This window comes from Salmo salar, chromosome ssa04, assembly GCF_905237065.1.
Source record: "Salmo salar chromosome ssa04, Ssal_v3.1, whole genome shotgun sequence".
In the NCBI taxonomy this organism is placed as follows: Eukaryota; Metazoa; Chordata; class Actinopteri; order Salmoniformes; family Salmonidae; genus Salmo; species Salmo salar.
This window is the reverse complement of record NC_059445.1, coordinates 30,866,523-31,154,880: the sequence shown is the minus strand read 5'-3', so window position 1 is coordinate 31,154,880 and position 288,358 is coordinate 30,866,523. Positions and strand designations below refer to the sequence as shown.

General features: G+C 42.8%; 3 protein-coding genes and 1 long non-coding RNA gene across 8 annotated transcripts; 2 read left to right on the top strand and 2 right to left on the bottom strand.

Annotated features, from left to right (window-relative positions):
• Window positions 1-26,589: 26,589 nt before the first annotated feature.
• Window positions 26,590-95,831, bottom strand: cd166 (CD166 antigen homolog). The gene is made up of 6 exons (NM_001146392.1): window positions 95,585-95,831; window positions 49,578-49,684; window positions 46,022-46,241; window positions 45,263-45,327; window positions 33,462-33,549; window positions 26,590-27,188 (listed from the first exon to the last, which is right to left on the bottom strand). The coding sequence occupies exons 1-6, from the start codon at window positions 95,640-95,642 to the stop codon at window positions 26,983-26,985; spliced, it is 744 nt and encodes a 247-aa protein (NP_001139864.1). The 5' UTR covers window positions 95,643-95,831; the 3' UTR covers window positions 26,590-26,982.
• Window positions 95,832-116,701: 20,870 nt separating this feature from the next.
• LOC106602994 (uncharacterized) lies at window positions 116,702-129,807 on the top strand. The gene is made up of 3 exons (XR_001328332.1): window positions 116,702-116,877; window positions 117,908-117,994; window positions 129,521-129,807. It is a non-coding gene; the product is annotated as an uncharacterized lncRNA (long non-coding RNA).
• Window positions 129,808-161,382: 31,575 nt separating this feature from the next.
• LOC106602826 (stromal interaction molecule 1) lies at window positions 161,383-267,155 on the bottom strand. 5 transcript variants are annotated; one of them, XM_014195730.2, is made up of 14 exons: window positions 267,063-267,155; window positions 259,076-259,200; window positions 222,212-222,342; window positions 220,830-220,944; window positions 220,228-220,339; window positions 212,770-212,885; window positions 209,220-209,397; window positions 182,030-182,207; window positions 177,540-177,707; window positions 171,276-171,376; window positions 169,669-169,904; window positions 169,192-169,278; window positions 164,806-164,869; window positions 161,383-161,960 (listed from the first exon to the last, which is right to left on the bottom strand). In XM_014195730.2, the coding sequence occupies exons 1-14, from the start codon at window positions 267,116-267,118 to the stop codon at window positions 161,540-161,542; spliced, it is 2,088 nt and encodes a 695-aa protein (XP_014051205.2). In that variant the 5' UTR covers window positions 267,119-267,155; the 3' UTR covers window positions 161,383-161,539. The 5 variants fall into 5 exon arrangements, with proteins under 5 accessions (XP_014051205.2, XP_014051203.1, XP_014051204.1 ...); XM_014195728.2 differs by lacking the exon at window positions 267,063-267,155 and adding an exon at window positions 265,443-265,805; XM_014195729.2 differs by lacking the exon at window positions 267,063-267,155 and adding an exon at window positions 264,216-264,361.
• On the top strand, window positions 266,248-287,062 carry LOC106602827 (rho-related GTP-binding protein RhoG). The gene is made up of 4 exons (XM_014195732.2): window positions 266,248-266,398; window positions 283,458-283,636; window positions 284,745-284,915; window positions 285,029-287,062. The coding sequence occupies exons 2-4, from the start codon at window positions 283,508-283,510 to the stop codon at window positions 285,338-285,340; spliced, it is 612 nt and encodes a 203-aa protein (XP_014051207.2). The 5' UTR covers window positions 266,248-266,398; window positions 283,458-283,507; the 3' UTR covers window positions 285,341-287,062.
• Window positions 287,063-288,358: the final 1,296 nt, after the last annotated feature.

The following is a 288,358-nucleotide window of genomic DNA, read 5'->3' as shown; positions in this document are numbered from 1 at the left end:
TCCTTATTAATCACACCGTTAACCATGGTTCATTGAGCACTTCCTATTGCTTCCACTAGATGTCGCCAGTCCTTTCACAGTGGTTTGAGCCTTATAGAGTCAAAACTCAGTGAATGACACGAGTTTGAAATTGGTCACAGGGGATGGGCCATCACCATTATGACGCCGGCGGCCATGTCTGCCCCCACCTTTGGAAACGGTTTTAAAGGCCATGACATCATCCCCCTCGAATCTTATTGGCTCTCTTGGTGTTAGAGGCCCTGAAGATTTATTTTATACAACGTTTGACATGTTTGAACGAACCTACATGCGCGAGGATTGCTTTCATTATGAACTTCAGAGCTGCGCTTGGAGAGAGCCATAGGACGCGCTACCAACATCAGGCTAATGGAACGTGAAGTATGGACTTTTTGACCGAAAATACATCTGTTGTGGACCTGGGATGCTTTCTGATGAAGACAACTAAAGGTAGGCGATTATTGACAATATTATAGAAGATGAGATGGTTCATGCTGTTGCGTCCAAGATGGCGCCGAGCTCTGTATATTTGCTCATTTTCTGAGTATCTCATCTCCTTTTATCGCAAAGTGTGATTACCCAGTAAAGTTAATTTAAAATCTGGTATGACGGGTGTTCTCAAGAGATATTCATCTATAAATGTTAGATTGACAATATACATTTAAAAAATCGTTATAGTATAGCAATTTATTGAAACGTAGCATTGTTTACCGGGACGCTTTTGAGGGGAAATTAGGTAGTCAACGTCAGACAGAGATGTAAAATGCTGTTTTTATATATAAATATGACCTTTATTGAACAAAAGAATGCATGCATTGTATAACATGATGTCCTAGGGGTGCCATCTGATGAAGTTTGTAAAAGGTTAGTGCTACATTTAGCTGTTTATTGATTATATGTGATGCAAGTGGTTGGTCGGAAAATGGCTATGAAGCTGCTTTTTACGATGGACTCATCTAATATAATCTAATGATTTGCTTTTCCTGTAAAACCTTTTTGAAATCGGACGACGTGGGTCGATTCAGGAGAGGTGTATCTATAAAAAAAATATATATATATATTTAAAAAAAAAAAATAATTATGATATTTTTTTAATGCTAATTGGCGATATGATTTTTCGCTGGATTTTGATCCCGCTAACGGGATCAGATGCTCAAGAGGTTATAAAATGAATGAGAAACACCAGTTTCTGTTCTATTTTTCCATTACTTTATGAGATATTATTTCCTTATGGGGTTATCAAGAGTTGTAATTCTAAGTTGATTGGTTATTTGAATCTGTTTATTTTTTATTTAAAATGTTGTTTTTGAATCATGTGTTCGAAGGGAAAATAACCAGTTCCCTGGGGTCATGGTCTTTGGGTAAATATACAAATGTACTTTGTTCAGTCTGCATATAGAGGGAAAAATATATGTTAACCTGTTATAGCTAGGGGGCAGTATTTTCACGGCCGGATAAAAAACGTACCCGATTTAATCAGATTATTACTCCTGCCCAGAAACTAGAATATGCATATAATTATTAGCTTTGGATAGAAAACACTCCAAAGTTTCTAAAACTGTTTGAATGGTGTCTGTGAGTATAACAGAACTCATTTGGCAGGCCAAAACCTGAGAAGATTCCATGCAGGAGGTGCCCTGTCTGACAATTTCTTGCCCTTCTTGATTATCTCTATCCAATACAGGGGATCTCTGCTGTTACGTGACACTTCCTACGGCTCCCATGGGCTCTCAGAAGGCGGCAAAAAGCTGAATCGTGGCTTTGCAGGCTCTGGCTGAAAAAAAGTAGCGCGTTTGGATAGTGGCTGGTCACAGTACTGTGAGACTCAGGCGCATGCACGAGGGGATCCCATGCTTTTATTTTCTCTCTCTTTGTACGTATACACGCTTTCCCGGTCGGAATATTATCGCTTTTTTATGAGAAAAATGGCATAAAAATTGATTTTAAACAGCGGTTGACATGCTTCGAAGTACGGTAATGGAATATTTAGAAATCTTTTGTCACGAAATGCGCCATGCTCGTGAACCTTATTTACACTTCGGATAGTGTCTTGAACGCACGAACAAAACGCCGCTATTTGGATATAACAATGGATTATTTTGAACCAAACCAACATTTGTTATTGAAGTAGCAGTCCTGGGAGTGCATTCTGACGAAGAACACCAAAGGTAATCAAACTTTTCTAATAGTAAATCAGTTTGGTCAGGGCTAAACTTGGTGGGTGTCTAAATAGCTAGCCATGATGGCTGGGCTATCTACTCAGAATATTGCAAAATGTGCTTTCACCGAAAAGCTATTTTAAAATCGGACACCTCGATTGCACAAAGGAGTTCTGTATCTATAATTGTTATGTTTTTTGTGAACGTTTATCGTGAGTAATTTAGTAAATTCACCGGAGGTTTGCGGGGGGTATGCTAGTTCTGAACGTCACATGCTAATGTAAAAAGCTGTTTTTTGATATAAATATGAACTTGATTGAACAAAACATGCATGTATTGTGTAACATGATGTCCTAGGAGTGTCATCTGATGAAGATGGTCAAAGGTTAGTGCATAAATGTAGCTGGTTTTCGTGACGCCTGTCCTTGCTAGGAAAATGGCTGTGTGGTTTTTCTTGTGTTGGAACTGTCCTAACAATCTAACTTTATGCTTTCGCCGTAAAGCCTTTTTGAAATCGGACAATGTGGTTATATTAAGGAGACGTGTATCTTTAAAATGGTGTAAAATAGTCGTATGTTTGAGAACTTTGAATTATGACATTTTGTGGTTTTGAATTTGTGCTCTGATTTTTCACTGGCTGTTGAATAGTGTGAACTGTGGGTCCCCTGCTTTGATCCCCAGCTGATTTTGTACGTTTGCCCACTGACAAAGAAATTATCAGTCTATAATTTTAATGGTAGGTTTATTTGAACAGTGAGAGACTGAATGACAACAAAAAAATCCAGAAAAACGCATGTCAAATTTGTTATAAATTGCTTTGCATTTTAAAAGAGGGAAATAAGTATTAGAACCCTCTCAATCAGAAAGATTTCTGGCTCCCAGGTGTCTTTTATACAGGTAACGAGCTGAGATTAGAGCACACTCTTAAAGGAAGTGCTCCTAATCTCAGCTTGTTACCTGTATAAAAGACACCTGTTCACAGAAGCAATCAATCAATCAGATTCCAAACTCTCCACCATGGCCAAGACCAAAGAGCTCTCCAAGGATGTCAGGGACAAGATTGTAGACCTACACAAGGCTGGAATGGGCTACAAGACCATCGCCAAGCAGTTTGGTGAGAAGGTGACAACAGTTGGTGCGATTATTCACAAATGGAAGAAACACAAAAGAACTGTCAGTCTCCCTCGGCCTGGGGCTCCATGCAAGATCTCACCTCGTGGAGTTGCAATGATCATGAGAACGGTGAGGAATCGGCCCAGAACTACACAGGAGAATCTTGTCAATGATCTCAATGCAGCTGGGACCATAGTCACCAAGAAAACAATTGGTAACACACTACGCCGTGAAGGACTGAAATCCTGCAGCGCCCCCCTCCTCAAGAAAGCACATATACATGCCCATCTGAAGTTTGCCAAAGAACATCTGAATGATTCAGAGGACAACTGGGTGAAAGTGTTGTGGTCAGATGAGACCAAAATGGAGCTCTTTGGCATCAACTCAACTCGGCGTGTTTGGAGGAGGAGGAATGCTGCCTATGACCCCAAGAACACCATCCCCACCGTCAAACATGGAGGTGGAAACATTATGCTTTGGGGGTGTTTTGCTGCTAAGGGGAAAGGACAACTTCACCGCATCAAAGGGACGATGGACGGGGCCATGTACCGTCAAATCTTGGGTGAGAAACTCCTTCCCTCAGCCAGGGCATTGAAAACGGGTCGTGGATAGGTATTCCAGCATGACAATGACCCAAAACACATGGCCATGGCTACAAAGGAGCGGCTCAAGAAGAAGCACATTAAGGTCCTGGAGTGGCCAAGCCAGTCTCCAGACCTTAATCCCATAGAAAATCTGTGGAGGGAGCTGAAGGTTCGAGTTGCCAAACATCAGCCTCGAAACCTTAATGACTTGGAGAAGATCTGCAAAGAGGAGTGGGACAAAATCCCTCCTGAGATGTGTGCAAACCTTGTGGCCAACTACAAGAAACATCTGACCTCTGTGATTGCCAACAAGGGTTTTGTCACCAAGTACTAAGTCATGTTTTTCAGAGGGGTCAAATACTTATTTCCCTCATTAAAATGAAAATCAATTTATAACATTTTTGACATGCGTTTTTCTGGATTTTTTGTTGTTATTCTGTCTCTCACTGTTCAAATAAACCTACCATTAAAATTATAGACGGATCATTTCTTTGTCAGTGGGCAAATGTACAAAATCAGCTTGGGATCAAATACTTTTTTCCCTCACTGTAAGGGTTGGAGAGAAGGAGGAGGGCATCTAAATTGGAGTATATATACTTGTGTTGGTGGAAACATGTTTTGTCCAATGCAGCTGTATTGACCGTCTGGCAGAATAAACTTGGTTAAGCTTTCATAGTGTCATGACTTTGGCCTCTTTGGGTACAGGAAGGACAGTTGACCCCCTCCCCTTTGTACCATCCCCCAACCTACCTTCCCAACCACCCAGGCCCTGTGTGAAAGGGTTGTAAAAACTCTAAGAGGAGTCTCTGGCCACATGGCCCATAGAGAGACACAGGAAATTCTTCCAACTCACAGAATTGGGGAGCCAAGCGACATTTGTGTTCTGGAGAAGGTATGGAAGATTGGTGAAGAATCCAGCTACGAACTGGTCCGCTTAGTACAATTTTGTGATACTCAGAAGAGACAATATAGCCATATTACCATAAAACTGTTTATATAATAGCCTCAGCTTGAGACTTGCATCATAATGGTTGTATAAAATGTATTAATAAGGATAAAGCTATTTGTAATACATTGAGATGCTATGTACTGATGTTAATGTGATAGAATTGGATTTCTGTACCAAGCTTCACTCAGCCATCGGCACGCCCCCAAGGGACACAGACAGGACCAGGCGTCATTTGACAAGCCTGTTCAAGGGTCACTATAAAACTATACCCTGAGCTACATTTCTCCAGACCAGGCCTCCACTCCATGGCCAATAACCACGTGGTTAACTTTTAGACTATCGAGACCGACAGAATAAGAACAAGTCTTTGATATTAATTATTAGTCTGCAGCTAAGTAAATTATATCATCGAACGCGAAGACCAACGAAACATCCATTCTATAACGACATTAATGAATGTCGCTTTGAAAGATCCATTCTGAGAGAGAGAGAGAGAGAGAGAGAGAGAGAGAGAGCGAGAGAGAGAGAGAGAGAACTCTCCATCAGAACGACGCTCGAACAAGGATCTCGACGACACTGAGCGTAAATATATATTGATTGCAATTGTTCCCGAATGAGTGAGCGTTCAATTGTCAATTGTAATATTAATGAACTCTGTAGGTGTACCTCCTCAGCTGACTTTTATGATCCGTTGTTCAACAGGCCGACCTGCCTGTTAGCCATTAGGGCACATTACTATACCAATCCTTTGTGACGATAATTACTGTTTGTATGTTTTCTGTTAATTACTTAGTGTAGTAAATAAATGATTTTAAGACAATTGATGTATGGATGATTTTAGTAAAGACTGGGTTCGTGCAGATACAACAATTTACGACGTTTGGAATGAGACTGAACGCGAGGTAAAATACACCATTTAAACCAGAAGATAATCGGCCTATATTATAATATCGGAAGGTTATATTAGGAAAATTATAACTTTGTAATCTGAATATTCTCCTTGGTGCCCCGATCTCCTAGTTAATTACAATTAAACGATTAATCAGTTTAATCGCGTGATAATAATTACAGGGAGTTAATTGATAAACATGTCTTCAGTTTAATGGTACCCCAAAGACACGACATATATGGAGCCCCCGTGCGAGGAATCTAAGATAGAATTGGACTTTTCTGTGAAATTCTATATATCAATTGTGCAAACAGAATTGTACAAACAGCCTGCTATCTAACCAAAGTGATTGTGCATTTTCCATTGAGAGAAGCTATTTAGAGTAGCTCCGGTCTTATGTCGATAGCAGTGAGGGATAAATTCCAGTTTTAGTCCGTTAGGCCAAACGGTACTATTTCTGTCAGTCAATATTAACTTCTAGAGTAAGGTTAGAAATTAGAAGTTAACTGTCTGGTAACTGAGCCGAATAATTTGCCTACCGCACTAAGACAGTGTGGGCAGACCGTATGCGTATCTGTATTTAAGTACCGTGTCGCTCCGGTCAGCATAAACGCTAGCAGAATATGCTGAATGGGGTTAAGGTGAGACGTCACTAGAAAACCCACCCTTTCCATAGTGAAAGGATCCTATTTTGGTGCTTGGAAGGATAATCCTGAACCAAGTAGCAATAGCTTAGCATTACGGGCAAGCTAACAGAGAGGGAACATTTTCCACTTCTCCGTACCACGTTTAAAATTCCTCCGTAGCGCGACGGAAGTCCGACCTTTGTACTTCCGTTTAATTTCAGCATTTTGCACCCTGGTGGTGAAGAATTGCCAGTACATCTCTAGGGGAAATTCAAACGTGGAGCACGGTAACATATCCAGACAATCGCAATTGACTGGATATGACGTCTCATTCAATTTAACTAACAAGTGAAATTGCCAGATTTACCTTTTCAAGTGGATCTTTTAAAAAAAGATCCAAAATTGATTGGGCGTCCATAATGAGACATGATTAACTTTTTCCAAACTTAACTTAGATGAAGCAAGGCTCTCAGGTTAATTGAAAGTTAATTCCCAGATAGCCTATACAGGTTTCATATATCATAAATAGATTAATCAGTCAAATCTGCTTTAGCAAGGCACAGTCAGTAAAACCCCTTTACTGACGCTCAGCCCCAGGGAGGAGCGTACCCTAGTGGTGAAGGGTCCCAACATTTGACCTACGGTTTACACTTATGATATCGAATCGATGGAGATTGTATGGATTATCGTCTCATTCAATTTAATAAGTTAAATTGTCGAACATACCTTTCTAGGTTCTTCCAATTAAATGAGACAACTTAAACTTTGCATATTAACCTGGATGAAGCAACCTCTCAGGTAATTCAAGTTTAATACCCAGATAGCCTACCCAGGTAGGACTAATCATTGGCATTGATTAATTCAATTTGCTTTTGCAAATTCATTCACGTCCAACTTCCACAGTACTGTACAGTACTGATGGTTCATTAACGTCTATAAATAGATTAAAATCGTCTTTGCAGCTCCCCACACCCCACATTACAAAATTCTGGAAAATTAGGGAAGAAAAAAAAATCCCTTTCAAATGTTCTAATAATGTGCAGGCTATCAGAGGGGGTGGTCCCCACTCGCCCGCTAATTAGTGAACCTCCACCCGTAAATGGATTGATCTCTGACCTCAGCAGCGATAACAACCCAAATTATGCCATTAGTGGAAAAGCAGACAACAATGTTTTCCAAAATCAACCATCGGGCGCAGGCCTCGTAAAGGTTCTCTCCAGTCTAGCTCTGATGTCTTGCCATCCGAGATTGCCATCTGTCCAATACCGCAGTGCACAGCTGAAGCACGAGCAGGTAACGGTAGACATAAAGGGACAGGTAGAGAGAACCGGGAAACCAATGACCAAGGCAGACAAGGGAAAAATTCTGCTAGCTATGGAACTGCGTTCGAAAACTGAACAATTAAATGTTATTGCAAAAACGTATGACGATGAACAAGCACAAGCTCTTCAACAAAATCGTTTTCAACAGGAACAAAATCATATGCTACAGGAACAACTCGATTTAGCCAAAACTAAATACGATGATGTCCATGCCAAACTAGATAAATCTGAAGAGTTATCTACAAACAGGAGCGCTCGACTTGACAACATGCATGCTGTTTTGTTGAATGTTACTCAAAATAACACGGTGCTCCTCAAAGCGCTGCAGACCAAAGACGATCAGTTAATGAACACAATGACAAAGTTGGATGATAAATCAGCAGAACTTATTGAAGTCGCTGACCAAATGAATGATGAGAGAACTCAGGTGATGAGGATGGAAATATTGATTTCTAAGCAAGCAGAGGAAATCTCATCACTGAATCTCTCGCTCCGTACTCAAGACCTCTATCTGCAAACCATGACAGATAAGTTTGAGACCGAAAGGAGCAGGTGTGACACTCACGTGTCCAAAATCAGTACCCCCAAGCACTCAAGTGGACTCTGAAATGCAGCAGAATTCCACCCTTAGGTACCATCTGGAGGAATTCCAGAATGGTCACGCTCCCATCCAAGCAACCAGAGCCCTGTACTCACAGGAGTGAAGACAATAGGTTTCAGACCTTGCCTCCCTCATGTGTCCCTCAGTCTTCCCCTCTTGGCCCTTCGGCACTGAGTAATATGGCGCCTCTTGGCCAACAACAACAAGGCTTGGCTTCCTCTCTTGGCCTTTCGGCCCCAATTTCTCCACAGGATGAAGCCAACCCTCTCCGCCCGCTTGGCGCGGAATACCTTGACAAACTCGTCAAGAATTTCCCCACCTTTGACTCCGTTCCAGGTCAGCCAAACGATACTGAGACGTTCCTAGCTGACATAGAGGACGTGTTGGATGGCTACCCGAACGCTACGGGTTCTGACAGGGTTTACCTGTTGAAGCGAACGTCGAATAGACATGTGACGAGGTTCATTCGTCTACAACAGCAACACGTGCTAAATGACTACGCTAAACTTGCCACAGCTTTGAAATTAGAATTCAGTGGTTCTGCGACTCGCAAACACGATAGCTCACTGGCTAACACCGTCAAACAAGCTCGGAACGAACACCCACAAGCTTTCTATCATAGGCTTCGTTCAGCTTACTTTGGCCTACTCACAGAAACAGGAATGGAAGAGCTGTTACCATTCAAACAAATGTTTCTGTCAAACATGTATCCCACCTTCATTACCTACTTGGGCCCTGCAGCCCACATTGGCTTGCCTATCTTACAACTCAGAGAGCTTGCAAGCACAGCTTTTGAGGCATCAAAAGTTCACAACGCTAAGAGCCCTGACCACTCGGTTTTGAAGTTTAACCAGGAGCACTCACTCCAGTTAGAGGGTGCATTATCAGGTATTGGAGCGTCGAGAGATGACGCACAACAACAGTTTCTACCACGAAACCATGATTCCAATAACCTCTGCGGTCGAAATAACTGTAAAGTACGTAGCCATCAACATGACTACCGCTACAATCGACCCGTTCGCTACGTTCCTGCACCCAACCCACAAAAAGTGTCAGAGCACAAGGGTAACAAAGGGTTGAAGGACGATCAAAACGTAGACCAATGTTCTCCAGAAGTCCCACTACGGGAAGAACTTAAGCGAGAACAATTTGAGAAAAGGGTAAAAGATAAGTCACAAGGACTAGACGGGGGATTACTGGACACCAGGTCCGCAGGAATTAACACCCATAGCAAGGACGTTAAAGTTCAAATTTCTCCCGCTCTCATTCAAGACCCTATCCAGGGCCCGCTTGATCAAGAAACAAGCCCCCGGGCTCTGTCTATAGACTCTGATACAAAAGTAGCGAAGAAAAAGGTCAAACGCTTCGTTAAAGCCAAGCCCACTCAAAATCGGAAAAGTCAATCTGCTTCCATCTTGAACAGACATGGCACATCACGTCGTTGCGAACGACCACTCCACTTTGTGGGGAATATGTCCACTAACCACGAATCTAAACGGCCATACCTGGAAACAGTCCTGGAGGACTGCTTAGCTTGTCATGCGCTAATTGATTCGGGTGCGATAATATCACTCATCTCTCAAACATTGTTTGATGATCTCAAAAGGGCTTTGAAGCCAACTAAACGTTGGTTAAAAGTGGAACGATGCGACACTAAACTTCGAGGGGTCACTCAGACTACCTCGCCTCTCACATTGAGAGTCATGCTGAAACTACACTTCCAGGACGTATCGCTCGTTCACCCTGTGTATGTTACCAGCCTCGAAACTGTAACCCTGCTACTTGGAGCAGACTTGATGGATCGGTTACTCCCATTGATGGATTGGAAAACCAACCAGGTATGGTCACAGGCCACAGTGCCTTCTCCACTGACCACACTGTCTCCCCCTAATGCTAGCTGCAACGCAGTCCTTCACGAGGGGTATCTGTCGAAAGCACCCCTTGGGAAAAAGACGTTTAGAAACCTCTTGGTACAAAATCCAATCCACGGAGATAGTACGATATCTCGACACATTCCATCAGCCAACCTGATGGACCATTCTTTTCATGATTTCGACCCAGCTGTCTCTGTGAATAAGCAACTTCCCTTCTCCTTGCAGTCGTGCAATACGATAGTTGAGATGAACTTCTCTTGCCCTTCGGACACTTCTGCAAGCACTGCGGCCGTCTCAGCAAGTAAAACATTGATGTGCAGAGTATACTCTGTTTCCGATAATACACCTTCCGCTTTGTTGGGGACTGTCACCCCTTACAATGACACTAATGGCGTCAGTCCAGCAACTGACCCGATGACTCCCACTGGTGAAACACTTTGCGATATCACAGACCGATATCCTCGTCTCAGTTCGCAGGTAATGAAGAGGTTGCCACACGCGGACGCGGTGGTGACTGACATGCCTCGACAGCCACTGAGCGTTTTGAAGCACATACACCAGGAGATTTGGTTGAAAGGTTACAGCCATTCTCATAACAACGCGGCTGCTGACAACTCGTACATAGGGTCCGACCTTTTCATTTGCGCATCGGACACCAACACCACCCGCTGGTGGGGGGGTCCCGAGGCACAAAGGGGGGGAATAGTAGCCCAGACCAATGATGAGCCTCATCGAGGCCGGCGGGGGGGGTCAAGACTACGGACAACACCGTACTAGGCCGCCAGAGCATAAATCAAATCTAGTTGTAAACTCTCCTATGAGAACAGTGAGGAGCAGACAGGCCCCTAGACGGGGATTATCTTAGAAGACATCTAAGATAGTACTGAGGTGTACCACACTGGTCGTAAAGGAAGTCCAGTGGACTTGTCCACCTCCAAAACAAATGGCAACAATAATCATTCTTTGCCATGTGTAGGTTCAACTACAATACAACTAGTAAAATGCTCCAATCATGTGTTCCGGTAGATAATATTTCAGAATAAATCAGTAGGATAACTGGTCCCCTTGAGTACCAGTACCAATACTAGCAACAGTCAGTCCAGCTACAATCAGTAAAGTTAGAGATTTAACCAATCAAATTACCATTGACAACAGCGACATAGGAGTCACTCAGAGTGAAACACGCGGAGCGGAATCTCCAGTGCACTCTTCCAATGGTTAACACACATGTCACTAATAAATAGGACCCTCCATTCAGGAGGAAAATTATTAGAAGTCATGAACCATGATCACACCACGTATGACTGGTCCAATACTTAAAGAGTACTTCCGTCGTGAGGTTAGCTCCTCCGTGGATAACATAGCTATGAAATAGACTTCATACCTATCGCCACTACAATAGTGGAAGACACTGTGACTTGTAGAAAAACTACTACAGACTCCCTTGACACCAATTCTGACTGACCTCCAGGCATTGACCTGAAAATTAGCTGACTACGTCAGACTCATTCTGAACAAGTTGTAATCTGCCCGGATACTTGGTTTTCTTCCCTTGACATACGCGCTTGTGTAAGCATAAGCGCACATGCACAACGGAACATCCAATTAGGATTTATGCTAGGACCACTTAAGGGCCCAAGCAATATACCAGCCTTAGTAAAGTTGAACATTTACTTCTAGGCCTTTGACTCTACAGCACTCACCAGTTTTTCCCAGAAGTCCATAGGTCATCCCTGTAGACTGCCCAAAACTAGTGCATTACAGCTGTAGACTTATCATATAGTTAAACTTAGGATAGCGCCTAAGCAACACACCAAGTAGGAAAAACCCTAGATATGGCATTAGAGACAATGCCATGATAATCATTTTGCCAGAACATTGGACGTATATAGAATACAGTCCAATTAGATTATTTTTTTTGTGTGAGAACTATATTTTGTATGTTTTTTTGTTTTGTTTATGCTTTCATTCCTTTTCGGTTCAGTTCCTTTGACACTTAGGAAGTGATAGAGCCATAAACAAAGTCCCCATACAACCATCACTTAGTGCCACAATGCCGCTCATTGGGGAATTAATGTAATTATATATATTTCATGAGTGTGTGTGCGTTGTTAACATCTGCCTAACTTACTGCCCAGATCTTCCAGTCTGGACGACGGGTCCAGAACGGCGACCCCAAATCCGGACACCCACTGCCTATCCTTGTGGCGGCATGCCCGCTGTCAGAGAGACCTTTGTTGTCTTCGTCAGAATGCACTCCCAGGACTTCTACTTCAATAACAAATGTTGGTTTGGTCCAAAATAATCCATCGTTATATCCAAACAGCGGCGTTTTGTTCATGCGTTCTAGACACTATCCTAAAGGGTAAATAAGGGTGACGAGCATGGCGCAATTCGTGACAAAAGAATTCTAAATATTCCATTACCGTACTTCGAAGCATGTCAACCGCTGTTTAAAATCAATTTTTATGCCATTTTTCTCATAAAAAAGCGATAATATTCCGACCGGGAATCTGCGTTTAGATAAACAGACAAAGGAAAAGAAAGCATTCGGTCGAAGCGGGCACGCGCCTAAGCCCATAGTACTCTGAGTGGCCACTTGCCAAAAGCGATAAAGTGTTTCAGCCAGAGCCTGCCTCGATATCGTTCAACTTTTTCCCGGGCTCTGAGACCCTATGGAAGACGTAGGAAGTGTCGCGTTATTGCACAGATCCTGAGTCTTCAATAAAAAGAGCCAAGATGAAACACTACTTCTCAGACAGGCCACTTCCTGCTTGAAATCTTCTCAGGTTTTGGCCTGCCATAGGAGTTCTGTTATACTCACAGACACCATTCAAACAGTTTTAGAAACTTTAGGGTGTTTTCTATCCAAAGCCAATAATTATATGCATATTCTAGTTACTGGGCAGGAGTAGTAACCAGATTAAATCGGGTACGTTTTTTATCCAGCCGTGTCAATACTGCCCCCTAGCCCTAACAGGTTAACCCACTGTTCCTAGGCAGTTATTGTAAATAACAAATTGTTCTTAACTGACTTGCCTAAGGTAAAAAAAAAAAATATTGCGAGGTATTGGAAAACCTCCCAGGTATTTGTGGTTGAATCTATGTTTGAAATTCACTGCTCGACTGAGGGACATTACGGATAATTGTATGTGGCGGGTACAGAGATTAAAAAATCATGTTAAACACTATTACACAGTGAGTCCATGCAACTTAATATGTGACTTGTAAAGCAAATTGTTACTCCTGAACTTATCTAGGCTAAGGGGTTGAATATTTATTCACTCAAGATATTTGAGCTTTTCGTTTTATATTAATTTGTAAAATATTTAGAAAAACATAATTCTACTTTGACATTGCAGTGTTTTGTGTGTAGGCCAATGACAAAAACATCTAAATGTAATCCATTTTAAATTCAAGCTGTAACAACAAAATGTGGAAAACGTTAAGGAGTGGGTATACTTCTGAGGGCACTGTATTTAATTTTTGTCAGTAATGATACCAGTCTGACACATCTTGCTTATCATATCATATACACTGAACAAAAATATAAACTCAACATGTAAAGTGTTGGTCCCATGTTACATGAGCTGATATAAAGATCCTAGAAATTGTCCATATGCACAAAAAGCTTATTTCTCTCAAATGTTGTGCACAAATGTGTTTACATCCCTGTTAGTGAGCATTTCTCCTTTGCCAAGATGGTCCATGTACCTGACAGGTGTGGCATATCAAGAAGCGGGCTAAACACCATGATCATTACACAGGTGCACCTTGTGCTAGGAACAATAAAATGTGCAGTTTTATCACCCAACACAATGCCACAGATGTCTCAAGTTTTAAGGTAGCGCACAATTTGCATGCTGACTGCAGGAATGTCCACCAGAGCTGTTGCCAGAGAGGTTAATGTTCATTTCTATACCATAAGTCGCCTCCAATGTCATTTTATAGAATTTGGCAGTACGTTCAACCAGCCTCACAACCGCCATGTATGGCTTCGTGTGGGCGAGCGGTTTGCTGATGTCAACGTTGTGAACTAAGTGCTCCATGGTGGCGGTGGGGTTATGGTATGGGCAGGCATAAGCTACGGACAATGAACACAATTACATTTTCTCGATGGCAATTTGAATGCACAGAGATATCGTGACTCGATCATGAGGCCCATTGTGAGGCCCATTTCTTCTGTGACCAACATATGCATATCTGTATTCCCAGTCATGTGAAATCCATTGATTCATTTCAATTGACTGATTTCCTTATATGAACTGTAACTCAGTAAAATCTTTGAAATTGTATATATATAGTTATATGATATGATAAGCAAGTTGTGTCAGACTCTGTGGCCTTGTGGTTAGAATGTATGTCCAGAGATTGAAAAGTTGGGGATACGATCCCCGGCCGAGTCATACCAAAGACTTTAAAATGGGACCTGATGCCTCTTTGCTTGGCACTAGCGGTCCTGTACATCAAGCTGCCTCATGCTACAGAAACAAGAGATAGGCTCCTGCCCCTATGGGCCGTTTTGTCTCGGACAAGGCTTACTTACCGGCTTCACTTAGTGGGACATCACTACAGTGGCACAAGCTTGTCTGTAAATCACAAACACACATGGCAGACTTACATTTGTGCCGTTGACGCTCCACTGGACACTGGGCCGGGGCACACCCTCGGCCTCGCAGGTCAGAACTTTGTGTCTGCCATCCTCGCTACGGTGCTCAGTCATCTTCTTGATGACTGGTGTGCCTGTTGGACACGCAGCACCAGGTTGGTTGTGCACAGCTTACTGAATGACTTGCTTTCAGTTCAGTCCCAGAAAGTGGTTTAATGTTGAGATGTCACACAAGATCTGTTGTGTAAATTGACTTACAGTATATGGCTCATTCACATGACATTAACATTTTAGACACTATAGCATTTTTTGCATTTTCAATTGTGCCTATATTTCCATTTTTGGCACTGAGGCATACAGCTGAAACGACATAACAGATTGACATTAGGCTACCTTTGAGGTCTGAAAACGTGTGAGAGATCAATCACTTTAAACCAACTCAAACTGGAGGCAATGTCAACATGGGAACCAATATCAACAAGGGAGAGAAAAGGGATGTGCACCTTCTACTACCAGTTGGAAGGACTGGCTGCGCTTGATGCCTGCAACGGACACCTCACAAACGTAGAACCCTGCATCAGCGTACGTCACATTTTCAAACCTAGGCGCTTCGTCCAGCTTTCTGTTGTCCTGGTAGAGTGAAGTGAACCCAGACTCATTAGATCAAGCAAAAGTCAAATCCTGGCTTATGCACACATTTACTTCATATATGCAGTATATTGCTGGGCGTAATCATGGGTAGTATTCGAAACTCACTATGTTGTCTTTTTGTTTAAAATGTTACTTAGGGCTCGATTCAATCCATATCGCGGAAGAGCCGTGCTATAGGGTGATTGAAATTTAAAGGCAATGTTCCCAAGCATTCACGGTAACGTTGTATATGTCAGCTCAATCAGAAATTATCTTTTCATTTCAATCACACTATACCGCGGATCTTCCGCGATACAGATTGAATGAAGCCCTTTTTTGGGGGCAATTTGAACACTGCAAAAGCTGTTTTGTCGACAGAAGATGCCATTGTTAGTATGATGTTATGGGATTTCAGTAACTATTCAGCCTTCTAGCAAAACATTTTTTTTTACCTTGGTCCATGACACTGTAGCATCGCCGGAGGCGTCCTGCTCCATTTTCACCAGCAAGGTGTCCCTGACCATCTTAAGGACCTTTCCTGTTGGGCTGAGACTGAGATCCAAGTCTAGGGAAAATGGGGGTGGAGAGAACGGAGAGGAAATGGGAAGGATTGTTCAGAGTTCCTGTACACTCATTTTTTGTGCTTATCACTGGAAACAAAGCCACCACAAAACCTCAGAGGTTATGGTTTCACGTGCCAGTGACATGAGCAGTCTTTGTGATTCAGGGAGGACACGTTCCCTCAGAACCCTCTTCTCCCAGGACCCCTTCCAGCAAAGTTATTGTCTCTCCCTCACACACTCAATTTAGTTGTTAGGAGCGGGACATAAGCTTTTTCTAAAGATGAGTTAAATGTGGCGAGACGGGGATGTGGCTATATTCACGTAACAGTCTTAGCCGGGGCCCTTTTCAACTAAGGAGCAGAAACACACCTCAGAAGAAGGGAGTAATTAAATGTGTGTGTGTGTGTGTGTGTGTGTGTGTGTGTGTGTGTGTGTGTGTGGCTATTCTTGTGGGGACCAGAAGCCCCAAAATCTGACCAACTGGGGATATTTTGTTGGTCCCCACAAGGTCACATGCTATTTCTAGGGGGTTTAAGGTTAGAATTAGTGTTAGGGTTAGGAGCTAGGGTTAGTTTTAGGGTTAAGGTTTGGCGCTAGGGTTAGGTTTAGGGTTAAGGTTAATTAGTTCTTCCCTCTGCCCACCCAAACTGCACTCCCCTCCCAGCTAATCCTCTTGAAGATATATTTGATTACCTTCCCTTGCTCCTGTGAGTTCATTTACAGTGGATAAAGGAGCTTGTTAAGAAAGTGCAAAATAAAGATTGAAACACTGAATATGTTGTCTGCTCGCTCCTTTCAAGTCTGAGCGAGTGCTCACAACACTATCTTTGAAGCTTTGTTTAAATCCACAGCGCAACAAATATGTTGTCTATACTCACAGCTCACGACAACCTTTTCCGAGGCCTCCATTTTGTCATCGTCGACCAGCGAGCACTTGTAGTCTCCGGTGCTGTTGCGCGTAACGGCAGTCAGAGTGAAGGTGTCGGAATCTTTCACCGTCACTTTCTGGCCCTGTTGAGGGTAGGGGGAAAGGTTTGCATTGTGTTACCGTACCAAAATTGACAGGCAGACAGCCACTAGTGAAAGAAAGTAGAGGGACAAGGAGTGGTGAGGGAAAGAGGGAGAAGGAGGGGAGAGAAACATGGAGAGGTGGGTGAAGGATGGTTAAGGTAACGGTGACAGATTCTGTCACGAACAGTGGGGTACTGTCCACAGAATTAAATAGAACCCAGAGATCTTCTATATAAATATTGGTATCTCAATCCTTGATCCCCCAGACACTACAGAGAGAAACCTGCCTTGATGCTGAAGTAGAAGCTGGTTGGAGGAGGGTTGCCGTCCGCCATGCACTTCAACGTCACGTTGTCGCCCTCTCTGATGGGAGCCTTCGCCAGCACCTGAAGGCTCAACTTCTCTGTTGGATCTAAAAGCCAGATTCAGAGAGGGACAAAGGGAGTGGAGAGACCAGAGAGAGAAAAAAGAGACAGAGTAAGGATAGAGAAAGAGAGAGGGGAAGAGAACGATAGATCAAGAACAGAGAGAGAGAAAGAGAGAGGACAGCGTCATCTGACAAGGCCCCCAGGGGGCCTCGAGTCCCTAATTTCTCTAGTCATTTGCGATGGCGGGCAGAGTCATTCTAGCGTTGGTCGCTGGATGGGGTGGCGAAGCGGGGTCAGATTGAATCTCAGTGCCCAGAGTGCAACGCTCCAGAAAGACTGAATTATCGGCGTAGTGTCTTACAGGACACTGTAAATAAGCAAACAGACGCAACAGTGCATTCCGACGAGCTGTGTTTGAAATTCTATACATCAAAAGAAGTTACTGATGGTCTTATGTGACTCTGGATAACATCCAGTAAACATCAAACATGTACATATACTGTATGAGTGAGAACACACATACCGTAATAGGAGATGGTATGCACTGACACATTCACACAGCTTAACTTTATCAACCCCTCAAACTAACCACATGAAGGAGATTCCCACGGGCTCAAGGTATAACTGAAGAGCTTTAATAAACTTCTAAGAACACATGCAACTGTTCTGTCCACTCAAGTAAACAAAAACACCCTCCCATCACAACTGAAAACTAAAATGAGCATTTCTTATAAGTCCAGATAGACAGTCCCCACACTAGAAGAAAAAAAACATTTCAATATATTTAACCCTTTACACTCCTGGGAATTGGCTTATATGGATAAGGCTAAATCGAAATGTTTCTTACAGAAGAAATATGACATGCATAAGCATCATTCATTGAATCAGATGGCTCATTCATCACAAAACCCACTGATATTGCCACCTACTTTAAATACTTTTTAATTGTCAAGATAAGCAAACTTAGGGATGACATGCCAGCAACAAACGCTGACACCACACATCCAAGTATAACTAACCAAATTATGAAAGAAAACAATTGTACTTTTGAATTCCGTAAAGTCAGTGTGGAAGAGGTGAAAAAGCCACCGGGGTCTGACAATCTGGATGGAAAATTAATGAGGATAATAGCGAACGATATTGCCACTCATGTTTGCAATCTACTGCAGAGATAGCCTGCAGAGTTCTGTCATACTATCCATGTCTGTGCCCAAACAGTTCGAGATTCTACTTTTAAAAATCCACCTTTCCAGAAATAAGTCTCTCACTGTTGACGCTTGTTATAGACCCCCAACAGCCCCCAGCTGTGCCCTGGACACCATATGTGAATTGATTGCCCCCGATCTATCTTCAGAGTTCGTACTGTTAGGTGACCTAAACTGGGATATGTTTAGCACCCCGGCCATCCTACAATCTAAGCTAGATTCCCTCAATCTCACACAAATTATCAAGGAACCTACCAGGTACAACCCTAAATCCGTGAACATGGGCACCCTCATAGATATTATCCTAACCAACTTGCCCTCTAAATGCACATCTGCTGTCTTCAACCAGGATCTCAGCGATCACTGTCTCATTGCCTGCGTCCGTAAGGGGCCCGCGGTCAAACGACCACCCCTCATCAATGTCAAACGCTCCCTAAAACACTTCAGCGAAAAGGCCTTTCTAATCGACCTGGCCTGGGTATCCTGGGAGGATATTGACCTCATCCCGTCAGTAGAGGATGCCTGGTTGTTCTTTAAAAGTGCTGTCCTCACCATCTTAAATAAGCATGCCCCATTCCAAAAATGTAGAACTAAGAACAGATATAGCCCTTGGTTCACTCCAGACTTGATTGCCCTTGACCAGCACAAAAACATCCTGTGGCGTACTGCATTAGCATTGAATAGCCCCCGCGATATGCAACTTTTCAGGGAAGTCAGGAACCAATATACACAGTCAGTTAGGAAAGCTAAGGCTAGCTTTTTCAAACAGAAATTTGCATCCTGTAGCACTAATTCCAAAGAGCTGTGGGACACCGTAAAGTCCACGGAGAAAAAGAGCACCTCCTCCCAGCTGCCCACTGCACTAAAGCTAGGAAATACTGTCACCACCGATAAATCTACGATAATCGAGAATTTCAGTAAGTATTTTTCTACGGATGGCCATGCTTTCCACCTGGCTATCCCTACCCCGGCCAACAGCTCTGCACCCCCCGCAGCAACTTGCCCAAGCCCCCCCCCCCCCCCTTCACCCAAATCCAGATAGCTGATGTTCCAAAATTATCCGCCCAAATTGTTGCAACCCCTATTACTATGTTGACAACTACAAATACCTAGGTGTCTGGTTAGACTATAAACTCTCCTTCTAGACTCACATTAAGCATCTCCAATCCAAAATTAAATCTAGAATTGGCTTCCTATTTCGCAACAAAGCCTTCTTCACTCATGCTGCCAAACATACCCTCGTAAAACTGACAATCCTACCAATCCTTGACTTCGGCGATGTCATTTACAAAATAGCCTCCAACACTCTAATCAGCAAATTGGATGTAGTCTATCACAGTGCCATCCGTTTTGTCACCAAAGCCCCATATACTACCCACCACTGCGACCTCTATGCTCTCGTTGGCTGGCCCTCGCTACATAATCGTCGCCAAACCCACTGGCTCCAGGTCATATGTAAGTCTTTGCTAGGTAAAGCCCCGCCTTATCTCAGCTCACTGGTCTCCATAGAAACACCCACCTGTAGCACGCGCTCCAGCAAGTATACTTCACTGGTCATCCCCAAAGCCAACACTTTCTTTGGCCGCCTTTCCTTCCAGTTCTCTGCTGCCAATGACTGGAAAGAATTGCAAAAATCACTGAAGCTGGAGACTTATATCTCCCTCACTAACTTTAACCATCAGCTGTCAGAGCAGCTTACCGATCACTGTACCTGTACACAGCCCATCAATAAATAGCCCATCCAACTACCTCATCCCCATATTGTTATATATATTTTTTTGCTCTTTTTCACTCCAGTATCTCTACTTGTGTGCCCTCAGGCCTGGAGGGAAGCACAAGTCATTCCGCTACCCAATAATAGTAATGAGCCTGTTACCAACCCTTAGTAAACTTCTGGAAAAAATTGTGTTTGACCAGATACAATTTCACAGTAAACAAATTGACACCAGACTTTCAGCATGCTTATAGGGAAGGACACTCAACAAGCACAGCACTTACACAAATGACTGATGATTGGCTGAGAGAAATTGATGATAAAATGATTGTGGGGGCTGTCTTGTTAGACTTCAGGGCAGCTTTTAACATTATCGATCATAGTCTGCTGCTGGAAAAACGTATGTGTTATGGCTTTACATCCCCTGCTATAATGTGGACAAAGAATTACCTGTGTAACAGAACACAGAGGGTGTTCTTTAATGGAAGAGTCACAAACATAATCCAGGAAGAATCAGAAATTCCCCAGGGTACCTGTTCAGGCCACTTGCTTTTTTTCAACCTTTACTAACGACATTTGACTGGCTTTGAGTAAGGCCAGTGTGTCTATGTATGCGGATGACTCAACACTATACACGTCAGCTACTACAGCAACTGAAATGACTGAAACGCTTAACAAAGACCTACAGTTAGTTTCGGAAAGGGTAGCGAGGAATAAGCTAGTCCTTAATATTTCCAAAACTAAAAGCATTGTATTTGAGACAAATCATTCACTAAACCCTAAACCTCAACTATGTCTCGTAATGATTAATGTGGAAATTGTGCAAATTGAGGTGGCTAAAACCTGAGAAAAATCCAACCAGGAAGTGGAAAGTCTGAGAATTGTAGTTCTTTTGATTCTCTATCGAAACTACAGTGTCTGTGGGGTGACGTTGCACTTCCTAAGGCTTCCATTGGCTGTGAACAGCCTTCAGAAAGTCGTTTGAGCATTCTCCTGTCACTGGGCAATTTGTAAGTTGCTCTGGATAAGAGTGTCTGCTAAATGACTTAAATGTAAATGTGGGCAGATAATAGGAGCTCAGTTACTGAGTGGACTGCCTGGCAACAAAGGGATTGGATATGCGCCCGTCACGCGAGCGCGCGTTCCTTCTTTTTCTTCTTGAATGAATATGCTATTGTCCGGTTGGAATATTATTGCAATTTTACGTAAAAAATACCATAAAGATTGATTTTAAACAGCATTTGACATGCTTCTAAGTACGGTAATGGAACATTTTGACTTTTTGTCTCTGGTTCCGCACTCGCACGTTATGCCTTTGGATAAGTGATCTGTACGCACGAACAAAATGGAGGTATTTGTACATAAATATGGATTATTTCGAACAAAAACAACATTTCTTGTGGAAGTAGCAGTCCTGGGAGTGCATTCTGACGAAGATCAGCAAAGGTAAGAGAATATTTCTAATACTAATTCTGAGTTTAGGTTGCGGCGAATTTGGCGGGTGTCTGTATAGGTCGCTGTGATGGCTGAGCTATGTACTCAGAATATTGAAAAATGTGCTTTCTCCATAAAGCTATTTTAAAATCTGACACAGCGATTGCATCCAGGGGTAGTCTATCTATAATTCTTTAAATAATTGTTATATATTTTGTCAACGTTTATAATGAGTATTTTTGTAAATTGATGTGCACATTCAACGGAAGTTTTGGTGAGAATACATTTTCTGAACATCACGCGCCAATGTAAAATGCTGTTTTTGGATATAAATATTTACTTTATCGAACAAAACATACATGTATTGTGTAACGGAGTACGGAGTGTCATCTGATGAAGATCGTCAAAGGTTAGTGCTTCATTTAGCTGTGTTTTGGGTTTTATTGACACATGTCCTTGCTTGGAAAATGGCTGTGTGATTATTTTTGTCTATGTACTCTCCTAACATAATCTAATGTTTTGCTTTCGCTGTAAAGCTTTTTTGAAATCAGACAATGTGGTTACATCAAGGAGAAGTGTATCTTTAAAATGGTGTAAAATAGTTGTACGTTTGAGACAGTTGAATTATGACATTTTGTTGTTTTTGAATTTGCCGCCCTGATATTTCACTAGCGTCCCACGTAGCCCATAGAAGTTAATGACATGCATGACAACCTCTCATGGCTCAAAATGGAAGAGACATTGACTTCATCATTACTTGTTTTTGTAAGAGGTGTTGACAAGCTGAATGTACCGAGCTGTCTGTTTAAAATACTAGCACACATGCATACCCCACAAGACGTCTCTTCACAGTCCCCAAGTCCAGAACAGACTATGGGAGGCGCACAGTACTAAACTCAGCAAAAAAAGAAACGTCTCTTTTTCAGGACCCTGTCTTTAAAAGATCATTTGTAAAAATCCAAATAACTTCACAGATCTTCATTGTAAAGGGTATACATATTGTTTCCGATGCTTGTTCAATGAACCATAAACAATTAATGAACATGCACCTGTGGAACGGTCGTTAAGACACTAACAGCTTACAGACGGTAGGCAATTTATGTCACAGTTATGAAAACTTAGGACACTAAAGAGGCCTTTCTACTGACTCTGAAAAACACTAAAAGAAAGATCCCTGGTCCCTGCTCATCTGCGTGATGTGCCTTAAGCATGCTGCAACGAGGCATGAGGACTGCAGATGTGGCCAGGGCAATAAATTGCAATGTCCGTACTGTGAGACGCCTAAGACAGCACTACAGGGAGACAGGACAGACAGCTGATCGTCCTCGCAGTGGCAGACCACGTGTAACAACACCTGCACAGGATCGGTACAACCGAACATCACATCTGCAGGACAGGTACAGGATGGCAACAACAACTGCCCGAGTTACACCAGGAACGCACAATCCCTCCATCAGTGCTGAGACTGTCCGCAATAGGCTGAGAGAGGCTGTACTGAGGGCTTGTAGGCCTGTTGTAAGGCAGGTCCTCAACAGACATCACCGGCAACAACGTCGCCTATGGTCACAAACCCACTGTCGCCGGACCAGCCAGGACTGGCAAAAAGTGCTCTTCACTGACGAGTCGCGGTTTTGTCTCACCAGGGGTGATGGTCGGATTCGCGTTTATCATCGAAGGAATGAGCATTACACCAAGGCCTGTACTCTGGAGCGGGATCGATTTGGAGGTGGAGGGTCCGTCATGGTCTGGGGCGGTATGTCACAGCATCATCGGACTGAGCTTGTTGTCATTGTAGGTAATCTCAATGCTGTGCGTTACAGGGAAGACATCCTCCTCCCTCATGTGGTACCCTTCCTGCAGGCCCATCCTGGCATGACCCTCCAGCATGACAATGCCACCAGCCATACTGCTCGTTCTGTGCGTGAATATCCTGCAAGAAAGGAATGTCAGTGTCCTGCCATGGCCAGCGAAGAGCCCGGATCTCAATCCCATTTAGCACGTCTGGGACCTGATGGATGGGAGGGTGAGGGCTAGGGCCATTCCCTCCAGAAATGTCCGGGAACTTGCAGGTGCCTTGGTGGAAGAGTGGGGTAACATCTCACAGCAAGAACTGGCAAATCTGGTGCAGTCCATGAGATGCACTGCAGTACTTAATGCAGCTGGTGGCCACACCAGATACTGACTGTTACTTTTGATTTTGACCCCGCCTTTGTTCAGGGACACATTATTCCATTTCTGTTAGTCACGTCTGTGGAACTTGTTCAGTTTATGTCTCAGTTGTTGAATCTTGTTATGTTCATACAAATATTTACACATGTTAAGTTTGCTGAAAATAAACGCATTTGACAGTGAGAGGACATTTCTTTTTTTGCTGAGTTTACATAGAGCAATGACTACATCGAACTCTATTCCACATCAGGTAATTGATGCAAGCAGTAGAATCAGATTTAAAAAGCAGGTAAAAATACACCTTATGGAACAGCGGGGACTGTGAAGAGACACACACACACACACACACACACACACACACACACAGGTATAGACACATGCATACACATACATTGTGATATTGTTGAATGGTGGTATTGAACATTTTGTGTTGTGGATATGTGTTGGAGTAGGGATGTTATATGATGTACTGTTTTATCTTTAGCTCATTCAGTACAAACATTTTATCTTTTGTTTTATATGTAATGTGGGTGCTTTGATGTGTTTGAACCCCAGGAAGAGTAGCTGCTGGGGATTCCTAATAAATACAAATACCTGACAAGACTGAATCCAAACATTACACTGTTGATTTTATGTGCATTTTACAATTACTGTACTTTTCACACACAACAAGCACACATTTTTTATTTTATTCTTAAAACATGTCTAGTCTATCTATCTATGGGTATACAGGAAGTGTTATGACGTGTTATGCTCGACCCGCTCAGTTTACCACAAATCACCAGAAAATTGCCAAAAAGAGTAATACCAGCTCACCTACTTTTGCACTATGATTTGAGTATTAGATGTTCAATGTTTCTTTTGAAATAAATATTTAAGAAGGAATAGTTTCACCATATTAAAACAGTTCAGTTCAAGTTTACGGGTTGACCTTAAAATGAGGGACATGAATCACTAATAAATAATGATCTTGAGAAATAACTTTGTCAAAGCAATGAAATAACTAGGGCTTTACAATGATGGTGATAACATGAAGTATGTTTGGCTTAAAATCTTCCTAGAAGTCACAAAGAATGCACAAAAATGTATTGAATTTTCCATGTGGTCTATATTTTTAGGGTACTTAAATTTCATATAACAACATTTTAAAATTCAATATTGGTGCATAATTTCTACTTAACATATCAAAGGTATGCAAAGGAACTCATTTCATGGAACAACCTCATGGAACAACCCAATGCTCATAATATGACAAATAAATAAACGAACTTGACGAGAGCATGTACGTGAAAGACATGTATCATGTTTGTAGTCATTTTTGTAGTCATTTAAATGCATGTTAGTGCTTTTGGTATGTGCCAAGTACAATAAAAATGCATTTTGGCAAAATATATTGTTGCGGCGACAGCATATTAAAAGCCTTGGAGGCGTGGCTTGTTAGGGAGCGTGGCTTTATCTTAGTGCTTTTTGGCATCCCATGAGACGGATTGTCCCGCCAGTTAATGTGTAATGTTGTGTTCTGAGGTTAAAGTTCAAGGTTGTACACTGACAGTTCTGCAGGGCTGATAATCGGAAGAGGGTAGTGGATCAAATAGGCTGCTGGAGCGTTTCAAGCGCATGAAGTGAGACAGTGGATGGTGGTTGGAAGAGCGCACTTGTTTGAAATGGAAAAGCGTTACAGTAGCTTTTGATGAAGCTGCTTTATAAGTTCCTCTGTCCAGTGTCTGTGTTCTTTTGCCCATCTTAATCTTTTCTTCTTATTGGCCAGTCTGAGATATGGCTTTTTCTTTGCAACTCTGCCTACAAGGCCAAAATCCCAGAGTCACCTCTTCACTGTTGACATTGAGACTGGTGTTTTGCGGGTACTATTTAATGAAGCTGCCAATTGAGGACTTGTAAGGTATCTAATTTTTCAAACTTGACATTCTAATGTTATTTATATATTTAATTAGGCAAGTCAGTTAAAAACAAATTCTTATTTAGAATGACGGCCTTGTTCATGGGCAGAACGACAGATTTTTACCTTGTCAGCTTGGGGATTCGATCTAGCAACCTTTTGGTTACTGGCTCAACGCTCTAACCACTAGGCTACCTGCCGCCCCCTAATGTACTTGTCCTCTTGCTCAGTTGTGCACCAGGGCCTCCCACTCCTCTTTCTATTCTGGTTAGGGACAGTTAGCGCTGTTCTGTGAAGGGAGTAGTACACAGCGTTGTACGATATCTTCAGTTTCTTGTCAATTTCTCGCATGGAATGGCCTTCATTTCTCAGAACAAGAATAGACTGACGAGTTTCAGAAGAAAGTTCTTTGTTTCTGGCCATTTTGAGCCTGTAATCGAACCCACAAATACTGATGCTCCAGATGCTCAACTAGTCTAAAGAAGGCCAGTTTTATTGCTTCTTTAATCAGGACAACAGTGTTCAGCTGTGCTAACATAATTGCAAAAGGGTTTTCTAATGATCAGTTAGCCTTTTAAAATGATAAACTTGGATTAGCTAACACAACATGCCATTGGAACACAGGAGTGATGGTTGCTGATAATGGGCCTCTGTACGCCTATGTAGATATTCCATAACAAATCAGCCGTTTCCAGCTACAATAGTCAGTTACAACATTAACAATGTCTACACTGTATTTCTGATCAATTTGATATTATTTAAAAATGGACAAAACATGTGCTTGTCTTTAAAAAACAAGGACATTTCTAAGTGACCCCAAACTTTTGAACAGTAGTGTATGTTGATAAATACATGTGAAAATATATTCTTTAATGCATTTCAGAATACATTTTTGAAATACATTAAATACTTTTTGGGATGCAGTTAACATATACTGTGATATAAGTTGTATGTACATTTATGCATTTTAAATACATTCAATAATGTATTAAATACAGTTTTAAAGAGATACATTATCTGGCCGATTTTAAATACTTCACATGTAACCTAAAAACATTTATCTAAACATATATATTTTTTTCTCCCATATGGGTCTTTTCCCATTATACTCAATTTTTTTCCATTTTGTTCCTACCGGATACGTCCCAGGGCTGTAGGTTTGATTAAAGCATGTGCTGAATATGCTAAAACAGACTATATTAATACATGATTATCAATCATTTTGTGACAGGTTCATGTATTGCAGGTCAAAGACCTCCAGGGGGCGGTGTGCTCCACTCACAGTGAATGATGAAGGTCTCGGGAGAAGACACCTGTGTTTCCAGGCTGTGTTCGGCGGTGCAAGTGAATTTGGCTCCCACGTCGCTTTTCACCACTGTGTACTGCAGAACAGACGTGGTAGAGGACAGGCCTGTCGACGGATCCATCTTCACACTGGGCGTGATGATGATGGCTGTGAGTGCAAACAAAAAGAGGATGAGTCACTGGTAGTAACAGTTGTCACGGTCAGAAGAGGAGCGACAGATTAAGCAAATGACAGTCTAAAGGTGAAGTGTAACAATATGGGGTAGCTTTACGACTGTCAGTAGGTGGTGAATATTTTATCCTATTATTTTGTATGTACAGTGCATTTGGAAAAGTATTCAGACCCCTTGACTTTTTCCACCTCATTTCAACAAGAAGAACTGGGTAATATTTGGTTGATATGTTGATCAATGAGACTAATCTATTTTCACCCCCTCAAAAAGACAGTTAAAAGTTTGTTGAATTTCTAAAGTGTTATCACTATTCTTTCAACCATCTAAAAGCATAACCACATTCTAATGGAAAATCAATGTCAGATTTTTGTTTTATTTATTTACCTAGGCAAGTCAGTTAAGAACAAATTCTTATTTACAATGACAGCCTACCCCGGCCAAACCCTCACCTAATCCGGACGATGCTGGGCCAATTGTGGGCCCTCTATGGGACTCCCGATCACAACAGGTTGTGATACAGCCTGCAGTCAGCTGCACACTCCCTCAAAACTTGAGACATCTGTGGCATTGTGTTATATTACAAAACTGCACATTTTAGAGTGGCCAGCACAAGGTGAACCCGTGTAATAATCATGCTGTTTAATCAGCTTCCTGTCAGGTGGATGGATTATCTTGGCAAAGAAGAAATGCTCACTAAAAGAGATGTACATTTTTTTTTTTTTTTTTTTTGACTTGACAAGTCAGTTAAGAACAAATTGTTATTTTCAATGATGGCCTAGGAACAGTGTGTTAACGGCCTTGTTCAGGGGCAGAACAGATTTTTAGCTTGTCAGCTCGTGGATTCGATATTGCAACCTTTCGGTTACTGGCCCAATGCTCTAACCACTAGGCTACCTGCCGTGTGCACAGCATTTGAGCGAAATAAGCTTTTTGTGTGTATGGAAAATTTCTGCTATCTTTTATTTCAGCTCATGAAACATGGGACCAACACTTTACATGTTGAGTTTATATTTTTGTTCAGTGTACTTATGGTGCCTTTGGAAAGTATTCATACCCCTTGACTCATTTTGTTGTGCTACAGCCTGAATTCACCCATCTACAAACAATACCCAATAATGACAGTGAAAACACGTTTTTTGTATTTTCACAAAAAATGTTTGCAGATGTATTGGAAATGAAATACAAAAATCTAATTTACATAAGTTCACACACCCCTAAGTCAATACTTTGTAGAAGCCCCTTTGGCAGTGTTTACAGCTGTGAATATTTCGAGGTAAGTCTATAAGAGCTTTCCACACCTGGATTGTGCAACATTTGTCCATTATATTTTTTTTAATTCTTCAAGCTTTGTCAAATTGTTTGTTGATCATTGCTAGACAACTTTCAGGTCTTGCCATAGATTTTCAAGTAGATTTAACTCAAAACTCGGCCACTCAGGAACATTCACTGTCTTCTTGGTAAGCAAATCTAGTGTAGATTTGGCCTTGTGTTGTAGGTTATTTTCCTGCTGAAAGGTTAATACATCTCCCAGTTTCTGGTGGAAAACGTACTCAATCAGGTTTTCCCCTAGGATTTTGCCTGTGTTTAGCTACATTACGTTTCTTTTTTATCCTGAAAAACTCCCCAGTCCTTAATGACTACAAGCATACCCATAACATGATGCGGCCACCACTATGCTTGAAAATATGGAGAGTGGTACTCAGTAATGTGTTGTATTGGATTTGCCCAAACATAATACTTTTCAGGACAAAAAGTTAATTGGCAAAAAAAAAATGTAAACAGTTTTGCTTCCGTCGCTCTTCCTCACCCCTACCTGGGCTCGAACCAGAGACCCTCTGCACACAGACAACAGTCATTCTCGAAGCATCGTTACCCATCGCTCCACAAAAGCCGCAGCCAACTACTTCAAGGTCTCTGAGCGAGTGATGTCACCAACTGAAACGCTATTAGCGCGCACCCCGCTAACTAGCTAGCCATTTCACATCGGTTACACCTTATTACTTTAGTGCCTTATTGCAAACAGGATGCATGTTTTGGAATATTTATATTCTTTACAGGATTCCTTCTTTCCACTCTGTCAATTAGGTTAGTATTGAGTAACTACAATGTTGTTGATAAATCCTCAGTTTTCTCCTATCGCAGCTATTAAACTCTAACTTTTTTAAAGTCAGCATTGGCCTCATGGTGAAGTCCCTGATCGGTTTCCTTTCTATCCGGCAACTGAGTTAGGAAGGATGCCTATATCTGTGTAGTGAGTGGGTGTATTGATACACCATCCAAAGTGAAATTAATAACTTCACCATGCTCAAAGGTATATTCAATGTGTGGTTTTTTTTGTAAACATTTTTTTTACCTCTCTACCAATAGGTGCCCTTCTTTGAAAGGCATTGGAAAACCTCCCTGGTCTTTGTGGCTGAATCTGTGTTTGAAATTCACTGCTCGACTGATGGACCTTACAGATAATTGTATATGTTGAAACACTATTATTGCACACAGTCCAGAGTCCATGCAATCTATTTACATTTTATGTCCAGAAATTATTTAGGCTTGCCATAACAAAGGGATTGAATACTTATTGACTCAAGACATGTCAGCTTTTCATTTGTGATGAATTTTTTTCTAAGTTACCAAAAACTTGATTCCAGTTTGACATTATGGGTATTGTGTGCAGGCCATTGACAAAAAATCTAAATTGAATCAATTTTGAATTCAGGCTGTAACATTAACATCATTTTGAAAAAGTAAATGGATGTGAATACTTTCTGAAAGCACTGTATGCATAAATTATAAGATAAATGTTTATGTGATTTGGAAAATAACATATACTTAGTTTTACCTGCATTAAGTACCAATTTGTCTGTGCATATTTGTAAACAACAGCTGGTGCACAAAATCTAAGGAAGTCTCTATAGTTTGCTCGCCTGAAGTAGAGTATATTGTGATAAATTGCAGGCCACACTACTTTCCTAGAGCGTTATCAGCTATACTTTTCGTGGCTGTTTATTTACCACCACAGACAGATGCTGGCACTAAGACCAGCACTCAGTCAGTTGTATAAGGAAATAAGCAAACAGGAAACCACTCACCCAGAGGCGGCGCTCCTAGTGGCCGGAGACTTTAATGCAGGGAAACTTAAATCAGTTCTACCAAATTTCTATTAACATGTTAAATGTGCAACCAGAGGGAAAACAATTCTAGATCACCTGTACTCCACACAGAGACACGTACAAAGCTCTCCCTCACCCTCCATTTGGTAAATCTGACCACAACTCTATCCTCCTGATTCCTGCTTACAAGCAACAATTAAAGCAGGAAGCACCAGTGACTCAGTCTATAACAAAGTGGTCAGATGAAGCAGATGCTAAACTACTGGACTGTTTTGCTATCACAGACTGGAACATGTTCCGGGATTCTTCCGATGGCATTGAGGAGTACACCACATCAGTTACTGGCTTTGTCAATAAGTGCATCGAAGACGTCGTCCCCACAGTGACTGTACGTACATACCCCAACCAGAAGCCATGGATTACAGGCAACATGGATTACAGGCAACACTGAGCTAAAGGGTAGAGCTGCCGCTTTCAAGGTGTGGGACTCTAACCCAGAAACTTACAAGAAATCCTGCTATGCCCTGCGACGAACCATCAAACAGGCAAAGCGTCAATACAGGGCTAAGATTGAATCATACCACACCGGCTCCAACGCTCGTCTTATGTGGCAGGGCTTAAACTATTACAGACTACAAAGGGCAGCACAGCCGCGAGCTGCCCAGTGACACGAGCCTACCAGATGACCTAAATCACTTCTATGCTCGCTTCGAGGCAAGCAACACTGAGGCATGCATGAGAGCATCAGCTGTTCTGGATGACTGTGATCACGCTCTCCTTAGCCGACGTGAGTAAGACCTTTAAACAGGTCAACATACACAAAGCTGCGGGCCAGACAGATTACCAGGATGTGTGCTCCAGGCATGTGCTGACCAACTGGCAGGTGTCTTCACTGACATTTTTAACATGTCCCTGATTGAGTCTGTAATACCAACATGTTTCAAGCAGACCACCATAGTCCCTGTGCCCAAGAACACAAAGGCAACCTGTCTAAATGCCTACAGACCCGTAGCACTCACATCCGTAGCCATGAAGTGCTTTGAAAGGTTGGTAATGGCTCACATCAACACCATTATCCCAAAAACTCTAGACCCACTCCAATTTGCATACCGCCCAAACAGATCCACAGATGATGCAATCTCTATTGCACTCCACACTGCCCTTTCCCACCTGGACAAAAGGAACACTTATGTGAGAATGCTATTCATTGACTACAGCTCAGCGCTCAACACTATAGTACCCTCAAAGCTCATCACTAAGCTAAGGATCCTGGGACTAAACACCGCCCTCTGCAACTGGATTCTGGACTTCCTGACGGGCCGCCCCCAGGTGGTGAGGGTAGGTAGCAACACATCTGCCATGCTGATCCTCAACACTAGAGCTCCCCAGGGGTGCGTGCTCAGTCCCCTCCTGTACTCCCTGTTCACACACAACTGCATGGCCAGGCACGACTCCAACACCATCATTAAGTTTGCCGACGACACAACAGTGGTAGGCCTGATCACCGACAACGACGAGACAGCCTATAGGGAGGAGGTCAGAGACCTGGCCGGGTGGTGCCAGATAACAACCTATCCCTCAACGTAGCCAAGACTAAGGAGATGATTGTGGACTACAGGAAAAGGAGGACCGAGCACGCCCCCATTCTCATCGACAGGGCTGTAGTGGAGCAGGTTTTGAGATTTAAGTTCATTGGTGTCCACATCAACAACAAACTAGAATGGTCCAAACACACCAAGACAGTCGTGAAGTGGGCACGACAAAGCCTATTCCACCTCAGGAAACTAAAAAGATTTGGCATGGGTCAAGAGATCCTCAAAAGGTTCTACAGCTGCAACATCGAGAGCAACCTGACTGGTTGCATCACTGCCTGGTACGGCAATTGCTCGGCCTCTGACCGCAAGGCACTACAGAGGGTAGTGCGTACGGCCCAGTACATCACTGGGGCTAAGCTGCCTGCCATCCAGGACCTCTACACCAGGCGGTGTCAGAGGAAGGCCCTTAAAATTGTCAAAGACCCCAGCCACCCCAGTCATAGCCATAAGACTCCTGAACAGCTAATCAAATGGCTACCCAGACTATTTGCATTGTGTGCCCCCCAACCCCTCTTTTTACACTGCTGCTACTCTCTGTTTGTCATATATGCATAGTCACTTTAACTATACATTCATGTACATACTACCTCAAATGGTCCGACCAACCAGTGCTCCCACACATTGGCTAACCGGGCTATCTGCATTGTGTCCCACCACCCACCAACCCCTCTTTTACACTACTGCTACTCTCTGTTCATCATATATACATAGTCACTTTAACCATATGTACATATATATACTACCTCAATCAGCCTGACTAACCGGTGTCTGTATGTAGCCTCGCTACTTTTATAGCCTCGCTACTGTATATAGCCTGTCTTTTTACTGTTGTTTTATTTGTTTACTTACCTATTGTTCCCCTAACACCTTTTTTACACTATTGGTTAGAGCCTGTAAGTAAGCATTTCACTGTAAGGTCTACACCTGTTGTATTCGGCGCACGTGACAAATAAACTTTGATTTGATTTGGAATTCCAGTAGCCTGGTCAGCTGTGGGGGCAATATCATACACCACATCCCTGTAGGACACCCTTTGTTATGTCCAGAATTAAGAAAGAAGTCATTTGTGATCCACAGAGTCGAAGGCTTTAGACAGGTCAATAAAAAGGGCTGCACAGTGATTCTTCTTATCCAAAAAATTAAGAACATAATTTAAAACCAAAGAAGTAGCAGAGATGGTGCTATGAAATGGTCTGAAACCTGACTGGTGTACATTTAGAATACATTTCGTAGTTAAAAAGGATCTAAGTTAAGTATTACCCAAGGATTCTAGAATCTTTACTAGGCAAGAGAGTTTGGAAATGGGGCGCTAATTATTTAGGTCACACTGGTACCAGAAATAATTGAAAGGTTAAACATATGTGTTAAAGATTCTACAATCAGAGGAGCAGAAAGCTGCAGCAAGAAAAGATCAAGCAAATCAGCCCCAGTGGATATTTTTACATAAATCTAGCAAAAGGTGTCACAAGTAGGAAGTTGTTGAAATGAAAACAAAGATTTAAAGACTGTTGTTTGACTGTTTGTGCGGCAAGACGTGATGACATACTCTTTCCATCAGCCACCAGCTGCTTGCCGTTTTTGGACCACATGATTACGGCGGCGGGGTTTGCATCTGCGGCCATACACACGCCTAGCTGAAACAGACAAAAAACAACATTACAAATCAAACCAAAAGCAGCTCCATTATTAAGAACTGAACCTAGACACAGATTAATCTGTTATTTTGTAGATTTTTTGGGAGATTGAGAATGCTTTTTAATCCAGGACAAGGCTAAATTTGTGTCCGGGGAACCAGCCCTAAGAGACTAAAGTGAAAGTGTACAGTCTATATATGGATGCACTGAGAGTTCATTGCTGAATCTCTTTTCCTGGAGTGGTTACTGTATGACGGTCAGAGTAAACAGTAAACAAGAATATGTTTCTAAACACTTCTACATTAATGTGGATGCTACCATGATTACGGATAATCCTCAATGAATCGTGAATAATGATGAGTGAGAAAATTAGACGCACATATATCATGCCCAAGACATGCCAACATCTCACCATTACAATAACAGGGGAGATTAACTTTTTACTACTTTAATACACATATAAGTGGTCCCTTAAAATGGGGGGACGATGTGCAAAAAATGCTGTAATTTCTAAACGGTTCATCCGATGGATGACAATAACTTCAAATTAAAGCTGACAAATCCAAAATGCTGGAGTACAGCCAAATCCAAAACAAATGGTCACTGTCCCAATACTTTTGGAGCTCACTGTATGTCTATAATAACAATCCTTATAATGATTATGACAACATGAGGCTGTGATTACCTTTCTGATCAACTCCCCTACTATTACATTCCATTTTGGAAGAAAGTGGCCTGTCGGACTGATCTAAGGACACGTCATTTCCTGGAAATGGGATGGGCTGTATACCGGTCTAACCATGAAGGTTCTAAAAGTTCCACCGTGACAGTTGGCACCGGACTGCAGAGGCCTTATTTTAGCAACGCATCCCCAACAAACACTGCCAACCTGGATCGGATGGAGAAAAATGAAAGCGCAAAAAGTCCATCACAGGAAAAGCGTGAGCCTCATCAATAAAGATGTGACACGATTAGGTGATGTGCAGGCAGCCGTGTGTGTGTGTGTGTGTGTGTGTGTGTGTGTGTGTGTGTGTGTGTGTGTGTGCGCATCCGCTACGCAGGGGGATAAAGCTCAAAGTGGGTTGAGGAGTATTTGCAGGCTGTGTGAGCCACAGGCAGTGTAGGTATGTCAGATGATGTATAGTTTCGGGCGTGTGGGGTGGCATGAGGAATTGAACCCTCCTCCATAGGTGCGAGGCAGAAGGATGGAAGCGGGGGGCCTCACTGGGCGGGCCGTCAACAGCAGATAATGGACAAGGCCCTAGGAAATAATCCAGCTACAATACATCATGCCACACTCCCACAGTGCTGCCTATTGCAGGAGCTAGTCTTCCTATGGGTGCCCTTAAGTGGTTCACTTGGCTCCAAACCACTGGTGGCAGAGCTGCTGTTCACAACTTCATTAATGTGACTGTCTGTCCTAAAGAAACCCACACTCACACAAACCAGACACTAACAAATAAACAGACATTATACAGGGCAGTGGGGATCTCGATCATCTGTGACACTCGGATACCATTTTTAGACAGCAATAAGTCGAGGCTGTGAACCCTCACATGGCAGTCATCTTTTGATGGCACGCACACACGGTAACACCGTATATCAAGTCTGAAACTGGAATGTTTTGGCTTTGAAGTGACTCACTGCTCTCGAAGTAAGCTGTCTGAGAAGGCGCTCCATTCCGAATGCGTGTTAGAGAGAGAGAGAACGAGAATGTGAAAGCAAGTGAAAGAAAGAGAGTGTGAGAGAGAGAAAGAGCCCTTTGAACATGACATACCTCAGTGGGCATTTTCTCAAAACAGAGTCCCCCCCCCACCCTCCACCTTTTCCTCTCCTTGGATACCGTCCCTCGGTCTCTGCTAATACAAACACTGCAAGAAGTAGAAATAAGCACTAAAAGAACTACAACGAAAAAGAGTCTGGAACCAGTAAGCCTCCGCAACCAAATGGAAACTTCCAACACCACTGAAACCAGACACAAATCTCACAGGCACATGCACATGCACACACGCAAAGACGCACATTATAATAAAATCTATTATTATCAGACATAGTAACTGGGCACTACAATTTCATTCCATTCTTATGGCACTCAAGTTTCTTAGACAAAAGGACAAGCTCTTTTATTCAGGTGTTGCGAAGTACGTACCTATTTCCACATCATTCAAAGTCATATTTTTACTCTAACTTCTGTAATTAGATTGGCGTATGAACCACGCATGCCTCACCTCATCCCTTTCACGGGTTATCAGTGTAGACGTCCTTCTCGCTCTCCCTCTCTCAGAAAACACAGACCAAAAGTGCCTCAAGCAATTCAATAATGTTTCAATTGTTAGGTGAGAATAGTAATAAAAAAGGTGACTCGAGATCCATATTAAATGTACATTGCATTCTGGTGGATTGACTCCCAACAGTTTCCATCTACACTGAACAAAAATAAACGCAACATGCAACAATTTCAACATGTTTACTGAGTTACAGTACATACAAGAAAAACGGTCAATTTAAATAAATAAATTAGGACCTAATCTATGGATTTCATATGACTGGGAATACAGATATGCATCTGTTGGTCACAGATACCTGCGTGGATCAGAAAACCAGTCAGTATCTGGTGTGACCACCATTTGCCTCATCTTTTTCGCATAGAGTTGATCAGGCTGTTGATTGTTGACTCCTCTTCAATGTCTGTGCGAAGTTTCTGGATATTGGTGAGAACTGGAACACGCTGTCGTACATGTAAATCCAGAGCATCACAAACATGCTCGTCCTAGAATTGCAGGAAGTGTAATTGCTGCCTCACAATTGTGTTCCTGTCTCTGTCATTTCCGTTCACAACTTGTAGACTTGTTCACGTGCTGCTGTGCGGTTTGTTGCTAACGTTTCTTTGCTACCTGCCAACTTTACGTTTTTTACTTTTTAATTATAGTTTACATTTTTTCCCCTCGCTTAACTTTTTTCATTGAACTTTTTCACCCCGGACGCTTTATCTGGACATGGTTGTACACGACCTCCACCAGCCGAAGCTAAGTAGTAACATTAACATTATGCCTTCTATACAGGAGAACGATCGCCTTATGGCGAGGATAGCTGTGCTGCAAGCCCAGCTTCAGACGCAATCGTTAGGCAAGGGTAATTTAAGTGTAGGAAAGGATGAAACAGCGTCTGTGCCACCAATAAGTACAGATAGTAGTATAAATACCCTCGCACAGTCCCCGCAGCAGGACAATTTTCTCATGGCTTCTGGAAGGAAATGCTGTAGGAATACTTAACCGGTGTCGCTCATTCAGCCGACTTTCAACCGGTTCTCAACCGGTTCTCCCCATTAAGCAATGAGTCAGAGTCAGAGTCCGAGTCTTCTCTACTCCTCCCGTTACAGGGTCTGAGCCTCCCACCATTAGCTCTGTCAAATTGAACACCCTAGTCATTGGTGACTCCATTACCCGCAGTATTAGACTTAAAACGAATCATCCAGCGATCATACACTGTTTACCAGGGGGCAGGGCTACCGACGTTAAGGCTAATCTGAAGATGGTGCTGGCTAAGGCTAAAACTGGCGAGTATAGGGATATTGTTATCCACGTCGGCACCAACGATGTTAGGATGAAACAGTCAGAGGTCACCAAGCGCAACATAGCTTCAGCGTGTAAATCAGCTAGAAAGATGTGTCGGCATCGAGTAATTGTCTCTGGCCCCCTCCCAGTTAGGGGGAGTGATGAGCTCTACAGCAGAGTCTCACAACTCAATCGCTGGTTGGAAACTGTTTTCTTCCCCTCCCAAAAGATAGAATTTGTAGATAATTGACCTTCTTTCTGGGACTTACCCACAAATATGACCACGCCTGGCCTGCTGAGGAGTGACGGACTCCATCCTAGCTGGAGGGGTGCTCTCATCTTATCTACGAACATAGACAGGGCTCTAACTCCCCTAGCTCCACAATGAGATAGGGTGCAGGCCAGGAAGCAGGCCAGGCAGCAGGCTGTTAGCCACCTTGCCAGCTTAGTGGACTATACTCTGTGTAGTCAGCTCAGCTATCCCCATTGAGACCGTGTCTGTGCCTCGATCTAGGTTGAGCAAAACTAAACATGGCGGTGTTTGCCTTAGAAATCTCACTGGAATAAAGACCTCCTCCATTCCTGCCATTATTGAAAGAGATTGTGATACCTCACATCTCCAAATAGGGCTACGTAATGTTAGATCCCTCACTTCCAAAGCAGTTATAGTCAATGAACAAATCACTGATCATAATCTTGATGTGATTGGCCTGACTGAAACATGGCTTAAGCCTGATTAATTTACTGTGTTAAATGAGGCCTCTCCTCCTGGTTACACCAGGAGACTATATCCCTGCGCATCCCGCAAAGGCAGTGTTGCTAACACTTACGATAGCAAATTTCAATAAAACATTTTTTTTTTTTAATAACTGCATTTTCATCTTTTGAGCTTTTAGTGATGAAATCTATGCAGCCTACTCAATCACTTTTTATAGCTGCTGTTTATAGGCCTCCTGGGCCGTATCCAGCGTTCCTCACTGAGTTCCCTGAATTCCTATCGGACCTTGTATTCATGGCAGATAATATTCTACTTTTTGGTGACTTTAATATTCACATGGAAAAGTCCACAGACCCACTCCAAAAGGCTATCGGAGCCATAATCGACTCAGTGGGTTTTGTCCAACATGTCACCGGACCTACTCACTGCCACAATCATACTCTGGACCTAGTTTTGTCCAGTGGAATAAATATTGTGGAGCTTAATGTTTTTCCTCATAATCCTGGACTATCGGACCACCATTTTATTAACCTCTTATGGCTAGGGGGCAGTATTTTCACGGCTGGATAAAAAACGTACCGGATATAATCTGGTTACTAATCCTACCCAGTAACTAGAATATGCATATACTTATTATATATGGATAGAAAACACCCTAAAGTTTCTAAAACTGTTTGAATGGTGTCTGTGAGTATAACAGAACTCAAATGGCAGGTCAAAACCTGAGAGATTCCTTTACAGGAAGTGGCCTGTCTGACCATTTCTGGAACTTCTTTGCCATCTCTATCTTTTACTAAGGATCTCTGCTCTAACGTGACACTTCCTACGTCGTCCATAGGCGCTCAGAGCCCGGGAAAAAACAGAATGTCGTCATCCCAGCCCCAGGCTGAAACACATTATCGCCTTTCTCAAGTGGCCGATCAAGGGACTGTGGGCTTAGGCGCGTGACCTGGCCTCCCCCGTCTTTGTGATTTTTTCCTCTGTTTGCCGAAAAGGAGATTCCCGGTCGGAATATTATCGCTTTTCTACGAGAAAAATGGCATAAAAATTGATTTTAAACAGCGGTTGACATGCTTCGAAGTACGGTAATGGAATATTTAGAATTTTTTTGTCACGAATTGCGCCATGCGCACGACCCTTCTTTACCATTTCGGATAGTGTCTGGAACGCACGAACAAAACGCCGCTATTCGGATATAACGATGGATTATTTTGGACCAAACCAACATTTGTTATTGAAATAGCAGTCCTGGGAGTGCATTCTGACGAAGACAACAAAGGTAATGAAACTTTTGTAATAGTAAATCGGAGTTTGATCAGGGCTAAACTTGGTCGGTGTCTAAATGGCTAGCCGTGATGGCTGGGCTATCTACTGAGAATATTGCAAAATGTGCTTTCACCGAAAAGCTATTTTAAAATCGGACATATCGAGTGCAGAGAGGAGTTCTGTATCTATAATTCTTAAAATAATTGTTATGTTTTTGTGAACGTTTATCGTGAGTAATTTAGTAAATTCACCGGATGTTTGCGGGGGGTATGCTAGTTCTGAACGTCACATGCTAATGTAAAAAGCTGGTTTTTGATATAAATATGAACTTGATTGAACAAAACATGCATGCATTGTATAACATAATGTCCTAGGGTTGTCATCTGATGAAGATCATCAAAGGTTAGTGCTGCATTTAGCTGTGGTTTTGTTTTTTGTGACATTATATGCTAGCTTGAAAAATGGGTGTCTGATTATTTCTGGCTTGGTACTCTGCTGACATAATCTAATGTTTTGCTTTCGTTGTAAAGCCTTTTTGAAATCGGACAGTGTGGTTAGATAAAGGAGAGTCTTGTCTTTAAAATGCTGTGAAATAGTCATATGTTTGAAAAATTGAAGTTTTTTTGTATTTTTGAGGAATTTGTAATTCGCGCCACGCCTATCATTGGATATTGGAGCAGGTGTTCCGCTAGCGGAACGTCTAGATGTAAGAGGCTAAGTTTGCAATTGCAACAAATAATCTGCTCAGACCTCTACCAAGGATCATCAAAAGCTGTGCTATAAATTCTTGGACAACCCAAAGATTCCTAGATGCCCTTCCAGACTCCCTCTACCTACCCAAGGACGTCAGAGTACAAAAATTGGTTAACCATCTAACTGAGGAACTCAATTTAACCTTGCGTAATACCCTAGATGCAGTCGCACACCTAAAAACAAAAAACATTTGTCATAAGAAACTAGTTCCCTGGTATACAGAAAATACCCGAGCCCTGAAGCAAGCTTCCAGAAAATTGGAACGGAAATGGCGCTACACCAAACTGGAAGTCTTCCGACTAGCTTGGAATGACAGTACCGTGCAGTCTCGAAGAGCCCTCACTGCTGCTCGATCATCCTATTTTTCCAACTTAATTGAGGAGAATAAGAACAATCCCAAATGTATTTTTGATATTGTCGGAAAGCTAACCAAAAAGCAGCATTTCCCCAAGAGAGGATGGCTTTCACTTCAGCAGTGTTAAATTCATGTACTTATTTGACGAAGTCTGCATATTTCTCCAAAGCTCAGTTATTCTGAATCTGCACAACACTGCCAGGACCTAGTATCAAGGGAGACACTCAAGTTTTTTATTACTATATCTCTTGACACATTCATGAAAATAGTCTTGGCCTCTAAACCTTCAAGCTGCATACTGGACCCTATTCCAACTAAACTACTGAAAGAGCTGCTTCCTGTGCTTGGCCCTCCTATGTTGAATATAATAAACGGTTCCCATCCACCGGATGTGTACCAAACTCACTTAAAGTGGTAGTAATAAAGCCTCTCTTGAAAAAGCCAAACCTTGACCCAGAAAATATAAAAAACTAAAAATCGGCCTATATCGAATCTCCCATTCCTCTTTAAAAACTTTGAAAAAGCTGTTGCGCAGCAACTCACTGCCTTCCAGAAGACGATGTATACGAAAACGCTTAAGTCTGGGTTTAGACCCCATCATAGCACTGAGACTGCACTCGTGAAAGGGGGTTACCTTTAAATGGCGTCAGACCAAGGTTCTGCATCTGTCCTCGTGCTCCTAGACCTTAGTGCTGTTTTTGATACCATCGATCACCACATTCTTTTGGAGAGATTGGAAACCCAAATTGGTCTATACGGACAGGTTCCGGCCTGGTTTAGATCTTATCTGTCGGAAAGATATCAGTTTGTCTCTGTAGATGGTTTGTCTTCTGACAAATCAACTGGAAATTTCGGCGTTCCTAAAGGTTCCGTTTTAGGACCACTATTGTTTTCAGTATATATTTTACCTCTTGGTGATGTCATTCGGAAACATAATGTTAACTTTCACTGCTATGTGGACGATACACAGCTGTACATTTCAATGAAAGCCCCAAAATTGCCCTCCCTGGAAGCCTGTGTTTCAAATATAAGGAAGTGGATGGCAGCAAATGTTGTACTTTTAAACTCAGACAAAACAGAGATGCTAGTTCCAGGTCCCAAGAAACAAAGAGATATTCTGTTGGATCTGACAATGAATCTTGATGGTTGTACAGTCATCTCAAATAAAACCTTGGCGCTACTCTGGACTCTGATCTCTCTTTTGACGAACATATCGAGAATATTTCAAGGACAGCTTTTTTCCATCTTTGTAACATTGCAAAAATCTGTCCAAAATGATGCAGAATAATTAATCCATGCTTTTGTCACTTCTAGGTTAGACTACTGCAATACTCTACTTTCCGGCTTCCTGGATAAAGCACAAAATAGACTTCAGTTAGTGCTAAACATGGCTGCTAGAATCTTGACTAGAACCAAAAGATTGGATCATATTACTCCAGTGCTAGTCTCTCTACACAGGCTTCCTGTTAAGGCTAGGGCTGATGTCAAAGTTTTATTTTTAACCTACAAAGCATTACATTGGCTTGCTCCTACCCATCTTTCCGATTTGGTCCTGCCGTACATACCTACACGTACGCTACGGTCACAAGACGCAGGCCTCCTTACTGTCCCTAGAATTTCTAAGCAAACAGCTGGAGGCAGGGCTTTCTCCTATAGAGCTCCATTTTTATGGAATGGCCTTAAGTCTTTATTGAAGTCTCATCTCTTCAGTAGGTCCTATGATTGAGTGTAGTCTGGCCCAGGGGTGTGAAGGTGAACGGAAAGGCACTGCAGCGACGAACCGCCCTTGCTGTCTCTGCCTGGCCAGTTCCTCTCTCTCCACTGAGATTCTCTGCCTCTAACGCTATTATGGGGGCTGAGTCACTGGCTTACTGGTTCTCTTCCATGCCGTCCCTAGAGGGGTGCGACACTTGAGTGGGTTGAGTCACTGACGTGATCTTCCTGTCTGGGTTGGCGCCCCCCTCGGGTATGTGCCGTGGGGGAGGTCTTCGTGTGCTAATCTCTGCCTTGTCTCAGAGTAGTAGGTTGGTGGTTGAAGATATTCTTCTTCCTGTGCCTTGGCAAAGTGGTTGGGGTTATATCCTGCCTGTTTAGCCAGTGTCTCCCGACCCCTCCTGTCTCAGCCTCCAGTATTTATGCTGCAATAGTTTATGTGTCGGGGGACTAGGGTCAGTCTGTTATATCTGGAGTATTTCTCATGTCTTATCCGGTGAATTTAAGTATGCTCCCTCTAATTCTCTCTCTCTCTCTCTCTCTCAGGACCTGAGCCCTAGGACCATGCCTCAGGACTACCTAGCCTGATGACTCCTTGCTGTCCCCAGTCCACCTGGTCGTGCTGCTGCTCCAGTTTCAACTGTTCTGACTGCGGCTATGGAACCCAGACCTGTTCACTGGACGTGCTACCTTGTCCCGGACCTGATGTTTTGGACTCTCTCAACCGCACCTGCTGTCTCTAACTCTGAATGATCGGCTATGAAAAGACAACTGACTTATACTCCTGAGGTGCTGACCTGTTCCACCCTCTACAATCACTGTGATTATTATTATCTGACCCTGCTGGTCAACTATGAACGTTTGAACATCTTGGCCATGTTCTGTTATAATCTCCACCCGGCACAGCCATAAGAGGACAGGCCATCCCTCAGAGCCTGGTTCCTCTCTAGGTTTCTTCTTAGGTTCTGGCCTTTCTAGGGAGTTTTTCCAAGCCACTGTGCTCCTACATCTGCATTGCTTGCTGTTTGGGGTTTTAGGCTGGGTTTCTGTACAGCACTTTGTGACATCGGCTGATGTAAAAAGGGCTTTATAAATAAATTTGATTGATTGATTGCTCAATGGGTGACATGCCTGGTGAGTATGTAGGCCATGCTAAAAACTGGGCCATTTTCCGTGCATTATCATGCTGAAACATGATGATGGCGTCGGATGAATGCACCGACAGAGCGGAAGTGGAGAGAGTCAAAGTTGCAGGTCCATCATCATATTCTGAGAGAGCAACTTGGCTTATATAACAAGGCAATTAGAAATGCCAGACGGGCTCATTTTTCTAACTTGATCACTATTAAATCAGAATAATTTGAGAGTGCTCTTCTCCACCATTGATGATCTGATAAATCCTACCCCATATTTCAGAGATAAGATAAAAAACATTAGGCTGGGTATTAGTCGAGCAAGACCTGATGAAAAGTTTGATGATATGTGTCCTAGCCTACCACGCAAAGGCGCTATGGATTTATTTTCCCTGGTTGACACAGACATGTTCGGGAAAGTGATATCACATTCACAACATAAGCCTTCTGCCTGCCTTCTCGATCCTATCCCCACCACCTTCTTCAAAACAGTTTTTAATTACATATCTAAATAATTCCAAGCTATTGTTAATCATTCCCTGTTCACAGGCACTTTGCCCACAGCACTAAAAACTGCTAACTTGAAACCCCTTCTGAAGAAAAGTAATCTAGCTCTTAGCAATTCTCAGTCAATCTCCAACCTTCCATTCTTAAGCAAAATTCTAGAGAAATTGGTGTTCATACATCAAAATGATTTTTTAAGTGCCAACTGTATTTTTTTTAAATTCCTAATCTGGTTTTCAGGCCCACCACAGCACAGAGACATCCTTAGTTAAAGTGGTAAATTATCTTTAAGCCAGCACAGATGCCAAACAGATCTATGCCCTTGTACTCTTGGATTTAAGTGTTGCATTCAACACTGTTGACCATGATGTCCTTCTGGACAGACTGGAGAGGTGGGTTGGTCTAAATTGGTTTTATTTAACAGGTTGAGAGTTTTTTGTCACCCTTGGTGAACATAACTCAGAGAAAATACATATCACATGTGGCATTCCGCAAGGTTCGTTTTTGGGTCCGTTACTGTTCAGTTTATATATATGTTACCCCTTTGCAGCGTTATCAGAAAGCACAGCATTGATTTTCACTGCTACGCAGATGATACACAACTTTACTTTTCTGTGTCCCCTTGAGGATTTTAGCTCCACGGATAAATTATTAGACTGTATTAGTGATTTAAATACATGGACGGCTCACAACTTCCTCCAGCTAAATCAAGAGAAGGCCGAGGTACTTATTGTTGGAGCCAAAGCACAGAGAGAGAATATGGCAGCACACAGGCAATAAAGATAAAACACCAGGTAAAACACCTAGGTGTTATTTTAGAACATGAACTACATTTCAAATCACACATTAGGAATGTGATCAAAATAGCTTTTTACCACCTGAGAAACATTGCCAAGGTGCGGCCGTTTCTCTCTCAGGCTGATACAGAGAAACTCCTCCATGCTTTTATTACAAGCAGGCTTGACTACTGTAATGCTCTCCTGTCTGGTCTACTCAAGAAAGCCATTGGTCAACTGCAAAACATAAAGAATACTGCAGCAAGGGTACTGATCAAGAACAGACGGAGAGCACACATTACAGTTTGTGTAGAAATTTTTCGGTTGTGCAAACCCAGTTTCATCAGCGAGACGGGTGGCTCATCTCAGACGATCCCGTAGGTGAAGAAGCTGGATGTGGAGGTCCCTGGGCTGGCGTGGTTTCACGTGGTCTGCAGTTGTGAGGCCGGTTGGACGTATTGCCAAATTCAATAAAATAACTTTGGATGCAGCTTATAGTAGAAACATTAACATTAAATTATCTGGCAACAGCTCTGGTGGACATTCCTGCAGTCAGCATGCCAATTGCACGCTCCCTCAAAACTTGAGACATCTGTGGCATTGTGTTGTGCGACAAAACTGCACCTTTTAGAGTGGCCTTGTATTGTCCTCAGCACAAGGTGCACCTGTGTAATGATCATGCTGTTTAATCAGCTTCTTGATATGGATGGATTATCTTTGCAAAGGAGAAATGCCCACTAACAGGGATGTAAGCAAATTTGTTTACATTTTAGGGAATTAAGCTTTTTGTGCTTATGGAACATTTCTGGGATCTTTTATTTCAGCTCATGAAACATGGGACCAACACTTTTAATGTTGCGTTGATATTTTTGTTCAGTATTTATAGTTGGTGAGTTGGGGCAGAAGTCTGCTATGTTCTGTGTTAAATGTGTTCTACTTACCGACGTCAGTTTGCCGTTCTCCAGCTCTTTGGCTTTGTCTTTTATCTGTGGTGGCAATGGCTTCTCTGCAAAAACAATAAACAATAAACCGGTGAATAATGTAAATGTTATACTCAATGCTCAAATGTAACCAGTAATACTACTACATAGTGTAATGAATGGATGACGTAGGCTGGACTTATGGTTGGTTGGCAATATGACGACAAGTTGCATAAAATTAGTACTATTTTCTCTATGGAAATAAATCCATCTATACACTCTCATCCTGCCTTCAGGGTGGTGTCTGACATACCCCATGAAACCAGGCCTGAAGGTTCCCTTGAAAAATGTAATGTCCGTAACTCTGTAATGCTCCCATGTGATTCACTGACACACACACATAAGACAATGTTTCGATCAGGATCATATATTTGTTGTTTCTGCCTGCACCTATAGGCTATCCACGAAACGGAAGTGACCTCTCAGGGGAGAACAAGTTTGTTACAGTGAAGCGAAACCTTGTCCTTGCGTCTCCATCCAAAAGTTTGTAACTTTTCTAGACTTTGAATATGTCATCCAGTGCCTAGGGAGACATGTTGTCATCACAGCTTCCACTTGAGGTCTGAGATTAAATGTTGATTTCAATCCACCCACTATTTTCAATCTTTTCAAAGGCTTCTCAAGCTCGCCACGAGCGCTCTGACAACAAGGGGAAGCTTAAAGATGCATCCATTTTCTTCTGTACCAAATGAACATAACCAAGATGTAGCTACTACTTACTGTGGACCAAGACGTCGACAGGGTGCTCGTCCAGGTTGGAGCCGTACACAACCATGCAGGTGAAGGTCCTCTGGTCCACCAGGGAACCCCCCTGGATCATGAGGCTGGAGTTGGCCGCGATGCTGACTCGGTCCTTGTAGCCGTCCATGGCCTGGATCTGGGCCTCCTCCTTGTGCGCCTGCTTGACCAGGAGGTCTCTGTAGGTGCCGTCATCCATCTCCTGATTTGAGCAAAGCGACAGGGGACTTTCACGTTAGGTTTCACGGTCAGACTTCAGCAATTCAGACACTTTCATCGTGAGCCAGATTTGTACAGACAGATGTGTTGACCTTGAGTCAAGAGTAGCCTTCACTGTAATTGTGTTCATGTATTTTAAGTACAGTACCAGTCAAAAGTTTGGACACACCTACTCATTCTATTTTTTTTTTTACTATTTTCTACATTGTAGAATAATAGCGAAGACATCAAAACTATAAAATAACCCATATGGAATCATGTAGTAACCAAAAAGGTGTTAAACACATAAATCTATTTCATATTTGAGATTATTGAAAGTAGCCACCCTTTGCCTTGACAGGTTTGCACACTCTTGGCATTCTCTCAACCAGCTTCATGAGATAATTGAAATGCATTCCATGTGACTAACAGGTGTGCCTTGTTAAAAGGTAATTTGTGGAATTTCTTGCCTTCTTAATGCGTTTGAGCCAATCAGTTGTGTTGTGACAAGGTAGCGGTAGTATACAGAAAATAGCCCTATTTGGTACAAGACCAAGTCCATATTATGGCAAGAACAGCTCAAATAAGCAAAGAGAAATGACAGTCCATTATTATTTTAAGACATGAAGGTCAGTCAATCTGGAAAATTTCAAGAACTTTGAAAGTTTCTTCAAGTACAGTCGCAAAACCATCAAGCGCTATGATGAAACTGTCTCTCATGAGGACTGCCACAGGAAAGGAAGACTCAGAGTTACCTCTGCTGCAGAGGATAAGTTCATTAAGAGTTACCAGCCTCAGAAATTGCAGCCCAAATAAATGCTTGATAGAGTTGAAGTTACAGACATCTCAACATCAACTGTTCAGAGAAGACTGCGTGAATCAGGCCTTCATGGTCGAATTTCTGCAAAGAAACCACTGCTAAAGGACACCAATAAGAAGAAGAGACTTGCTTGGGTCAAGAAACACGAGCAATGGACATTAAACCAGTGGAAATCTGTCCTTTGGTCTGATGAGTCCAAATTTGAGATTTTTGGAGACGCAGAGTAGGTGAACAGATGATCTCCGCATGTGTGGTTCCCACCATGAAGCATGGAGGAGGAGGTGTGAGGGTGCATTGCTGGTGACACTGTCAGTGATTATTTAGAAACATAGTGAAAATAGCAATAAAGAGAGAACCATGCACAGTACCCACTGGGCAAAAACTGGTTGAATCTAAATCTATGTGATGATGTTGAATCAAAATGGAAAACTTATTGGATTTGCAAAAAGTGCCTTTTGACTTTTTTGTATCTAACTTTTAACCTAAATCCAATGACATGGTGACATTCTTTGTTGATTTCACGTTGAATTCACAATAATTGACAACTCAACCAAATGTAAATCAAAACTTGACATTGAACTGACGACTGTGCCCAGTGGGTAGCGATCATTTTGATTAAACTATTACTGATTCATTTAAAAAAAAATCTTGCATGCCAAATTAACAAAATATTAACATGATTTTTAACCTGATTTTCAAAACCTTTACATTTTATTTAGAGAAATAAAATCTCTACTGTTCTCTGTGAAATGTTCAATGTTGATTGTATTGTTATGAAACTTGTTGATAGATTTAATTACTTATGCATCTAATTAATTATGTTGTTAGATGTTTACATTCTCACTTTACCCATCTTTAGCTTGTCAAAATAATAGGCGTTTTGGCATCAAGTTTCAATAATAGAGATAACTGGAGGACTCTAGATGGATATAATTACTTTTAACATAGACATTGCCATTGAGGTCTTCCAATATTTAAAAATCAACTGGGTGGGGATTCCTATGGGCTGGAACTGCTCAGACAATGCACTCAGAGAGCATTATCTTCTTCAAATTGGGTTGCAAATCAAAGACTAAGGGCTTTATTTAATCCGCAATTAAATTTAAAGGCAGACTGCATTCACGATAAACACTGCATGTCGGCTCAATCGGAAATGATCTTTACATTTCTATCACGGAATCTGTAACACTTCAAGACCAAGATTTATACCAGGACATTGGTCCCAAAATATAAACCCAGACTCAGTAAGTTGAGACCATGACAAGTTAAATACCAAATTGATGTGGTCTCAAGAGTCCATGGGCCCTTTCTTCAATTGTAAGAAACTCAAGTAGAGTGAACTCGAGTATAATACAGTACAGCACAGTAAAGTACAGTAGAGTACATAACAGATGAGTACAGTACAGAAAAGCACATTATAGACATCTGTGCTTTGGCCAAGTAGATGTCAATGTTGGAGAAGTTAGAGCCCCCCTGCTAGCTATGCATCTCAATACTCTACACTTTTTCCTGAAGTCTGCACTTTCCACTACCCTCTGTAGCTCAGTTGGTAGAACTGCCCGTGCTGTCAAAGACGCCATAATGGCACAGATACAAAGATGAGACCTCTATATATCTCGATGATGTCAATTGTTTTGTTTGTGACCATTTTGGTTTGGAAAATGTTTACTTATTTTGGACTTTAAAGAATCCCCATAGCTATCTTTCATTTGGACAGATCCCAGCAAAATATATATATTTTAGTAACAAAATCGTACTTTACATATTTCTTGATATATTAGATGTTAGGTAAAATATATACCAATTTGCTCACTCATTTTCTCCTACTCACCATGTGGCCATGCTGGAGAGAGGTGCAATCCCATCACCTGGTGATATTTGTAGGGATGTGGCTTAAAGTACATTAGTTTAAAGTGTGTGTTTCGGTAGTGACATCAAAAGGTAGGACAGCATTTTTTTTTGAAAGATGTTTAACAATAAACTACTAATTAGATCATTATCATTCAATGTAATAATAGAAGAACTCAAGATGTTCTATTGAAATAAAAAATAATACAAAAATAATGAATTGCTTCATTCTCAATGATGAATTTTAGGAGTTAGGGTTTGGGACAGCCACTTCTCAAAATAAATAGGTGTATAAAAAATGACTTTGGACGACATTTTTTTAAACAATATGTATGTTATTGCCTTAGATTGAATTACAACATATCATGAGACTTAACAGTTTTTAAATCATTTTTTGGGGGGGGGGTGGGACTGCAATACAAAGGGGTGGAACAGGGCTTCAACCACCAAAAACTTGTTCCATCTCTAGGCGCTGTCTAGACCGCCTCATTAATGATTCATTACTGTTGTTGTCATGTTCTCTTGGATAATAATCATGTGGAATGTGTGTGTGTTAAATGTGCTGATTTAAAATCAGTTTGTTTGACTTCAACTTTTGGATGAGTAGTCTCCACCTACATATGTATCTGGAACAGACAATGGGAGACAAATGACAGTAAAAAGACTACTTACATATTTCCATTTAGTGAAGATAAGATCCTTAGGCTTGGCAGCTCCATTATTGCACGGCACTTCGATCGTCTCTCCATACAAGCCTATCACAGTTACTGTGCTACGAACTGAAAAATGAAAAAATATGTTGAAAGTGCAACACAGGATTTTCCACAAAAAATGGCATTGTAATTTCAGAAAATGTCCATAACATACATACACTATATATATACAAAAGCATGTGGGGACCCCTTCAAATGAACTGATTCAGCTATTTCAGCCACACCCGTTGCTGACAGGTGTATAACATCGAGCACACAGCCATACAATCTTCATTTACAAACATTGGCAGTAGAATGGCCTTACTGAAGAGCTCAGTGGCTTTCAACATGGCACCGTCATAGGATGCCACCTTTCCAAAAAGAAAATGTGTAAAATTTCTGCCCTGCTAGAGCTGCCCCGGTCAACTATAGGTGCTGTTATTGTAAAATGTAAACGTCTCAGCCGCGAAGTGGTAAGCCACACAAGCTCACAGAACAGGACCACCACGTAGTGCGTAAAACATTGTCTGTCCTCCGTTGAAACACTCACTACCAAGTTCCAAACTTGGAAGCAACGTCAGCTGGAAGCAACGTCAGCACAATAACTGTTTGTAGGGAGCTTAATGAAATGGGTTTCCATGGCCAAGTAGCCACTCACAAGCCTAAGACCATTATGCGCAATGCCAACTGTCGGCTGGAGTGGTGTAAAGCTTGCCTCCATTGGACTCTGGAGCAGTGAAAACCCGTTCTTTGGAGTGACGAATCGTGCTTCATCAGCTGGCAGTCTGGCGGACTAATCTGGGTTTTGCATAATGCCAATTGTAAAGTTAAGTGGAGGAGGAATAATGGTCTGGGGCTATTTTTGATGGTTCGGGCTAGGCCCCTTACTTCCAGGCAAGGCAAATCTTAACACAATTCTGTGCTTCCAACTTTGTGGCAACAGTGTGGGGAAAGCACTTTCCTATTTCAGCATGACAATGCACCCGTGCACAAAGCGAGGTCCATACAAAAATGGTTTGTTGAGATCGGTGTGGAAGAACTTGACTGGTCTGCACAGAGCCCTGACCTCAACCCCATCAAACACCTTTGGGATGAATTGGAAAGCAGACTGCAAGCTAGGCCTAATCGCCCAACATCAGTGCCCAACTTCATTAATGCTCTTTGTGGCTGAATGGAAGCAAGTCCCTGCAGCAATGTTCCAACATCTAGAGGAAAGCTTTCCCAGAAGAGTGGAGACTGTTATCGCAGCAAAAGGAGGACCAACTCCATATTAATGTCCATGACTTTGGAATGAGTTGTTCGACGAGCAGGTGTCCACATACTTTTGGTCATGTAGCGTATCTGGCGCGAATAGTGGAATGATAGTGTTTCACAGTATTACTTACCCACCAGTGTTGTGATTGGCTGTGATATTCGCCTATTGATTTATCCTGCCGGAGCGGCATCTGCTGTCAAACTGGGAAAGCTGTTCTGACTTTGGGGCCCGTGTTATCTAGTGGAAATCACTAATTTCCTGGTTGCAAAGATTCTACACTGTTCGCTCAATTTCAGTTTATGTGAGAAAACAAGCACTGAATAGTGAAGGGAATCATTGTACCATCTAAATTCCTGTGAAATATCTTTCCAATAACAACAAATATAGTTTTAACAGCTGTTTGAAGCTGGTGGACAAAAACCGCTGTGGAAGCTGGTGGACCTAAACCGAAAGTAACTTTCGTTTTGACAACAGATGCCACTCCAGCGGTAGAAATCAATAGGCAAATATCACAGTCAAACAGTACACTGGCTGGTAAGTATTACTGTGAAACAAAATCATTCAATGCAAAAATGATGTGTGCAAATCCTATGTGTAGCACCTTTTAAATGGAGTATTATTAAACTCTTTAGAGCTCTATGGGGACCGCATAGCGGTAGATCACTGTGGGGTACCTGGACAAGGTCATGCAAAACAAAGCCACCTGGAAAAGGTTTAGGATGGCAAACAATGCAAGCAGGGGTGCTGCAACTGAGTAACATAATTCTAAGGTGCCGCATTTTTGGTGAAGAACTTCCTGACCAAACCGTTTCCATATATTTTCCATTTCAAAGTGCTTCTCTGTGAGTAATATGTGACAGTGGTAAGCTAGGGTCCAACACCCCGACGAGGCAGCTGAGTCACACTGCCATCCCTAACCATTTCTTTCCAGGAAAACAGAGCAGGCCCTATGGTAGAGGTTGCCATGGTGACAATGAGACCCCGCCAGGCAGCGAGTTGGACAGCTTTAGGAGAGGAGATGAATGGGACAGGTCAGAGGGAGCAGGACTGGAGGGATCTTCTCGCTCCCACCACTTCTATAGGTTCCTTGCTGTCTTTGAGCTTTTATGCCAAAGAAGCAGAGCAAGGCAGAGTTCAAATTCTGGTCATACCAAAGCAATAAACTATTGGCAATCCCAACAGAAATCAACAGTACACAGACAAAGTGGCATTTGCACTTGTCTAAGTAGCCTCGTGTTCCCATTCTATTTACACTCTCAATATCCCATGCGTAAGTGTATTACGGTGCTGATGAAAAAAATAGGCGCATGTGATTTTGGTCACTTAATATAAGACACGAGGTACAAGACAATTCAGCACAGAGCTTATAGTTAAGAGTATTCTAAATATAACTTCTAAAAAGCACAAGAGCCATTTGAGGAAGTGGTTTGAGTGTCTGATTCAAGGTCCCTTCAATAAGTTCATTGTTTGGGTCAGAGATATACATCAAACTTTATTGCTTGGAATTTGAGAAGACGCTAACCTTTCAAAGTGAGTGTATGTGAGAGGGACTCAAATGGATTGTGACCAACTGTTTTTCTCCTAATTCCATTTACACAAAAAAAAACACAATATGTATTTCACAAAATAGAACACATTGACATTTTCCAGACCTGGGTCAAATGTTCTTTCAAATACTTTAGGTGCACTTGATGAATGTAGCGAACCGGGAATGCTGGTTTGAACAGCCCAGTCTCATCCGAGAATTAAATGAAGCTGCCTCTGATAACCCCATGCTGAGCTGTCTGGAATTGGAGGGGAAACCTCCAAGTATGATAAGAGCAGCATGTGCAGTCAGCCCACTGCTCCATGTAACCCATGAAAGTGTGTCTGTTCAAATAAAAATAAAATACTCTCCGACTAGTAACTGCCCTTCTTCAAAAACAAACCCTGGCAACTGATTCTGACCTGCAGCAATGGGGTTGTTCCCACTGGTTTAAAACTGGTTGAATCAATGTTGCTTCCATGTCATTTCCACGAAAACGGATCTATGTAATGACGTTATATCAATGTGGAAAACTAATAGGATTTGTAAAAACTCAAACTTAAGGGAATTTGTCTTTTTTTTACCCAACTTTTAACTAAATCCAATGACATGGTGAAATGTTTTATTAATTTCACGTAGAATTCACATTAGTTGACAACTCAAACAAATGTAAATCAAAACTAGACGTTGAACTGATGTCTGTGCCCAGTGGGTTTGCTCTGGCTGAGAAGTGCTATGGTTTTATCTTGTACAGGTGATTGTGCAACCTAACAAATGAATGCTTTTGACCAGGGAACAGATGTTTATTTGCATGTTTATTTCCTCAAGCGCATACTATACTTGTACTACGAGGAAAGTGTCGGTGGACAATCTTTCTTTACTGTCAAATTAGAAGTAAACTATATGGATTTGTGTAAAGAACTAGAGTTTAACTCATTCCATGCTTCACGCATGGAATGATGTTTCGTGATTTCTTAGAACTTATTCAGAATGATGATACTGAGAAATGTACTTTGACAGCTTTTGAATAATTTAATTACAAGGCTCAAAATATGATGGAAGTTTGCCTTCATGTGGTTGTACAGATGTGTGAATAACTAAAAACATGAAGGAAGATAAAAGTCTGCCTTCAAGTGTTCAAGGAGTGTGAAAAAAAACAACAGCTTGGTGTGAGGCTAACATTTACAATAAATTCACCTGTCAAAATAAAAATATGTCTATGTGGAATAAGGGATTAGCTGCACAAGGAAATTACACATTTAAAAACAATAATTGTTCTATCAAGCACAATCACAAACAATTCTAGAAGTATCTTATTTGAAACAAGAGGCAGAAGTCATGAATGGTTATAATGGCACTATAATTCATTTAGTCTTCAGTAGGTTTCTTCAAATGTGGTGAACATTACCAAACCGTGCCAAGTAGTCAGACTACAGCATATACTTGCAATGTAAATGTGACCCGTTTCAGGAAACTATGCGTATGTCGCAAGTCACAACTTCACAGGAGAGCCATTTTAACATTATTTAAAAAAAAATGTTTTAACAAAATGCGTTTTTTGGCAGAAATGCCTTCTGGAACATGTGAACTTTCATGTGCCTTAATAACAAACTTGTATACCATCTGTAAATATGATCAAAATTGTTAAATTACAAGCCTTGTTGGTTAAGCCACAGAAAAAGTGGCAACCTTCCCACTAGCCATGATTGGCTGAGATAATGAGAGGGCTGGACACGCTGAGAAAGGAGTTCAGATTGGTATGCCATATAAACTCAGCAAAAAGAGGTAAATATTTGTATGAACATAACAAGATTCAACAACTGAGACAAACTGAACAAGTTCCACAGACATGTGACTAACAGAAATGGAATAATGTCTCCCTGAACAAAGGGGGGGTCAAAATCAAAAGTAACAGTCAGTATCTGGTGTGGCCACCAGCTGCATTAACCTCTTACATCTAGACGTTCCGCTAGCGGAACACCTGCTCCAATAGCCAATGATGGGCGTGGCGCGAATTACAAATTCTCAAAAATACAAAAAAACTTCAATTTTTCAAACATATGACTATTTTACACCATTTTAAAGACAAGACTCTCCTTTATCTAACCACACTGTCCGATTTCAAAAAGGCTTTACAACGAAAGCAAAACATTAGATTATGTCAGCAGAGTACCCAGCCAGAAATAATCAGACACCCATTTTTCAAGCTAGCATATAATGTCACATAAATCCAAACCACAGCTAAATGCAGCACTAACCTTTGATGATCTTCATCAGATGACACCCCTAGGACATGATGTTATACAATACATGCATGTTTTGTTCAATCAAGTTCATATTTATATCAAAAACCAGCTTTTCACATTAGCATGTGACGTTCAGAACTAGCATACACTGCCGGTGAATTTACTAAATTACTCACGATAAACGTTCACAAAAAGCATAACAATTATTTTAAGAATTATAGATACAGAACTCCTCTATGCACTCGCTATGTCCGATTTTAAAATAGCTTTTCGGTGAAAGCACATTTTGCAATATTCTAAGTAGATAGCCCGGCATCACGGCTAGCTATTTACACACCCACCAAGTTTAGCACTCACCAAAGTCAGATTTACTATAAGAAAAATGTTATTACCTTTGCTGTTCTTCGTCAGAATGCACTCCCGGGACTTCTACTTCAATAACAAATGTTGGTTTGGTCCCAAATAATCCATAGTTATATCCAAATAGCGGCGTTTTGTCCGTGTGTTCAAGACACTATCCGAAAGGGTAAATAAGGGTTACGCGCCCGACGCGTTTCGTGACAAAAAAAATTCTAAATATTCCATTACCGTACTTCGAAGCATGTCAACCGCTGTTTAAAATCAATTTTATGCCATTTTTCTCGTAAAAAAGCGATAATATTCCGACCGGGAAAGCGTGTTTACGTTCAAAGAGAGAGAAAGTAAAAGCATGGGATCCCCTCGTGCACGAGCCTCAGTCTGATGGCCCTCTGATCGACCACCATCGAAACGCGCTAAAGTTTTTCTGCCAGCGGCTGGAATTACATCATTCAGCTTTTTCCCGGGTTCTGAGAGCCTATGGGAGCCGTAGGAAGTGTCACGTTACAGCAAAGATCCTAAATTTTCTTTAAACAGAGCCAAGAAGCCCAAGGAATGGTCAGAGAGGGTACTTCCTGTTTGGAATCTTCTCAGGTTTTTGCCTGCCATATGAGTTCTGTTATACTCACAGACACCATTCAAACAGTTTTAGAAACTTTAGGGTGTTTTCTATCAAACGCCAATAATAATATGCATATTCTAGTTTCTGGGCAGGAGTAATAATCAGATTAAATCGGGTACGTTTTTTATCCGGCCGTGAAAATACTGCCCCCTAGCCATAACAGGTTAAGTACTACAGTGCATCTCCTCCTCATGGACTGCATCAGATTTGCCAGTTCTTGCTGTGAGATGTTACCCCACTGTTCCACCAAGGCACCTGCCAACAGGTCCCAGACGTGCTCAAAGGGATTGAGATCCGGGCCCTTCGCTGGCCATGGCAGAACACTGACATTCCTGTATTGCAGGATATCACGCACAGAATGAGCAGTATGGCTGGTGGCATTGTCATGCTGGAGGGTCATGTCAGGATGAGCCTGCAGTAAGGGTACCACATGAGGGAGGTCGTCTTCTCTGTAACGCACAGCGCTGAGATTGCCTGCAATGAGAACAAGCTCAGTCCGATGATGCTGACACACTGCCTCAGACCATGACGGACCCTCCACCTCCAAATCGAACCCGCTACAGAGTACAGGCCTCGGTGTAACGCTCATTCCTTCAACGATAAACGCGAATCCGACCATCACCCCTGGTGAGACAAAACCGCAACTTTTTGCCAATCCTGTCTGGTCCAGCGACAGTGGGTTTGTGCCTATAGGCGACGTTGTTGCCTGTGATGTCTGGTGAGGACCTGCCTTACAACAGGCCTACAAGCCCTCAGTCCAGCCTCTCTCATCCTACAGTCTGAGCACTGATGGAGGGATTGTGCGTTCCTGGTGTAACTCGGGCAGTTGTTGTTGCCATCCTGTACCTGTCCCGCAGGTGTGATGTTCGGATGTATCGATCCTGTGCAGGTGTTGTTACACGTGGTCTGCCATTGCGAGGATGATCAACTGTCCGTCCTGTCTCCCTGTAGCGCTGTCTTAGGCATCTCACAGTATGGACATTGCAATTTATTGCCCTGGCCACATCTGCAGTGCTCATGCCTCCTTGCAGCATGCCTAAGGTACATTCATGCAGATGAGCAGGGACCCTGGGAATCGTTCTTTTGCTGTTTATCAGGGTCAGTAGAAAGGCCTCTTTAGTGTCCTAAGTTTTCATAACTATGACATTAATTGCCTACCGTTTGTAAGCTGTTAGTGTCTTAACGACCGTTCCACAGGTGCATGTTCATTAATTGTTTATGGTTCATTGAACAAGCATGGGAAACAGTGTTTACACCCTTTACAATTAAGATCTGTGAAGGTATTTGGATTTTTACAAATTATCTTTGAAAGGCAGGGTCCTGAAAAAGGGACGTTTCTTTTTTTTTGAGTTTAGAAGGTTTCTGTCTATTTGAACAGGTCAGTGTGTTGGGTAATCCTGTCAAACGCTGCTTTAAAAATAAAAAATGTATTCTGTAGTGGAGCTGCACAGATAAGTGTTACTCTCCACTTTCTGGAGGATCAAGTTTTGAAAATCAGTGGAATTAGAGTATGATAGCTAAAGAGATGGAGAAAACACCTGTCTCCGGATTACATCTTCAAACTAAGGGCAACTGTGGCATGGCATCCGTGACAGGGAGATGCGTACATCATGCATGATGTTGTATACAGGTAAGATAGTCTAGCATTAGCTAGCCACATTTTCAGAATAATTTTGACAGAAAGTGGTTTCATTTCAAGCTAAAGTGTACTGTTAGCTAGCTAGCTAACATTAGCTGGCTGGCTCCCTAGCTGACATTATTATTTGTATCCCAGAGCTGTTTTCTTCGCTAGTTAGAGCCTAATGTTAGCTAGCTAACATTGAACCTGGATGGTTAGCTCCCAGCAGATTCATGCAGCGTAGTAACGACATGATTTGGCACTATGTTCATTGCTGTTTAACCTGTCTGGGATAGGGGGCAGTATTTTCACGGCCGGATAAAAAATGTACCCGATTTAAACTGGTTACTACTCTTGCCCAGAAACAAGAATATGCACATACTTAGTAGATTTGGATAGAAAACACTCTGAAGTTTCTAAAACTGTTTGAATGGTGTCTGTGAGTATAACAGAACTCATATGGCAGGCAAAAACCTGAGAAAATTCCTAGCAGGAAGTGGCCTGTCTGCGTTTTTCTAGTTCTCCCTTTGCTTCTCTATCGAAACTACAGTTCCCGTGGGGTTATATAGCACTTTCTAAGGCTTCCATTGGCTCTCTAAAGCGTTCAGAAAGCGGATTGACGCGTCTCCTGTCTCCAGGCAGAGTACAGGAGCACAGTTTGTCAGTGGACTGCCTGGTGGCTAAGAGATTGGAAATGCACATTCGAGACCGCCATTATTTCTCTTCCTTTTTGAATGAATACAGCATTGTCCGGTTGGAATATTATCGATATTTTACGAGAAAAATACCATAAAAATTGATTTTAAACAGCGTTTGACATGCTTCTAAGTACGGTAAAGGAACATTTTGAAATGTTTTGTCTCGAAATGCGCTCGCGCGTTACCCTTTGGATAGTGACCTGAACGCACGAACAAAACAGGGGTATTTGCACATAACTATGGATTATTTGGAACAAAAAAACATTTGTTGTGGAAGTAGCAGTCCTGGGAGTGCATTCTGACAAAGAACCGCAAAGGTAATCGAATTTTTCTAATAGTAATTCTGAGTTTAGGTTGCCCCGAACTTGGCGGGTGTCAAATTAGCTAGCCGTGATGGCTGAGCTATGTACTCAGAATATTGCAAAATGTGCTTTCGCCGAAAAGCTATTTTAAAATCTGACATAGCGATTGCATTAAGGAGTTCTGTATCTATAATTCTTAAAATAATTATGTATTTTGTCAACATTTATCATGAGTAATTTAGTAAATTCACAGGAAGTTTTCAGTGGGAATACAATTTTTGAACATCACACGCCAATGTAAAAAGCTGTTTTTTGATATAAATATGAACTTGAATGAACAAAACATGCATGTATTGTATAACATAATGTCCTAGGAGTGTCATCTGATATTGTGAGGTCCCTGGCAATTCCCAGCCCTACACAGTTGACAAAAGTAGAGTACAGTACTGATGCTTTGTAATTGCAATGCAATTGGCATAACCACTTAACCACCTTGAGGACTCAAACCCCCAAATTAGGGACTGACCTGAGCTGTGAAACTTGAGACTTGCCCATTATTATTTGGGACTTGACTCGAGACTCAAAAGGTTAAGACTTGAGACTGGTTTAGGACATGCAAAATTGTGACTTTTCCCATCTCTGGAACCAGGAAGTAATACAACTATGTGACAGCCATTGGAGTGATAGAGAAAAAAATGTACAGAAGGTTAACAAAAATCTTGGATGCAATCTTCCTTTTCTGGGAAATGGTGGCCCTAGAATTGAGTCTAATGGGTCTGAAGTGCAGGTCTGAAGTGCAAGAAACATTTGTCACTCTGCCCTGCTCGGTCTCCTTTCTGCCCTGAGGCAGTAGTGGTAGGTAGGGCTGAGGTGGGTGAGCTTCCAGGAAGTACCTCAAGTGATGGGAGGCTCACGAGAAAGACTCTGTGGGCTCAGAAGAGGCTCTTCCATCAATCTCTCTGGCCTAAATGAGACACTATTAAGCATAGTGTGAGGCAATTTAACCCCGGCAACAACACCTACCAGATAGTCAGTCTGCTGCAGGCAATCATTACAGTCCAATCTTATTGGCAGTCTCCTGGTCAAGAACAACGGCTTCATTTCCCTGTTCTGCTTCTTGTCCTAAACCAATTGGAACCATTTAGCAGCATGATATCCAACCCAGATGGAGGAAAAGACAGATTTGGTCTTGGAGGTCAACCAATCAACTCTGTCCCTCCTAACTCCCCAAGATTCCCATTCAATGTCTCTACATTTATAAAATTAAATCTGAATTGTATTTAGATGGTCCCACAATTTAAAAAGCCACCCCCCACATTTACCAAAGAATGGAGAGTCATTCAGATCTCTACAGTTTATGCCCCCCCCAAATACTGTTTCGTCATTTCAAATCATATCTAATTTTATCGGTCACATGCTTTGTAAACAACAGGTGTAGACTAATAATGAAATGCTTACTTAAGGGGCCTTCACAACAATGCAGAGAGAAAGAAAAAATTATAGAAAAGTAAAACTCGTAATAAAAGATACACATTGTGTAACGATAACTTGGCTATATACAAGGGGTACCAGTACCAAGTCGATGTGTAGGGGTAATTGAGGTAGATACACTACATGGCCAAAGGTATGTGACACCTGCTTGTCGAACATCTCATTCCAAAATCATGGTCATTAATATGGAGATTATTCCCCCCTTTGCTGCTATAGTAGCCTCCACTCTTCTGGGAAGGCATTCCAATAGATGTTGCAACATTGCTTCGGGGACTTTCTTCCATTCAGCCACAAGAGCATTACTGAGGACAGTCACTGATGTTGAGCGATTAGGCCTGGCTCGCAGTCGGCTTTCCAATTCATCCCAAAGGTGTTCGATCGGGTTGAGGTCAGGGCTCTGTGAAGGCCAGTCAAGTTCTTCCACACTGATCTCAACAAACCATTTCCTTATGGACCTCAATTTGTCCACGGGGGTCATTGTCATGCTGAAACAGGAAAGGGCCTTCCTCAAACTTGCCACGAAGTTGGAAGCACAGAATCCTCTAGAATATCATTGTATGCTGTAGCATTAAGATTTTTCTTCACTAGAACTAAGGCCTAGCCCGAAACATGAAAAACAGCCCCAAGGAACATTAAACTTAACAGTTGGCACTATGTATTCGGGCAGGTAGCGTTCTCCTGGCATCCACCATATCCAGAATTGTCCATCGGACTGCAAGCTGGTGAAGCATGATTCATCACTCCAGAGAATGCGTTTCCACTGCTCCAGAGTCTAATGGCGACGGGCTTTACACCACTCCAGCCGATGCTTGGCATTGAGCATGGTGATCTTAGGCTTGTGTGGTTGCCCCACCATGGAAACCCACTTCATGAAGCTGCTGACGATGCATCCAAAAGCAGTTTGGAACTCGATGGTGAGCATTACAACGGAGGACAAACTATTTTTACGCACTGTGCGCTTCTTCAGCACTCGGAGGTCCCATTCTGTGAGTTTGTGCAGAAATTTTACGAACTGACTCGTTGGACAGGTGGCATCTTATGACGGTGACACGTTAAAAGTCACTGAGCTCTTCAGTAATGCCATTCTACAGACAATATTTGTCTATGGAAATGGCATGGCTGTATGTTAGATTTTATATACCTGTCAGCAACGGGTGTGGCTGATATAGCTGAATCCACTAATTTGAAGGGGTATCCACATACTTTTGGCCATGTAGTGTATGCACATACAACTAGGAATAAAGTGACAGATAATAAACAGAAGCAGCAGTGTATGTGATGAGTCAAAAAACTTTCTGCAAAAAGGGTCAAAACCAAATAGCTATCCGGACTCTTTGCTAACTATTTAACTACACTGGGCAAAAATAAACTCTGCAAAAAAAAAAAAACTTTTCAGGACCCTGTCTTTCAAAAATAATTCGTAAAAATCCAAATAACTTCACAGATCTTAATTGTAAAGGGTTTAAACACTGTTTCCCATGCTTGTTCAATGAACCATAAACAATTAATGAACACGCACCTGTGGAACGGTCGTTAAGACACTAACAGCTTACAGACGGTAGGCAATTAAGGTCACAGTTATGAAAACCAGGGACACTAAAGAGGCCTTTCTAATGACTGAAAAACACCAAAAGAAAGATGCCCAGGGTCCCTGCTCATCTGCGTGAACGTGCCTTAGGCATGCTGCAAGGAGGCATGAGGACTGCAGATGTGGCCAGGGCCCGTACTGTGAGACGCCTAAGACTGCGCTACAGGGAGACAGGATGGACAGCTGATCGTTCTCGCAGTGGCAGACCATGTCAAATCAAATCAAAGTTTGTCACGTGCGCCGAATACAACAGGTGTAGACCTTACAGGGAAATGCTTACTTACAGGCTCTAACCAATTGTGCAAAAAAGGTGTTAGGTGAACAATAGGTAAGTAAAGAAATAAAACAACAGTAAAAAGACAGGCTATATACAGTAGCGAGGCTACATACAGACACCGGTTAGTCAGGCTGATTGAGGTAGTATGTACATATGGTTAAAGTGACTATGCATATATGATGAACAGAGTAGCAGTAATGTAAAAGGGGCTGGCGGGTGGTGGGACACAATGCAGATAGCCCAGTTAGCCAATGTGGGGGAGCACTGGTTGGTCGGCCCAATTGAGGTAGCATGTACATGAATGTATAGTTAAAGTGACTATGCATACATGATAAACAGAGAGTAGCAGCAGCATAAAAAGAGGGTTTGGGGGGGCACACATTGCAAATAGTCCGGGTAGCCATTTGATTACCGGTTCAGGAGTCTTTTGGCTTGGGGGTAAAAACTGTTGAGAAGCCTTTTTTTCCTAGACGTGGTACTCCGGTACCGCTTGCCATGCGGTGGTAGAGAGAACAGTCTGACAATTTTTAGGGCCTTCCTCTGACACCGCCTGGTGTAGAGGTCCTGGATGGCAGGCAGCTTAGCCCCAGTGATGTACTGGGCCGTACGCACTACCCTCTGTAGTGCCTTGCGGTTAGAGGCATAGCAATTGCCGTACCAGGCAGTGATGCAACCAGTCAGGATGCTCTGCTGCAGCTGTAGAACCTTTTGAGGATCTCTTGACCCATGCCAAATCTTTTTCGTTTCCTGAGGGGGAATAGGCTTTGTCGTGCCCTCTTCATGACTGTCTTGGTGTGTTTGGACCATTCTAGTTTGTTGTTGATGTGGACACCGAGGAACTTGAAGCTCTCAATCTGCTCCACTACAGCCCCGTCGATGAGAATGGGGGCGTGCTCAGTCCTCCTTTTCCTGTAGTCCACAATCATCTCCTTAGTCTTGGTTACGTTGAGGGATAGGTTGTTATTCTGGCACCACCCGGCCAGGTCTCTGACCTCCTCACTATAGGCTGTCTCGTCGTTGTCGGTGATCAGGCCTACCACTGTTGCGTCGTCGAAAAACTTAATGATGATGTTGGAGTCGTGCCTGGCCATGCAGTCGTGGGTGAACAGGGAGTACAGGAGGGGACTGAGCACGCACCCCTGGGGAGCTCTAGTGTTGAGGATCAGAGTGGCAGATGTGTTGCTACCTACCCTCACCACCTTGGGGCGGCCCGTCAGGAAGTCCAGGATCCAGTTGCAGAGGGAGGTGTTTAGTCCCAGGAACCATAGTACCCTCAAACTCATCACTAAGCTATGGTGTTGAACGTTGAGCTGTAGTCAATGAATAGCATTCTCACATAAGTGTTCCTTTTGTCGAGGTGGGAAAGGGCAGTGTGGAGTGCAATAGAGATTGCATCATCTGTGGATCTGTTTGGGCGGTTTGCAAATTGGAGTGGGTCTAGGGTTTCTGGGATAATGCTGTTGATGTGAGCCATTACCAACCTTTCAAAGCACTTCATGGCTACGGACGTCAGTGCTAGGGGTCTGTAGTCATTTAGACAGGTTGCCTTTGTGTTCTTGGGCACAGGGACTATGGTGGTCTGCTTGAAACATGTTGGTATTACAGACTCAATCAGGGACATGTTGAAAATGTCAGTGAAGACACCTGCCAGTTGGTCAGCACATGCCCGGAGCACACGTCCTGGTAATCCATCTGGCACCGCAGCCTTGTGTATGTTGACCTGTTTAAAGGTCTTACACACGTCGGCTACGGAGAGCGTGATCACACAGTCGTCCGGAAAAGCTGATGCTCTCATGCATGCCTCGGTGTTGCTTGCCTCGAAGCGAGCATAGAAGTGATTTAGCTCGTCTGGTAGGCTCGTGTCACTGGGCAGCTCACAGCTGTGCTTCCCTTTGTATTCTGTAATAGTTTGCAAGCCCTGCCACATAAGACGAGCGTCGGAGCTGGTGTAGTATGATTCAATCTTAGCCGTGTATTGACGCCTTGCCTGTTTGATGGTTCGTCGCAGGGTATAGCAGGATTTCTTGTAAGCTTCCAGGTTAGATTCCCGCACCTTGAAAGCGGCAGGTCTACCCTTTAGCTTAGTGCAAATGTTGCCTGTAATCCATGGATTCTGTTTGGGGTATGTACGTACAGTCACTGTGGGGACGACGTCTTCGATGCACTTATTGATAAAGCCAGTGACTGATGTGGTGTACTCCTCAATGCCATCTGAAGAATCCCGGAACATGTTCCAGTCTGTGATAGCAAAACAGTCCTGTAGTTTAGCATCTGCTTCATCTGACCACTTTTTTATAGACCGAGTCACTGGTGCTTCCTGCTTTAATTTTTGCTTGTAAGCAGGAATCAGGAGGATAGAGTTGTTAACAACACCTGCACAGGATCGGTACATCCGAACATCACACCTGCGGGACAACTGCCCGAGTTACACCAGGAACGCACAACGTCGCCTATGGGCACAAACCCACCATCGCTGGACCAGACAGGACTGGCAAAAAGTGCTCTTCACTGACGAGTCGCGGTTTTGTCTTACCAGGGGTGATGGTCGTCGAAGGAATGAGCAGTACACCGAGGCCTGTACTCTGGAGCGGTATCGATTTGGAGGTGGAGGGTCCTTCATGGTCTAGGGCGGTGTGTCACAGCATCATCGGACTGAGCTTGTTGTCATTGCAGGCGATCTCAACGCTGTGCATTACAGGGAAGACATCCTCCTCCCTCATGTGGTACACTTCCTGCAGGCTCATCCTGACATGACCCTCCAGCATGACAATGCCACCAGCCATATTGCTCATTCTATGCGTGATTTCCTGCAAGACAGGAATGTCAGTGTTATGCCATGGCCAGCGAAGAGCACATCTGGAACCTGATGGATTGGAGGGTGAGGGCTAGGGCCATTCCCCCCCAGAAATGTCCGGGAACATGCAGGTGCCTTGGTGGAAGAGTGGGGTAACATCTCACAGCAAGAACTGGCAAATCTGGTGCAGATGCACTGCAGTACTTAATGCAGCTGGTGGCCACACCCGATACTGACTTACTTTTGATTTTGACCCCCCCTTTGTACAGGGACACATTATTCCATTTCTGTTAGTCACATGTCTGTGGAACTTGTTCAGTTTGTGTCAGTTATTGAATCTTGTTATGTTCATACAAATATTTACACATGTTAAGTTTGCTGAAAATAAACAGTTGACAGTGAGAGGACGTTTCTTTTTTGCTGAGTTGATAAACGCAACGTGTTGGTCCCATGTTCCATGAGCTGAAATAAAAGATGGCAGAAATTTTCCATATGCACAAAAAGCTAATTTCTTAAACATTTTGTGCACAAATTTGTTTACATCCCTGTTAGTGAGCATTTATACTTTTGCCAAGATAATCCATCAACCTGACAGGTGTGGCATATCAAGAAGATGATTAAACAGCATGATCATTAAACAGATGCACTTGTGCTGGGCACAATAAAAGGCTACTCTAAAATGTGCAGTTTTGTCACACAACACAATGCCACAGATGTCTCAAGTTGAGGGAGTGTGCATTTGGCATGCTAACTACAGGAATGTCCACCCGAGCTGTTGCCAGAGAATTGAATGTTAACTTCTCTACCATAAGCCCCCTCCAATGTCGTTTTAGAGAATTTGGCAGTACGTCCAACCGGCCTCACAACCGCAGACCCAGTGTATGGCGTCGTGTGGGCGAGAAGTTTTCTGATGTCAACATTGTGAACAGAGTGCCCCTTGGTGGCGGTGGGGTTATGGTATGGGCAGGCATAAGCTACAGACAATAAACACAATTTATCCTGTGGCCCATTGTCGTGCCATTTATCCGCCGCCATCACCTCATGTTTTAGCATGATAACGCACGGCCCAACATCAGCAGGATCTGTTCACAATTCCTGCAATCTGAAAATGTCCCAGTTCTTCCATGGCCTGCATACTCAGACGTCACCCATTGAGCATGTTTGTGATGCTCTGGATCGATGTGTACGACAGCGTGTTCCAGTTCCTGCCAATATCCAGCAACTTTGCACAGCAATTGAAGTGGAATGGGACAACATTCCACAATCAACAGCCTGATGAACTCCATGTGAGTGAGAGGATGTTTCTGAAGGAGATGTGTCGCGCTGCATGAGGCAAATGGTGGTCACACCAGATACTGACTGGTTTTATGATCCATGTCCCTACCATTTTTTAGGTATCTGTAACCAACGGATACATATCTGTATTCCCAATCATGTGAAATCCATAGACTTACATTTATTTCAATTGACTGATTTTCTGTAACTTTTAGGTCAGCATATTTAGCAGAGATGTAGTCAATGAACAGCATTCTCACGTAGGTGTTCCTTTTGTCAAAGTGGGAAAGGGCAATGTGGAGTGAAATAGTGATTACATCATCTGTGGATCTGATGGGGTGGTATGCGAATTGGAGTAGGTTCAGGGTGTCTGGGATGATGTAATGTGAGCCATGACCAGCCTTTAAAAGTATTTCATGGCTACAGATTTTAGTGCTACGGGCCGGTAATCATTTTAGGCAGGTTACCTTAGTGTTCTTGGGAAAAGGGACTATGGTGGTCTGCTTGAAACATATAGGTATTACAGACTGTCAGGGAGAGGTTGAAAATGTCAGTGAAGACATATTGACCTGTTTAACCTCTTACATCTAGACGTTCCGCTAGCGGAACACCTGCTCCAATATCCAATGATAGGCGTGGAGCGAATTACAAATTCCTCAAAAATACAAAAAAAGTCAATTTTTCAAACATATGACTATTTTACAGCATTTTAAAGACAAGACTCTCCTTTATCTAACCACACTGTCCGATTTCAAAAAGGCTTTACAGCGAAAGCAAAACATTAGATTATGTCAGCAGAGTACCCAGCCAGAAATAATCAGACACCCATTTTTCAAGCTAGCATATAATGTCACAAAAAACAAAACCACAGCTAAATGCAGCACTAACCTTTGATGATCTTCATCAGATGACACACCGAGGACATTATGTTATACAATACATGCATGTTTTGCTCAATCAAGTTCATATTTATATCAAAAACCAGCTTTTTACATTAGCATGTGACGTTCAGAACTAGCATTCCCACCGAACACTTCCGGTGAATTTACTAAATTACTCTCGTTAAACCTTCCCAAAAAACATAAATTATTTTAAGAATTATAGATACAGACTCCTTTGTGCAATCGAGGTGTCCGATTTTAAAAATAGCTTTTCGGTGAAAGCACATTTTGCAATATTCTGAGTAGATAGCCCAGCCATCACGGCTAGCTATTTTGACACCCACCAAGTTTAGCCCTGACTAAACTCCGATTTACTATTAGAAAAGTTTGATTACCTTTGGTGTTCTTCGTCAGAATGCACTCCCAGGACTGCTACTTCAATAACAAATGTTGGTTTGATTCAAAATAATCCATAGTTATATCCAAATAGCGGCGTTTTATTCGTGCGTTCAAGACACTATCCGAAGTGTAAATAAGGGTCACGCGCACGACGCATTTCGTGACAAAAAAATTCTAAATATTCCATTACCGTACTTCGAAGCATGTCAACCGCTGTTTAAAATAAATTTTTATGCCATTTTACCGATAATATTCCGACCGGGAAAGCGTGTTTACGTACAAACGAGAGAGAAAATAAAAGCATGGGATCCCCTCGTGCACGAGCCTGAGTCTCATAGTACTGTGACTGGCCACTATCCAAACGCGCTAATGTTTTTCAGCCAGGGGCTGCCTCGATATCATTCAGCTTTTTGCCGCCTTCTGAGAGCCCATGGGAGCCGTAGGAAGTGTCACGTAACAGCAGAGATCCCCTGTATTGGATAGAGATAATCAAGAAGGCCAAGAAATGGTCAGACAGGGTACTTCCTGTACAGAATCTTCTCAGGTTTTGGCCTGCCAAATGAGTTCTGTTTTACTCACAGACACCATTCAAACAGTTTTAGAAACTTTGGAGTGTTTTCTATCCAAAGCTAATAATTATATGCATATTCTAGTTTCTGGGCAGGAGTAGTAACCACATTAAATCGGGTACGTTTTTTATCCAGCCGTGTCAATACTGCCCCCTAGCCCTAACAGGTTAAGCATGTCCCAGTTTAGGTCACCTAGTAGCGCGAGCTCAGAAGATAGATGGGGGGCAATCAATTCACATATGGTATCGAGGGCACAGCTGGGGGCAGAGGGAGGTCTATAGCAAGCAGCAACAGTGAGAGACTTGTTTCTGGAAAGGTGAATTTTTAGAAGTAGAAGCTCGAATTGTTTGGGTACAGACTTGGACAGAAATACAGAACTCTGCAGGCTCTTTGCAACACCGCCCCCTTTGGCAGTTCTATCTTGGCGGAAAATGTTATAGTTAGCGATGGAGATTTCATGGTTTTTGGTGGTTTTCCTAAGCCAGGATTCAGACACGGCTAAGACATCCGGGTTGGCAGAGTGTGCTAAAACAGTGAGTAAAACAAACTTAAGGAGTAGGCTTCTAATGTTAACATGCATGAAACCAAGGCTTTTACAGTTACAGAAATCAATGAGAGTACCTGGGGAGTGGGAGAGGAGCTAGGCACTGCAGGACCTGGATTAACCTCCAAGTCACCAGAGGAACAGAGAAGTAGGATAAGGGTACGGCTAAAGGCTATACGAACTGTGTTATTTATTTTTTATTTTGAAATGCCGCCGTTTCCCAATGTTCTTGAACTTGGGATTTCATTTAAAGTTGGCGTGTTACCTTTCCCAGGACATAAAAAACAACCAGGTCCACACAAAAAAAGAACCAACGGCAGTAGTGAAGTGCCTCTGTCTGACAGCGTTTTTGACAAGCATCTACTCAGACAACATCAGCTCAACCTCCTTATTTTCCATCTGGTTGGCAATACAGGTGTGGGGCAGTTGGACTTTAAAGGCAGTCCTTTTCTCCACTGCCCAGAACATCGAGAAGGTGCTGCTCTGCATGACTAATCGGCGTAACACAGGATATGCAAATGTACACACATCCAAACATGAATGAACTAGGAATGCTGCAGTTACTTTCACCACACCTTAAGAGAACACACACAGATGTGACCTCCTCGGTCCTTTCCCCCCGCCCTGAGGAGTAGTAGAATACCCAGGAGATGGCGCGTTCATTTATACTCTGCCAAGTGTAAGTTGCCTTCAAATGTCTAGGCACCAAAATGTCTGGACACTAATGCGGATCTGCAATGGGACACATTCTGCACGTCACTTACTAGAAAGAAAAAAAAAGTGAAACCTGAATGCTCTCTAATTACCATTTGGAGAGATGAAAAGGCCTCTAATTCTTCAATGAGTGTTTGAAACTGACGCAGAGGAGGACAGGAGAGAGAGGAGTAGACAGGAGAGGGGAAAACAAAGTTGAACACACTGAGCATTTGACATGCAAACACTCATGGCACCACACAGTTCACAGATTTGTCAGGATAGTTCGAAGCAGAGGAGCCTATATCAGGATGTGATTAATATATACCGCGGAGGTGGTGTCGAGAATGTCGTGAGTGCGTTGATCTGGAGCTCTAATTATGAACAACTCTATACCTAGCTACATAACCTTCCTACTATCTACCTTAGAAGCCACCCAAACAGTCTCTAAGGAGAGCCATATATACTGTCTCTGTGGTGACTTCTAATTAGTCATATACACCCTGGAAACTTCAGGGAACACTAGGGTTTGTTTGTTTGCATGGGCATCCGCCCAGGGAGGGGCCATTACGGGAAGGGGGAGGGAGAGAGCATCTAGAGGGCCAAAGCACTCATGCTAGCGCTCCATGTTTATCTGAGTGGATATTAAATGGGCATGGGCTGCCAAGTGATGCTTTCCAGCAAACGAGCAAGAGGTGAAAGTGCTTCCTGCACTGGCTGAGCGCTGAAGCCGCTGACATGTTCATCGTCAGACAGACACTGGGCCCCTGGCCGGAAGGAGGGAGAGAGGAGGAGATACGGGGGAGCTCAAACAGTCTACTTGACCCATCTGAGCTGTGTGCGGTTGTTAAAGAGCCTAAACAGAGCCTACATGTTGAGGAACAAGCGCTTCTCAATGCGGACAGGACTGTGGATGGTTCTCCTCAGAACTCCCACTTAGACTTCAAATCAACTCGGCAAGAAGCTCCAGCCCTTAGGACCTGACAACCGATAACAAACAAGGGACTTGAAAGACTACGGGGGAAAAAATGTGTCTGTTGGTTTCTCTTTTATTTTAGATTTTTTTTACCAATTGGGTGTGGAGAGGGTTACTTTCAATCTTAGCGGAATGAAACGTCCTGTAGAGAGAACAGCTGTCTTTTTCCCCGCTTCCCTGGTAGAAGATTAACATTGATGACCATGCCAGAATGAGATCCCACCCTGACAAATGTACGAGCAAGGATATCACTCAGTCCCCACAGTTAACGATTCTAAAAGCCAACCCCTATGATCGTGCGGCCAAGGTCAAAAATCTGGACTCACACCAACGTTGAGATGAGAACCAATGTCATCCAGACACAGATTAACCAGATGACTCCCTGTATCAAATTAACTAATGGCGCTGGGGAAAAAGCAGACAATATTAGTATCTATACCCAGAAATGCAATCTCAATATATTTCAGGGTGCGCTTGTCTGTTCACACCTCAATCTAAAAGCAAGGGCATGCTTACAGTGGGAGGTCAAATGGGAGTGGAGAGGGAGGGTGTTATGACGAGGGGAATATAACTCCTGCCCCAGACAGTGCTGTCACTGAGGCCCATAAAGGAGCCTTTGAGAGGGACGGATAAAGACAAGGACGGAACAATGAGAGGTGTGTGACTGACGGAGGCCTTGCCTGGACGCAATGAATGAAATCAGTATTGGGAGGTGAGCGGGGTTGTCAGGTCCAGCTGATAGTGGTCCAGGCTTCAGTTCTAAGTTCAGCTGCCCACCTCTGTCTGGACAAGGGGCGTTGAGGGGACAGGTGTGACTGACACTGGCCAAAGAAGCCCCGTGTGTGTGCGCGCACATGTTGATGACAGAGGTCATCCAATCTCGAAGTACCGGCACCCACCTCACCACAACCACCTCCCTGAATCCCCATAACCTCACACCCAACCCAAGTATACAAATCCCCTACCCCAGTCCCACTGACGATACCTTATCAGGGGACAGAGGTCCATCAGAATGGGCCATCTGCTCACACGGACAGAGACAAACCCATGGAGGCCTCATCATGACAGCCAGCCCCCGCTATGCAGCTACAGGGACCCTGGGAAAAGAGCCAGCCGCTCTGCCAGAGCCCTTGGGTCCGAGCCTCTGTTACCACCCAATGCAAACTTCACATCCACATTTTAGTCATTTAGCAAAGGCTCTTATCCAGAGTGACTTACTTTTTTGTACTGGTTCCCCGTGGGAATTGCAAGCGCCATGCTCTACCAACCGAGCCACACGGGACTGTACAAGAGAACATGGGGAGAAAAAGCTCTGCCAACGCCCCATGAAATGACGTTAAGGCAAAGTGGAGAGAGTTGGTGTTTCTGGTAACGAGGGGTGGGTTTATATTCTAGCTCCCACTCTTAAATGACTCGGGGTCTATGCAAAGGCACTCGCCCAATATAATTCAAATATGCTAATGAGATGTTTATATCAAATATGAGTCAATTAAATCACTCAAAAGTGTTGCATTTATTCAATTACGAGTGCACATTCAAAATAGATTACATGGCTGCCTCTTCGGGCCTAAACAGTCTTCATTATGGGGCTTTTGTCATTGGACTTTTGGCCTCAGATGCATTGACTATGTTTACATGCACACTAATAACTCGATATTAAACTGATTATGGCTGCAGGCCAAGTATGGCAATAGTCATGTAAACACCTTCCTCTGCTTATCTTAATTGGTGTTAAGGTCATAGTCAAAGTAAGCATACACCGATTAAAACACCTGATTTTCTGAGCAATCTATAAAAAAAAAAAGCTTAAAATCGGTGCTATAGTTATGTAATTGTTCTGCGCATGTGCCAGCACCAGGTAGCTCAAGCTTCCCTCTTATGCGCGATTGAAGTGAGTTCGGAAAAACTGAAAGTGTGCATCCTATAAAAAGTTTCCATATACAAACTTTAAAATGTCCAAACTCTGAATCAAATAGTCTTCAGAAAAATAATATGGTCACTGTGGTAGAATGTTCATTTTGATTGGCCATTTTCTGCATTTATCAAAAGTCCCTTCAGTAGATTTCAGATGTGTCCATGGAAACAGGATTATTAGGGAAATCCTTCTTCTTGCAAAGCATGTAAACGTTTTAAACTATTATATTAACCTGACTATCCACAATAAATCACATGATTGTGTGCATGTGACAGTGCTCATTGAGAGTCTAAGATAAAATCCTAAAGACACCTATACCTGATACAGGTGAGCGTCATTCCCAATGAAAGATTGTGAAAGTGAGAAGCGACATATGAATCAACCCTCGGGAAGCTGTGGAAAAACACTAGTCATTGTTAGTTGACAGGAACACGGTTTAAATTCGAGGTCTGCAAACAGGATTTAGCCACGGAGCACCAGGCAGAGTCTGCTGCTGACCTGCCAGTGAAGAAACCCTCCCTGGAATAACATGAGTTGTGAAGTGGCATTGAGTTCATTAATAAAACTGGTGATATACCAACATAGATCCAAGGTAGAGCTATATTTGATATGAAGACAATGACATTTGTGCTGGATCAAAAAAAAGGTACTAATGGCATGAATGAATTATTGCTAACATTTTTTGAGGAAATATGAGCCTTCACTAGCAGTAGTCCATACTTACTTTAGAACCATGCACAATAATCCCCTTTTGACCATCCATCACATTCTTATCTTTCTTATCATTCTTATCTCATCCCAGACCTAGTTCTTCATTCATGTCCTCAAACGGATTGCAGTATGTCCCCACAACAACAAGGCCATGTCGATTTGGTGCAACAAAGATTAGGTCACAGATAATAAGGTGTAAAAATAACAGAGCGCCTCGGCCTTTGATATGGGACTCAAACGTTCTTACACTGACCAGAATATTATTCCACGACAAAGCTGGGTCTCCCACGTCAATCAATTTGGCATCAATTTGGCATCAATTGCAAATTAAAATATGAATGCATGCGGCAGTAGATTACTTTGTGCCACACAATGTTCTAGGGATGAACTGCTGAAAATTACAAACATAAGAAGAATACAGCATAATGTTCTCCATGTTGGATGCAGAGTGTTTGAAGTAGTATTCTACCAGCTTGAACCACCTTTGGACGAGCAGTCTCCATGTAAAGTGGTGGCACCACTTCAGTTGCTAAGAAGTAGCCACAGAAACAAAACTGGCAGCATTAGCAAAACAAGCATATCGTCTCTTGGCCAAATTGGAGGATTCAGAGTGAAGTGAGCCGAACAAAACATTTCTTGCCTTTGTGGCTGTGTGAAGACATCTTAAAGCATGAGTGTTTGGCTTTCCAATGTGTGGTGACTAATAGCACCCAGCCACACAAACAAGCACATACTCATGCGCACACACACACGGTGCAACCCTTTACAGTTTGATGTATTGCCTCTGCCAGGACTATTTATAAGCAAACTAGCTTGGGAAGACAGGAAGACAGGCTCAGAGGGGTTTACTACAAAGCAGGATCAATGAGTTAGTCAGCTAACTTTGATAAACAACCAGAAATAACTACTGCTTTTCTGGTTCATTAAGAAAGATAACAACCAAAACGCATATCAAAGTTTGAGTCAATTAGACCCTCCCCAGTTCAAGCTTATCTTTTAACATTTTTTATTTCATAATATTTGGGCAATTTAGCTGGCTAACGTATAAATCCTGCTTTGTAGTATACCTCTTTGGAGAAAGGCAGAGCCAGTTCACAGCTCTGCACATCACTCCAGGATTCTTTGTAAAAGACGAGGAAAACCAATGAGACTTATTTCACTGGGAGGACATTTCATGTTAAATAATCCAATAAGATAATCAAACCCCTCACTTGGAATGAAATGTGCAACAGTGGAGGTATCTATGAATCAGACATTTAGTTTATTACACATATTTTGCCCACAATTTCTCCTCCAGCCTTGAGCAACAGGTTAGACGGGAAAAGGAATGATTTTGTAATGGCTCGTGGCACATCCAATACTCAATATGAAATGCCCAAAAGTTTTAGGTGTGCTTGCTGAGTAATCAATCAATCGATCTTTCCATCCATCTATTCTTTGCCATTTAAGCTACAAGACTGATATTCAAACGTTTAGGTTATGCTAACTTCCAATTCTTTAAAACCTTTAGAAACTATAACTATTTAAATCCAAATCAACCAATCTTTTCATCTACCTACTTTTTCAACTATAAAATCAGTCACTACATTACAACTTTAGTCAACTTATTTCGCAACCATAAATACTTTAAAAACAAGCTAGCAAGCATACCACATTTTCGTCAGGAAATGTACTTTTCTAGATTTACGCTGTGCTATCTCATATTGAGCTGCCATTTCAGATGCATCAAAATTCATTCAGTGGAATGTTGTGTGGAGCAACATGTTCCTTCCAATTTGTTATCCCACGATCAGGGCTGAACCTGCAGGGGTTTTGTGTAAAACCGAGATTATGGCATTGGCGTGAGTTTTTTGCGGCACCCAGGCACTCCCTTAACCTGTTGGGGCTAGGGGGCAGTATTTGCACGGCCGGATAAAAAAACGTACCCGATTTAAACTGGTTACTACTCTTGCACAGAAACGAGAATATGCACATACTTAGTAGATGTGGATAGAAAACACTCTAAAGTTTCTAAAACTGTTTGAATGGTGTCTGTGAGTATAACAAAACTCATATGGCAGGCCAAAACCTGAGAAGATTCCATACAGGAAGTGCCCTGTCTGACAATTTGTTATCCTTCTTTTGCATCTCTATCGAAAATACAGCATCTCTGCTGTAACGTGACATTTTCTAAGGCTTCCATTGGCTCTCAGAAGGCGCCAGAAAGTGGAATGACGTGTCTGTCTCTGGGCGAAGAACAGCAGGATAATTTGTGAGTGGTCAGGCTGGGAACAGTGACACTGGAGATGCGCGTTCATGAGAATTCTCAATTTTTTTCTTTCAGCCTTTGAATGAATATAACGTCGCCCGGTTGGAATATTATCACTATTTTACGAGAAAAATAGCATAAAAATTGATTTTAAACAGCGTTTGACATGCTTCGAAGTACAGTAATGGAATATTTTGACATTTTTTGTCACGAAATGCGCTCGCCAATCACCATTTGGCTAGTTACCTGAACGCATGAACAAAATGGCGGTATTTGGATATAACTATGGATTATTTGGAACCAAAACATTTGTTGTTGAAGTAGAAGTCCTGGGAGTGCATTCTGACAAAGAACAGCAAAGGTAATCCAATTTTTCTTATAGTAAAACTGAGTTTGGTGAGGGCCAAACTTGGTGGGTGTCAAATTAGCTAGCCGTGATGGCCGGGCTATGTACTCAGAATATTGCAAAATGTGCTTTCGCCGAAAAGCTATTTTAAAATCTGACACCGCGATTGCATAAAGGAGTTCTGTATCTATAATTCTTAAAATAATTGTAATGTATTTTGTGAACGTTAATCATGAGTAATTTAGTAAATTCACCGGACGTTTGCGGTGGGTATGCTAGTTCTGAACATCACATGCTAATGTAAAAAGCTGTTTTTTGATATAAATATGAACTTGATTGAACAAAACATGCATGTATTGTATAACAATGTCCTAGGAGTGTCATCTGATGAAGATCATCCAAGGTTATTGCTGCATTTAGCTGTGGTTTTGGTTTTTGTGACATATATGCTTGCTTTGAAAATGGCTGTGTGATTATTTTTGGCAGGGTACTCTCCTGACAATCTAATGTTTTGCTGTCGCTGTAAAGGCTTTTTGAAAATCGGACAATGTGGTTAGATTAACGAGAGTCTTGTCTTTAAAATGGTGTAAAATAGTCATATGTTAGAGAAATTGAAGTTATAGCATTTGAGGTATTTGTATTTCGCGCCACGTGATTCCACTGGCTGTTGACTAGGTCAAGCGTCCCACCTCGCCCAGGGAGGTTAAGAGGGCACACAGTCAACAGCGGTGTTAATGGCTGCCAAGGCCCGAAGTAGGATTGAGATTTGCAAACGGCACATTCATTTTCCACATTGCAAATAAGGTGCCATGCATCGTATCCAGAACACATCCCTTTTGGCCCTGTATTTAATAACTCTATCAGTCATTTCTCTAATGGCACTGGTACTTACACATTCTAACAAAGACCGTTTTAGTCAGAAAGTGAAAGAGGACATCGACCAGTGGCATGTAAAATATGCAACAAGATAGGAGTGCATGGCACCGGTAGCAAGAATGTAGCAGTACAGGTATTTCTGGTTAGATAACACATTTAAAGCATGACTCATGACAGGAAGGTGAAGACAATGAGGGAAACCAAGGTACTTCCAGAAGGATCCTGAGGTGACGACACATTTCAAAATGCCTCTTCAGCGTGACAGGTTTACATAAGTTAAGGGTTTGAACATGAGAACATATGAAAGCTGGTGGTTCCTTTTAACATGAGTCTTCAATATTCCCAGGTAAGAAGTTTTAGCTTGTAGTTATTATAGGACTATTTCTCTCTATACGATTTGTATTTCATATACCTTTGACTATTGGATGTTCTTATAGGCACTTCAGTATTGCCAGTGTAACCGTATAGCTTTCCGTCCCTCTCCTTGCTCCTACCTGGGCTCGAACCAGGAACACATCGACAGCCACCCTCGAAGCAGCGTTACCCATGAAGAGCAAGGGGAACAACTACTCCAAGTCTCAGAGAGTGAAGTCACCAATTGAAATGCTATTAGCACGCACCCCACTAACTAGCTAGCCATTTCACATCGGTTACACCAGCCTAATCTCGGGAGTTGATAGGCTTGAAGTCATAAACAGCGCAATGCTTGAAGCATTGCAAGAGCTGCTGGCAAACACATGAAAGTGCTGTTTGAATGAAAGCTTATGAGCCTGCTGGTGCCTACCATCGCTCAGCCAGACTGCTCTATCAAATCATGGACTTAATTATAACATAATAACACACAGAAATACGAGCCTTTGGTCATTAAAATGGTTGAATCCGGAAACTATCATTTTGAAAACAAAACATTTATTCTTTCAGTGAAATACGGAACCGTTCCGTATTTTATCTAACAGATGGCATCCCTAAGTCTAAATATTGCTGTTACATTGTACAACCTTCAATGTTATGTCATAATTATGTACAATTCTGGCAAATTAATTATGGCTTTTTTTTAGGAATAAATGGACTTCACACAGTTTGCAATGACCCAGGCGGCCCAAACTGCTGCATATACCCTGACTGCTTGCACGGAACGCAAGAGAAGTGACACGATTGCCCTAGTTATAAGAAATTCATGTTAGCAGGCAATATTAACTAAATATGCAGGTTTAAAAATATATACTTGTCTATTAATTTTAAAGAAAGGCCTTGATGTTTATGGTTAGGTACAATGGTGCAACGACAGTGCTTTTTTTCGCAAATGCGCTTGTTAAATCACCTGTTTGTTAAAGTAGGCTGTGATTCAATGACAAATTAACAGGCACCACATCGATTATATGCAACGCAGGACACGCTAGATAAACTAGTAATTATGTTAAGATTGATTGTTTTTTATAAGTTTAATGCTAGCTAGCAACTTAGCTTGGCTTCTTGCTGCCCTTGTGTAACAGGTAGTCAGCCTGCCACGCAGGCTCCTCATGGAGTGCAATGTAAGGCAGGTGGAGCGTTGGACTAGTAACCGGAAGGTTGCAAAAATGAATCCCCGGGCTGACAAGGTAAAAATCTGTTGTTCTGCCCCTGAACAAGGCAGTTAACCCACCGTTCCTAGGCCATCATTGAAAATAAGAACATGTTCTTAAATGACTAGCCTAGTTAAATAAAGGTGTAAAAAAAATATACAAAAAAGAAAAAAATATATATATTTTCTCTTTGTTAAAAATAAATATATATATTTTTTTAAATAATAAATCGGCTAATCGGTGTCCAAAAATACCCATTGTTATGAAAACTTGAAATCGGCCATTCCGATTAATCGGTCGACCTCTAGTAAAAATCAAGCAATCAGTCATTAACAGTCATAAAGAGAGGATGAAAAATACAATTGTGTTCTAAGGTGATTTCAGACATGCTGAATTGTACTGTCTAGTCCAATCGCACCATGACTAATTACCACTCAGATGTAAATACATTTTCTTAAAAAACATGAAGTGTAATTTAGTGGTTTTGCATTGCAATCCACAAATTTGACCAAAACATAATTTAATTTGAAAACAGAATAAACACATCATTGTTATCATCTTTATATCATTGTCGCAAATGATGTCACCTCAACACGCTCTCTCACTCAGACATGTACACATACACTGAGTGTAAAACATTAAAAACACCTTCCCAATATGTGACTTCTTTCAGGAAACTAGGCATATGTCGCACACACTTTTTATTTATACATTTTTTTTGGAATAATTGGTACTTTTTACCCCAATTTCGTGATATCCAATTGGTAGTTACAGTCTTGTCCCATCGCAGCAACTCCCGTACAGACTGGAAGAGGCGGAAGTCATGCGTCCTCCAAAACACGACCCTGCCATTCTGCACTGCTTCTTGACACACTGCTCGCTTAACCGGGAAGCCAGCTGCACCATTGTATCGGAGGAAACACCATACAACTGGCGACCGTGTCAGTGTATGCGTCCTGACCGCATGCGTCCCGCCCGCCACAAGAGCGCGACGTGACAAGGACATCCCAGCCGGCCAAACCCTCCCCTAACCCGGACAACTCTGAGCCAACTGTGGTTCGCCTCATGGGTCTCCCGGTCGCGTCCGGCTGCGACACAGCCCGGGATTGAACCCGGATCTGTAGTGACACCTCAAGCACTGCGATACAGTGCCTTAGACCGCTGCGCCACTCAGGAGGCAGGGCGTTACTACTTCACAGGAGAGCCATTTGAACAAACTTTTTGGCAGAAATGCCTTCTGGAACATGAGAACTTTCATGTGCCTTAATTACATCTAGGATGTTCCGCTAGCGGAACACCTGCTCCAATATCCAATGATAGGCGTGGCGCGAAATACAAACTCCTCGAAAATCCGAAAACTTCCATTTTTCAAACATATGACTATTTTACAGCATTTTAAAGACAAGACTCTCCTTTATCTAACCACACAGTCCGATTTCAAAAAGGCTTTACAGCGAAAGCAAAACATTAGATTATGTCAGCAGAGTACCCAGCCAGAAATAATCAGACACCCAATTTTCAAGCTAGCATATAATGTCACAAAAAACAAAACCACAGCTAAATGCAGCACCAACCTTCGATGATCTTCATCAGACGACACTCCTAGGACATTATGTTATACAATACATGCATGTTTTGTTTAATCAAGTTCATATTTATATCAAAAACCAGCTTTTTACATTAGCATGTGACGTTCAGAACTAGCATTCCCACCAAACACTTCCGGTGAATTTACTAAATTACTCACGATAAACGTTCACAAAAAACATAACAATTATTTTAAGAATTATAGATACAGAACTCCTTTATGCAATCGCAGTGTTCGATTTTAAAATAGCTTTTCGGTGAAAGCACATTTTGCAATATTCTGAGTAGATAGCCCGGCCATCATGGCTTGCTATTTTGACACCCACCAAGTTTGGTACTCACCAAACTCAGAATTACTATAAGAAATATTGGATTACCTTTGCTGTTCTTCGTCAGAATGCACTCCCAGGACTTCTACTTCAATAACAAATGTTGGTTTGGTTCCAAATAATCCATAGTTATATCCAAATAGCGGCGTTTTGTTGTGCGTTCAAGACACTATCCGAAGGGTAAAGAAGGGTGATGCCCCCGGCGCTTTTCGTGACAAAAAAATTCAAAATATTCCATTACCGTACTTCGAAGCATGTCAAACGCTGTTTAAAATCAATTTTTATGCGATTTTTCTCGTAAAAAAGCGATAATATTCCGCCCGGGAGTCGTTGTTTTCGTTCAAAGACTGAAAATAAAAACATGGAGTCGTCTCGTGCACGCGCGAGCCAGTCTCATTGTTCTCAGATCGACCACTTACCAAATGCGCTACTGTTTTTCAGCCATGGCCTGCAAAGTCATCATTCAACGTTCTGGCGCCTTCTGAGAGCCTATGGGAGCGTTAGAAAATGTCACGTTACAGCAGAGATCCCCTGTTTTGGATAGAGATGATCAAGAAGGCCAAGAAATAGTCAGAGAGGGCGCTTCCTGTTTGGAATCTTCTCAGGTTTTGGCCTGCCAAATGAGTTCTGTTATACTCAGACACCATTCAAACAGTTTTAGAAACTTTGGAGTGTTTTCTATCCAAAGCTAATAATTATATGCATATTCTAGTTTCTGGGCAGGAGTAATAATCAGATTAAATCGGGTACGTTTTTTATCCGGCCGTGAAAATACTGCCCCCTATCCATAACAAGTTAATAACAAACTTGTATGCCATCTGTTAATACGAATACATTTGCTAACATTACGAGCCTAGTTGGTTTAGCCAAGGAAAAAGATGGTACCTTCCCGCTAGCCATGATTGGCTGAGATAAATGGATGGGCTGGACATGCCGAGAGATGAGTTTAAATTGGTCTGCCATGTAGCACGCTTCTGTCTATAACATGAGCTGGTCAGTATTTGTAGGAATTCATTTCTAACACAGCTTTTTTTTAAAGATATCACAGTGTTGCTCTCCACTTTCTGGAGGACCGAGTTTTGAAATCAGTGGAATTAGAGTATAACAGCTAAGGAGATAGAGAAAATTCCGGCCTTTGATTGCAAATATGCAGAGAGTCGAAAAGAGATCCCACTGAAGTCTGTAAAAATAACCTGTCTCTGGATTACATCTTCACACTAAGGGCACCCGTGACAGAAGGAGAAGCGTCCATCCATGTAAGATTGTAGCTAGCCAGACATTTTCAGATATTACACGTTTCTAATTGTCAGAAAGTCGTCTTCATTTCAAGTTAAAGCGTACTGTTAGGTAGCCATCTAATGTTACATGTATGAGCTGTATAGTAATATTATTTGTATCTCAGAGCCATTTGCATTGCTAGTTATAGCCAAATGTTAGCTAGCTCACATTGAACCTGGTTTGTTAGCTACCTGCAGATTTATGCTGGGTAGTAACGTTATGAATAGGGATTATGGTTCATTGTTTAGCTAGCTAAATACATGTCTAAACAAAAGACTCCACTATGCAACTAACCATTTCAATAGAAACATGCATCTTACAAAGGAGTTGTTTAATCTAACTGCTTAACTTCTCTAGGGTAGGGGGCAGTATTTTGACGTCTGGATGAAAAGTGTGCCCGTAGTAAACTGCCTGCTACCCAGACCCAGAATGTAGGATATGCATATTAGTAGATTTGGATAGAAAACACTGACGTTTCTAAAACTGTTTGAATGATGTCTGAGTATAACAGAACTCATATGGCAGGCAAAAACCTGAGAAAAATCCAACCCGGAAGTGGGAAATCTGAGGCTTGTCGTTTTTTCAAGTGATTGCCTATCTAACACAGTGACTTAGGATTCATTTTGCACTTCCTAAGGCTTCCACTAGATGTCAACAGTCTTTAGAAAGTTGTTTGAGGCTTCTATGGTGAACAGAGAGCGAACAAAGGAAGTTGGAAGTTGACTCAGGAAAGGACATGAGTTCATTGGCGCGCTTTCACATAAAGAGGTAGCTGTGTTCCATTACATTTTTCAAGACATTGGAATCGTCCGGTTGGAATATTATTGAAGTGTTATGTTGAAAAGGCCCTAAAGATTGATGCTATACATCGTTTGTCATGTTTCTACGAACGTAAATAGAACTTTTTTTGACTTTGTCGTGAAATTTTCGGCGCGCTTCCTACATTTGGAGTAGCTTACTGAACGCGCTAACAAAAAGTAGGTATTTGGACATAAATTATGGACTTTATCGAACAAAACATTTATTGTGGACCTGGGATTCCTGGGAGTGCATTCTGATGAAGATCAAAGGTAAATGAACATTTATAATGCTATTTATGATTTTAGATGACTCCAAAATGGCGGGTATCTGTATTGCCTGCAGTTGTTTTCTGAGCGCCGTACTCAGATTATTGCAAAGTGTGCTTTCCCCGTGAAGCTTTTTTGAAATCTGTCACAGCGGTTGCATTAAGGAGATGTTTATCTATAATGCTTTGAATAACAGTTTAATATTTTATCAACGTTTATGATGAGTATTTCTATAAATTGATGTGCTCATTCACTGGAAGTTTTTGAAGGAAAAACATTTCTGAACATTACGGGCCAATGTAAAATGTTTTTTTTAATATATAAATATGAACTTTATCGAGCAAAACATACATGTATTGTGTAACATGAAGTCCTATGAGTGCCATCTGATGAAGATCAAAGGTTAGTGCTTAATTTTAGCTGTATTTCTGTTTTTTGTGACGCCTCTCCTTGGTTGGAAAATGGCTGTGTGGCTTTTATTTTTTAGGCGCTGTCCTAACAATCTAATGTTTTGCTTTCGCCGTAAAGCCTTTTTAAAATCGGACAATGTGGTTGGATTAACGAGAGTCTTATCTATAAAATGGTGTATAATACTTGTATGTGTGAGAAATTTGAATTATGAGATTTTTGTCGTTTTGAATTTGGCGCCCTGCTATTTCACTGGCTGTTGAATAGTGTGTCCCGCAGGTCACGTCCCACATACCCAAGAGAGGTTAACCTGTTAGGGCTAGGGGGCAGTATTGTCACGGCTGGATAAAAAACGTACCCGATTGAATCTGGTTACTACTCCTGCCCAGTAACTAGAATATGCATATAATTGCTTTGGATAGAAAACACTCCAAAGTTTCTAAAACTGTTTGAATGGTGTCTGTGAATATAACAGAACTCAAATGGCAGGTCAAAACCTGAGAAGATTCTGTACAGGAAGTACCCTGTCTGACCATTTCTTGGCCTTCTTTACCATCTCTATCCAAAACAAAGGATCTCTGCTGTTACGTCACACTTCCTACGGCTGCCATGGACTCTCAGAAGGCGGCAAAAAGCTGAATCGTGGCTTTGCAGGCTCTGGCTGAAAAAAAGCAGCGCGTTTGGGTAGTGGCTGGTCACAGTACTGTGAGACTCAGGCGCGTGCCCGCGTCGACCGAAAGCTTTGTTTTCTTTCCTCTGTTTACCTAAACGAAGATTCCCGGTCGGAATATTATCGTTTTTTTTACGAGAAAAATGGCATAAAAATGGATTTTAACCTGTTAGGGCTAGGGGGCAGTATTTGCACGGCTGGATAAAAAAAATGTACCCGATTTAATCTGGTTACTAATCCTACCCAGTAACTAGAATATGCATATACTTATTATATATGGATAGAAAACACTCTAAAGTTTCTAAAACTGTTTGAATGGTGTCTGAGTATAACAGAACTCATTTGGCAGGCAAAACCCTGAGACATTTTCTGACAGGAAGTGGATACCTGATGTGTTGTATTACCTTTAACCTGTTAGGGCTAGGGGGCAGCATTGACACGGCTGGATAAAAAACATACCCGATTTAATCTGGTTACCACTCCTACTCAGTAACTAGAATATGCATATACTTATTACATATGGATAGAAAACACCCTAAATTTTCTAAAACTGTTTGAATGGTGTCTGTGAGTATAACAGAACTCAAATGGCAGGTCAAAACCTGTGAGATTCCTTTACAGGAAGTGGCCTGTCTGACCATTTGTTGAACTTCTTTTCCATCTCTATCATTTACTAAGGATCTCTGCTCTAACGTGACACTTCCCACGTCGTCCATAGGCGCTCAGAGCCCGGGGAAAAACAGAATGTCGTCATTCCAGCCCCAGGCTGAAACACATTATCGCCTTTCTCAAGTGGCCCATCAAGAGACACTAGCTTATGCGCGTGACCCCGACCGCCCCCGCCTTTGGGATTTTTTCCTCTGTTTGCCGAAAAGGAGATTCCCTGTCGGAATATTATCGCTTTTCTACGAGAAAAATGTCGTAAAAATTGATTTTAAACAGCGGTTGACGTGCTTGCAAGTACGGTAATGGAATACTTAGAATTTTATTGTCACGAATTGCGCCAAGCGCGTGACACTTCTTTACTATTTCGGATAGTGTCTGGAACGCATACGAACAAAACGCCGCTATTCGGATATAACGATGGATTATTTTGGACCAAACCAACATTTGTTATTGAAGTAGCTGTCCTGGGTGTGTATTCTGACGAAGACAACAAAAGGTAATGACATTTTTATAATAGTAAATATGATTATGGTGAGTGCTAAACTTGCCGGGTGTCTAAATAGCGAGCCCGTGATGCCTGGGCTATGTACTTAGAATATTGCAAAATGTGCTTTCACCAAAAAGCTATTTTAAAATCGGACATATCGAGTGCATAGAGGAGGTCTGTATCTATAATTCTTAAAATAATTGTTATGCTTTTTGTGAACGTTTATCGTGAGTAATTTAGTAAAATGTTAGCGAATTCCCCGGAAGTTTGCGGGGGGTATGCTAGTTCTGAACGTCACATGCTAATGTAAAAAGCTGGTTTTTGATATAAATATGAACTTGATTGAACAAAACATGCATGTATTGTATAACATAATGTCCTAGGTGTGTCATCTGATGAAGATCAAAGGTTAGTGCGGCATTTAGCTGTCTTCTGGGTTTTTGTGACATTATATGCTAGCTTGAAAAATGGGTGTCTGATTATTTCTGGCTGGGTACTCTGCTGACATAATCTAATGTTTTGCTTTCGTTGTAAAGCCTTTTTGAAATCGGACAGTGTGGTTAGATTAACGAGAGTCTTGTCTTTAAAATGCTGTAAAATAGTCATATTTTTGAGAAATTTAAGTAATAGCATTTCTAAGGTATTTGAAAATCGCGCCACGGGATTCAACTGGCTGTTGCGTAGGTGGGACGAATTCGTCCCGCCTAGCCCAGAGAGGTTAACTGTTTATCTGTACATGGAATTGTATTTGTTTTTTTTTTTTACTCATTTTTGTCTAATCTTTACAGGAAAATGCCATCTGGTGTGGAGATATTTCACTGCAGCTAATGTAGAAGGAAAAGCTGTGTACATTTGCAAATACTGTGCCAAATCATATGTGAAGAATGCAACAAATATGCAGAATCATCTGGCCAAGTGCATAAAGTTCCCTCAGCACTCACAACAAGCAACCTCTGACAAATGTCCCTCTACTTCTATTCGAGGTGAAAATGATGAATCAGACACCTTATCGATAGCAACAGCTCATGGTTCTCTTGAAATCAGTTGTTTTTTGTCTCAATGGAGGAACGTACTCAGGGAAATGCTGATGAATGTCTTGCTCGAGCTGTGTATGCAACTGGTTCACTTGATGTTCACAGGCAATGTGTATTGGAAGAGATTTCGGAATGTTCTTCGCCCAGCATACACCCTCCAACCAGACATGCTTTATCTACTCATTTGCTGGATGCAGAGTTCAACAGAGTTCAAGTGACTGTCAAGCAAATCATAGAGAAAGCAGACTGTATTGCAATCATCTCTGATGGGTGGTCAAATGTTCGTGGGCAAGGAATAATTATTTACATCTCCACCCCTCAACCAGTATTCTACAAGAGCACAGACACAAGAGACAACAAACACACCGGTCTCTACATTGCAGATGAGCTGAAGGCAGTCATCAATGACCTTGGACCTCAGAAGGTATTTGCACTGGTGATAGACAATGCTGCGAACATGAAGGTTGCTTGGTCTAAAGTGGAGGAGTCCTACTCTCACATCACACCCATTGGCTGTGCTGCTCATGCATTGAATCTGCTCAAGGACATCATGACACTGAAAACAATGGATACACTCTATAAGAGAGCCAAGGAAATGGTTAGGTATGTGAAGGGTCATCAAGTTGTAGCAGCAATCTACCTCACCAAGCAAAGTGAGAAGAATAAGAGCACCACATTGAAGCTGCCGAGCAACACCCGTTGGGGTGGTGTTGTCATGTTTGACAGTCTCCTGGAGGGGAAGGAGTCTCTCAATTCCCATATATTCCCACCGAAAGTTTCCACCTCTGAATATTCCCCAAAATGTGCAACCCTAGGAGGCGCACAGTAATACATAGATCCATGCCTACATGGAACACTATTCCACAACAGGCAGTAAAATCTGATTTAAGAAACAGATAAAAATACTTTATGGAATAGCGGGGACTGTGAAGACACACACATGATAAGACACACTCTACACACATGGATTTTGTGTTGTAGATATGTAATAATGGAGTATTGGCCATCCCTATTACATATTGCTGCTTTAAGGATGGTATTAAGAAACGTGAACTGGGGTTCGAAATGATTGACACCCTTAATAAAGACGAGCAAAAAGGACTGTATGAAAGAAATAATTTCAAATACTGAGCTCAGCATTTTAATTATGTATTTTATACAGTCATTTACACTCATCTTTATCAAGGGTTTCAATAATTTCATACCCACTGTATGTCTGATGTCAAATAATATGATGTCTGACCATCACTCTGATCATGTCTTATACACAAAGACATTTTGGGTTCCCGAGTGGCGCAGCGGTCTAAGGCACTGCATCTCAGTGCAAGAGGCGTCACTACAGTCCCTGGTTCAAATCCAGGCTGTTTCACATCTGGCTGTGATTGGGAGTCCCAGAGGGCAGCGCACAATTGGCCCAGCGTCGTCTGGGTTTGGCCGGGGTAGGCCATCATTGTAAATAAGAATTTGGTCTTAAAACCTCTTGGGGCTAGGGGGCAGTATTGAGAATTTTGAAAAAAATGTGCCCATTTTTAACTGCCTCCTACACCAACTCAGAAGCTAGAATATGCATATAATTGTTCAGGTTTGGATAGAAAACTCTGAATTTTCTAAAACTGTTTGAATGGTGTCTGTAAGTATAACAGAACTCATATGGCAGTCAAAACCCTGAGACAAATTCTGACAGGAAGTGGATATCTGATGTGTTGAATTACCTTTAAGCCTATGCCATTGAAACACACAGGGGCTTATTAATTGTTGAGCACTTCCTATGGCTTCCACTAGATGTCACCAGTCTTTAGAAAGTGTTTTGAGTCTTAACTCTGGAGAGAACTGAACGAACAAGAGCCTTGGAACGGTGGTGGCCGATTAGACTCTGGCGCGCGAGTTCATGTTGGGTACACTCGTTCCAAAACGTTTTAAAAGAGAATGCAATCGTCCGCCTTGAATATTATTCATGTTCTGGTTAAAAAAAGGCACTAATGATTTATGCTATACAACGTTTGACATGTTTGAACGAACGTAAATATTTTTTTCCCCTCGTTCATGACGAGAAGTCCGGCTGGCATAGATCATGTGCTAACAAGACGGAGCTTTTTGGACATAAATTATGAGCTTTTTCGAACAAAACTACATTTGTTATGGACCTGGGATTCCTGGAAGTGACATCTGATGAAGAGAATCAAAGGTAATGGATTATTTACATAGTATTTTCTGATCTCTCCAACATGACGGTTAGTCTGTATCGCAAAGCGTATTTTTCTGGGCGCAGTGCTCAGATTATTGCAAAGTGTGATTTCCCAGTAAGGTTATTTTTAAATCTGGCAATCGGTTGCGTTCAAGAGATGTAAATCTATAATTCTTTGAATGACAATATAATATTTTACCAATGTTTTCGAATAGTAATTATTTAATTTGTTGTGCTGCTTGACTGGCGGTTATTGGAGGGAAACGATTTCCTCAACATCAACGCCATAGTAAAACGCTGTTTTTGGATATAAATATGAACTTGATAGAACAAAAAATGCATGCATTGTCTAACATAATGTCCTAGGAGTGTCATCTGATGGAGATTGTCAAAGGTTAGTGCATCATTTTACCTGGTTTTCTGCTTTTGGTGACGCCTGTCTTTGAATTGACAAAACATTACACACAGCTATTGTCAATGTACTCTCCTAACATAATCTAACTTTATGCTTTTGCCGTAAAGCCTTTTTGAAATCGAACAACGTGGTTAGATTAAGGAGATGTTTATCTTTCAAAGGGTGTAAGATAGTTGTATGTTTGAGAAATTTGAATTATGACATTGAATTGTTTTCAAATTTGGCATTCTTGATATTTCACCTGTTGTTGATTGGGTGTACCAGGGGTGGGACGCTTGCGTCCCACATAGCCCATAGAGGTTAACCTGTCTGGGCTAGGGGGCAGTATTTTCACGGCCGAATGAAAAACGTACCCAATTTAAAACAGGTTACTACTCTGGCCCAGAAACTAGAATAAGAATATTATTAGTAGATTTGGATAGAAAACACTCTGAAGTTTCTAAAACTATTTGAATGGTGTCTGTGAGTATAACAGAACTCATATGGCAGGCAAAAACCTGAGAAAATTCCAAGCAGGAAGTGGAAAGTCTGAGAATTGTAGTTCTTTTGATTCTCTATCGAAACTACAGTGTCTGTGGGGTGACGTTGCACTTCCTAAGGCTTCCATTGGCTGTCTAAAGCCTTCAGAAAGTGGTTTGAGCATTTTCCTGTCACTGGGCAGATAATAGGAGCTCAGTTACTGAGTGGTCTGCCTGGCAACAAAGGGATTGGATATGCTCGGTCCCGCGAGCAGGCACCTCCTTTATCTTCTTGATTTTTTTACATAAAAAAATACCATAAAGATTGACTTTAAACAGCGTTTGACATGCTTCTAAGTACGGTAATGGAACATTTTGACTTTGTCTCTCGTTCCGCGCTCGCGCGTTATGCCTTTGGATAAGTAATCTGTACGCACAAACAAAACGGAGGCATTTGTACATAAATATGGATTATTTCGAACAAAAAACAACATTTCTTGTGGAAGTAGCAGTCCTGGGAGTGCATTCTGACGAAGATCAGCAAAGGTAATACAATATTTCTAATACTAATTCTGAGTTTAAGTTGCCCCAAACTTGGCGGGTGTCTGAATAGTTCATCGTGATGGCTGAGCTATGTACTCAGAATATTGAAAAATGTGCTTTCTCCGTAAAGCTATTTTAAAATCTGACACAGCGGTTGCATCCAGGGGTAGTCTATCTATAATTCTTTAAATAACTGTTATATATTTTGTCAACGTTTATGATGAGTATTTTTGTAAATTGATGTGCACATTCAACGGAAGTTTTGGTGAGAATAAATTTTCTGAACATCACGCGCCACTGTAAAATGCTGGTTTTGGATATAAATATGAACTTTATCGAACAAAACATACATGTATTGTGTAACATAATGTCCTAGGAGTGTCATCTGACGAAGATCGTCAAAGGTTAGTGCTTCATTTAGCTGTGTTTTGGGTTTTATTGACATGTCCTTGCTTGGAAAATGGCTGTGTGATTATTTTTGTCTATGTACTCTCCTAACATAATCTAATGTTTTGCTTTCGCTGTAAAGCCTTTTTGAAATCGGACAATGTGGTTAGATTAACGAGAAGTTTATCTTTAAAATGGTGTATGTTTGAGAAAGTTGAATTATGACATTTTGTTGTTTTTGAATTTTCCGCCCTGATATTTCACTGGCTGTGTCCCGCAGGTAGCCCATTGAAGTAAACTGACTTGCCAAGTTAAATAACGGAAAAAAATATATATACACATTTCAAATGGGGAAAATCAACTTATTCCAAGATTTCCATAGTGGGCATTAAGGCTGTGTTTAATGTGCTAAAAGTATTAGACAAATTATTAGATTGGAACAAAATATCTAATTCAATTTGTGACCTTTTTCTTTAATGTCAGACATACAGCAAATGCCAAGATAGGCATTTAACATGATTTTCTGATATCAGAGTCTTGCAATGTCGCAGGCAACAAGAGTTCCTCCATATGAAAACGCAGGAGATGTGAATACCAGTGTTATAGCCACTCCTTTGAAATGAATCAGACTAAACATTGTCCCCTTCATTCACGAGCCTTGTGGAACCATATTCAACCTAAAATAGCCGGTGCCAGTGGGCAATTGAGTTGAGCAGCTATAGCCCCATAAATGTATGTTCAGAGTAATTGGGTGCTTCAGTGATAAATGGTAATCCTCCAACCCTACCACATCAATACATTTATATTACCTGGCCTGTAATGAGCTAAAAGATGCTTTTAAAAGCCTGTATGCAGGGCACTTTAAGCATGTAGCCACTGACTAGAAACTTCCATGTAGGAAGCTTTCAACTCAACTCCAGTCCTGAGGCTGGAAACGTGTCCAACGCTAGCCTGCTGAGACTGTGACAACATGACATGGAACACAGAGAGAGCAGTACTGTTGACTGCCTGTCAGAGTCTCATTAGGATCAGTGTGCGGCAGGTGCCTCAATCCCACTCATTTCAAGAACAGCTCATAGCAAGCTCACCCGTTGATTGACTCTAAGACTGGGATAATCACCACTTTTTTCACTCCAGGAAGTAGTAAGCGCCTTTTCCCTCACCGACAGCACAGGAGTCCATGTCCAGTTAAGATTTCGTTGATGGCTATTGATTTCCTTTTAAGTGCATTCTGACAGGTCGCCCTGAGGTTTTCACAATCCAATTCTAATAACAGCAGTCCGAGAAGGTGTGTGGTGACAGCTGCAAGTAGGAAGGCAGCAAACTTTATAAACTTCTGTAATTGATGGCCACAATACCTGATAAAGCACTGCGTGTGTAGGACTCAGGTGAGTCTTGCTCCCATTTAAAGCTTCTCTTTCCAAATATTGCAACACACTGCTCTCCACTGTGTGATTTGAGGAGCCATGGGTGAACAACCTGTCATCTTCAGAATTCGAGAACACTCAGCAAACGCTGACTCTCGGTTAAAATGCACCACCAAGAAGCACTATTAATCCAATCTCCCCCAAAAACGATTTCTAAGCCTCTTCTGTACAACAGCATTGGACTCTGTGAAGAAAAATAATGATAAACTCTGAAAACAGTGTTTTAATTGCCAGATAGGCCATTGATGGAAACGAGGGGGTGTACAGCAAACATTCAAAGGGATAAAAAAAATAAAAAAATTTAGTGAATTCAAACTCTTCCAGAAGTTGTTTTAAGGCAATTCTGATAAGAGGTCCCATCTCACCAGAGCTGAGATTTGCCCATTCGCAGATGAAAGGGGGCACCAGTTGAGCATCACCCCAAATGAGTGTGTGACATGGCCAAAGCAATTTGCTATAAAAGCCTTTGATGGCCAGGGGTTTCACTCCATGTCCCTTTTTACCCATAAGCAAGTCAATACTCAAATCAAAATGAGGTGGCATGAAAACATGAGCACATTCCACTGCCGGAGCCTGTATTTCCCCACCGAGTCGCTTCTTGGCGTGGTGGACTTAAGCAAAGCTTTGTGTCCAGAGAGACATGAGCAAACAAAGTGTTTCACTTCCCCACTTTGATACAGTCACACATTCCCAGGCAGTCAAATGACTTTTTACCCATGACATCACCAAATGTTATCTTTCTGTCGCTCTGAATAGAAGACCAAAGTGCAATCTTAGTTTGCTACTGGTGAATCATGCATTTGCTCACATGAAGGGAAGTGAAGAGGGAGGGTTGCCTATGCCTCTAGTTATTCCCCTTTCTTACCAGGAACATGACAACAATAGTGGTGTTTCGACAAGATAGTGATCAAGTTGGTTGTGGTTCCCCAAATGTTTAAGAACATGAAACAATTTGAGAGGCCAGAAACTATTATTTCTAAGGCCCATGACAGACAGCGCTTTAGGAGGGTGCTTCAAAAAGACACTACACTTTCCAAGAGGTGCTGGGAGTTTAAGGTAAAATACCCTTTGAGGTCACATACCCAGCACACCATCACACGAACTGCCCCAGTGATTGATGGAAACTCCCCCACTGTCCTGCTTAGCATTAATACTCAGTCATTGACTTCATCAATAAGTGCATCGATGACGTCGTCCCTACAGTGACAGTACGTACATACCCCAACCAGAAGCCATGGATTACAGGCAACATCCGAACTGAGCTAAAGACTAGAGCTGCCGCTTTCAAGGAGCGGGACGAAACCGGCAGCTTATAAGAAATCCCGCAATGCCCTCTTACGAGCCGTCAAACAAAGCTTCAATACAGGAGTAAGATTGAATTACACTACACCAGCTCTGACACTCGTCAGATGTGGCAGGGCTTGCAAACCATTACAGACTACAAAGGGAAACACAGCCGAAAGCTGGCCAGTGACACGAGCCTACCAGACGAGCTAAACTACTTCTATGCTCGCTTCAAGGCAAATGGCACTGAAACATGTGTGAGGGCATCAGCTGTTCCGGAAGACTGTGATCACGCACTCCGCAGCCCGTGAGTAAGACCTTTAAACAGGTCAACATTCACAAGGCCAAAGGGCCAGATGGATTACGAGGACGTGTACTGCGAGCATGCGCTGACCAACTGGCAAGTGTCTTCACTGACATTTTCAACCTCTCCGAGTCTGTAATACCAACATGTTTCAAGCAGACCACCATAGTGCCTGTGCCCAAGAACACTAAGATAACCTGCCTAAATGACTACCGACCCGTAGCACTCACGTCTGTAGCCATGAAGTGCTTTGAAAGGCTGGTCATGGCTCACATCAACACCATTATCCCAGAAACCCTAGACCCACTCCAATTTGCATACCGCCCCCTCAGATCCACAGATGATGCACTCTCTATTGCACTCCACACTGCCCTTTCCCACCTGGACAAAAGGAACACCTATGGGAGAATTATATTCATTGACTACAGCTCAGTGTTCAACACCACTGTTCCCTCATAGCTCATCAATAAGCTAAGGACCCTGGGACTAAACACCACTCTCTGCAACTGGATTCTGGACTTCCTGATGGGCCGCTCCCAGGTGGTAAGGGTAGGTAACAACACATCCGCCACGCTGATCCTCAACTCAGGGGCCCCTCAGGGGTGCGTGCTCAGTCCACTCCTGTACTCCCTGTTCACTCATGACTGCACAGCCAGGCACGACTTCAACACCATCATTAAGTTTGCTGGTGACAACAGTGGTAGGCCTGATCACCAACAACGACGAGACAGCATATAGGGAGGTCAGAGACCTGGCCGTGTGGTGCCAGGACAACAACCTCTCCCTCAACATGATCAAGACAAAGGAGATAATTGTGGACTACAGGAAAAAGAAGAGCGAGCACGCCCCCATTCTCATCGACAGGCTGCAGTGGCGCAGGTTGAGAGCTTCAAGTTCCTTGGTGTCCACAGTCCACGTGAAGAGGGCACGACAAAACCTATTCCCCCTCAGGAGACTGAAAAGATTTGGCATCGGTCCTCAGATCCTCAAAAGGTTCTACAGCTGCACCGTCGAGAGCATCCTCACTGGTTGCATCACTGCCTAGTATGGCAACTGCTCAGCATCTGACCGCAAGGCACTACAGAGGGTATTGTGAACGGCCCAGCATATCACTGGGGCCAAGCTCCCTGCCATCCAGGACCTCTATACCAGGCGGTGTCAGAGGAAGGCCCTAAAAATTGTCAAAGACTTCAGCCACCCTAGTCATACTATTCTCTCTGCTACTGCACGGCAAGCGGTACCGGAGCGCCAAGTCTAGGTTCAAGAGGCTTCTAAACAGCTTCTACCCCCAAGCCATAAGACCCCTGAACACCTAATCAAATGGCTACCCAGACTATTTGCTTTGCCCCCCCCCCCTACACTGCTGCAACTCTTGTTATCATCTATGCATAGTCACTAATAACTCTACCTGCATGTACATATTACCTCAACTAACCGGTGCCACCGCACATTGACTCTGTACCAGTACCCCCCCTGTATACATTCTCACTATTGTTATTTTACTGCTGCTCTTTAATTACTTGTTACTTTTATTTCTTATCCATTTTTTTATTTTTAAACTGCATAGTTGGTTAGGGGCTCGTAAGTAAGCATTTCACTGTAAGGTCTACACCTGTTGTATTCGGCGCATGTGACTATTACAATTTGATTTCTCTCCGGTAACGGAAAACCAAAGCCATTTTACATGTCTGGGCGAGGTGGCTGGCGTTACCAGCACTCTTTCCACCTGAGGCTAAAGCAATTGGAGGTACAGTAAAACGCAGCCAGATACCACACCCATTATCTTGTCAGCTACAACATATCACCAGCAGCCTTGTCAATTGAATAGTTTTATTCCATTACATTCAACGAAACACATCTGTGACTGTTATATAACATATTTCCACTAACACACATCCCAAAGGAATTGTAGATTTATACTTTTTTCAGTTTCAATGGAAAATGCAACCACCTGAGCGTAACATAAAATGTAATGTCAGTCAATCGTCATTTGAACTTATAAATACTCTAAGGCACTACGCAACTCTGTAACTTAACAGATCAGGCCAGTATGCCATGAAACTTCTCAGCAACAAAAAAAAAAGTACAATGACTTGACAATTTTTCTATTACTATTCTTGAGAGGCTCAACTGAGCAACTACTCTCTGGGATGCAACATACCAACTTCAAACATCATCCATCATGTCATCAGTGGCCTGGTGTGTGGCTTTCAGCATGGCTTAAATCAAACCAAAATTATTCTGGCGCCCACCTTCCATGGGTCAGTTGGTTAACCAGATAAGTCAATGTCCAGACAGCCCCCTCTCCCTTTAACAAAGAGCAGTGCTGTTAACAACAGGAGTGTGGAATGACAGATAATGGCCAATGATAAGGGATGGAAAGTAGGTGCTGTAACCCTGTTTTTCACCAAACGAATGGGTTAGGACAAACGTATTCAAATATTTCGTCCCCCATGACACACTGTTGCTGTAGTAACGTATATTCTTAGGCATTGCATTTCAATTACATCACATGCCAATTATATCCTCCTTCCCAAAAAACACGCACACAATGGAGATATGAACACGCACAAGTGCCCGCGACCAAAAATAGCCACACATAATAAAATGTATAAATAACGATAAAGCATCGCCAGATTATTGAAATAAAGTTCTAAATTACATGTTGATTTGCATCAACATCACAAAGTAGGCTTGCGTTAGAACAGAGTGCGCCTATATACAAGTCTCATTGTAAAACCTATTAAAATGTTGATTCTTTCATTATAATGTCACTGTTTTATCAAGGCGTATCAAGGTGATTCGCTTATAAATCAACGTATGTTAGGCCAACTCGCTTCACTACAGTACTGAGTGACAGCCCCGGCTTCCCTGCGGTATCGGGTTACATATGTACAGCCATTGGAGGCTCCGGAGTCGGTGCATATCAGCAAAACACGCTGCAAAGCCAAGAGTCAACACAGCGATATGGAAGACGTCCCATCGTTTTATTTCGAATAAAAAAATAAAACGCACACAATTTTAAGATGTGAAACAAAACCAGTGTTCATTACAGGAGAGACAAACTTTATATTAGATGAAAGCTGAGATCGAGACGAATCAGTAGATTCGCTAGCCAACTCTTGTACGTTCACAGAGCGATAGACAACAATGAATGAGATCAGTCCACCAGGAAATAAGTCGCATTAGGCATTACTAGGTACTGTTCATGTCCCTCTAACATTTAACATTCAATCCTCTTAACGGTAACGTTCAACAATTAGACCCCATCACAAAATGTGACGAGTGTCTCGTTTCAGAAGTTCATTTCATCAGTCGACTGTAGCCTAGTCTACATAGGCTTCTTATACAGGCTACATACACGCACACCCGCTGGTGTTCAATTGTGGTTGACTTTCTGCTATGTATCACTTTGTCTATTATAATCATCGTCATTATCATCATTAGGCCATATCAATAATGTTTAATTTAAAAGTTCAGGAAAGAAAGTGATTTTTTTTTTAAAACGTCACCTCAAATTTAAATTACAATATTTATTTAAATTGTCCGACTACAGAACTTTGATTAAACGTGGGATGTGTCACTTGGACAAAAACGTATTACACAATGTTGTTTGTGTTCAGATAGTCTAATAGGCTACATGAAATATGAAACTTCTGGATCTGTAAGTCGCTTTACATCTCGACATACCTTGTAGAAACGTAGCAGCCGTGACAAGGGAAAGCAAGAACCGGGCAGTCGAATCCATACTTTGAAATATTTCTTCCTCTCGAATTGACCTGTGATACTCAAGAAAACGTGAAGAAAGCTTGACGCTACAATACCACTGCTAATAAGTTTTCCCTCGCTTAGGAACTGGTTTCTGTAAATCCGGAAAGTGAAGAGCTTGATACCGGTATGAATGAGCAGGTGAAAGTACGAGGAGCTAGCTATATCTCCCTAGAGGGCTGTGTTTTGGCGAGGGGAGGGCTTGGTTCCCGTGACGAAATCAACGCCACATTTCTTCAGCAAAGATGGCTGACAAAAATACTAGGATGGAAGGAAATGTAAGTGGTTATAACGAGTCATGCAAAAAAATGTACAGTTGAGTAATATGTCAGTTAAATGTGGAGACAAACGATGCATGTGTTTTTGTCATCAAGTTCATTTAGGAAAATCCTTATTTAGCAAGCTAGCTGACTAGCTAACATTAGCCAGTTATCTAGCTTTATGGGTGTTGTGACACGAGTATGACATTGTAATTCGTGTTTAATGTTTTAGGGACTCCTCAGAAAACCAGGCTGTCGTCTTGTGAAACAGTGGATATAAAGAATCTAGCTAGCTAAAGCATTTACTGCAAACGTAAGGTACAATCTTGTAAGCTTGCTTTGCTGATATTTCCCATGCAATGCAGCTGAAGTAAAGTAGCTAGCAAACTATTTTCTTGCTTATTGTGTAGTGAATGATACAAATGCCAGTATGCTTATGGGTGTGTAGCTAGCTATGTAGCCTATCTGTGTATGGACTGTAAAACGTTTGGTATAAATATTAGTTCAGAACCCCAGCTATCGTACCCTGTTGAATGGAGTTGAAAACAGTCTGAATGGCATTAATGAAGCCTATGGATTGAATAGAATATAATATTATTGTACCAAGGATGCAAGTCGTATATACATGTAGTTATTACCATGCATGAGATCCCCACATTGTAGCCTGTACATTTAATATATTCACTGATCATGTACTCTACTTTGGCAAATAAAGATGCGGTTCAGGTATGAATGTCTGTGAGGCATTCTTTTTCAGTCATATCCAATACCAGGTGTATCATACTCCATTCTTTGAAATGATGCTGTACTGTATCTGCGTGTATGTATTACAATTATACACTTAAACAGTGTTTACCAATCCTGGTCCTGGGACATCAATGGTTACACATTGTAACTATGCAATAGACTAGAAACAGGATTGAACTAGTTAAAGGCTGATTTGTGATTCATATATACAGAAATATAATTTAAAAAACAGTACACTAAACTTCCTATGCATCATGCAAATACTCTAAAACCGGTTCATCTCAATATCTAACTCCCTTCATCTGCATTGATGGGGCTCCCAAGTGGCGCAGCAGTCTAAGGCACTGCATCTCAGTGCTAGAGGCGTCACTGCAGACACCCTGGTTTGAATCCAGGCTCTATCACAACCGGCCGTGACTGGGAGTCCCATAGGGCGGCGCACAATTGGCCCAGCATTGTCCGGGTTTGGCTGGTGTAGACTGTCATCGTAAATAAGAATTTGTTTCTGGGTGACCAGGACTGCTTCCTGGGGGAATTCAGGCGTGTGAAGGCAACCTGTGCCCTGCATAACTTCATGATGGACACGAGGACCAGGAGGGGCTCTGCAGCTTGCCGTCGAGATCTTCACCTCCTACTTCTTCGAAGAGGGTGCTGATCACTGGCAACACCATAGACTACACAACCTGCCATGCTCCTTTAAAGCCATCCACATTGCAATAAGGACCTCTATACCAGAGGAAGGCCCTAAAAATTGTCAAAGACTCCAGCCACCCTAGTCATGGACTGTTCTCTCTGCTACCGCACCGGAGTGCCAAGTCTAGGTCCAAAAGGCTTCTTAACAGCTTCTACCCCCAAGCCATAAGACTCCTGAACAGCTAATCAAAGGGCTATCCAGACACCTCTTTTACACTGCTGCTACTCTGTTTATTATTTATGCATAGTCACTTTAACTCTACCTACATGTACATATTACCTCAATTACCTCGACTAACCGGTGCCCCCGCACATTGACCCTGTACCGGTACCCCCTGTATATAGCCTCGCTAGTGTTATTTTACTGCTGCTATTTCAATATTTGTTACATTTATTTTATATGTTTTACTTAAAACTTCTTAAAGCATTGTTGGTTAAGGGCTTGTAAGTAAGCATTTCACTGTACACCTGTTGTATTCGGCGCATGTGACAAATAACATTTGATTTGACTCTTCCATTTACTGAGCTATGTCAACTGCAGTTATTCAATTACCAGTTTCTCTACCTTTGATTTCTACTTCTCAGGTAAGGGTGCTGTTTAGGTAAGGGTGTGATGTCTGTCCAAAAACAAAACAGGCTCTTTTAAGGTTCACCCATATTGAATAAATGTAGAACAATTAGACACCCTATAACCCACACACTCATGTATCAATCTGATTGATGGATTGTGTTGTGCAGGTTCAGGTGTATAACTGTGGCTCCTTCCACCTTTAAAGAATAGGCAAAAGGGTCAACTATGGAGAATAGTGAGACACGTCAATATTTCTATAACTACGCTATATTGTTTGTCATCGTGTGTCTGTGCATGTTTTTCAGCAAAAAAAATACTCTGCAGCCACTTATTGTGGACACCAGGTGAGGCCACACACATATTCCTGTTTAACACTCTTTAACTAACTTATTTTCTCAAAAACAGTCTCCTTCACTTCATCCCTCTCTCCCCTTCTCCCTAAATCCTCTAGGTTATATTATCTGTGTCGGTGAACAGCATCAACTCCCGAATATCAGCAAAGGTGTTAGCTTTGCTGGCTGAACACCAGCGATTAAACAGAGACTCTTTGTCCCTAGCAAACTCAAGAAACGTACAGTGAGGTTTTTTGTGGTTCCTGAAGAGCTGCCTATAAGCTTCAGGCACCAACTCATAAGCCCGAAACACGGTAGTTTTATCATAGTGTAAACTGTCTTCAAGGGAGAGAGCAGCTACTACTTCCTGAGCTTTCCCAGACAATTTACATTGCAACAGGAGCGGCCAAACCTCGAGTGGCCAATGCAGCGCAGCGGCCACACGCTCAAATGCAGAGAAATAGGAATCAACCCCCAGAATGGAGGGACTAAAGCTACATTTTTACTCACATCGAAGTGGGCTTGATGAGCAGGTTGTGGAGTCGCACTGGAGCCAGCGTCTAGCTCCAGTTGTCGGATCCTAACCTCTTTGTCGATAACCATTTTCCTAATTTCTAGATCAAACTGCATCTGTCTTTATCATTTTGCTCCATTTCTAAATGGGCCAGCCTCACCTTCAGCCTAGCGGTCCTGTCTGAACGACCCGAAGCATTAGATAAAGGGTCAAATCGGTGCAATGTAAAGGTGGTACGAGCAACCCCTTCCTCCGACTTGGCATCGGAAGGTCTACCCGTCTCCTCTCCTGAAGCCTCCCTCATCTTTCAACAAGAGAATTCGTTATCTCACTAAACCCTCCCTGACTAGCACCAAAAGCTCAGCCTTTAGGGCTTTCTCATGGACAAAGAGTCCATAATGGTCAGCTATAGCGAAAAGGTCTACTTTCCGCAACCCCACCAAACAATCAACAAAGGGCGCTTCAATACATTTGGAGATGGCTGAGGCAGCCATTTTCTACACCGCAGTCTACTGAACACACAAACTAAACAAGTCATCCAAACTCACAACCTACCATCACACCTCAATCACTAACCACAGAGAGCTCAGTGCAGCAGGGTCCGGTGGGTTTAAAGGAATTATCCCAGATGAGCCCCCATTATGTTACATACACCTCTAGGAAGAGGGAACGCAACACCCTGCTACAACTCAACTATCCGTGGTGTGAAAGAGGAATGGGACTGTAGGTGCGAGAAAGGATGACAAAGGCAGAGAATTCACCGTTTACTGGGAATTTATTGATTCCTTCACACGGTACATTTGGGGAAAAGGGGCTGGACTGAACCAAAGCAAAGAAACTAAATGTCAAAGCCCCCGCTCCTACCTTACCTGCCTACCCACTACTTACCTAACTCAGCACCACCTGGTGCACTAACCAAAATACAGGGGGTGGTCCGCCCAGGTCTTACCTAGTGTGCATAGACAGTGAATACTACAGGTTATGTATGCCCGCGGGCCTCTTGCCTAAATACTCCCTAGGTGCCTTCCCCTTCCCCCCGGGAACAAAAACAGAAGAATTACTAATCACAAACAGTCCTTTTGGCATACACATACCTTTGCAGGACTGGCTACAAAATACTATACACAAACTATTTGAGCAACAACCAACACAAGATATCAAAGAAGCTCTCTCTGAGCAACAACCAATACAGGATATAACAATAAGCTCCTTCTAAGAAACAACCAACACAGGATATCACCCTCAGCTCTCTTAACAACAACCAACACAGAACACACTAATCATCGCTCTTTTGAGCAACAGAACACTGGCTTATATAGCTTCAGAAGGAGTAGGTAATTGAAGACAGCTGTTTCTGACGAGAGGGCGGGGTCAGCTCCAATCATCAATGGGGCCGACCAATCAGCTGCTTGGGGGAATTTCAGGAAGCCATCCTGAAACACACACATACAAACAAAACCACAACTCAGAAACTGGGGTACACAACACAGATCAATGCAGATGAAGGAAATTAGATTTGATTTATTTTATTTAACCTTTATTTAACCAGGTAGGCAAGTTGAGAACATGTTCTCATTTACAATTGCGACCTGGCCAAGATAAAGCAAAGCAGTTCGACAACATACAAAAACACAGAGTTACACATGGAGTAAAACAACATACAATCAATGATACAGTAGACAAAAATAAGACTATATACAATGTGAGCAAATGATGTGAGATAAGGGAGGTAAAGGCAAAAAAGGCCATGGTGGCAAAGTAAATAAAGTATAGCATTTAAAACACTGGAATGGTAGATTTATTGAGATATTGATATTGAGACGAACCGGTTTTAGAGTATTTACATGATGCATAGGAAGTGTAGTGTACTGTTTTTTAAGTTACATTTCTGTATATATGAATTACAAATCAGCCTTTAACTAGTTAAATCATATTTCTAGTGTATTGCAGTTACAATGTGTAACCATTGATGTCCCTGGACCAAGATTGGTAAACACTGTTGAAGTGTATAATTGTAATACATACACGCAGATACAGCATCATTCAAAGACTGGAATTTGATATGGCTGGTATTGGATATGACTGAAAAATAATCTCATTCATACCTGAACTGCACCTTTATTTACCAAAGTAGAGTACATGATCAGTGAATATATTAAATGTACAGGCTACAATGTGGGGGTCGCATGCTTGGTAATAACTACATGTATATACGACTTGCATCCTTGGCACAAAGTTATATTATATTGTAGCGACCCGCACAGACAGTTGTGGGTTATGTGTTAGGTTATTAGTGGGTTGTGTCGTACTTACCAGTGTTCGCGGGGTCATGCCAATCAACCTGCTATCTGCCAATCACGGGAATGCCTGGAATGTTCTGATACCGGGCAGCCTGGTGGTTGGCGGAGTGGCGTGAAGGGGGGTTGGGCAGGGGGATGGAGCATTGGAAGTTAAGACTGGGTTTAGCCACTGTTCTCTCTCTTACGTCTGGGCTTCACAAGAGAAGGTCACGGTTCGTTTGTAGTGTACCTTTCATTTATTTGGCGTGGGCTACGGCCAAACAGTAGCCTGTGTTAAGTTGTGTTAATAAACCGTCCATTCATTAACTCCATCCTCTGTCTGGACAATTGGTCCTTCATGATCTAGTCAGGTCATTACACTGGTGTCAGAAGTAAAAACGTGTATAGAAGTTAGCCAGCTAGCTGACTTCGGTGGCTAGCTAACGTGGGTGAGAACGGGGTTGAAAATGCTTCAAGGGAATCCAAAAGTGACGGTGGAGGTAGGGGACGGTTATGGCCAAGGAGGTGCGTGTGCATGGACGTCGGAGGATCTGGCTGAGGAGATCGCCAGGGCGTCGGATCCCAGAGGCCGCTTGAGGGAGGACGTTAGAGTGATGGCGGCTGAAGCGGGCATGAGTGCTTCGTCTAACGTGTTTCGCGCGGATTCTGGTGGGCGGACCGAAGGGGTGACGTCGACGCGGCGGGACGAGGAATCTGGGGCTCGGAATGTAAACAAACATGGCGGCGCCCAGCCCCAGGCTGCGTCCGTATCCGTTAAGACCCCAAAGTATTCCGGTAAGGCGGATTGGGAAGCTTTTCATGCTCAGTTTGAACTGTTAGCTCATTTTAGGGGGTGGTCGAATGAAGATAGGGCACTGCAGTTGGCTTTATGCCTGACGGATGATGCTCTGGCCTGTTTGTTATTGATTAGCCCCGAGGACAGACGCGATTATGGTGCCTTAGTGGGAGCACTGAGGAGGCGCTATGGACAGTCCGGGCTGCTGCGCTCCGAACTGAGTAATAGACGCAGGCAGCCTGGAGAGCCTCTACGGGTGCTAGCTAATGACATTGAGAGCCTCTCTCGGCGGGCATATGCTCACATGCCCCCCTACGTGCAGAGCGAGCTAGCACGGGACCAGTTCATACAGGCGCTTTCTCCTACGGTGCTGCGCATACAGACCCAGCTGGCTCATCCTGAGTCATTGCAGATAGCCTTGGAGATGGCTTTGGAGAGGGAGCTGGTGTGGGCTGGGGCTTCAGCTGGGTCTTTGGTGGGGGCGCAGGGAGGCAGACCCTCTGGGAGAGCTGGGGGGCAGAGCAGCCCAGAGCCGGAAAAGCCTGCATGCGTGGCTGATATGACAGAACTCATTCGTGCTGTGTCGCTACAGGTGGAACGAAACACACGCCGGGGTCCCCGGGTCTGCTGGGGTTGTGGCCAGACAGGCCATCTGCGCCGAGATTGCCCCAAGTTCCCCGGAGCTCAGGGAAACGGCTCGGGGTCCGCATTGACCGGGTAGTGCGGACCCCTGGCTTTCTATCCCAACCACCACCATCTTCTTCAGGAGGAGCCCACCGGCCCAGACGGGGAAGCAAGGCTCCACTTCCCCCAGAAGCAGACGTGGGCAAGCGGACGGAGCCTGTTGTCGTGGTGGGCCGGACCTGTGTTGGGGACTTTTGTCATGTCCCTGTCACTGTGGAGGGGGTGCCCTGCTCTGCCCTGGTGGACACTGGGTCCACAGTAACCCCGGTGAGGCCAGATATTGTACCAGGTTGGATTCAGTGTGAGCCCACAACTGTGCAGCTCCGCACAGTCACAGGTGAGCTGGCACCCATGAAAGGGAAGGGAATAATGACTCTGACAGTGGGGGGCAGGACTGTGCGTCATCCCGTGTGGGTGGCGGCTGTGCAGGACCCTTGTATCCTGGGGTTGGACTTTCTTAGGAGCACAGGCTGCCAGTTAGACCTAAATGGGGGCACACTGAGCTTCCAGGGAGGGCCTGCAGTCACCATGGCCCCCCCTAATATCACATACACTCAACTCAACAAACCCTTTACTCCAACCGTTAAAGCAGCAGAGACTCATGGCTGCCCCCCCTCCTCCACATCTGTGTGTGACTTTTCTCCAGCCCCCCTGTCACCTACGGCTGTGTGTTACATTCCCCCAGCTACCCCCACGACACAGCCCTCCGTGAGCCCGGGCCGCACCCCCCCAGTCCAGCTACCCCAGATGGGAGAGGAGAGGACACTGTCTGCAGTGAGGGAGATATGGGGGAGGAACTGTGTTGGTCTTGACCCTGAGCAGCAGGAACGGTTGTGGCAGTTGCTGTTTGAATTCAGAGACAGCTTTGCGCTGAGTGAGGAAGAGGTGGGTCAGACTCATCTGGTGCAGCATGAGATCGACACAGGTGATGCTCGACCCATCAAGATGCGTCCCCGCCGTATCCCGCTGGCACGCCAGGAGGCGGCAGACAAGGCTGTCTTGGAGATGCAGCGGGCAGACTTCATCGAGCCCTCAGACAGCCCCTGGGCGGCGCCGGTTGTCATGGTTCCTAAGAAGGGGGGCAAGCTGAGGTTCTGTGCGGACTACAGGCGGCTGAATGAGGTAACCAGGAAGGACTCATACCCCATACCACGTATCGATGAGTCGCTGGACCTGGTTAGGGGGTCCTCCTGGTTCTTCTCACTAGACCTCCGCAGTGGCTACTGGCAGGTGCCCCTCTCCCCAGAGGCCAGAGCCAAAACTGCGTTCTCCACTAACAGAGGACACTGGCAGTTCAAGGTCCTGTGCTTCGGCCTGTGCAACGCTCCAGCTACTTTTGAGCGTTTGATGGACAGAGTGCTGGATGGCATCCCCCGACAGCAGTGTCTGGTATACCTCGATGACATCCTGGCCCATGGCAGCTCCTTCCAGTCAGCTCTGGTGGCGCTACGGAGTGTGCTGGAGCGGGTGGCTGCCGCAGGTCTGAAGCTCCACCCCGAGAAGTGCCACTTCATGAGGAGAGAGGTGTCCTTCCTGGGCCACCGAGTGGGGAAGGAGGGGATCCGCACCATGGAGGACAAGGTGGGGGCTGTCCGAGACTGGCCCACCCCCACCGACCAGCGTCAGCTGAAGAGCTTCCTGGGCCTGGCCTCGTACTACAGGAGGTTTGTACGGGGCTTCTCAAGCGTCGCTGCTCCCCTGAACCGCCTGCTGCCGAAGGACAAGGCCTTCACTTGGACAGTGGAGTGTGAGGAGGCCTTCAACACCCTCAAATGTGCACTGATCGAGGCCCCTGTGCTCGCCCCCCCTGACCTCACCTTGCCCTTTATCCTGGACACAGACGCGAGCAATGTGGGCATGGGTGGGGTGCTGGCCCAGGTGGGGCCAGAGGGGGAGAGAGTGGTGGCGTACTTCAGCAGAACATTTAACAAACATGAGCGCCGCTACTGTGTCACCCGTCGGGAGCTCTTGGCTGTTGTGGCTTCCATCAAACACTTCAAGTACTACCTGGGTGGCCTGCCATTTACTGTGAGGACTGACCACTCTGCTCTCCAGTGGCTCATGTCGTTCAGAGAACCAGAGGGGCAGGTGGCACGCTGGTTGGAGGAGCTTCAGCCGTAAGACTTCACAGTGGTGCACAGAGCAGGGGCACGCCACTCCGACGCCATGTCCCGTCGGCCCTGTACTGCAGATGTAGCGACCCGCACAGACAGTTGTGGGTTATGTGTTAGGCTATTAGTGGGTTGTGTCGTACTTACCAGTGTTCGCGGGGTCATGCCAATCAACCTGCTATCTGCCAATCACGGGAATGCCTGGAATGTTCTGATACCGGGCAGCCTGGTGGTTGGCGGAGTGGCGTGAAGGGGGGTTGGGCAGGGGGATGGAGCATTGGAAGTTAAGACTGGGTTTAGCCATTGTTCTCTCTCTTACGTCTGGGCTTCACAAGAGAAGGTCACGGTTCGTTTGTAGTGTACCTTTCATTTATTTGGCGTGGGCTACGGCCAAACAGTAGCCTGTGTTAAGTTGTGTTAATAAACCGTCCATTCGTTAACTCCATCCTCTGTCGGGACAATTGGTCCTTCATGATCTAGTCAGGTCATTACAATATTCTACTCAATTCATAGGCTTCATTAATATCATTAAGACAGGTTTGTAGTTGATAAAACTAGCTATGATAGCTGAGGTTCATAGCTTGGTTCTGAACTAATATTTATACCAAACGTTTTACGGTCCATACACAGATAGGCTACATAGCTAGCTACACACCCATAGGCATACAGGTATTTGTATCCTCCACTGCACAATAAGCAAGAAAATAGTTACAGTAGATAGCTACGTTACTTCATCTATCTTCATTGCAAATATCAGCAAGGCAAGCTCACAAAATTGTATATTCAATTTTCAGTAAATGCTTTAGCTAGCTAGATTCTTCTCATCCACTGTTTCACAACAGCTTGTGTTGCTGGTTGTTTCAGGAGTCCCTAAAACATTAAACAACCACAATTACAATTTCATACTCATGTCACAACACCCATAAAGCTAGCTGGCTAATGTTATCTAGGGTATTTTAGAAACACGGCTGGATAAAAAACGTACCCGATTTAATCTGGTTACTACTCCTGCCCAGTAACTAGAATATGCATATAATTGGCTTTGGATAGAAAACACCCTAAAGTTTCTAAAACTGTTTGAATGGTGTCTGTGAGTATAACAGAACTCATATGGCAGGCCAAAACCTGAGAAGATTCCATGCAGGAAGTGGCCTGTCTGACAATTTCTTGCCCTTCTTGATTATCTCTATCCATTACAGAGGATCTCTGCTGTTACGTGACACTTCCTACGTCTCCCATGGGCTCTCAGAAGGCGGCAAAAAGCTGAATCGTGGCTTTGCAGGCTCTGGCTGAAAAAAAGTAGCGCGTTTGGGTAGTGGCTGGTTACAGTACTGTGAGACTCAGGTGCGTGCCCGCGTCGACCGAAAGCTTTGTTTTCTTTCCTCTGTTTACCTAAACGCAGATTCCCGGTCGGAATATTATCGCTTTTTTACGAGAAAAATGGCATAAAAATGGATTTTAAACAGCGGTTGACATGCTTCGAAGTACGGTAATGGAATATTTAGACATTTTTAGTCACGAATTGCGCCATGCCCGTGACCCTTATTTACACTTCGGATAGTGTCTTGAACGCATGAACAAAACGCCGCTATTTGGATATAACGATGGATTATTTTGGACCAAACCAACATTTGTTATTGAAGTAGCAGTCCTGGGAGTGCATTCTGACGAAGAACATCAAAGGTAATCAAACTTTTGTAATAGTAAATCGGAGTTTGGTCAGGGCTAAACTTGGTGGGTGTCTAAATAGCTAGCCGTGATGGCTGGGCTATGTACTCAGAATATTGCAAAATGTGCTTTCACCGAAAAGCTATTTTAAAATCGGACACCTCGATTGCACAAAGGAGTTCTGTATCTATAATTCTTAAAATAATTGTTATGTTTTTAGTGAAGGTTTATCGTGAGTAATTTTGTAAATTCACCGGAGGTTTGCGGGGGGTATGCTAGTTCTGAACGTCACATGCTAATGTAAAAATCTGGTTTTTGATATAAATATGAACTTGATTGAACAAAACATGCATGCATTGTATAACATAATGTCCTAGGGTTGTCATATGATGAAGATCAGTAAAGGTTAGTGCTGCATTTAGCTGTCTTCTGGGTTTTTGTGACATTATATGCTAGCTTGAAAAATGGGTGTCTGATTATTTCTGTCTGGGTACTCTGCTGACAATCTAATGTTTTGCTTTCGTTGTAAAGCCTTTTTGAAATCGGACAGTGTGGTTAGATTAACGAGAGTCTTGTCTTTAAAATGGTGTAAAATAGTCATATGTTAGAGAAATTGAAGTAATAGCATTTCTAAGGTATTTGAAAATCGCCCCACGGGATTACACTGGCTGTTGCGTGGGTGGGACGATTTCGTCCCGCCTAGCCCAGAGAGGTTAAAGGGGTGTTGTATTTATGTGTTCTGGGGTTTTTGGTTTATGTTCTAGGATTAAATGTCAGGAATTGTGAAAAACTGAGTTTAAATGTATTTGGCTAAGGTGTATGTAAACTTGCGACTTCAACTGTAGTAGGCTTAGCCTATAAAAAGCTGATGGGATCCTCTTTTAATTAGCAGCCGTGACTCTGTTTTCTACCACTATTGAATAGCCTATAGAAATCCTGCGCAACATGAGCTCATGGGCTCTCATGAAGTGTTTGATTAGATTTTGGAGTTTGATTAGAAAAAGGAAACCGCACACTGCTCTTGATAGTATCACTGATATTTAATAAGCTTATGTGAGCTTATTAAATGCAGAGAATGCACGTGTAAGTGTAAATGTGCAGTTTATTTGTATCTGACCGCAACATTATTGGACCCGGGTACAAGGCACAACGTTACTCAGCTACTCGACTACTAACGTTATTTGCTTTTCTTTTCTTCAGTGATTTATTTTTTTTTTTAACCTTTATTTAACCAGGAAGGGCTCATTGAGATTTAAAATCTCTTTTTCAAGAGCGTCCTGGCCAAGATAGGCAGCGCCAAGTCATTACAAAAATTACAGACAAACAACATGAAAAACTACAAGTAATCTAGTAAAAACCATAGAATTCACAAGAGTATAACCAAATCAAAAACAGCAAATTAAAGACATTGACAGGTCAGGGAATCAGACTCAAGATCATTCATCAGTGATTTAAAAATACCAATCGGGACAAGTTCTTCCAGTTTAAAAGTATTTTGGCGTTCCAAGACGATGGCGCAGAGTACATAAAAGCCCGTTTACCAAATTCAGTTCGGACATTTGGAACAGTTAGCAGGATAAAGTCCCGTGAACGAAGAGAGTACCCACCACATTTCTGAACAATAAAAATGCCCAAATAAAAAGGTAGTAAACCCAAAATGGCTTTGTAAATAAAAGTATACCAGTGACTGAGCCTACGAGTGACTAGAGAAGGCCAGCCAACCCTGGTATACAAAGTGCAGTGGTGCGTAAGGGTTTTGCAGTTTAAAATAAATCTCAAAGTGCCATGGTAAAGGGTGTCAATTGATCTCAAACACTGAGCGGAAGCATTCATATATAAAATATCCCCATAGTCTAGTAAAGGCATAAATGTAGCTGATACTAGCCTCCTTCTGGCTTCAAAAGAAAAACAGGCCTTATTCCTAAAATAAAATCCCAATTTCAGCTTCAATTTTTTTGTAAGTTGTTGAATATGCATTTTAAAAGAGAGGCCATCATCAATCAAAATTCCAAGATATTTATATGAGGTTACAACCTCAATCTCTTTGCCCTGACAGGTAGGTGAAAGGTAGGTGATAGGTGAAAGGTTCAGAGGTCTATTTCTTGCTTTAGAAAACACCATTAGTTTAGTTTTGTCAGTATTGAGGATAAGCTTCAATTGACACAAGGTATGTTGAACAGTATAAAAAGCAGTTTGCAAGTTCTGGAAAGCTTTTGTAAGAGATGAGGCACAACAGTAAATAACAGTATCATCAGCATAAAAATGAAGTTGCGCATTTTGGACATTTTTGTCTAAATTATTTATATAAATAGTGAATAAGAGAGGACCAAGTACAGAGCCTTGGGGCACACCATTAAAGACAGACAATTTAACAGACCTAAGCCCATCAAATTGAGTGCACTGAGTTCTATCAGACAGATAGTTAAGAAACCATGCAACTGCATGCTCTGAAAGACCTACACTCGACAATCTCTGCCTTAGTATAGCATGATCAACTGTATCAAAAGCCTTAGAGAGATCAATAAAAAGTGAGACTCTAGCTCAAACAATATGGCCGCTATGAGCTTGATGAATGTTTTTTCCTGTCCAACAGGCCACCATGTGGCCAAAATTAACCATACTATGCATGTTAGCTACACTCACTTAACTGCGCTTGCGTGCCAAATTTCATCACTGAGTCAAACAGATCAAGAGATATAAACATGTGCCCATTATAGTGCCACTGTGTGGTCGATCTGAATGTGCTTGCATATGTTGAGGCTTAACAGTGTTTGAACATGTGTACCAAGTTTTGTTACAATATGAAAATCCATGACTGATTTATATGGAAGACCACGCCCACGTGAATACTTATTGAATGCTTTTTTAAATGTAATTTTTTTTGAGTATAGAGTGCAGTGATGTGTCCTATAAGGAGCATTGGTGGTAAATCTGATGGCTGAATGATAAAGAACATCTAGACGCTCGAGAGCACCCTTACCTGCCGATCTATAAATGATGTCTCCGTAAACCAGCATGGGCAGGATGGTCATCTGAATCAGGGTTAGTTTGGCGGCTGGGGTGAAAGAGTAGTGATTACCAAGTCTAGATTTAACTTTAGCCTGCAGTTTTGATATGTGCTGAAAGAAGGACAGTGCACCGTCTAGCTATACTCCCAAGTACTTCTATGAGGTGACTACCTCAAGCTCTAAACCCTCAGAGGTTGTCACGTCCTGACCATAGAAAGATGTCATTTTCTATGGTAGAGTAGGTCAGGGTGTGACAGGTCTTTTTTTCTATGTTTTCTATTTCTATGTTCAGGTTCTAGTTTTGTATTTCTATGTTGGGGTTTTGTTTGGGATGATCTCCAATTAGAGGCAGCTGGTCCTCGTTGTCTCTAATTGGAGATCATACTTAAGTAAGGGTTTTTTTCCACCTGGGTTTGTGGGAGATTATCTTTGAGTCAGTGTATGTGTCACGGTTTGTTGTTTTTGTCATTCAGTTTATTTATGTATTGCATAGTTTCACAGTGTAAATAAAATGTGGAACGACACACGCTGCATTTTGGTCCGCTCCTCCTTTCGACAACCGTGACAGAGGTAGTAATAACACCTGTGGGAAGAGGGGCATTCTTCTTACCAAACCACATGACCTTTGTTTTGGAGGTTTTCAGAACAAGGTTAAGGGTAGAGAAAGCTTGTTGGACACTAAGAAAGCTTTGTTGTAGAGCATTTAACACAACATCTGGGGAGGGGCCAGCTGAGTATAAGACTGCATCATCTGCATATAAATAGATGAGAGCTTCCTACTGCCTGAGCTATGTTGTTGATTTAAATTGAGAAGAGCGTGGGGCCTAAGATTGAGCCTTGGGGTACTCCCTTGGTGACAGGCAGCAGCTGAGACAGCAGATTTTCTGACTTTATACACTGCACTCGTTGAGAGAGGTACTTAGCAAACCAGGCCAAAGACCCCTCAGAGACACCAATACTCCTTAGCCGGCCCACAAGAATGGAATGGTCTACCGTATCAAAACCTTTGGACAAGTCAATAAAAATAGCAGCACAATATTGCTTAGAATCAAGGGCAATGGTGACATCTTTGAGGACCTTTAAGGTTGCAGTGACACATCCATAACCTGAGCGGAAACCAGAGTGCATACCCAAGAGAATACTATAGACATCAAGAAAGCCAGTCAGTTGATTATTGACAAGTTTTTCCAACTATTTTGATAAACAGGGCAAAATAGAAATAGGCCTATAACAGTTAGGATCAGCTTGATCTCCCGCTTTAAATAAAGTACAAACTGTGGCTGCCTTCCAAGCAATGGGAACCTCCCCAGAAAGGAGAGACAGCCTATCTCCAAAAGGTTGGAGATAGGCTTGGCGATGATAGGGGCAGCAACCTTGATGAAGAAAGGGTGTAAACCATCTGACCCAGATGTTTTTTTGGGGTCAAGTTTAAGGAGAGAGGGAGAAGCATCGGGGACAGTCGCATTAGAAGGGGTGGGAGATGAGGAAATGTTGGATGTGCAGGGAGGCATGGCTGAGTCAAGTAGGAATCCTGACTTAATGAAGTGATTAAGGAGCTCAGCCATGTGTTTCTTGTCAGTAACAACCATCATCAACATTAAGTGACATGGGCAGCTGTGAGGAGGAGGGTTTATTCTCCAGGTCTTTAAACATTTTCCAGAACTTCTTGGGGTTATTTGAGATACTAGCGTGTGTAACAGCTGTCGTGAGAGAGAGTAGACCAAGGTTCAGCGGAGTTAGTGTTCATTATTGAATATTTAATAAAGAAAGAACACTATACAAACAAAACAAGAAAACCGACAGCCAAACAGTCCTGTCAGGTGCAAAACACTAACAGAAACAATTACCCACAAAACCCAAAGGAAAAACATGCTCCTTATGTGTGACTCCCAATCAGCAACAACGCTCTACAGCTGTGCCTGATTGGAAGCCACACGGCCAAAATCAATGAAACAAACCAACATAGAAAAATGCACATAGAACGCCCACCCAATGTAACACCCTGGCCTAACCAAAATAAAGAACAAAAACCCCTCTATGGCCACGGCGTTACAGTACCCACCCCCCCCCCCATGGTGCAGACTCCGACCGCAAAACCTGACTCTGAAGGGGAGGGTCCGGGTGGGCCTTCTTACGGCGGCGGCTCAGGTGCGGGACGTGGCCTCTGCTCCACCCTCGGCGTCGCCCTCTTAGGTGGCGCACCTGGCCGCACCGAAGGTCTGGTGGGCGACCCTGACTGCGCCCGGCTGGCGGGCGGTGATAGCTGTGCCCGGCTGGTGGGCGACCCTGGTTGCGCCCGGCTGGCGTGCGGTGATGGACGCGCCCGGCTGGTGGGCGACCCTGGTTGCGCCCGGCTGGCATGCGGCAATGGCTGCGCCCGGCTGGCAGGCGGTGATGGCTGCGCCCGGCTGGCAGGCGTCCCTGGCGGCTCCGGCGGCACTGACCCAGGATTCACCAGGCTGAGGAGACATGTAAGAGACCTGGCCCTAGGCGCAGGTACAGGACTCACCGGGCTGGCGGGCGGCTCTGACTGCTCTGGACAGGCGGGCGGCTCTGGCGGCTCCGGACAGGCGGGCGGCTCCGGACAGGCGGGCGGCTCCGGACAGGCGGCTCCGGACAGGCGGGCGGCTCTGGCGGCTCCGGACAGGCGGGCGGCTCTGGCGGCTCCGGACTGGCGGGCGGCTCTGGCGGCTCCGGACTGGCGGCTCCGGACTGGCGGGCGGCTCTGGCGGCTCTGGACTGGCGAGACCCACTGGAGGCCTAGTCCTAGGAGGCAGCACAGGAGAGACCAGGATGGGGAGACCCACTGGAGGCCTGGTCCGTGGAGACAGCACAGGAGAGACCAGGATGGGGCGACCCACTGGAGGCCTGGTCCAAGGAGGAGGCACAGGACTCACCAGGCTGGGGAGACATGCAGGAGGCCTGGCTCTGGCCGCAGGCACAGGACTCACCAGGCTGGGAAGAGATGCAGGAGGTCTGGTTCTGGGCGCAGGCACAGGATTCACCAGGCTGGGGAGACATGCAGGAGGTCTGGTTCTGGGCGCAGGCACAGGACATGCAGGGCTGGAGAGGTGCACAGGAGGCCTGGTGCGTTGGGCTGGCACAGTCTTCACCAGACGGCTAGCACGCACCTCAGGACGAGTATGGAGAGCTGACTCAGGTGACATCAACTCGAGGACACGCTCCGTAGGGCGAATGTCGTGCTTCATGCACCAACACAGCAGCTCTCTCATATCTCTCTCCTCCAATCTCCCCATCAACTCCTTCACTGTCTCTGCTTCGCTCCCTTCGCTCACCTCCAACTTCACCCCGACTGGCTCTGGTTCCATCCTCGCATGGCACTTGCGGGGGGCTGGGATGTAGCGCACCGGGCTATGAGTGCGCACTGGAGACACCATGCGCTCCACCGCATAACACGGCGCCTGACCAGTACCACGCCGCTTCCGGTAAGCACGGGGAGTTGGCTCAGGTCTAACGCCTGACTCCGCCAATCTCCCCGTGTGCCCCCCCCCCAAATAATTTTGGGGGCTGCCGCTTCACCTCCACCTGCTTCCCCGGCAGGTTGCTGCAATGGTCAAATAGCTGTTCCCAAGTCCAGTCTATTCTTGCCTCCAATACTTCCAGCGACCAGGATGCCATCTCCTCCCGAGCACGCTGCTTCCTATAGTCCTCCTTGACTTCCATCTGCCCTCTTCACCGCTGCTTGGTCTTCTTGTGGTGGGTAATTCTGTAACTGCTGTCGTGAGAGAGAGTAGACCAAGGTGCAGCGGAGTTAGTGTTCATCATTGAATATTTAATAAAGAAAGAACACTATACAAACAAAACAAGAAAACCGACAGCCAAACAGTCCTGTCAGGTGCAAAACACTAACAGAAACAATTACCCACAAAACCCAAAGGAAAAACATGCTCCTTATGTGTGACTCCCAATCAGCAACAACGCTCTACAGCTGTGCCTGATTGGAAGCCACACGGCCAAAATCAATGAAACAAACCAAAATAGAAAAATGCACATAGAACGCCCACCCAATGTAACACCCTGGCCTAACCAAAATAAAGAACAAAAACCCCTCTCTATGGCCAGGGCGTTACAGCGTGGAAAATATTGCGTTGAGAGTCCTTGATCCATAGCTATATATCAAGTTTTATACAGATTGTCACAGTTTTTTTAATTTTAGTTTTTTATTTATTTCACCATTATTTAATCAGATAGGCTAGTTGAGAACAAGTTGTAATTTGCAACTGCGACCTGGCCAAGATAAAGCGTAGCAATTTGACACATACAACAACACAGAGTTACACATGGGAAAAAAACAAAACATAGTCAATAATACAGTAGAACAAAAGAAAACAAAAAGTCTATATACAGTGAGTGCAAATGAGGTAAGTTAAGGCAATAAATAGGCCATGGTGGTGAAGTAATTACAATATAGCAATTAAACACTGGAATGGTAGATGTGCAGAAGATGAATGTGCAAGTAGGGGTACTGGGGTGCAAAGGAGCAAGATAAATAAATAAATACAGTATGGGGATGAGGTAGGTAGATAGATGGGCTGTTTACAGATGGGCTATGTACAGGTGCAGTGATCTGTGAGCTGCTCTGACAGCTGGTGCTTAAAGCTAGTGAGGGAGATATGAGTCTCCAGCTTCAGAGATATTTGCAGTTCGTTCCAGTCATTGGCAACAGAGAACTGGAAGGAAAGGCGGCCAAAGGAGGAATTGGCTTTGGGGGTGACCAGTGAGATATACCTGCTGGAGCGCATGCTACGAGTGGGTGCTGCTATGGTGACCAGTGAGCTGAGATAAGGCGGGGCTTTACCTAGCAGAGATTTGTAGATAACCTGTAGCCAGTGGGTTTGGTGACGAGTATGAAGCGAGGGCCAACCAACGAGAGCGTACAGGTCGCAATGGTGGGTAGTGTATGGGGCTTTGGTGACAAAACGGATGGCACTGTGATAGACTGCATCCAGTTTGTTGAGTAGAGTGTTGGAGGCTATTTTATAGATGACATCACCGAAGTCGAGGATCGGTAGGATGGTCAGTTTTACGAGGGTGTGTTTGGCAACATGAGTGAAGGAGGCTTTGTTGTGAAATAGGAAGCCGATTCTAGATTTAATTTTGGATTGGAGATGCTTAATGTGAGTCTGGCAGGAGAGTTTACAGTCTAACCAGACACCTAGGTATTTGTAGTTGTCCACGTATTCTAAGTCAGAGCTGTCCAGAGTAGTGATGCTGGACGGGCGAGCAGTGATCGATTGAATAGCATGCATTTAGTTTTACTTGCGTTTAAGAGCAGTTGGAGGCCACGGAAGGAGAGTTGTATGGCATTGAAGCTCATCTGGAGGTTAGTTAACACAGTGTCCAAAGAGGGGCCAGAAGTATACAGAATGGTGTCGTCTGCGTAGAGGTGGATCAGAGAATCACCAGCAGAAAGAGCAACATCATTGATGTATACAGAGAAGAGAGTCGGCCCGAGAATTGAACCCTGTGGCACACCCATAGAGACTGCCAGAGGTCCGGACAACAGGCCCTCCGATTTGACACACTGAACTCTATCAGAGAAGTAGTTGGTAAACCAGGCGAGGCAATCATTTGAAAAACCAAGGCTGTCGAGTCTGCGATTGACAAAGCCTTGGCCAGGTCGATGAATACGGCTGCACAGTAATGTGTCTTATCGATGGCGGTTATGAAGTCGTTTAGGACCTTGAGCGTGGCTGAGGTGCACCTATGACCAGCTCTGAAACCAGATTGCATAGCGGAGAAGGTACGGTGGGATTCGAAATGGTCGGTAATCTGTTTGTAACTTGGCTTTCGAAGACCTTAGAAAGACAGGGTATGTGTTTTACACCAAATTCTAAATGGTGGAAAATCTATCACAGTGGGTCCTGGAGGCAAATTTGTTTCTTTTGAGGAGAGGGACCTATGTAATTTGTTTACTCTAGGGTGAGGGGTGTAAACTTTCAAAGTTTGCATTTTAAATCAACTGTTATAGCGCCAACATGTGGCCGATTGCCATGGAATTGCCCATAAGCGCCACCATCAGGACAAATTGGACACATTGCCCTAGGATGAGCTTCTCCTGTATTCCTCACCAGGCTTGCCAAATATTAGAACTTTGAACAGATTAAGCAATATGCTTTTGATGTATTTTGGACCATCTTCAATGCTGTTGACTATTTTAAATGTCTTCTTCTCCAGAACCGCTGGACCGATTGGTATCAAATTTGGCATATAGCTTTGCTGCTGAACACCTAATAATCAATGCCAATGTCACGTCCTGACCAGTAAAGGGGTCATTTTGTTATTGTAGTTGGTCAGGACGTGGCAGGGGTGTGTTTGTTTTGTGTGTTTCGGGGTTTTTTGGGTTATGTTGTATGTTAATATATTTCTATGTTTGTTCTAGTTCTTCTATTTCTATGTTTAGTTTATTGGGTTGACCTTCAATTGGAGGCAGCTGTTCCTCGTTGCCTCTAATTGAAGGTCCTATTTAGTAGGGGTGTTTTTTCCATGGGTTTTGTGGGTAGTTGTTCCATGTATAGCTGTGTAGCCTTTACAGGACTGTTTTTCGTTGTTATTTTTGTATAAGTGTTTTGTTTTGGTTTCCTTCTATTAAAAGAAGATAAGTATTCATATACCCGCTGCGTTTTGGTCCACTTTTTACGACGCACCTGACAGCCAGCAAATACAACAGGGTTTCACCAGCTTTGCTACTAAACCCCTAATAAATAAATATACTTAAACACAGAGCTGCACCATTGGGTCTGGTCCCTTATAAGTGAATTCAATTGTAAGCTGTGACCATTTCTCCCGTATTGTGGCAATGATTTCTCCTTTTGGGTCTCCCATTCTATTAAAAGGCTATTACTTCAGCCAATGACAAAGAGTACTTCACAGTAACACTGAGTGGACAAAACATTAGGAACACCTTCTTAATATTGAGTTGCACCCCTTTTTCCCTCAGAACAGCCTCAATTTGTTGGGTCATGGACTCTACAAGGTGTCAATGTTGACTCCAATGCTTCCCACAGTGTCAAGTTGGCTGGATGTCCTTTGGGTGGTGGACCATCTTGATACACACTGGAAAATGTTGAGCGTGAAAATCCCAGTAGCGTTGCAATTCTTCATACACTCAAACCGGTGTGCCTGACACCTACTACCATTCAACGGCACTTAAATATTTTGTCTTGCCCATTCACCCTCTGAATGGCACACATATACAATCCATGTCTCAATTGTTTCAAAGCTTAAAAATCCATCTTTAACCCGTCTCCTCCCCTTCATCTACACTGATTGAAGTGGATTTAACAGGTGACGTCAATAAGGGACCATAGCTTTCACCTGGATTCACCTGTTTCCTACACTCAGTATATATTATTTGTTGGTCCTTCCTTCCGGGAACCAAGTTTATATACATGGCTGGAACATTTTCCCATGCAGTTAGTTGCATTGTTTCAAATAACATAGATACAACTTCACCACTTTCCTGAAGAGCCTCAGAAGTTACAAATCAATGAGCTGAGATCAAGGAGATCATGCAAGGGATAAAACGTTGGTAATTATAACATTTCCCAATCAATTCCAGCAGTCTGATTACATTCACAAGGGTTTGGCAGCCAATTTATTTAGCTCATATTAAATCTGGCCATCTCATCACGCCACACAGCTTACCTGCCGATGTGTGGTTTGTCATCTCATCTTGTATGTCGCTGTATTAATTTCCTCAACCCCTCTCTGAAAATAGATCTCTATGGGCCTTGTTTTTGATTAGATGACTAATTAAAAACAGCGGAGAGACTCAGGAAAGAGAGGAGGGTTTGAAGAGTAGTTAGTCTGGTCCACTATGGTTGACCCTACTGTAGCTATACTCGCTCTCTCTCTGCAAATTCCTTCTGATATTTAGCAGGCATGTTAGGGAATACAGAAGCAGCTCATCCTAGGGCAATGTGGCCAATTTTTCCTGTCGTAGCTTAAACTCTGGTGTCTCAGCTGTCAGCCAGGGGTATTTAGGGTGTTTGTGTGTAATTGTGTGTTGTTTGAACAAATTGTCCCCCTATATACCATGAAAACCAGTGTGTGTGTGTGTGGAGGGGGGGGTGAGAGACTATCAGGGTGAAGGGAGGAGGGGTCTACTTGCTGGTCACAGGATCCATGGTTTGGATACAAACCTGGGGCTTTGTCATATTTGATAAGAGACAGAAGTGCTTAGACATGGACTGGAATGCAGAGGAGGCAAGTTGGCGTTTTCGACTTAGCTAAAGTATTCCCCAGCCAAAGGTCAGCCCGTGCTGCTCTGTGATTTGGTGAGTGGGAGGATGACAGAACTTGCCTTATACAGTCAAGTGTATTTCACAAAGGGAGATGGGAGGCAAAAAGGGTGAGCTGAGGACTGTGTGACTCCTGGCTTTGTTTCCATGAGGCTTACTGACACACAAGTGGATTCATTGTAGAACTAGTTAATTACGCTAACAGCAACAGGCTTATAGTTAATTAAATCTGGTCAGCCCATTTGTAGTGTGTCAGGTTATTTTAATATTGGTGAGGATATTTACTGCTCCAGCCCTCTGTGATTTGTTTTTTTAAAGTGTCACAAGGAGGTTGTGGATATAATGGAATACCAGCAGCAAGAATGCGGCAAGGAGGTCAGAGTGCTGCTGTTAGGTGACACAGAGGTAAGCTGTGGGGCTATTGGTTTTTATGTCACATGCACAAATACAATGAAATGCCTTTCTTGCAAACTCAAAGCCCAACAATGCAATAATCAATAACAACGTATTACTAGAAGAAAACAAATACGAGAAATAAGAATAAGAAATACACAATTAAGTAAGTATACTATATACAGGAAATACTTAAAAAGTCAGTTCCAATACCATATTTACATGTTCAGGGATACTGGAGTGATGGAGGTAGATATGTGTAGGAGTAAGGTGACAAGGCAACAGGATATCAGATAAACAGAGTAGCAGCAGCTTGCATGTGTGTGGGTGTGTAGAGTCAGTATAAACGTATGTGCATATTATGTGTGAGTGAGCAAATGATGGAGTGAATGTATGTTGGCGTGACAGTGTGTGTGTAGGGCCCTGTGAGTTTGCATAGAGAAATTAAAGGTCAATAGAGAAACAAGGTAAACTCGGTCCGTGTAGCTAATTTGTTAGCTATTTATCAGTCGTATTGCTTGGGGATAGAAGCTGCTCAAGAGCCTGTTGTCAGACTTGATGCACCGGTACTTTTTGCCTTGCGGCAGCAAAAAAAAGGTCTATGTCTTGGGTGGTTGGGGTCTTTGACGATTTTCCGGGCCTTCTTTTCACACCGCCTGATATAGCGGTCCTGGATGGCAGGGAGCTCAGCCCCAGTAATGTACTGGGCTGTCCGCACAGCCCTCAGTAGCGCCATGCGATCGAGGACAGTGCTATTGCCATACCAAGCAGTGATGCAGCCAGTCAATATGCTCTCAATGGTACAGCTGTAGAATCTTTTCAGGATTTGAGGGCCCAGCCAAAATTAAACTTCCTGAGGGGGAAGAGGCACGCGGCTTCTTCACGACTGTTTGGACCATTTTAAGTGTTTAGTGATTTGGACACAGAGGAACTTGAAGCTATCTACCTGCTCCACTGCCGCCCCGTCGATGTGGATGGGACCACACTGTCAGGTCACTGACCTCCACAATACTTTTTCTAACCTCTCTGGATTACAACCAAATTATGATAAGTGTACTATATTACCTATTGATCACCAAAAAAATAAAACTTTTACATTACAATGACGGTGATGTGGACATACTCCGTAGAAAGAAATTATCTTACTACAATACATTTTAATAGAAAGTTGGCAAAATAGATATAATTTTTGCTACCATGGAAAGGAAAATAGCTGTCCATTTGTGGAAAAATCCCCCTAATTAACTTTTTAGTCATATCCCAGTTTACCCTGATTAACTCTTTAGTCATATCCCAGTTTACATATTTGCTTATGGTCTTGCCTACACCTAGCTACCTGTTTTGTAAAATGATTTGAGCAAAAAATGACATTTTATTTGGAACGGCAAGCCAGACAAAATTAAACGGCCCTATTTGTGAAATAAATATTAATTCATAGGGCAGAAATTATTAAATATTTAAGCATTGGACCTCTCACTAAAGGCGTCAGTCATACAAAATGTATATTTCAATTGAAACTGGTTCTAGAGCAGATTTGTAAGAATATCTCACCCCAGTTTGGTGAGTGTCAAACTTGGTGGGTGTCAAAATAGCTAGCCATAATGGCCGGGCTATCCACTCAGAATATTGCAAGATGTGCTTTCACCGAAAAGCTATTTTAAAATCGGACACCGCGATTGCATAAAGGAGTTCTGTATCTATAATTCTTAAAATAATTGTTATGTTTTTTTGTGAACGTTTATCGTGAGTAATTTAGTAAATTCACCGGAAGTTTTCGGTGGGTATGGTAGTTCTGAACGTCACATGCTAATGTAAAAAGCTGGTTTATGATATAAATATGAACTTGATTGAACAAAACATGCATGTATTGTATAACATAATGTCCTAGGAGTGTCATCTGATGAAGATCATCAAAGGTTAGTACTGCATTTAGCTGTGGTTTTGGTTTTTGTGACATTATATGCTAGCTTGAAAAATGGGTGTGTGATTATTTCTGGCTGGGTACTCTCCTGACATAATGTAATGTTTTGCTTTCGTTGTAAAGCCTTTTTGAAATCGGACAATGTGGTTAGATAAAGGAGAGTCTTGTCTTTAAAATGGTGTAAAATAGTCATATGTTTGAAAAATTGAAGTTTTAGCATTTTTGAGGTATTTGTAATTCGCGCCACGCTCTATCATTGGATATTGGTGAGGCGTTCCGCTAGCGGAACATCTAGATGTAAGAGGTTTTAACACAAAACTTGCCACACAGCAATTTTGCGGGTGTTAAAATCTCTGTGTTGAAAAGTGTTGTGTTATATCTGAGTGTTGATTCTAATGGGGTTAACACCTGGGGGATTGAAATTGACTCCACCAGGGGTGAATAAACAAAGTGTTTTCCAGTGGTTGTTATTACTCTACTATGTTGAGTTAATTTCTGTTCACTTTCTGAGAGTGAAAAAGACATGGGTGGGGCCTCTATCATATTTCCCAGCATTCTTTGTTGCAGGTTGTTTTTTAGAATAGTTTGTTTTAATGTCTATGTTTCTGCATGCATATGTATTGATCTTATACTACTTAAAGATAAATAACAAACTAATCCAATCTTTAAGTGGTTGGACTTATTTCAGTCATTATTGAGATGGTTGTGCCAGTTTAGATGGCTTAGGTAGTCTCATTTATCGACCTTTCCTACCTTTGCAGTCATTCTAACTGCAGATTGCGGACAATGGGGTAAAGTACTTCAGTAAAAATTATTTAAAGTACTACTTAAGTTGTTTTTGGGGTATCTTTACTTTACTGTTTCTATTTTGTACAACTTCCACTACATCCCTAAAGAAAATACACGACTTTATCAAATATATGTGGACACCTGCTCAATGAACATCTCATTCCAAAATCATGGGCAATGTTGCAATAACAGCCTCCACTCTTCTGGGAAGGCTTTCCACTTGATGCTGGAATGTTGGTGCCATTCAGGAATGTTGCTTCCATTTAGCCACAAGAGCATTAGTGAGGTTTGGCACTGATGTTGGGCCTGTCTCACAGTCGGCGTTCCAATTCATACCAAAGGTGTTCGATGGGGTTGTTGTCAGGGCTCTGTGTAGGCCAGTCAAGTTCTTCCACACCGATCTCGACAAACCATTTCTGTATGGACCTCACTTTGTGCACGGGGGCATTGTCATGCTGAAACAAGAAAGGGCCTTCCCCAAACAGTTTCCACAAAGTTGGAAGCATAGAATTGTCTAGAATGTTATTGTATGCTGTACCGTTAAGAGTTCCCTTCACTGGAACTAAGGAGGCTGAACCATGAAAACAGCCTCAGACCATTATTCCTCCTCCACCGAACTTTACAGTTGGCACTATGCATTGGGGCAGGTAGCGTTCTCCTGGCATCCACCAAATCCAGATTCGTCCGTCGGACTGCCAGATGGTGAAGCATGATTCATCACTCCAGAGAACGCGTTTCCACTGCTCCAGAGTCCAATAGCGGCGAGCTTTACACCACTCCAGCCAATGCTTGGCATTGCGCAGAGTGATCTTAGGCATGTGTGTGGCTGCTTACACCAAAAAGTACTTGTTACATTTCTAATGCATAGACAGGACAGAATTATGGTCCAATTCACGCACCTATCAATATAACGCTTTGTCATCCCTACTGCCTCTGCTCTGGTGGACTCACTAACCACAAAAACTGCGTGTGTAAATTATGTCTGAGTGTTGGAGTTTGCCCATCTGTTTGTAAATAAACATTTTAAACAAGAAAATCGTGCTGTCTGCTTTGCTTAATGTAAGACATTTGATGTATAGCATTTACTTTTTACTTATACTGAATTATGACAATTGAGTACTTTTTCCACAACTGACTGCGGGTAATTCATTGTTGGATATTCTAACTCGGGCTGGATTCCAATAGGAATTATAGAACACTTTTCAAGTCGGCATAAAGTGACTTGTCCATGTGGCCTGCAAACCAGGAATTTCAGACCACTGTGTTAGGCTGTTGAAGTATGGTATTGTCACGTTTACTCCCACTCCCCCTCTCTGGCGCTCGTTACGCAAACCGGCAACCATCGTTACGCGCACCTGTGCCTCATGACACTCACCTGGACTCCATCACCTTCCTGATGACCTCCCCTACATCTGTCACTCCCCTTGGTTCTTTCCTTAGGCATTTCTGTTCCTGTGTTTGATGTCTGTACGCTACTCGTTTCTTTTTTTGTTCCGTTATTTATTAAATTCACTCCCTGTCATTGCTTCCCGATTCTTAGCGTACACGCTGCAGGTATTAAAAAAAAGTTTATGTATTGTCATAAATAATTCAATTTTATGATAAAATATTTACTGTCCAGCTCAGGCGTTCAGCATAGCCGGCCTTCTAGCTGCTGCCGAACTTACTGCTGGCAAATGCCCTTCACTCATCAACCCAGGACTTGTCTCGTCATCATTACACACACCTGGTTCCAATCCCCACTCTATCACAGTACATTTACTCCCTCTGCCATTTGTATTTGTTGGTCATTGTAAATGTTACTTGTTTTCCCGAGAGGAATCTCTCCTATTTCCTGAGTACTTTATATTTTGCACCTTGGGTTCACCCTGTGCCTTTTTGTTTATGAAGATATATTTTGAGCACAACAGCGTTTGGGTTTTGTCCCACTTTGCTCTATGGTGCTTAAATAATGTCAGTTCTAAACCTACGACTGCCTCCTGCCTACTCCTCTCTACACCAGTGACACCATGTCTCTGTCACTAGCAAACACAGTCATTGGTGTTACTAGTACCTCTAAAATTCACTTGAAAGGCACCCGTTGGAAATAAATATGCAAATAAGGCTTTGCACCCTACAGTTCTAAAACAACACCGAAAAACAAGTTACTGTAACACCAGTGGTGTTAATCCCCTAACACTGGAAAGTGTAACAGCATCAGCTCTAATAAAGTGTTCATTTAAATCAGAATTTGCAACACCCAACCCACCACTCTTGTGGTGTTAATTTTAACACTATTTCGGTGGGTCACATATAATTACGTGTCACATTTAATACTGTGAGGTGTTACAATTCCAATCCCAAATTTGCTTTGCAGCCTAATTAACTTTATATTTGACTGATACAGTATAGTTTGAGTTAATGTCTTTTCAACAATAGTACTTTAGAGTTCCAGCATTCCCCATAATTCTAAGTGGTAAATGCACTGCATCCACCTTGTAAATTTGGGATGGATTTGGGCCATAATAATTGTGCTGTGAAGTTAAATGATTCATGATGGAAGATTCATAAAAATGTTTTACAGAAAGACAGAGAATGTAATGAATAGTTGTTGAAAGCACTGCTTTCTTTTGATATCGAGAGCATATTCAGGACTGCATCTTTGTGAAGTCATTCAGTAGAGTTGCAATACAGTTACAAAGAACAGAGAGCACACTATAGTCTAAATCAAAAGCCCAACAAATATCTGTCTGCTCAGACCTAAGTGTGACATTCCAAACAGTACAATTGGCTAGCCCAAGGATCCTTTGCCATCTCATATATTCTAGCTCTCCATCATCATTGAACTATCATAGGCTTTAGAATGTCAGTTACTATGGTGTCCTGTATGTCATGAATGGAATCCTCTCCATACTTACATAAATCAGTGCAGCAAACTGTACCGAGGGTTTGAAAAAAGTGTGTTGCAATAGATGATTAAGGGGATTAGATTGATTTTGAGATATGCTTTGAATCTGTCCTCTAGTGTAACAGAGAGCCCCAAAATCAAAGGAGAGCAGCTGAAGCCAGCCACCACCTCAGACACATGTCTCTAGGAGCCCAAAGGACAATGACATTTTTTTTCTCTTCTGTGCCAATACAATTTAGAGTTGAGCACCAACATGCACTGCCACTGAAATGATATCTTAAATCAAACAATGTCTTATCTGAAGTTATGGTCCACCTCAGGCCGTTAGAACCAAACTATATCAAGGAGTGCAGAGGACTCAGTTGGTTGGACTTTCATTTCTTCTAAAATGCTGTTTATAGCCCTCCCGAGTGGCGCAGCGGTCTAAGGCACTGCATTGCAGTGCTTGAGGTGTCGTTATAGACCCGGGTTTGATCCCAGGCTGTGTCACAGCTGGCCGTGACCGGGAGACCCATGAGGCGGCGCACAATTGGCCCAGCGTTGTCCTGGTTAGGGGAAGGTTTGGCTGGCCGGAATGTCCTTGTCCCATCATGCTCTAGTAACTCCTTGTGGATGGCCGGGTGCCTGCAAGCTGACTTCGGTCGCCAGTTGTACAGTGTTTCCTCTGACAAATTGGTGCAGCTGGCTTCCGGGTTAAGAGAACAGTGTGTCAAGAAGCAGTGTGACTTGGCAGGGTCGTGTTTCAGAGGACACATGGCTCTTGACATTCGCCTCTCCCGAGTCCGTACAGGAGTTGCAGCGATTGGACAAGACTGTAACTACCAATTGGGGAGAAAAAGGAGTAAAAGTACAAAAACTAAAAACCATGCCATTTATAAATACTTTCCCAAGGATAATCTGAAAAACACACAAGTGATGGTGGAGTTGTCTTTCGAAGCAGTTGCTTTGGGAATGATGTGCATTGTGCATCCTCATATTTGGATATAGGCTGTTTTACAAACAGTAGGATTCCTTTCCAATCATGAAGATAACTATTGGTAATTGAAGGATGGATGCACATTAATTACAGGGCAGCTCAGCTGTTTACCAAAACAGTGATTGGGTAATGGCTTTGTTATTGTTCCAACTACAGATTGCCACTTTAATAAAACAATTCAGATACTACGTTCAATGAATTTCAATATCTGCTAGACCCATGAGGCAGCAGGAGTGACCATTTTCTCTTTCTCTCCTGCCATTCCCCCACCCCCTCTCACTGGGGATCACTCACTATGTACTGTTCTGGAGAGGCTTCTTATTAAAACAGCCTTTTAGAGACCATGGGTCCATCTGCATGAGTGCCATGCGCACACTATAAGGCAGGTCACTTCACTCCATAAAGACAGTGAGTATCAGATATGAAGGTAAGACCCAGATGCAGACCACGTCGGATAACGAATAGTTTAATAATCCCACAGGGGCAGGCAAATAGACAGGTCAAGGCAAGCCGAGGTCAATAGTCCAGAGAAGTGGGGGAAAGGTACACGACGGCTCAGGGTCAGGTCAGGCAGAGGTCGGTAATCCAGAGGTAGGGCAAATGTACAGGACAGCAGGCAGGCTCAGGGGCAGACAGAGTGGGCAGGCAGGCAGGCTAGGAGACAGGACAGGCAAGGGTCAAAACCAGGAGGGCGAGAAAAAGTGAGACTGGGGAAAAGCAGGAGCTGAGACAAACCGCTGGTAGGCTTGAACAAACAAGACGAACTGGCACAGACAGACAGAAAACACAGGTAAAAATACACAGGATAATAGGGAAGATGGGCGACACCTGGAGGGGGGTGGAGACAATCACGTAGACAGGTGAAACAGATCAGAGTGTGACAGTGAGAGCACAAACTAGATGCTGTCATGCTGACATGCTCTCTGAGCTCCCTCGGGCATGGCTACTTACTGGAAAAATATTATCAAAACTATGATCTCGTTCGAAAACTAAAATCACATTCCTATCTTAACAGAAATATTCTCTTCATCCTTGATATTTCCTACACAACGTAAAGGATGTGAACCTGACATGCACAGTGTGAAAGCTCTTCAAGTTACAATATTATTGTTAAGCAGTTAGATCAAACAACTCCTTCGTAAGATGTATTTATTTTTATTTTACCTTTATTTAACCAGGCAAGTCAGTTAAGAACACATTCTTATTTACAATGATGGCCTAGGAACAGTGGGTTAACTTCCTTATTCAGGAGCAGAATGACAGATTTTTTACCTTGTCAGCTCGGGGATTCAATCTAGCAACATTTCCGTTACTGGCCCAATGCTTAACCACTAGGCTACCTGCTGCCCCGTTTTAAAATGAAACATGTATGGAAACAGGTGAATTAAGACTCCTCAGTTAGCAGGCTCAAGCTAGCTACCATCCCACATGGTAGCAAAAACTAACTAGCAGAAATTGTTAACAAGTGAGAAATGATTTAAACACACTTTGCTGTAGGCTACTATTTACTAGTTAACAAAAAATCATGTATGTCATAAAATATATTCACCCCACCCAGTATTGTAATCAAACTTACCAGAAAGCATGTAGTCCTTGGCTCAGACAATTTTAAGCAAAATTCCCCAAATTCCCGGGCTTAACTTCCCATGGAAATTTCCGTACATTTCTGGGAAAGTTTCCGCCCCTTTGCAACACTACTCATACACATCAGACCATGTTTATGATCAAATGTAGGCATGTTATTAAATGATCTAATGTAAAACATTTCATTAAACTGAGAAATGACGTGACCATAAACAGTAGAGTATCTTGTAGCCACAACTCTGCGTGCCTCTGCATGACAACAAATGCTTTAGAAATGAATTGATTGCTTTGTACTCTCTTTGTTTGTGCCTCTATAGCAGCTCTGTAACTTATAGTCATGCAATATATCTGAATCTACAGTCTGTCTAATCATCCCTTTTATTCAGACGGCAACAAGAGAAGGCATCAGATTCTGAGTAAAATTGTTGAGGACAAGGCAGCCTTGACAGCTGTTCAACTTCACGAGCAGCAGGCAGAGTTTAGCCCCCCACAGTGGATGAGCTGATCAATACTGACACCTTTGTGTGGCCATGGGAGAGACTTGGCACCAGTAAATATATGATTGCAGAAGGTATCTGTTGTGATTTAATTTTTACATTCAGCGTAGGCTGCAATCATTGCTATTGTTCTGTTATATACCTCTGTGAGTTTACATTTCACAGGCAACAGCCATCAAAAAGGCAATCTTCGACAGACTGATGTTGGTGAACAGACTGCAGGAGGAAGAGAGGATCCTGGTGCAGGAGATTAAGAGGCACTTGGGGAGCCTACAAAGAGCCACAGGAACTCTGGAGGCACTGTCCCTACAGCTGCAAGATCAAAGTTGAGGTTTATACTACATTTGGACTGAACTACCCTCCACACTATTTTGTGTAGTGGAATTGTAAATTATTTACGGCAGTGGACTGGAGTTGTCAGAGGGAGGAATGGCCTTTTCTACCTCCTGAAGAGAAGATTGAGTTAACTGACACAAGACCAAGTCAACACAAGGAATACCTACCACAATCTGATTCTGGGAGAAGGGGATATTTTTGATGACTCTGATGTAGATGAGAACTCAGATGAAGATAGAAGTCCTATTGCTGAGAGCTCAGATAACGACTGCTATGCTTTCTGAAATCATACACCACCCCTGCCTCTTTCTCTCGGTTTCTTTCTCTCCCGCAGGAGAGGGAGAAGGCCGCCTCCACCTCCCTCAGGAGCCTCGACCCCTCACCTTCTGAACCTATCCAGAGAAATGTAATTTCATTGGTGGTTATTTCTGCGCCTCTCTCGGCGCTGTCCAGAGTGTTTCGATTTCCTCACTCACGGGTCTATTATACAGTACCCATCAAAAGTTTGGACACACTTACTCATTCCAGGGTTTTTCTTTATTTGTACAATTTTCTACATTGTAGATTAATAGTGAAGACATCAAAACTATGAAATGACGCATATGGAATCATGTAGTAACCAAAAAAGTGTTAAACAAATAAAAATATATTTTATATTTGAGATTCTTCAAAGTAGCCACCCTGTGCCTTGATGACAGCTTTGCACACTCTTGGCATTCTTTATTTGAAAATGTACCCACTTCCCGGAGAGTAGTTATGGTATTTGTGCATTTTAATTGGTCATGGCACCTGATTCCTTGTATTAGAACCAATACTGAAGCGTCTGTCAATTTACTACTGGTGAATATGGGAGACCTAATGTCTTATACCAGTGTCACGATTCAAATATCACTGTTGTTGACAGCACATATTACCAAAATTAGGGTCCGTGGTCCGTCCATAATATAAATCTCTCGTCAATACACACACACTCAGGAAACAAAAACAAACACACAAAACGAACAGTATTTGTTTAGGAACGTCTTCTTTTCTTAGAATTTAAAAACATTAATTTCTTCTCCATCAAAATATTTTGAATTACTCATTTTACATTTTGTACCCACATGGTAGTTCCTCCTATGCAAATTTCCATGTAAGTTTTACATTTATAGCTGGTTTCCAAATCATAACCATGTTTTACCAGTCCACTGATTGTGTAGGTCAGTTGTGTGTGGCTCAGTTGGTAGAGCATGGTGTTTGCAACGCCAGGGTTGTGGGTTCAATTCCCACGGGGGACCAGTATAGAAAAAAAAAAGGTATGAAATGTATGCATTCACTACTGTAAGTCGCTCTGGATAAGAGCGTCTGCTAAATGACTAAAATGTAAATTATTAATTTTATTTTACAGTTTTTCTAACCTGCAGGAATATTTTCTTATCCTGGAATTGCTTTCATCAGGACTCTGTCCTGGTATCGCTTTCACGTGTGACCTATTCCCAGAACAACATTTTCTAAAAGTTCCCAGAACTTTCCCCAATTGGAGGTTGCGTTTAAGAAAATCAGTCTCACCCTTAACTCTGTCTGTTCAGGATGGCGTATCCATCCACTGACACTCCTAGCTGGGTCCGCTTAATCAGAGCCTATCTAATGGGAAATCTCTCAGTTCTGCCGCCAGGACAAGACTGATGACAATAAATGTCAACATGCTTGTGAAGTTAATAAAAAAAAGTGTCTATTTAGTGTAAATAAGTTTAATTGCAAGCCAACATTATTATACTTTAATACACTGCATTGTGTTTCAGAATGATATATCACATTGTCAATGTCATTTTCTTGACCTTATCACCGTTGTTGCTTGCAGCTGATTTGATTGTACAGTTCAAACGAAGTGGTTCAAATGAATCAAATCTGGTTTAGAGATTGAGTGGTGTAACGTATATGCTGGGAGTCAGGAAACAGGTGCAGAAGGTAAGTTTAACGTTATTCTACATTTAGAAACTGTATTGTATTTCTGAATGACTTTATCATCGTTGTTGCTTACAACTGATTTGATTGTACAGTTCAAACAAAGTGGTTCAAATGAATAAAATCTGGTTTAGAGATTGAGTGGTGTAACGTATACGCTGGGAGTCAGGAAGCAGATGCAGAAGGTAAGTTTAACTGTATTGTATTTCTGAATGACTTTATCACCGTTGTTTCTTACAGCTGATTTGATTGTACAGTTCAACCTTTAACTTTAACCTGTCTCCTCCCCTTCATCTACATTGATTGAAGTTGATTTAACAAGTGACATCGATAAGGGATCTGGTCAGTCTGTCAGGAAAGAGAATGTTTTGTACACTCAGTGTGTGTTCTTGCTGTTTTAAGAACATTCCGTTTTTCTATTTGACGATGGGAACAAGTTCTATTTTGTGATATTCACATTTAGACTTAATACTCCATATTTTGGTCTGCCCTGTAATATAATTAACAGGTTTGTTAAATTTCATGAACATTGAATTGCACACACTTCATTTCAAATCCTTGCAATTTAACAAATAATTCCATTCTCACTTTGTTTTGATGACAGATGGATGCAAGAGACAACATGCTCTGCAGAAAGATATTGGATTAAAAGGCCAAATTGACAGCTGCCATAGAGTACAACACCCTTGTACCAGATTCAGCAATACCATCGGCAGATGAGATCCTTTCCGCAGACCTTCATGCATGGCCTTGGGAGCTGCATGGACAGGACCCGGTACTTCTCAGATTTGACTTTGTTTGTTCCGGCATCTATCTGTCCAGATCCGGTACCTCTCGCAGCATGAATTATTAATTGGTTCACTGTTCGTATTGTAGACATTCTAATAAAAGTGATCAGCATTAAATCAAGTTGCATCCTCGTTATTTCTCCCGCCCCCCCAGAAAGACCATCATGTAAAAGCGTGGTGATCCTTCTATGTAGTCATCCTATCCTGCCACACTGATTCCAGACCAGCTCTCTTAGTTGAACATAGAGGTTATGGGGTGGGCCGGTGGGGTAAGTAACTGATCTTGACACAGGTCTTGGTAGTGGTGGTCAGCTAGTGAAGAAGTCCTTACATAATCACGTCACGTAGCCTAGTCGTCTCCTTACTGAATTTGAATTGTGGGAAAGCCCCCCCCCCCCCAACAAAAATATTTGTATAAGTAAAGGCAATAGAGTTAGACATTTTTCAAGTACAAAAATCCAGAGAAATATGGTGAGTCGAACCCAGAATGAGCCAGCTAACTGTTAGTGTCGGAGGAGAGGCAAACCATGGCCAAGACCAAAGAGCTCTCCAAGGATGTCAGGGACAAGATTGTAGACCTACACAAGGCTGGAATGGGCTACAAGACCATCGCCAAGCAGCTTGGTGAGAAGGTGACAACATTTGGTGTGATTATTCGCAAATGGAAGAAACACAAAAGAACTGTCAATATCCCTCGGCCTGGGGTTCCATGCAAGATCTCACCTTGTGGGGTTGCAATGATCATGAGAACGGTGAGGAATCAGCCCAGAACTACACGGGAGGATCTTGTCAATGATCTCAAGGCAGCTGGGACCATAGTCACCAAGAAAACAATTGGTAACACACTACGCCGTGAAGGACTGAAATCCTGCAGTGCGCGCAAGGTCCCCCTGCTCAAGAATACATATACATGCCCGTCTGAAGTTTGCCAATGAACATCTGAATGATTCAGAGGACAACTGGTGAAAGTGTTGTGGTCAGATGAGACCAAAATGGAGCTCTTTGGCGTCAACTCAACTCACCGTGTTTGGAGGAGGAGGAATGCTGCCTATGACCCCAAGAACACCATCTCCACCGTCAAACATGGAGGTGGAAACATTATGCTTTGGGGGTGTTTTTCTGCTAAGGGGACAGGCCAATTCACCGCATCAAAGGGACGATGGACGGGGCCATGTACCATCTAATCTTGGGTGAGAACATCCTTCCCTCAGCCAGGGCATTGAAAATGGGTCATGGATGGGTATTCCAGCATGACAATGACCCAAAACACACGACCAAGGCAACAAAGGAGTGGCTCAAGAAGGAGCACATTAAGGTCCTGGAGTGGCCTAGCCAGTCTCCAGAACTCAATCCCATAGAAAATCTGTGGAGGGAGCTGAAGGTTCGAGTTGCCAAACGTCAGCCTCAAAACTTTAATGACTTGGAGAAGATCTGCAAAGAGGAGTGGGACAAAATCCCTCCTGAGATGTGTGCAAACCTGGTGGCCAACTACCAGAAACGTCTGACCTCTGTGATTGCCAACAAGGGTTTTGCCACCAAGTACTAAGTCATGTTTTGCAGAGGGGTCAAATACTTATTTCCCCCATTAAAATGCAAATCATTTTATAACATTTTTGGCATGCGTTTTTCTGTTTTTTTGTTGTTGTTATTCTGTCTCTCACTGTTCAAATAAACCTACCATTAAAATTATAGACTGATCATTTCTTTGTAAGTGGGCAAACGTACAAAATCAGCAGGGATCAAATAATTTTTTCCCACGCTGTATATTCTCATGTGTGATCTGCTGTAGCCTATATTGATTTATTTTACTTGAAGTTATATTCCGATATTGTGATATTTGTTCTACTGCTACATTGCTGTCTTGAACATTATATGAAATGCTGTTATTGTAAGCCCCACAGATGAGTATGTGTGCGTATGGCAGTGTCGTCTAAAAATCTTGCTGTACATTGATGTCTAGAAAGTTAGGCTATAGGAAATTCGGACTTGTGTAAGCCCTGCAGCTATATTCAAGTATGTGGGCATACTGCAGTGACGTCTAAAATCTTTGAATTCATTAGCACCTTGGAGTGCTGTCCGTTTCACCACCATAGATAGTAGGCTACTTGGCTGCTATGTTGTGTTTGAGACTTTTTTTTCTCTCAATGTGTTTCAGTACCTCAGAGCTCCCAGGATACCCTCCATCGCGCTCACTATGTGTTCCGGTACATCCCAATAAACAAATTAAGCACTGAGTATGAGTGTTTGTGTGTCACAATTACAATAACTATGTTTCTGTTTAGCTATCTGTGTTTGTTCAGTTATGCAATTAAAGTTACAAATCCACATTGCATTCTTATGAATTTACAGCTGACCTATTCACAAAGAAAATAGCCTTTGACCGGGTGATGCTCCTGAGACGGCTGAAGGAGGAGGAGTTAATTGTCCTAAAGGAAGTCAAGCAGCGCTGGGAAAGCCTAAAGAGGGAATCGGGGACTGTGCAAGACCTTGCTTCACATGTGGCACTTGAACTAAACAGGCAAGGTAGGTGCACTTTCATGGAAAAGTACAATTGATGTTGGCACCCTCTAAATGCTATTGTATTTAAGGAATACTTTATATTTACACTGCATGTTATTTATATTTACACTACTTTATATTTACACTGCATGTTATTTACACTGCATGTTATGATTAGGCCATCAATTGAATCAGTCATAAGCTGGAAGCAGAGTTCTCTTCTTCATACTTCAGAGGAGAGTAAGCAGCCTCAGAAGACACTTGGTCAAACTTATATATTTATTTTATTTAACCTTTATTTAACTAGGCAAGTCAATTAAGAACAAATTCTTATTTACAATGACGGCCTACACTGGCCAAACCCAGATGATGCTGGGACAATTGTGCACCGCCCTATGGGACTCCCAATCACAGCTGGTTGTGATACAGCCTGGATTTGAGCCAGGTTGTCTGTAATGACGCCTCTAGCACTGAGATGTGGTGCCTTAGACCGCTGCGCCACTCGGGAGCCCCCTATATTCAGCAAAGCTATGGGCCAAGACACCTCCCTCCTAGAATATGACTTCATAGATGACCTCCTGGAAGAGGACATAGATGACATCTATGACAGCATCCACTACAGCTCTGATGACGAGGAATCTATCACAGACTAAAGGTGTTCGTTTAAGATGGCCCAGGCGCCTCGGTAGGCGGAGTTTGCACCGGGTGAAAAGGGATTTGTTTTGCATATGTGCTTTATCTGCCTTCCTAAGGAATAATAGTTTGAACATACATTCTATGGAAAAGACATGTTTGTTTCTGCCTTGTTGACAATGTGACCAGGTGGCACAGATTTAAGAAGGGCTCCTCTCACTGCTTTTGCGCGGTTACATGACTGGAATCGATGCACCCCTTTAAATGGCCAATCTGCAATTGCTAAATCCATTTTTGGACTTAGAAAATAAATGTATGTACCCACTGATTCTTGAAGAATATAATCTATAAATGCCTCCTGAACATAGTTCAACTGTCGTACTCCATCAGAATGCAAAATATAAGCTTTTTCTACTCCAATGTTTGTAAACAAAGTAAATTAAACATTCCACGGCGGGCCGAGTGTCTCCCCTGGACTATAGCCTCAAAACATGGTTTAAACTATGGTTACTTTTCTCCAGCCCCATCCCTCAGCTTTTTACATTTGCGGGAGAACAATTTGTTTCACCTGCTGATTGTCGATTTAAACATTGTTAAACTGTAATGTGCTCCTGTGCTTGTGTATGCTTATTAAATTAGTTTATAAATACCCAAAAACTTTATCCTTGTCATTTGCATCCTGATGGAGCAGTGGTTCACAGTATATTAGTCATGGGCTTTAAGTCAACAATTCCTTGTTATGTATGAGATGTTCAAATGCGTAACTAGTACTGAGTACTTCTTTGACCAGTTACTTCTTTACTCTCACTCAAGTAGTTTTGGAGAGGGCTATTTTTCTTGTACTTGAGTGCAAGAACTGACTCGCCCATCTGCTGCAGATAGAACCGGTTAGTTGAAAAATAATGTTGCCTAGAATCTACAGTCACTCACACTTAATCATCAAAAGTATGGACACAGAAATATTAGTGATTTGTATTTTGTTATGCTGACCCAATTATGACCCATAACATCATATGGGAATATTAATGCCCTTGGAAATTGTCTTATTAAAATGCTTATCCTACGTAATGAGTAAAACTGACACGATTCAATTCATATGAATGTTCTGTAGTGTTGTCACATCCTGAACAGGCCAGTTGCAGGCAAGTGACAAACTTTTAATGTGACTATTAGCAACAGCAGAGCACGTTTGCATTTCTTTGTATTATTAAAATTAGATGGGGAAAAAATGGCACTTGTGCAGATCTGACATATTGGGAGAATTGTGAACAGGCCCTTTGAACAGATATCTGTTTTGTCACAGCGTTTGGCTATGTCTTCGGTTTGGCCATTCAGTCAGTATTTGTTTTGGTTATGTGTGTCGCTGGCCGTGATGTAGTAATTTCAAAATTTTCAGATATTTTTTTTTTACTATTCATAAATTCTTCTTGCGCCGTTTTACTTTCATTTGAATGTTGTATACACTACCGTTCAAAAGTTTGGGGTCAAATAAAATAACATCATATTGATCAGAAATACAGTGTAAACATTGTTAATGTTGTAAATGACTATTGTAGATAATGGAATAAATACATAGGCGTACAGAGGCCCATTATCAGCAACCATCACTCCTGTGTTAGCCTTTTAAATTATCAACTTGGATTAGCTAATTGATCATTAGAAAACCCTTCTGCAATTATGTTAGCACAGCTGAAAACTTTTGTTCTGCTTTAAAAAACGGGCATTTAGACTAGTTGAGTATCTGGAGGATCAGCATTTACAGGCTCAAAATGGCCAGAAACAAAGTACTTTCTTCTGAAACTCGTCAGTCTATTCTTGTTCTGAGAAAGGAAGGCTATTCCATGCGAGAAATTGCCAAGAAACTGAAGATCTCGTACGACGCTGTGTACTACTCCCTTCACAGAACAGCGCAAACTGTCCCTTACCAGAATAGAAAGAGGAGTTGGAGGCCCGGGTACACAACTGAGCAAGAGGACAAGTATATTAGAGTGTCTAGTTTGAGAAACAGACGCCTCACAAGTCCTCAACTGGCAGCTTCATTAAACAGTTCCCGCAAAACACCAGTCTCAACATCAACAGTGAAGGGGTGACTCCGGGATGCTGGCCTTCTAGGCAGAGTTGCAAAGAAAAAGCCATATCTCAGACTGGCCAATAAAAATAAAAGATTTGCAAAAGAACACAGACACTGGACAGAGGAAGATTGGAAAAAAGGTTTATGGACAGACAAATCTAAGTTTGAGGTGTTCGGATCATAAAGAAGAACATTCGTGAGATGCAGAAAAAATGAAAAGCTGCTGGAGGAGTGCTTGATGCCATCTGTCATCATGGTGGAGGCAATGTGATGGTCTGGGGCTGCTTTGGTGGTGGTAAAGTGGGAGATTTGTACAGGGTAAAAGGGATCTTGAAGAAAGAAGGCTATCACTCCATTTTTCAACGTCATGCCATATCCTGTGGGCAGCACTTAATTGGAGCCAATTTCCTCCTACAACAGGACAATGACCCAAAGCACAGCTCCTAACTATGCAATAACTATTTAGGGAAGAAGCAGTCAGCTGGTATTCTGTCTATAATGGAGTGGCCAGCACAGTCACCGGATCTCAACCCTATTGAGCTGTTGTGAGAGCAGCTTGACCGTATGGTATGTAAGAAGTGCCGATCAAGCCAATCCAATTTGTGGGAGGTGCTTCAGGAAGCATGGGGTGAAATCTCTTCAGATTACCTCAACAAATTGACAACTAGAATGCCAAAGGTCTGCAAGGCTGTAATTGCTGCAAATGGAGGATTCTTTGACGAAAGCAAAGTTTGAAGGACACAATTATTATTATTATTTCAATTAAAAATCATTATTTATAACCTTGTCAACATCTTGACTATATTTCCTATTAATTTTGCAACTCATTTCATGTATGTTTTCATGGAAAACAAGGAAATGTCTAAGTTGAGCCTTTCCATAAGTCCACTCAAGTTTCTTCAACTGTCTTTTGACAGTGATTAGAGTGATGTTGTGCTGTGATGCCAGCAGATTTCAGATGGCCTTTGCCGATCGCTCATCATCTTCAACCATCAGATGGCTTGAATAGTCTCGCTGGAAATGGATGTATGTAAAATGTAAAAATGTTCAGCATTGAGTAAAGACCAGCAGGCGATTAATTTTTATCATTATTTTTATCATTATTAGGCTAACTTTACAGTATTGTTGCCTACTGTAATAGCTCATTTTCCTGGGTTTTCGTGTTCGGCTTAACACAGGCATCTGATGATAGTGTTAGCGAATAGCACACTCCATGACAAAAATCCCCAAGTCTACCTGTATTTCTGAAAGAGGGCTTAATTGGAGTCTATTTCTTCGGAGCATAGACCTATATAAAATAACTTAACTGGCTGAGGTAGGCTAAAAATATTTTCCGATATACTGTAGGTGACATGAGTCTCACTTACCCACTGTTGTCAACTATTTTAGTATCATTTTGCGCTGCTCTGAGACAAGCATGGGGACTGGTTTATTTTCACTGAATCTCCGTTTGGGTATTGGTTAGACTACAATTAGGGTGTGGAAATGTTATGTTCTTAGTATTGTAGCCTACTCCCGACCGTCACGTTGTACAGCGCCATATTTTCCGTTTCATCCTGAAGGAAACTCTGAGGATTTTGTTTTTTGTTTTTCTTGGAATAGAAACACTATAATATGAATCAAATTAATTAAGCTAAATGTATTACAATTAATCCCATATCAACTCAGCAAAAAAATAAACATCCTCTCACTGTCAACTGCGTTTATTTTCAGGAAACTTCTAAATATTTGTATGAACATAACAAGATTCCACAACTGAGACATAAACTGAACAAGTTCCACAGACATGTGACTAACAGAAATTGAATAATGTGTCCCTGAACGAAAGAGGGGTCAAAAATCAAAAGTAACAGTCAGTATCTGGTGTGGCCACCAGCTGCATTAAGTACTGCAGTGCATCTCCTCATGGACTGCACCAGATTTGCCAGTTCTTGCTGTGAGCTGATACCCCACTCTTCCACCAAGGCACCTGCAAGTTCCCGGACATTTCTGGGGGGAATGGCCCTTGCCCTCACCCTCCGATCCAACAGGTCCCAGATGTGCTCAATGGGATTGAGATCTGGGCTCTTCACTGGCCATGGCAGTACACTGACATTCCTCTTGCAGGAAATCACGCACAGAATGAGCAGTATGGTTGGTGGCATTGTCATGCTGGAGGGTCATGTCAGATTGAGCCTGCAGGAAGGGTACCACATGAGGGAGGAGGATGTCTTCCCTGTAACACACAGCGTTGAGATTGCCTGCAATGACAACAAGCTCAGTCCGATGATGCTGTGACACACCGCCCCAGACCATGACGGACCCTCCACCTCCAAATCGATCCCACTCCAGAGTGCAGGCCTCGGTGTAACGCTCATTCATTCAACGATAAACGCGAATCCGACCATCACCCCTGATGAGACAAAACCGTGACTTGTCAGTGAAGAGCACTTTTTACCAGTCTTGTCCAGCGACGGTGGGTTTGTGCCCACGTTGTTGCCCGGTGATGTCTGTTGAGGACCTATCTTACAACAGGCCTACAAGCCCTTAGTCCAGCCTCTCTCAGCCTATTGTGGACAGTCTCAGCACTGATGGAGGGATTGTGCGTTCCTGGTGTAACTTGGGAAGTTGTTGTTGCCATCCTGTACCTGTCCCGCAGGTGTGATGTTCAGATGTCCGATCCTGTGCAGGTTTTGTTACACGTGGTCTGCCACTGCGAGGACGATCAGCTGTCCGTCCTGTCTCCCTGTAGCGCTGTCTTAGGCGTCTCACAGTACGGACATTGCAATTTTTTGCCCTGGCCACATCTGCAGTCCTCATGCCTCCTTGCAGCATGCCTTAGGCACGTTCACGCAGATGAGCAGGGACCCTGAGCATCTTTCTTTTGGTGTTTTTCAGAGTCAGTAGAAAGGCCTCTTTAGTGTCCTAAGTTTTCATAACTGTGACCTTAATTGCCTACCGTATGTAAGCTGTTAGTGTCTTAACAACAGTTCCACAGGTGCATGTTCATTAATTGTTTATGATTCATTGAACAAGCATGGGAAACCATGTTTAAACACTTTACAATGAAGATCTGTGAAGTTATTTGGATTTTTACGAATTATCTTTGAAAGACAGGGTCCTGAAAAAGGAATGTTTCTTTTTTTGCTTAGTTTATCCGACTAAGATCATAACATCGTGTCAGAAGTGCTTCAACTTCATCAAATTTAAGACGAGAGATTATTTCAGAGAAAATAATAACGTTCCTTGAGTTTTGTCTGAGTTTAGAGTGATGAAAAGTAGCTACCAGCTAACTGCTCTTTCATACTATATCTCTTCATTGAGCAGAGCAGCCCAAGCTGTAACGGGGTGAGTGACTGGTTGCTGGGAAGTCAGGCGCAGGAGAGCAGTGATGGGTGATAACAGGAGAACTTTAATATACACCCTGGCCCAAAGGCACAGGCGAGGCAGCACAAAGCACAACCACGGTAACATGAACCGGATTAAACAAAACAAACAAACCTAGGTTTCAAACAAACCTAGCGCAAGCCAGCCTGTAGCGTAACACCCTACACAAAGAACAATTCCACCCACAGAAATGGGGGAAACAGAGGGTAATATACATTTAGTCTGATGGAATGTGAACCAGGTGTGTGGGAAAACAAGACAAAACAAATGGAAAATGAAAGGTGGAGCGGCGATGGCTAGAAGACCGTTGACGTCGAACGCCGCCCGAACAAGGAGAGGGACCGACTTCGGCGGAAGTCGTGACACAAGCTAAGCCATTGCTATAGAAACACACACTCAGAGCCACCATGAGCAGAGTGTATGGAGAAGGAACTGCTTGCCTGCACGGAGTAATCCAGTGACCCGGGAATACTTCTTTGACATTCAGAGGCTGAGCTACAACAAAAATGTACTTTGCTTGGGAAGTAATGTACAGTGAACAAAAATATTAACACAACATATAAAGTGTTGGTCCCAGAAATTTTCCATATGCACAAACAGCTTATTTCTCTCAGAATTTGTGCACAAATTTGTTTACATTCCTGTTAGTGAGCAAATTCTCATTTTCCAAGATAATCCATCCACCTGACAGGTGTGGCTTATCAAGAACCTGATTAAACAGCATGTTCATTACACAGGTGCACCTTGTGCTGGGGACAATAAAAGGCACTCTAAAATGTTCAGTTTTGTCACACAACACAATGTCTCAGATGTCTAAATTTGAGGGAGCATGCAATTGACATGTTGACTGCAGGAATGTCCACCTGAGCTGTTGCCAGATAAATTAATGTTCCTTCGAGAATTTGGCAGTACGTCCAACTGGCCTCATAACCGCAGACCACGTGTATGGCGTTGTGTGGATGAGTAGTTTGCTGATGCCAACGTTGTGAACAGAGTGCCCCTTGGTGGCAGTGGCGTTATGGTATTGGCAGGCATAAGCTACGGACAACGAACACAATTGCATTTTATCGATGGCAATTTGAATGCACAGAGATACCGTGATGAGATCCAGAGGCCCATTGTCGTGCCATTCATCCATTGCCATCACCTCGTGTTTCAGCATGATAATGCACAACTCCATGTCTAGTTGTTCATTGTTTAAGGTTGTTACAGTTGTTTCTATTTTTATATAGTATAATGCAACTTCATTGACAACTATCAGGGGGGTGCATGGGTAATATTATTACAAATTTGCATAGGGCCACATCTGGGAGGATTCTAGCAAGACATTGGCAGTCTCCGCTTAGATCTGAGAGACGGAAAATGAAGTCGGGCTGAGCCTGTCAGGCCGATTAAATCAGTTCTGGCAAACCAGAATAGGGCCCTGCTTGGGACTTGATTTTTTGCCTTTGAGATAAGATCTCTAGCTGGCCTGAGAGAGAGGGTCATGAATCTAGATTGGCATCAGTAATTAGCCTGTCTCTGCTGAGATGTTTGTCTTTCCATTGGGCACAAACTTGTTGAATCAACTTATTTCAAAGTAATTTGTCAAGGTATTGTGACCTGGAATCTATGTTTAAAATACATTGAATTTGCAAAAAGTCATCAACATAAACTGTTGTTTTGAGGGTGAATTTCAACCACAGGATTATGTCATCATGGTAACCATAGACAAACTATGAATAACATATGTTGAATTTGTACCTTTGTAACAATGTCATATCTTATATGCCAGAAAAAATATATATGCTGGGGACCAGCCACTGGGCAGCACCTCTTACTGGAGAATTGATTTACATTTACATTTTAGTCATTTAGCAGACGCTCTTATCCAGAGCGACTTACAAATTGGTGCATTCACCTATAATATCCAGTGGAACAACCACTTTACAATAGTGCATCTAAATCTTTTAAGGGGGGGGGTTAGAAGGATTACTTTATCCTATCCCAGGTATTCCTTGAAGAGGTGGGGTTTCAGGTGTCTCCGGAAGGTGGTGATTGACTCCGCTGTCCTGGCGTCGTGAGGGAGCTTGTTCCACCATTGGGGTGCCAGAGCAGCGAACAGTTTTGACTGGGCTGAGCGGGAACTGTGCTTCCTCAGAGGTAGGGAGGCGAGCAGGCCAGAGGTGGATGAACGGAGTGCCCTTGTTTGGGTGTAGGGCCTGATCAGAGCCTGAAGGTACGGAGGTGCCGTTCCCCTCACAGCTCCGTAGGCAAGCACCATGGTCTTGTAGCGGATGCGAGCTTCGACTGGAAGCCAGTGGAGAGAGCGGAAGAGCGGGGTGACGTGAGAGAACTTGGGAAGGTTGAACACCAGACGGGCTGCGGCGTTCTGGATGAGTTGTAGGGGTTTAATGGCACAGGCAGGGAGCCCAGCCAACAGCGAGTTGCAATAATCCAGACGGGAGATGACAAGTGCCTGGATTAGGACCTGCGCCGCTTCCTGTGTGAGGCAGGGTCGTACTCTGCGAATGTTGTAGAGCATGAACCTACAGGATCGGGTCACCGCCTTGATGTTGGTGGAGAACGACAGGGTGTTGTCCAGGGTCACGCCAAGGCTCTTAGCACTCTGGGAGGAGGACACAAGGGAGTTGTCAACCGTGATGGCGAGATCATGGAACGGGCAGTCCTTCCCCGGGAGGAAGAGCAGCTCCGTCTTGCCGAGGTTCAGCTTGAGGTGGTGATCCGTCATCCACACTGATATGTCTGCCAGACATGCAGAGATGCGATTCGCCACCTGGTTGTCAGAAGGGGGAACGGAGAAGATTAATTGTGTGTCATCTGCATAGCAATGATATGAGAGACCATGTGAGGATATGACAGAGCCAAGTGACTTGGTGTATAGCGAGAATAGGAGTGGGCCAAGAACAGAGCCCTGGGGGACACCAGTGGTGAGAGCACGTGGTGCGGAGACAGATTCTCGCCACACCACCTGGTAGGAGCGACCTGTCAGGTAGGACGCAATCCAAGCGTGCGCGGTGCCGGAGATGCCCAGCTCGGAGAGGGTGGAGAGGAGGATCTGATGGTTCACGGTATCAAAGGCAGCAGATAGGTCTAGAAGGATGAGAGCAGAGGAGAGAGAGTTAGCTTTAGCAGTGCGGAGAGCCTCCGTGACACAGAGAAGAGCAGTCTCAGTTGAATGCCCAGTCTTGAAACCTGACTGATTGGGATCAAGAAGGTCATTCTGAGAGAGATAGCAAGAGAGCTGGCCAAGGACGGCGCGTTCAAGAGTTTTGGAGAGAAAGGAAAGAAGGGATACTGGTCTGTAGTTGTTGACATCGGAGGGATCGAGTGTAGGTTTTTTCAGAAGGGGTGCAACTCTCGCTCTCTTGATCTATCTACAGCTGCCCTTTGGTTGCCCATTTAGGGTTTTAACAAAGCTTTGATATTATTAACTGACTACTACCAATGTGTTATCATGGAAATGATTATTGAGAATCCTCCACTTAAAAATTAAACAACACCATATCATAAGAAAATGTCACCTGGCAAGTTTTTACAGTAGCTGACATTTTTCTCAGTACATTGCAGTCAATGGGGAAAGATGAGTGTAACAGGGTTGGTGTTTTTCTCAATACATTGCGAAAAAAAAATGGGAACTGATGTGTCAAAGGATTGATGTTTTTCTCAATAGATTTCATTCAATGGGAATAGATGTTGGGTTGACATTTTTCTCGTTTATCTCATGTCTGTCTCTCTCTCACTATGTACACCCTCTTTATCCCCCCCATTCTCTTCCCTCTCCCTCCCATTCTTTCACCCCTCCACCCTCTCCCCTTCTCTCTATATCCCTCCTTCTCTCTCTCCCTCCTCTCCACATCCTTCCCTCACTCTACCCTTTCTCCTCCCTTTCTCTCCCTCCTTATTTCTTTCCCTGCCTCCGTTTCCTCTCAACCCTTCCTCTCATCTCCCTCCCTATGCTTCCTCTCTCTCATCTCTGTCTGTTGACTCTCTCTCCCCTCTCTCCCACTCCCTCACTCTGCCCCTTCTCTCTCTCCCTCTTCCTCTTCCTCCTCCATTCTCTCTCTCCCTCCTTCTTTCCTTCCTTCCCTCCCTCCCCGTCATCTCATCTCTCTCCCCATCCCTCCTTCTTTTCCTGCCTCCCCTTCCTCTCATCTCTCCCACTGTCTGTCTGACAGGTCGACAGACACTGACAGACACTGACAGGTCGACAGACGCTGACAGGTCGACAGACGCTGACAGGTCGACAGACGCTGACAGATCGACAGACGCTGACAGGTCGACAGACAGACACTGACAGGTCCACAGACAGACAGAAAGACCGACAGACAGACAGACACTGACAGACACTGACAGGTCGACAGACACTGGCAGGTCGACAGACAGACACTGACAGACAGACACTGACAGACAGACACTGACAGGTTGACAGACAGACACTGACAGCCAGACACACTGACAGTTTCAAGTCAATCAAAATAATTGACCAATATCCTCTTCAGAATTCATTCAAGAATTGATATGGAGGTCAAAAATGCTTTTGGATCGATTGAGTTTAAAATTCATATGCTGGGTCATGGCGTCTACCGGTCAAAATTATGTACAATTTGAGAAGATAATTTTTTTTTAACCCTTCAAAACCACCCTATGACACCCAATTAAGTCACTTCCTGTAAACACAGGAAGCTGAAATACCATGTTTGGCCTACAGGGGACACTATTTAACAACGGCCTGAGTTTCAAGTCTTTACATTAAGAATTGACAGTTCTACAGAGGATGGCAGACAGTGTTTTTGTGTAACTGCAGGGAGAAAATGAAGGACCATGTTGAGGATGAATTAAGACACTTCCTGTTGCCACCGGAAGCTGAACCTCAACACAGGGCATCCCTATAAGGTTAGCTTGCACTGGTTGGGTGCAAGGACGGTTAGCTAGCTCAGTCGCAGTAAATGGGGGCGTCATGGTTAAGTGAGGGCTGTAGGTTATGCTTTTCTATGGAAGAAAGGCCGTGTTCTCTATGGGATCAAGTTCTCACTGTGAAGAATTCATTTCACATGGTCAGATGTAGGCTTGCGTTCGTCGGGAGCGTCTGTTGAACGATCCCATAAGTGAATTTTGTCTCTAGCCTCAACCGTTCTGCCGATGTCACTCAAAAGTACATTAAGTCTAGGTCAGGCATCTAGCGAGGCATATCTTTCTGCCATGTGGTGGGGGGAGGGACAAATTAAATCATTGTTGATTTGATTAAGGTTAGGGCTAAGTCTAGGATTGAGAACCAAACCCTAACTCTAGCTTCATGTCCACATTCCGGCTCAAACCTCAACCTGAACCCTAGCTTCATGTCAACTTCAGTCTCATGCCTGACTCAAACCCTGCCCCTAATCCTCACCTCATCTTGGCTCAACCCTAACCCTAACTTCTAGTCCACATCCCAGCTCAAACCTCAACCTCAACCCTATCCCTAGCTTCATGTCAACTCCAGGCTCATGCCTGACTCTAACCCTGCCCCTAACCCTCACCTCATCTTGGCTCAACCCTAACCCTAACTTCTAGTCCACATCCCAGCTCAAACCTCAACCTCAACCTCATCCCTTGCTTCATGTCAACTCCAGGCTCATGCCTGACTCTAACCCTGCCCCTAACCCTCACCTCATCCCGGCTCAACCCTAACTTCTAGTCCACATCCCAGCTCAAACCTCAACCTCAACCCTATCCCTTGCTTCATGTCAACTCCAGGCTCATGCCTGACTCTAGCCCTGCCCCTAACCCTCACCTCATCTTGGCTCAACCCTAACCTAACTTCTAGTCCACATCCCGGCTCAACCCTAACCCTAGCTTCATGTCAACTCCAGGCTCATGCCTGACTCTAACCCTGCCCCTAACCCTACCCCTAATTTATCACTAGCCACTTTATATTACATAATGTTTACTTATGTCATCAAGCCAGGTAGTCCTGAGGCATGGTCCTAGGGCGTTTTTCTCTATATACTGTATGCTATACCGTCTACTGCATCTTGCCATCTGATGTAATTAAATGTATCACTAGCCACTTTAAACAATGGCACTTTATATAATGTTCTCATACCCTACATTGCTCATCTCATATGTATATACTACATATGTATATACTATACGCCATACCATCTACTGCATCTTGATGTAATGTATCAATAGCCACTTTAAACAATGTCAATTCATATAATGTTTTCATACCCTGCATTGCTCATTGCTCATTTCATATGTATATACTGTACTCTTACCATCTACTGCATCTTGCCATCTTGATGTAATGTATCACTAGCCACTTTAAACAATGCCACTTTATATAATGTTCTCATACCCTACATTACTCATCTCATATGTATATACTGTACTCTATACCATCTACTGCATCTTGCCTATGCCGTTCGGCCACCACTCATTTATATATGTACATATTCGTACTCATTCCTTTATACTTGTGTGTATAAGGTAGTTGTTGTGAAATTGTTAGATTACTTGTTAGATATTACTGCATGGTCGGAACTACAAGCACAAGCATTTCGCTACACTTGCATTAACATCTGCTAACCATGTGTATGTGACAAATAAATTTGATTTGATTTGACCTCATCTTGGCTTAACCCTAACCCTAACTTCTAGTCCACATCCCAGCTCAACCCTAACTCCAATAGCTGAGCTAAAATGTGGAATTTAAGTATGCTCCCCCTAATTCTGTATTTTCTCTTTCTTTTTCTCCTTCTCTCTCTCTAATTCTCTCTCTTTCTATCTCTCTCTCGGAGGACCTGAGCCCTAGGACCATGCCTCAGGACTACCTGGCTTGATGACTCCTTGCTGTCCCCAGTTCACCTGGCCGTGCTGCTGCTCCAGTTCCAACTGTTCTTCCTGCAGCTATGGAACCCTGACCTGTTCACCGGACGTGCTACCTGTCCCAGTCCTGTTGTCCCAGACCTGCTGGAACCCTGACCTATTCACCGGACGTGCTACCTGTCCCAGACCTGCTGTTTTCAACTCTCTAGAGACAGCAGGAGCGGTAGAGATACTCTCAAAGATCGGCTATGAAAAAGCCAACTGACACTTACTCTTGTGTTACTGACTTGTTGCACCCTCGACAACTACTATGATTATTATTATTTGACAATGCTGGTCAGTTATGAACATTTGAACATCTAGGCCATGTGCTGTTATAATCTCCACCCGGCACAGCCAGAAGAGGACTGGCCACCCCTCATAGCCTGGTTCCTCTCTAGGTTTCTTCCTAGGTTTTGGCCTTTCTAGGGAGTTTTTCCTAGCCACCGTGCTTCTACACCTGCATTGCTTGCTGTTTGGGGTTTTAGGCTGGGTTTCTGTACAGCACTTTGAGATATCAGCTGATGTAAGAAGGGCTATATAAATACATTTGATTTGATTTGATATCGGCGTAACACTTGTGCACCCTATTGGCCCTGGTCAAAAGTAGTGCACTATATATAGTGCACCTATAGGGTGCCATTTGGAATGTAACTATGGTAATTTTATTAGCAGTAATTTATCCCAAGAAATGTAATGCATAACAAAACTAAACCCAGATTCTTGATGTTGCTACCATCATGCTCAAACCAAGTAAGTTATTTGGAGTGTACTATTGATTTCCAATGCATAAAAGAAAGCTTGATTAAGTGAGCTTGCACCATGATTATATTACACCCAGGGGTGGAAATGGAAATGAATCACTCATGGAACAATCCAATGTAAAAGCCATGAATTCAATGTAAAAATGCACATTTTAACATGTCAAAATGTCTGGATTATACCTGATCCACAAAGACTGGCTTTATTTAAAGAGGGACTTTTCTTACAAGCTCTGACGTCATGGACACACCTGATTTGTGAATGAGATCATTTGTAGTCCTGTTGCATACTTTGCTTCGTCCCGCAACAAGCCCTTGTTTACAGACGGCTCATTGCGGAAGCTTCCAGAGCCTGGTGTCCTTGATTAACCAAATTGAAACTATGCGGTTTCACCAAAATAACGTTTCCAGTCAACAGAGGCATGTTTAGTATCTATAGGAACAATATTTACAATTTCACGTGTTACATTTTTATTAACATTCATTTAAACAGTGAATCACATTGAGATAAAACTATTTTTACAAGAGAGCCCTATATACGTTTACAAATAAAAACCCAATATCAATAAAACACTATAAAACACAACTTTAAATATATTAAAGAAAAGCAATCCTATTCTGTAACACAAGTCTCCAATCAATAATGTAAAATGCTTGAAAAGCACCAGAATATCTAATTACAAGGAATTCTGCATATTGTTCCATACACAAGGGGAAAAAAAACTAAAAGCACATTTTCCCAATTCTGTGGAGACCAAAGGGATCTCCAGAGTTATCCATCCCTGAGAACGGGTTTGGTCATTTGTACGTCTAATATTAATCAATGAAGTAATGAAAGTTTCTGCAAAACTGCTTTGTAAATAAATAAAAGAGTGCAGAATACAATGATGAGTCTTAAAACCATCCACAGCGATAAAACGTATTGCTGAATGGAATACTGAGTCCAATGGTTTCGAAACAGAGGCTGCTGCGTGAATATAAATAATGTCACCATAGTCCATTAGAGGGAGAAGTGTTGTTTGAACAATCTTCCTTCTATTTTCAAAACTGAGGCCGGATTTATTTCTAAATAAAAACCAAATCATAGATCTCAGCTTCTTTGTCAAGTTTTCAATGTGTGTTTCAAAAAACAACTTGTCATCAATCCAGATACCCAAGTACTTATAGTGAGAAACTTGCTCAATTTGGGCTCCATTTGGAGTGTAAATACGCAAGTCCTCAGGGTCAAGACCTAGAGAACAGCATAAACTTGCTTTTATTTGCATTTAACACTAATTTAACATCAGTAAGTGATTTTTGGATTGAGTCAAAATCATGCTGAAGGTCACAAATGGCCTGTCGCACTGTATAAATATCTGTGTCATCTGCGTAGAGATGAATGTTACAGGTGTTAACAGTATTTCCAATGTAATTTATATACAATGTGAACAACAATGGCCCCAAAATTGAACCCTGGGGTACCCCTTTAAGTACTTCAAGAAATTTGGATTGAACCCTGTCTATCATAATAGCTTGGGTTCTGTCACTAAGATCATTCTGAAACCACAAACAGGCATCAGTGCCAAGGCCTAACACAGACAACTTACTCAATAAGATAGAATGATCAACTGTATCAAAAGCTTTTGACAAATCTATAACTAGGGCAGCAAAATTCATCTTAGCATCCAAAGCATTGACAATATCATTTAGAACTGATGTGGTTGCATTAATAGTACGGTGCCCTGGTCTAAACGCTGATTGATGTACATTCAAAATAAAGTTCACAGATAAAAAGAGAACGAAGTTGCACATACACCAAGGTTTCAAGAATCTTAGCTAGACAAGAAAGCCTTGATATGGGACGATAGATATCAAGATCACAACAATCACCTCCCTTATGTAGGGGCAGCACATCAAATGATTTCCACACTTTTGGAATATTTCCTGATAAATATTAAATTAAAGATGTGAGTTATTGAACCAACAATAAGGGACGCTGCACACTTGAGCAGACCTGGATCCAAATGGTCGCCCCCTGGAGATTTCTTAATGTCTAATCCCAACATCACAGCAAGGACTTCATTGTCTGTGTCTGTGAATAAGGAAAAACCCTGTCCAACATTTTCAAAATTATTCAGTAAAATTCCCCCATCAACATCCAGTACATTGTCACAGTGAGTAGGTTTTTGAATTCTATCAAAGAGAGAGCTTAAAGAAGTAAAATGTTGATTAATTTCATTAATTATATCACATTGATCAGTAATAGTGTCAGACGCTACATTAATTTGTAAGGGAAGAGTAAGGGAACTGTCACGTTCTGACCTGTAAAGGTGTGATTTGTTAGTGTTTAGTTTGGTCAGGACATGGCAGGGGGTATTTGTTTTATGTGGTTCAGGGTGGGTAGGTGTATTCTGTTTTGTGCTTGTCACCTGACAGAACTGTTAGTGTCGTTTCTGTTAATTGTATACGTGTTCATTTTGTTTCTCCTTCTTATATTAAAAAGAGAAGATGAGTATACACTTCCCTGTTGTGTCTTGGTCCTCCACACACGCGTTACAGGAACTCTTTAATGTTTTCACAGTTTTCCAGAATTTATATGGATTTCCAGTACAGTCAGCTAGAGTGTTAATATAATAATCAGACTTTGCTTTTCAAAGAAGTTTTACACATAGATTTCTCAATTTTCGGAAGGATTGCCAGTCCCGGCCAGAGTCAGTACATCTAGCCATGGCCCAGGCAGCATCTCTATTGTGTATGAACTCAGATAATTCAGGTGTGAACCAAGAATTCAATCTACTTTGAAATCTTCGTTTTTTTAAACAGGGCATGCTTATCTGCAATGTTATTAAAAACAGTATTAAAGTGACTTAGAGCCAATTCAGAATCCGGTATTGTCACACATGCTCTCTCTCCGGCGCTCTAGGTCACCATGCTCCTGAGCCTCAGCCGGATTGACAGGTTCCTTGATCCCCGGGAATGTCCCTCAGCCGTCCTGCGTCTGGGAGGGGGTACTGTCATGTGTGCTCCCTCTCTGGCCTCTAGGTCATCAGGCTGCTCATTATCCTGCACACCTGTCACCATCGTTACGTGCACCAGCGCCTCATGACACTCACCTGGACTCCATTACCTCCTTGATTACCTTCCCTATATATGTCACTCACTTTGGTTCTTTGCCCAGGCTTTATTGTTTCTGTTTCATGTCTGTGCGTTGTTCGTGTTTTGTATTATGTTTTGTTTATTTATTAAATCACTCACTCCCTGAACTTGCTTCCCAACTCTCATCGTTACAGGTATAGCTAAGACACCATTAAGATCACAATGGTAGACATCATGTAAAAAAGCTTGTTCACAAAATAGTTGAAAATGTATCCTGGTAATAATACATGGTTTTCCCTATGAGTCCTAACATCTCTAATACAAACAATAGGACAGTGATCACTAATATCAAGGGAGAAAACACCAGTAGCCACAAATCTCTCTGGAGTATTTGTAAACATAAGGTCAATTATTGTTGATTCAGTAGAATCCCTCAGATTTGCATATGTGAGTTTAGTAATCAACTGAGTGAGTTTTAGGTTATTACAAAAATCCTTTAAACAGTCTGAGTCTTGAGTTCCCCAGGACAGGGTAAATTCACCTATGACCAACATTTCAGAAGTAGAAAAGGAAGCTATTTAGTCAGTGAGACTAGTTAACAAACATTTCTTAGCGGAGGGAGGGTGGTAGACTCCTAGAACAGTTACTTTATAATTAGAACCTAGTTGAAGACTTAAAGCTATAAATTCTAATTGTTTAGGACTGGACAATGCCTTTAAAAGAGACACAAAGGTTACTTTTTGTATAGATAGAATGGGCAAAGGTGGTGGTGTTGCTATCAGCCCTGAAAACCATCAATAGAAACCTCAAAATCCACAGTTCTCAGATAACCATGTTTCTGATCAAATACAAATATCTAGATCCACCTGGTCAGCCCAGATCTTGATGTAGTCCATTTTTAGCAAAAGGCTGCGAATATTTAGGTGCATGAATTTCAAAACTTTTCGGGCTTTATAATCACCTGGAGTGTCAAAAGCCGGATCATTACTTGCCAATCTATTATTGATAACCAAAGGCTGCATAGCAATGGAAATTAAATTGTCAAAATTGACCCTAATCCGCACTACATATTGTGTACCTCTCACTGTTGGCGTTGAGACGTAATAATAGTACGCATTACCTGAGACAGCAGCGGCTTCAATTTACAATACAAAGTAGTAAAAATGCTAGGCAGTATCCTCCTTTCTAGCCATAGCAAGGCTAGCAAAAGAGCATAAGAGTCCATTTCTTAGAGCTGCCTTGTAGTGATTAGATATGTCCTTCGCTGTCAAATAAGCGTTTAAAACACGTTTGTATCCAGGGTCGCCCATTTTCCGCCTGTAGGCTGCCATTGTAGTCCATTCCAGACCACACTGTCACGCGAGAGCGAACTGCAATTTAATCTCCCACTTATACAGCGGAAAATGGTAAAAACATGTTTTAACCTCTATGGGCTAGGTGGGACGCTTGCGTCCCACCTACTCAACAGCCAGTGTAATCCCGTGGCGCGTTATTCAAATACCTTAGAAATGCAAAACCTTCAATTTTTCAAACATATGACTATTTTACACCATTTTAAAGATAAGACTCTCGTTAATCTAACCACACTCTCCGATTTCAAAAAGGCTTTACAACGAAAGCAAAACATTAGATTTTGTCAGCAGAGTACCCAGCCAGAAATAATCAGACACCCATTTTTCAAGCTAGCATATAATGTCACATAAACCCAAACCACAGCTAAATGTAGCACTAACCTTTGATGATCTTCATCAGATGACAACCCTAGGACATTATGTTATACAATACATGCATGTTTTGTTCAATCAAGTTCATATTTATATCAAAAACCAGCTTTTTACATTAGCATGTGACTAGCATGTGACTAGCATTCCCACCGAACACTGCCGTTGAATTTACTAAATTACTCACGATAAACGTTCACAAAAAGCATAACAATTATTTTAAGAATTATAGATACAGAACTCCTCTATGCACTCGATATGTCCGATTTTAAAATAGCTTTTCGGTGAAAGCACATTTTGCAATATTCTCAGTAGATAGCCCGGCATCACAGGGCTAGCTATTTAGACACCCAGCAAGTTTAGCACTCATCAAAGTCAGATTTACTATAAGAAAAATTGTATTACCTTTGCTGTCTTCGTCAGAATGCACTCCCAGGACTTCTACTTCAATAACAAATGTTGGTTTGGTCCAAAATAATCCATCGTTATATCCAAACAGCGGCGTTTTGTTCGTGCGTTCAAGACACTATCCGAAAGGGTAAATAAGGGTGACGAGCATGGCGCAATTCGTGACAAAAGAATTCTAAATATTCCATTACCGTACTTCGAAGCATGTCAACCGCTGTTTAAAATCAATTTTTATGCCATTTTTCTCATAAAAAAGCGATAATATTCCGACCGGGAATCTGCGTTTAGGTAAACAGACAAAAGAAAATAAAGCATTCGGTCGACTCGGGCACCCGCCTAAGCCCATAGTACTCTGAGCGGCCACTTGCCAAAAGCGATAAAGTGTTTCAGCCAGAGCCTGCCTCGATATCGTTCAGCTTTTTCCCGGGCTCTGAGAGCCTATGGGAGCCGTAGGAAGTGTCACGTTATTGCAAAGATCCTGTCTTCAATAAAAAGAGCCAAGATGAAACACAACTTCTCAGACAGGCCACTTCCTGCATGGAATCTTCTCAGGTTTTGGCCTGCCATATGAGTTCTGTTATACTCACAGACACCATTCAAACAGTTTTAGAAACTTTAGGGTGTTTTCTATCCAAAGCCAATAATGATATGCATATTCTAGTTACTGGGCAGGAGTAGTAACCAGATTAAATCGGGTAAGTTTTTTATCCGGCTGTGTCAATACTGCCCCCTAGCCCTAACAGGTTAAATGCTTTCTTGATAGCGAAGGACACATTCAACACGTCGAATCGTAAGCATTGTCCCTAGAGATATTGGATATGTCTCTTTTGCCTGGAAATGTTATTTTAGTGAAACCGAATAGTTTGGTTGATCAAGTACGCCAAGCTACGGAAGCTTCCACAACGAGCCGTCTGTAAACAATGGCTTGTTGCGGGGCGGTCCGTATATACAAGACTAGTAAAGGCCCAGTGCACAACTTTTTATTTGGTTACTAAATGTATTTGAGTGTTTACCAGCATTTATAACTTGTCTGATGATTATCTGTTCAAAACAGTTCATCTTATAATACTTGTGGAATATAAAACACTTGCTTGGTACATGTTTTCCAGTTTCTTGAAGTGCTTTGCAAATGCAACTTATTTCTACGTGAAAATTGAAATGGTATATTCATTCCTTTTCACTAGATGCTCTTATCTAGAGTAACTGGATACATGTTCATACTGGTTCCCCGCAGGACTTGAACCCACAACCTTAGCATTGCAAGTACAATACTCTATCAACTGAGACACAACACACCATCACAAACCACTTGATGTCTCAATGTACTCAATTACTGTATTGTGCATGTTTTTCTTCATGGTGATTGAACATCTACAGGTACTAACCTAGATGACCAGCCTATGTGCAATACAGTGATGCACATTTGGTTTGTAAGGATGGTCAATTAATACTACACAAAAAGTGGTTGTTTTCCATGTTATTTGATTAAGAAAAATATTTAATTTGATGTGGATGTTTTGTTTTTACCCATAACTCCTCTGTTCTCATCCTCATAGCCTTCTACACCGTGAACCATCAGATCCTCCTCTCCACCCTCTCAGGACCGGTCATCTCAGTCTCTGCACACTCTTGGATTGCATCCTACCTGGCAGTCTGCTCCTACCAGGTGACGTGGAGAGGATCTGTGTCTGCACCACGTACACTCACTACTGGTGTCCCCAGGGCTCGGTTCTAGGCCCTCTCCTCTTCTCTCTATACACCAAGTCACTCAGCTCTGTCATATCCTCACATGGTCTCTCCTATCATTGCTATGAGGATGACACTCAACTACTTTTTCTCCTTCCCACATCTCTGTGTTCCTGGCAGATATCTTAGCTTGGATATTGGCCCACCACCTCAAGCTCAACCTCGACAAGATGGAGCTGCTCTTCCTCCCGGTGAGGGCCTGCACGCACCAAGACATCACCATCACGGTTGACAACTTCACAGTGTCTCTGTCCCAGAGTGCAAAGAACCTTGCCACCCTGTCATTCTCTGCACCCTGTTATTCTCTGCAAGCATCAAAGTAGTGACTTGCTCTACAAAATGTGGGTGTCAGAAAGGGCACCCTTAATTCCCGCGACTATGCCCTATCCCCTACAAAATACTACAAAAGTAGTGCACTTTATATGGATTAGGACTCATACTCAGTCACACAGCTGAGTTAAAGGAGAGAAGAGAAGATACCTATCTGTGTTCATAATCATATTCTCCTTAACAAGTGAATGACACAATCAGAGATTTATATTTATTTGCTTTGCAAAACAAGAGGAAAACAAACTGTCTTCAAAGTGCTGATTATTCCCAGACAGGGAGTTAGATGAAAAGCCAAGTCATGATACACTCAATAACATGCATACAATAACTATACTGAAACAGAGTAAACAGTGTTTGTGTGTGTATTTGTTACAAACCTTTAAATAACATCTTTATCTACAGGTGGAAACAACCTACAGGGCACAAACTGGTTGAATCAACTTTGTTTTTGACAACGTATTGTGAAGTGGAATTTGACATCACAATATGTTCTCAACCACAGGATTATGTCATCATGGTAACCACATTTCAACATAAACAAACCATTTAAAAATCTGTTGAATTTGTACCTTTAAAACAACGTCAGATCTTCAAAGATCAGAAGAAAACAGTAGGCTTAGCAGCACCTCCTAGTGGAGAACTGATCTACAGCTACCCTTTAGTCTCCCATCAAGGTTTTTAACCAAGCCCAGCGCTGCTTAGCTATGATATCAATCACTGACTATTATCAATGTGCTATCATGACAATGACTGTAGAACACGCCACTTAAAAATTAAATAGATCCACTGTTGCTATGAAAGTCATTCCAAAGGGTAAGTTTAACAGAGCAAATGAATGATGAAAGGCCTAGGGTTTCAAGCTCTGGTTGATTTCAAATGTAATGATATTTAGTGATATTGAGTTGTGTTTGGTTGTCAACGCAGCCAATTATCAAAATTTGAAGGAGATGTATCTCCTGCTTGGAAGATTTAAATTGCATTTAAAGACTTGATTTTCTCCTATTCTTTAACTTACTTTTTGGTTGAGATTGAGTATGGCCAGTGTATCTATGTATGCGGATGACTCAACACGTCACCTACTACAGTGACTGAAATGACTGCAACACTTAACAAAGAGCTGCAGTTAGTTTTGGAATGGGTAGCAAGGAATAAGTTACTACTAAATATTTCCAAAAATAAAAGCATTGTATTTGGGACAAATCATTCACTAAACCCTAAACCTCAACTACATCTCGTGATGAATAATGTGGAAATTGAGCAAGTTGAGGTGACTAAACTGCTTGGAGTAACCCTGGATTGTAAACTGTCATGGTCAAAACATATTGATACAACAGTAGCTAAGATGGGGAGAAGTCTGTCCCATAATAAAGCACTGCTCTGCCTTCTTAACACTATCAACAAGGCAGGTCTGTGGTTTTGTCCAACCAGTTGTGTGGTCAGGTGCCACAAAGAGGGACTTGGGAAAATTGCAGTTGGCTCAGAACAGGGCAGCACGGCTGGCCCTTAAAAGTACAAGGAGAGCTAACAATGATATGCATGTCAATCTCTCCTGGCTCAAAGTGGAAGAGAGATTGACTTCCTCATTACTTGTTTTTGTAAGAGGTGTTGATAAGCTGAAAGTACCGAGCTGTCTGTTTAAACTACTAGCACACAGCTCGGACACCCATGCACACCCCACAAGACATGCCACCAGAGGTCTCTTCACAATCCCCAAGTCCAGAACAGACTATGGGAGGCTCACAGTAGTACATAGAACCATGACTACATGGAACTCTATTCCACATCAGGTAACTGATGCAAGCAGTAGAATCAGATAAAAAAAAAAACAGGTAAAAATACATCTTATGGAACAGCGGGGACTGTGAAGTAACACAAACTTAGGCACAGACATGCATACACACACATGATAACATGCGCACTATACACACACGTACACATGGATTTTGCGTTGTAGATATGTGGTAGTGGAGTAAGGACTTGAGGGCACACACTTAGTGTGTTGTGAATTCTGTAATGAATGTGTTATGTTTTTAAAATTATATAACTGCCTTAATTTCGCCAGACACCAGGAAGAGTAGTTAATGGGGATCCATAATAAATACAAATAACAATCATTCATTTGTAGACAAACTGGAATTAAAGCCAGACTAAGTCCGTGGCACAGATGGAACTATCCAAGCAGAAGATGCATTTTCTTCAAGTTTTGATATTTAGTGGCATTGAAAACTGAACAATTCAATATCACTTTTGAAATACAATAAATAGCCTACTAACCTCTACCGGTATGGTGGGTCCCCCTCGGGACGGTTGAGCTAATGTAGGCTAATGCGATTAGCATGAGGTTGTAAGTAACAAAATTTCCCAGGACATAGACATCTCTGATATTGGTATAAAGTTTAAATTCTTGTTAATCTAACTGCACTGTCCAATTTACAGTAGCTATTACAGTGAATGAACACCATGCTATTGTTTGAGGAGAGTGCACAGCTATGGACTTGAAAAGTTATTAATAAACCAATTAGGCACATCTGGGCAGTCTTGATTAAAAATGTTGAACAGAAATGCAATGGTTCATTGGATCAGTCTAAAACTTTGCACATACACTGCTGCCATCTAGTGGCCAAAATCTAAATTGTGCCTGGGCTGGAATAATAATTTATGGCCTTTCTCTTGCATTTCAAAGATGATGGTAAAAAAAATACAAAAACACACATGGATATTTATTTGTATTATCTTTTACCAGATCTAATGTGTTATATTCTCCTACGTTCATTTCACATTTCCACAAACTTCAAAGTGTTTCCTTTCAAATGGTATCAAGAATATGCATATCCTTGCTTCAGGTCCTGAGCTACAGGCAGTTAGATTTGGGTATGTCATTTTAGGCAGAATTTGGAAAAAAAGGGTGTGATCCTTGTGGACAAGTTGACAAATTATACACTATATGACCAAAAGTATGTGGACACCTTCTTTTCGAACATCTCATTCCAAAATCATAGGCATTAATATGGAGATGGTCCCCCCTTTGCTGCTATAACAGTCTTTATTCTTCTGGGAAGGCTTTCCACTAGATGTTGGGACATTGCTGCGGGGACCTGCTCCATTCAGCCACAAGAGCATTAGTGAGGTTGGGCACTGATGTTGGGCGATTAGGCCTGGCTCGTAGTCGCCGTTCCAATTCATCCCAAAGGTGTTCGATAGGGTTGAGGTCAGGGCTCTGTGCAGGCCAGTCAAGTTCTTCCACACCGATCTCCACAAACCATTTCTGTATGGACCTCGCTTTGTGCACAGGGGTATTGTCATGCAAAGGACCTTCCCCAAACTGTTGCCCCAATGTAGGAAGTACAGAATAGTCTAGAATGCCATTATATGCTCTAGCGTTAAGATTTCCCTTCACTGGAACTAAAGGGCTTAGCCCGAACCATGAAAAACAGCCACAGACTATTATGCTTCTTCCACCAAACTTTACAGTTGGCACTATGCATTGGGGAGGTAGCATTCTCCTGGCATCAGCCAAAGCCTGATTTGTCTGTCAGACTGCCAGATGGGTGAAGCGTGATTAATCCCCCAGAGAACGCTTTTCCACTGCTCCAGCCGATGCTTGGCATTGTGCATGGTGATCTTAGGCTTGTGTGCAGCTGCTCGGCCATAGAAATCCATTTCATGAAGCTCTAGATTAACAGTTATTGTGCTGACGTTGCATCCAGAGGTAGTTTGGAACTCGGTAGTGAGTGTTGTAACTGAGGACAGACGATTTTTAAGCGCTATGCACTTCAGCAGTTCTGTGAGCTTGTGTGGCCTACCACTTCGCGGCTGAGCTGTTGTTGCTCCTAAACGTTTCCACTTCACAATAACAGCACTTGCAGTTGACCAGGGCAGCTCTAGCAGGGCAGAAATTGGACAAACTGACTTGTTGGATAGCTGGCATCCTATGACGGTGCCACGTTGAAAGTCACTCAGATCTTCAGTAAGGCCATTCTACTGCCAATGTTTGCCAATAGAGTGCCACGTTACATGGCTGTGTACTCGATTTTATACATCCGTCAGGAACGGTGTGGTTGAAATAGCCGAATCCACTAATTTGAAGGGCTGTCCACATACTTTTGTATTTAGAGTATGTTGGATTCACGTCTCCAACTTACCCAAAAATAAAAGATAAAGAATGAGATTAAGTCAGTGGCTCAGATGCAACTATCCAAGCAGTGGATACATCTCCTTTTACATGTTGATGTTTGGTTGCATTATCAAATAGGCTAAAGTTAAGGCTATCTTACAAATTAATTTAACATTCAACTTTAAAATGAGTAACATCCATGGCCACATATTGAGGTTACCGTGACTATAAATGTCTTCTTTTTCTACCCCTTTTTCTCCCCAATTGGTATTACAGTTTTGTCCCATTGCTGCAACTCCTGTACGGACTCGGGAGAGGCGAAGGTCAAGAGCTGTGCACAACACAACCTTGCCAAGCCGCACTGCTTCTTGACAAAATGCTCGCTTAACTCAGAAGCCAGCTGCACCAATGTGTCAGAGGAAACACCGTACACCTGGCGACTGTGTATTGCGCCCGGACCGCCACAGGAGTCGCTAGAGAGCGATGGGTCAAGGACAACCCAGCCAGACAAACCTTCCCCTAACCCAGACGACGCTGGGCCAATTGTGCACTGCTTCATGGGTCTCCCGGTCGTGGCCAGCTGGGATCAAACCAGGATCTGTAGTGACGCAGCTAGCCCTGCGATGCAGCCTTAGACTGCTGTGCAACTCGGGAGGCCTCAAAAAATGTATTCTTATGTAATAATATCAAGTGTGCATGTCCAAGATAGCATGCATAGGTCACTCGCAGATCTGTGGATATGTTCACAATTGCTGGAACAATCTGTGCAGAATCTCGAACTGCATTTATCACTTGCACTATGTACTTTTAATGTAATATCATCTACAATCTAGGTCATTTTGTTCTGCTATAAGATAAAGCACAGTGATAAAACATTAATATGTTGTATAAATTAACAAATATCTGGCATTGCATTCCCATTTGAACTTTGCTGTGCAAATGCACAGCAAAGTTCAAATGGGAATGCAATGCCAGATATTTGGCATAAACATTTCGCTGACAACTTAACAAAAAAATCTGACATTGTTTGTTCATTGGAATTTGGTTGTGCTTTTAGATGGTCGAAAGCATAGCGACTCCGGGATGCTGGCCTTCTAGGCAGAGTTGCAAAGAAAAAGCCATATCTCAGACTGGCCAATAAAAAGAAAAGATTAAGATGGGCAAAAGAACACAGACACTGGACAGATGAACTCTGCCTAGAAGGCCAGCATCCCGGACTCGCCGCTTCACTGTTGACGTTGAGACTGGTGTTTTGGGGGTACTATTGAATGAAGCTGCCAGTTGAGGACTTGTGAGGCATCTGTTTCTCAAACTAGACACTCTAATGTACTTGTCCTCTTGCTCAGTTGTGCACCGGGGCCTCCCACTCCTCTTTTTATTCTGGTTAGAGACAGTTTGCGCTTTTCTGTGAAGGGAGTAGTATACAGAGTTGTACGAGATCTTCAGTTTCTTGGCAATTTCTCACATGGAATAGCCTTAATTTCTCAGAACAAGAATAGACTGACGAGTTTCAGAAGAAAGTTACTTGTTTCTGGCCATTTTGAGCCTGTAATCGAACCCACAAATGCTGATGCTCCAGATACTCAACTAGTCTAAAGAAGGCCAGTTTTATTGCTTCTTTAAATCAGCACAACAGCTTTGAGCTGTGCTAACATAAATTGCAAAATTATTTTCTAATGATCAATTAGCATTTTAAAATGATAAACTGGATTAGCTAACACAATGTGCCACTGGAATACAGGAGTGATGGTTGCTGATAATGGGCCTCTGTACACCTATGTAGATATTCCATAAAAAATCTGCCATTTCCAGCAACAATAGTAATTTACAACATTAACAATGTTGACAATGTATTTCTGATCAATTTGATGTTATTTTAATGGACAAAAAATGTGCTTTTTTCAAAAACAAGGACATTTCTAAGTGGCCCCAAACCTTTGAACGATAGCGTACATCTTTGGCAGGATACATTGGGCCGGTTTCCCAGACATGGATTGAGCCTAAACTTGGACAAAAAGCACCTTCAAAAAATTGGGACACATCTACTCATTCAAGGGTTTTTCTTTATTTTTACCTTTTTCTACATTGTAAAATTATAGTGAAGGCATCAAAACTATGAAATAACACATGGAATCATATAGTAAACCAAAAAAAGTGTTAAACAAATCAAAATATATTTTATATTTGCAATTCTTCTAAGTAGTCACCCTTTGTCTTGACAGCTTTGCACACTCTTGGCATTCTCTCAACTAGCTTCACCTGGAATGCTTTTCCAACAGTCTTGAATGAGTTCCCACATATGCTGAGCACTTGTTGGCTGCCTTTCCTTCACTCTGCAGTAAAACTCATCCCAAACCATCACAATTGGGTTGAGATTGGGTGATTGTGGAGGCCAGGTCACCTGATGCAGCACTCCATCACTCTCCTTCTTGGTCAAATAGCCCTTACACAGCCTGGAGGTGTTTTGGGTCATTGTCCTGTAGAAAAACAAATGATAGTTCCACTAAGCACACACCAGATGGGATGGCGTATCGCTGCAGAATGCTGTGGTAGACATGCTCGTTAAGTGTGCCTTGAATTCTAAATTAATCACTGACAGTGTCACCAGCAAAGCACCATCACACCTCCTCCTCCATGTTTCACAGTGGGAACCACACATGCAGAGATCATTGGTTCACCTATTCTGTGTCTCACAAAGACACGGCGGTTGGAACCAAAAATCATCAGACCAAAGGACAGATTTACACCGGTCTAATGTCCATTGCTCGTGTTTCTTGACCCAAGCAAGTTTCTTCTTATTGGTGTCCTTTAGTAGTGGTTTCTTTGCAGCAAATCGACCATGAAGGCCTGATTCACGCAGTCTCCTCTGAACAGTTGATGTTGAGATGTGTCTGTTACTTGAACTCTGTGAAGCATTTATTTGGGCTGCAATCTGAGGTGCAGTTAAATCTAATGAATTTATCCTCTGCAGCAGATGTAACTCTGGGTCTTCCTTTCCTGTGGTGGTCCTCATGAGAGCCAGTTCCATCATAGCACTAGATGGTTTTTGCGACTGTACTTGAAGAAATTTTCAAAGTTCTTGACATTTTCCGGATTGTTTTAAAGTTATGATGGACTGTCATTTCTCTTTGCTTATTGGAGCTGTTCTTGCCATAATATGGACTTGGTCTTTTACCAGATAGAGCTATCTTCTGTATACCACCCTTACCTTGTCACAACACAACTGATTGGCTCAAACAAATTAAGACGGAAAGAAATTCAACAAATGAACTTTTAACAAGGCAGACCTGTTAATTGAAAGGCATTCCAGGTGACTACCTCATGCAGCTGGTTGAGAGAATCCTAATGTGTGCAAAGCTGTCATCAAGGCAAAGGGTGGCTACGTAGAAGAATCTCAAATATAAAATATATTTAGAATTGTTTAACACTTCTTTGGTGTTATTTCATAGGTTTCTTCATTATTATTCTACAATGTAGAAAACAGTAAAAATCAAGAAAAACCCTTGAATGAGTAGGTGTGTCGAAACTTTTGACTGGAATCAACTCCATTCAAATATATAAATATTGAACATATGTGATCTATCTGTACCCACAGCCTCCGGAAAAGTAAATTACTTAGTACCAAACCCCCTTCAAAACATAAACTAAAAAAACACTTAAGTACCCTTGAAATTATAAATTACAAAAATAATATCAAATAAAACCTTGCTGGCCTGAATGGTCACAAACAACTTTATAAATAATATCTTTAATTATTGCTGCATTCGCATTTAAAGCTTAAGACATTTCTTCAAGGCTTGGCCGACTCTGTTTTTAAGCTACAGCGGTAATGCCGTATAAAAGCAAATAACTATTAGAAAAGAGTGGGAGTCTGTCTGTCTATTTGAACTGTTATGTCCAGAGAGAGACATCTCCGATAAGGCATTAGACAAGAATCGCATCCATGTAAATGCCATTTAACTAGGTCTTCTTTAGTCCATGTAACTTATTTATTTTTTCTTTAGTCTATGTAACTTATTTTTTTGTTTTTAGTCAATGTAACTTATTTTTTTTTCTTTAATTCATGTAATTTATTTATATGTCTTTAGACCATGTCACTTATTTATTCTTATTCCACGGCCATGTTCTAATATTCATACTAGTTGTAGACCCCTTCGAATGCATGCCCAATACACTGGTTTATTCTAAGTGGTATGCTAGCCTATAGTGTGAACAACGGGAATGTAGCTCTTCCTCTGTGGTGCCTCCCTGTGATTTTACGCCTACTTCCTCTTCTTGAAGATCTTGAAGGTGTGTTTCTTGCGCCCGTTGCCCGAGTCGATCTCTTCGCCCGTGAAACAGCTGTCCTCTTCCAGGGGACTCTTCTTGGCCTGCATGTGGGGGACACGGCTGTCCCCCTTCCCCGACCGCACATCAGGGTCAAAGGAGGCGGGGCATAGGGAGTGTGTGGAGTAAGCAGGGGCGAGGGCGGGACTTCCTCCGCCGCGGAGCTCCCCGAGACTGGAGCTCTTCTCCAGGCCGTATGACATAATCATGGGGCTGTCAATGGGAGCCCTGCTCTCATTGGAGCTGTGGCCCTGCTGGGGGAGGGGCTTTGGTGGGAGGGGCTTAGATATGTAGGTGCGCTGTGATTCGCTCTGGGACAGGAAGAGGGAGGAGTCTGAGTCAGACCGGTTCAGATCCCTGAGGGATGGAGAGAAGAGAAAGAGAGAGAGGGAGCGACAGAGCGAGAGTAGGTGAGAGAGAGAGGGATAGGGAGAAAGAGAGAGGTTAGGCTGACAAGATACATAAAATAATTGTCAGCAAAAACAAGCTTATAAAAAAGCAACTATCAAAAGCTTTCTACAGCAAATTGAAATCAGATGTTTACACTAGAATCTAGATCTACAGATAAATGCAGTTAGCCGGGGGGGCACGTACAGGATTAAGGGATGGAGAGGGGTGAGGGAGGGGGTAGGTAAAGAGAAGGGGTGAGGGATAGGGTAGGTAAAGAGAAAGGGGTGAGGGATAGGGGAGGTAAAGAGAAAGGGGTGAGGGATAGTGTAGGTAAAGAGAAAGGGGTGAGGGATATGGTAGGTAAAGAGAAAGGGGTGAAAGATAGGGTAGGTAAAGAGAAAGGGGTGTGGGAAAGGGGAGGTAAAGAGAGAGGGGTGTGGGAAAGGGGAGGTAAAGAGAAAGGGGTGAGGGATAGGGGAGGTAAAGAGAAAGGGGTAAGGGAGAGGGGAGGTAAAGGGAGAGGGGTGAGGGAGGGGGTAGGTAAAGGGAGAGGGGTGAGGGAAGGGGTAGGTAAAGGGCATGGGGTGAGGGATAGGGGATAGGGGAGGTAAAAGGGAGAGGGGTGAGGGATAGGGGAGGTAAAGGGAAAGGGTGAGGGAAAGGGGAGGTAAAGAGAAAGGGGTGAGAGATAGGGGAGCTAAAGGGAGAGGGGTGAGGGAGGGGGTAAGTAAAGGGAGAGTGGTGAGGGAAGGGGTAGGTAAAGGGCAAGGGGTGAGGGATTGGGGAGGTAAAAGGGAGAGGGGTGAGGGATAGGGCAGGTAAAGGGAAAGGGTGAGGGATAGGGGAGGTAAAGAGAAAGGGGTGAGGGAAAGGGGAGGTAAAGAGAGAGGGGTGTGGGAAAGGGGAGGTAAAGAGAAAGGGGTGAGGGAAAGGGGAGGTAAAGAGAAAGGGGTGAGGGATAGGGGAGGTAAAGAGAAAGGGGTAAGGGAGAGGGGAGGTAAAGGGAGAGGGGTGAGGGAGGGGGTAGGTAAAGGGAGAGGGGTGAGGGAAGGGGTAGGTAAAGGGCATGGGGTGAGGGATAGGGGATAGGGGAGGTAAAAGGGAGAGGGGTGAGGGATAGCGGAGGTAAAGGGAAAGGGTGAGGGAAAGGGGAGGTAAAGAGAAAGGGGTGAGAGATAGGGGAGGTAAAGGGAGAGGGGTGAGGGAGGGGTTAAGTAAAGGGAGAGTGGTGAGGGAAGGGGTAGGTAAAGGGCAAGGGGTGAGGGATTGGGGAGGTAAAAGGGAGAGGGGTGAGGGATAGGGCAGGTAAAGGGAAAGGGTGAGGGATAGGGGAGGTAAATAGAGTGGGGTGAGGGATAGGGGAGGTAAAAGGGAGAGGGGTGAGGGAGGGGGTAAGTAAAGGGAGGGTGGTGAGGGAAGCGGTAGGTAAAGGGCAAGGGGTGAGAGATAGGGGAGGTAAAAGGGAGAGGGGTAGGGGAGGTAAAGGGAAAGGGTGAGGGAAAGGGGAGGTAAAGGGAAAGGGGTGAGGGAGGGGGGAGGTAAAGGGAGAGGGGTGAGGGATAGGGGAGGTAAAGGGAGAGGGGAGGTAAAGGGAGAGGGGTGAGGGATAAGGGAGGTAAAGGGAGAGGGGTGAGGGATAAGGGAGGTAATGGGAGAGGGGTGAGGGAAGGGGTAGGTAAAGGGAGAGGGGTGAGGGATAGGGGAGGTAAAGAGAGGGAGCCAAGGTAAGAAATGGAGAGGGGAGAATAAAGAGAAGGGAAGAAGATGGATGGAGGGCTAGAAGATGAACAAATGAAGTGTGAGACTATACTAGTCCCATGTGGCTCAGTTGGTAGGGCATGGGGGACCAGTATGGAAAATAAGTATGAAAATGTATGCACTCACTACTGGATGTCGGTCTTGGATAGGAGTGTCTGCTAAATGACTAACATGTAAAAATATAATGAGCAACTACAGATTAAACATCTCATAAGAGAGACATATATGAGAAACATGCATGGGTCAAGCTGGGCCAGCTCATCCAAGTTCCAAGTCATGCTGAGCGTGTGTGTGTGTGTGTGTACCCAAAGCTGCATGAGTCTAAGCGTTGGGATCTGGCTGTGAGTGTGTGTGTGTGTACCCAAAGCTGCATGAGTCTAAGCGTTGGGATCTGGCTGTGAGTTTGTGTGTGTGTGTGTGTACCCAAAGCTGCAGGAGTCTAAGCATTGGGATCTGGCTGTGAGTGTGTGTGTGTGTGTGTGTGTGTGTGTGTGTGTGTACCCAAAGCTGCAGGAGTCTAAGCGTTGGGATCTGGCTGTGAGTGTGTGTGTACCCAAAGCTGCAGGAGTCTAAGCGTTGGGATCTGGCTGTGAGTGTGTGTGTGTGTACCCAAAGCTGCAGGAGTCTAAGCGTTGGGATCTGGCTGTGAGTGTGTGTGTGTGTGTGTGTGTGTACCCAAAGCTGCATGAGTCTAAGCGTTGGGATCTGGCTGTGAATGTGTGTGTGTGTACATAAAGCTGCCAGAGCGTTATGGACTGGCTGTAGCGCCCCCTGTGGGTGGGAGATCAGACAAAGCCTCCAGAGACTGGAAATGGGAGGAGTGGAAAAACAAGTGCCTTCAGAGGACGGACGGATGGATGGACGGGGAGGGGGGGGGACAGCGAGTGGGGAGGGATGGGAGAGGGAGGAAGAGAGAGAAGGCATTGGAAGGAACTCCAGCTGGCCAATGGAGTGGCTGCGAAACTGGTGAGCGTGGGGCTGGGGTGGGCAGGAAGATTATAGACCACATCCCTTGCCCTGAAGACCTCCGGGTGAGCCCAGCCCCTCTACCAACCTCTGAAAGCCCAGGGCCAGTGAGGGGTCTCCCGGGCGCTGTCGCAGGGGCATCAGGTTGGGAGCTAAAGGAAGAAAGGAACACAAAAACGTTATACACTGTATACTGCAGACACACATGGACACTGATCACAATGACACACAAATACAGTATAATCCTCCACAGAGAGGAATGTGATATTAGGGTATATCTGTACTGATAAAGCCTGGGAGTGTTTAGGCATAATGAAGCTGAGATTGGAGGTGGGAGTATGCAGAGCCAGACTCAACTGCACTGCTGGAAAAATACTAAAGTCCTTAGCACACAGAGTCCCATGTATGTTTGCAGTAAAGTTTGCAGTATTATTATTTTTTTAAATATAATATTTTATTTGTTGTATTTTTTTCACTCCAAATACAGCCATATACATAAGAACAAAAACATACAGACGCACACAAACGACTACATCTCATCTGTCCAGACACGCATGCTCACACCCCCATCCCTAGTGCCCCCATTATTGTTTGCCACTTGGCCTTAAATTGTACCAATTAGTTCTCCTCGGTCACCCATGCTATTTCAATAATAAATTATAAAAATTTTCCAATGTGTTAATGATGGCGGATTGTTTGATTTCCATGCTTTAGTATACGTTTTTTCAAGATGAGCAATGAAAAGAGAATCGTCCAGCCCATTGGGTATCTCACTGCACCCTCAAATGCCATGTCTTGAAATATGCAGACAGACGGAATAAAACTACATTTACATTGTAATACTTCTGACAGCCAGCTTTCTAGCTCCGCCCATCGTTTTTGGACTTCATAGCGTTCCAAGAAAGTATGGATTACTGAGTCAATCTTAGTTTTACACTTAAGACATGACTCTGTCATTCTGCTGTAGAATTCATGAATTTTGTCTCTTGAATAAAACATTTTATACATTTGTTTATACTGGATTAAGCGTACCTTTTCGTTACTGGTAATTTTGTTAGTTATGCTCCAACTTTCCCTCCATCTTGTGCCAACAGTTCCTTTTAAGTATTTTTATTCTAGAATTTTTTTTTAGGGGTAGGTCAGCTTTAATATTGCAGATCAGATTGTAGTTCACATCAATGTCATTGTCTGCATAATTTCCAATTTCCCATATATTATTTTGTAAATACAGTATATATAAAATATATATATATATATATATATATATATATATATATATATATATATATACACACACATATATTATTTTTAATCAAAAAAATAAAAAAAATTGATTTTCCTTATTATTTTCCCCTAACCCTACCACCCCTCTCCTGTTTGGACTAAACTAATGGACAACAACACTTAGGCTTCTACTTCCAGCTTATACATACTACACTGCTCAAAAAAATAAAGGGAACACTAAAATAACACATCCTAGATCTGAATGAATGAAATAATCTTATTAAATACTTTTTTCTTTACATAGTTGAATGTGCTGACACAAAAATAATCAATGGAAATCCAATTTATCAACCTATGGAGGTCTGGATTTGGAGTCACACTCAAAATTAAAGTGGAAAACCACACTACAGGCTGATCCAACTTTGATGTAATGTCCTTAAAACAAGTCAAAATGAGGCTCAGTAGTGTGTGTGGCCTCCACGTGCCTGTATGACCTCCCTACAACGCCTGGGCATGTTCCTGATGAGGTGGCGGATGGTCTCCTGAGGGATCTCCTCCCAGACCTGGACTAAAGCATCTGCCAACTCCTGGACAGTCTGTGGTGCAACGTGGCTTTGGTGGATGGAGCGAGACATGATGTCCAAGATGTGCTCAATTGGATTCAGGTCTGGGGAACGGGCGGGCCAGTCCATAGCATCAATGCCTTCCTCTTGCAGGAACTGCTGACACACTCCAGCCACATGAGGTCTAGCATTGTCTTGCATTAGGAGGAACCCAGGGCCAACCGCACCAGCATATGGTCTCACAAGGGGTCTGAGGATCTCATCTCGGGACCTAATGGCAGTCAGGCTACCTCTGGCGAGCACATGGAGGGCTGTGCGGCCCCCCAAAGAAATGCCACCCCACACCATGACTGACCCACCGCCAAACCAGTCATGCTGGAGGATGTTGCAGGCAGCAGAACGTTCTCCATGGCGTCTCCAGACTCTGTCACGTCTGTCACATGTGCTCAGTGTGAACCTGCTTTCATATGTGAAGAGCACAGGGCGCCAGTGGCAAATTTGCCAATCTTGGTGTTCTCTAGCAAATGCCAAACGTCCTGCACTGTGTTGGGCTGTAAGCACAACCCCCACCTGTGGACGTCGGGCCCTCATACCACCCTCATGGAGTCTGTTTCTGACCATTTGAGCAGACACATGCACATTTGTGGCCTGCTGGAGGTCATTTTGCAGGGCTCTGGCAGTGCTCCTCCTGCTCCTCCTTGCACAAAGGCGGAGGTAGCGGTCCTGCTGCTGGGTTGTTGCCCTCCTACGACCTCCTCCACGTCTCCTGATGTACTGGCCTGTCTCCAGTGCAGCTCATGCTCTGGACACTACGCTGACAGACACAGCAAACCTTCTTGCCACAGCTCGCATTGATGTGCCATCCTGGATGAGCTGCACTACCTGAGCCACTTGTGTGGGTTGTAGACTCCGTCTCATGCTACCACTAGAGTGAAAGCACCGCCAGCATTCAAAAGTGACCAAAACATCAGCCAGGAAGCATAGGAACTGAGAAGTGGTCTGTGGTCACCACCTCCACAACCACTCCTTTATTGGGGGTGTCTTGCTAATTGCCTATAATTTCCACCTGTTGTCTATTCCATTTGCACAACAGCATGTGAAATTTATTGTCAATCAGTGTTGCTTCCTAAGTGGACAGTTTGATTTCACAGAAGTGTGATTGACGGAGTTACATTGTGTTGTTTAAGTGTTCCCTTTATTTTTTGGAGCAGTGTATATATATTTTACGGACACAATGTATTTTACAATAGTCATCTTCTGTTTGTTTTTAATCCCATCCTTCAGCTACCCTCAACCCCCCTTCCATCAATCTCAGAAGACCATCTTGTTGGATTTCTATTTGCCATATATTTTTAACTGTGCTGTTTCATAAATGTTCTGAACCTATATACATTTTATGGACACAGTATATTTTACATTAGTTATCTTGTTGTTTTTAGTCACACCATTCAGTTCCTTTTAAGTGTTGGTTCCAATAGTTTCTATTCTTTAAAAAAATGTTCTTAATATAATGCAGCAATGAAAGTTATTTTGAAAGAATTTTAAAATGGGCAGTCTGTTGTAGAATGAGAGTTTCGGCACAGATACTGTATACACACTGTGTACAAAACATTCGGAACACCTGCTCTTTCCATGACACTGACTGACCAGGTGAATCCAGGTGAAAGCTATGATCCCTTTTTGATGTCACTTGTTAAATCCCCTTCAAATCGGTGTAGATGAAGGGGAGGAGACAGGTTGAAATATGTTTTTTTAAACCTTGAGACAATTGAGACGTGGAATGCTTGTGTGCCATTCAGAGGGTGAATGGGCAAGACAATATTTAAGTGCCTTTGAATGGGGCATGGTAGTAAGTGCCAGTCGCACCGGTTTGAGTATGTCAAAAACTGCAACGCTGCAGCATTTTTCAGGCTCAACAATTTCCTGTGTGCGTTGGAATGGTCCACCACCCAAAGGGCATCCAGCGAACTTGACACAACTGTGGGAAGCATTGGAGTCAACATGGACCAGCATCCCTGTGGAACGCTTTCGACACCTTGTAGAGTTCAAGCGCCGACGAACTGAGACTGTTCTGATGGCAAACTCAATATTAGTAAGGTGTTCCTACTGTTTTGTACACTCAGTGTATATAGGAAGTGACAGACATGCTAGAAATCATATTTTATCAGGCTTTTTTATGTTCTAGAAAATAAAGTGTTCTGACTGAAAACCAATGTGCAAATATCCTGGTGTACCAGCCAGAAGATGTGGAGGGACAGAAAAACTGTAGACCTGCAAGTGGAGGTTAGTCAGCAACAGAGGGAGGACAGGAGAGGAGGATAAATAATAAGCACCCCTTTCTGAATGAAGAGTGAAAAAGGAGTAAGAGTCTTCCAGTTGGACAGAATGTCTGATTTGTAGAGAGATAGGGGGAGAGAGAAGGAGAGAGTGGGCATGTGATGAGTGGATATAAAGTGGCAAATTCTTGTCTCTTCTCCACAAGATAAGATCAACCCCCCCCATCTCCCTGCCTGGCTCAACCCCACTGCTCCTGAGAGACAGTGGACCATTCCACAGGTAGTGGAGCAGAAGGGGTAGTCTGTCTATGTGGGAGAATCCACAGAGGAAAGAGAAAAGGGGGGTTGGAAGGGTACATTAGTATTGCTTGGTTAGGATTGGCAAAGAGAGTAAAGGAGGGTGGGCCCAACCAGAATACTTCCATGGGGATTGGCTGTCGGAGATGCCGCTCATTGGCCAGAGGTCACTCACTCGCCGGTCCATCTGCCAGGCCGCGTCTGAGGATAGCCAATCACGGGACAGATGATGAATGTGAGGAAACCAACCAATCAGGACAGAATATGAGGAGATCATCCAATAAGGAGACAGAGTTGTGAGAAGATAGGATACCATTGACCTGGCACAGCAAATCACCAGTACAAATCACTTGTTCAGGAAGAGGTGTTTGATACAATCAACCCTGTGCACATACAGGACAGGACAGGACAGGAGAGTGGTTAAATTGCACTTTGACAGTTTAGCATTTTGCAGTTAAGGTTAGGATTGAGTGAAGGGAAACTGATCCTCAATCTGTACCACAGGGACACTTCATCCCGGAGCCACTAATACTCTATCTAACACAGAGTGATGCGTTGGTGGGCGGAGAAGTGCAAAGTGATGACACGTACAGCGCAGCGTCCCTGGGGACAGGATATCCTCGTCCATGTCGTCTAAATCGTCTGATAGGATTAGGTGATGCGGGGTGGGCGGGTGCAGGCCCAGGAAGGCGGGGTCTAGGTTGAGGGCAGCGGCCAGGGCGGGCAGACCGGGGTTATTGACCAATGGTAAGCCTGTAAGAGACTCCAACTGCTGCCAGCGGTGAAGCTTCTCCCTCAGGGCAGCCGTCACCTCACCTAGAGCCTGCCTAGAGAGGGGGGGTGACAGACAAGAGGAGAGAGAAAAGACAGAGTAAGGGGGAGAGAGAAAAATGGAATGAGCCTCAAGGACTTGTGAGGTGTGTAACCCAACAAGGTAAAGTCACTTGATCTGTTGGCTGAGCAATTTAAAGTCATTTGGCTGAACAATGTCAAGTCAGTTAGCTGAACAATGTCAAGTCTTTTGGCTGAGCAATTTAAAGTCTGTTGGCTGAGCAATTTAAAGTCTGTTGGCTGAGCAATTTAAAGTCAGTTGGCTGAGCAATTTAAAGTCAGTTGGCTGAACAATGTATAGTCATCTTGCTGAAAAACGTAAAGTCAGTTGGCAGAACACAGTCAAGTCAGCTGAAAAAGGTGAAGTCAGTTTGTAAAGTCAGTTGGATGAACAATGTAACGTTGCTTGGCTGAACAATGTAAAGTCGGTTGGCTGTGAAAGATGAAGTCAGTTTGAAAAGTCGGTTGGCTGAACAAGGTAAAGTCGGTTGGCTGAACAAGGTAAAGTCGGTTGGCTGAACAATGTAAAGTCAGTTGGTTGTGAAAGGTGAAGTCAGTTTGTAAAGTCAGTTGGCTGAACAATGTCAAGTCAGTTGGCTGAACAATGTCAAGTCAGTTGGCTGAACAAAGTCAAGTCAGTTGGCTGAACAAAGTCAAGTCAGTTGGCTGAACAATGTCAAGTCGGTTGGCTGAACAATGTCAAGTCGGTTGGCTGAACAATGTCAAGTCGGTTGGCTGAACAATGTAAAGTCGGTTGGCTGAACAATTTAGTCAGTTGGCTGAACAATTTAGTCAGTTGGGTGAACAATTTAAAGTCAGTTGGCTGAACAAAGTAAGGTAATCTTGCTGAAAAACTTGGTGTCAGTTGGCAGAACAAAGTAAAGTCAGTTGGCTGAGAAAGGTGAAGTCAGTTTGTAAAGTCAGTTGGCTGAACGATGTAAAGTCATCTTGCTGAAAAACGTAACATCAGCTGGCAGAACACAGTCAAGTCAGTTGGCTGAAAAAGGCGAAGTCGATTTGTAAAGTCCGTTGGCTGAACCATGTAAAGTCATTTTCGCTGAACCATGTAAAGTAATTTGGCTGAACAATGTAATGTCAGTTGGCTGAACAATGTAAAGTCAGTTGGCTGAACAATGTAAAGTTGGTTGACTGAGAAAGGTGAAGTCAGTTTGTAGACAGTTGTCTGAAAAATGTAAAGTCGTTTGGCTGAAAAACGTGAAGTCAGTTTGTAAAGTCAGTTGGCTGAACAATGTAAAGTCGGCTGGCTGAACAATGTCAAGTCGGTTGGCTGAACAATGTCAAGTCGGTTGGCTGAACAATGTCAAGTCGGTTGGCTGAACAATGTCAAGTCGGTTGGCTGAACTTACTTTGCAGTCAGGATCTTGTGATCAACGTCGTCCAGGGAGGAGCTATGAGCCACATGGAACGTCCCAAACAGGGTGCTCCTCTTCTTCTTGATCTTGTCAGCCTATATCATCATCATCATCATCAGCACCATCATAATTCACAAAACCACCATCATCAACTTTCTCACCAGGTTCATGTGTGTGTGTGTGTGTGTGAGCGTGTGTGAGTGTGTGTTTCTGTGTATCTGTGTAACTAAATGACTATCGCCCCGTAGCACTCACTTCTGTCATCATGAAGTGCTTTGAGAGGCTAGTTAAGGATCATATCACCTCTACCTTACCTGACACCCTAGACCCACTTCAATTTGCTTACCGCCCAAATAGATCCACAGACGAAGCAATCGCCATCCCACTGCACACTGCCCTATCCCATCTGGACAGGAGGAATACCTATGTAAGAATGCTGTTAATTGACTATAGCTCAGCATTCAACACCATAGTACCCTCCAAGCTCATCATTATGCTCGGGGCCCTGGGTCTGAACCCCGCCCTGTGCAACTGTGTCCTGGACATCCTAACGGGCCGTCAACAAAACAAAGAAGCTGATCGTGGACTTCAGGAAACAGCAGAGGGAGCATGCCCCTATCCAGATTGACGGGACTGCAGTGGAGAAGGTGGAAAGCTTCAAGTTCCTCGGCGAACATATCACTGACGATCTGAAATGGTCCACCCATACAGACAGTGTGGTGAAGAGGCTGAAGAAATTTGGCTTGGCCCCAAAAAACCCTCACAAAATTTTACAGATGCACAATTGAGAGCATCCTGTCGGGCTGTATCACCGCCTGGTACAGCAACTGCACCACCCACAAACGCAGGGCTCTCCAGAGGGTGATGCAGTCTGCCCAATGCATCACCGTGGGCAAACTACCTGCCCAAACTACCTGCCCTCCAGGATACCTACAGCACCCAAAAAGATCATCTAGGACATCAACCCCCTGAGCCACGGCCTGTTCACCCCGCTATCATCCAGAAGGTGAGGTCAGTACAGGTGCATCAAAACTGGGATCGAGAGACTGAAAAACAGCTTCTACCTCAAGGCCATCAGACTGCTAAATAGCCATCACTAGCCGGCTTCCACACAGTTATGCAACCCTGCACCTTAGAGGCTTCTGCCCTATATACATAGACTTGAATGCACTGGCCACTTTAATAATGTAACACTAAATAAAATCAAACTTTGTCACGTGCCGAATACAACAAGTGTAGATTTTACTTTGAAATGCTTACTTACAAGCCCTTAACTAACAGTGCAGTTCAAGAAGAAGAAAGTATTTACAAAGTATACTAAAATAAAAAATGTGAATAAAAGTAACACAATAAGAATAACAATAAAGAGGCTATATACAGGAGTCAGTGTGCGGGGGTACAGGCTAGTTGATGTAATCTGTCCATGTAGGTGGGGGCGAAGTGTCCACGCATAGGTAACAAACAAACATCGAGTGTACAAAAGGTTAACGTATTTTATTTTTTTTACATTTTATGAATTGTTCAGCAGTCTTATGGCTTGGGAGTAGAAGCTGTTGAGGAGCCTTTTGGTCCTATACTTGGTGCTCCGCTTGCCATGTGGTAGCAGAGAAAACAGTCTATAATTTGGGTGACTGGAGTCTCTGACAATTTTATGGGCTTTCCTCTGACACCGCCTATTATATAGGTCCTGGATGGCAGGAAGCTTGGCCCCAGTGATGCACTGGGCCGTTCGTACTACCCTCTGTAGCTCCTTACGGTCAGATGCCGAGCAGTTGCCATACCTGGCGGTGATGCAACCGGTCAGGATGCTCTTGATTGTGCAGCTATAGAACCTTTTGAGGATCTGGGGACCCATGCCAAATCTTTTCAGTCTCCTGAGCGGGAATAGGTTTTGTCATGCCCTCTTCACGACTGTCTTGGTGTGGTTGGACCACCATTAACATCAACTACAGCCCTGTTGATGTTAATGGGAGCCTGTTCGGCCCGCCTTTTCCTGTAGGCCACGATCAGCTCCTTTGTCTTGCTCTCATTGAGAGAGAGGTTGTTGTCCTGGCACCTCACTGCCAGTTCTCTGACCTCCTCCCTATAGGCCGTCTCATCGTAGTCGGTGATCAGTGATCGGTGAGCAGTCGTGGGTGAACAGGGAATACAGGAGGGGACTAAGTACATACCCCTGAGGGGCCCCAGTGTTAAGGATCAGCGTGGCAGACGTGTTGTTGCCTACTCTTACCACCTGGGGATGGCCCGTCAGGAAGTCCAGGATCCAGTTACAGAGGGAGGTGTTTAGTCCCAGAGTCCTTAGCTTAGTGATGAGATTTGTGGGCATTATGGTGTTGAACGCTGAGCTGTAGTCAATTAACAACATTCTCACATAGGTGTTTCTTTTGTCCAGGTGAGAAAAGGGAGTGTGGAGTGCGATTGAGATTGCGTCATCTGTAGATCTGTTGGGGCGGTATTTGAATTGGAATGGGTCTAGGGTGTCCGGGAGGATGCTGTTGATGTGAGCCATGACCAGCCTTTCAAAGCACTTCATGGCTACCAACGTGAGTGCCACAGGCAGTAATCATTTAGGCAGGTAACCTTCGCTTCCTTGGTCACAGGGACTATGGTGGTCTGCTTGAAACATGTAGGTATGACAGACTCGGTCAGGGAGAGGTTGAAAATGTCAGTAAAGACACTTGATAGTTGGTCCGCACATGCTTTGAGTACACGTCCTGGTAATCCGTCTGGCCCAGCGGCTTTGTGAATGTTGACCTGTTTAAAGGTCTTGTTCACATCGGCTACCGAGAGCATTACAACATAGTCATCCAGAACAGCTGGTGCTCTCATGCTTCAGTGTTGCTTACCTCGAAGCGACCATAAAATGCATTTAGCTCGTCTGGTACGCTCGCGTCACTGGGCAGCTCGCGTCTGGGTTTCCCTTTGTAGTCTGTAATAGTTTTCAAGCCCTGCCACATCCGACGGGCGTCAGAGCCGGTGTAGTAGGATTCAATCTTAATCCTGTATTGACGCTTTGTTTGTTTGAAGGTTCATCTGAGGGCATAGCAGGATTTCTTCTAAGCATCCGGATTAGTGTCCCGCTCCTTGAAAGTGAAAGCTCTAGCCTTTAGCTCGATGCGGATGTTGCCTGTAATCCATGGCTTCTGGTTGGGATATGTACGTACAGTCACTGTGGGGACGACGTCAACGATGCGCTTATTGATGAAGCCGATGACTGATGTGGTGTATTCCTCAATGCCATTGGATGAATCCCGGAACATACAGTGAGGGAGAAAAGTATTTGATCCCCTGCTGATTTTGTACGTTTACCCACTGACAAAGAAATGATTAGTCTATAATTTTAATGGTAGGTTTATTTGAACATTGAGAGACAGAATAACAACAAAAACATCCAGAAAAGCGCATGTCAAAAATGTTATAAATTGATTTGCATTTTAATGAGGGAAATCATCTGACCACTTCCGTATTAAGCGAGTCACTGGTACTTCATGCTTTAGTTTTTGCTTGTAAGCAGGAATCAGGAGGATAGAATTATGGTCAGATTTGCCAAATGGAGGGCGGGGGAGAGCTTTGTATGCATCTCTTTGTGTGGAGTAAAGGTGGTCTAGGATTTTTTTCTTCCCTGGTTGCACATGTGACATGCTGGTAAAAATTTGGTAAAACTGATTTAAGTTTGCCTGCATTAGTCACTGGCCACTAGGAGCGCCACTTCTGGGTGAGCATTTTCTTCTTTGCTTATGGCCTTATAGAGTTGGTTGAGAGCGGTCTTAGTGCCAGCTTCGTTTTGTGGTGGTAAATAGATGGCTACAAATAATACAGATGAGAACTCTCTTGGTAGATAATGTGGTCTACAGCTTATTGTAAGGTACTCTACCTCTTCTTTAATATTAGACATCGCGCACCAGCTGTTATTGACAAAATACACCCCCACCCCTCGTCTTACCAGAGGTAGCGTCTCTGTTCTGCCGGTGCATGGAAAAGCCCGCTAGCTCTATATTGTCTGTATCTTCGTTCAGCCATGTCTCGGTGAAACATAAGATGTTACAGTTTTTAATGTCCCGTTGGTAGGATAATCTTAATCTCAGGTCCTCCATTTTATTTTCCAATGATTGCACGTTAGCGAGAAGAATGGAAGGCAGTGGGAGTTTACTCGCTCGCCTCCGGATTTTCAGACGGATGCCCGATCTGTGGACCCTTTTCCAGTGTCTTTTCTTTACGCAAAAGGTGTGGATCTGTGCCTGTTCCAGTGAAAGCAGGATATCCTTCTTGTCAGACTCGTTAAAGGAAAAAGTTTCTTCCAGTCCATGGTGAGAAATCACTTTTCTGATGTCCATAAGTTATTTTTGATGGTAAGAGACGGTAGCAGCAACATTATGTACTAGTCACTAATAATGTTTACATACTACTTTACTCATCTCATATGTATATACTTTATTCTATTCTACCGTATTTTAGTCAATGCCACTCCGACATTGCTCAATCTAATATTTATATATTTTGATTCCATTCTTTTACTTTTAGATTTGTGTGTATTGTTGTGAATTGTTAGATACTACCGCACTGTTCGAGCTAGGAACACAAGCATCTCACTACACCTGCAATAATATCTGCAAAATACAGTGGCAAGAAAAAGTATGTCAACCCTTTGGAAATACCTGGATTTCTGGATAAATTGGTCATAAAATTTGATCTGATTGTCATCTAGATCACAACAATAGACAAACACAGTTTGCTTAAACTAATAACACACAAACAATTATACATTTTCATGTCTTTATTGAACACACCGTGTAAACATTCACAGTGCAGGGTGGGGAAAGTGGATTTAATAACTGGTTGACCCTCCTTTGGCAGCAATAACCTCAACCAAATTTTCTGTAGTTGCGGATCAGACCTGCACAACGGTCAGGAGCAATTTTGGACCATCCCTGTTTACAAAACTGTTTCAGTTCAACAATATTCTTGGGATGACTGGTGTAAACTGCTCTCTTGTTGTCATGCCACAGCATCTCAAATCGGGTTGAGGTCAGGACTCTAACTGGGCCACTCCAGAAGGCGTACTTTCTTCTGTTGAAGCCATTCTGTTAATTTACTTCTGTGTTTTGGGTTGTTGTCCTGCTGCATCACCCACCTTCTGTTGAGCTTCAATTGGCGGACAGATAGCCTATATTCTCCTGCAAAATGTCTTGATAAACTTGGGAATTACTTTTTCTGTTGATGATAGCAAGCTGTCCAGGCCCTGAGGCAGCAAAGCAGCCCCAAACCATAATGCTCCCTCCACCATACTTTACAGCTGGGATGAGGTTTTGATGTTGGTGTGCTGAGCCTTTTTTCTCCATACATAGTGTTGTGTGTTCCTTTCAAACAACTCAAGTGTAGTTTCATCTGTCCACAGAATATTTTGCCAGTAGCGCTGTGGAACACCCAGGTGCACTTTTGCAAACTTCAGCAATGTTTTTTTTGGACAGTAGTGATTTCTTTCGTGGTGTCCTCCCATGAACACCATTCTTATTTAGTGTTTTATGCATCGTAGAGTCGTCAACAGAGATGTTAGCATGTTCCAGAGATTTCTGTAAGTCTTTAGCTGACACTCTAGGATTCTTCTTAACCTCATTGAGCGTTCTGCGCTGTGCTCTTGCAGTCATCTTTGCAGGACAGCCACTCCTAGGGAGAGTAGCAACAGTGCTGAACTTTCTCCATTTATAGACAATTTGTCTTACTGTGGACTGATGAACATCAAGGCATTTAGAGATACTTTTGTAACCCTTTCCAGCTTTATGAAAGTCAACAATTCTTAATCTTAGGTCTTCTGAGATCTCTTTTGTTTGAGGCATGGTTCACATCAGGCAATTCTTCTTGTGAATAGCAAACTCAAATTTTGTGAGTGTTTTTTTTATAGGGCAAGGCAGCTCGAACCAACATCTCCAATCTCGTCTCATTGATTCGATTCCAGGTTAGCTGACTCCTGACTCCAATTAGCCTAGGGGATCACATTCTTTTTCCAACCTACACTGTGAATGTTTAAATTGTGTTCAATATAGACAAGAAAAAGACAATAATTTGTGTGTTATTAGTTTAAGCACACGATGTTTGTCTATTGTTGTGACTTAGATGAAGATCAGATAAAATTGTATGACCACTTTATGCAGAAATCCAGGTAATTCCAAAAGGTTCACATACTTTTTCTTGCCACTGTATGTGTATGTGACCAAAATGTTTTGATATGATTTGATTTCTGTATGTATGTGTGTGTCTCACCCCCTCTTTGGCTTGAAGTAGTTGTTTCTCAGCGCTCTGTTTCTTGATGTTGTAGTACTGGACCTCTATCTCGTGGGTCAGCTGCAGCCAGGTCTTAAGGGCATCAGGGGGAGACCAGCAGGCCCGGGACTCCAGCTCCCGCTCTGCCTTCTTCAGGGCCATACGCACCTGGACACACACACACACACACACACACAAGTATATACACAGGTATACGCACACACAGACGTATGCACACGTGCATGAACACACAAACAAACAGATGGACACACACAGGTATACACAGACACACACCCATGCACGCTCACAGACATACACACGAGTGTATGTTATGTGTGTGTATGATTGTGTGTGTATGTGTGTGTAGGTGTGTGTATGCAGGTCAGTGGAGGCTGCTCAGAGGAGGAAGGGGAGGACCATCCTCAGTGAATTTGATCCTTTTTAGATAAAACTATACTAAATATATTCACGGCACCAAATAATTGATTAAAACACATTGTTTTGCAATGAAGGTCTACAGAAATCCCAACAGCACTTTGTAGGGTAGCACCATGGTGTAGCTGGAGGACAGCTAGCTTCCGTCCTACTCTGGGTACATTGACTTCAATACAAAACCTAGGAGGCTCATGGTTCTCACCTCCTTCCATAGACCTACACAGTAATTATGACAACTTCCAGAGGATGTCCTCCAACCTATCAGAGCTCTTGCAGCATGAACTGACATGTTGTCCATCCAATCAAAGTATCAGAGAATCAATCTAGTATTGAAAGCATAAGCTACAGCTAGCTAGCACTGCAGTGCATAACATGTGGTGAATAGTTGACTCAAAGAGAGAGAAATACAATAGTTGAAAAGTTTTGAACACATTCATTTCTTCAAAAATGAAGGATAAGCAAGAGAGAGAGAGAGTATACATTTTTTTTTAACTTACTTAGCTAGCAAATGCAGCTAGCTACATTAGCCTACTGAAACATGCTATGTTAGCTAGCTGGCTATCAAACACAACACTGGAACATTTCCAAGTCAAGGTAAGCTTTTGGTTTTACTAATTTATTGCCACCAGGGCCCGCCAGTGTAACTGCTAAACTGTTAACTGACTATACACTGTAAAGTTACTGCATGATTGTAGTAGGTTCACTAACGTGCTACTTCTATTAGCTATATTGACTATGACGTTACTTTAGCTAATATGGTGACAACGATGTAGGCTGTGTGTAGGTGTTTTCGCCTGGTCACATACAGCTGATGTGTTGTGCATTGAAGTACACAAACGAAGGGAAAAGGTGAGAGGAGGAGAGCGCATAGATGTGAGAAGGAATACAACGTGGCTGCTATGAAAGTGAACTGTGCTTACGCATGATCAGGGGTGTATTCATTCCACAGATTCTGTTGAAAAACGTTTCTTAAACGGAAGCAAACGGAACAAAACTGGGATAAACATAACTGCATTTGTCCAATAGAAACTCTTGTTTGCAACTGTTGTACTAACGATTACACCCTAGATCATCTAGATGCAGGCAAGAGTGTGCAAGGCAGTATTGAATGTGTCAATAGCTGTCCAAGTGTCACTGTCTTTAAAAGAAAAATGAATTTGCATGCCAAATAAAAAAAATAAAAATAAATAAGGTTTTAAGCATGATTTTCAAACCTTTTAAATTTAATTGAGAGAAAAATAATCTCTATTGTTCTCTATAAAATGTTTAATTTTGATTGTCTGAATCTCAAAATTGATTGTATTACATTTACTTATGCAAACATTTTATTATGTTGTTAGATGTTTAAATGATCACTTTACCTATCCTTATTCTGCCAAAATAACAGGTGTTTCAGTGTCAATCGTAGAGATAAATAGGACTCTAGATGGAAATAACTCGTTTTGGTATAGACATTGTCATTGAGGGCTTTCACAATTTAAAAGTAGTCATCTGAGTGGGAATTCCTATGGGTTGGGAGTGATCAGTCAATGAATGGAGAGCATTGTCTTCTTCAAATTGGGTTGCCTATGGTTTGTAAACCAAAGACTAATGTAATATCCAGGAGCCTAGATCAAGGTTTATACCAGGACATTGGTCCAAAGATCCAGGCCCAGTGAGTTGAGACCATGACAAGTTAAAGTCCATGGGTCCTTTCTTCAATGTTGTTTTTGTCGCACTGCTTTGCTTTATCTTGGCCAGGTCGCAGTTGTAAATGAGAACTTGTTCTAAACTGGCCTACCTGGTTAAATAAAGGTGAAATGTACTGTACTCAAGATTAAACTTGAGTACAGTACAGTTGAGCCAGTATCTATGCTGCAGTAGTGTATGTGTCGGGGGGCTAGGGTCAGTCTTATATATGGAGTATTTCTCCTGTCTTATCTGGTGTCCTGTGTACATTTAAGTATGCTCTCTCTAATTCTTTCTTTCTTTCTCTCGCTCTCTCTCTCGGAGGACCTGAGCCCTAGGACCATGCCTCAGGACTACCTGGTGACTCCTTGCTCTCCCCAGTCCACCTGGCCATGCTTCTGCTCCAGTTTCAACTGTTCTGCCTGCGGCAATGGAACCCTGACCTGTTCACCGGACGTGCTACCTGTCCCAGACCTGCTGTTTTCAACTCTCTAGAGACAGCAGGAGCGGTAGAGATACTCTGAATGATCGGCTATGAAAAGCCAACTGACATTTACTCCTGAGGTGCTGGCCTGTTGCACCCTCGACAACCACTGTGATTATTATTATTTGACCCTGCTGGTCATCTATGAACATTTCAACATCCATGTTCTGTTATAATCTCCACCAGGCACAGCCAGAAGAGGACTGGCCACCCCTCATAGCTTGGTTCCTCTCTAGGTTTCTTCCTAGGTTCTGGCCTTTCTCGAGAGTTTTTCCTAGCCACCGTGCTTCTACACCTGCATTGCTTGCTGTTTGGGGTTTTAGGCTGGGTTTCTGTACAGCACTTTGAGATATCAGCTGATGTAAGAAGGGCTTTTGATTTGAAATTTGATTTGATTTAGAGTACAGTACAGTAGGGCAGTGGTTTAGCTAGCTAACATTGAACCTGGTTGGTTATCTACCTACAGATTCATGCAGGGTAGTAACGTTATGAGTTGGGATTATGATTAACTGTTTACCTCGGGTGCGTTCGTAAATTCGCTCTGGCTATCTACTCCAATTTCAGAGCACTCTTGTCTGAGTGTGTCAGAGCACAGAATAACTGATGAATTTACGAACGCTCAACACCAGTTGAATATGGCTGGAATCAGTAAACGGTAGCAAAAAACACACCCCATAGCTAGCTAGCTACATGCCTTAACAAAAGATTCCATTATGCAAGTAACCATTTCAATAGAATGTCACTGCGACAACTGTTGAAGACGTAGCTGGTACTTTGGCACTCTCGTCTTGAGTGTGCCAGAGCGCAAAATAACTGACGAATTTACAAACGCTCAACACCCGTTGAATATGGCTGGTGTCAGTAAACGTTGGCAAAAAAGCATAAATTGTTGCCAGCAGCACAGTTGCAGTCACCAACGCTCTGGATAACATGAAAACAGCCTAACCAGCTCTGCTAGGACGAGTGAAATGGTCAGTGAGGTGTTCTCTCATTTGTGTCTGGAAGTAGCTAGCAAGCTAGCCGACATTAGCCAGTTAGCTTGGGTGCTTGACTGTTGTTGTTAGGACAGAATGCTCGGATCAAACCTTAAAGAGATGGGTGGGGCTAAAGCTTAAGAGGGTGTGAACAATGCTGAATGGGTGTAGACAAAGAAGAGCTCTTCAGCAGATACCAAAATATTCAAAGGCCATTTTCTCAAAAGTGCGGTTACAAGTTTATCAACTTTCAAAGCAGAATTACTTTCCCATTGTTCCTCAAATGCAGTGTATGATATACCATTTTGTAGCTCTGTGTCTCTGCTTTTATCCAATGTAAAAAACACAATTTCACATTTTGCTACAAAGATGAATCAAGGCGGTCAGTCACATTTGTTAGAAAAAATAAAATAAAAATTTGTATAAAAACTTGTCTTCTCATCAGGTGAATAATAAAGGCAAGTAGAACTAATCAACATTTTAAAATGAATAGATTTGGTGGAACGCTTCAACAAAGTACTGAGAAAAGCGTCTGAATACTTATGTAAATGTGATATGAGTTTTTGATTTTTAATAATCTTGTAAACATTTCTAAAAACCTGTTTTTGCTTTGTCATTATGGGGTATTGTGTGTAAATTGTGTATAATTTTTTTTTATTTAATCCATTTTAGAAAAAGTCACAAAATGTGGAAAAAGTCACAGGGTCTGAATACCTTCCAAATGCACTGTATTCAGGCATATTTATTTGTGTGTGTGTATGCATTGTGTATGCAGTTTGTGTGTGTGTGTGTGTGTGTGTGTGTGTGTGTGTGTGTGTGTGTGTGTGTGTGTGTGTGTTAATATGTGTATGCTGTGTATGTACAGTATACAGGTGTATGTGTATAAACAGGTGTGTGTATGTACAGGTGTATTGTATGTGTGTGTATACCTGATCCAGCTCTTCCTCAGCGTATTTCTGCCTGCTCCACTCGTTCTCTGTTCCCTCCCGTAGCTTACCGAGTCTCTGGGCCTCTTGCTTGGCTTCGATGATCTCGTCCCTCAGACGTTGTTCCAACGTTACCTTCTCAACCTCCACACTACGATGCTCCTCCTGGGCGATCTGCAACCTACAGAGAGAGGGAGAGAAGCCAAGGATACCAACCCTGATAACATGGTCTTTAACCCATTAGATATTAATGAAGCCAAGGATATCAACCCTGATAACATGGTCTCTAACCCATTAGATATTAATGAAGCCAAGGATATCAACCCTGATAACATGGTCTTTAACCCATTAGATATTAATGAAGCCAAGGATATCAACCCTGATAACATGGTCTCTAACCCGTTAGATATGAATGACTTCTTGGAATAGGTGCGCCTGTCACGTCCTGACCAGTAAAGGGGTTATTTGTTATTGTAGTTTGGTCAGGACTTGGCAGGGGGTGGTTGTTATATGTGGTTCGGGGTTTGTTGGGTTATGTGTTATGTAGAGGGGTGTTTGTTTAGAGTGTTCCGGGGTTTATGGGTTATATTCTAGGTTAGTGTATTTCTATGTTAGATCTAGGGTGTTTAGTTCTATGTTTAGTTAATTGGGATTGGCCTTCAATTGGAGGCAGCTGTTCCTCGTTGCCTCTGATTGAAGGTCCTATGTATAGGGGTGTGTTTGTATAGGAAGTGTGGGAAGTTGTTTTTGCATAGCTGTGTGTAGCCTGCAAGACTGTTTGGCGTTCGTTCGTTTTCTTGTTTTGTTTCGTAAGTGTTCTAATAAAAAGTTAAAATGAGCACTCAACCCACTGCGCCTTGGTCCACTTCAAACGACAGCCGTTACAACGCCTCAAAATAAAATAACTGCTGCCACGACTAATTGAAGAATAAAAAAGGCAACATTGCACACCTGAAGTATGATCAGCTGGTAGTTCACCCCCCCTCTCGTAGGCCTATGGCAAGTGACTCCGCTCTAGTCAACTGATTTGCTCTAAATGTCATAACCCTCTGAAGTCTTCAGTGGTGTTGTGGACTGTGTCAATGTACATTCCATAGAAAGTGCACCCCTATTGATAAAACTAACACAAATGCATGGTTGTATTGGACATGTGAGGCATGCAGTTCCATGTTTCTGTTCCATTCTCTGGATGATTCCGACAGTGTATCTCTCTTAGTTAGGCAGGATGTCAACCCTGATAACATGGTCTCTAACCCGTTAGATATTAATGAAGCCAAGGATATCAACTCTGATAACATGGTCTCTAACCCATTAGATATTAATGAAGCCAAGGATATCAACCCTGATAACATGGTCTTTAACCCATTAGATATTAATGAAGTCAAGGATATCAACTCTGATAACATGGTCTCTAACCCGTTAGATATTAATGAAGCCAAGGATATCAACCCTGATAACATAGTCTTTAACCCATTAGATATTAATGAAGCCAAGGATATTTACATTTACATTTAAGTCATTTAGCAGACGCTCTTATCCAGAGCGACTTACAAATTGGTGCATTCAACTTATGATATCCAGTGGAACAACCACTTTACAATAGTGCATCTAAATCTTTTAAGGGGGGGGTTAGAAGGATTACTTTATCTTATCCTAGGTATTCCTTAAAGAGGTGGGGTTTCAGGTGTCTCCGGAAGGTGGTGATTGACTCCGCTGTCCTGGCGTCGTGAGGGAGCTTATTCCACCATTGGGGTGCCAGAGCAGCGAACAGTTTTGACTGGGCTGAGCGGGAACTGTGCTTCCTCAGAGGTAGGGGGGCCAGCAGGCCAGAGGTGGATGAACGCAGTGCCCTTGTTTGGGTGTAGGGCCTGATCAGAGCCTGAAGGTATGGAGGTGCCGTTCCCTTCACAGCTCCGTAGGCAATCACCATGGTCTTGTAGCTGATGCGAGCTTCAACTGGAAGCCAGTGGAGAGAGCGGAGGAGCGGGGTGACGTGAGAGAACTTGGGAAGGTTGAACACCAGACGGGCTGCGGCGTTCTGGATGAGTTGTAGGGGTTTAATGGCACAGGCAGGGAGCCCAGCCAACAGCGAGTTGCAATAATCCAGACGGGAGATGACAAGTGCCTGGATTAGGACCTGCGCCGCTTCCTGTGTGAGGCAGGGTCGTACTCTGCGAATGTTGTAGAGCATGAACCTACAGGATCGGGTCACCGCCTTGATGTTAGTGGAGAACGACAGGGTGTTGTCCAGGATCACGCCAAGGTTCTTAGCACTCTGGGAGGAGGACACAAGGGAGTTGTCAACCGTGATGGCGAGATCATGGAACGGGCAGTCCTTCCCTGGGAGGAAGAGCAGCTCCGTCTTGCCGAGGTTCAGCTTGAGGTGGTGATCCGTCATCCACACTGATATGTCTGACAGACATGCAGAGATGCGATTTGCCGCCTGGTTATCAGAAGGGGGAAAGGAGAAGATTAATTGTGTGTCGTCTGCATAGCAATGATAGGAGAGTCCATGTGAGGATATGACAGAGCCAAGTGACTTGGTATATAGCGAGAATAGGAGAGGGCCTAGAACAGAGCCCTGCGGGACACCAGTGGTGAGAGCGCATGGTGCGGAGACAGATTCTCGCCATGCCACCTGGTAGGAGCGACCTGTCAGGTAGGACGCAATCCAAGCGTGGGCCGCGCTGGAGATGCCCAACTCGGAGAGGGTGGAGAGGAGGATCTGATGGTTCACAGTATCAAAGGCAGCAGATAGGTCTAGAAGGATGAGAGCAGAGGAGAGAGAGTTAGCTTTAGCAGTGCGGAGAGCCTCTGTGACACAGAGAAGAGCAGTCTCAGTTGAATGCCCAGTCTTGAAACCTGACTGATTAGGATCAAGAAGGTCATTCTGAGAGAGATAGCAGGAGAGCTGGCCAAGGACGGCACGTTCAAGAGTTTTGGAGAGAAAAGAAAGAAGGGATACTGGTCTGTAGTTGTTGACATCGGAGGGATCGAGTGTAGGTTTTTTCAGAAGGGGTGCAACTCTCGCTCTCTTGAAGACGGAAGGGACGTAGCCAGCGGTCAAGGATGAGTTGATGAGCGAGGTCAGGAAGGGGAGAAGGTCTCCGGAAATGGTCTGGAGAAGAGAGGAGGGGATAGGGTCAAGTGGGCAGGTTGTTGGGCGGCCGGTCGTCACAAGACGCGAGATTTCATCTGTAGAGAGAGGGGAGAAAGAGGTCAAAGCACAGGGTAGGGCAGTGTGAGCAGGACCAGCGGTGTCGTTTGACTTAGCAAACGAGGATCGGATATCGTCAACCTTCTTTTCAAAATGGTTGACGAAGTCATCCGCAGAGAGGGAGAAGGGGGGGGAGGGGGAGGAGGATTCAGGAGGGAGGAGAAGGTAGCAAAGAGCTTCCTAGGGTTAGAGGCAGATGCTTGGAATTTAGAGTGGTAGAAAGTGGCTTTAGCAGCAGAGATAGAAGAGGAGAATGTAGAGAGGAGGGAGTGAAAGGATGCCAGGTCCGCAGGGAGGCGAGTTTTCCTCCATTTCCGCTCGGCTGCCCGGAGCCCTGTTCTGTGAGCTCGTAGTGAGTCGTCGAGCCACGGAGCAGGAGGGGAGGACCGAGCCGGCCTGGAGGATAGGGGACAGAGAAAATCAAAGGATGCAGAAAGGGAGGAGAGGAGGGTTGAGGAGGCAGAATCAGGAGATAGGTTGGAGAAGGTTTGAGCAGAGGGAAGAGATGATAGGATGGAAGAGGAGAGAGTAGCGGGAGAGAGAGAGCGAAGGTTGGGACGGCGCAATACCATCCGAGTAGGGGCAGAGTGAGAAGTGTTGGATGAGAGCAAGAGGGAAAAGGATACAAGGTAGTGGTCGGAGATTTGGAGGGGAGTTGCAATGAGATTAGTGGAAGAACAGCATCTAGTAAAGATGAGGTCAAGCGTATTGCCTGCCTTGTGAGTAGGGGGGGAAGGTGAGAGGGTGAGGTCAAAAGAGGAGAGGAGTGGAAAGAAGGAGGCAGAGAGGAATGAGTCAAAGGTAGACGTGGGGAGGTTAAAGTCACCCAGAACTGTGAGAGGTGAGCCATCCTCAGGAAAGGAACTTATCAAGGCGTCAAGCTCATTGATGAACTCTCCAAGGGAACCTGGAGGGCGATAAATGATAAGGATGTTAAGCTTGAAAGGGCTGGTAACTGTGACAGCATGGAATTCAAATGAGGAGATAGACAGATGGGTCAGGGGAGAAAGAGAGAATGTCCACTTGGGAGAGATGAGGATTCCAGTGCCACCACCCCGCTGGCTCGATGCTCTAGGGGTATGCGAGAACACGTGGGCAGACGAAGAGAGAGCAGTAGGAGTAGCAGTGTTATCTGTGGTAATCCATGTTTCCGTCAGCGCCAGGAAGTCTAGGGACTGGAGGGTAGCATAGGCTGAGATGAACTCAGCCTTGTTGGCTGCAGACCGGCAGTTCCAGAGGCTGCCGGAGACCTGGAACTCCACGTGGGTCGTGCGCGCTGGGACCACCAGGTTAGAGTGGCAGCAGCCACACGGTGTGAAGCGTTTGTATGGCCTGTGCAGAGAGGAGAGAACAGGGATAGACAGACGCATAGTTGACAAGCTACAGAAGTGTTGTTTCTTGTATTATTGTCTCTTGTGTCTTTAGAGAACTGTTTCACTTTGATATCCTTTTTCTTCTGTCCTGATTTTCTCTTTCTTTTCTTCTGTTAACTAGATATTCTTTGTTGTTCTTCGTTAGCTAGCTAGCTTCTTCCAAAAGAGTCCCTAGCAACTGCTTAGCAACTGGTAAACAATTCAGCTAGCTAAGATAACTACAATTTTCTGAAAAATAGTAACTTTTTTCAAAAGCCTATCTTCTTTGTTTGTTGCTTGTTTTTTCTCCTATTCAGTCTTGCAGTTTTCTTTTGCTTTTTTCCAATGTACTTCACTCTAAAAACCATGTAAATTTCAATATTTGTAGGAGCTCATTTTTCAGCTGCTGCTGCTCAAATTGGAGTTCCGGAACACACACGGATCAACCCTGATAACATGGTCTTTAACCCATTAGATATTAATGAAGTCAAGGATATCAACTCTGATAACATGGTCTCTAACCCGTTAGATATTAATGAAGCCAAGGATGTCAAACCTGATAACATGGTCTTTAACCCATTAGATATTAATGAAGCCAATGATAAATATAATGATTGTGTTGATCCAGATTCAAATTGCCTGAGATTTACCAGAGATGAGTCTATCACTTGTGATTGCTATTATGGTTAGCAATTTAACAACCTGTATATCAATTTATCTAAATCCAAGACAAGCTTATCTTCTACCTTTCATTTGACGTTCGTAGTCTTCCTAAAAATCATGACCACCTTATTCTTTATCTATTTTCTCTCAATCGTGATTCTTCCATTGTTGCCCTTTTCAGAAACATGGTTGACTGAAGAGACAACCATGCTTTATAACATGTCTCCTTATAATGCGTTTCACCACTGTACAACATCAAGAGTGGGAGGAGGAGTGTCCATTTTTGTTCATAAACGTTTTCAATTCTTTGTAAGAGAGGACCTCGCATTTACATCTGATAACATTGGTGTTGAATCTCTTTTCATAGAAATTCCCTCCTATTCTGATTCTGACATTGGTAGTTTCACTGATATCCTTGCATCAACCTTGGATTCTACAACATATATATTAATAATGAAGATAGAATGTGTTTTCTATTGGTGATTACAACATAAACTTGTGAGAACCACAGACTGATATACTTTATATTCCATCTATCTGTATCCCCTCATCTATAAGACCACAGTGACCAGTTAATCTGACTTGTTGAATACATTATACTCATCTATCTGTATTCCCTCATCTATAAGACCACAGACCGACCAGTTCATCTGACTTGTTGAATACTTTATACTCCATCTATCTGTATTCCCTCATCTATAAGACCACAGAGTGAATACTTTATATTCCATCTATCTGTATCCCCTCATCTATAAGACCACAGAGTGAATACTTTATACTCCATCTATCTGTATTCCCTCATCTATAAGCCCACTAGACTGACCAGTTCATCTGACTTGTTGAATACTTTATACTCCATCTATCTGTATTCACTCATCTATAAGAACACAGAGTGAATACTTTATACTACATCTATCTGTATCCCCTCATCTATAAGACCACAGACTGACCAGTTCATCTGACTTGTTGAATACTTTATACTCCATCTATCTGTATCCCCTCATCTATAAGACCACAGAGTGAATACTTTATACTCCATCTATTTGTATTCCCTCATCTATAAGACCACAGAGTGAATACATTATACTCCATCTATCTGTATCCCCTCATCTATAAGACCACAAGAGTGACCAGTTCATCTGACACCCTTATTGATAATACATTTAGTAATTCTTTAAATCATGTGGCTAATACAGGTATACATTTCTGACCACTTTCCAATTTGACACTTCTCTTTGGCAGCTGGAAATGAACAGATGGGAATGATTAGTAGCATTAAATGTAGAATATTTAACTAAAGTAAGTATGAGTGCTTTAAGATGTTGATTGATCGTATTTCATAGGACATTTTTTTTAATCAGGCTGATGTGGAGTATCAGTGTCACGTCCTGACCAGTAAAAGGGGTTGTTTGTTATTGTAGTTTGGTCAGGGCGTGGCAGGGAGTGTTTGTTTAGTGTGTTTCTGGGTTTTTGGTTGATGTTCTATGTTTTTTATTTCTATGTGTTTATTTTATTTTTTCTATTTCTATGTTGGGGTTTTGGAACGACCTCCAATTAGAGGCAGCTGGTTGTCGTTGCCTCTAATTGGAGGCCATATTTAAGTGTGTTAGTTTTCTCTTGTGTTTGTGGGTGGTTGTTTCCTTGTATAGTCTGAGCACCTTACGGGACAGGTTTTTCGTCGTTTGTTTTTTATAAGTATTTTCCCCCTTCTAATAAAAAGAAGATGAGCAATATAACCGCTGCATATTGGTCCGATGATTTCTCCTCTTCAGAAGACGAAAAATGTGACAATCAGACTTTTCTCCCATCTTTCCATTGTGTATTTCACCACTGCTTTCCCTTAGTTAAACTACGTAAGAGAGCAGCAGAAGGGTTCTGGAAACCTTGGTTTTGCAACCGGTCTCAAAAAAGCCTCAGTGTCACAACATCCACAGAAGGGGGCGCCTCTCCTCGGTCGAGCGGCGCTCTCCGGTCGTCGTCGCCGGCCTACTAGCTGCCACCGATCTGTGTTTCAGTGTCTATTAGTTATGTCTGGTTTTTGTTTGCACCTGTTTTGTGTTTTGTCATTAGTGGGGGGTTATTTAGTCTGTCTGTGTTTAGCTAGGATTTTGTGCGGGATTGTTCGTTGTTACGTGTGGTGTTACTTTTATTATCTAGGCATTAGGGTTGCCGGGCTGCGCCCCGTCTGCCTTTTGAACGGAGCTTATTTCTGTCCATTTTTCTGACTGTCATGCTCCCAGCCGTATGTGAAACTTACCCGTGGATTTATTCAATTAAGATTGTTCCAACGGACCTCAGTCTCCTGCGTTTGACTCACTCCTTAAACTGTTCATTCCGCTCGTGACACTCAGTTAAAAAAAACAAGGTGTATAATATGTTTCTCACAAATCCCTCTCCCCTATATTCGGCAAATTACAAAGAGTATAAGAACAAATTTACTCACCTACAGTTGAAGTCAGAAGTATACATACACCTTAGCCAAATACATTTAAACTCGGTTTTGCACAATTCCTGACATTTAATCCAAGTGAAAATTCCCTGTCTTAGGTCAGTTAGTATCACCACTTTATTTTAAGAATGTGAAATGTCAGAATAATAGTAGAGAGAATTATTTATTTCAGCTCTTATTTCTTTCATTACATTCCCAGTGGGTCAGAAGTTTACATACACTCAATTAGTATTCGGTAGCATTGCCTTTAAATTGTTTAACTTGGGTAAAATGTTTTGGGTAGCCTTCCACAACTTGAGTGAATTTTGGCCTATTCTTTCTGACAGAGCTGGTTTAACTGAGTCAGGTTTGTAGGCCTCTTTGCTCGCACACGCTTTTTCAGTTCTGCCCACAAATGTTCTATGGGATTGAGGTCAGGGCTTTGTGATGGCCACTCCAATACCTTGACCTTGTTGTCCTTCAGCCATTTTGCCACAACTTTGGAAGTATGCTCGGGGTCATTGTCCATTTGGAAGACCCATTTGCGACCAAGCTTTAACTTCCTGACTGATGTCTTGAGATGTTGCTTCACTATATCTACATAATTTTCCTACCTCATGATGTCATCTATTTTGTGAAGTGCACCAGTCCCTCCTGCAGCAAAGCACCCCCACAACATGATGCTGCCACCCCCATGCATCACGGTTGGGATGGTGTTCTTTGGCTTGCAAGCGTCCCCCTTTTTCCTCCAAACATAATGATGGTTATTATGGCCAACAGTTCTATTTTTGTTTCATCAGACAAGAGGACATTTCTACAAAAAGTATGATCTTTGTCCCCATGTGCAGTTGCAAACCGTAGTCTGGCTTTTTTATGTTGGTTTTGGAGCAGTGGCGTCTTCCTTGCTGAGCGGCCTTTCAGGTTATGTCGATATTGGACTCGTTTTACTGTGGATATAGATACTTTTGTACCTGTTTCCTCCAGCATCTTCACAAGGTCCTTTGCTGTTGTTCTGGGATTGATTTGCACTTTTTGCAACAAAGAACGTTTATTTCTAGGAGACAGAACACGTCTCCTTCGTGAGCGGTATTGCTGCACGGTCGCGAGGTGTTTATACTTGCGTGCTATTGTTTGTACAGATGAACGTGGTACCTTCAGGCATTTGGAAATTGCTCCCAAGGATGAACCAGACTTGTGGAGGTCTACAATACTTTTTCTGAGGTCTTGGCTGATTTCTTTAGATTTTCGCATGATGTCAAGCAAAGGGGAACTGAGTTTGAAGGTAGGCCTTGAAATACATCCACAGGTACACCTCCAATTGACTCAAATTATGTCAATTAGCCTATCAGAAGCTTCCAAAGCCAAGACATAATCTTCTGGAATTTTCCAAGCTGTTTAAAAGGCACAGTCAACTTAGTGTATGTAAACTTCTGACCCACTGGAATTGTGATACAGTGAATTATAAGTGAAAAAATCTGTCTGTAAACAGTTGATGGAAAAATGACTTGTGTCATGCGCAAAGTAGATGTCCTAACCGACTTGCTAAAACTATAGTTTGTTAACTTCTTTGGGATGGGGGCAGTATTTTCACGGCCGGATAAAAAATGTACCCGATTTAAATCGGTTTACTACTCCTGCCCAGAAACTAGAATATGCATATAATTAGTAGATTTGGATAGAAAACACTCTAATGTTTCTAAAACTGTTTGAATGGTGTCTGTGAGTAAAACAGAAGTCATATGGCAGGCCAAAACCTGAGAAGATTCCATGCAGGAAGTGCCCTGTCTGACCATTTGTTGTCCTTCTGTTGCATCTCTATCGAAAATACAGCATCTGTGCTGTAACGTGACACTTTCTCATGCTTCCATTGCCCCCCTTTAAGCCGCCAGAAAGTGGAATGGGGTGTCTGCTGTCTCTGGGCAAAGTATAGGAGCAGAGTTTGTAAGTGGTCAGCCTGGGGACAGTGAGACTGGAGATGCGCGGTCACGAGAACTCGCCATGTTTTTCTTTCTCTCTTTGAATGAATACAACGTTGCCCGGTTGGAATATTATCGCTATTTTACGAGAAAAATAGCATAAAAATTGATTTTAAACAGCGTTTGACATGCTTCTAAGTACGGTAATGGAATATTTTGAAAATCTTTGTCACGAAATGCGCTCGCACGTTACCCTTCGGATAGTGACCTGAACGCACGAACAAAACGGAGGTATTTGGATATAACTATGGATTGTTTGGAACCAAAACAACATTTGTTGTTGAAGTAGAAGTCCTGGGAGTGCATTCTGACGAAGACCAGCAAAGGTAATCCAATTTTTCTAATAGTAATTCTGAGTTTAGGTGACCCCGAAGTTGGCGGATGTCAAAATAGCTAGCCGTGATGGCCGAGCTATCTACTCAGAATATTGCAAAATGTGCTTTCGCCGAAAAGCTATTTTAAAATTGAACATAGCGATTGCATAAAGGAGTTCTGTATCTATAATTCTTAAAATAATTGTTATGTATTTTGTCAACATTTATCATGAGTAATTTAGTAAATTCACCGGAAGTTTTCGGTGGGTATGCTAGTTCTGAACGTCACATGCTAATGTAAAAAGCTGGTTTTTTCACCTCACATAGTCAATTCTCTATCAGATAGAGAGGTACCATTCTCTGGAATTCTTATCTTCACATTGCCAAAACATCATCATCCATCAATAACTTCAAGAGAAGACTGGGGGTCAGCCTGATGAACCAAACTACTCAGTAATCTCCTCCATATAGCTTAACTCTCGCACTCACATGCACACACATTTAAACAAAACAAATATATACAGTACCGCTCAAAAGTATGGACACACCTAATCATTCCAGAGTTTTTAGTTAAAGTTAACCTGTTGGGGCTAGGGGGCAGTATTTGCACAGCCGGATAAAAAAACGTACCCGATTTAATCTGGTTACTACTCCTGCCCAGTAACTAGAATATGCATATAATTGTTTGATTTGGATAAAAAAAACACCCTAAAGTTTCTAAAACTGTTTGAATGGTGTCTGAGTATAACAGAACTCATATGGCAGTCAAAACCCTGAGACAAATCCTGACAGGAAACTGAAATCTGATGTGTGGATATCACTTCAAACATTTGCCATTGAAACACACAGGGGCTTGCAATTCATTTAGCACTTCCCATGGCTTCCACTAGATGTCCCCAGTCTTTACAAAGTGGTTTGAGCCTCCTACCATCAAAATTGACTGAAAGAGAGGATGTTTACCTTGGTCACAGGGGATGGGCCATTACCATTGTGACGTCGGCGCCCATGGGTACTCTCCATTTTCAAAACGTTTTGAAAGACAATGCAACCGTCCCAATGGAATATTATTGAAGCCCTGGTTGAAAAAGCCCCTAAAGATTTATGTTATACAACGTTTGACATGTTTGAACGAACTTAAATATTTTTTTTTTGCTCATTCCTGACGACAAGTCAGACGCACACGGTACATTTTTACTAGCCTTCGGAGCGCGCTAACACTATAGGGACATAAATTATTAACTTTTTTGAACAAAACTACATTTGTTATGGACCTGGGATTCCTAGAAGTGCCTTCTGATAAAGATAATCAAAGGTAAGGGATTATTTACAATAGTATTTTTGATGGTTGATCGTTCCAAGATGGCTCCAACATAGACTTCTTTTCTGGGCATACCACGTCGTTTATTGCAAAGTGTGATTTCCCAGTAAAGTTCTTTTTAAATCTGGCAAAGAGATGGCATTCAAGACATGTTAATCTATAAGTCTTTGAATGACAATATTACATTTTAACAATGTTTTCGAATAGTAATTTTGTAAATTGTAGCGCTGATCATCGGAAGCATTTGAGGAAAAAGATTTTCTGAACGTCATGCGCCGATGTAAAATGCTGTTTTTATACATAAATATGAACTTTATCGAACAAAAAATGCATGTGTTGTGTAACATGATGTCCTAGGAGTGTCATCTGATGAAGGTTGTCAAAGGTTAGTGCCGCATTTAGCTGTGTTTTGGGTATTTGTGATGCATGCTAGTTGCTTTGAAAATGGCTGTGTGATTATATCTGGCTGGGTACTCTGCTGACATAATCTAATGTTTTGCTTTTGCTGTAAAGCCTTTTTGAAATCGGACAATGTGGTTCGATTCAGGAGAGGTGTATCTATAAAACGGTGTAAAATAGTCATATGTTTGAGAAATTGAAGTTATAGCATTTATGAGGTTTTGCATTTAGCGCGACGCGATTCCACTGGCTGTTGATTAGGGTGGGACGCAAGCGTCTCACTGGCCCAGACAGGTTAAAGAACTTTGAAAGTTTCTTCAAGTGCAGTCGCAAAAACCATCAAGCGCTATGATGAAACTCAAATAATTTATAATGTTGTATTTATTTAACTAGACAAGTCAGTTAAGAACACTTCTTAGGGATCAGGCCCCTTTTTTCTCCATTTCCGCCTTCATGACGTGCCCAAAGTAAACTGCCTGTAGCTCAGGCCATGAAACCAGGAAATGCATATAATTGGGACCATTGGAAAGAAAACACTTTGAAGAAATGTTAAAATAATGTAGGAGAATATAACACAATAGATATGTTAGGAGAAGATCCAAAGAAAAACCACCCAGATTATTTTTTTGTTGAGAGACCATCCTCTTAGAAATGCAAGAGAAAGCTCATATTGTAAAATAGCTCCCTGGATACAATTCCTATGGCTTCCACAGGGTGTCAGCAGTCTATGTTCAAGGTTTCAGGCTTGTAACTGCAAAAACAAATCGTTTTTATATGAGGACACAGTCTTGGAAATCTGTGTCATTGCTCGCCATGATGAAGTTGTGCACCTGCTAAAATCGGTTTCCTATTGAACATACTTCTTTCCAAAATAAATATCATAGTTTGATTTTGACTCGTTGAAACAATGTTTAGGGGTAGATTTTCAGATTCCTTTTTCTGCAAGTTGAACGAGTGGATTACTCAAATTGATGGTGCCAACTAAACAGACTTTTTGGGATATAAAAAAGGATTTTATCTAACAAAACAACACTACATGTTATCGCTTGGACCCTTTGGATGACAAATCAGAGGAAGATTTTCAAAAAGTAAGTGAATATTTAGTCTTTATATGTGAATGTATGAAACCTGTGCCGGTGTAAAAATATTTTGATGTTGGGCGCCGTCCTCAAACAATCGCATGGCACGTTTTCACTGTAATAGCTACTGAAAATCGGACAGTGCAGTTATATTAACAACAATTTAAGCTTTTAGCTGATATAAGACACATATGTACCTAAATGTTTAACCGCTATAATACCTATTCGAATTTATTTGAATTACGCGCCCTCCAGTTTCACCGGAAGTTGTTCCGCTAGCAGGACACGATCCTTATTAAGAACAAAGCTTACGGTTTGACGCCTCAAGAGGGTGCCAGAGATCTAGATAACCAGAAGAAGAAAAAAAAATAACCTTACCCAACTATTCTCCTCCTACTCCTGATGGCCATTGCAGATTCTGCCATTACTCTCCTGAGGTTTCTACAGAGGGTGTCCCTTATCGTTTTCATATGCAAATGTTTGTGGAACAGTTTCATTTAACTTATAATAATGTCTTCATATCTCAAAAATCAGTGTCATGTGGTTAATCAAAATTAACACGAGTTTCCTGTGCTAGTGAGCACAGCGTTTCCTGTGCTAGTGAGCTCGGGACAGACACAGCTGTAGTCTATTTGCGCAAGGGATAAGAAGCAGTGCTTGACTTGGGCAGGAGCTCACCGGAGCCGAGTACCGGCACCTCAAATGTTCTACTGCTTGAGTTCCTGTTCCTCTTATAGAATATTACCTCAAAAGTATTGTGGTTCTCCTGCACATAAATATAAACAGTACCAGCACCCAAAATGAGTACCGGAACCTATTTCAGTCCAAGTCAAGCACTTATAAGAAGCCTATTCCACTGGGTCAGAGCATCACATTTTTCCCTTTCACGCTGAGTGATTATTGAAAGGGAGAGAGCTGGAAAGATTTTTCAAATACATTGAGGAACTATTGTCATTATCAATGGATGTAAAAACAGTTTTTGTTCACTTGCTGTTTGAGGTGAAAACATTACTTTGAGAAGCTCCACAGCTCATTAATGGTGGTGCGTTAAGCCAATCAGAAATACTATCAGATCCCCAAATGAGCACATTTATATGCCTATATTTGCGCTCAGGCCAGGTAGCCTATACTGTAGGCCTACTTCTATGCGTGTGTCCTTACTCAACATTGTCAGGAGCGCTCCAAACAAAAGACAATGACTATATTGACAGAAGTCGTAAATGGAATTAAATAAACCAACACCTGTTTCTCACAAGTGTAGCATAGGTTGTGCACTCTGCAAACTGTGTCCACTCAGACAATGAGAACAGGAAGACTGTAATAATATTGAATGCATTAAAATAAATGACCATAACAAATTTGACATTATAGGAATTAACAGTAAATGTACTACTCTTGATATATATAATGGGGAATTGATATACACTAACAATCAAACACAAACAATTCACACAATGAAGTTATGAAACAATGAATTGATATGGCCTCAGCAGAAGTCAGGGCATTCATACCTCTTGCGCTATGTGGAGCAGTGCAGAGCTGTTGTCAAGGAAGTGAGTTTGTGTTTATACAGGATGTACCGCCCCCACCTACAGTCAACCAATCATGTTAATGTGGCGCTTTACAGAGCCCTCCACATTGTTACAAAATTTGGAAGGCGCATGGCCATGCGGTACAGAACTCGATATGACCTTTGCATGCCTCTGGAGGCTCCACAATTGCATCACACCCTCCATATGGAGCCTTCGAAACACATTTTCGAATCAAGCATAAATTGGCTTTTAGTCTAGGTCTCCGCAAAGAATTGGTTCACTATACGACTAAAACAATCTCGGGTTGACCAACAGCCTAATGACCAAACAATCGACCAGTCGACTAATTGGGGTCAGCCCTAGTTGTCTATCACTTGTTTTCTTTGGTGAAAATAAATAAAACAATCCTGTTATCTAAAACAGACATATCAATTTAACTGATAAGGAATGAGTAGTTTAGTTTAGTCTACATCCTGGCGAAGTTTCAGAAAGAAACAAAACACCAATATCGCCCATATAAGTATTGGGAGGATGTTCTACAACTCGTAACAGCAGGGGGAGCCGACAGGAGGACAGAGAGCAGCCTTGGGAGGTCAAAAGTCACAAAAACAGACAGGCGGGCGGGCAGGCAGGCAGGCAGGCAGGCATGCTCTCCACAGAGCCAGTAAGAGGGGAGAGATGAAATGAAGGGGAGAGAAAGTGGGGAGAAAGAACAGAGCAGGGGAGGGGAGGAGAAAGGGGTGACAGTTGGGGGTATTGAGGGAATGGGGGTGAATCTTTTTGAGCCTGCACGTGACTGTGTGTGTGTATTTTGGAGATAGAGAGGGGGGGTATATTTCCAGAATGAAAGAGAGAGAGATATTTTGAGAGGGGACACACCCTTTCATAGAGAACAAAGGGATTAGCTAGAAGAAATAGAGTGGATATATGGGTTGATCCCTGTTTGTGTCTGCGTGTGCATTTCTCGTGTGTGTGTGTGTGTGTGTGTGTTATCTGCATGGTCTCCATGGAAAGAAGGGAGTGTGTCGATGTGCCCTTGAGCAAGGCACTTAACCCTAATTTGCTCCAGGGGCACTGTACTACTATGGCTGACCCTGTAAAACAACACATTGCACTGCACATATACAGTGTATGTGACAGTAATAATGATTACTCTGTGTTTATCATTTGTAGTAGGCAAAATGACAGTTCCACACTTTCTTGTGATTCTTCATCTATGTTGTTGTTCATGTATTTATCTTGCTCCTTTTCACCCCAATATTTCTACTTTGCACACTCATCTACTGTCAAATCTACCATTCCAGTGTTTTAATTGCTATATTGTATTTACTTCGCCACCATGGCCTATTTATTGCCTTTACCTCCCTTATCTCACCTCATTTGCTCACATTGTATATAGACTTATTTTTCTACTATATTATTGACTGTATGTTTGTTTTACTCCATGTGTAACTGTGTTGTTATATGTGTCGAACTGCTTTGCTTTATCTTGGCCAGGTCGCAGTTGTAAATGAGAACTTGTTCTCAACTTGCCTACCAGGTTAAATAAAGGTGAAATAAAAAAATAAAACAAATTAAAAAATGTGTTATAAGACCAGATCATACTGTCATTCATTGAACCTTTATTTAGCCAGGTATACTATTGAGAACATTTACATTTTACAGCAATAACCTGGTTGGTCCAGAGGTGAACTGAACGATGTCTCTGTCTGCAGAGAGCTAAACCATACAGACCATCATTTTCATTTGAGAGATCTGACATTACCAGGATTTGAGCCTGCAGGCCCATGGTTACATAATGTAATAAAACAGTGTGTGTGTGCTGTATGTGTGTGTGTGTGTTATGGTCTGAGACAGTCTGGCTGTATTCTCAGAGAACTGGCTGGTCTTTTCCCATGTAAGGGCCTCAGACAGAACCCTATGTCACTAAGCACTGACAGCAGGCCCCCAATGTCCGGGCTTGAGTGTGAAGTCACCAGCTTTGCTGGACGGCTACTGCATAGCAACCAAGCGGTGTCAAAAGCCCTGGTCTGCTCTAGAAAGCCTATGTAAATTACGATCGGCAGAACGGCCCCCCCAACATTTTTAGATGGCCGTTTTGGCCACAAAAATGTGTTTACTATGATCAAGTTCGATCCCCAATGAATTATTTAAAAGTTTGCTACAAATCGAGATATTTAATGAAATAAATAGTGACCCATTCTGACTCCTACATTTGTCTTCACACAGGACCACGTGCTGACACAGACCAATCACAGGCAGGCTAAAAGGAGGCTAGCGCCCTCATACACGTTCTTTGCACGTGCGTCACATTTTGTTGTGTTACATTCTGAATTTAAAATGGATTCAATTGAGATTTTTTTGTCACTGGCCTATACACAATACCACCTCATGTCAAAGTGGAATTATGTTTTTCGAAAGATTTACAAATTAATACAAAATGTAAAGCTGAAATGACTTGAGTCAATAAGTATTCAAACCCTTTGTTATGGCAAGCCTAAATAAGTTCAGAAGTAAAAATGTCCTTAACAAGTCACATAATAAGTTGCATGGTCTCACTCTGTGTGCAATAATAGTCTTTAACATGATTTGTTAATGAATACCTCAATTCTATACGTTGGGTACAGAGATATCAGTCCAGCATATTCAACCACAAAGACAAGGGAGGTTTTCCAATGTGTCTCAAAGAAGGGCTACTTTGCTAGATGGGGGGACATTGAATATCCATTTGAGTATGGTGAAGTTATTAATTACACTTTGGATGGTGTCACTACAAAGATACAGGCGTCCTTCCTAACTCAGTTGTCGGAGGGGAAGGAAACTGCTCAGGGATTTCACCATGAGGCCATTGGTGACTTTAAAACAGTTGCAGAAAAAATAGTGTTATGTCTTGTGCTTGTCTCCACCCCTCTTCAGGTGTCGCCCACCTTCCCCATTATCTTATGTGTATTTATACCTGTGTTTTCTGGTTGTCTGTGCCAGTTAGTTGTCTTGTCAAGTTGTTCCAGCGTGTTTTTCTGTTTCTCAAGTTTTGTTTTCTAGTCTTCCCGTTTCTTTTATTTATATATTTTTTTTACCCCTTTTTCATAGTATCCAATTGGTAGTTACAATCTTGTCCCATTGCTGTGGATGATGTTAAAAATATTTGTTGGTCTGATGTGATTAATGAGGAGCATCCAGATGCTGCACTTGATGAACTTGCTTCTTACAACTATTGATAAACATGCACCTGTTAAAACCTGTTGGGGCTAGGGGGCAGTATTTGCACGGCCGGATAAAAAAACATACCCGATTTAATCTGGTTACTACTCCTGCCCAGTAACTAGAATATGCATATAATTAGGAGATTTGGATGGAAAACACTCTAACGTTTCTAAAACTGTTTGAATGGTGTCTGTGAGTATAACAGAACTCATATGGCAGGCCAAAACCTGAGAAGATTCCATGCAGGAAGTGGAAATCTGATTTGTGGAATCACCTTCAACACTTTGCCTATGAAACACACCGTAAGTTAGGATTCATTTAGCACTTCCTAAGGCTTCCACTAGATGTCAACAGTCTTTACAAAGTGGTTTGAGTCTTCTCCGGTAGAAACTGACCGAAAGAGAGGCTTGGAAAGTTGGTCATAGGGGGAGGGCCATTACTACTATGACACGGGCACCCATGGGTACCCCTTCGTTCCGAAACGTTTAGTAAGACAATGCAATCATTCGCCTTGAATATTATTGAAGCTCTGGTTGAAAAAGGCCCTAAAGATTTATGTTATATAACGTTTGACATGTTTGAACGAACGTAAATATATATTTTTTGCACATTCGTGACGACAAGTCCCGCGTGATTCAGTACATTATGAGTAGCCTTCGGAACGCGCTAACAAGAAGGAGCTATTGGGACATAAATTATTAACTTTTTCGAACAAAACTACATTTGTTGTGGACCTGGGATTCCTGGAAGTGCCTTCTGATGAAGATAATCAAAGGTAAGGGAATATTTACAATAGTATATTTGATTTTAGATGGTTCCAAGATGGCGCTAACCTGTATCGCCTAGCCTATTTTTCTGAAATAAATTGCAAAGTGTGATTTCCCAGTAAAGTTATTTTGAAATCTGGCAATGCGGTTGCATTCACGAGATGTTAATCTGTAATTCTTTGAATGACAATATTAAATTTTAACAATGTTTTCGAGTAGTAATTTTGTAAATTGTAGCGCTGATCACTGGAAGCATTTGAGGGAAAATATTTTCGGAACGTCATGCGCCGATGTAAAATGCTGTTTTTATATATAAATATGAACTTTATCGAACAAAAAATGCATGTATTGTGTAACATGATGTCCTAGGAGTGTCATCTGATGAAGATTGTCAAAGGTTAGTGCTGCATTTAGCTGTGTTTTGGGCATTTGTGATACATGCTAGTTGCTTTGAAAATGGCAGTGTGATTTTATTTGGCAGGGTACTCTCCTAACATAATCGAATGTTTTGCTTTTGCTGTAAAGCCTTTTTGAAATCGGACAACGTGGTTCGATTCAGGAGAGGTGTATCTATAAAATGGTGTAAAATAGTCATATGTTTGAGAAATTGAAGTTATAGCATTTATGAGGTATTTGTATTTCGCGCGACGCGATTCCACTGGCTGTTGACTAGGGTGGGCCGCAAGCATCCCAGGTTCGCAGACAGGTTAAGAAACTGACTGTTAGAACTGTTAAGGCTCCATGGATTGATGAGGAATTGAAAAACTGTATGGTTGAAAGAGATGGGGCAAAAGGAATGAGTGGCTATGTCTGGCTGTACATCTGACTGGCTTACTTACTGCAAATTGAGAAATTATGTGACTAAACTCAACAAAAAGAAGAAACTTTATTATGAAGCCAAGATCAATGATAAAGAATGATGGAAAAAAACTTGAGTACTTTAAATTAAATTATGGGCAGAAAGACATTCAACGCCATTCATCACAAAACCAATTGATGTTGCCAATTATTTTTATGATTATTTGATTGGCAAAGTGGGTAAACTTAGGCAGGAAATGCCCATGACAAACAGTGAGCAAAAAACGAATAATGAAAGAAAAGCAATGCAAGTTTAAATTTTGTAAAGTTAGTGTGGGAGAGGTGGAAAAATGATTGTTATCGATCAATAATGACAAACCTCCTGGCATTGACAACTTAGACAGGAAGCTACTGAGAATGGTAGCTGACTCTATTGCCACTCCTATCTGTCATATCTTTAATCTGAGCCTAGAGGAAAGTCTTTGTCCTCTGGCCTGGAGGGAGACCGCTCCCCAAGAGTGGTAAAGTGGCCTTTACTGGTTCTAACAGCAGACCTATAAGTTTGCTGCCAGCTCTTAGCAAACTGTTGGAAAAAATGATTTTGACCAAATACAATGCCATTTCTCCATAAACAAATGAACAACAGACTTTCAGCATCCGTATAGAGAAGGGCACTCAATATGTATTGCACTGACACAAATTACTGATGATTGGTTGAAAGAGATGAATAAGAAGATTGTGGGAGCTGTACTGTTAGATTTCAGTGCAGCCTTTAATATTATTGACCATAACTTGTTGTTGAAAAAACGTATGTGCTATGGCTTTTCAACCTCTGCCATATCGTGGATACAGAACTATCTAATAGAACTCAAAGGGTTTTCTTTAATAGAAGCATCTGTAATGTCAAACATGTAAAGTGTGGTGGACCGCACGGCAGGTCTCTAGGACCTCTACTCTTTTTACCAATGACCTGCCACTGGCATTAAACAAATAATGTGTGCTGATGTTTCAACCATATACGCATCAGCAACCACAGCTCATGAAGTCACTGAAACCCTTAACAAAGAGTTGCAGTCTGTTTTGGAATGGGTGGCCTGTAATAAACTGGTCCGGAACATCTCTAAAACTAAGAGCATTGTATTTGGTACAAATCAATCCTTAAGTGCTAGTCCTCAGCTGAATCTGGTAATGAATAGTGTGGCTGTTGAACAAGTTGAGGAGACTAAATTACTTGGCGTTACCTTAGATTGTAAACTGTCATGGTCAAAACATATAGATTCAATGGTTGCAAAGATGAGGAGAAGTCTAGCCGTAATAAAGAGATGCTCCGCTTTTTCGACACCACACTCCAAAAAGCAAGTTCTGCAGGCTCTAGTTTTGTCTAATCTTGATTATTGTCCAGTCGTGTGGTCCAGTGCTGCGAGGAAAGACCTAGTTAAGCTGCAGCTGGTCCAGAACAGAGTGGCACGTTTTGCTCTTCATTGTAATCAGAGGGCTAATATTAATACTATGCATGCCAGTCTCTCTTGACTAAGAGTTGAGAAACTGATTGCGTCACTTCTTTTTATAAGAGAAACATTAATGTGTTGAAAATCAACCCAAATTGTTTGCATAGTCAACATACACACAGCTCTGACACACACGTATCCCACCAGACATGCAACCAGGGGTCTTTTCATAGTCCCAAAATCCATAACATATTCAAGAAAACATACAGTATTATATAGAGCCCTTATTGCATTGAACTTCCTTCCATCTCATATTGCTCAAATAAACAGAAAACTTGGCTTCAAAAAACAGATAAAGCAACACCTCGCTGCACAACGCCTCTCCCCTATTTGACCTAGATAGTTTGTGTGTATGCACTGATTTGTAGGCAAAGTGTGCCTTTTTAAAAATGTATGTAGTTCTGTCCTTGAGCTGTTCTTGTCTAATAATGTTTTGTATTATGTCATTCTGTATTTTTCATGTTGTGTGGACGCCAGGAAGAGTAGCTGCTGCTTTTGCAACAGCTAATGGGGATCCTAATAAAATACCAATACCGTACGGTCGAGAGCCGTGCGTCCTCCGAAACACAACCCAGCCGAGCTGCACTGCTTCTTGACACAATACCTGCATAACCCGGCAGCCAGCCACACCAATATGTCGGGGGAAACATCGTACACCTGGCAACCGTGTCAGCGTGCATTGCACCCTGCCCGCCACAGGAGTCGCTAGAGCGTGATGGGACAAGAATATCCCTGCCGGCCATCCCCTAACCCTAACCCCTAACCCCTAACCCATGGGCCGTCCCAATTGTGCGCCGGCCCATGGGTCTCCCGGTCGCGGCCGGCTGCGACAGAGCCTGGACTCGAACCAGGATCTCTAGTGGCACAGCTAGCACTGCGATGCAGTGGCTTGCGCCACTCGGGAGGCAGTCTTCCCGTTTCTGACCATTCTGCCTGCCCTGACCCGGAGCCTGCCTGCTATTCTGTCCCTGTATTGACTCTGCCTTGGATTACTGACCTCTCCCTGCCCTTGATGTTCCGTTTGCCTGCCCCCTCATGTATAATAAATCTGAGATTCTAATGGTCTTCCTCCTGTGTCTGCATCTGGGTCTCAACCGGAGTCGTCATAAATACAACACTGAGTACCACTCTGCATATTTTCAAGCATAGCGGTGGCTGCATCATGTTATGGGTATGATTGTAATCATTAAGGAAGTTTTTCAGGATAAAAAAGAAACGGAATGGAGCTAAACACAGGCAAAATCCTATTGGAAAATCTGGTTCAGTCTGCTTTCCACCAGACACAGGGAGATGAATTCAACTTTCAGCAGGAGAATAACCTAAAGCACAAGGCCAAATCTACACTGGAGTTTACCAAGAAGACCGTTCCTGAGAAGACTTGAAAATGGTTGTCTAGCAATGATCAACTATCAATATTACAGAGCTTCAACAATATTGTACAATCCAGGTGTAAAGCTCTTAGAGACTTACCCAGAAAGACTCAAGCTATAATTGCTGCCTAACATGATTTGACTCAGGGGTGTGAATACTATATGAAAATGAGATATTTCTGTATTTAATTTTCAATACATTTGCAAACATTTCTAAAAATATGTTTTCACTTTGTCATTAAGGGGTATAGGTGTAGATTGGTGAGAAAAAAATGCAATTGAATCCATGTTGAATTCAGGCTGTAACACAACAAAATGTGGAATAAGTCAAGGGGTATGAATATGAATACCCTATAATGGGGATGACATAGCGGAGAACGGAGGATTGAACTAAGACTGTGTTTGAAATATCTATTTAGTATGCAATACATTTTGAATTCCAAACTACATCAAATTTTAACAGTTTTGACTTGAGGTTAGTAGGGGCGGCAGCTATGTCGGCCTAAAAGAGAAATGCTATGTTTTCTCTTTTGTTTTGTGAGTCGGTCTCATCTGTCGATCATAGTCTAGACCAATACAAAGGACTTATGCAAAAGTAAAATGTTGTAAAATACACTTTGCATAAACCCTTCACTTAAGGGGGCAGTATTTTCACGGCTGGATAAAAAACGTACCCGATTTAATCTGATTATTAGTCCTGCCCAGAAACTAGAATATGCATATAATTCTTAGCTTTGGATAGAAAACACTCCAAAGTTTCTAAAACTGTTTGAATGGTGTCTGTGAGTATAACAGAACTCATTTGGCAGGCCAAAACGTGAGAAGATTCTGTACAGGAAGTACCCTGTCTGACCATTTCTTGAACTTCTTTGCCATCTCTATCCATTACAAAGGATCTCTGCTCTAACGTGACACTTCCTACGTCTTCCATAGGCTCTCAGAGCCCGAGAAAAACCTGAATGTCGTCATTCCAGCCCCAGGCTGAAACACATTATCGCCTTTCTCAAGTGGCCGATCAAGGGACTGTGGGCTTAGGCGCGTGCACTGGCCGCCCCCGTCTTTGTGTTTTTTTTTCTGTTTACCGAAAAGGAGATTCCCGGTCGGAATATTATCGCTTTTTTACGAGATAAATTGCATAAAAATTGATTTTAAACAGCGGTTGACATGCTTCGAAGTACGGTAAGGTAATGGAATATTTAGAATTTCTTTGTCACGAAATGCGCCATGCGCGCGAACCTGATTTACCATTTCGGATAGTTTCTGGAACGCACGAACAAAACGGCGCTATTCGGATATAACGATGGATTATTTTGGACCAAACCAACATTTGTTATTGAAGTAGCAGTCCTGGGAGTGCATTCTGACGAAGACAACAAAAGGTAATCAAACTTTTGTAACAGTAAATCTGATTTTGGTGAAGGCTAAACTTGCCGGGTGTCTAAATAGCTAGCCCGTGATGCCTGGGCTATGTACTTAGAATATTGCAAAATATGCTTTCACCAAAAAGCTATTTTAAAATCGGACATATCGAGTGCATAGAGGAGTTCTGTATCTATAATTCTTAAAATAATTGTTATGTTTTTTGTGAACGTTTATCGTGAGTAATTTAGTAAATTCACCGGAAGTTTCGGTGTTTATGCTAGTTCTGAACGTCACATGCTAATGTAAAAAGCTGGTTTTTGATATAAATATGAACTTGATTGAACAAAACATGCATGTATTGTATAACATAATGTCCTAGGAGTGTCATCTGATGAAGATCATCAAAGGTTAGTGCTGCATTTAGCTGTGGTTTTGGTTTTTGTGACACTACATGTTAGCTTGAAAAATGGGTGTGTGATTATTTCTGGCTGGGTACTCTCCTGACATAATCTAATGTTTTGCTTTCGTTGTAAAGCCTTTTTGAAATCGGACAGTGTGGTTTTGGTTCCAAATAATCCATAGTTATATCCACATAGCGGCGTTTTGTTCTTGCGTTCAAGACACTATCCGAAGGGTGACGCGCCGGCGCGTATCGTGATAAAAAAATTCAAAATATTCCATTACCGTACGCTGTTTAAAATCAATTTTTATGCGATTTTTCTCGTAAAATTGCGATAATATTCCGACCGGGAGACATTGTTTTCGTTCAAAGACTGAAAATGTAAAATGGACTCTTCATGTGCATGCGCACCCCCGTGTCATTGTTCTCAGATGGACCACTATCCAAATGCGCTACTGTTTTTCAGCCAGGGACTGCAGAGTCATCATTCAACGTTCTGGCGCCTTCTGAGAGCCTATGGGAGCCTTAGAAAATGTCACGTTACAGCAGAGATCCTCTGTTTTTGATAAAGAGGCTATAGAAGGCCAAGAAATGGTCAGAGAGGGCACTTCCTGTATAGAATCTTCTCAGGTTTTGGCCTGCCATATGAGTTCTGTTATACTCACAGACACCATTCAAACAGTTTTAGAAACTTTAGGGTATTTTCTATCCAAATCAAACAATTATATGCATATTCTAGTTTCTGGGCAGGAGTAATAACCAGATTAAATCGGGTACGTTTTTTATCTGGCCGTGAAAATACTGCCCCCTATCCTAAACAGGTTAACTAACCTCCAAACGAGCTTCAATGCCATACAACTCTCCTTCCGTGGCCTTCAACTGCTCGTAAATGCAAGTAAAACTAAATGCATGCTCTTCAACCGATCGCTGCCCACACTTGCTCGCCCATCCAGCATCAATACTCTGGACGATTCTGACTTAGAATATGTTGCCAACTACAAAATACCTAGGTGTCTGGTTAGACCGTAAACTCTCCTCCAGACTCACATTAAGCATCTCCAATCCAAAATTAAATCTAGAATCGACTTCCTATTTCGCAACAAAGTATTCTTCACACATGCTGCCAAACATACCCTTGTAAAACTGACTATGTTACCGATCCTTGACTTTGGCGATGCAATTTACAAAATAGCCTCCAACACTCTACTCAGCAAATTGGATGCAGTCTATCACAGTGCCATCCATTTTGTCAGCAAAGTCCCATATACCACCCACCACTGCGACCTGTATGCTCTCGTTGGCTGGCCCTCGCTTCATATTCGCCGCCAAACCCACTGGCTCCAGGTCATCTATAATTCTTTGCTAGGTAAAGCCCCGCCTTATCTCAGCTCACTGGTCACCATGCAGCATCCACCCGTAGCACGCGCTCCAGCAGGTATATTTCACTGGTCACCCCCAAAGCCAATTCCTCCTTCGGCCGCCTTTCCTTCCAGTTCTCTGCTGCCAATGACTGGAATGAACTGCAAAAATCACTGAAGCTGGAGACTTATATCTCCCTCACTAGCTTTAAGCAACAGCCGTCAGAGCAGCTCACAGATCACTGCACCTGTACATAGCCCATCTGTAAATAGCCCAAAAAACTACCTCATCCCTACCCCACCCTGTCGTTCTCCGTTAACATCAAGTGACCCGATCCTGTAGGTTCATGCTCTACAACATTCGCAGAGTACGACCCTGCCTCACACAGGAAGCGGCGCAGGTTCTAATCCAGGCACTTGTCATCTCCCGTCTGGATTACTGCAACTCGCTATTGGCGGGGCTCCCTGCCTGTGCCATTAAACCCCTACAACTCATCCAGAATGCCGCAGCCCGTCTGGTGTTCAACCTTCCCAAGTTCTCTCACGTCACCCCGCTCCTCCGCACACTCCACTGGCTTCCAGTTGAAGCTCGTATCTGCTACAAGACCATTGTGCTTGCCTACGGAGCTGTGAGGGGAACGTCACCTCCGTACCTTCAGGCTCTGATTAGTCCCTACACCCAAAGAAGGGCACTGCGTTCATCCACCTCTGGCCTGCTCGCCTCCCTACCTCTGCGGAAGCACAGTTCCCGCTCAGCCCAGTCAACACTGTTCGCTGCTCTGGCACCCCAATGGTGGAACAAGCTCCCTCACGACGCCAGGACAGCGGAGTCAATCACCACCTTCCGGAGACACCTGAAACCCCACCTCTTTAAGGAATACCTGGGATAGGATTAAGTAATCCTTCTACCCCTCCCCCCTACCCTCCCCCCCAAAAAATATATAGATGTACTATTGTAAAGTGGTTGTTCCACTGGATATCATAAGGTGAATGCACCAATTTGTAAGTCGCTCTGGATAAGAGCGTCTGCTAAATGACGTAAATGTAATGTAAAATGTAATACTGTATTTATTTATTTATCTTGCTCCTTTGCACCCCAGTATCTCTACTTGCACATTCATCTTCTGCACATCTATCACTCCAGTGTTTAATTGCTATATTGTAATTATTTCACCACTATGGCCTATTTATTGCCTTACCTCCCTTATCCTACCTCATTTGCACACACTGTATATAGACTTTTTCTATTGTATTATTGGCTGTATGTTTGTTTATTCCATGTGTAACTGTGTTGTTTGTGTCGCACTGCTTTGCTTTATCTTGGCCAGGTCGCAGTTGTAAATGAGAACTTGTTCTCAACTAGCCTACCTGGTTAAAGGTGAAAAAAGCAAATACAAATAAACATTTCTTACCAGGATTATCTCACCTGCCATTATTTGAAGGACCATTTCATGCCCAAAAAATGATTTAATGTAGCCAAGAAACAGGCAAGTAATGTGGACTCAACTTTTGTTACAGTGAAAAGGATTTGAATTGTGGCTTCCAATCTGGTGCGCTGAGCTGAATCAAGGGCTATCCAAACTTTGGGGAGTAACCTCAGGCTTAATGCCACAGTGTCCTCGTTTGGACAACATACAAGCTACAGTATCTATTTTGCACACACACCTTCCCACACATGAAACTTAAATAAGCAAAGATTGGCAATACAATAATCTAACCCCCCCACACACTGTCTTGTACAACTATCCTTGTGGGGACACAATTCAGTCCAATTTAAAATCCTATTTTCACTGTACCCGAACCTGAAAACCTTAACCCTAAACCTAACCGTAGATCCTAACCCTAATTCTAACACTAATTCTAACCTTAACCCTAAACTTAGAAGTATCATTTGACCTTGTGGGGACTAACAAAAAATGTCCCCAGATGGTCAAATTTTTGTTTACTATTCTTATAGGGACTTTTGGTCCCCAAAAGTATAGTTAAACACATCCACCCACACACACTTTTTGCTGACCCAGTACAATACCCATACACTCAAGTCAAATACATGTGTTTATGTCTCTGTGAGAATGTGTGAGGATGTGTGTCTGTGTGTATGTGAGAATCTGCTCTCTGCAGTCCCTCCAGGTGTGTAATGTGACTGACTTCTCTTGCAGGTCGTGCAGGCTCTGCTCTGCTCTCTGTAGGCCCTCCAGGTCCCTCATCATCTTGCCCAGGTGGTCTTTGGAGCTACGGTTCTGGATGTAAGCAAACCAGCAGCCACCCAGCGCCATCACTATGGAGACCACCAACATCAGGTCCTTCAGGTAGCTGTGTCTGCTCACTGGCAGAGGGAGAGAGAGAGAAGGGGTGGGGGGGTGAGTGGGAGAGGGACAGAAACAGAAATGATTTTGTTCATTTGAAGTTGATTTCACGTGTGTTGAGAACCCAAATTGTATTCTGATCTGAAGAGGACTAGCCAGAAGAGGCCTGGCCACCCCTCTGAGCCTGGTTCCTCTCTAGGCTTCTGCCTCCTAGGGAGTTTTTTGCTTCTGCCTATGCATTCCTTGCTCTTCTGGGTTTTAGGCCGGGTATCTGTAAAGCACTTTGAAAACTGCTGATGTAAAAAGCGCTTTATAAAATACATTTGATTGATTGATCTGATGCCTTTGCTTGTGAAGGAAGTTTCCTTTCTTTTGACATTGAGGGGAATGTTGACACAATGGGTGGAGAGTGATAAAGATGTGATCATGAGACAAGTTATGGTTACACTGTAGGCTACACTGAGTAACTTCTGTGGAACAAAATGTGTGCATAAACAGGTGTGTCTGACTGAACAAATTAGTTACCTGTAAATGCTGCCTAATGTTTGTTTAAGGTTGGCAGAGCAATGCATGAAAGCAGCTGACTAAAGGTCTTCACAGGTCCAAAAAGTTGGACTTGGACCCAAATGGACCAGAGGACAACCAGACCCAAATCAGGTGCAAAACATGTCAGTCAGGGCTGTAATTAGCACTGAGGACACCTAGGTGAGCTTCACCTGGAATGCTTTTCCAACCATCTTGAAGGAGTTCCTACATATGCTGAGCACTTGTTGGCTGCTTTTCCTTCACTCTGCGGTCCAACTCATCCCAAACCATCTCAATTGGGTTGAGGCCGGGTGATTGTGGAGGCCAGGTCATCTGATGCAGCACTCATCACTCTCCTTCTTGGTCAAATAGTCCTTACACAGTCAGGTGGTGTTGGGTCACTGTCCTGTTCAAAACAAATGATAGTCTCACTAAGCCCAAACCAGATGGGATGGCGTATTGCTGCAGAATGCTGTGGTAGCCATGCTGGTTAACTGTGCCTTGAATTCTAAGTAAATCAACGACAGTGTCACCAGCAAAGCACCACCACACCTTCTCCATGCTTCATGGTGGGAATCCCACATGCAGAGATCATCCGTTCACCTACTCTGCCTCACACAAAGGCATGGTGGTTGGATCCAAAAATCTCCATTTTGGGCTCATCAGACCAAAGGACAGATTTCCCCCGGTCTAACATCCAATGCTCATGTTTCTTGGCCCAAGCAAGTCTAGTGGTTTCTTTGCAGCAATTTGACCATGAAGGCCTGATTCACGCAGTCTCCTCTGAACAGTTGATGTTGAGATGTGTCTGTTACTTGAACTCTGTGAACCATTTATTTGGGCTGCGATTTCTGAGGCTGGTGACTAATGAGCTTATCCTCTGCAGCAGCGGCAACTCTGGGTCTTCCTTTCCTGTGGCAGTCCTCATGAGAGCCAGTTTCATCATAGCGCTTGATGGTTTTTGCAACTGCACTTGAAGAAACTTTCAAAGTTCTCGAAATTTTCCAGATTGACTGACCTTCATGTTTTAAAGTTATAATGGACTGTTGTTTCTTTTTGCTTATTTGAGCTGTTCTTGCCATAATATGGACGTGGTCTTTAACCAAAAAGGGCCATCTTCTGTATACAACCCCTACCTTGTCACAATACAACTGATTTGCTCAAATTAACTTAAGGCGCACCTGTTAATTGAAATGCATTCCAGGTGACTACCTCATGAAGCTGGATGAGAGAATGCCAAGCGTGTGCAAAGCTGTCATCAAGGCAAAGGGTGGCTACTTTGAAAAATATATTTAGATTTGTTTAACACTTTTTTGGTTACTTCATGATTCCATAGTTTTGATGTCTTCGTATATATTATTTTAAAATGTAGAAAATAGTACAAATAAAAAACCCTGGAATGAGTAGGTGTGTGTTTTTTAACCTGTTTGGGATAGGGGGCAGTATTTTCACGGCCAGATAAAAAATGTACCCAATTGAATCTGGTTACTACTCCTGCCTAGAAACTAGAATATGCATATAATTATATATATTATTAGTAGATTTGGATAGAAAACACTCTAAAGTTTCTAAAACTGTTTGAATGGTGTCTGTGAGTATAACAGAACTCATATGGCAGGCCAAAACCTGAGAAGATTCCATACAGGAAGCGCCCTGTCTGACAATTTGTTGTCCTTCTGTTGCATCTCTATCGAAAATACTGCATCTGTGCTGTAACGTGACATTTTCTAAGGCTTCCATTGGCTCTCAGAAGGCGCCAGAAAGTGGAATGGGGTGTCTGCAGTCTCTGGGCGAAGAACAGCAGGAGAATTTGTGAGTGGTCAGCTTGGGAACAGTGACACTGGAGATGCGCGTCCACGAGACTACTCCATTTTTTTCTTTCAGCCTTTGAATGAATACAACGTCGCCCGGTTGGAATATTATCACTATTTTACGATTTTAAACAGCGTGGGGGGGTTGCAACTCAATATTAGGAAGGTGTTCCTAATGTTTGGTAAACTTAGTGTAAATTATCTCTGCCCTGTTGGAAAATGTGTAGAATTGCAGCAAATTTGCTTTTAAACTGCTTAATTTTCTCTATGCCCCATGACAAATTGTGTAGAATATCAGGAAATGAACTCTAAAACTGTCTCTTTGCTGACAAGAGGGGGTAGAGTTGCAAAGAAAAAGCCATATCTCAGACTGGCCAATAAAAATAAAAGATTAAGATGTGCAAAAGAACAGACACTGGACAGAGGAACTCGGCCTAGACGGCCAGCATCCCGGAGTCGCCTCTTCACTGTTGCCGTTGAGACTGGTGTTTTGCGGGTACTATTTAATGAAGCTGCCAGTTGAGGACTTGTGAGGAGTCTGTTTCTCAAACTAGACACCAATGTACTTGTTCTCTTGCTCAGTTGTGCACCGGGGCCTCCCACTCTTCTTTCTATTCTGGTTAGAGCCAGTTTGCACTGTTCTGTGAAGGGAGTAGTACACAGCGTTGTACGAGATCTTCAGTTTCTTGTAATGATCATGCTGTTTAAGCAACTTCTTCATATGCCACACCTGTCAGTTGGATGGATTATCTTGGCAAATGAGAAATGCTCACTAAAAGGGATGTAAACAAATGCGTGCAGCAAATTTGAGAGAAATAAGCTTTTTGTGTGCATGGAAAATGTATGGGATCTTATATTTCAGCTCATGAAACATGGGACCAACACTTTACATTTGCATTTCAATTATTGTTCAGTATATGTATATTTCTATGTCTATTTCAGGGATTTCAGGCTATTCAAAACACAATAAATAGACAGCATACAGCAGAGAGCATACAAGGTCAGACAGAAATTCACATATCAACCCCACATGCACACACACACTTAGACACTCACTGAGTGGTGGTCCGAACAGCACGGTGTCCATTGCTTTCAGCTGTAGTTTCTGGGCGTGACTCCGGTCAATAATCTTCAGAATGGACAGAGTGAGAGTGGTGTTCTTTACTGCCAACCTGAGGGAGGAGAGGAGAAGGGGAGTGAGAAGAGAAGAGAAGTGTGTGTGTCTGGTATAATGTGTACATGTATGTGTGTGGGTGGTTCTTGAATTGTGGTGGCATTTAGGATTTTTTCATTCAAACGTAATTGGCTACAGCTTCCCATTCTAAATCAACTAATATAATGACTTTAAATGTTTTGTTTTACCTTTATAACTTTGTGCCACCAGTAGGGGGTAACACCAATGAGAAGTTGTAGGTTATTGATGATTTTTTAAATGCCTTGTAACGATGTGCGCTGAGAGTCGGGAAGAAAGTTCAGGGAGTGAGTGACTTAATAAAATAAAACCTCGAACAACGCCCAGACATGAAACAGAAACAATGACGCCAGGGGAAGGATCCAAAGGGAGCGACATATATATAGGGCAGGTAATCCAGGAAACGATGGTGACAGGTGTGCATCATAACGAGCAGCCTGGTGACTTTGAGGCCGGAGACTGTGGCCAGGAGCAGACCGGTCACCTCTGCAGAGGTGCAGGAAACCCGTCAACCCGGCTGAGACGGAGGAGCATGGCGACCTAGAGCGCCGGGAGAGAGAGCATAACTGATGGTACCCCCTCCCTGGCACGTTCGGCTCCAGCCGCAGGACGCCAACCCAAGGGACGATCCCGGGGATCAGGAGCAGACCGGTTACCACCGCTGATGCGCGGGAACCTGTTGCTGGCTGGGACGCGGGAACCTGACAGACTGGCTGAGGCAGGGGAGCCTGGCGATCCAGTTGAGGCATAAGAGCCTGACGAGCCAGTGGACGCAGGGGAGCCTGGCGATCAAGCGAAGGTATGAAAGCCTGATGAGCCGACTGAGGCAGGGGAGCCTGGCGATCCGGCTGAAGCATGAGAGCCTGTAGCGGCTCCCGGACCCAACGTCATTCCCACCTAACCAAAAATAATAAATAAAAAATTATTTTAAAAAAAACACTCCCTGATGCTTGAGGCGTCATTCTGGAACAATGTGCGCTGAGAGTCGGGAAGCAAGTTTAGGGAGTGAGTGATTTAATAAAATAAACAGAACATAATACAAAACAAGAACCTCGAACACACAGACATGAAACAAGCAAAACCAAAGGGAGTGACATATATAGGGCAGGTAATCAAAGAAGTGATGGAGTCCAGGTGTTTGAGGATGCGCAGGTGCGCGTAATGATGGTGACAGGTGTGTGCCATAATGAGCAGCCTGGTGACCTAGAGACCGGAGAGATCCAGGACCTCTATACCAGAGGGTGTCAAAAGGAAGGCCCCAAAAAATTGTCCAAGACTCCAGCCACCCTAGTCATAGACTGTTCTCTCTGCTACCGCACGGCAAGCGCTACCGGAGAGCCAAGTCTAGGTCCAAGAGGCTTCTAAACAGCTTCTACCCCCAAGACATAAGACTCCTGAACAGCTAATCAAATGGCTACACAGACTATTTGCCCCCCCCCCTATTCTACGCTGCTGCTACTCTCTGTTATTATCTATGCATAGTCACTTTAATAACTCCAACTACATGTACATATTACCTCAATTACCTCGACACCGGTGCCCCCGCACATTGACTCTGTACCGGTACCCCCTGTATATAGCCCTGCTATTGTTATTTACTGCTGCTCTTTAATTATTTGTTATTCTTCTCTCACTGTTTTTTAGTTATTTTCTTAAAACGGCATTGTTGGTTAAGGGCTTGTAAGTAAGCATTTCACTGTAAGGTCTACACCTGTTGTATTCGGCGCATGGGACAAATACAATTTGATTATCTAATATATTAGTTAATTAAAAAAACGATGTTTTCATCTTTTGAGCTTCTAGTCATGAAATCATTGCAGCCTACTCAATCACTTTTTATATCTACTGTTTACAGGCCTCCTTGGCCATATACAGCGTTCCTCACTGAGTTCCCTGAATTCCTATCAGACCTTGCAGTCATGGCAGATAATATTCTAATTTTTGGTGACTTTAATATTCACATGGAAAAGTCCACAGACCCACTCCAAAAGGCTTTCGGAGCCATCATCGACTCAGTGGGTTTTGTCCAAGATGTCTCCGGACCTACTCACTGCCACAGTCATACTCTGGACCTAGTTTTGTCCCGTGGAATAAATGTTGTGGATCTTAATGTTTTTCCTCATAATCCTGGACAATCGGACCACCATTTTATTACGTTTGCAATCGCAACAAATAATCTGCTCAGACCCCAACCAAGGATCATCAAAAGTCGTGCTATAAATTCTCGGACAACCCAAAGATTCCTAGATACCCTTCCAGACTCCCTCCGCCTACCCAAGGACGTCAGAGTACAAAAATCAGTTAACCACCTAACTGAGGAACTCAATTTAACCTTGCGCAATACCCTAGATGCAGTCGCACCCCTAAAAACAAAAACCATTTGTCATAAGAAACTAGCTCCCTGGTATACAGAAAATACCCGAGCAATGACGCCACACCAAACTGGAAGTCTTCCGACTAGCTTGGAAAGTACGTGCAGTATCAAAGAGCCCTCACTGCTGCTCGATCATCCTATTTTTCCAACTTAATTGAGGAAAATATGAACAATCCAAAATGTATTTTTAATACTGTCGCAAAGTTAACTAAAAAGCAGCATTCCCCAAGAGAGGATGGCTTCAGCAGTGATAAATTCATGAACTTCTTTGAGGAAAAGATCATGATCATAAGAAAGCAAATTACGGACTCCTCTTTAAATCTGCGTATTCCTCCAAAGCTCAGTTGTCCTGAGTCTACACAACGCTGCCAGGACCTAGGATCAAGGGAGACACTCGTGTTTTAGTACTATATCGCTTGACACAATGATGAAAATAATCATGGCCTCTAAACCTTCAAGCTGCATACTAGACCCTATTCCAACTAAACTACTGAAAGAGCTGCTTCCTGTGCTTGGCCCTCCTATGTTGAACACAACAAACAGCTCTCTATCCACCGGATGTGTACCAAAGTCACTAAAAGTGGCAGTAATAAAGCCTCTCTTGAAAAAGCCAAACCTTTACCCAGAAAATATAAAAAACGAAATCCGCCTATATCGAATCTCCCATTCCTCTCCAAAAATGTTGAAAAAGCTATTGCGCAGCAACTCACTGCCTTCCTGAAAACGAACAATGTATACGAAACGCTTCAGTCTGGGTTTAGACCCCATCATAGCACTGAGACTGCACTTGTGAAGGTGGTAAATTACCTTTTAATGGCATCAGACCGAGGCTCTGCATCTGTCCTCGTGCTCCTAGACCTTAGTGCTGCTTTTGATAACGTCGATCACCACATTCTTTTGGAGAGATTGGAAACCCAAATTGGTCTACACGGACAAGGTCTGGCCTGGTTTAGATCTTAGCTGTCGGAAAGATATCAGTTTGTCTCTGTGGATGGTTTGTCCTCTGACAAATCAACTGTACATTTCGGTGTTCCTCAAGGTTCCGTTTTAGGACCACTATTGTTTTCACTATATATTTTACCTCTTGGTGATGTCATTCAGAAACATAAATGTTAACTTTCACTACTATGTGGATGACACACAGCTGTACATTTCGATGAAACATGGTGAAGCCCCAAAATTGCCCTCGCTGGAAGCCTGTGTTTCAGACATAAGGAAGTGAATGCCTGCAAATGTTCTAATTTTAAACTCGGACAAAACAGAGATGCTTGTTCTAGGTCCCAAGAAACAAAGAGATCTTCTGTTGAATCTGACAATTAATCTTGATGGTTGTACAGTCGTCTCAAATAAAACTGTGAAGGACCTCGGCGTTACTCTGGACCCTGATCTCTCTTTTGACGAACATGTCAAGCCTGTTTCAAGGACAGCTTTTTTCATCTACGTAACATTGCAAAAATCACAAACTTTCTATCCAAAGATGATGCAGAAAAATTCATCCATGCTTTTGTCACTTCTAGGTTAGACTACTGCAATGCTCTACTTTCCAGCTACCGGATAAAGCACTAAATATACTTCAGTTAGTGCTAAACACGGCTGCAGAATCTTGACTAGAACCCCAAAATTTGATCATATTACTCCAGTGCTAGCCTCTCTACACCGGCTTCCTGTTGAGGCTAGGGCTGATTTCAAGGTTTTACTGCTAACCTACAAAGCATTAAATGGGCTTGCTCTTACCCATCTTTCCGATTTGGTCCTGCCGTACATACCTACACGTACACTACGGTTACAAGACGCAGGCCTCCTAACTATCCCTAGAATTTCTAAGCAAACAGCTGGAGGCAGGGCTTTCTCCTATAGAGCTCAATTTTTATGGAATGGTCTGCCTACCTATGTGAGAGACGCAGACTCGGTCTTAACCTTTAAGTCTTTATTGAAGACTTCTCTTCAGTAGGTCCTATGATTGAGTGTAGTCTGGCCCAGGAGTGTGAAGGTGAACGGAAAGGCACTGGAGCAACGAACCGCCCTTGCTGTCTCTGCCTGGCCGGTTCCCCGCTCTCCACTGAGATTCTCTGCCTCTAACCCTATTACAGGGGCTGAGACACTGGCTTACTGGTGCTCTTCCATGCCGTCCCTAGGAGGGGTGCGTCACTTGAGTGGGTTGAGTCACTGATGTGATCTTCCTGTCTGGGTTGGCGCCCCCCCTTGGGTTGTGCCATGGCGGAGATTATTATGGGCTATACTTGGACTTGTCTCAGGATGGTAAGTTGGTGGTTGAAGATATCCCTCTAGTGGTGTGGGGGCTGTGCTTTGGCAAAGTAGGTGGGGTTATATCCTGCCTGTTTGGCCCTGTCCGGGGGTATCGTCGGATGGGGCCACTGTGTCTCCCGACCCCTCCTGTCTCAGCCTCCAGTATTTATGCTGCAATAGATTATTTGTCGGGGGGCAAGGGTCAGTCTGTTATATCTGGAGTATTTCTCCTGTCTTATCCCGTGTCCTGTGTGAATTTAAGTATGCTCTCTCTAATTCTCTCGCTCTCTTTCTTTATTTCTTTCTTTCTCGGAGGACCTGAGCCCTAGGACCATGCCTCAGGACTACCTGGCCTGATGACTCCTTGCTGGCCCCAGTCCACCTTGTTGTGCTGCTGCTCCAGTTTCAACTGTTCTGCCTGCGGCTATGGAACCCTGACCTGTTCACCGGACGTGCTACCTGTCCCAGACCTGCTGTTTTCAACTCTCTAGAGACAGCAGGAGCGGTAGAGATACTCTCAATGATCGGCTATGAAAAGCCAACTGACATTTACTCCTGAGGTGCTGACCTGTTGCACCCTTGACAACCACTGTGATTATTATAATTTGACCCTGCTGGTCATCTATGAACATTTGAACATCTTGGCCATGTTCTGTTATAATCTCCACCCGGCACAGCCAGAAGAGGACTGGCCACCCCTCATAGCCTGGTTCCTCTCTAGGTTTCTTCCTAGGTTCTGGCCTTTCTAGGGAGTTTTTGCTAGCCACCGTGCTTCTACACCTGCATTGCTTGCTGTTTGGGGTTTTAGGCTGGGTTTCTGTACAGGACTTTGAGATATCAGCTGATGTAAGAAGAGCCTTATAAATACATTTTATTTGAATCACCGACAACGATGAGACAGCCTATAGGGAGGAGGTCAGAGACCTGGAAGTGTGGTGTCAGGACAACAACCTCTCCCTCAATGTGAGCAAGACAAAGGAGATGATTGTGGACTACAGGAAAAGGATGGCCGAGCACGTCCCCATTCTCATTGACGGGGCTGCAGTGAAGCAAGTTGAGAGATTCAAGTTCCTTGGTGTCCACATCACCAACAAACTATCATGGTCCAAGCACACCAAGACAGTCATGAAGAGGGCATGACAAAACCTATTCCCCCTCAGGAGACTGAAAAGATCCTCAGATCCTCAAAAAGTTCTACAACTGCACCTTGAGAGCATCCTGGCTGGTTGCATCACTGCCTGGAATGGCAATTGGTCGGCCTCCAACCGCAAGGCACTACAGAGGGTAGTGTTTACGGCCCAGGACATCACTGGGGCCAAGCTTCCTGCCATCCAGGACCTCTATACTAGCCCTAGTCATAAACTGTTCATTCTGCGACCGCTCGGCAAACAGTACCGAGAGCGCCAAGTCTAGGTCCAAGAAGTTTATACACAGCTTCTACCCCCAAGCCATAAGTCTACTGAACATCTAATCAAATGGCTACCCAGACTACTTGTATTGCCTACTTGCATTGCTCTTTAATTATTTGTTACTTTTATAAAAGAAATGTGGGGGTATTTTTCGTAAAACGGCATTGTTGGTTAAGGGCTTTGAAGTAAGCATTTCACTGTAAGGTCTACACCTGTTGTATTCGGCGCATGTGACAAATACAATTTGATTTGATATGGCCGTACATGGTTCTGATTTCTGGGTGTGTGCGTGCGCGTTCTTGCAAGTAGAAAAACATGTTGACTCACCCTACTTGAAGAGAAACGCCAATGCCATCCTCCTCTCTTTCATGTTGACGAAACGGTCTATCATTGTCATACAGTACACGCTTTTATTTTTTGTTGTCCTTGGTCTAACTGGCTAAAATGCTTGCTCGCTAGTCTAACTGCCATTCAGGGGCAACGTTAGCTAGTTGACATTAGCGTTCTACATCGAGCTACATATTGAACTTCCATCCTCTCAGGCCAGGGGCACAACAATGTATGAATTAACGGTTGGATTCGAATCGCCGTTATAATCATTTGCCAGTACGGAGAATTAAGTAAAACCACAAGTCCAAATCCCTATTTCCATCCATGGCTAATTTAGGAAAGGACCAATTTTAGCTAGCTGGCTATGCACCCGAAGATAACAACATTACGAGATACAAGAATTAAAGTTTTTCTGTCAATGACGTATGCTCTCAATGGGACTTGATAGGAGTGACACCAAATCCAAGCTGGCTTCCCTTTACACTTTCTTTTGGTGCACCAGGACCATTCACAGTTGAGCTCGCTCAGTTTAGCTCAACGCTATTTTATACTTTTTTTGTCAAGGGAGGCCAGATGCTCGCTGGCTTCCCTTGCCTTCAATGCTACAGGCGGCAACAATGTCATACTTGTTTGGACCAGACTGAATCAGATAGATGGCCTACACATAGAGAGACAGGGGGGTGCTGTTTCGCTCGCTCTGATGTTTTCTCCTGTGAGATACATTCAGCCTCTTACGAATTGAAGGAAAATGATGAAACACAGAGAGACGAAAGATTAATTAATTAACGTTTTTTTATTGGTAAACTTTTGGGGGAAGCCTGGCTTCCCTTGGCATCCATGAATACAAGTCAGTGTGTAACAACTGTTTGTAATTGAAAAGTGTTTTTCATGGTTGCAAAGGGACGCAAAGGCCCCCGCAATTCAAGAACGACCCGTGTGTCTATATGAGGCGTGTGTGTTACCTGGGTAAGGCCCTTCCGTCCAGATTGTGCTTCTTGAAGATGTCCACATACGGAGGGAGCTCCACATAGTGTATGAGCCAGTCCTCCACCTCCTCCACTGTCCAGTTGTACACTACACACACACACACACACACACACACACACACACACACACACACACACACACACACACACACACACACACACACACACACAGAGAAAGATTAATTGAGTAAGAGCACTGGCTGATCTCTGGCTTTCTCCCAAATGGCACCCTGTTCCCTATATAGTGCCCTACTTTTGAACAGAGCCCCATGGGCCCTGGTCAAAAGTAGTGCATTAAATAGAGAATAGAGTGCAATTTGGGACGCAACCTTGTATATACTCTCTGTATCTATCATGCTAATCTGCTCTAACACAAACAGCTGCACTGCACACTCACTGACTAACACAAAACAGCCCATTGGAGGACTGGCTGTCCCAATGGACAAACCAGAAACACCTGGATTTATGACAGTGTGAATGATCTCAGGCTTATCCTCCCTCCTCCACAATCCCATCTTAGTCCCTTCACCCCTCGCTCCCTCCCAGATACCCCCCTCCCTCCTTCATTCCCTCCATACCGTCCGAGGCCCTCCATACGTTCCACATGTCCTCTACACTGATGAGCAGGTCTGCTCCATGGAAACTGTTGTGTTTCCCTTTGGGGTCATGGTACTTCAGATCCTCCCTCAGGAACTAACAGAGAGTGAAAATGTTTTAATTACATACCATAAATACATATTTCTACTGTATGAGGCACAGCGGTACAATAAATGGGTATACTACTATACTACACTATAGTAGTAAACTGTAACAGTAATAAATATTATGAGGCTGGTGTTGCGCGTGCTGGGCTAAGCTATGTGTCAGCCACACAAACAGACACACAGAAACACACACACACACACGAGAAACACACAGACACACACACAAACACACAGGATTACGACAGCTGTTCTGAGCGCTGCCAGAGGGTTTGGAGGGACACACAAGGACAGGGAGGTCAGGGTCGGGATGTGGGGGCAGGGGTGAGGTGGTGGGGGTGCTGGTTAGTTTGGGAGGGGGGGATCGCTAGTTACATATCGTAGTATTATTTTGGCCGATATTATATCGATACTTTGATTCCAACTGTCAATTAAATTAAAAAATGTAATCCTATAGCTTCTTCTTCATCTTCTTTTTAAATAGTGAGCCAACCTGTTTTGAGCACTTTTATTTCCCTGACTGATCAAAACTCACTTCTCATGCTTTCTGTTGTCTTTCTGCAGCAGAAACTGAGTGTACAAAACATTAAGAACACCTTCCTAATATTGAGTTTGCCCTCAGAACAGCCTCAATTTGTCGTGACATGGACCACAAGGTGTCGAAAGCATTCCACAGGGATGCTGGCCTCATGTTGAAACAAAGCTTCCCATTGTTGTGTCAAGTTGGCTGGATGTCCTTTGGGTGGTGGACCATTTTTGATACACACAGGAAACTGTTGAGTGTGAAAAACCCAGAAGTGTTGCAGTTCTTGACACAAACTGGTGCGCCTGGTACCTACTACCATGCCATGATTCACCTGGTCAGTCTCTGTCATGGAAAGAGCATGTGTTTTTAATGTTTTGTACACACAGCGTATAGTGAGCAATATGTTTGGAACATCAAATTGCAATAAAATCGCAGTATCAAATCACAATACATATAGAATCATGACAATCACAATACATATAGAATCATGAGAATCACAATACATATAGAATCATGAGAATCACAATACATATCATATTGGCACCTACGTATTGTGGATATATCATATCGTGAGGCCCCTGGCAATTCCCTGCCCTAGTGCTGGTTTACATCTCATATGGTGTCCAGGAAACTGACACCTCCAGATAAAACAGCCTTGAGCTTCAATGTGGCCCTGACCTTCAGAGAGAGTACAGTGTGTGTGTGTGTGCATTGTTGTGTGCATGTATCTCACCCCGTCTGTCTCGCTCATGTCCACGGTTCCATCCGCATCATCATCCATCAGTTTGTGGATGCTACGGATCGCCTCGAAACTCAGCAACGCATTCTCATCCTGGCACAGAATCACATCTATCATACACAGTTCTATGGAGAGAGGGAGAGAGGGAGAGAGAGAGAGAGAGAGAGAGAGAGAGAAGGGGCAGAGAGAGAGAGAGAGCGAGAGAGAAAGTGAGAGAGGGAGGGAGAGAGAGAGAGCCCATTGGGAGAGAGAGAAAGTGAGAGAGGGAGGGAGGAGAAAGAATGAGAGAGAGAAAGAGTGAGAAAGTTAGAGAGGCAAACAGTATCTGTTTACACTAGGCAAATTTCAACCTATCCATCAACACAGCCAACAAAGTGGCCTTCATGGGAACTGACAGAGGGAAGAAATTACTACGCATTTAGAAGTGTGTGTGTGTGTGTGCGTGCGTGTGTGAATGTGTGTGCACACAATGCATGCGTGCGTGTAGTATTGGCCAAGTGAATGTGCAGGGCTACGGGGTTAGACCTCATGATCTAACTATAAAATAAACTGGTCTTAATAGACTAGGAACCACACACAGTCCTCATTGGGAAAATGAGTACAGTGATGTGATACTTACAGTATACAGTGCATTCAGAAAGTACTCAGACCTCTTGACTTTTTCCACATTTTGTTACGTTACAGCCTTATTCTAAAATTGATTCAATAGTTTTTCCCCCTAATCAAAATACACACAATACCCCATAATGACAAAGCAAAAACAGCGAAGCACCTTTGGCAGCGATTACAACCTCAAGTCTTCTTGGGTATGACTCTACAAGCTTGGCACACCTGTATTTGGGAGTTTCTCGCATTCTTCTCTGCAGATCCTGTCAAGCTCTGTCAGGTTGGATGGGGAGTGTCACTGCACAGCTATTTTCAGGTCTCTCCAAAGATTTTAGATCGGGTTCAAGTCTGGGCTCTGGCTGGGCCACTCAAGGACATTTAGAGACTTGTCCCAAAGCCACTCCTGCGCGTCTTGGCTGTATGCTTTGGGTCGTTGTTCTGTTGGAAGGTGAACTTATGCCCCAGTCTGAGGTCCTGAGCGCTCTGGAGCAGGTTTTCATCAAGGATCTCTTTGTACTTTGCTCCATTCATCTTTCCCTCGATCCTGACTAGTCTCCCAGTCCCTGCCGCTGAAAAACATCCCTACAGCATGATGCTGCCACCACCGTGCTTCACCGTAGGGATGGTGCCAAGTTTCCTCCAGGTGATGGTTAGAATTCAGTCCAAAGAGTTCAATCTTGGTATCATCAGACCAGAGAATCTTGTTTCTCATGGTCTGAGAGTCTTTATGTGCCTTTTGGCAAACTCCAAGCGGGCTGTCATGCACCTTTTACTGAGGAGTGGCTTCTGTCTGGCCACTCTACCATAAAGGCCTGATTGTTGGAGTGCCGCAGAGATGGTTATCCTTCTGGAAGGTTCTCCCATTTCCACAGAGGAACTCTAGAGCTCTGTCAGAGTGACCATTGGGTTATTGGTCACCTCCCTGACCAAGGCCCTTCTACCCTGATTGCTAAGTGTGGCGGGGCGGCCAGCTTAGGAAGAGTCATTAAGAATGATGGAGGCCACTGTGTTCTTGGGGACCTTCCCCAGATCTGTGCCTCGACACAATCCTGTCTCAGAGCTCTACGGACAATTCCTTCGACCTCATGCCTTGGCTTTTGCTCTGACATGCACTGTCAACTGTGGAACCTTATATAGACTGGTGTGTGCCTTTTCAAATCATGTCCATTCAATCAATTTAGCACAGGTGGACTCCAATCAAGTTGTAAAAATATCTCAAGGATCATGGAAACAGGATACACCTGAGCTCAATTTTGAGTCTAATAGCAAAGGGTCTGAATACTTTTCTAAAATATCTAAATACTTTTTTTGTTTAGTCATTATGGAGCACTGTGTGTAGATTGCTGAGGATTTAAAAAAATTAATCAATTTTACAATAAGGCTGTAACGTAACAAAATGTGGAAAAAGTCAAGAGGTCTGAATACTTTCCGAATGCACTGTATGTTATGTGATCCAATGTGATGCTATGTGACACTATTCTATGCTAATTGATGCTACAGAATGTTATCTAACCCTCCGTTGGTGAACATATGACAACCACTTTCAACTGTCTGCCTTGGGACCAAAACGTTGTGGGTTCAATGTCACTTACAGACAGGCCTGCTTTCATTGTACACAGCATGCAAGTCATTGTACGCAGCTGTGAGTCTGACAACAATTATAAGCATGTTATTTTATTTTACTGAAATGTACACTGATTGCAGAAAACATTGAGGACACCTGCTCTTTCCATGACAGATTGACCAGGTGAATCCAGGTGAAAGCTATGATCCCCCTATTGATGTCAGTTATTAAATCCACTTCAATCAGTGTTGATGAAGGGGAAGAGACAGGTAAAAGAAGGATTTTTAAGCCTTGAGACAATTGAGACATTGATTGTGCATATGTGCCAATCAGAGGGTACATGGGCAAGACAAAATATTTAAGTAAGTTTGAACAGGGTATGGTAGTAGGTGCCAGGCGCACCGGTTTGTGTCAAGAACTGCAACACTGGTGAGTTTTTCACACTCAATAGTTTCCCGTGTGTATCAAGAATGGTCCACCACCCAAAGGATATCCAGCCAACTTGATACAACTGTGGGAAGCATTGGAGTCAACATGGGCCAGCATCCCTGTGTAACGCTTTCGACACCTTGCAGAGTCCATGCCCCAACGAATTTAGGCTGTTGTGAGGGCAAAAGGGGGGGGGAGTGCAACTCAATAGTAGGAAGGTGTCCTTAATGTTTTGTACACTCAGTGTATGTTGTGGGACAGCAGGTAGCCTAGTGCGTTAGAGCGTTGGGCCAGTAACGGAAAGGTTGCTGGATCGAATCCCCGAGCTGACAAGGTAAAAATCTGTAGTTCTGCCCCTGAACAAGACAGTTAACCCACTGTTCCCCAGGTGCCGAAGATGTGGATGTCGATTAAGGCAGCCCCCTGCACCTCTCTGATTCAGAGTGTTTGGCTTAAATGCAGAAAACACATTTCAGTTGAAGACATTCAGTTGTACAACTGACCAGGTATCCCCCTTTCCGTGTGTGTGAGCGTGAGAGATGTTGCTAACTGTGGGATTCTTTATCCTGCTTGGCTCATTGGACAGGTCAAAGTCCATGTTTGAAGTTGTTGAGTGGTATGGGGGTTTTGGCAGTACACTGTAGTTGTAGGCCTATTTGTTCCAAAGTAGAGACACCCACAGTAGCTACTGTAACTGAAAACTGGCAGTGTCTGCTGTGGCAGTTGGGAAGGGGCAAGTTACTGGAATGTCTTGTATTGTATTTATAATCTATTGGCTTTTTAAGAGAATTGACATGAGTGTATTCTTGTATTTAAACAAAATAAAAAAGTGCATTCTTAGTAGATTTAATCTGTCAATGTTCATCTCAAAGTGCACCAGATTGATGCACTTAGCTGTAGAAATTAAATGTTCTTTCTTCTGGTGGAGACCCCTGGACCCGCCTACTAGGGTTCCCCATTGGGCTTTGGGCTAAGCCACAAATGTCCTCAAATCCTAGAAACATCTCTGCACACTCACACAGCCAAAACCATTCTAGCTATATAGCCTAGGTTATTTCCATGTAAAAGGACCCATGAGCACCAACATGTGAAGTTCATAGGAGCATGTCAAATTGTGTGTCAAATGACATTTTTGAGAAATGAAGGCATATGGAATTTTTTCAATCATTTTCCATCCCAAAAATGTTGAATAAGTAAAGGCTTTGATATCTTGTTAAACAAATGGAAAAGGGGTCTTATGAAACATCTACCAGAAAAAGTCAACAGGAATTAGACATGCTTTAAAACACAATAATGCTGAAGTAAAGACCCTGCCAACTAACACCAACACTTTTACTTAGTTTTGGAGAAATTATTCTGCCTTCTGTAAGTTTAAGAAACCTTGCCTTATGCCTTGAAATTATGTTACCAAAAACCCACATATCTTGAAGACAATGAAAGTTCACAGAAGTAACAAGTAAAAGCAGGCCTATTAATTACTTACAGATTATTTTGATGAATTATTAAGTGATAAATAAAATGAACAGAATTCCTGAAAGAATCTGTAACGGAATTTCTGCAATTGACAGTACATTACAGTAGAGCACAGCACAGTACAGTAAAGCCAAGTAGAGTTCAGTACATTACAGTACAGTACAGCACAGTAGAGTAAAGTACATTACAGTAGAGCACAGAGTACAGCACAGTACAGTAAAGCAAAGTAGAGTATAGTTTAGTACATTACAGTACAGTAGAGCACAGTAGAGTACAGTACATTACAGTAGAGCACAGAGTACAGCACAGTACAGTAAAGCAAAGTATAGTTCAGTACATTACAGTACAGTAGAGCACAGAGTACAGCACAGTACAGTAAAGCAAAGTAAAGTATAGTTCAGTACATTACAGTACAGTAGAGCAAAAACAAGTAGAGTATAATTCAGTAGAGTAGAATAGAGTCGTGTAAAGTTAAGTACAGTACACTGTAGAGCACACTAGGGTTGACTATACAGAACTGTTCTGAACTCTACTCCACTATATTCTACTGTTCTGAACTCTACTCCACTATAGTCTACTGTTCTGTACTCTACTGAGCTCTACTGTGCTGTACATTGATGTGCAAACTTGTGAAACATCGATGTCTATAATTGGTTCAGATTTGGTCTGGTCCGGACCAACCAAATTTGGTTGAATAATACCCAAATATGCAATATGGATTTCCCCCTACTGCAATCCATGAAACACACACGTGACACCATACACTAGATACAGTGAGGGAGCAGAGAAAGGAGGTGGAAGAAAGAGGAGTAGCATTCCTTCTGGAATGAAAAGAGAAAACAAGTGGATGTTAGCGAGAGGCCACAGTGCATTCCTTTCCAAATGAAGAGAGAGAGAGAGAGAGAGAGCATGAGAGGAAAGGGAGAAGGACAGAGATCAGTTAAATGATTTTCCTAAATGAATTGTGCCTTCCCAGAATTACACACACACTGTTCTCCTGTTGTGTGTGTGTAAAGAGATCTGAGGAGTCTGACAGAGAACTGGAGCCATGAGGATTTATACAGCGTTCTGTATAGACAGGTCATATCTCTCTCTCCCTCCCTCCAATTCAGTGGGCTTTATTGGCATGGGAAACACATGTTAAGATTGCCAAAGCAAGTGAAGTAGATAATATACAAAAGTGAAATAAACTATAAAAATGAACAGTAAACAATACACTCACAGAAGTTCCAAAATAATAAAGACATTACAAATGTCATATTATGTACAGTTGAAGTCGGAAGTTTACATACACCTTAGCCAAATACATTTAAACTCAGTTTTTCACAATTCCTGACATTTAATCCAAGTAAAAATCTGCTGTCTTAGGTCAGTTAGGATCACCACTTTATTTTAAGAATGTGAAATGTCATAATAAAAGCAGAGAGAATTATTTATTTCAGCTCTTATTTCTTTCATCGCATTCCCAGTGGGTCAGAAGTTTACATACACTCAATTAGTATTTGGTAGCATTGCCTTTAAATTGTTTAACTTGGGTCAAACCTTTCGGGTAGCCTTCCACAAGCTTCCCACAATAAGTTGGGAGAATTGTGGCCCATTCCTCCTGACAGAGCTGGTGTAACTGAGACAGGTTTGTAGGCCTCCTTGCTCACACACGCCTTTTCATTTCTGCCCACATATTTTCAATAGGATTGAGGTCAGGGCTTTGTGATGGCCACTCCAATACTTTGACTTTGTTGTCCTTATGCCATTTTGCCACAACTTTGGAAGTATGCTTGGGGCCATTGTCCATTTGGAAGACCCATTTGGGACCAAGCTTCTTTTTTTTTCACCTTTATTTAACCAGGTAGGCAAGTTGAGAACAAGTTCTCATTTACAATTGCGACCTGGCCAAGATAAAGCAAAGCAGTTCGACACATACAACAACACAGAGTTACACATGGAGTAAAACAAACATACAGTCAATAATACAGTAGAATAATAAGTCTATATACAATGTGAGCAAATGAGGTGAGATAAGGGAGGTAAAGGCAAAAAAGGCCACGGTGGCAAAGTAAATACAATATAGCAAGTAAAACACTGGAATGGTATATTTGTAGTGGAAGAAAGTGCAAAGTAGAAATAGAAATAATGGGGTGCAAAGGAGCAAAATAAATAAATACAATAGAGGTAGTTGTTTGGGATAAATTATAGATGGTCTATGTACAGGTGCAGTGATCTGTGAGTTGCTCTGACAGCTGGTACTTAAAGCTAGTGAGGGAGATAAGTGTTTCCAGTTTCAGAGATTTTTGTAGTTCGTTCCAGTCATTGGCAGCAGAGAACTGGAAGGAGAGACGGCTAAAGGAGGAATTGGCTTTGGGGGTGACCAGAGAGATATACCTGCTGGAGCGCGTGCTACAGGTGGGTGCTGCTATGGTGACCAGTGAGCTGAGATAAGGGGGGACTTTACCTAGCAGGGTCTTGTAGATGACCTGGAGCCAGTGGGTTTGGCGACGAGTATGAAGCGAGGACCAGCCAACGAGAGCGTACAGGTCACAGTTGTGGGTAGTATATGGGGCTTTGGTAACAAAACGGATGGCACTGTGATAGACTGCACCCAGTTTATTGAGTAGGGTATTGGAGGCTATTTTGTAAATGACATCACCGAAGTCGAGGATCGGTAGGATAGTCAGTTTTACGAGGGTACGTTTGGCAGCATGAGTGAAGGATGCTTTGTTGCGAAATAGGAAGCCAATTCTAGATTTAACTTTGGATTGGAGATGTTTGATGTGAGTCTGGAAGGAGAGATTACAGTCCAACCAGACACCTAGGTATTTGTAGTTGTCCACATATTCTAAGAAAGAACCGTCCAGAGAAGTGATGCTGGACGGGCGGGCAGGTACGGGCAGTGATCGGTTGAAGAGCATGGATTTAGTTTTACTAGTATTTAAGAGCAGTTGGAGGCCATGGAAGGAGAGATGTATGGCATTGAAGCTCGTCTGGAGGGTTGTTAACACAGTGTCCAAAGAAGGGCCAGAAGATTACAGAATGGTGTCGTCTGCGTAGAGGTGGATCAGAGACTCACCAGCATCAAGAGCGACATCATTGATGTATACAGAGAAAAGAGTTGGCCCAAGAATTGAACCCTGTGGCACCCCCATAGAGACTACCAGAGGCCCGGACAACAGGCCATCTGATTTGACACATTGAACTCTATCAGAGAAGTAGTTGGTGAACCAGGCGAGGCAATCATTTGAGAAACCAAGGCTATTGAGTCTGCTGATGAGGATGTGCTGATTGACAGAGTCGAAAGCCTTGGCCAGGTCAATGAAGGTCAATTAACTTCCTGACTGATGTCTTGAGATGTTGCTTCAATATATCCACATACTTTTCCAACCTCATGATGCCATCTATTTTGTGAAGTGCACCAGTCCCTCCTGCAGCAAAGCACCCCCACAACATGATGCTGCCACCCCCGGGCTTCACAGTTGGGATGGTGTTCTTCGGCTTGCAAGCCTCCCCCTTTTTCCTCCAAACACAATGATGGTCATTATGGCCAAATAGTTATATTTTTGTTTCATCAGACAAGAAGACATTTCTCCAAAAAGTACGATCTTTGTCCTCATGTGCAGTTGCAAACCGTAGTCTGGATTTTTTATGCCGGTTTTGGAGCAGTGGCTTCTTCCTTGCTGAGCGGCCTTTCAGGTCTTTCAGGTTATGTCGATATAGGACTCGTTTTACTGCGGATATAGATACTTTGTACCTGTTTTCTCCAGCATCTTCACAAGGTCATTTGCTGTTGATCTGGGATCGATTTGCACGTTTTGCACCAAAGTACGTTCATCTCTAGGAGACAGAACGCGTCTCCTTCCAGAGCGGTAAGACGGCTGCGTGGTCCCATGGTGTTTATACTTGCGTACTATTGTTTGTACAGATGAACGTGGTACCTTCAGGCGTTTGGAAATTGCTCCCAAGGATGAAGCAGACTTGTGGAGGTCTACAGTTTATTTTCTGAGGTCTTGGCTGATTTCTTTTGATTTTCCCATGATGTCAAGCAAAGAGTCACTGAGTTTGAAGGTAGAGCTTGAAAAACATTCACAGGTACACCTCCAATTGACTCAAATTATGTAAATGAGCCTATTAGAAGCTTCTAAAGCCATGACATCATGGAATTTTCCAAGCTGTTTAAAGGCATAGTCAACTTTGTGTATGTAAACTTCTGACCCACTGGAATTGTGATACAGTGAATTATAAGTGAAATAATCTGTCTGTAAACAATTGTTGGAAAAATGACTTGTGTCATGCACAAAGTAGATGTCCTAACCGACTTGCCAAAACTATAGTTTGTTAACAAGACATTTGTGGAGTGGTTGAAAAATGAGTTTTAATGACTCCAACCTAAGTGTATGTAAACTTCCGACTTCAACTGTATATATAGAGTGTTGTAACGATGTGCAAATGGTTAAAGTACAAAAGGGAAAATAAGTATTTGTTCTTCACTGGTTGCCCTTTTCTTGTTGCAACAGGTCACAAATCTTGCTGCTGTGACGGCACATTGTGGTATTTCACCCAGTAGATATTGGAGTTTATCAAAATCGGGTTTGTTTTCGAATTCTTTGTGGGTCTGTGTAATCTGAGGGAAATATGTGTTTCTAATATGGTCATACATTTGGCAGGAGGTTAGGAAGTGCAGCTCAGTTTCCACCTCATTTTGTGGGCAGTGTGCACATAGCCTGTCTTCTCTTGAGAGCCAGGTCTGCCTACTGCGGCCTTTCTCAATAGCAAGGCTATGCTCACTGAGTCTGTACATAGTCAAAGCTTTCCTTAAGTTTGGGTCAGACACAGTGGTCAGGTATTCTGCCACTGTGTACTCTCTGTTTAGGGCCAAATAGCAGTTTGCTCAGTTTTTTTGTTGATTCTTTCCAATGTGTCAAGTAATTATCTTTTTGTTTTCTCGTGATTTGGTTGGGTCTAATTGTGTTGCTGTCCTGGGGCTCTGTGGGGTCTGTTTGTGTTTGTGAACAGAGCCCCAGGACCAGCTTGCTTAGGGGACTTTTCTCCAGGTTCATCTCCCTGTAGGTAATGGCTTTCATATGTAAGGTTTGGGAATCGCTTTACTGGATTTTGATAATTAGCGGGTATCGGCCTAATTCTGCTCTGCATGCATTATTTGGTGTTTTATGCTGATACATAGAGGGTAATTTTGCAGAATTCTGCATGCAGTCTCAATTTGGTGTTTGTGCCATTTTGTGAATTCTTGGTTGGTCAGCGGACCCCAGACCTCACAACCATAAAGGGCAATGGGTTGTGCAATGGGCAATATTTTTAGCCAGATCCTTGGTACGTCGAATTTTATGTTCCTTTTGATGGCATAGAAGGCCCTTCTTGCCTTGTCACTCAGATCGTTCACAGCTTTGTGGAAGTTACCTGTGGCGCTGATGTTTAGGCCAAGGTATGCATTGTTTTTGTGTGCTCTAGGGCAATGGTATCTAGATGATATTTGTATTTGTGGTTCTGGCGACTGGACCTTTTTTGGAACACCATTATTTTGGTCTTACTGAGATGTACTGTCAGGGCCCAGGTCTGGCAGAATCTGTGCAGAAGATCTAGGTTCTGCTGTAGGCCCTCCTTGGTTGGTGACAGAAGCACCAGATCATCAGCAAACAGTAGACATTTGACTTCAGATTCTCTCTCTCACACAGTGCATGCTGGGAGTTTTTTGGAGTTTGAGTGTTTGGTTTGGAGGGCTCTGTCCTAACTTATTTTCTTGATTCTCTCCTTGGTCTTTCTTTCAATTTTTATTTTCTATGGTGGAGGGTTAATGCACTGTATGTTTTACCGGTACCCTCAGTTTTTTCAAAGTTAGGGTGGAAGAGGACAGCCTAGCGCGGAGGAGACGCTGTCGATACGGCATGGATTCAGGTGTGTTCCTGAGAATGGAGTTAAGGTGGAGGAGGTTCTGCTCGCGGTCGGTGAACAGGAAGGAGCTGAATTTATACATTCCGCTTCCAGAATGAACAAAGTGATGGTTGTGTTCATGAAAAGAGCTAATTTGGTGGGTAGGTTCATTGCTAGTGGAATATTTGTAAGGGGTGTATTGGTGCCAATTTCTTCTCTTTCTACCCCTTTGACCAGGGTGGTAGTTGCAAATTTGCCTCCATTTATTACGGATGATCAATCAGGAAAGAGCTAAGTCGGCAGGTTTTCGGGCAGATGCCATGAGAACAAGTTTTCCGTGATTGAGCGTCCCGGTACACAATATGTCTGGTCCTTGTGTACTGTAGAGTCCAGATGGGACTTCAGTCTGTTAGAGAGGACCTTGGAAAATATCTTGTAGTCTGCACAGAGCAATGCCACAGGCCTCCAGTTCTTAAGTTCACACAAGTCACCAATTTTTGGCAGGAGAGTCAGAGCCACCCGACGGCAGCTCAACAGCAACTCTCCTACCCCGAAGCATTCACGCAACACGCAAAAGAAATCCAGTCCAATTATTATTTTTTTTAACTCCACTGGGAGTCCATCGACCCCCGGTGCACGGTCGGGGGCATCTGGGTTACAGCCTCTGCCAGTTCATGGGAGAGCAGAGGAATGTCCATTTCATCCCTCTGTGCCAGAGAGAGCTTAGGGAGTTCTGCAAACAAGACCGGAGCACACATAGGATCACACAGTTCTGCCCTGTACAACTCCATATAAAACTCCACATTCCTCTCCCGCATCTCCCCACCACAGAGGTCACCCTCCCATCAGACAGCCGTAGACAATGCATAAGCTTGGCTTCACCGCTGTGTCTTTCCAAACCAAAGAATAAGGAGCTGGGAGCGTCCATCTCCTTGAGTATGGAGAACCTAGCTCTTACAAGTGCTCCCTTTGCTTTAACCTGGAAAGAACTTCCCAGGACCCTATGTAATTCAGCTAAATTAGCCTGGAGGCCTACATTGCCTTGCCCCACCATCTCTATCTCCATCTCACTAATACTGCGCTCGAGTTCCCCCAATACTCTCCTAGCCTCTGAGGATGAGAGAGCTGTGTACTGTTGACAGAAAAGCCACATTTTGACTTTCCCCACATCCCACCATTGAGTCAGAGACTCAAACTCCTCTCTTTGTTGCCCCCACCTTTCCCCCAAAAATCTGGAAACCTGAGCAAAAAGTAGCATCTTGTAAGAGCTTTACATTAAACTTCCAATAGGATGCCTGCCGAGGCCCTGGTGAAATAGACAGCCGAGCCATGGTTATGTGGTGATCCGAACAACCCACCGGGAGAATGGTAGCGCCCAACAGCCTATTGTTCTGATTCCTGGACATGTAAAAACGATCAAGTTGGGCTGCACTCACTCTAGCCCCAAATACCTTAACCCATGTACACTGTCTTGTGTCAGGATGTCTAGTTCTCCAAACATCCACTAGGTCGAACTGATTAATGATGTCTCTTAACACTCCCACTGACCCTGAATGAGGCTCTTCCCCATTTCTGTCTTTCGTAAAATCCAGCAGATCTCTCAGACTTCTCCTCTGCGGCCCTGAGGGCCTGGCTGCTAAGGCCCACATGAGAAGGGGATGTGGGGCCAGGGCTGTGAGTGTGGGAGGAGCCTATCTTCCACAACCCAGACATCCCTCTGATATTTGTTCAGTCGGCCACCCTGCAGAGGCGACTGATGGCAGAAGGCTTACTAAGGCTTGGTGACCTGCGACTGCTGGGAGAGGATGGGTGGAAAACCATGCAAGTCCTGGCACAACAAACAGGAAAAACGTCTCTTAGGCTGCTGGAGAGATTCCTGGAGGAGGTCAAGGAGGCACTGTCAGTAAGGGGGGTGTTTGAGCGGCCAAGGGGGGAGGGGCCACCAATGTTTCCACCACTGCAGGTGACTGCAGAGACTGGGGACTGGCAAGGGGGTCTGTAGGACTTAAGATTTTAACACTCAGAGCCTGGGGGAGTTTGAGTGGGTGGGTTGCAAAGCCCTCTACAACCTCTGCATTAAGGTAAGGAACATTAGGAGCCTAACAGGAGTGAAGGCACATCAGTGGCAGGTGGTATGTGGGGCGGAGAGTATGGTGGGTTTTAGATGGAGGGGGCTCTACAAACCTCCAGTACAAAAGAGACCAGGGGACCTCCAGTGGAGGGTTCTACATGGAGCCATGGCCACTAACAGCTGGTTGGCACGGGTTGCACCGGGAGTCAGACATGGGTGTCCTTTCTGTGTAATGAAAGAAACTGTGATTCATGTGTTTTCTGTGTGCACCAGGTTAATGCCATTAATGTCTCTGTTGGAATATCTGTGTGAGAGGTTGGGGGTGGAGTTTACTGATGGGATGTTTATAATGGGATACAGGTATTCAAATAAGGAGAAGGCCAAATGTGTGTTGTTGAATTTTCTATTTTCTCAAGGAGGGAACAGCATCAAAGGTGGGGGGATAACAGACCCTTTACTATTATGAAAATGATCACAACTATTTCATCGTAATGTTACATCTTTGAAAACAGATCTGCAGCCTGCCGTGCCCTTAGCTAGCTATGTGCTTTACAAGGACTAGAGGATGTACAGTGCCTTCAGAAAGTACTCACACCCCTTGACTTTTTCCACATTTTGTTGTGTAACAGCCTGAATTTAAAGTGGATTAAATTGAGATTTTTTGTCACGGGCCTACACACAATAACCCACAATGTCAGTTGAATTATGTTTTTCGAAATGTTTACAAATTATTTAAAAATGAAAAGCTGAAATGTCTTCAGTCAATAAGTATTCAACCCCATTGTTATGGCAAGTCTAAATAAGTTCAGGAGTAAACATTTGCTGAATAAGTCACATAAGTTGCAATAATAGTTTTTAACATGATTTTTTTTGAATAACTACCTCATCTCTGTACCCCACACATACAATTATCTGTAAAGTCCCTCAATCGAACAGTGGATTTCAGACACAGATTCAACCACAAAGACCAGGGAGGTTTTCCAATGCCTTGCAAAGAAAGGAACCTATTGATAGGTAAAAATTTAAAAGCAGACATTGAATATCCCTTTGAGCATGGTGAAGTTATTAATTACACTTTGGATGGTGTAGCAATACACACAGTCACTACAAAGACAGAGGTGACCTTCCTAACTCAGTTGCTAGAGAGGAAGAAAACTGATGATGGATGAACAACATTGTAGTTACTCCACAATATTAACCTTATTGACAAAGTGCAAAGAAGGAAACCTGTGCAGAATACAAATATTCCAAAGCATGCCTCCTGTTTGCAACATGGCACTAAAGAAATACTGCAAAAAATTTGGCAAAGCAATTCACTTTTATCCTGAATACAATTTTTTATGTTTGGGGCAAAACCAATTTATACACATTGCTGAGTATGCTTGTAATCGTTTAGGACTGGGGAGTTTTTCAGGATAAAAGAAGAAACATAATGGAGCTAAGCACAGGCAAAATCCTAGAGGAAAACCTGGTTCAGTCTGCTTTCCACCAGACACTGGGAGATTAATTGACTGTTCAGCAGGATAATTACCTAAAACAGAAGCCCAAATCTACACTGGAGTTGCTTACTAGTGAATGTTCCTGAGTGGCCTTGTTACAGGTTTGACTTAAATCTATGGCAAGACTTGATAATGGTTGCCTAGCAGTGATCAACAACCAATTTGACAGAGCTTGAAGAATTTTGAAAAGAATAATGGGCAAATGTTGTACAATCCAGGTGCGCATAGCTCGTAGACTTACCCAGACAGTTGTAATCGCTGCCAAAGGTGCTTCTAAAAAGTATTGACTCAGTGGTGTGAATACTTATGTAAATTAGATATTTCTGTATTTCATTTTCCTAAATTTTGCTAACATTTCTAAAAACATGTTTTCACTTTGTCATTATGGGGTATTGTGTGTAGATGGTTGAGAAAAAGTTTGTATAGTAACCGTAGCTACAGGGAAGTCGCTTGCTGTTGAGTGAAAACGTCATATTTAACATTAGCCTAGTTAGCTAGCCAGCTACTTGTTGTAAATACCAGGGCTGGTCTTCAAACTGTTACAGGGTCTAATGACAATACCAAGCATGTAATTCAGTGGCGAACACGGCCAAAGAAAATAACATTTTGAGTTGGCCATGTGGTCATAGTTAACTATCTTGCCACTGCACTATGCACTGCCACTAGCTACAGCTAACATTAGTAACGCGGTAGCCTAGCCACATTCCTATTGTCACGTCCTGACCATAGTAAATGTACAAGGTCTGATGACAACACTGCCACTAGCTATAGCTAACATTAGTAACGCGGTAGCCTAGCTATATTCCTATTTTCCACAGCGGTGCTGGTCCCAACACTTTTCTTCTAGTTCTCCTGATTTGTCACTCCGGTTTATTTGTGTTAAACTGATTGTAATGTTCATGCAATAATAGCTTCTACCTGAACGTTCACAGGCTGAATGGGTCTAGCTAGTTTCATTGCACATAACCTGTTAAGATGAAAGTAATGGTAAGCTGCACTCCTTACTGTTTCACCTCAACACTCCAATTTGATAAAATATGTGGTAATCTAGCTATCTACAGAAATCTCACACAACTCTACTTTGCTCATGTTTTGGTTAATGTTTTACTTCATCTTATGCCTTTTCAGTATCTACGTGAAGGAGTGTGAGCTGGAGAGACATCTGTCACCTGCATGGGTGAAAAAGAGGTGGGAGAACCATAAGCAAAAATACACGTTAACTTGACGTGTGTTGCTGTGCTGTACTTGGCTAATGAAGTGAACCTTTTCTCTGAGAGCAAAAAACACCTTCCCATCTATTTCTTATGCTTCACCAGTACATTCATGTAAGTGTGAATATATACATGTTAGAAAGGTGAAACTATTCCAGAGAAATGTAATTAGCATAATACCTTTTACAGGCCTTTACATGTAGTATGTTTGATTCTGAAAGCTATTCTTTTCCATTTTTTCAGGAGTTCTGCTAAATGACGTAAATGTAAATGTAATGTAAATGAGTTCAAAGCTTTTTCCATTGGAGTCAGAGGTTGCCACTCCATCATCAGCCCACCGGTCATCTCCTCCACTCCCTCTCAGAAGGGTCCAGATGTGGAGGCGGGAGAAGTAGGTGACTGCCAGGGAGGCACGCCTTAGTGACCATTTTAGAGGCCATGATTAAGAAGTCGTTTTATGTATTTTGTTTCAAGGTGAAACAGTAACGAGTGCAGCTTAGCATTACTTTCACCATAACAGGTTATGTGCAATGAAACTAGCTGGCTAGATAACTAGGCTAACTTTAAATAGGAAGTTGTCGCTCAACAGCAAGTAACTGTGTAGCTAATGTTACTGTTCGAACAGTTATAACTTGTAGTCCTACTAAAGCACATAGCTAGCTAAAGGCAGTCATAATCCTTTTAAGGAGAACAAAAACAACTTACATTTGAACACTACCACAGAAGCTTTGCTATTCGCTATCTACCAAGTTGTTTTGTCCGTGTGTGTGTGTGTGTGTGTGTGTGTGTGTGTGTGTGTGTGTGTGTGTGCCTGTGTTGCTTGCACACGCGTGTTGCTGTACTGTACTACTCATCTATCCGTGACATAACCAGCGTCAAATACAGTTCCCCCACACTGGCACTCCCATCCCGTAGTTAAACTCCTAGCTAAGTGGCTAGAAACCTTCATACCGGATTATGTAGTGTTTACATAGCTAATAAGTAGCTCTTATGAAGGGTCTAAGGCAAACTGTGAGTGATATTGTTTAGCTATAGCTGTGAGGGGTGGATAGGACTCTGCTTCTACTCAGGGAGATGGACAGGCAGTAGGATTCCTGCAGTGATGGGCTGCATCCCAAATGGCACTATATTACCTACATAGTACACTACTTTTTACCAGAGCCTTATGGCCATATAGGAAATAGGGTGCCATTTGAGGAGCAACCATTGACTGTAGCAGAGCATTCAGACAGCAGGGGTAAATATTAGGATTAGTTTCCACCAGAGCAGAGCAGGGCTTTGTACCAAATAGCACCCTATTCCCTTTATAGTGCAATGTAGTAAACAAAGGTTCAATCAGTAAGACTGGCCTGAATGCTCATTTAAATTCATCCAGTAATAGTGCTGAACGATTAACCAACATTTCACATTTTTGTTTTGTTACTAAACAACTAATTGACTGACGTCGGATCAAATACTTGAATTCCATTTAGTTCGTTTTTTTGTGAGCCCATTCACAAAATAAATCAATAACTATGTGGGACACTGTGATGAAGGGAGATGTAGTTTTCATTAAACAAATATTCAACCTAGCTCAGTGCAGAGACGTGGTAATCAACTACAATGACCATATTCCATTGCGCCAGTTTTTTTCCGGCTCAAATGGCTCAGATGAAGAGGTGATGCGAGAGGTTTCACTCTCGCCAAAATCTGTCCAAAATAAGCCCAATGTGTTTCTATGGGTTTCTTTTGGAAGTAGTGCACTGTAAAGGGAATATGGTACTGGTCTCTGGTTAAAAGTAGTGCACAGTAAAGGGAATAGGGTACTGGTCTCTGGTTAAAAGTAGTGCACTGTAAAGGGAATAGGGTACTGGTCTCTGGTTAAAAGTAGTGCACTGTAAAGGGAATAGGGTACTGGTCTCTGGTTAAAAGTAGTGCACTGTAAAGGGAATATGGTACTGGTCTCTGGTTAAAAGTAGTGCACTGTAAAGGGAATAGGGTACTGGTCTCTGGTTAAAAGTAGTGCACTGTAAAGGGAATAGGGTACTGGTCTCTGGTTAAAAGTAGTGCACTGTAAAGGGAATAGGGTACTGTTCTCTGGTTAAAAGTAGTGCACTGTAAAGGGAATATGGTACTGGGCTCAGGTTAAAAGTAGTGCACTATAAAGGGAATAGGGTACTGGTCTCTGGTTAAAAGTAGTGCACTGTAAAGGGAATATGATACTGGTCTCTGGTTAAAAGTAGTGCACTATAAAGGGAATAGGGTACTGGGCTCTGGTTAAAAGTAGTGCACTGTAAAGGGAATATGATACTGGGCTCAGGTTAAAAGTAGTGCACTATAAAAAGGGAATAGGGTGCCATTTGGGACACAGCCTATAACACTTCAGACAGTTGTCTTCATCACATCTTTCCTTTCCCATCACATACTCCTCCATCATGGTAGAGTGGAGTCTATTTCAGTCCCACAGAACTTCCTGTAGCAGCGTCACCACATGTCAGAAACCAGTAAACTGTGGTGGTGAGAAACACAGAGCCTCCCACACTATCTCTCCAGCGTCGCTAGATACACGCACACACGCCAGACCCACGCACGCACGCACACACACACACACACACACACACACACACACACACACACACACACACACACATGAAGACACAAAGAAAAAACTTGACGAGCCACAGACTAAAAGATACTAATGATGAGGAAGAGTCGTTGGTCTTCTTTACTGAAGTCAAGAATGAGAGTACAATAGAGACCAGTGCCGTTTCAGATGAGGGAGGACAATCTTTTCTTTTTTTTTATGAGCATGGCCTTATTTCTATTACAGCATATTGGATGACTGTCATTCATATTCCATTCACCCAGTTCAATGTAACAGTGATAGGTTTAGGTTACAGTCATTCATATTCCATTCACCCAGTTCAATGTAACATCGATGGGTTTAGGATTCTGTCATTCATATTCGCACCGTTGAATGTAACATCGATGGGTTTAGGATACTGCCATTCATATTACATTCACCCAGTTCAATGTAACAGTGATAGGTTTAGGTTACTGTCATTCATATTCACCCAGTTCAATGTAACAGTGATGGGTTTAGGATACTGTCATTCATATTCCATTCACCCAGTTCAATGTACCAGTGATAGGTTTAGGTTACTGTCATTCATATTCCATTCACCCGGTTCAATGTAACAGTGATGGGTTTAGGTTACTGTCATTCATATTCCATTCACCCAGTTCAATGTAACAGTGATGGGTTTAGGTTACTGTCATTTATATTCCATTCACCCAGCTCAATGTAACAGTGATGGGTTTAGGATACTGTCATTCATATTCACCCAGTTCAATGTAACAGTGATAGGTTTAGGATACTGTCATTCATATTCCATTCACCCAGCTCAATGTAACATCGATGGGTTTAGGATAATGTCATTCATATTCACCCAGTTCAATGTAACAGTGATGGGTTTAGGATACTGTCATTTATATTCCATTCACCCAGCTCAATGTAACAGTGATGGGTTTAGGATACTGTCATTCATATTCACCCAGTTCAATGTAACAGTGATAGGTTTAGGATACTGTCATTCATATTCACCCAGTTCAATGTAACAGTGATAGGTTTAGGTTACTGTCATTCATATTCACCCAGTTCAATGTAACAGTGATGGGTTTAGGTTACTGTCATTCATATTCCATTCACCCAGTTCAATGTAACAGTGATGGGTTTGGATACTGTCATTCATATTCCATTCACCCAGTTCAATGTAACAGTGATAGGTTTAGGTTACTGTCATTCATATTCACCCAGTTCAATGTAACATCGATGGGTTTAGGATACTGTCATTCATATTCACCCAGTTCAATGTAACAGTGATGGGTTTAGGATACTGTCATTCATATTCCATTCACCCAGCTCAATGTAACATCGATGGGTTTAGGTTACTGTCATTCATATTCACCCAGTTCAATGTAACATCGATGGGTTTAGGATACTGTCATTCATATTCACCCAGTTCAATGTAACAGTGATGGGTTTAGGATACTGTCATTCATATTCACCCAGTTCAATGTAACAGTGATGGGTTTAGGATACTGTCATTCATATTCCATTCACCCAGCTCAATGTAACATCGATGGGTTTAGGTTACTGTCATTCATATTCACCCAGTTCAATGTAACATCGATGGGTTTAGGATACTGTCATTCATATTCACCCAGTTCAATGTAACAGTGATGGGTTTAGGATACTGTCATTCATATTCACCCAGTTCAATGTAACAGTGAAAGGTTTAGGTTACTGTCATTCATATTCACCTAGTTCAATGTAACAGTGATGGGTTTAGGATACTGTCATTCATATTCCATTCACCCAGTTCAATGTAACAGTGATGGGTTTAGGATACTGTCATTCATATTCACCCAGTTCAATGTAACAGTGATAGGTTTAGGTTACTGTCATTCATATTCACCCAGTTCAGAGTAACATCGATGGGTTTAGGATAATGTCATTCATTTTCCATTCACCCAGTTCAATGTAACAGTGATAGGTTTAGGTTACTGTCATTCATATTCACCCAGTTCAATGTAACAGTGATGGGTTTAGGATACTGTCATTCATATTCCATTCACCCAGCTCAATGTAACAGTGATGGGTTTAGGATACTGTCATTCATATTCACCCAGTTCAATGTAACAGTGATAGGTTTAGGATACTGTCATTCATATTCCATTCACCCAGTTCAATGTAACAGTGATAGGTTTAGGTTACTGTCATTCATATTCACCCAGTTCAATGTAACAGTGATAGGTTTAGGATACTGTCATTCATATTCACCTAGTTCAATGTAAAAGTGATAGGTTTAGGTTACTGTCATTCATATTCACCCAGTTCAATGTAACATCGATGGGTTTAGGTTACTGTCATTCATATTCACCTAGTTCAATGTAACAGTGATAGGTTTAGGATACTGTCATTCATATTCCATTCACCCAGTTCAATGTAACAGTGATAGGTTTAGGTTACTGTCATTCATATTCCATTCACCCAGTTCAATGTAACAGTGATAGGTTTAGGTTACTACATCATACTAAAAAGTTCCCTATACCCAGTGGCGGATTTAAGTATAGGCGACAAGGGCAGCTGCCCAGGGTGGCATCTTGCCGGGGGCGCACCATTACGGAATGGTGACAGGTGCGCGAGAGGGAGCCCTTCCAGACTCCCTCTGCCTACCCAAGGACGTCAGAGGACAAAAATCAGTTAACCACCTAACCGAGGAACTCAATTTAACCTTGCGCAATACCCTAGATGCAGTTGCACCCCTAAAAATTAAAAACATCTGTCATAAGAAACTAGCTCCCTGGTATACAGAAAATACACGAGCTCTGAAGCAAGCTTCCAGAAAATTGGAACGGAAATGGCGCCACACCAAACTGGAAGTCTTCCGACTAGCTTGGAAAGACAGTACCGTGCAGTATCGAAGAGCCCTCACTGCTGCTCGATCATCCTATTTTTCCAACTTAATTGAGGAAAATAAGAACAATCCGAAATTTCTTTTTGATACTGTCGGAAAGCTAACTAAAAAGCAGCATTCGCAAATGGAGGATGGCTTTCACTTCAGCAGTAATACATTTATGAACTTCTTTGAGGAAAAGATCATGATCATTAGAAAGCAAATTACGGACTCCTCTTTAAATCTGGGTATTCCTCCAAAGCTCCATTGTCCTGAGTCTGCACAACTCTGCCAGGACCTAGGATCAAGGGAGATACTAAAGTGTTTTAGTACTATATCTCTTGACACAATGATGAAAATAATCATGGCCTCCAAACCCTCAAGCTGCATACTGGACCCTATTCCAACTAAACTACTGAAAGAGCTGCTTCCTGTGCTTGGCCCTCCTATGTTGAACATAATAAACGGCTCTCTATCCACCGGATGTGTACCAAGCTCACTAAAAGTGGCAGTAATAAAGCCTCTCTTGAAAAAGCCGAATCTTGACCCAGAAATTATAAAAAAAACTATCGGCCTATATCGAATCTTCCATTCCTCTCAAAAAATTTTGAAAAAGCTGTTGCACAGCAACTCACTGCCTTCCTGAAGACAAACAATGTATACGAAACGCTTCAGTCTGGTTTTAGACCCCATCATAGCACTGAGACTGCACTTGTGAAGGTGGTAAATGATCCTTTAATGACGTCAGACCGAGGCTCTGCATCTGTCCTCGTGCTCCTAGATCTTAGTGCCGCTTTTGATACCATCGATCACCACATTCTTTTGGAGAGATTGGAAACCCAAATTGGTCTACATGGACAAGTTCTGGCCTGGTTTAGATCTTATCTGTCGGAAAGATATCAGTTTGTCTCTGTGAATGGTTTGTCCTCTGACAAATCAATTGTAAATTTCGGTGTTCCTCAAGGTTCCATTTTAGGACCACTATTGTTTTCACTATATATTTTACCTCTTGGGGATGTCATTCGAAAACATAATGTTAAATTTCACTGCTATGCGGACGACACACAGCTGTACATTTCAATGAAACATGGTGAAGCCCCAAAATTGCCCTCGGTAGAAGCCTGTGTTTCAGACATAAAGAAGTGGATGGCTGCAAACTTTCTACTTTTAAACTCGGACAAAACAGAGATGCTTGTTCTAGGTCCCAAGAAACAAAGAGATCTTCTGTTGAATCTGACAATTAATCTGGATGGTTGTACAGTCGTCTCAAATAAAACTGTGAAGGACCTCGGCGTTACTCTGGACCCTGATCTCTCTTTTGAAGAACATATCAAGACTGTTTCAAGGACAGCTTTTTTCCATCTACGTAACATTGCAAAAAACAGAAACTTTCTGTCCAAAAATGACGCAGAAAAATTAATCCATGCTTTTGTTACTTCTAGGCTGGACTACTGCAATGCTTTACTTTCCGGCTACCCGGATAAAGCACTAAATAAACTTCAGTTAGTGCTAAATACGGCTGCTAGAATCCTGACTAGAACCCAAAAATTTGATCATATTACTCCAGTGCTAGCCTCCCTACACTGGCTTCCTGTTAAGGCAAGGGCTGATTTCAAGGTTTTACTGCTAACCTACAAAGCATTACATGGGCTTGCTCCTACCTATCTTTCCGATTTGGTCCTGCCGTACATACCTACACGTACGCTACGGTCACAAGACGCAGGCCTCCTAATTGTCCCTAGAATTTCTAAGCAAACGGCTGGAGGTAGGGCTTTCTCCTATAGAGCTCCATTTTTATGGAATGGTCTGCCTACCCATGTGAGAGACGCAGACTCAGTCTCAACCTTTAAGTCTTTACTGAAGACTTATCTCTTCAGTAGGTCCTATGATTAAGTATAGTCTGGCCCAGGAGTGTGAAGGTGAATGGAAAGGCTGGAGCAACGAACCACCCTTGCTGTCTCTGCCTTGCCGGTTCCCCTCTCTCCACTGGGATTCTCTGCCTCTAACCCTATTACAGGGGCTGAGTCACTGGCGTACTGGTGTTCTTCCATGCCGTCCATGGGAGGGGTGCGTCACTTGAGTGGGCTGAGTCACTGACGTGGTCTTCCTGTCTGGGTTGGCGCCCCCCCCTTGGGTTGTGCCGTGGCGGAGATCTTTGTAGGCTATACTCGGCCTTGTCTTAGGACGGTAAGTTGGTGGTTGGAGACATCCCTCTAGTGGTGTGGGGGCTGTGCTTTGGCAAAGTGGGTGGGGTTATATCCTGCCTGTTTGGCCCTGTCCGGGGGTTTCATCGGATGGGGCCACAGTGTCTCCTGATCCCTCCTGTCTCAACCTCCAGTATTTATGCTGCAGTAGTTTATGTGCCGGGGGGCTAGGGTCAGTCTGTTACATCTGGAGTATTTCTCTTGTCTTATCTGGTGTCCTGTGTGAATTTAAATATGCTCTCTCTAATTCTCTCTTTCTCTCTTTCTTTCTTTCTCTCGGAGGACCTGAGCCCTAGGACCATGCCTCAGGACTATCTGGCATGATGACTCCTTGCTGTCCCCAGTCCACCTGGCCGTGCTGCTGCTCCAGTTTCAACTGTTCTGCCTGCGGCTATGGAACCCTGACCTGTTCGCCGGACGTGCTTGTTGCACCCTCGACAACTACTATGATTATTATTATTTGACCATGCTGGTCATTTATGAACATTTTAACATCTTGACCATGTTCTGTTATAATATCCACCCGGCACAGCCAGAAGAGGACTGGCCACCCCTCATAGCCTGGTTCCTCTCTAGGTTTCTTCCTAGGTTTTTTGCCTTTCTAGGGAGTTTTTCCTAGGGAGTTTTTCCTAGCCACCGTGCTTCTTTCACATGCATTGCTTGCTGTTTGGGGTTTTAGGCTGGGTTTCTGTACAGCACTTTGAGATATCAGCTGATGTACAAAGGGCTATATAAATACATTTGATTTGATTTGCACGTCTCGTCAATGATATCATGTCACCGTGTGGGACTGTGGGTCAATTAACCTTGTCGGAGTGGGCGCCCTGATTCTAGTTTTTGAGCTAGGCAGGCTACTGCCTGGAAGGTCTCCCAGATGGGGAGGGGGGGCGGGGGTAGGTTGACCACAGGTCTCCCCACTGGAAGCCCGAGGTAGGTGGAGCGGGGGTAGGTTGACCACAGGTCTCCCCACTGGAAGCCCGAGGTAGGGAGAGCGGGGGAATCTATGAAATAGCGAACCTCTAACTTTGTACAGTTCTAATGCAATTAGTAAAATCAGTCACACAACGAAATGCTACCAAATAAACCACAATTCATTCACAATACTGTGACAATATAGTTTCACAGACATATTCTTGCATTTTTTTCTGGTTTGTGTGAAATCGTTAAGAATAATATAAAACCAGTCTGCACACCACCGAGGTGAATTGGTTTAGTCTTGACTCTTGGTTGACAGTGTTGGGGGATGGGTAATGTATTGATGCTCGAGTGCCAAATCAACACAAATTTGTGTCTATTTGTCTTTGTTACATTTACATTTTACATTTACGTCATTTAGCAGACGCTCTTATCCAGAGCGACTTACAAATTGGTGCATTCACCTTATGATCTTACTTCTTTTGAGTCTTATTTTTTTATATATTTTTATATTTATATCGTTTTAAATGTTATGATTATTTCTTTGTGTTGTTCCAAATCTCTGAATAAAAATTACAGTTAGTGCAGAATGGTGCTTTTATTTTTGGCGGGGGGTAGTTTTAAACAGTTTTAAACAAATTAAGCTAGAACCACCGCTGCCTATACCCATCATGAGGTTGCTACAACATAAGTGCACAGGTTGAGAGAAAAAAGTGACAAATTGACAGACAGTGACACATTCAATGCACACTCTTGCCTGAATCTAGCTGAATTAGGGTGTAATCATCAGTCCAACAGTTGCAAACTAGAGTTTCAATTGGACAAATGTAGATATGTTAATCACCGTTTTGTTCAGTTTGCTTCCATTTTTTCAACAGAATTGGCGGAATGAATATACCCCTGATCACTCGTAAACACAGTTCACTTTCATAACAGCCAAGTTGTATTCCTTCTCGCATCTATGCGCTCTCCTCCTCTCACCTTGTCCCTTCGCTTGTGGACTGCAATGCACAACACCAGCTCTGTGACCAGGTGAAAAAACCTTTCCAAGCCAAACCATATCATAACCACTACACACAGCCTACATCGTTGTCACCATATTAGCTAAAGTAACGTCATAGTCAGCTAGCTAATAGAAATAACACGTTAGTAAACCCGCTACAATCATGTAGTAATGTTAGTGTACAGTCAGTAAGCAGTTTAGCAGTTACACTGGCAGGCCCGGTGGCAATACATTTGTAAAAAAAAGAAGCTTCCCTTGACTTGGAAAAGTTCCAGTGTTGTGTTGGAAAGTCATAGCCAGCTAGCTAACATAGCGTCCCTCTGTTTGAGCAGGTTGTTTGAGTAGGCTAAATTAGCTAGCTGCATTTGCTAGCTAAGTAACACACACTGAAAAAAAATGAAATCTCTCTCTCTCTTTCTTGTCCTTCATTTTGGAAGAAATGAATTTGTTTTAAAACGGTTCTACTATTGTCTTTCTCTCTCTTTGAGTCAACTACTCACCACATTTTATGTACTGCAGTGCTAGCTAGCTGCAGCTTATGCTTTCAGTACTAGATTAATTCTCGGATCCTTTCATTGGGTGGACAACATATCAGTTCATGCTGCAAGAGCTCTGATAGTAATTACTTCCAGAGGACGTCCTCCAACCTATGTAAGTCTATGGATGGGGTGAGAGCCATGAGTCTCCTAGGTTTTGTATTGAAATCAATGTACCCAGAGGAGGACTGAAGCAAGCTGTCCTCCAGCTACACCATTGTGCTACCCTACACAGTGCTGTTGAGGCTACTGTAGACCTTCATTGCAAAATAATGTGTTTTAATAAATTATTTGGTGATGTGATTATATTTAGTATAGTTTTATCTAAAAAGGATAACTTTTTAAATGTTTTACTTTTTGTATTTTTGTTTACCGTAATTTCTGGACTATAAGCCGCAACTTTTTTCCCAGTATTTGAACGTCGCGGCTTAAACAATGACGCGGCCAATATATGGATTTTTCCCGCTTTCAAATTTTTTTCTCCAAAAAAACACATTCTGTGACGTGCTCAGTTTTTTGGCGGCATGAAGCTTTCATTAGACCAATGAAATTGACGAACGGGTTAAGGTCAAACATCTTTTTTGTTTACTGTTTAGATTAAATCGAGCGCTCTCAAACTTCCCATCATTCTGATTACGGTAGTCATTTTGTCACCCTGATTCCTGGGGGTACAACAAAGTATTTGCAGCCACTCGACATCAGTGTAAATCGTGCATTTAAGGTGGCGCTCCGTGTTCAGCGGGAGGTTTGGATGACAAGTGGGGAGAAATCCTTCACTAAAACGGGCCGCATGCGAAGAGCAATTTATGGTCAAGTCTGCCAGTGGGTCCTGACAGCGTGGAGCATTGTCAAAAAATCCACTATCATCAACGGGTTTCGAAAGGCTGGACTGCTGCATGTTGAAGAGGGCTCAGCGGGGGATTTGCCTCCGGATGAAAGTGACGAGAGCGACAATGAAAACGATCCAATATCAGATGAAGCAATTCTGAGGCTATTCAACTCCGACACCGAAGGAGAGGACTTCAGTGGTTTCAGTGCACAGGAGGAGAAAGATAGTGACCAATGACTTTCTTGGTAGGCTACTGTTTACTGCTAATTTTAAATTTTTTGTTACAAGCCGTGTTTCGTTAAAGCCTATTTATTTTTGTTACAAGCTGTGTTTCGTTAAAGCTTATTTATTTTTGTTACAAGCCGTGTTTCGTTAAAGCCTGTGTAAAGTGAATTTGTTTCAACGTACCGGTAGGCACCTGCGGCTTATAGACATGTGCGGCTTATTTATGTTCAAAATAAAAAACAAATTAAATTCAGTGGGTGCGGCTTATATTCAGGTGCGCTTAATAGTCCGGAAATTACGGTAATTCACTGAGGAGGCTTCACTGATAGAGTCTGCTACTCTCTGTTCTTAATGCTCTTGAATCCAGCAACTAATTTTCTTTCAGGGAGGGCCATTGTGTGTGTGTGTGTGTGTGTGTTGTCATGTTTATTTTGGCTATGGATACATACCACTGCAGCACTGACTGCATCGCCAACTATTATTGACTTATGCATGGTTCATTAACTGGAATCTCATCAACACACACACGCACACAAAGAGAATGTATGAGAATTTTCTTCAGTTACTGTCACTGCCGTGCATATTCTCCCCCAAGCCGACATCGTGACGACTCAAGAAACTACACTGGACTTAGTGCAAACTGGAGACAGGCTTGGGCGGTAATACAGATTGTCATACCGACCTTGTGCCATAACGGGATATTTGCTGTTTTCAAATCCCACTGATAGCATTACTAACCTTTTGGATTACAGGGTAACAAGCACATGTAAAATCCAATAGAGAATGCTAACTAAATGCTAACAAATCAAATGTATTTGTCACATACATGGTTAGCAGATGTTAATGCAAGTGTAGCGAAATGCTTGTGCTTCTAGTTCCGACCATGCAGTAATATCTAACACGTAATCTAACCTAACAATTTCACAACAACTACCTTATACACACACACACAAGTGTAGAGGAATGAATACGAACATGTACATAGAAATATATAAATGGGTGATGGCCGAACGGCATAGGCAAGATGCAGTAGATGGTATAGAGTACAGTATATACATATGAGATGAGTAATGTAGGGTATGAAAACATTATATGAAGAGGCATTGTTTAAAGTGGCTAGTGATACATATGAGATGAGTAATGTAGGGTATGAAAACATATTAAGTGGCATTGCTTAAAGTGGCTAGTGATAAATTACATCAAGATGGCAAGATGCAGTAGATGGTATAGAGTACAGTATATACATATGAGATGAGTAATGTAGGGTATGTAAACATTATATATATATATAAAGTGGCTAGTGATAAATTGATTACATCAATTTTTCCATTATTAAAGTGGCTGTTGTTGAGTCAGTGTGTTGGCAGCAGCCACTCAATGTTAGTGATGGCTGTTTAACAGTCTGATGGCCTTGAGATAGAAGTTGTTTTTCAGTCTCTCGGTCCCCGCTTTGATGCACCTGTACTGACCTCGCCTAATGGATGATAGCGGGGTGAACAGGCAGTGGCTCGGGTGGTTGTTGTCCTTGATCTTTTTGGCCTTCCTGTGACATCGGGTGGTGTAGGTGTCCTGGAGGGCAGGTAGTTTACACCCGGTGATGCGTTGTGCAGACCTCACTACCCTCTGGAGAGCCTTACGGTTATGGGCGGAGCAGCTGCCATACCAGGCGGTGATACAGCCCGACAGGATGCTCTCGATTGTGCATCTGTAAAAGTTTGTGAGTGTTTTTGGTGACAAGCCAAATTTCTTCAGCCTCCTGAGGTTGAAGAGGCGCTGCTGTGACTTCTTCACCACGCTGTCTGTGTGGGTGGATCATTTCAGTTTGTCCGTGATGTGTACGCCGAGGAATTTAAAAAACTCTCCACCCTCTCCACTACTGTCCCGTCAATGTAGATAGGGGGCTGCTCCCTCTGCTGTTTCCTGAAGTCCACGATCATCTCCTTTGTTTTGTTGACATTGAGTGTGAGGTTATTTTCCTGACACCACACTCCGAGGGCCCTCATCTCCTCCCTGTAGGCCGTCTCGTCGTTGTTGTAATCAAGCCTACCACTGTAGTGTCATCTGCAAACATGATGATTGAGATGGAGGCGTGCATGGCCACGTAGTCATGGGTGAACAGGGAGTACAGGAGAGGGCTGAGAACGCACCCTTGTGGGGCCCCAGTGTTGAGGATCAGCGGGGTGGAGATGTTGTTACCTACCCTCACCACCTGGGGGCGGCCCGTCAGGAAGTCCAGGACCCAGTTAAACAGGGCGGGGTCGAGACCCAGGGTCTCGAGCTTAATGACGAGTTTGGAGGGTACTATGGTGTTAAATGCTGAGCTGTAATCGATGAACAGCATTCTCACATAGGTATTCCTCTTGTCCAGATGGGTTAGGGCAGTGTGCAGTGTGATGGCGATTGCGTCGTCTGTGGACCTATTGGGGCGGTAAGCAAATTGGAGTGGGTCTAGGGTGTCAGGTAGGGTGGAGGTAATATGGTCCTTGACTAGTCTCTCAAAGTACTTCATGATGACGGAAGTGAGTGCTACAGGGCGGCAGTCATTTAGCTCAGTTACCTTAGCTTTCTTGGGAACAGGAACAATGGTGGCCCTCTTGAAGCATGTGGGGACAGCAGACTGGGATAAGGGGGGATTGAATATGTCTGTAAACACACCAGCCAGCTGGTCTGCGCATGCTCTGAGGACGCGGCCGGGGATGCCGTCTGGGCCTGCAGCCTTGCGAGGGTTAACACGTTTAAATGTTTTACTCACGTTGGCTTCAGTGAAGGAGAGCCCGCAGGTTTTGGTAGCGGGCTGTGTCAGTGGCACTGTATTGTCCTCAAAGCGAGCACTTTGAGAATATTTTGTACAGTTTCTGACCTAAACTATACAAGTATAAAAGTAACTCAAAAATGCTACTCACAGTTTGCTGAACGCACAAAACAAATATTAGCTAGGAGGGGATTCTCTGCTGTTACCAAGCAAATTCTTTAATTTGGAAAAAGCTAACCACTTATCTAGACAGCTAATGAGCTACTAAATTAGAAAACTAAATGCACAAATGCATTTAGCACATTTTAGACAGTTAACTTTATAGTTATAAGATATCGAGCTGGTAAACATTTAGTTGTGAATTCCATACTGTAATTAAATCACCTGGCTCATGATGCACAACAATGAGTGACTCACAAGGCTCCGGTCTCTCCTACCCTATAGGCAGAAACTCAAACAGGAAGCACCCGTGGTAAGGACTGTTCAATGTTGGTCTGAACCATCAGAATCTATGCTTCAAGACCATTTTTGATCATGCGGAGAACAGTATCGAAGTTCAGTGCATTCGGAAAATATTCAGACCCCTTCTGTTTTTCCACATTTTGTAACTTTACAGCCTTATTCTAAAATGGATTAAATAAAACATTTTCCCCATCAATCTACATACAATATCCCATAATGACAAAGCAAAAACAGGTTTTTAGAATTTTTTGCGAATGTATTAAATCTAAAGTATTCAGACCCTTTGCTATGAGACTCAAAATTGAACTCAGGTGCATCTGGTTTCCATTGATCATCTTTGAGATGTTTCTACAACTTGATGGGAGTTCACCTGTGGTAAATTCAATTGATTGGATTTTGAAAAGGCACACACCTGTCTATATAAGGTCCCACAGTTGACAGTGCATGTCAGGGCAAAAACCAAGCCATGAGGTATATTTGGAATGCTAAGCCAGACAAAATTAAACGTACCTATTTATATAATGAATATGAGTTTGGGATGGTTAAAATTATGAAATATTAAAGCTTTAAACCTTCACTCATATATAAGTTATACTTAAATGGTTGTAGACTATTATTCAGAAAGGCTCATCCTTTGTTCAAAAATTGCATTTTTGCCTTCATACAGATTACAACTTCTCATTTCTGACTAATTGAAAATTTAATTTAGTTTAAAGTATAGCCCTTTCTTAAAAAATCCATACAAAGCTGGTTACAATTTCAGTTTTATCCTCCAGAAAAGATAGAACAAATAAACTCAGCAAAAAAAGAAACATCCTCTCACTGTCAACTGTGTTTATTTTCAACAAACTTAACATGTGTAAATATTTGTATGGACATAACAAGATTCAACAACTGAGACATAAACTGAACAAGTTCCACAGACATGTGACTAACAGAAATGGAATAATGTGTCCCTGAACAAAGGGGTGTGTCAAAATCAAAAGTAGCAGTCAGTATCTGGTGTGGCCACCAGCTGCATTAAGTACTGCAGTGCATCTCCTCCTCATTGACTGCACCAGATTTGCCTGTTCTTGCTGTGAGATGTTACCCCACTCTTCCACCAAGGCACCTGCAAGTTCCCGGACATTTCTGGGGGGAATGGCCCTAGACCTCACCCTCCGATCCAACAGGTCCCAGACGTGCTCAATGGGATTGAGATCCAGGCTCTTCGCTGGCCATGGTAGAACACTGACATTCCTGTGTTGCAGGAAATCACACACAGAACGAGCAGTATGGCTGGTGGCATTATCATGCTGGAGGGTCATGTCAGGATGAGCCTGCAGGAAGGGTACCACATGAGGGAGGAGGATGTCTTCCCTGTAATTCACTGCGTTGAGATTGCCTGCAATGACAACAAGCTCAGTCCGATGATGCTGTGACACACCACCCCAGACCATGATGGACCATCCACCTCCAAATCGAGCCCGCTCCAGAGTACAGGCCTCAGTGTAACGCTCATTCCTTCGACGATAAACGCAAATCCGACCATCACCCCTGGTGAGACAAAACCGAGACTCGTCAGTGAAGAGCAGCAACGGTGGGTCTGTGCCCATAGGCGACATTGTTGCCGATGATGTTTGGTGAGGACCTGCCTTACAATAGGCCTATAAGCCCTCAGTCCAGCCTCTCTCAGTCTATTGCGGACAGTCTGAGCACTGATGGAGGGATTGTGCGTTCCTGGTGTAACTCGGACAGTTGTTGTTGCCATCCTGTACCTGTCCTGCAGGTGTGATGTTCGGTTGTACCGATCCTGTGCAGGTGTTGTTACACATGGTCTGCCACTGCGAGGATGATCAGCTGTCCATCCTGTCTCCCTGTAGCGCCGTCTTAGGCGTCTCACAGTACGGACATGGCAATTTATTGCCCTGGCCACATCTGCAGTCCTCATGCCTCCTTGCAGCATGCCGAAAGGCACGTTCACGCAGATGAGCAGGGACCCTGGGCATCTTTCTTTTTGTGTTTTTCAGAGTCAGTAGAAAGGACTCTTTAGTGTCCTAAGTTTTCATAACAGTGACCTTAATTGCCTACCGTCTGTAAGCTGTTAGTGTCGTAACAACCGTTCCACAGGTGCATGTTCATTAATTGTTCATGGTTCATTGAACAAGCATGGGAAACAGTGTTTACACCCTTTACAATGAAGATCTGTGAAGTTATTTGGATTGTTACGAATTATCTTTGAAAGACAGGGTCCTGAAAAAGGGATGTTTCTTTTTTTGCTGAGTTTATATTTGCCTTTGAAGTTGGAGCACAGCGACTGGCATTTCCATCAATTAATAAAAAGCATTACTTAGCAATGTATTTTTTTTTCTCCCGGACAATTTAGCCGGCAACAATTTTATTTATCAGCTTTTTATTAAAAAAAATACCGGCCAAAAGCCTGCATTTATCAGCTAACGGAAACTCTGGTGGGAACGTACGTTTTTGGTTTCCTATTGCTTCTGGGAACGAAGCCTGATCGGTAAAACTGAACTTTTTTTTGCGTTCTGAGAATGGAAGTGACATTTTTGCCTGTTAGAGAACATATATTTTTAGGTTGCAGGGAGATTCAGAGAACGTTTTACTATGGTTCCCTAAAATCATTTCTGGGAGGTTTTATTATTGTTCTGAGAATGGAAATTATAGGTTATTTGAAGGTAATTAAATAACGTTCTGAGAACATTTTTCAATAAGACTTTTAATAACTGTTTTGAACCCCAAGCACAGATAGGACACATGGAAATGCATTTGCTTAGGCATTAATCATGTAAACACATTTATTTTTTATTGTGGCATGGCATCAGTGAGATCTGAAACTACGATCTTCTGTTCTTTAGCCATGGAATTAGTCCACTGAACCACCAGGATGGAGCTAGCATGGCATGCTTTTTTAACTCATAAAAAGCTGTTCGTTGTAGTCTATTCAAAACAGATCCCATTTCAAAGTAAACAAGCACTCATTAAGATCATTTGTGGCCAATTAGTGGGCACGGCCAGCACACCTGAACACACTTAACAAGATAGAGGATCGAGAGAGTTTTGTTGATTCTGAGAACAGAATGTATATGTTTTTAAATATTTAAATATTTTTCTAAGAATGTTTTCTGAACGTTACTTACAGTTTCTTGTGGTTTTGATGGAAAGTTCTTAACTTCTTTGGGAAAGGGGGCGGTATTTTGACGTCTGGATGAAAAGCGTGCCCAAAGTAAACTGCCTGCTACTCAGGCCCAGAAGCTAGGATATGCATATAATTGGTAGATTTGGATAGAAAAAACTCTAAAGTTTCTACAACTGTTAAAATAATGTCTGTGAGTATAACAGAACTGAAATGGCAAGCGAAACCCCGAGGACAAACCATCCCCCCCCCCAAAAAATGTCATCCTTCCACTGATTTCAATGGCTTGGAACTTTTATAATAGGGCGAAATCGTGCCCGATTGCAGTTCCTAGGGCTTCCACTAGATGCCAACAGTCTTTAGAAAGAGTTTCAGGCTGGTTTTTGGAAAAATTAGCCAGAAATTGTAGTTTTTCTAGGTGGCTCCCATTTTGGCTGTAGTGATTCCAAGCGCGTGAATGAGAGCGTGTTCTTTGGTATTTTTCTCCGGTAAAGACAATAACTATTCTCCGTCTTAAATGTATCATTTATTTGCATATTAGGGTACCTAAGGTTTGATTATAAACGTTGATTGACTTGTTTGGATAAGTTTGTTGGTAACGTTTGGGATTCATTTTGTATGCATTTTGAAGGAGGGAAACCGAGTGGATTATTGACTGAAGCGCGCCAGCTAAACTGAGTTTTTATGGATATAAAGAAGGACTTTATCGAACAAAAGGACCATTTGTAATGTAACTGGGACCTTTTGAAGTGCCAACAGAAGAAGATCTTCAAAGGTAAGGCATATATTATATCGCTATTTCTGACTTTTGTGTCGCATTTGTTATGCATTTGTGTGCTGGGCGCTGTCCTCAGTTAATCGCATGGTTTGCTTTCGCCGTAAAGCCTTTTTGAAATCTGACACGGCGGCTGGATTAACCTCTTGGGGCTAGGTGGGACGCTAGCGTGCCACCCGTGGTGCACTCCATCAACAGCAGGTGCATTTCAAGAGCGGCAAATTTGAATCCAAATAAATGTCAAAATTCAAATTTTTCAAAAATACAACTATGTTACACCATTTGAAAGATAAACATCTCCTTAATCTAACCACGTTTTACGATTTCAAAAAGGTTTTACGGCGAAAGCATAAATTTAGAGTATGTTAGGACAGTACATTTACAAGAGTTGTGTGTAATGTTTTGTCAAGTCAAAGACAGGGTCACCAAAACCATAAAACCAGCTAAAATGATGCACTAACCTTTTACAATCTCCATCAGATGACACTCCTAGGACATTATGTTAGACAATGCATGCATTTTTAGTTCTATCAAGTTCATTTTTATATCCAAAAACAGCGTTTTACTATGGCATTGATGTTGAGGAAATCGTTTCCCTCCAATAACCGGCAGTCAAGTCAGCGTCAGAAATTAAATAATTAAAATTAGAAAACATTGGTAAAATATTATATTGTCATTTAAAGAATTATAGATTTACATCTCTTGAACGCAATCAACTTGCCAGATTTAAAAATAACCTTACTGGGAAATCACACTTTGCAATAATCTGAGCACTGCGCCCAGAAAAATACGCGTTGCGATACAGACTAGACGTCATGTTGGGGAGATCTAAAATCGAAAATACTATGTAAATAATCCATTACCTTTGATTCTCTTCATCAGATGTCACTTCCAGGTATCACAGGTCCATAACGAATGTAGTTTTGTTCAAAAAAGCTCATCATTTATGTCCAAAAATCTCCGTCTCGTTAGCACATGATGTAAGCCAGCCGGACTCTCGTCATGAACGAGGGGGAAAAAATATATTTCCGTTCGTTCAAACATGTCAAACGTTGTATAGCATAAATCATTAGGGCCTTTTTTAACCAGAACATGAATAATATTCAAGGTGGACGAATGCATACTCTTTTATAACGTATTGGAACGAGGGTACCCAACATGAACTAGCGCGCCAGGTGTCTAATGGGACATCACCGTTCCATGGCTCTTGTTCGGTCAGATCTCCCTCCAGAAGACTCAAAACACTTTGTAAAGGCTGGTGACATCTAGTGGAAGCAATAGGAAGTGCCAAAATATTCCTAAACCCCTGTGTTTTTCAATGGGATAGGTTTAAAGTCAATACAACACATCAGGTATCCACTTCCTGTCAGAAAATGTCTCAGGGTTTTGCCTGCCAAATGAGTTCTGTTATACTCACAGACACCATTCAAACAGTTTTGGAAACTTTAGAGTGTTTTCTATCCATATATAATAAGTATATGCATATTCTAGTTACTGGGTAGGATTAGTAACCAGATTAAATCGGGTACATTTTTTTTATCCAGACGTGCAAATGCTGCCCCCTAGACCCAACAGGTTAACAACAAGTTAAGCTTTATTTTGATGTATTGCACTTGTGATTTCATGAAAGTTTAATATTTATAGTAATTTAATTTGAATTTGGCGCTCTGCAATTTCACCGGAAGTTTTCGAAATGGGACGCTAGTGCTAATCCGCAAGAAGTTAACGTCCTTTGAACTATTTGAGAGCATGACAGTAAATAGAGCCATGAGTAAACCTGTAGGAAACGTTATGCTGAAATTCTCACAGAAGAACGTTGTTTCTTAACCTGTTAGGGCTAGGGGGCAGTATTTGCACGGCTGGATAAAAAAAATGTACCCGATTTAATCTGGTTACTAATCCTACCCAGTAACTAGAATATGCATATACTTATTATATATGGATAGAAAACACTCTAAAGTTTCTAAAACTGTTTGAATGGTGTCTGTGAGTATAACAGAACTCATTTGGCAGGCAAAACCCTGAGACATTTTCTGACAGGAAGTGGATACCTGATGTGTTGTATTACCTTTAAACCTATCCCATTGAAAAACACAGGGGCTGAGGAATATTTTGGCACTTCCTATTGCTTCCACTAGATGTCACCAGCCTTTACAAAGTGTTTTGAGTCTTCTGGAGGGAGATCTGACCGAACAAGAGCCATGGAACGATGATGGCCCATTAGACACCTGGCGCGCGAGTTCATGTTGGGTACCCTCGTTCCAATACGTTATAAAAGAGTATGCAATCGTCCACCTTGAATATGATTCATGTTCTGGTTAAAAAAGGCCCTAATGATTTATGCTATACAACGTTTGACATGTTTGAACGAACGTAAATATATTTTTTCCCCTCGTTCATGACGAGAAGTCCGGCTGGCTTAGATCATGTGCTAACAAGACGGAGATTTTTGGACATAAATGATGAGCTTTTTTGAACAAAACTACATTCGTTATGGACCTGTGATACCTGGAAGTGACATCTGATGAAGAGAATCAAAGGTAATGGATTATTTACATAGTATTTTCGATTTTAGATCTCCCCAACATGACGTCTATTCTGTATCGCAACGCGTATTTTTCTGGGCGCAGTGCTCAGATTATTGCAAAGTGTGATTTCCCAGTAAGGTTATTTTTAAATCTGGCAAGTTGATTGCGTTCAAGAGATGTAAATCTATAATTCTTTAAATGACAATATAATATTTTACCAATGTTTTCTAATTTTAATTATTTAATTTCTGGTGCTGACTTGACTGCCGGTTATTGGAGGGAAACGATTTCCTCAACATCAATGCCATAGTAAAACGCTGTTTTTGGATATAAATATGAACTTGATAGAACTAAAAATGCATGCATTGTCTAACATAATGTCCTAGGAGTGTCATCTGATGGAGATTGTAAAAGGTTAGTGCATCATTTTAGCTGGTTTTATGGTTTTGGTGACCCTGTCTTTGAATTGACAAAACATTACACACAACTCTTGTAAATGTACTGTCCTAACATACTCTAAATTTATGCTTTCGCCGTAAAACCTTTTTGAAATCGTAAAATGTGGTTAGATTAAGGAGATGTTTATCTTTCAAAGGGTGTAAAATAGTTGTATGTTTGAAAAATTTGAATTTTGACATTTATTTGGATTCAAATTTGCCGCTCTTGAAATGCACCTGCTGTTGATGGAGTGCACCACGGGGGGGACGCTAGCGTCCCACCTAGCCCATAGAGGTTAATGTTCTCTGAACTATGAGATTATTCCAATGTCAAACCAGTTGGAGAACGTTCCTATAACATTACCAACATTGAAATTAAATGTACCCATGTTTGCACTTGTACATGTTTTCAACTGTACATGTCATACATCAACTATGCTATCCCATCCACAACAGTCCAGAAACAGTTTGGTCATCCTGAATGCACCCAAACAGGTCAGTCTTTCACATATCTGAGGGGCCTATAGGCAAGAAATAAGCAGGGAATAGGCAGGGCTACGTTCAAAGGATCTGGGAATCCCAGCAGTCTGCACTACAAAACAACCACAGAACTACTTCCTAACTGTGTCCCAAATGGCACACAATCTCCCCTATAAAGTGAACCACTATTGACCAGGACCCATAGACCCCATAGGGCTCTGGTCAAAAGTAGTGCACTATGTAGGGAATGCAGTGCTCAGTCTGGTCTATGTGATGATGATGTCACTTGCTAGGCCACAATGGGCTGCTCTATGTTGTGTGTTAGATTGCAGAATGCTTTAAAGACCTGAATGCTGCCAAACGCTGCCATCCTAAATGGTATTTACAGAGAGTTTGGCCAGTCAGTCTTACCTGAGGCTCCATTGCCAACCTGCAGATGGATGGGAGAAGCCTGGTTGGTCCTGTCGGACTCGCTCTGACCCCAAAGGCACACACACACCACATACACCGTCACCAGCCACACACACCCCATCCTCCTGAGAAAGAGAGAAAGAGAGAGAGAGAGAGAGAGAGAGAGAGAGAGATAAAGACAGCCCCAGGACAGCAACACAATTAGACCCAACTAAATCATGAGAAAACAAAAAGATAATTACTTGACACATTGGAAAGAATCAACAAAGAACCTGAGCAAACTAGAATGCCATTTGGCCCTAAACAGAGAGTACACAGTGGCAGAATACCTGTCCACTGTGACTGACCCAAACTTAAGGAAAGCTTTGACTATGTAGACTCAGTGAGCATAGCCTTGCTATTGAGAAAGGCTGTCGTAGGCAGACCTGGCTCTCAAAAGAAGATAGGCTATGTGCACACTGCCCACAAAATGAGGTGGAAACTGAGCTGCACTTCCTGACCTCCTGCCAAATGTATGACCATATTAGAGACACATATTTCCCTCAGATTACACAGACCCACAAAGAATTTGGAAACAAACCCAATTTTGATAAACTCCCATATCTATTGCGTGAAACACCACAGTGTGCCATCCCAGCAGCAAAATTTGCAACATGTTGCCACAAGAAAAGGGCAACCAGTGAAGAACAAACACCGTTGTTAATACAACCCATATTTATGTTTATTTATTTTCCCTTTTGTCCTTTAACCTGTTTGGGATAGGGGGCAGTATTTTCACGGCCGGATAAAAAACTTACCCGATTTCATCTGGTTACTACTCCTGCCCAGAAACTAGAATATGCATATAATTAGTAGATTTGGATAGAAAACACTCTAAAGTTTCTAAAACTGTTTGAATGGTATCTGAGAATAACAAAACTCATATGGCAGGCCAAAACCTGAGAAGATTCCATACAGGAAGCGCCCTGTCTGACAATTTGTTCTCCTTCTGTGGCATCTCTATCGAAAATACTGCATCTGTGCTGTAATGTGACATTTTCTAAGGCTTCCATTGGCTCTCAGAAGGCGCCAGAAAGTGTAATGGGGTGTCTGTAGTCTCTGGGCGAAAAAAAGCAGGAGTTTTTGTGAGTGGTCAGTCTGGGAACAGTGACACTGGAGATGTGCGTCCACGATACGACTCCATTTTTTCTTTCAGCCTTTGAATGAATACAACGTCGCCCGGTTGGAATATTATCGCTATTTTACGAGAAAAATTGCATAAAAATTTATTTTAAAACAGCGCTTGACATGCTTCTAAGTACGGTAATGGAATATTTTGACATTTTTTGTCACGAAATGCGCTCGGATTGTGACCTGAACGCACAAACAAAACGGAGGTATTTGAATATAACTATGGATTATTTGGAACCAAAACAACATTTGTTGTTGAAGTAGAAGTCCTGGGAGTGCATTCTGACGAAGAACAGCAAAGGTAATCCAATTTTTCTTATAGTACATCTGAGTTTGGTGAGGGCCAAACTTGGTGGGTGTCAAATTAGCTAGCCATGATGGCCGGGCTATGTACTCAGAATATTGCAAAATGTGCTTTCGCCGAAAAGCTATTTTAAAATCTGACACCGCGATTGCATAAAGGAGTTCTGTATCTATAACAATTATTTTAAGAATTGTTATGTTTTTTGTCAACGTTTATCGTGAGTAATTTAGTAAATTCACCGGAAGTTTGCGGTGGGTATGCTAGTTCTGAACATCACATGCTAATGTAAAAAGCTGGTTTTTGATATAAATATGAACTTGATTGAACAAAACATGCATGTATTGTATAACATAATGTCCTAGGAGTGTCATCTGATGAAGATCAAAGGTTAGTGCTGCATTTAGCTGTGGTTTTGGTTTTTTTGACATATATGCTTGTTTTGAAAATGGCTGTGTGATTATTTTTGGCAGGGTACTCTCCTGGGTTCCTCCTAATGCAAGACAATGCTAGACCTCGTGTGGCTGGAGTGTGTCAGCAGTTCCTGCAAGAGGAAGGCATTGATGCTATGGACTGGCCCGCCCGTTCCCCAGACCTGAATCCAATTGAGCACATCTGGGACATCATGTCTCGCTCCATCCACAGACTGTCCAGGAGTTGGCGGATGCTTTAGTCCAGGTCTGGGAGGAGATCCCTCAGGAGACCATCCGCCACCTCATCAGGAGCATGCCCAGCCATTGTAGGGAGGTCATACAGGCACGTGGAGGCCACACACACTACTGAGCCTCATTTTGACTTGTTTTAAGGACATTACATCAAAGTTGGATCAGCCTGTAGTGTGGTTTTCCACTTTAATTTTGAGTGTGACTCCAAATCCAAACCTCCATGGGTTGATAAATTGGATTTCCATTGATTATTTTTGTGTGATTTTGTTGTCAGCACATTCAACTATGTAAAGAAAAAAGTATTTAATAAGATTATTTCTTTCATTCAGATCTAGGATGTGTTGTTTAAGTGTTCCCTTTATTTTTTTAAGCAGTATATGTTTCCCATGCCAATAAAGCACCTTGAATTGGATTGAATTGAGAGAGAGAGAGATAATATTATATATCTCTACATCCAGGGCTTTAAATTAATATTTTTAATTGGTAGCACTGGTGCTCCTAACTTAAAAAAGTTAGGAGCACCACATGAAATTTATGAGCACCAGCAAATAAGATTTTTTAAATTGATTGTGATACAGCCTACTGTATATTGGGCCTATATGAATTATATCTACTTTTGAAGCACATGTGCCCTAGAAACTAATCAAATAAAATGTTATTTGTCACATGCTTCGCAAGAAATGTGTGGAGTGGTTGAAAAGTTTTAATGACTCCAACCTAAGTGTATGTAAACTTCCGACTTCAACTATATGTGAGAATGCTGTTCATTGACTACAGCTCAGCGTTCAACACCATAGTGCCCTCCAAGCTCATCACTAAGCTCAGGACCCTGGGACTGAACACCTCCCTCTGAAACTGGATCCTGGACTTCCTTATGGGCCGCCCCCAAGTGGTGAGGGTAGGCAACAACACATCCGCCACACTGACCCTCAATACGGGGGCCCCTCAGGGGTGCGTGCTTAGTCCCCTCCTGTACTCCCTGTTCACCGACGACTGCATGGCCGTGCACGACTCCAACATCATCATCATCATTAAGTTTGCTGACAACACAATGGTTGTTGGCCTGATCACCGATGACGAGGGAGAAGGTCAGTGACCTGGTATTGTGGTGCCAGTAATCTCTCCCTCAAAGTCAGCAAGACAGGACAAAGGAGCTGATCGTGGACTACAGGAAACGGAAGGCCAAGCACACCCCCATCCACATCGATGGAGCTGTAGTGGAGTGGTTTGAGAGATTCAAGTTCCTTGGTGTTCACATCACCAAGAAATGATCATGGTCCACATACACCAAAACAGTTGTGAAGAAGGTACAATAATGTCTCTTCCCCCTCAGCAGGCTGAACATATTCGGCATGGGCCCTCAATCCTCAAAACGTTATATAGCTGCACCATTGAGAGCATCTTGACTGGCTGCATCACTGCTTGGTATGGTAACTGCTTGGCATTCGACCGCAAGGCGCCACAGAGGGTAGTGCGTACGGCCCCTGCCAACAAGGACCTCTATATCACTGGTTTCTCCTTCCATCTGATAGGCTACTTACTAACTCAGGTTGGATCACTGCTTTCTCCTTCCATCTGATAGGCTACTTACTAACTCAGGTTGGATCACTGCTTTCTCCTTCCATCTGACATGATGACTCCTTGCTGTCCCCAGTCCACCTGGCCATGCTGCTGCTCCAGTTTCAACTGTTCTGCCTGCGGCTATGGAACCCTGACCTGTTCACCGGACGTGCTACCTGTCCCAGACCTGCTGTTTTCAACTCTCTAGAGACAGCAGGAGCGGTAGAGATACTCTCAATGATCGTCTATGAAAAGCCAACTGACATTTACTCTTGAGGTGCTGACTTGTTGCACCCTCGACAACAGTGATTATTATTATTTGACCATGCTAGTCATTTATGAACATTTGAACATCTTGGCCATGTTCTGTTATAATCTCCACCCGGCACAGCCAGAAGAGGACTGGCCACCCCTCATAGCCTGGTTCCTCTCTAGGTTTCTTCCTAGGTTTTGGCCTTTCTAGGGAGTTTTTCCTTGCCACCGTGCTTCTACACCTGCATTGCTTGCTGTTTGGGGTTTTAGGCTGGGTTTCTGTACAGCACTTTGAGATATCAGCTGATGTAAGAAGGGCTATATAAATACATTTGATTTGATCTATACCAGGCGGTGTCAGGGAAAGGCCCTAACAATTGTCAAAGATTCCAGCGACCCAAGTCATAGACTGTTCTCTCAACTAACACACGACAAGCGGTACCGATGCACCAAGTCTGGAACCAACAGGATCCTGAACAGCTCTACCCCCAAACCATAAGACTGCTAAATAGTTTACTACTTGAGAAAAAGTTTACAAGTATTTGGTTTTAAACATACTTAAGTATCAAAAGTAAATGTAATTGCTAAAATATACTTAAGTATCAAAAGTACAAATAATGTCACATTCTTTATATTAAGCAAACCAGACGGCACGATTTTCTTGTTTTTTAAGTTTAGGGATAGCCAGGGGCGCACTCCAACACTCAGATATAATTTACAAACGAAGCATTTGTGTTTAGTGAGTCCGCCAGATCAGAGGCAGTAGGGATGACCAGGGATGTTCTCTAGATAAGTGGACCATTTTCCTGTCCTGCTATGCATTTGAAATGTAACTACTTTTGGGAGTCAGGGAAATTGCATGGTGCAAAGAGTACATTATTTTCTTTAGGAATGTAGTGGAGTAAAAGTTGTCAAAAATATAAATAGTAAAGTACAGATACCAACAAAAAAAAACGTAATAAATTATTAGTGGATCTTATGGTCGAAAGCTTATACGTAGCCTAGATGTAATTTATAAATCCTGAATTCATTAGATTATTCCCGACTGTTTGAAATGCAGTGTACTGACCTTTAAATCGTTTTCTGTTCCTAAACAAACCACACAGACAGAAACACATCCATCCAGAAACAATGACAACAAACGGAGCCTATCAATGTTGTTATGCTGAAGAAAACTAAAATAACTGCTTACTTTGAAAGTGAAAGTAGGCCTTTAACTATGGATATTCGATAAAATAATAAATATCCGCCTTGGTATTCTCAAGGGTGTTGGAAACAATATTAGATATTACAGAACTTGTGGTCAAGTCCTTCAGTTACTCACTTTTAGTTCCGCTTTATTTTACAACCAACCCAGCTAGCACATAATGTTCTGAGAACCATATGTTTCTTAGTTGGGAATTTCAATAAGACTACTTCAGTATGTTTCCTACAGGTATCCTATGTAAGTCATGTTCTCAGAATGTTCAGAGAACATTAAGAAACATCATTCTTCTGTGGGAATTTCAGTACTTCAACATAGTTTTTTTGCAGGATTCCTCATGTTTCTATTTAAAGTCATGTTCTCAGAAAACGTTCCATGAAAACCTTAGTAACATTCAAAAAATAATTGTTTGAATGTTATTCAAAAACATGTACACTAAACTCTTGTAAAGTGTGTTCAGGTGTGTGGGCTGCACACACTAATTGGCCACACCTGATCTTAATGAGTGCTTGTTTCCATTGAAATGGGTTCTGTTTGAATAGACAAAAATGTACAGCTTTGTATGAGTAAAAATAAAATGACACACTAGCTCCTTCCTTTTGGCGTAGTGGACAAATTCCATGGTTAAAGAACAGAAGATCATAGGTTCGAATCTCACTGAAGTACCACCTATAAAAAAGAAATGTGTTTGCGTGACTAATACCTATTAATTTCCATGTGTCCTATCGGTGCTCGGAGTGCAAAACAAATAAACTAGGCTAGCAGTGTTATTGGAAGTATTATTGAAACATTCAATTAAACTTTTATGAATATTTTTTTTTAAAACACTATAATTTCCATTCTATAGCAAACCATAGTAAAACGTTCTCAGAACCTCAATGCAACCTAAAAATGTATGATCCCAGACAGGTGAAAATTTCACTTCCATTCACAGAACAGTTAAAAGTTAAGTTGTACCGGTCAGGAAACGTATGGCTTAGTTCCCAGAACTAATGGGTAAACCAAAACATACGTTCCAACAACTTCCAAGGAACCAAATGTGCTAGCTGGGAAGTGACACAAACGTAGCCAGACAATAAGCATATCACAGTAAATAAGCGATGCCAATGTAAACAAAGTAACAACCTTCGATGTATACCTAATAATAACCAGGTATTCAATATCAAAGCGCAACTTTCCATCTCCATTTTACTGCGTCGTCGTTGGGAAACTCACCTTTACAACTTGCGATATCCTCTGAGATGTGCAGCTGTCTTACGATCCCCAACCCAGTAAAGTCCTCTGGAGTTTCTGTGTACTGTGACTAGATATTGTCCGGTTCTTTTGTGTAGTCCATTTGAAATCAGTTTTAATATAGGTCCACTCGGAGTGCGATGTCTGATGTCGCCCTGTCTTCGCGCGGAGAGTAGGCACTGCACTGTATGGGTAGACTAAACTATACCTAATCGAGATCAGTTTACCTCGAACAGCTCCTTCCCCTCTCACCAGAATACATTTTTATATCATCTCTAACTTGTCCTCTGGATATGATCTGTGGATAATATACTGTCGTTCACTGAGTGCCCTCCACACGGAGCGCGGAAGCCACCTTCAGGATTTACCAGAAAAGCGCACTTCATTCTGGAGTTCTTTTTTCTATCCGAACTGTAACTAAACTCAAACGTCAAAACCTCTTCCTGCACTTAACCCCTCTAGAAGGCCTATAAACATACCTTTTATCTGTTAAATGTAGGGGCCTATGTCTATCCTATTTAACTATAATGAACACACACTTTATTTATGTTGTTTTCTTTGTGGATAACAATGAGCAAAACTGCTATAAATGCATAAAGATGGTATTTAACGAATTATATATATATATTGTGTGAGCAATTACCTACAAAATATAATCTTTATGATCACTTTTATTAGGATGTCAAAACAATTGTACGCTTAGGCTACTGTAGCTATGGTTCTCAGTCAGAGTCGCATCCGCAGCTCAGCGGCTATTCGCCAACAAATAAACTTCCTCAAACTTCACCAAAGCCGTTTCATACACTTCCTCTCCTCTCCGCAAATGAACCGACTTCCTTCATAACGCAACCCCGCCCGCCCGACTGACAACACAAGACAACGAAGATCCGTCCGACCAATTCTGCCACCGAGAAGGAGAGGAGGAAGGACTATGTTAGGTGAGTTTTTGACCCAAGACTCCTAACACTTTATACCGCATCCGAAATCAACAGGCTGGGACTGCTAGAACTTTTAAACTGTGTAGCGTAGCCTAATGCTGCGAGTTATTCTACAACAAACTTTGTCTGGCTTCCCATAATCTCTACAGGGTTTGACTCCGAGATGTCCAGCTTTCTGTCTGGAGCCTCTCCGTTGTCATTTAAAATCAAATCAAATGTATTTGTCACATACATGGTTAGCAGATGTTAATGCAAGTGTAGCGAAATGCTTGTGCTTCTAGTTCCGACCATGCAGTAATATCTAACAAGTAATCTAACCTAACAATTTCACAACAACTACCTTATACACACAAGTGTAAAGGAATGAATACGAATATGTACATACAAATATATAAATGAGTGATGGCCCGAACTGCATAGGCAAGATGCAATAGATGTTATAGAGTACAGTATATACATGAGTAATGTAGGGTATGTAAACATTATATATATAAAGTGGCTAGTGATAAATCAATTTTTCCATTAATAAAGTGGCTAGAGATTTGAGTCAGTATGTTGGCAGCAGCCACTCAATGTTAGTGGTGGCTGTTTAACAGTCTGATGGCCTTGAGATAGAAGTTGTTTTTCAGTCTCTCTGTCCCCGCTTTGATGCACCTGTACTGACCTTGCCTTCTCGGGTGGTTGTTGTCCTTGATTATCTTTTTGGCCTTCCTGTGACATCGGGTGGTGTAGGTGTCCTGGAGGGCAGGTAGTTTGCACCCGGTGATGCGTTGTGCAGACCTCACTACCCTCTGTAGAGCCTTACGGTTATGGGCGGAGCAGCTGCCGTACCAGGCGGTGATACAGCCCGACAGGATGCTCTCGATTGTGCATCTGTAAAAGTGTGTGAGTCTTTTTGGTGACAAGCCAAATTTCTTCAGCCTCCTGAGGTTGAAGAGGCGCTGCTGTGCCTTCTTCACCACGCTGTCTGTGTGGGTGGACCATTTCAGTTTGTCCGTGATGTGTATGCCGAGGAACTTAAAACTCTCCATCCTCTCCACTACTGTCCCGTCAATGTAGATAGGGGGGTGCTCCCTCTGCTGTTTCCTGAAGTCCACGATCATCTCCTTTGTTTTGTTGACATTGAGTGTGAGGTTATTTTCCTGACACCACACTCCGAGGGCCCTCACCTCCTCCCTGTAGGCCGTCTCGTCGTTGTTGGTAATCAAGCCTACCACTGTAGTGTCGTCTGCAAACTTGATGATTGAGTTGGAGGCGTGTGTGGCCACGCAGTCGTGGGTGAACAGGGAGTACAGGAGAGGGCTTGTGGGGAACCCAGTGTTGAGGATCAGCGGGGTGGAGATGTTGTTACCTACCCTCACCACCTGGGGGCGGCCCGTCAGGAAGTCCAGGACCTAGTTGCACAGGGCGGGTCGAGACCCAGGGTCTCGAGCTTAATGATGAGTTTGGAGGGTATGTTATTATTTGTCTATGCCATGGGATTATAGGTTATTGTGTTTTACTCATAAGTACTTCATCGAGGGGCCAACTACTCCCTAAGAATGTTGACATGTCTTCCACATTCAGTTGTTTAGGGGTGTTTGTGTGTGTGTGTGTGTGTGTGTGTGTGTGTGTGTGTGTGTGTGTGTGTGTGTGTGTGTGTGTGTGTGTGTGTGTGTGTGTGTGTGTGTGTGTGTGAGAGTGCATGTGTGTGTGTGCGTGAGAGTGCATGTGTGTGTGGTTTTCAATCATCTGTATCATCTCCTATCACCAGAAACAGATGTGAAATCATTCATAGAATAGTTCCTCAGACAATCACACAGTTTGATGGTTTCATGTTATGTAGAAATAGAATTGAGAGTGAAATGCCTGACTTTCCACCAAAATGTCCATAAATCATTTTCCTTGCACCACCCACCCTCCAATATATATTCTCTCTGTATACTCCAATAATACAGGGAGATATACAGGAGGACATACCTGCTATTTCAGTATGGTGGTGGTGGTATTTTCATACTTTACTAGTGTTTTCTCTACTCGGACAGTTAGGTGTGGTTCGATACCTGAAACCTTTTGTGGGGAAGGAAGGAGTGAGGGAATGAGGGGGGTAAGGAGGGAGGAAAAGAGGAAAGGAGGAAAGGAAGAAGGGAATATTGAGTTCTGTGTTTGGACAGCTGGTTGTCTGACAGCTCAGTCCTCAATGATTTTAACAGCCACCAAGAGGTGTTCATAAACACATTATAACACACTTATAACATATACACACCAACTAGTTGATGTCTGCCTGGGCCATATACAAGATAAAGTACATACTTAAATGATATATAACCTTTGTATATACAGTTGAAGTCGGAAGTTTACATGCACTTAGGTTGGAGTCATTAAAACTAGTTTTTCAACCACTTCACACATTTCTTGTTAACAAACTATAGTTTTGGCAAGTCGCTTAGGACATCTACTTTGTGCATGACACAAGTCATTTTTCCAACAATTGTTTACAGACGGATTATTTCACTTATAATTCGCTGTATCACAATTCCAGTGGGTCAGAAGTTTACATACACTAAGTTGACTGTGCCTTTAAACAGCTTGGAAAATTCCAGAAAATGATGTCATGGCTTTAGAAGCTTCTGATAGGCTAATTGACATAATTTGAGTCAATTGAAGATGTACCTGTGGATGTATTTCAAGGCCTAACTTCGAACTCAGTGCCTCTTTACTTGACATCATGGGAAAATCAAAAGAAATCAGCCAAGACCTCAGAAAAAAAATGTGGACCTCCACAAGTCGGGTACATCCTTGGGAGCAATTTCAATTCACCTGGAGGTACCACGTTCATCTGTACAAACAATAGTATGCAAGTATAAACACCATGGGACCACACAGCCATCATACCGCTCAGGAAAGAGACATGTTGTCTCCTAGAGATGAACGTACTTTGGTGCGAAAGTGCAACTCAATCCCAGAACAACAGCAAAGGACCTTGTGAAGATGCTGGAGGAAACAGGTACAAAAGTATCTATATCCACAGTAAAACGAGTCCTATATCGACATAACCTGAAAGGGCGCTCGGCAAGGAAGAAGCCACTGCTCCAATACCTCCATAAAAAAGCCAGACCACAGTTTGCAACTGCACACGGGGACAAAGATCGTACTTTTTGGAGACATTTTCTCTGGTCTGATGAAACAAAAATAGAACTGTTTGGCCATAATGACCACCGTTATGTTTGGAGGAAAAAGGGGGAGGCTTGAAAGCCGAAGAACACCATCCCAAACGTGATGCACGGGGGTGGCAGCATCATGTTGTGGGGGTGCTTTGCTGCAGGAGGGACTGGTGCACTTCACAAAATAGATGGCATCATGAGGATGGAAAATTATGTGGATATATTGAAGCAACATTTCAAGACTTCAGTCAGGAAGTTAAGGCTTGGTCGCAAATGGGTCTTCCAAATGGACAATGACCCCAAGCATACTTCCAAAGTTGTGGCAAAATGGCTTAAGGACAACCAAGTCAAGGTATTGGAGTGGCCATCACAAAGCCCTGACCTCAATCCTATAGATAATTTGTGGGCAGAACTGAAAAAGCGTGTGCGAGCAAGGAGGCCTACAAACCTGACTCAGTTACACCAGCTCTGTCAGGAGGAATGAGCCAATATTCACCCAACTTATTTTTGGAAGCTTGTGGAAGGCTACCTGAAACATTTGACCCAAGTTAAACAATGTAAAGGCAATGCTACCAAATACTAATTGAGTGTATGTAACCTTCTGATCCACTGGGAATGTGATGAAAGAAATAAAAGCTGAAATAAATCATTCTCTCTACTATTATTCTGACATTTCACATTCTTAAAATATAGTGGTGATCCTAACTGACCTAAGACAGGGAATTTTTACTAGGATTAAATGTCAGGAATTGTTCAACTGAGTTTAAATATATTTGGCTAAGGTGTATGTAAACTTCTGACTTCAACTGTTGATTGTTGTTTTTCGAATACCGGATTGCCCCTTTAACCGCTAGTCACTTTGGATGAGTAAATGGTTGCTAAATGACCATATTGCTGTCGTGATAACCCACAGCTCATAGAGTAGACTCTGACAACCGACCCAACTAGGCCTGTCCCTCAGGACATCTAGCCCTTCCTGTTTCACTTTCTCACACCACTAGTTCACTCTCCTGGGGCCTTGCTTGTAAATGCAAGGCCCCAGTTTCACACACACACACACACACGCACGCACTCGCACACACACACACAATTATACACCAAACTGAGTACACACCAAAGTGGTAGTGCCTGGACTCGTGTTCTTTAAAAGTGAGCATTAACAGGCATACCACCATCACGCTGTCTCTACCTTATTCCCTTTATATTGCACTATTTTTGACCAGGACCCATAGGCACTATATTAGGGTGCCATTTGGGATGCATCCTTTGTCACTGCTTGTTATATGTTGCTGCTGTGAATACAAGCCTTTCAGTTCAGCCCTTAAAAGAACAATCTGTAACTTTAATATCCAGTCTAAAGTGCTGTGTGTCTCTCTCTCTGAATGTTCATTCTCCTCTGTTTCTCTCTTCTTTCCACTCTGCGTCCTCTCTATCTCTCGGTCTCTCCTTCCTTCCCTCTCTCACTCTGACTGTAGCGTAGTGCTGCTGGAGACTGTTAAAGTGTGTAACATGCTGACTAGATCAGGTACGAGCGTGGGTCCTTGTGCGCCATTGCGTGCATGTTGATTTTGTCCATCCACACCAGACGTGATCAAGACACGCAGGTTGAAATATCAAAATGAACTCTGAACCAACTACACTATAAATACAAAAGTATGTGGACACCCCTTCAAATTAGTGGATTCGGCTATTTCAGCCCCACCCGTTACTGACAGTTGTATAATATCGAGCACACAAATCGTGTGTTCTCTACTCCGACAATTAATCCACAGACAAAAGGGGTAACATAGTTTGTTTCTAGTAATCTCTCCTCCTTCAGTCTTGTTCTTCTTATTATTCTTGTTCTTCTTCTGTGGACTTTACATGGCGGTTGGCAACCAACTTTAAGATGCATTACCAGCACCAACTGGTTTGGAGTGTGGACCTCAGATTTGCTTTCAATCACCCACGTGGGTATATGCTCCTAAAAACCAGTGAGGAGATGGGAAAGCCAGGACTTGCAGTTTGGATGAAATTATTGAATAATATCAGGAATCATGGTAAGACCCAAATGCAGACTTTGTGAAGTAACAAAGTTTATTGTAACAACAGGGGCAGGCAAACGACAGGTCAAGGCAGGCAGGGGTTGATAATCTAGAGGTGGAGCAAAGGTACAGGACGGCAGGCAGGCTCAGGGTCAGGCAAGAGTCAAAAACCAGGAGGATGAGAAAAAGAGAGACTAGGGAAAACAGGAGCTGAGACAAAACGCTGGTAGGCTTGAACAAACAAGATGAACTGGAAAACAGACAGACAGAAAACACAGGTATAAATACCCAGGGGATAATGGGGAAGGGGGTGGAGACAAGCACAAGGACAGGTGAAACAGATCAGGGCATGACAGAATAACATTTATTTTGCATCGCTCACGCACCCATCACAGGCAGTGTGGTCAGCATGCTGACTAGACCAGGTAGTAACGTGCATCCACATGCATCATCGTGTGCGTGTTGATTTTGTCCATCCACACCAGACGCGATCAGGAAACACAGGTTGAAATATCAAAACAAACTCTGGACAACCTAAACTGAGCATGAAAATAAACGTCCTCTCACTGTCAACTGCGTTCATTTTCAGCAAACTTAACATGTGTAAATATTTGTATGAACATAAGATTCAACATTTGAGACATAAACTGAACAAGTTCCACAGACATGTGACTAACAGAAATGGAATAATGTGTCCCTGAACAAAGGGGGGGGGGGTCAAAATCAAAGTAACAGTCAGTATCTGGTGTGGCCACCAGCTGCATTAAGTATTGCAGTGCATCTCCTCCTCATGGACTGCACCAGATTTGCCAGTTCTTGCTGTGAGATGTTACCCCACTCTTCCACCAAGGCACCTGCAAGTTCCCGGACATTTCTGGGGGGAATGGCCCTGGCCCTCACCCTCCGATCCAACAGGTCCCAGACGAGCTTAAAGGGATTGAGATCCAGGTTCTTTGCTGGCCATGGCAGAACACTGACATTCCTGTCTTACAGGAAATCACGCACAGAACGAGCAGTATGGCTGGTGGCATTATCATGCTGGAGGGTCATGTCAGGATGAGCCTGCAGGAAGTGTAAAACATGAGGGAGGAGGATGTCTTCCCTGTAAAGCACAGCGTTGAGATTGCCTGCAATGACAACAATTTCAGTCCGATGATGCTGTGACACACCGCCCCAGACCATGACGGACCCTCCACCTCCAAATCGATCCCGCTCCAGAGTACAGGCCTCGGTGTAATGCTCATTCCTTCGACGATAAACGCGAACCTGACCATCACCCCTGGTGAGACAAAACCGCCCCAGACCATGACGGACCCTCCACCTCCAAATCGATCCCGCTCCAGAGTACAGGCCTCGGTGTAATGCTCATTCCTTCGACGATAAACGCGAACCTGACCATCACCCCTGGTGAGACAAAACCGCAACTCGTCAGTACACTTTTTGCCAGTCCTGTCTGGTCCAGCGACGGTGGGTCTGTGCCCATCGGCGACGTTGTTGCCGGTGATGTCTGGTGAGGACCTTCCTTATAACAGGACTACAAGCCCTTAGTCCAGCCTCTCTCAGCCTATTGCGAGCAGTCTGAGCACTGATGGAGGGATTGTGTGTTCCTGGTGTAACTCGGGCAGTTTGTTGCCCTCCTGTACCTGTCCCGCAGGTGTGATGTTCGGTTGTACCGATCCTGTGTAGGTGTTGTTACACATGGTCTGCCACTGCAAGGACGTTCAGCTGTCCGTCCTGTCTCCCTGTAACGCTGTCTTAGGTGTCTCACAGTACGGACATTGCAATTTATTGCCCTGGCCACATCTGCAGTCCTCATGCCTCCTTGCAGCATGCCTAAGGTACGTTCATGCAGATGAGCAGGGACCCTGGTCATCTTTCTTTTGGTGTTTTTCAGAGTCAGTAAAAGGCCTCTTTAGTGTCCTAAGTTTTCATAACTGTGACCTTAATTGCCTACCGTCTGTAAGCTGTTAGTGTCTTAACAACCGTTCCACAGGTGCATGTTCATTAATTGTTCATGGTTCATTGAACAAGCATGGGAAACAGTGTTTAAACCCTTTCCAATGAAGATCTGTGAAGTTATTTGGATTGTTACAAATTATCTTTGAAAGACAGGGTCCTGAAAAAGGGACGTTTCTTTTTTTGCTGAGTTTATATTAATTTGGGGACAGTTCAAAACGCATGAAACATTCATGGCCATTTAGCTAGCTTGCTGTTGCTAGCTAATTTGTCCTGGGATATAAACATTGCTTTGTTATTTTACCTGAAATGCACAAGGTCTTCTACTCCGGCAATTAATCCACAGATTCTAGTCTCCTCCTTCAGTCTTCTTTTTTTATCTTCTTCTTCTTCTCCTTCTTTGGACTTTATATGGCGGTTGGCAACCAACTTTAAGGTGCATTACCACCACCAACTGGACTGGAGTCTGGACCTCAGTTCAGCTTTCAATCACCCATGTGGTTATATGCTCCTAAAAACTAATGAGGAGATTGGAGAGGCGGGACTTGCAGCACCTCAAGCATCAAAAATAGAACCAAGTTCTATTTTAGCGCCTGGCTATGCAGACGCACATTGACGCGCGCGAACAGTTTGGATGAAATGATTGAATAATATGTATGTGTACATTTATTTTGTAACGCTCGCGCACCCAACGCGGGCAGTGTGGTCAGCATGTAAGGGAAGAAGTGGAGTGGTAAAGTAATGTCCTGTCTTACTTCTCCTTTCATCTCCCTCTTTCGATGAAGTTGTAATCTGCGGTGAGGAGGGTGTGTGAGCTTCTGAGTGAGCTTCTTTAACATGGCACCCTATTCCTTATATGGGTCATTCTACAGAAGTAGTGCACATTGGGGGCAGATTTTTTTTCTAATTTATATCCTATTTTTCCCAAACTTTCAGGTCACATGTCTTCCAACATATGTCAGGTAGACATATATATTACTCACACACTGTATTTGAAATATTTCCATACCACCCCACCAAATTTGTCACTAGCGAAATGTGAAAAAGTTGTAATAAAGGGAGAACCGCACAGTAGTGATCATTTTGATTAATATTACAGATTCATTGTACAAATGGTATTTGAATACTAAATTAACAAAATAGTAAAAACATAATTTTTAACCTGATTTTCAAAACCTTTACATTTCATTTTGAGAATTGTAATCTCTATTGTTTTCTGTAAAATGTTCAATGTTGATTGTAAGAATCTGAAATTTCTTGATTGATTGACATCTAATTAATTATATTGTTAGACGTAATGGTTGGAACCGGTTCAAGAAAACAGAACCAAAAACAGACAAGGAACAGACACAGAACAGGGAGCGAAAATGATTATTTTAAAAGCTTGTTAACTGGATAATATCATTATTTTACATTCCAGAAATGTTTTTCTAGTCCTACAAAAAACGTGATTGGACTCTAGAGCAGTTGAAACGTGTTCTCTGGAGTGATGAATCACGCTTCACCACATGGCAGTCCGACCTTGTTTTGGCGGATGCCAGGACAACGCTACCTGTCCGAATGCAGAGTGCCAACTGTGAAGTTTGGTGGAGGAGGAATAATGGTTTGTGACTGTTTTTCATGGTTCGGGATAGGCCCCTTAGTTCCAGTGAAGGGAAATCTTATTGCTACAGCATACAATGACATTCTAGATGATTCTGTGCTTCCATCTTTGTGGCAACAGTTTGGGGAAGGCCCTTTCCTGTTTCAGCTTGACAATGCCCCGTGCACAAAGCGAGGTTGATACAGAAATGGTTTGTCGAGATCGGTGTGGAAGAACTTGACTGGCCTGCACAGAGCCCTGACCTCAACCTTATCGAACACCTTTGGGATGAATTGGAACGCCGACTGCAAGCCATGCCTAATTGCCCAATGTCAGTGCCCGAGCTCACTAATGCTCGCAGCAAGTCCCCACAGCAATGTTCCAACATCTAGTGGAATGCCTTCCCAGAAGAGTGGAGGCTGTTATAGCAGCAAAAGGGGGACCAACTCCATACTAATTAGAGGTCGACCGATTATGATTTTTCAACACCGATACCGATTATTGGAGGACCAAAAAAGCCGATAGCGATTAATCTGCCGATTATTTTTATTTTATAATGACAATTAAAACAATACTGAATGAACACTTATTTTAACTTAATATAATACATCAATAAAATCAATTTAGCCTCAAATAAATAATGAAACACGTTCAATTTGCTTTAAATAATGCAAAACAAAGTGTTGGAGAAGAAAGTAAAAGTGCAATATGTGCCATGTAATAAAGCTAATGTTTAAGGGCCTTGCTCAGAACATGGGAACATATGAAAGCTAGTGGTTCCTTTTAACATGAGTCTTCAATATTCCCAGGTAAGAAGTTTTAGGTTGTAGTTATTATATTATTATAGGAATTATAGGACTATTTCTCTCTATACGATTTGTATTTCAAAAACCTTTGACTATTGGATGTTCTTATAGGCACTTTAGTATTGCCAGTGTAACAGTATAGCTTCCGTCCCTCTCCTCGCTCCTACCTGGGCTCAAACCAGGAACACATCGACAACAGCCACCCTCGAAGCAGCGTTACCCATGCAGAGGAAGGGAAAAAACTACTCCAAGTCTCAGAGCGAGTGACGTTTGAAACGCTATTAGCGTGCACCCGGCTAACTAGCTAGCCATTTCACATCGGTTACACCAGCCTAATCTTGGGAGTTGATAGGCTTGAAGGGGTGGGTATAATTTGTGGAACGTTCCAACAGGAATCTGTTCCAAAAACCGTAAAGTAAAAGGTTGCCAACCAACAACGCATACAAAGTAGCAACGCATACAAACCTAGCTAACTAGCTGCCGAATAGGCATCAACTCATCACGTAGCTTATTCTTAATGTTTGTCCATAGGCAAACAGACATGTGGGGACAGACATTTTTTGGAATAAACGTGATGAGTGAAAAACGCTATGAAATAGACCACTCCCTACCCGGTATCTTATTCTGCCGCTATACAACTTTGTATGCGTTGTTTTTTGGAAACCTTGTTATTTACGAAGTTTTTGGAATAGATTCCTGTTGGAACGTTCCACAAATTATACCCACCCAGGTTGAAGTCATAAACAGCGCAATGCTTGAAGCACAGCGAAGGGCTGTTTGAATGAATGCTTACGAGCCTGCTGCTGCCTACCACCGCTCAGTCAGACTACTCTATCAAATCATAGACTTAATTATAATATAATAAACACACAGAAATATGAGCCTTGGGTCATTAATATGGTCGAATCTTGTCATGTTGGATGTATACTAATGTCTCTGTAATGAGATTTGTGTATTTGTGTGTCTTCCCTGTGGCTCAGTTGGTAGAGCATGGTGTTTGCACCGCCAGGGTTGTGGGTTCGTTTCCCACAGGGGGCCAGTATAGGGGGGGAAGAAAAATGTTTTTATGAAATGTATGCATTCACTACTGTAAGTTGCTCTGGATAAGAGCGTATGTAAAATGTAAATGAATCTGGAACCTATCATCTCGAAAACAAACGTTTTTTTCTTTCAGTGACATACGGAACCGTTCCGTATTTTATCTAACGGGTGACTAAGTCTAAATATTCCTGCTAGGCATTGATGTTTATGGTTAAGTACATTGGTGCAACGACAGTACTTTTTTCGCAAATGTGCTTGTTAAATCAACACCCGTTTGTCGAAGTAGGCTGTGATTCAATGAAAATTAACAGGTACCGCATTGATCATATGCAACGCAGGACACGTTAGATAAACTAGTAATATCATCAACCATGTGTAGTTAACTAGTGATTATGTTAAGATTGATTGTTTTTTATAAGTCTAATGCTAGCTAGCAACTTACCTTTGCTTCTTGCTACCCTCGCGTTACAGGTAGTCAGCCTGTTAATCCTTGTGGAGTGCAATGTAAGGCAGGTGGTTAGAGCGTTGGACTGGTAACCGAAGGTTGCAAAAACTAATCCCCCCTGAACAAGGCAGTTAACCCCCGTTTCTAGGCCATCATTGTAAATAAGAATGTGTTCTTAATCTGACTTGCCTAGTTAAATAAAGGTGTAAAAAAAAAAATTGAAATACAAAAAAAATACAAAAATAAATAAATAAATAAAAAATTCGGCAAATCGGTGGCCAAAAATACCGATTACCGATTGTTATGAAAACTTCAAATCGGCCCTAATTAATCGGCCATTCCGATTAATCGGTCGACCTCTAATACTAATGCCCATGATGTTGAAATGAGTTGTTGGATGAGCAGGTGTCTACATACTTTTGGTCATGTAGTGTATATTTTTGTCACAAAACCGTACTTTAGATCAGTGGTTCTCAATCTGTGGGGTCGGGAGGGACTTTAAACTTACTCTTGACAGTTGTAATAGTAGAGCACAAGGTGTAATTTGAAATTAGTGCTTGTCATGTTAGCCGTTGCATACCTTAGACAGCTATTTATAACTTGTCAGAAATGTCCAGATCACCTAGCCCATGTTAGTTAATCAAACTTTTATTGTCACATGCGGCGAATACAACAGGTGAAATGCTTACTTACAAGCCCTTAACCAATAAAGCAGTTTTAAGAAAAAAAGTGTTAAGTAACAAATAGGTAAGTAGAAACAATTGAATAAAAGTAACAAATAATTAAATAGCAGCAGTAAAATAATAATAGCGAGGCTATATACAGAGGGTACCGGTACAGAGTCAATGTGCGGGGGCACCGGTTAATCGAGGTAATTGAGGTAATATGTACATGTAGTTAGAGTTAAAGTGACTATGCATTGATAATAAACTGAAAGTAGCAGCAGCGTAAAAGATGGGGTGGCAATGCAAATAGTCTGGGTAGCCCTTTGATTAGCTGTTCAGGAGTCAGGGTAGAAGCTGTTTAGAAGTCTCTTGGACCTAGACTTGGAGCTCCGGTACCGCTTTCCATGCAGCAGCAGAGAGAACAGTCTATGACTAGGGTGGCTGGAGTTTTGGACAATTTTTAGGGCCTTCCTCGGACACCGCCTGGTATAGAGGTCCTGGATGGCAGGAAGCTTGGCCGCAGTGATGTACTGGGCTGTACGCACTACCCTCTGTAGTGCCTTGCGGTCAGAGGCCGAGCAGTTGCCATACCAGGCGGTGATGCAACCAGTCAGGATGCTCTCGATGGTGCAGCTGTAGAACTTTTTGAGGATCTGAGGACCCATGCCAAATATTTTCAGTCTCCTGAGGGGGTATAGGCTTTGCTGTGCCCCCTTCACGACTGTGTTAGTGTGTTTGGCCCATGATAGTTTGTTGTTGATGTGGACACCAAGGAACTTGAAGCTCACAACCTGCTCCACTACAGCCACGTCGATGAGAATGTGGCTGTCCTCTTTTTCCTGTAGTCCACAATCATCTCCTTGGTCTTGTTCACGTTGACGGAGAGGTTATTGTCCTGGCACCACATGGCCAGGTCTCTGACCTCCTCCCTAAAGGCTGTCTCATTGTTGTCGGTGATCAGGCCTACCACTGTTGTGTCATCTGCAAACTTAATGATGGTTTTGGAGTCATGCCAGGAGGGGACTGAGCACGCAACCCTGAGGGATCAACGTGGCGGATGTGTTGTTACCTACCTTTACCACCTGGGGGCGACCCGTCAGGAAGTCCAGGATCCAGTTGCAGAGGGAGGTGTTAAGTCCCAGGGTCCTATAGTGTTGAACGCTGCGCTGTAGTTAATGAATAGCATTCTCACATAGGTGTTCCTTTTGTCCAGGTGGGAAAGGGCAGTGTGGAGTCTGTGGATCTATTGGGGCGATATGCAAATTGAAGCGGGTCTAGGGTTTCTGGGATAATGGTGTTGATATGAGTGATGACCAGCAGGATGTTCTACAATGCTGGATGTCACGCCCTGATCTGAGAGAGACGGTTTATTTCTCTATTTTGTTAAGTCAGGGTGTGGGGTGGGCATTCTATGGTTTATATTTCTATGTTTTGGCCAGGTATGGTTTCCAATCAGAGGCAGCTGCCTATCGTTGTCTCTGATTGGGAACCATACTTAGGCAGCCCTTTCCCTCCTTGAGTTTTGTACTGCTTTGTAAAGCCTGCAAGACGTGACGGTCGGTTTCCATTGTTTGTTATTTTGTTTAAGTGTTCAGAGTTAAAATAAATATCAAGATGAACACATACCACGCTGCACCTTGGTCTACTCCTTTAGACAACCGTTACACTGGATATATTCTACAGTCTTTAAATATGTGTGTTTCGGTGGGACAGCATTTTTTAGAGAAAGATGTTTGAAAATAAACAAATCTACTGATTAGATCATTATCTTTCAATGTAATAATAGAAGAACTCAACATCTTCCATTTAAATAATAGTGTTAAACATTTTTAACATGAAGTTTAGGAGTCTGGGTTTTTATTTTTATTTGGTGTGGGGGGGGACCTTTTTCAATGTAATAATAGAAGAACTCAACATGTTCTATTGAAATAATACTGTTAAAAAACATTTAACATGAAGGTTTGGGACAGCCACCTCTCAATAGAATAGGTGTTTTAACAATGACTTTGACCTATATTAATTTAACAATATGTTTGTTATTGCCTTTTATTGAATTAGAAGATATCATGATGTAAATAGATTTTCTACATTTGGGGTGGAACTGTAATTTGCACCACTTCTGTAGAATCACCCATATACAGTGGCTTGCGAAAGTATTCACCCCCTTGGCATATTTCCTATTTTGTTGCCTTAGAACCTAGAATTTAAAATAGATTTTTTTGGAGGGTTTGTATCATTAGATTTACACAACATTCCTACCACTTTGAAGATGCAAAATATATTTTTTTGTGAAACAAACAAGAAATAATTAAAAAAAAGAAAACTTGGGCGTGCATAACTATTCACCCCCCCAAATTCAATACTTTGTAGAGCCACCTTTTGCAGCAATTACACCTGCAAGTCTCTTGGGGTATGTCTCTATAAGCTTGGCACATCTAGCCACTGGGATTTTTGCCCATTCTTCAAGGAAAAACTGCTCCTTCAAGTTGTACAGCAATTTTAAGTCACCACAGATTCTCAATTGGATTGAGGTCTGTGCTTTGACTAGGCCATTCCAAGACATTTAAATGTTTCCCCTTAAACCACTCGAGTGTTGCTTTAGCAATATGCTTAGGGTCATTGTCCTGCTGGAAGGTGAACCTCCGTCCCAGTCTCAAATCTCTGGAAGACTGAAACAGGTTTCCCTCAAGAAACCCTGTATTTAGCGCCATCCATCATTCCTTAAATTCTGACCAGTTTCCCAGTCCCTGCCAATGAAAAACACCCCCACAGCATGATGCTGCCACCACCATGCTTCACTGTGGGGATGGCGTTCTCGGGGTGATGAGAGGTGTTGGGTTTGCACCAGACATAACGTTTTTCTTGATGGCCCAAAAACTAAATTTTAGTCTCATCTGACCAGAGTACCTTCTTCCATATGTTTGGGAAGTCTCCCACATGCCTTTTGGCGAACACAAAAGTGTTTGCTTATTTTTTTCTGGACACTCTTCCATAAAGCCCAGCTCTGTGGAGTGTACGGCTTAAAGTGGTCCTATGGACAGATACTCCAATCTTAGTTGTGGAGCTTTGCAGCTCCTTCAGGGTTATCTTTGGTCTCTTTGATGTCTCTCTGATTAATGCCCTCCTTGCCTGGTCCGTGAGTTTTGGTGGGCGGCCCTCTCTTGGCAGGTTTGTTGTGGTGCCATATTCTTTCCATTTTTGAATAATGGATTTAATGGTGCTCCGTGGGATATTTTTTATAACCCAATCCTGATCTGTACTTCTCCACAACTTTGTCCCTGACCTGTTCGGAGAGCTCCTTTGTCTTCATAGTGCCGCTTGCTTGGTGGTGCCCCTTGCTTAGTGCTGTTGCAGAGTCTGGGGCCTTTCAGAACAGGTGTATATATACTGAGATCATGTGGCAGATCATGTGACACTTAGATTACACACAGGTGGACTTTATTTAACTAATTATGTGACTTCTGAAGGTAATTGGTTGCACCAGATCTTATTTAGGGACTTCATAGCAAAGGGGTGAATACATATGCATTTTTCGTTTATTTATTTTTTTCGCATTTTTTTTTTAAGGAATTTTTTTCATTTCACTTCACCAATTTGGACTATTTTGTGTATGTCCATTACATGAAATCCAAATAAAAATCCATTTAAATTACAGGTTGTAATGCAACAAAATAGGAAAAACACCAAGGGGGTGAATACTTTTGATGAGTTAGGGCCGCATAGTAAAAAAGCTCACAGGGCTCTGGTCAAAAGTAGTGCACTGTATAGGGAATAGGTGACATTTGGGATGCAACCAATTAGTGGGAAAATTGCAGAACTGACCTTAGATCAGCATTATGGGGAAACGTAACCCTTCTCCACATGATTGGCAGAAGACCAGTGGGCCAGGGTCCCGCCTAGTGGATAGTGATTGACAGGCATGAAACCCCAGCCATAAAGGCTGTTCTGATTGGTCTGCAGGCTACAGTGACCTCAGTGGGTCACACCCCAAGTGGAGGTGGGGCTGACTGCCTGTTTCCCTGGAGTCTGGGTGGAGTCACTGTATCTAAACATCTGGACGAGAGAGAGAGAGAGAGAGAGAGAGAGAGATGAGGGGGTGAGAGAAAAATACAGAGATAGAGAAGGAGAGCGAGAGGGAGATGAGAAGAGAGGTAGATAGAGACAGAAACATACAGACATAACAAGAGAGAGATAGACATGAGTCTGTATCTCATGTAAAGTAAATCATTCTATTTTATACGTTTGCTCTCTATGGTAGGATGTTGCTCAGTATGTGTGTTTGTGTGATCCATAGAGCTGAAGGCCATTGGCTGAACCCAGGATAACATCTCTGTTTTGTTTGGATCCCGTTTCCTTGTGTACTCTTCATTTCCGACTGTCTCTCTCGGTCTGTGTCTGTCTCTCTTTGTGTCTGTTCTCTTTCTCTCTCTCTCTCTGTCTGTCTTGGTCTCTGTCTATTTCTCTCTCTGTCTCACTGTGTCTGTCTCTGTCTCTCTGTCTCAGTCTCTCTCTATCTCTCTGTCTGTTCCTGTCTCTCTTTGTGTCTGTTCTCTTTCTTTATATCTCTGTCTGTCTGTCTCACTGTGTCTGTCTCTCTGTCTCAGTCTCTCTCTATCTCTCTGTCTCTCTGTCTGTTCCTGTCTCTCTTTGTGTCTGTTCTCTTTTTCTCACTATCTGTCTGTCTGTCTGTCTGTCTGTCTGTCTGTCTGTCTGTCTGTCTGTCTGTCTGTCTGTCTGTCTGTCTGTCTGTCTGTCTGTCTGTCTGTCTGTCTGTCTGTCTCTCTGTCTCTCTCTCTCTCTTTCATATTTAAATTCAAATTCAATATGCTTTAGTAGCATGACTGACAATGTCAATGTCTCCAAAGCGAAGTGATACACATAACAATTATGAAAACAACAGCTACAACAATAAGAATAGTAGCAATAATACTAAATTACATGACTCTATCTCTGTCTGTTTCTCTGTATGTCTCTTTCTCTCTTGTCTCCCTTGGTGTCTGTTTCCGCTTTGTCCTGGACTAAAAAACATGCTCAATAAAGAATCTCTATTGAAAATGCTTTTTAGTCCAGGACAAGGCTTAATCTGTGTCTGGGAAAACCGTCCCTTCATGTCTGGTTCCTTTACAGTCCTCTAACCCTCAGCTGTTTACTGATACGTAGGTATATAAGTATGATCTGCAACCCCCCACGATACAGTACTTTCACCCATCCAATCTTCCTATGCAAATCTCTCTATGCAAATGAAATCAGCTAGTAGGGGCTAGAGTAGTGTTTCCCAATCCTGGTACTGGGAACCCTAAGAGGTGCACAATGTCGACCAGGATTGGGAAACACTGGGCTAGGGGAACCAAAATAGAATGGGACCTAAGTGTGTGGTATGTCTGTGTGTTCCATCAGGTTGCTGAGGGGTGAGAGGTGAGAGTTGAAGGGTCGGCAGCACAGCAGGCATGCAGAGCATTAAGTGTGTAGTGGTGGGCGACGGTGCTGTAGGGAAGACCTGTCTGCTCATCTCCTACACAACCGGAGCCTTCCCTAAGGAATATATACCCACCGTGTTTGACAATTATAGCAGCCAGGTACTGTGTATGTGTTTGTTTGTGTATGTATGTGTTATTACATGTGTGGGTGGGTATATTTATACCTGCCTACATGTGACTGTTCCATGTGTGTGTGTCTATTTACTTCCCAGTGTTTGTTTTTACTTCCCTGTGTGTGCGTTTATGTCCCTGTGTATGTATCATACACCTGTCTGTTCTTACCCCTGTGTGTGTGTGTGTCTTACCCCTGTGTTTCTGTGTGTGTTCTTACCCCTGTGTGTGTGTGTCTCACCCCTGTGTTTCTGTGTGTGTTCTTACCCCTGTATGTGTGTCTCACCCCTGTGTTTCTGTGTGTGTTCTTACCCCTGTGTGTGTGTGTCTCACCCGTGTTTCTGTGTGTGTTCTTACCCCTGTGTGTGTGTGTCTTACCCCTGTGTTTCTGTGTGTGTTCTTACCCCTGTGTGTGTGTGTCTCACCCCTGTGTTTCTGTGTGTGTTCTTACCCCTGTGTGTGTGTGTCTTACCCCTGTGTTTCTGTGTGTGTTCTTACCCCTGTGTGTGTGTCTTACCCCTGTGTTTCTGTGTGTGTGTTCTTACCCCTGTGTTTCTGTGTGTGTGTTCTTACCCCTGTGTGTGTGTTCTTACCCCTGTGTTTCTGTGCGTGTGTTCTTACCCCTGTGTTTCTGTGTGTGTGTTCTTACCCCTGTGTTTCTGTGTGTGTGTTCTTACCCCTGTGTGTGTGTTCTTACCCCTGTGTTTCTGTGTGTGTTTTCTTACCCCTGTGTTTCTGTGTGTGTGTTCTCACCCCTGTGTGTATGTTCTTACCCCTGTGTTTCTGTGTGTGTGTTCTTACCCCTGTGTGTTTTCTTACCCCTGTGTTTCTGTGTTTCTGTGTGTGTGTTCTTACCCCTGTGTTTCTGTGTGTGTTCTTACCCCTGTGTATGTGTTTACATCCCTGTGTGTGTGTTCTTACCCCTGTGTTTCTGTGTGTGTGTGTTCCTACCCCTGTGTGTGTGTTCTTACCCCTGTGTGTGTGTGTGTCTTACCCCTGTGTGTGTGTTCTTACCCCTGTGTGTGTGTGTGTTCTTACCCCTGTGTATGCGTTTACGTCCCTGTGTGTGTGTGTCTTACCCCTGTGTGTGTTTTAGGTGACAGTAGACGGGCGCTCCATCAGTCTGAACCTGTGGGACACGGCGGGTCAGGAGGAGTACGACCGCCTGAGGACCCTGTCCTACCCTCAGACCAACATCTTCATCATCTGCTTCTCCATCTCCAGCCCCGCTTCCTATGAGAACGTCAAGCACAAGTGGCACCCAGAGGTCAGTGTGTGTGTTTGTCTGTGGGTTTATTACATCTTGTTGTGTGTGTGTGTGTGTGCATGCTTGTGTGTAAATGTCTGTGTGTTTACAGATGTATGTGTGTGCACCCACAGGTGACCCACCACTGCCCCGGTGTGCCTGTCCTCCTGGTAGGCACTAAGAGCGACCTGCGTAACGACGAGGAGACCCAGCGCAAGCTGAAGGAGCAGAGCCAATCTCCTGTCACTCATCACCAGGGGGCGGGACTAGCCCGTCAGATCCAAGCCGCCCGCTACCTGGAGTGTTCCGCCCTCAACCAGGATGGGATCAAAGAGGTGTTCGCTGAGGCCGTCCGAGCCTTCCTCAACCCCCAGCACACCACCAGCAAGAGGTCCTGTAGGCTACTGGGGGGGGCAGTGGGACAGAGGGAGAGAGAGGAGGTGTAAAAAGAGAGAGGAAAGAAGGGTGGCTAGCTAGATGAAGAGACAGAAGGGGGTGGGCAGTTGAAACTGAAAAACTTACTTACTACAACAATGGAAATAATAGGAATGTACATGACTATGGTAGAATAATTCAGTTACATGTAAATATGACAGGAGAACAGTATTCTCTTTTCCCCCAGTGACCGACGAGCCTTACTATTGGGAAGAGGGAGGGGCAACTGCACTCTGCAAATGACGAATTACAGTGGTCTGTTATCATGGACACTTGGGCAGTTCTGATAGGCCAGAGCAGTGTCACTCAACGGCTTTACCAGAGACTGATTGGTCTGTAATGGTGGCGCCTACTTTCTCTTCCCACCCCTTGACCCTCGTCTCTTTTCCTCTTATTCCAGCATTAGAGCTCAGTAGAAACCCAACTAAAGCATATGTAAAGCATATTGAGAAATATCATGATGAGCCATGCCTCTTTCACTTCCCAGAAAAGAGCCTTTAATATTTGTTTGTTTGTAAATCAAAAATGTTTCCTGTGTGTTGACGCTGACTGCCTCTGTTCAGGCCAGAGGTTAGAGGTCACAGATGAAGCTGGGAGGCTGAGAGTTTGTGTCCCAAAAGTTGTGAAACCTTTTTTCCTTTCTTCCACGACCGCTGATCTTCCTTCATATCTTCCCTTATATCATATCCCCTCCTGAGTTGTATACTACGAAACAAGCTGGATCTACTCAGGCTTTTATGACGCTAGCCAGCTTCAGTTACCTTCACATTCCAGATCAGGCTTTTATAAAGCTAGCCAGCTTCCGTTAGCTTCACATTCCAGATCAGGCTTTTATAAAGCTAGCCAGCTTCAGTTAGCTTCACATTCCAGATCAGGCTTTTATAAAGCTAGCCAGCTTCAGTTAGCTTCACATTCCAGATCAGGCTTTTATAAAGCTAGCCTACTTCAGTTAGCTTCACATTCCAGATCAGGCTTTTATAAAGCTAGCCAGCTTCGGTTAGCTTCACATTCCAAATCAGGCTTTTATAAAGCTAGCCTACTTCAGTTAGCTTCACATTCCAGATCAGGCTCGTACTACTATGGTGGATATTGCTCGTCCGCCTGCCGCTAACTCTTGCAGGCTGGTTACTGCGCGTGCATGTCGCACATGACTAGTCGAGTGCCAAACACTTCATTGAGACAATGCTGAAACATCAATCTATGGGGGAATCAGTGCCACATTTTTATTTGTGCCGAAATCGAAATGAAATTAAAAAACTATCTTGCAAATTCAGCAGGCTATGGTGTGAAATAGGCTTTTAGAAGTGCCATCTTTATTTTATTACTTATCGTTAATGCTACTTTTGTTGTGCTTTTGTGTGCTCATCAATCCACGAGCACCTTCTATCTGTAGAACAGCTTGTTGCGTTGCGGCCATAGACATATAATCTATAGTAGGGTTTTGGAACCTCTAACCCTGGCAATTTGACTGTTACACTCATGGTAACCTAACACAGCAGGCGTAAAAGAAACACCTGAAACTAGATCCCCTACATACTGGTCTCGACAAGAAGACAATAAACTGTCCTTTTCTGCACCTTTCAACCAATCCAGTAAATGTGGAGGAGGTGTTAAGATGGGGTGTCGTGCTGTTACTAATGTCTGAAAGCGGAAGTTGCGCCACAGGCTCTCTTTCCATTTCCCCTGAAAACCAGAACATCCAGTTGTTGGGGACTCGACAGAGGCTACATACACTAGCAACAGCTGCCCGTCTTCACTTGAATGGGAACTGCCATCTATGGATTATGTCTATAGTTGGTTGCCTTTCGCACATTTCAAAATACAATTGCACAAAAAACATACAGTTTGGAAAGCAAGTACTATCATTACTAAATGTGTCGTCATAGGTGTTAAAAAAATATATATTTACACACAATACAACATTTTATTAATATAATATTTAACCAATTGTCTTCCTCAAGTGAAGGGGATAATGACACAATCTTTGCGAAAGGGAGGGTATCTGATTTCATTGGTCTTCATGGCTCAGACACTTCATTCAGGATAAATGGAGTTAGCCCTGAGTTAGCCTTCAGGTTAGACACAGCTTGAGTCCAGTCTCTTTACTATAGGAAGTAATCCTTCTACTGAGGTTCACAATGAGACAGGGAGCCATTTCCACTTCCTCCCTCACTTCCTGTCTGCCTGTATACCTTCCAGACCATTCCAGCAGTGGAATCTTTACAGACCACCCTCCCCCCCTTTCATCCGCTCTTCTCCCCTCCTCTTTCCTCCCCCTCCTTTCCCCTGTTCTCCTACCCTCTGCCTCCACTCCCTGTTCCTTTCCTCCTCTTTCCTTCCCCCTCCTTTCCCTTGTTCTCCTACCCTCTGCCTCCACTCCCTGTTCCTTTCCTCCTCTCTCCTCTTTCCCCACCTCTCTTTTCCCTTGTTCTCCTACCCTCTGCCTCCACTCCCTGTTCCTTTCCTCCTCTCTCCTCTTTCCTCCCTCCTCCTTTCCCCTGTTCTCCTACCCTCTGCCTCCACTCCCTGTTTTTTTCCTCCTCTTCCCTCCCCCGTCCTTTCCCCTGTTCTCCTACCCTCTGCCTCCACTCCCTGTTCCTTTCCTCCGCTCTCCTCTTTCCCCACCTCTCCTTTCCCCTGTTCTCCTACCCTCTGCCTCCACTCCCTGTTCCTTTCCTCCTCTCTCCTCTTTCCTCCCCCTCCTTTCCCCTGTTCTCCTACCCTCTGCCTCCACTCCCTGTTCCTTTCCTCCTCTCTCCTCTTTCCCCACCTCTCTTTTCCCTTGTTCTCCTACCCTCTGCCTCCACTCCCTGTTCCTTTCCTCCGCTCTCCTCTTTCCCCACCTCTCATTTCCCCTGTTCTCCTACCCTCTGCCTACACTCCCTGTTCCTTTCCTCCGCTCTCCTCTTTCCCCACCTCTCCTTTCCCCTGTTCTCCTACCCTCTGCCTCCACTCCCTGTTCCTTCCCTCCTCTCTCCTCTTTCCTCCCCCTCCATTCCCCTGTTCTCCTACCCTCTGCCTCCACTCCC

Excerpts from the sequence above, each read along its gene's own strand:
- cd166 (NM_001146392.1), bottom strand. The coding sequence starts at position 95,642 with ATGGATTCGACTGCCCGGTTCTTGCTTTCCCTTGTCACGGCTGCTACG. Across the intron at positions 45,328-46,021 it reads TGTCGACGTCTTGGTCCACA|AGAAGCCATTGCCACCACAG; the intron begins GTAAGTAGTAGC and ends TTGTTTTTGCAG. Across the intron at positions 27,189-33,461 it reads GCTGGTGGCTGATGGAAAGA|CCATCATCATCACGCCCAGT; the intron begins GTATGTCATCAC and ends TTGCACTCACAG.
- LOC106602826 (XM_014195730.2), bottom strand. The coding sequence starts at position 267,118 with ATGTCACAGGAAGGCCAAAAAGATAATCAAGGACAACAACCACCCGAG. Across the intron at positions 177,708-182,029 it reads CTGAGGAAGAGCTGGATCAG|GTGCGTATGGCCCTGAAGAA; the intron begins GTATACACACAC and ends GTGTGTGTCCAG. Across the intron at positions 164,870-169,191 it reads ATCCCCATGGAAGTATTCTG|CTCCCAACCTGATGCCCCTG; the intron begins GTTGGGCCCACC and ends TTCTTCCTTTAG.
- LOC106602827 (XM_014195732.2), top strand. The coding sequence starts at position 283,508 with ATGCAGAGCATTAAGTGTGTAGTGGTGGGCGACGGTGCTGTAGGGAAG. Across the intron at positions 283,637-284,744 it reads TTGACAATTATAGCAGCCAG|GTGACAGTAGACGGGCGCTC; the intron begins GTACTGTGTATG and ends TGTGTGTTTTAG. Across the intron at positions 284,916-285,028 it reads AGCACAAGTGGCACCCAGAG|GTGACCCACCACTGCCCCGG; the intron begins GTCAGTGTGTGT and ends GTGCACCCACAG.